This window comes from Podarcis gaigeae (genome assembly GCF_964106915.1).
Source record: "Podarcis gaigeae genome assembly, chromosome: 9".
NCBI classification, from domain to species: Eukaryota; Metazoa; Chordata; class Lepidosauria; order Squamata; family Lacertidae; genus Podarcis; species Podarcis gaigeae.
In genome coordinates this window covers 75,534,973-75,823,330 of record NC_139685.1, presented here as the reverse complement: position 1 = coordinate 75,823,330, position 288,358 = coordinate 75,534,973, and the positions used below count along the sequence as shown (strand labels likewise).

Here is a 288,358-nt window from a genome sequence, read left to right as displayed (position 1 = left end):
GAGAACAACAACTACCAGACTTTTAGAAGACATCTGAAGGCAGCCCTGATCAGGGAAGCTTTAAATGTTTGATGCATTACTGTATTTTAGTGTTTTGTTGGAAGCCACCCAGAGTGGCTGGGGAAGCCCAGCCAAATGAGCGGGGTATAAATAATAAATTGTTCTTGTTCTTGTGTCACTTCTTACTTGCCTTTTCCCTAAACTAAAAATTCCCAAACACTGCATCCCACATCAGCAGGGAAGCCTTCACTAGTAACCTCCTTATCCCTGCATTGCAGGGGGTTGGACTAGATGACCGGGGGGTGTCGAACTCTACAATTCTACGATTCTATACCAACGGAGAAAGGGAGCTGATGAGAGGCAGGAGACGAAGCAGGCAAGAGTTGCTCTCCAAAGTGGATGAATTTATGGACCCCTTAATCCTAGCGTTGTTCAATTCTACCTGGAGACAAAAAAAGGGGGGAGGGGAAGATGAGGATCTGATGGTGTCATTTTACAAAGCGATCTCTCAGCGAGCAGATAGCAGATTCCTTGTTCTACAGTGGGGACTATTAATCCCCCATAAATGAACCCTGGAAGGCATGTTTTCAGTACTTCAGATTCAAAAATGGTGGGGTTTAGGAGCAACAGGGTTTATCTCGGCTCGACCAACCTGCCGAGGAAATCCTAAAGAATTGTGAAGACAAGGTGGGGGGAGAACCCATTTGAGTTAATAGCATTAAAGTAACTTCCTTCAGCAAGAGTGTGCTAAGAACTGATAGCAGATTACATCCCGAGAAGAAGGATTTTGTGGAACATTTCGATAACACCGGGCAAAGGCGTTCAGCTGCAGAAGCACATTTCGCGACACTGAGTTGGCAAAATTAAGTTTTGGCAGCTCATCCTCCCGGGTGCCAGGGAAGAACCATTTCTCTCCCAATAATACCTGAGAATGTACAAAACGCTTAATGTATTATATCTCAGTGATCCTTGCAGCACCATGTAAGGTAGGTCAGAATTAAATGCCTCATATTCAGATGGATGGGTGAATCCAGAGTCTTGCTTAAAGCTGTTTAGACAATGCAAAATCCCAGATTAAACTCAGGGTTACAAGTAAAATCTGGGTGCGAGGCTGCTCTGCCACCCAGCTTGTCGGACTAAGTCCGCGGGTCCCTGCGGAGGAAAATGAGCTCAGCCGGAGACAGGAGCAAGCTGCAGAAGATCCAAGTTTATTGCGCAACAGGTTCAAGGCGAGATTGAACAGCGAGAAAGGGGTGACATGAACTTTTGAAACTTCCCTCCGTGTCCCAGAATACAGTGCAAAATACATCCCAGTTACATCATGAATACATTAAGAAGAGGTTGGGTTACACAGGATTAACATATGGAGGAGGGAGGGGGGAATATGCAGAGCTGGAGATATGCGCAGATAAGCACATCCTGAGTACCAGTGATGAGAAGACAATGGTCCATGTACTGGCATTGCCCGGAGGAAAGGCTTGGCAGAGTGATTTGACAGGATTAGGGTCTTGACACCTTGCTTGAGGGATTATGGAGGACAGGGGAGGTGTCATGGAGTCCTAGAGAAATTGAGCAAATTGGCACGTTGATTTTCTATGAATTTTATAGATTTTAGTCCCTTTTGACATTGACAATTGGAAATAAATGGATATATTGTAGCGAAGAAGAAGGTGAAGAGGACATGCCCCCCCTTCCGTATCACAAGTAATCCCACCCAAAGCAGAACATACGGGATTCTTTTGAGGCAGAACAGCTTTCCCAATCTAAAGTGTCTGGAGTTGTTTCCACTGGATTTTTTCCTGGTGCCCATTTGCCTTACTGCGGAAAGACCATCGTGCAGCCTTCCCAGTTCAATCCCTGATGTTTTCAGGTATAATAGTAATAATTTATTATTTGTACCCCGCCCATCTGTCTGAGTTTCCCCAGCCACTCTGAGCAGCTCCCAATTGAGTGTTAAAAACAATACAGCATTAAATATTAAAAACTTCCCTGTACAGGGCTGCCTTCAGATGTCTTTTAAAGATAAGATAGCTGTTTATTTCCTTCACATCTGAAGGGAGGGCATTACACAGGGCGGGCACCACTACCGAGAAGGCCCTCTGCCTGGTTCCCTGTAACCTCACTTCTTGCAGGGAGAATCGCCCTCGGAGCTGGACCTCAGTGTCTGGGCTGAATGATGGGGGTGGAGACGCTCCTTCAGGTCTACTGGACATTCGGCCGTTGAGGGCTTTAAAGGTCAACACCAACACTTTGAATTGTGCTCGGAAACATACTGGAAGCCAATGCAGATCTCTCAGGACCGGTGTTATATGGTCTTGGCAGCCACTTCCAGTCAGCAGTCTAGCTGCCACATTCTGGATTAGTTGTAGTTTCTGGGTCACCTTCAAAGGTAGCCCCACGTAGAGTGCATTGCCGTAGTCAAAGCGAGAGATAACCAGAGCATGCACCGCTCTGGCCAGACAGTCTGCGGACAGGTGGGGTCTCATCCTGCACCTCCATGGACATGACTCCCAGGCTGCACACCTGGTCCTTCATGGGCACAGTTACCCCATTCAGGACCAGGGAGTCCCCCACACCCACCCACCTCCTGTTCCCCCAAAACAGTACTTCTGTCTTGTCAGGATTCAACCTCAGTCTGTTAGCCACCATCCATCCTCCAACTGCCTCCAGGCACTCACACAGGACTTTCACCGCCTTCACTGGTTCTGATTTAAAGGAGAGGTAGAGCTGGGTGTCATCTGCATACTGATGAAAACCCAGCCCAACCCCCCTGATGATCTCTCCCAGCAGCTGCATGTAGATGTTGAAAAGCATGGGGGAGAGGACAGAACCCTGAGGCACCCCACAAGTGAGAGCCCAGGGGTCTGAACACTCATCCCCCAACACCACTTTCTGGACACAGCCCAGGAGAAAGGAGTGGAACCACTGTATAACAGTGCCCCCAGCTCCCAGCCCCTCTAGATGGTCCAGAAGTAGAACTGGGAATGTCCCTGGTCTAAAACCCTGGTGAGCCTCTGCCAGTCAGTGTAGACAATATTGAGGCTGACCATTGCTCCCAAACCCTTCACAAATGCATACTCCATATGCAGCAACACTGCATCATGGACTTTGTAGTTCTGCCGCCATTGCACTCATTGTTACCGGAAACCTCGCGGTCAGAATGTGGCTGTTTTGTATTTGTAAGACCTGCTCGTCGCATATTTTGTAGCTATAGACAACACAATCCATGATGTACTGCAACTGTGAAGAAGGCGGGCAGACCCAAACTTTTACAGAGCGTGTTTAATGATGAACACTGGGAACATAGTGGAATCACAAATGGGACGTACTGGCAGGGGCTGATGGAAGTTTTAGTCCAAAATGCATGGAGGGCACCAGGTTGGGGGAGATTGTGCTGGAGCCTAATGCTAGGACACCACAAAGATCTGAATTTTATGATATTATCTATAGAAGATGCCAAAAGGTTACAAGCGATGCATCTGAAATATATATCTACGGAGAGAGAAAGAGGGAGATGCATGCAGGGAGGCCAAGAGAGAGTGATGGTGTCTGAGCAAAAATGCACACACCCATGTTGTTCTGCGGTTTTGATTTCTGAAGGACCCGAGGCTTAGAGAAAATACATTTTGTCCCTATACGCCCGAGAATGATAATAATGAAAAAAAGAGAGGCACAATTTATGTAGCGTCTCAAAGGCAGAGTATTTATTTCAAGATGGCATTGTACGCGACCACCCAGAGAAGCGATACTTTCTGTCAATCTGAGAAGATAACGGATGATCATAGTTTTCAAATACATAAGTGGCTGTTAGAAAGATGACAGATCAATTCTTCTCCATGGCTGCCGAGGGCTGGAGAGGGTGGGTAGTGTGGGGAGCTGAATTGTTTCTGTGCCAGCGGCAGGCTTTGGGAAGAATTATTTGGAGAAAACTTCCCAAAAGGAAAGATCTACTGGGCAGAGAAAGAGATTTATAAAGGAGGGAACTTGCCTTTTCATTTCTAGAGGCAGTATAATAGGACCAAGGTAGCATAGCATCTAGTCGGTTGGATCCTAGCGGTGCCAGCTGGCATTGCCACTGAGTGCCCCTACCAGCCAATGTTGTATTATGTCTTCCTCTGCTGTGTCATGCAGGTGTTTTCATACCCTCCAAGTGTCCCAATTTTCCAGGGACAGTTCCGGAATTACAGAAGCCCAATAGAGTCCTATTTCTACTGAAAAATAAAATCTGTCCTTACCCCTGCGAGTTGACTATTTGCAGCCTTCAGAACCCCGCATCTTCGCCCCTCATCCAAACAGGGAGGGTAGCCGCCTATTCAATGGGTACCATGATAAGTTTCTATGGAGCTTGTTATGTACTGAGTTGAATAGGATGCAGAATGCAGCAGTCTGATTGGTCCTAGAACAATAGGATTCAGAATGTAGCAGTCTGATTGGTCCACAGGAGCCACCCAATCCAGCTCCAGGTGGAAGTGAATCCGCAGCCTGATTGGCCTACAGGTGAATCCCGGAATTAGCCAATCACGTGGGGCCCATTGTGTAAATAATGTATATAAGGCAGACATTCTGGGGGAACTTCCATTCCTCCTTACCACTATGAGCTGAATAAAGAGCATGAAATCCACTCTTGACTCCGAGTATATTTCAGAGCTGCAACGTGAAAACTGCCAGTCCTATGAAGCAGGGTTCCCCAACCCGGTGCTCTACAGATGTTGTGGAACTGCTGCTCCCGCCAGCTGCAGCCAGCACAGCCATATGCAATGCTGGGGCTGATGGAGGATGTTGTTCCAAACATTTTTTTAAAAAAAGAACTTTGCTTCAGGGTGAGAACAGAAATCACAAGGCGGTGGCACAAATTAAGTTCTTAACCCGAGGTACCACTGTACAAGGAAGGTTCTGATCGATGCAGTGAAAAGTGTTTGAGTAAAGTCGCACCGTGGGGAGGTGAGGAGGCGTAAGGCCAAAGGATGAAACAGCCAAGAAAGTGTATACTTCTCCTATGCAAAGCGTGTCATAATGGAAAGCTCTTGCAGACTCGTTGTTGTCTGTCCTGCAATGCACTGCTGAATAAACTCCAACCGATGGGGAATTAGGTGTGAGCCGCCCTGCTTCAGCTCTCAAGGGGAATTTCTCCCACTCTGCCCATCACTGAAGGCTCTAAGCTGCCAGCTGGATCCTGTATTCCCTCCGTCTGTCAATTCTTGTCCTGGAGCAGCTTAAAAGCCAAGACAGCTTTTGTTCTTTGGGGGAAAAGACATATGAGGGGAACATAATTATCTGACAATGCGCGATCGCAGTTCAAAATGTACGTCAGCAGCAGCAGGGTGTGAAATGGGAATGACAGGCAGTGTGTGGTGTCTGCGTGGTGGCCTGCACTACGCAACTCCCTTGCTTTTTTCAACTTGGGGGGAGGCATAGCTGAGCCCCCTGCATGGACAGTGAATTACCTGGGATGGGTATCACAATTTCAGGCCTGAGTTGGGTCTGTTTAGCCTAGAGCAGGGGTAGGTAACCTAAGGCCCGGGGGCCGGATCTGGCCCCATCGCCTTCCCAATCCGGCCCACAGACAGTCCGGGAATCAGCGTGTTTTTACATGAGTCAAATTTGTGCTTTTATTTAAAATGCATCTCTGGGTTATTTGTGGGGTCTGTCTGGTGTTTTTACATGAGTTGAATGTGTGCTTTTATTGGAAATTCATCTCTGAGTTATTTGTGGGTGTGGCGATCACACAGGGTCCCCGGATGTTTCACCGTCTATTGATCCCTGTGCCACCATTTTATTTCTCACTGCCACCACCCAGGCCCTACCTGGGACAATACTGAGTCCAGTCAGGGTTAAATTTGAATATAAACTTCTGTTTATTTATTGCAGTTTAACAAGCGTGTGGTTTCATAAACGGTATCGGTCAATTACATTCATGGGGTGCCTATCCAGACTTATAACTTCCGCTACCTGCTCTCACTCACTAAACCACCTCTCAGATATTTACTTGTCTTCCTAGCCCCTAACTGTTCCTGACTCAGCTTATTTCGCTACACTAACTCCACCTACCCCCAGACTCTATCCCAATTCACTCCCACTCCAACCAGCCACCCAACGAACTCCTTCCCTTCGCCCCTCCTGGAGCTGGTTTTATAGTCCCTCTGACTCCACCCCCTGGGTTCTGATTGGGTAACCTTTTTAACTATTTCACCTCCAGCACTCTCATATGTTAACGTCACAGTGGGGCATAGGAATTTGTTCATATATTTTTTTCCAAAATATAGTCCGGCCCCCCACATGGTCTGAGGGACGGTGGACCAGCCCACAGCTGAAAAAGTTTGCTGACCCCTGGGCCTAGAGAAAGGAAGAATGAGAGGAGATATGACACCCATCTCACATGGAAGATGGAGCAAGCTTGTTTTCTCCAGAACAAATGGATGCAAATAAAAAAACAAAACAGGAAATTTTTTAAACAGAGGTTGGATGGCGACCTGTCAGGAATTCTTTAGCTGAGAGTCCTACACCGCATGGGGTTGGACTAGAGAACCTTTGGGTGCCCCTTCCAACTGTTCAATTCTATGATTCTGTGTCTAAACTGGGGAAGTTAGAGCCAGGGTTGGGAAAACCTATTTATTTCCATTACTCTCGGTTTCTCCTTTTTCCACTCTTAGTTTTGGTCCCCCACAACTCCACATCACTTTGTGACTTTGTTTTGTTTTCCAAAAGTCCTCATGGAAATGGCATTTTAGATTGTGAGCCTTTCTTAAACTTAGAATTGAGCTTTGTACACCCCTCCGAGAGCCTTTTTTGACGAAAGGCTGTAAACAAACGAATAAGTGATATGTGATAACACACAGTTTGAAATATGGTTCTCTTTAGGATTTATCACCTCCCTGAATTTTGCGATACGGTTTTTGGCTTGGAAATGTACCATGCATAGAAAAGTGCAAGTTTTCTAATAAAATACGTTTTAGAATGTGTACACTGAGATAAAATAGGCATTAAAATGCACACTTTATTATTTAAATACAATGTTTGTACAGTTTAAAAAAAATAAATCCACAGATGAATGCAGAATTGGGGAAGGAGCAGAGTGATTACTGCCAGTTTTTTTTTACTTTTGGTTTCATTTTATTTTGCATTTTTGCCTGTGGCAGAGATTAAGGCAGTTTCGGTTCTGCAGGAGATCACAACGTGGTACTGTTGTTGTTGTTGTTTAGTCGTTTAGTCGTGTCCGACTCTTCATGACCCCATAGATCAGAGAACGCCAGGCACCTCTGTCCTCCACTGCCTCCCGCAGTTTGGTCAAACTCATGCTGGTAACCTCGAAAACACTATCCAACCATCTCGTCCTCTGCCGTCCCCTTCTCCTTGTGCCCTCCATCTTTCCCAACATCAGGGTCTTCTCCAGGGAGTCTTCTCTTCTCATGAGGTGGCCAAAGTACTGGAGCCTCAGCTTCACAATCTGTCCTTCCAGTGAGCACTCAGGGTTGATTTCCTTCAGTATGGAGAGGTTTGATCTTCTTGCAGTCCATGGGACTCTCAAGAATCTCCTCCAGCACCATAATTCAAAAGCATCAATTCTTCGGCGATCAGCCTTCTTTATGGTCCAGCTCTCACTTCCATACATCACTACTGGGAAAACCATAGCTTTAACTATACGAACCTTTGTTGGCAAGGTGATGTCTCTACTTCTCAAGATGCTGTCTAGGCCTGTCATTGCCCTTCTCCCAAGAAGCAGGCGTCTTTTAATTTCATGGCTGCTGTCACCATCTGCAGTGATCATTGAGCCCAAGAAAGTAAAATCTCTCACTACCTCCATTTCTTCCCCTTCTATTTGCCAGGAGGTGATGGGACCAGTGGCCATGATCTTCGTTTTTTTGATGTTGAGCTTCAGACCATATTTTGCGCTCTCCTCTTTCACCCTCATTAAAAGGTTCTTTAATTCCTCCTCACTTTCTGCCATCAAGGTTGTGTCATCTGCATATCTGAGGTTGTTGATATTTCTTCCGGCAATCTTAATTCCGACTAGGGATTCATCCAGCCCAGCCTTTCGCATGATGAATTCTGCATATAAGTTAAATAAGCAGGGAGACAAAATACAGCCTTGTCGTACTCCTTTCCCAATTTTGAACCAATCAGTTGTTCCATATCCAGTTCTAACTGTAGCTTCTTGTCCCACATAGAGATTTCTCAGGAGACAGATGAGGTGATCTGGCACTCCCATTTCTTTAAGAACTTGCCATAGTTTGCCGTGGTCGACACAGTCAAAGGCTTTTGCATAGTCAATGAAGCAGAAGTAGATGTCTTTCTGGAACTCTCTAGCTTTCTCCATAATCCAGCGCATGTTTGCAATTTGGTCTCTGGTTCCTCTGCCTCTTCTAAATCCAGCTTGCACTTCTGGGAGTTCTCGGTCCACATACTGCTTGAGCCTTCCTTGTAGAATTTTAAGCATAACCTTGCTAGCGTGTGAAATGAGTGCAATTGTGCGGTAGTTGGAGCATTCTTTGGCACTGCCCTTCTTTGGGATTGGGATGTAGACTGATCTTCTCCAATCTTCTGGCCACTGCTGAGTTTTCCAAACTTGCTGGCATATTGAGTGTAGCACCTTAACAGCATCATCTTTTAAAATTTTAAATAGTTCAGCTGGAATACCATCACTTCCACTGGCCTTGTTATTTGCAGTGCTTTCTAAGGCCCATTTGACTTCACTTTCCAGGATGTCTGGCTCAAGGTCAGCAACCACACTACCTGGGGTATACGAGACATCCATTTCTTTCTGGTATAATTCCTCTGTGTATTCTTGCCACCTCTTCTTGATGTCTTCTGCTTCTGTTAGGTCCTTTCCACTTTTGTCCTTTATTATGGAAATCTTTGTATGAAATGTTCCTTTCATATCTCCAATTTTCTTGAACAGATCTCTGGTTCTTCCCATTCTATTGCTTTCCTCTATTTCTTTGCATTGCTCGTTTAAGAAGGTCTTCTTGTCTCTCCTTGCTATTCTTTGGAAATCTGCATTCAATTTCCTGTATCTTTCACCATCTCCCTCGCATTTGCTTGCCTTCTCTCCCCCGCTATTTGTAAGGCCTCATTGGACAGCCACTTTGCTTTCTTGCATTTCCTTTTCATTGGGATGGTTTTCGTTGCTGCCTCCTGTATAATGTTACAAGCCTCCATCCATAGTTCTTCAGGCACTCTGTCCACCAAATCTAAATCCTTAAACCTGTTCCTCACTTCCACTGTGTATTCATAAGGGATTTGACTTAGATTGTATCTTACCGGCCCAGTGGTTTTTCCTACTTTTTTCAGTTTAAGCTTGAATTTTGCTATAAGAAGCTGATGATCTGAGCCACAGTCAGCTCCAGGTCTTGTTTTTGCTGACTGTATAGAGCTTCTCCATCTTTGGCTGCAGAGAATATAATCAATCTGATTTCGATGCTGCCCATCTGGTGATGTCCATGTGTAGAGTCGTGTCTTGTGTTGTTGGAAAAGCGTGTTTGTGATAACCAGCTTGTTCTCTTGACAGAACTCTATTAGCCTTTGCCCTGCTTCGTTTTGATCTCCAAGGCCAAACTTGCCAGTTGTTCCTTTTATCTCTTGACTCCCTACTTTAGCATTCCAATCCCCTATAATGAGAAGAACATCCTTCTTTGGTGTCACTTCTATAAGGTCTTGTAAGTCTTCATAGAATTGGTCAATTTCAGTTTCTTCAGCACAAGTAGTTGGTGCATAAACTTGGATTACTGTGATGTTAAAAGGTCTGCCTTGGATTCGTATCGAGATCATTCTATCATTTTTGAGATTGCATCCCAGTACAGCTTTCGCCACTCTTTTGTTGACTATGAGGGCCACTCCATTTCTTTTACGGGTTTCTTGCCCACAGTAGTAGATATGATGGTCATCCGAACTCAATTCACCCATTCCCGTCCATTTTAGTTCACTGATGCCCAGGATGTCAATATTTATTCTTGCCATCTCATTTTTGACCACCTCCAACTTACCCAGGTTCACGGTTCTTACATTCCAGGTTCCTATGCAATATTTTTCTTTACAGCATTGGACTTTCCTTTCGCTTCCAGGCATATCCGCAACTGAGCGTCCTTTCGGCTTTGGCCCAGCCGCTTCATCAGCTCTGGATCTACTTGTACTTGCCCTCCGCTCTTCCCCAGTAGCATGTTCAACGCCTTCCGACCTGAGGGGCTCATCTTCCAGCGTCATATCTTTTATATGCCTGTTGTCTTTGTCCATGGAGTTTTCTTGGCAGGGATACTGGAGTGGCTTGCCGGTTCCTCCTCCAGGTGGATCACGTTTGGTCAAAACTCTCCACTATGACCTGTCCATCTTGGGTGGCCCTGCACGGCATAGCTCATAGCTTCTCTGAGTTATTCAAGCCCCTTCGCCATGGCAAGGCAGTGATCCATGAAGGGGAACGTGGTACTAGAGATTCCTTAACTGTTATTTTTTATTAAAGTTGAAAGCCACTGATTTAAGTCAAAGCTTGGACTACTGCAACGCACTCTACGTGGGGCTACCTTTGAAGGTGACCCGGAAACTACAACTAATTCAGAATGTGGCAGCTAGACTGGTGACTTGGAGCGGCTGCCAAGACCATATAACACCAGTCCTGAAATATCTTAATTGGCTCCCAGTACGTTTCGGAGCACAATTAAAGTGTTGGGCCTTCTGGCGGTTCCCTCACTGTGAGAAGCCAGGTTGCAGGGCACCAGGCAGAGGGCCTTCTTGGTAGTGGTGCCTGCCCTGTGGAACGCCCTCCCAGCAGATGTCAAGGCAATAAACAACTATTTTACTTTTAAAAGACAACTGAAGATGGCCCTATTTAGGGAAGTTTTTAATATCTGATGCTGTATGGTTTTTAATATTCGGTTGGAAGCTGCCCAGAGTAGCTGGGGAAACCCAGCCAGATGGGCGGGGTATAAATAATAAATTGTTGTTGTTGTTGTTGTTACATCTGTCATGGATACTTTAGCTGATATTCCTGCATTGCAGGGGGTTGGACTAAATGACATAGGGGGTTCCTGCCAACTGTGATTCTATGAATCTATGAACCCTGGTCTCTCCCAAGTCCTAGTCCGATGCTCTAACCACTACACCACACTGGCTCTCAGTTTTCAAGGCAGTTTCCTATGCTCAGCCTAACTGGTTCAAGCTACAGGATCCAAACCTGGCTACCATCCACGGATATCGTCTCATGTTGCCGCGTTCTCCTTAGCAGCAGTTGGGGGGCAATGGCAGAGTGGCTGTGTCTGCTCTCCCATCTCTTTGCCAAACAACAGAGCCTCCAAGTCCATTCAAACACAGGGAGGGAGAGCAGCGCTGCAACAATGCCAAAATGGTTGTTGCTAATTTTAATCCCTCCCTGTCGAGGAGAGCTTCCCATCCACACTGAAGCAGCTAATCACCTTCCTTTGTCGCGGAAACAAAAATACGCACAGACTTCATGTCATCGCTCAACTCTGGCACCGGAGGAAAATGCAGCCATTAATTACAGCCGCTGTTGTTACAAGGGGAAAATTACTGTAATTTAGGCCGAGGTGAGATGCATCTCTTTGTTTAAGACAAACAGAGGAAAGCTCCCCATCCCAGCACGGCTGGGGAAGTAGGGGGAACAGCCGCCGAATCCTAAATTGATGCCAGTGACTCACTGAGGAGAAGACTCTCTGTGCCATTCTTCATGTTCAGAACCAGTTTATTGAATGCTGGGGACAGACAGCTGATGGACCTCACCATCACATGCTTGAACTGTGGAAGAACAATAGAATCTTAGAATCATAGTGCTGGAAGGGACCCAACGATCATCTAGTCCAACCCCCTGCAATGCAGGAATCTCAGCTAAAGCATCCATGACAGATGGCCATCCCACCTCTGCTTAAAAACCTTCAAGGAAGGAGAGTCCACAACCTCCTGCACTGTCAAACAGCAGAAAGTTTTTCCTGGTGTTTAATCGGAACTAAATGGGCCTTCTCTGCAGTGGCCCCCCGTCTGTGGAATGCTCTTCCCAGGGAAGTTCGCCTGGCACCTTAATTACACACCTTTAGGCACCAGGCAAAAGCATCCCTTTATAACCAGGCCTGTGGTTGACCTGATTGACATCCTAGACCCTTTTAAAATGTGGCTCTTTTCCTGGGGGAAGGTGTTGGGTTGTTGTTTTTATTCTGATTATATATGTTGTGATCTTTTCTGTGAACCGCCCTGAGACCTCCGGGTATAGGACAGTATATAAACCTAATAATAATAATAATAATAATAATAATAATAATAATAATAATAAATAAAAAAACGTCACTTGAAGCCATTGGTTTATTCCTAGCCTTTGGAGCAGGGGGAAACAAACTTGTTCCCTCTCCCTTGAGATATTTGAATATGGCTCTCATATCTCCTCTCAGTGTCCTCTTTTCCAGGCTAAACATACCCAACTCCCTCAACCCTTCCTCATTAAGCTTAGCTTCCAGACCCTTGATCTGTAGAGTTGGAAGAGACCCCAAGGATCATCCAGTCCAAACCCCTGCAATGCAGGAATCTCGCTCAAGCATCCATGACAGATGACCATCCAACCTCTGCTCAAAAAAAACCTCCAAGAAGGAGAGTCCACCAGCTTCCGAGGGAGTGCGTTCCACTGTTGAACAGTTCTTACCGTCAGAAAGTTATTCCTGATGTTTAGCTGGAATCTCCTTTCCTGTAACTTGAATTGGTCCAGATCTGATCTTCCAGAGCAGGAGAAAATAAGCTTGCTCCATCTTCCATGCAACAGCTCTTGATATATTTAAGATGGCTCTCATATCTCCTCTCAAGTCTCCTCTTTTCCGAGCTAAACATACCCAGCTCCTTCGACCGTTCCTCATAAGGCCTGGTTTCCAGAACCTTGATCATCTTGGTCTCCCTCCTCTGCACACCTTCCAGCTTGTCAACATCCTTCCTAAATTGTTGTGCCCAGAATGGACACAGTATTCCAGGTGTGGTCTGACCAAGGCAGAATAGAGTGGTACCATGACTTCCCCATTATCATCTTTCCCCTTCAGTGACAGATATACCCATGTGCTCTTCAGACAAGGTCAAAGTCTTGGCCTGGGTGCAAGGTCAAAATTCCTGCCGTCGCCACAGTTACAAACATGTGCCACTTCCATGGGTCACCTTCCCCACCAAACAGAAGGCTAATCACTTCTCATGTTCTGCTATAAGAGTTAACTATAAATATGCAAATGGTAGCTAGAATAAAAAGCTCATTAAGCATTAGGCATTCACCATGGAAATTAAGCGTCGTTAGATATATAAAAGGCTTTCCTGATACTTCTTCTCCAGGAAAATCTCCTTCTGCCTCCAGGAACATATTGGCTCTTATTTACTTGTTTATTTATCCAGCCTCCCCAAAATAAAGTGTTTACTTGAGTCTGTGAGTGCAACAGATAACCTCCCTTCCTGGGTTCATCCTATAGAAGAGAAGACTGGGATATGACACGATAGTAAAGGTAAAGGGACCTCTGACCATTAGGTCCAGTCGTGACCGACTCTGGGGTTGCGGCGCTCATCTCGCTTTATTGGCCGAGGGAGCCGGCGTACAGCTTCCGGGTCATGTGGCCAGCATGACTAAGCCGCTTCTGGCGAACCAGAGCAGCACACAGAAACGCCGTTTACCTTCCCGCCATAGCAGTACCTATTTATCTACTTGCACTTTGACATGCTTTCGAACTGCTAGGTTGGCAGGAGCAGGGACCGAGCAACGGGAGCTCACCCCGTCGCGGGGATTCGAGCTGATGACCTTCTGATTGGCAAGTCCTAGGCTCTGTGGTTTAACCCACAGTGCCGCATCCAGCCTCCCCAAAATAAAGTGTTTACTTGAGTCTGTGAGTGGAACAGATAACCTTCACTCCTGGGTTCATCCTATAGAAGAGAAGACTGGGAGCTGACACGATAGCCGCCGCCAAATATCTCAAAGACTGGCCCTTGGGAAATGGATCAAGTTTGTTTTCTGTGGCTCCAGAGGTTGGAAACCAAACCAGTGGATTCAAATGGAGATTCCAGCTAAACATGAAGAAGAACTTTTTGAAAGAACTGTTTGAAAGTGGAACAGACTTGGAAAGTCATGGGCTCTCCTTCATCGGAGGTTTTTGAGCAGAAGTTGGGTGGCCATCTGCCAGGGGTCCTCTAGCTGGGATTCCCTCATTGCAGAGGCTTGGACTAGATGACCCTTGATGTCCCTTCTAGCTCTACAATCCTATAAGACAGAGATAGATAAAGTACGACAATAGAACCCAGTGAAATTGATCTGAGCCTTGAAAAGTGTACAGGTGTTGGGAGTTGCTGCGTCGTCAAACTTCAAAGGATAAACTTGGACAACAGCCTGGATTGGAAGATTGGAATGGAGTCAGGAAAAGCTGAGCTGGAAAATAGACAGTTGAAAAAATATATATTTACAAATAAAGCTGTATTCGATGGATGAAAGGATATATGATTTTTGACATGACTGAGAATCACATAGCCAGGGACGGAGAACTTTAAAGTGTTAAGATCAGAAGGCAGAAAATATGAAAACAACGAGAAGAGGCAGGAACAAAGATTTGGAGATATGCTTCAGAGGTCCAGACTATGGGGAGCCCGAAAAAATTAATAATTACAATTTGGTCGTTTTTTTATTTTAGTTTATTATTTTCAATTGGATTATGATTCGGATATGTTGATTGGCTGTTTTTATTGGAAAATCAATAAAAATGATTTAAAAAGAAAGAAAGAAAAGTGTATAGGTGTGAAAGAGGAAGCAGTATGAAGGCTTGGAGGGTACAATTGCACTAAAGGCTATCCATCGGCACTCTGTTGGTGACCCTTGCTATAAAATGTTACAGCAGTTGCACCCCACAAGTTTTTCCTGCATGCTCTTGAGGACTAGTGACTTACCTTTATAATACCATTTAAATCAGAGAGCCCTAATGCAGAGAGCTGGGTCCCAGTAGCATCTGTTGCTGACAAAATCCTCTTTCTGTATCACACAACCAACATGTTTCCAAACAGTGCTAATCTCCCAAAGGGTAGCATAAAGGATTTCCCATGAAGACATCAGCATTAGCTGGCAGGATGCTTCTAGAGTTGGCAAAAGTGTTTATCTCTTGCCATTTCTCACCTTCTAATGAGTTGTCTTGCATTGGGGGCTAAATTTCACAACCGCTTGCCTGATTCCCATTGATTGCCCGCTGGACCAGCGGCGAATTTCTCCCCCAGGACGCGGCGTTTCAATGCGGTCACTCTGCGATTGCAAAGCTTCTGGCTGAATAAGATCTCCTAAATAGTTGCTGTCTCCTCAGGTGACTCCAACATTTATCGTTTCTCATCTCGTCCTCGATGCCTAATCTTTAACGCTGCCAAACACTAAGTAGAACAGAAAATAGAGTGGTGTGTGTGTGTGTGTGTGTTTTGGGGGGGGAGACGGGGACGAATCCCATACCTAAAGAAAGTACACACATTTATGTTTTCAGCAGCTATGCCATGAAAACTGATGAACTATGGAACCCAGAATCATACTGAGTTTTATATCTTTTTTATCCTAAAATTAAGATGATGATGATGATGATGATGATGATGATGATGATGATAAACACTGCTCCCCACCCAACACACAGAGAACCCCTAACTCAAAAAGAAATTAAAATGACTCACCTAAATTTGTGACTGTTGAGAAAGAGCAACCTCACATTAACTGCATTTTTTTAAATGAAAATGATTAAGCGGGAAAATCAAGCTGAACCTTGAAAGGCAATTCAAGCTATTCCCCCCCCCCCAATAAGTCAAGTGAATACCCTCTCCATTTATTGTCTGATACTAAAATTAAGACCACCCAGCCACGTGTCAAAGGTGAAGGAAGTCTCGGTGCTCGACTAAATTCCCAACCCTTATTGCACCTTGGTGGAAAATAACGGCAACGTGCTTGCATCAGTAGAGACAACTGAGCAAAATTGTGGAAGAATGAAATGAGCTAGTGGTAATTGGATCACTTTTATTCTCTTATTCTAACCATTTTCAGAGGTTTGCAATAGGGCAACCATGGGGGACCCTCAAAATTTTGAGGTAGGGCTGGGAATGTTCCCCCATCTGAAGCCTTGGAAAGCTGCTAGCCATCAATACAGCTGGAATGGTGCTAGATGGATCAATGGTATTGTTGTTGTCTAGTCGTGTCCGACTCTTCATGACCCCCTGGACCAGAGCACTCCAGGCCTTCCTGTCTTCCACTGCCTCCCGCAGTTTGGTCAAACTCATGCTGGTAGCTTCAAGAACACTGTCCATCCATCTCGTCCTCTGTCATCCCCTTCTCCTTGTGCCCTCCATCTTTCCCAACATCAGGGTCTTTTCCAGGGAGTCTTCTCTTCTCATGACGTGGCTAAAGTATTGGAGTCTCAGCTTCAGGATCTGTCCTTCGAGTGAGCACTCAGGGCTGATTTTCTTCAGAATGGAGAGGTTTGATCTTCTTGCAGTCCATGGGACTCTCAAGAGTCTCCTCCAGCACCAGAATTCAAAAGCATCAATTCTTCGGCGATCAGCCTTCTTTACGGTCCAGCTCTCACTTCCATACATCACTACTGGGAAAACCAGAGCTTTAACTATATGGACCTTTGTTGGCACAGGGCAGTTTCCAATGTTTCGACTGAACAAAAACCTCGGAGGAATAATAATAATAATAATTTTATTATTTATACCCCACCCATCTGGCTGGGTTTCAACCTGGCAGGACCGGGTGCGGAATATTACTCCATTAAAGTTTTCTAGTATTTAAATGGTATCCACATTGTGAGGGGGGGTTTAAAACCCCGTACAAAGTCCCCCCCCAACACCACCAGCCCATGTCACGCTTGGTGAATGTTCAACACCCTCCAACGGCACTTCATCAAGGGAGTTCACCGAGAGTTCACGGTGGGTTTAGCGCGTCGAGGGTTAACGGCAATATCCACATATTGAGGATTGCTAAATAATGAACTTTCTCCGCCGATAAATTTGGGCCTGACCTATAAGAAATCTTTTAACACGCTTCAGAAGAAAAAGAAAGATGGCCTGTTTGGTTTTCAAAATCGGTTTTCATCTCATTGAGTGCGACCATTTACACATTTGCATTCCCTTCACTAAATTGGGCTCTGCCTATAGCCATCTTATTGTCGCACAGTTTGATATTATGCAAGCAGTTTGCTGAACTGCTTCTTATTCTTGTGGCTCCCCGAACCCTTAAGTCAAAGGTGGGGAACTTCCATCCTTCCGGGGCGTAGGAAGGGTGTCACCTGAGGGGGTGACAGAATGGCACACCGCAGGGGTGGCACTTACCGCGGCGCCTGGCCTGCTGCGCGCTCGAGCCACGTATCTCTCCTGGGAGTGACACGGTGGCTCGGGGCCCCACGTTGCCCAAAAATGCAGCGTGAGACTTGCGTCTGCAAGGCAGACTCCATGGGCAGCTCACAGCACACACCCCCTGGGCGGATTGCTGTGGCGCTCCCGTGCACGGATTAACCTGCCCCCACTGCTCTGGGTGCCCCTTGCTTGCTTCCTTCGTTCTCCATGGCTCTCCTCCCCCTTGTTTATTTCCCACAACAACCCTGTGAGGTAGGTTAGGTTGAGCATATGCTGGGCCCAGGGGTAAAGCATGCAACGCGGTCCAGGACCGGACCAGAATCCAGAGGTTCTGCTAGGAGTCAGACTGACGGGGCCAAGGCAGGACACGAGGCAGGAAACCAGGCAAGGACAAGTACAGGATCTCAGGCAGGATCAGGCATGCAGCAACGTTGCTCCTGCAACCTGGGGCAGGGTCCAACAGCCTTTTATCTCTGTCGGGGTAACGGCCGGTCCTTATCCCCTGGCAACTCACCACCTTGTTTCACCCGGAGGCGAGCACTCCTCCTGCGAGTACTCAGGTCTCTCCTTCTCTCAGACCTGAGTCTCTGCAGCTTGGGAGATGTCGGTGGGTTACTAGACCCAGAGGCCGCCTCAGCCTCCCCTGACCCAACCGGTAGTGGAGCAGCTGTAAGTGATGGCCCAGCTGGAGGCAACAAGGTCATCCTTGCATCTGGAGCCAGGGCAGGCTCAGGCCACTGACTCGGCCCAGCTGGTGCTTGTTGCAGGGGAACCTGTGCAGACCGGGACTCTTCAGGATCAGGCCCCAGACTTGGTTCAGATGATGCCTGAGGCAAAGGATCTGGTGCGGACTGAGACTCCTCCGGTTCCAAGTCCGAGCCCCAGTCCCAGGCCATCACAGAGTGACAGTCACTGGTCCTATGTCACCCAGTGGGGATTTGAACCCTTGTCTCCTAGGTCCTAGTCCAATGCTGAAGCCATTACACCACATAGGCTCCTAGGCCCTTCTCTTGGCTCTGCCATGCTCACAGGGACACAGGGACACAACCAAGGTTGTGGCTGTTTCCAGACTCTGGAACTCTCAATCTGGAGAAGCTAGGCTGACTCCATCCTTGTAGTTCTTCTACTGGCAGGTGGAGAGCTTCTTGTTCCAACAGGATTTTGGGAACTGACTGTTTTTAATGGAAAGGCTGGTGCACTGCTGTTCTTATTGTCATAGAATCATAGAACTGTAGGGACCCTGAGGGTCATCTAGTCCAACCCCCTGCAATGCAGGAATCTCAAGTACGGCATCCATGACAGATGGCCATACAACCTCTGCTTAAAAACCTGTGAGGAAGGAGAGGCCACCACCTTCCATCGCACGGTCGAATAGCCCTTACAGTCAGAAATTTCTTCCTGGTGTTGAGTCGGAATCTCCTTTCCTGTAACTTGAAGCCACAAGTTCGAGTCCTACCCTCCGGAGCAGGAGGAAACAAGCTTGCTCCATCTTCCATGTGACACCCCTTGAGATATTTGAAGGTGTCTCTCATGTCTCCTCTTTTCCTAGCTAAACATATACCCATGGATGCTTTAGTTGAGATTCCTGCATTGCAGGGGGTTGGACTAGATGTCCACTGGGGGTTCCCCTTCCAACTGGACATTTCCATCATTCTGTGCTTCTTTGATCTCCCCAAGTGAGAGGTAAGGAGAAGGCATCTTTATTGCCGCAGGTGAGGGACAGAGAGGAAATGGGTGTCTCTTGGGGTTTCTGTTTTCTGCTGCTGTTGGGCTGTTTTTCGTTCAGCAGACCTATATTTGTGTACATAATTATCAGTTAGTTATTTGTTAGTTCAATGCTGGAGCATTTTACTGAAGTGACAATTGAGCAGATGGAGTGTAAAGAGATTTTTGAGTGATTACGTATGCGTTTGAATTAGTTTTATGCGGCATGAATGCTTAGTTTTCTGCATTTTCTTTTGAATATGTAGGTGAATGAATTTGGGGGGCATTTCCCCCTAATATAATATCTATGCTGCAGAAGATAAGGCTTCACTAATACAGTTCTGGGCATTGAGATATAGATAGATAGTAGCTAATCAGATAGAGATGATAGATACATAGATAGATGATAGATTAGATAGATAGATAGATAGATGATAGATAGATATAGATAGATAGAGATAGATAGATAGATAGATAGATAGATAGATAGATGATAGATAGATAGATAGATAGATAGATAGATAGATAGATAGATGATAGATAGATAGATAGATAGATAGATATCATCTATCTATCATCGATCTATCTATCTATCATCTATCATCTATCTATCTATCTATCTATCTATCTATATCTATCTATCATCTGATAGATAGATAGAGATAGATAGATAGATGATAGGTAGATATAGACATAGATAGATAGATGATAGATAGATAGATAGATAGATAGATAGATAGATAGATAGAGATAGATAGATAGATAGATAGATAGATAGATAGATGATAGATGATAGATGATAGATGATAGATAGATAGATGATAGATAGATGATAGATAGATAGATAGATAGATATAGATATAGATATAGATAGATGATAGATAGATTAGATAGATAGATAGATAGATGATAGATGATAGATAGATAGATGATAGATAGATAGATAGATAGATAGATAGATAGATAGATAGATGATATAAGTAGAAAGTAACACTCAACATTCAAGACGTAACACAGACCTCGCAAGACTCACTGTCTAACTAATGAGCTGACATGCCTTAATCACTGATATAGACGACCGTGGGTTGTTGCCATAGCAACTGACTTGGCTGACCTTGCACCTGATGCCTTATCTCATACATGGGGCGATTTGTGCCTATGAAAGAAATTGACTCCTTCCTCCATGTCCAGTTCCTCCAACATGCTCTTGTGTTCAAATCCTGCCCGTGGCCTTCCCCTAGTGGACACTTGGTCAGCCCCTAGGAGAACAGGATGCTGGGCCAGATCCAGTAAGCTCCTCTTGTGTTTTTAGGACAATGCTCTAAAATGTTCCCATTTATGAGCTGCTATCTGTGCCCAGGATATTAAAAGCAAAAATGCCGCGGCTTCAGACTCTGTCGTTAATAAGCACCTGGTGCTTATTAAAATGCTATAATGCCCCGGCATTTATAGCAGAGGATGCTTGCGGCGCTGTTTCCAACCTTGCCCACGAGCTCCTTGGTAGATTTCGGGAGGAGGAGGTGAGGGCCCCGGCCTTGTCTCGATTAAAGAGGCACCTCGTTGAGATCGTCAACTTTGTGATTGGCACCCCGCCACCTCCCTAAAGCGTGGCAGGAGGGCCACTCTCCATTTTTATTGCCTGTATAATTCCCTCCTGGGTTTCCTTTCTTTGGCGGTGCGCTGCTGAATGAAACATCTTCAGAAGAACCGCCAACTTCAAGGCTTCTCGGAGCCGGAAGGGAAGTTTTAAATTAAGTCTCAGGCTAGAATTAAAGAGAAAAGAAAATAATTCAGAAGCAATCAATGTGCCGCATCATGAAATGTGGAGCTAGCTATTATTATACTTGAAGCCTTTGGAGCATCAGATTTTTAATTTTACAAGGTACCTCTGAGATTATAAAGCTTGACCTCTTGTCCGGCTCTTGCCAATTATATTTCCTCTGGTTGTTGCTATATCAAGCCTCTGAAATTGCACACTTGGCCAAAGCACGGGTTCCTGGAGAATCTACAGGCTCTGCAGAAGAATGGCAGAGGAAAAGGGAACATTTTGGCAAGTTGTGGCTCTGGTTATTACAGGGGCACAGAGGAATGCCTACACAGATAGGCAGCGGCTCTCCAAGGTTTTTGATGAGGGTCTCTCTACCTGAAAATGCTGGGAATTCAACCTGGAGCCTTCTTCATTCAAAGCAGCTACTCTATCCCCTCAGCCATGGCCCCCTTCCCGCTGGAAGTGCAGAGTACTCCTCAGAGAAGAGACAGGGGAGAAATTTGTTTCGTTGGCATTTTAGTGTGAACCTAATTTACACATGTGGGACGCAGGTGGCGCTGTGGGTTAAACCACAGAGCCTAGGTGGTTCGAATCCCACGACGGGGTGAGCTCCCGTTGCTCGGTCCGTCCCTGCTCCTGCCAGCCTAGCAGTTCGAAAGCACATCAAAGTGCAAGTAGATAAATAGGTACCACTCCAGCGGGAAGGTAAACGACATTTCCGTGCGCTGCTTTGGTTCATCAGAAGCGGCTTAGTCATGCTGGCCACATGCCCGGAAGATGTACGCCGGCTCCCTCGGCCAGTAAAGCGAGATGAGTGCTGCAACCCCAGTCGGTCACGACTGGACCTAATGGTCAGGGGACCCTTTACCTTTAATTTGCACATCCTGAACCAGTAGGCACACCAAAATCCAGCTGTCCTTTGAAATTCACGGTGGTGCAACCTTCAACCAAAACAAGCCTGCAATAATACATTATGATCATCATATATTACTTATACTCTGCCCATCTGGCCGGGCCTCCCCAGCCACTCTGGGTAGCTTCCAACAGAATATTAGAAAACACATTACAACATCAAACATTAAAAGCTTCCCTGAAGAGGGCTGCCTTCAGCTGTCTTCTAAAATTCAGATAGTTGTTTATTTCTTTGACAACTGATGAGAGGGCGTTCCACAGGGCAGGCGCCACTACTGAAAAGGCCCTATGCCTGGTTCCCTGTAACCTCACTTCTCGCAATGAGGGAACCGCCAGAAGGCCCTTGGAGCTGGACATCAGCGTCCAGGCAGAATGATGGGGGTGGAGACGCTCCTTCAGGTATACTGTGCCAAGGTTTTAAAGGTCAGCACCAACACTTTGAAATGTACTGTGGGTTTCCTAAAAAAGCTCAACAATATTGGAGTTTTTACTACTTCTGATTCTTTTCAATTGTGTGTGGGACTCTTCTTTATTTACGTATACTTATTAAATAACAACTGCAGATGCATAAATTGGGAAGCGGGTGGTGCTGTGGTCTAAACCACTGAGCCTAGGAATTGCCGATCGGAAGGTCGGTGGTTCGAATCCTCACGACAGGGTGAACTCCCGTTGCTCGGCCCCTGCTCCTGCCAACCTAGCAGTTTGAAAGCACGTCAAAGTGCAAGTAGATAAATAGGTACCACTCTGCCAGGTAGGTAAATGACATTTCCATGCACTACTCTGGTTCGCGAGAAGCAGCTTAGTCATGCTGGCCACATGACCCGGAAGCTGTCTGCGGACAAACGCCAGCTCCCTCAGCCAGTAAAGCGAGATGAGCGCCGCAACCCCAGAGTCGACCGCAACTGGACTCAACAGTCAGGGGTCCCCTTTACCTTTTACAGATGCATACAACCATATATGAAAAAACAAAAAAATACAGCTATTGTTTATAATAAAGCAAAAAGATTATTATGATAAACATTGTCGTGGAATTTATCATTCCAGAAATAAAGACCGTTGTTCTAAAAATCTATTTGTTTCTTTGTTGCTTGCTTCTCTACATCCATTTAGTCATGCTTAGGGCATCGAAGGTTTTTCCAAACCATCCTGAGATTTAAAGGGCCACCCTTTGTTTTCAGGCTTTCTCAGTCCATATTTTTCTGCAGCAAAAAGTAAATGTGGTGTTAATTCCAGGCCCTCTTCAGATCCACTTTTTAAAATAGCGCAGAATGCTAGACTCTTATGCAATGACATTAGGTCTGAACCACACTGTGAGTTCAGCGGACCAGTGGCATTTGGATTTGAGTAGCCACAGACTGGGGTCTTCAAATCACTGTTCCCCTCCCTCCCTTTCTTATGCATTGAAAGTTTTGTTCCTGTCACAACTAGGTCAGCCAGAGTTCGGTTACAAACTACAAATATTGGAAGGGCAGCAAAAAATAGACTGAAGTCAAAGAGCAGAAAGAATGCTAGCACAGAAACCACCCGCCTCTCTTTGCTATTTGGGGAAAAACTCCCAAAGTTACAAAAGGTGACAAGGGCAGGTTAGGGCTAACCCATCCGATATTGATCTCCTTTCCTTTGCAACAGACCTGGTGGAAAAGAAGCAGTTAAAAGCATTTGGTTCAAAAGAGGAAGGAGCAAAGCTAGGCTGGTGATTCTCTCTTTCTCTCTGGGGGCCTTGAGATTCAGATATCAAAAACTGAGGCTGAGACCTGCTAGCACATCCCGACTGATTTCTTTCTAGGAGGCAATATATTATTATCATTGTTGTCATCATCATCATCAGTGGTTTTTTTTTTTTTTTTTTTGGAAAAAGGTACCCCCAGGCACATCATCATCATTATTATTATTATTATTATTATTATTATTATTATTATTATTCTGCCCTTCCTCAAAAGATCTCAGGGTGATTCACAAGATAATATATGCCTGTGAATGCCAGCTGCTGTGCATCACCTCCATGATCCAGCATAGACAATGATCAAGGATGATGGGATCTAGAGTCCTGCAACACATCTGGAAAGCCACCAGGAAGCTGTTTTATGCTGAACTCAGTCCATGTAGCTCAGCAATGTTGACACTGATGGTTTCAAGGGAGAGCCATATCTGCAGATGCCTTTGGTTATTGAACCTGGACATTCGCAGGGAACCCAAAATGCTTGTTTACAAAGATATTGTACTATGGAACCACAAATTCGCAATCTTGGAAGGGCAGTGGCTGAGGGAGTAAGGACGTGGAAATGAGTCTCTTGAAAAGAGTGGATCCAGCCACAGGCAAAATGGAGGCTGTAAGGGGAGAGACCTGTGCTCCAAGGTCTGTTTGGAACCTCGAAGATGCTTCTTTCTAAGAAGATGCTGAGCCCATGCATGGGTGAGCATATGTTTTACCAAAATCTTTGGATGTATCTGTGATGTTTTTGTTCTGTTATGAAGAAAGTTCTACAAGTAAATGATATGATAGCCATCTTCCAATATCTCCAGGGCTGTCACATGGAGGAGGTAACGTGCTTGTTTTCTCCTGCTCTGGAGGGTAGGACTCGAACCCATGGCTTCATGTTACAAGGAGAGAGATTCCGACTCGACATCAGGAAGAACTTTCTGATAGTAAGAGCTGTTTGGCAGTACAGCAGACTCCCTCTGGAGGTGGTGGACTCTCCTTCCTTGGAGGTTTTTAAGCAGAGGTTGGATGGCCATTTGTCAGGGAGGCTTTAGCTGAGATTCCTGCATTGCAGTGGGTTGGACTAGATGACCCTTGGATCCCTTCCAGCTCTAAGATTCTTTGGTTCTAAAGCTTTGAATAAAATTGAATGGATCTGGGCAATTTTTCATTCCACAATGAGTCAGTTTTTATTCATCCAGTTGCTTCAAGCTGCACAATGTTAATATCTGCAACAAGTCTGAAAGCATCATATGAGACCCAAAGCAGTATAACAATCCCAACACAGATCTTGCTGTAAGCACGGGACTCCCACCATTTACTTGTTAGGAGCTCACTGGAAGAGGATTCTGGACAGATCATAAATGGTCATGGGAACATATATGCTCCACTAATTTTGTTCTTTTCAGATCTCACTCTACAAATAAACCTGTTAAAGAATAGCAAAGGTATTTTTTTTTCATTGCCTGTCTGAACCCAAAAGCTTTGGCCAAATGTTTTGCTGCAACCTAGATAAAAGCAGGGCTTGGGAGAGACCAGGGTTCGAATCTTTCCTTGACCATGAAGCTCTCATTGGAAGGCAATCCCTGACTCTCAGGGTTGTTGTGGGGATTAAAAGAGGAAGGGGAAAACCACACACATGTCACTTCGAGCTCCTTGGAGGCAAAAGTTGGAAGAGAAAGGCAATCAATTAATTAACTGAAACATCTGGAAAAATGTTCCATTACAGATGCAGACTGGGGGAAAAAAGACAACAGAGCTGGTGTCTGTGTATTATTTAACAGGAGAGAATTCCCTTCCTGCTTTCTGTAATGGTTCTTTAGAATTCCAGCTGCAGCAGTAATGCATAAACGATTCCTAAAGTATAAAATTATACTATATATAAAATTACTATGTCCAAGGAAGAGAGAATGTATTTTACGAAAACAAATTTGTCGAAAGGCACAGGCTTTTTATTTCCTTCTGGAATGAGGCATTTGATTATTATATGAGACCATAATCACTGTCTAAAGATGTAGGATCATATTCATTGTTTTTCTTTAGTTCAGATAGTTATGTTTTGATTTTGCTTTCTGTGTTTTTAAAAAAAATTACAGGAGGTGACCATTTTGCACAAGGCTTCCATTCCTGGAACCCTCAAGTTGTTGTTGTTTAGTCGTTTAGTCACGTCCGACTCTTTGTGACCCCATGGACCAGAGCACACCAGGCACTCCTGTCTTCCACTGCCTCCCGCAGTTTGGTCAAATTCATGCTGGTTGCTTCGAGAACACTGTCCAACCATCTCGTCCTCTGTCATCTCCTTCTCCTTGTGCCCTCCATCTTTCCCAACATCAGGGTCTTTTCCAGGGAGTCTTTTCTTCTCATGAGGTGGCCAAAGTCTTGGAGCCTCAGCTTCAGGATCTGTCCTTCTATTGAGCACTCAGGGCTGATTTCCTTCAGAATGGAGAGGTTTGATCTTCTTGCAGTCCATGGGACTCTCAAGAGTCTCCTCCAGCACCAGAATTCAAAAGCATCCATTCTTCGGCGATCAGCCTTCTTTATGGTCCAGCTCTCACTTCCATACATCACTACTGGGAAAATCATAGCTTTAACTATACGGACCTTTGTTGGCAAGGTGGAGGCAAGGAACCCTCATAAGCCCACCTTAAGCGTACATATGCACACATAAGCCCATCCTGCCCCCATTGCACTCCCAGTTCCTCCTCCGTTCTGCCCTATTCTAGGTCCAAAAGCAGCCATGCATCGCCAGTCGTGCGTCAATTGGATGTTACCTATGCAATCATGGCAGCAGGAATACTTGTGGCGAGAAACCGGAAAAGTGAAACCACACCAACGATAACAGAATGGCAGGCACTTATGATAGAATACTTCCAACTAGCAAAACTGACGGGTAAAGTCAGGGGAGCTTTAAATGAGGAAACATATGGAGAATGGAAAATATTTAAGGAATATATAAGATTATATTGTACAAATGATACCATCTTAGCAGAACTTGAATGATACTTGTGAACAAAAATGAATGAAGCGAATACCTTAGTGGAATATATGAAAAAGGATATAACGCAAAGCTGTGCGACAAAACCATGATAATAGAAATAGTATAATGAGAACAATTTCAAGTTTTAATCAGATATTTTTCTTTGATGAACATGATTTTGTATAATTTTTTCGGGGGGTTTTCTTTTTTCTTTTTCCTTCGTCTTTTCTTTCTTTTCTTTTTCGTCTTTTTAACTTTTTTCTTACTCTTACGTCGTGATGTTTTTTCTTCTGTATTGAATTTTTCTATACTTATCTTTGTTGTAAATGATCATTTATGTCTGTATTTTAAACCAATAAAGATTTACCGGGGGGAAACAAAAAAAGGATGTGTACAAAATTGCCACTGCCCGTAATAAGAACACTAGCAAAAATAACGAGAGGGTTAACAACGGCTCCTACCCACAATGGTAGGGTCGCCATATTTCAGAAAGTGAAAATCAGGACACGCCAAAAGTTTAGGAAAACCTGAAAGTTGTTGAGCCAAAGAACTTGTCTAAGATCCAGGAGAAAGTGCTACCTCTCAGAAATCCTCCGCACCCCACCCACCCCCAGACATCAATTCTGCCTTTGAAATCCCAGTAATATCTGGGAATATCCAGACGTCTGCCAGCCCTTTGTTGTTGTTTAGTCGTTTAGTCGTGTCCACCTCTTCGTGACCCCCTGGACCAGATCACGCCAGGCACTCCTGTCTTCCACTGCCTCCCGCAGTTTGGTCAAACTCATGCTGGTAGCTTCGAGAACACTGTCCCACCACCTCGTCCTCTGTCGTCTCCTTCTCCTTGTGCCCTCCATCTTTCCCAACATCAGGGTCTTTTCCAGGGAGTCTTCTCTTCTCATGAGGTGGCCAAAATATTGGAGTCTCAGCTTCACGATCTGTCCTTCCAGTGAGCACTCAGGGCTGATTTCCTTCAGAATGGAGAGGTTTGATCTTCTTGCAGTCCATGGGACTCTCCAGAGTCACAATAGCTATGTTCTGCCTCCTTGGTTGGGAACAGCAGTGCTTCTGTACACCAGTAACTGGAAAGCTCAAATCCTGCTTGCTGGTTTCCAGCAGACATCTTGATGGCCACTGTGAGGTCAACAAGACGCTGGACTAGATGAGTCGGTGTTGTGACCCAGTGGGTTCTTCATGTTCTTTTTTTTAAAAAAAAATTATTAAGAATTTCAACATAGCAAATTATTGAAACGTATCATCTTCATTTCCCCCCATTTTTCCCTCCCCCCTCCCCAAGAAAAACCCTCCCTCCCTCCCTCCCTCCCCCCGAACTTCCTTCAGCTCCTCTCTCTGATTTTTCAACACCTGTTATTCTCTGCATATTGTAGAATTGTAAAGATCCTTAAACTATCTCTCTATTATGTTGTTGTTGTTGTTGCTTTGTCGTGTCCGACTCTTAGTGACCCCATGGACCAGAGCACGCCAGGCACTTCTGTCTTCTACTGCCTCCCTCAGTTTGGTCAGACTCATGCTGGTAGCTTCGCGAACACTATCCAACCATCTCGTCCTCTGTCGTCCCCTTCTCCTTGTGCCTATTATGTTAATAATCAATAAATTTGTGTATGGTTATTCAAAACCTGCCAAGGAGTCCAATTCATTTTGGGGTTTTTAAAAGTAATTTGTAAAAAGTTCCCGTTCTTCTTTAAAGTCACAGTTGTCCTTATCTCACTATGTGTCAATTTTGCCTGTTCTGCATAGTCCATCAATTTTCCTTGCCACTGTTCTTTTGTCGGGGTTTCCTCATTCTTCCATCCTTGTGCTATTAAGACTCTGGCCACCGTTGCCACATACATAAATAAATTATTTATTTTCCTTGGCAGGTCTTTTCCTACAATCCCTAACAATAATGCTTCTGGGGTTTTTTACAAATGTTAATTTAAACATTTTCTTCAACTCATTACATATCATTTCCCAATTTTTTTTGATTACTCTACATTCCTACCACATATGGTTAAAAAGTTCCTTCTTTTTCTTTGCATTTCCAACACGCATTTGACCCAGTTTTATACATTCTTGCCGTCTGTACTGGTGTTATATACCATCTGTACATCATTTTCATATAATTTTCTTTCAAAAGAGAGCAATCTGTAAATTTTAAATTTCCACAGTTTTCCCCAATCTTCAAATTGTATGTTATGACCATAGCTGTCAACCTTCCCCTTTTTTGTGGGAAATTCCCTTATTCCAGTGCCATTTTCCGCTGCTTCCCACTGGAATTGTTAGATCCCGGATTGTTAGATATCCCGTAGACTGTCCCCGGGACAGGTGAGGCTGCTGATCCCTTATTTTCAAATCAATCAAAGTTGACAGCTATGGTTATGACCTATATCTTGTGCCCATTTGATCGTGACCGATTTCACCTCCTCATCTTTCATTTCCCATTGTAGCAAAATACTGTATGCAGCCTTCAACAACTTCACTTTCCCTTCTATAACTTCCTTTTGAAATCTAGGCTCTTCCTATGTTCTTATGTGTGGTCCATATGGTAGAAGCAGAAGTGTCTACATAAAAACACACAGCCAGAGAGACAGAGCCTGTAAAGGTTGCATATTTAGATCCAGCTCTCCACAGAAGACCTGTTCCCAACATTTGTCTAACACCCAATTGGTTTACCAGTGGAGAAAACCAATTGTGCATCTCACCTCTCGCTCGGAGACCTAAATCTCTTTATAATTAATACACAAACTCTCGGCACAATAATTATCTCATTAAGTTTTCATGATGCCGAGAATGTTCTCGGGCCAATTTAAATGCCTCGCCTGTGCAAAAACAGAGTCTTTAAAAACACAGATTTATGTGGAAATCAATACTAAACGCAGGCTGCAGTTGTTATAGGATGCTGGGGAATTGGGGGGTGGAAGGAATGCCCTCTGTGATTTCAACCCTCCCCAAAGTACAGCCCCCAAAAAGAGGATGAATTACTGAGCATGAGGGTATAATTGCTTTGCTGGTTTGGGAATGGATTATCGCAGATGGGCGGTGCATGAGGTGAAACGGTTTCTGCCAAAAATAGAAAGGGAAAAAAGCACAACAACCCCAACCATCCCAGAATAGTATGTCTGATTGCATTGTAATGGTGCCTTCAGGGGCGAGATTAGACTTAAGTATCACTTTGAAGATTCGCAGTGTTGTTTTAAGACCTACTTGTCTCCAGGAGGTTTTGCTAGTGATTTCCAAGTTGTTGCACAGACATCACTCAAAACTTGTCTTGTTTATTTACATATGCAATATAAGGAAGCATTATCAGACTAGTGGTTCAGACTTGTCCATTGAGATATTTGGTGCATCACTGAAGATCTTCTTCTTCTTCTTCTTCTTCTTCTTCTTCTTCTTCTTCTTCTTCTTCTTCTTCTTCCTGACCCCCTCCTAGATATTGTTGAACTACAAATCCCATCATCCCTTCTGACCCAAAGGCCATGGTGGCTGGGTAGGGAAGGATCTGTACCATAGCTGTCAACTTTTCCTTTTTCTTGTGAGGAATCCTATTCAGAATAAGGGAATTTCCCTTGAAAAAAGGGAAACGTTGACAGCTATGATCTGTACCCAGAACATTAATGCATGAATGCTAGAAAGGGAACTCTATGATGTCATATCCTCTAAATTTTCTGGGATTTCTGGGAATGGAGTTGAGAGATGACCTAACCTGGGGAGAAAACAGTAAAGACCTGCTGAAGAGAGCACAGCAGAGGTTATATTTTCTGAGAATCCTCCAGAAAAATAATCTCTCAAAGGACCTGTTGATGGCATTTTAGCATTGTACTGTGGAGAATGTATTAGCTTATGGTCTGTGTGTGTGGTTTGGGAGCTGCACATTCAGGGGAAAAACCATGCTGTCCAGGGTTGTAAAGACTGCAGAGAGAATAACTGGGTGCACTCTTCCCACCTTGGATCAAATAAAACCAACAACTGGGAAACACTGGCCTGCGAGTGCTCCAGTTGGAGAACAGCCTTTATTAAAGGTGTCATGGGCTTTGAAAACACTCGAACTCAGGACGCAAGGGAGAAACGTGCTACGAGGAAGACACACTTGGCAAACCTTCACCATGATCAACTTCCGCCTGGAAACCAATGTCCCCACTGTGGAAGGACGTGTGGATTCCAGAATTGGCCTCCACAGTCACTTACGGACTCTCTGTTAAAACTGTTTATGGAAGACAATCTTACTTGCCTACGAGTGATTGCCAAAGAAAAATACTTTTAAGGCACCCCATGCTCCCAACTGGAGGAAAGCCAAAACAGAAACGGAACAATTGAATAAGCCCATAAATATTTGGCTTTTAAAAATAAGCCACTAATGCTGCAGTCCTGCGCACACTTGCCTGGGAATAAGTCTTGCTGAACTCAAAAGGGCTTACCTCTAAGTAGGTAATTTCATTTATTTGATTCATTAAAGGGTTTTTTAACTGTCCGTCTTCACTTAGGTCTCAGAGTGATGGTGAAGGAAAGACCCAAAATGGTTCTACAAGGATTCTTTAGTTGCGATCCTTGCATTACAGAACATTGGACTGGATCACCCTTGGGATCTCTTCCAGCTCTACAAATCTAACCATAAAATACAAATGTATATTTAGAGTAGCAAATGTCTGCTCACTGTAAAGGTCCTTAAGAGTAACAGTCAGGGGCATCTTACCCATAGAGGCACGGGGCGCAGGGCGCCGGGGCGCCAAGTTCTGGAGGGCGCATGGAAGAGGTGGAGGCTGGATGTGGCACTTCCTGGCATCAGCTCACCGTCCTGCCTGCCTCCGCCATGCTGCGCCGAAACAGCGCCATGCCTGTAGCCTCCACCTGCCGTGGCCACCATGGCACGAAGCAGCCAGCTGAGCTGGGAGCCACCGCATCGAGCCTCCGCCTTTTCCCCACCGGAGGAGCCACCCTCCAGCTGCTGCCTGCCTCCTCCAGCTCCGCCAACAGAGCCATCCTCCCTAAAAAAAACTCTGGGAAATGGGGGGTCGCGCCGGAGAGAGCTTTGCACCACAGCACCGGAAATGGTTAATAGTAATAGAAGAAGAAGAAGAAGAATTTGGATTTGATATCCCGCCTTTCACTCCCCTTCAGGAGTCTCAAAGCGGCTAACATTCTCCTTTCCCTTCCTCCCCCACAACAAACACTCTGTGAGGTGAGTGGGGCTGAGAGACTTCAGAGAAGTGTGACTGGCCCAAGGTCACCCAGCAGCTGCATGTGGAGGAGCGGAGACTTGAACCCGGTTCCCCAGATTACGAGACTACCGCTCTTAACCACTACACCACACTGGCTCTCATAGTGATGAACTGACTGGTTTCTGCTTGAAAACCAAAACTGGGAAATATCCCACACAGCTCTAATAAATTGAACTAATAATAGCATTCAATACTTGCCCATGTGGTTTTCAGTTACATTCGCAAATGGGTTTGTGTGTGGCGGGGTGAAGCATATGTCATTCCTCCGCCTGCAATCTGAGAAGCCATGTGTGACTCTGAGCCATCAGCCACCAGGCAGGGAGGATGAATCCCCTTCTTTCCCTGTTTCCTCCTGCCTCAAAAACGATGGATCTCAACTGCCGCTTAAACCTGGCAGAGGAGAGCAGCAGGGGGAATCAGTGGTGGTGGCAATGACTGAAGGCAGATAGAAAGAAACAGGTCGTGCATACAGGTATCGAGGGGCGTTGGGTGGCTGAGTGACTGTCATGTACTGGTTGGACACAGAGGAATGGTGAGAGGAACCAGCTGGGAAACCCTGAGGGAAGACAGCTCAGAGCCCGGGGATTGGTGGTGGGATGACAATGAGTGGTCAGAGGGAGAGTACTAAACCCTGTTTACCTTTCCACCGGAGTGGTACCTATTTATCTACTTGCACTTTGACGTGCTTTTGAACTGCTAGGTTGGCAGGAGCAGGGACCGAGCAACAGGAGTTCACCCTGCAGTGGGGATTCGAACTGCCGATTTTCTGATCAGCAAGTCCTAGGCTCTGTAGTTTAACCCACAGCGCCACCCGCATCCCTTTTAAGATAAGATAGATAAGTTAAAACTTTATTCGCATTAGCCAGTGGCCATAGCAACAGTAAAACATTACAGTATACACAGAAAAGGAAGTTTGATATAAGAGCACAATTTAAAGTCCTGAATCAGCCGTCAGTTAGTGGCCCTTATTCTGATTGCCCCTGCTATGAACCTAGCCACCTTTGCTGTTATCTGCTCATTTTGATCTGATAGAAGAAAGGACATTGTGGCAGTGGTTGAGCGCCCTGGGATGGTGAGTACGAGTGGGGTGATAATCTCATTCCTCAGGTCTTTGTAGAGAGTACAAGACATTAGGACATGTGTCGCTGTTTTGGTGCTACCATCTCCACAGGGACAAAGACGTTTCTCGGGCGAGATCTTTTGGAAATGACCCTCAAGTACTGCAGATGGCAAAACATCCAGTCTTGCAAGTGTAAAAGCACATCTGTATTTTGGGATAATAAGTTTGTGCAGATATGGGACCAGAGAATCAAAATGGAGAGGTGGAAAATGAACATACCAAGGGCAGAATTTCCTTATAGTGGCCAGGTTGTTCTGATGCTCAGTATCTTTTCGACGTTGACCAATTAGACTGTTTGCTTTAGTAGGGCCCATAGTGAGTAGGTGTTGTGGGGACAGGCCACAAGAGTGAAGTTTTTGATAGACGGTTTTAAGCCAGGCACTTTTATGGGAGTCTTGAAGTACTAGGGATAGTAAACCGGCAGGGTTTGAGTTTAGGCGGAGCCAGAAGTTAAGAGTTCTTTGCCAAGTCCGTACTTCTACTGAAGGAAGACCTGCCTCCAGTCTCAATGATGTGTTTGGGGTGCATGGAGGTTAAATCTGCCTTAGAAACTTTGATTGAACAGCTTCCAAAGTGGTAAGGTGGTTACCAGTCCAAATCTGAGCCCCGTATAGTAGCTGTGCTGGGGGTTTAGCTTGGAAGACTTCTAGGGCTGATGGTATATGTTTGCCACCCTCTGTATGGAAAAAGAGAGTCAAAGTCTTGGCACTTTGGGATGCTTTTTCTTTTGCACATTTTTGGTGTGCTCCCCACGACCCTCTGGACTGGAAGATAAGGTCCAAATATTTGAAAGCTTTGACCTGTTTGATTGGCTGATTGTCCATACGCCAACTGTGGGGCCTATATTTTCTTGAGAAAACCATAACTTTGGTTTTCTGATAGTTTACGACCAGGTGTTCTCTCAGAATCAGAAGCTGAAGCAGGAAAGGTGAGGGAGGCCAAGAGGCAGGGGTGAGGCAGGCTGGTGAAGAAGCCAGGTGGTTGTCCCCTCCTGCTGTGACATGCTCCCTTCTGCTCTTGTCTCCCAGAACCAGGAGAGGCATGAAGCGAGAGGAGCAAAGATAGACATGCAGGCGTTGTCTCCAATTGCTTGGGAAGGACCCAGGAGTGGGTGAGGCTTAGGCTGCTGTGGGGAGGCGGTGTGATGGCCTAGGAATCGAATTCAGAGGCTGAACCTGAGGAATCCCAGCCTGCATAGGAGTCCCTGCCTCCAGGACCAGCTGAGCCGGAGCTGGGGCTTGAACCTGAAGGGCCCTCACCTGTGCCGGATCCTCAGGAGCAGACACCAGCTGAATCTGCTCTGGCTCCGGAGGTGATTGAGGACCCATTGCCTGCAGGTGCTCCACTCTCAGCCCCGTCAGGGGAAGGTGAGGTTGCCTCTGGGTCCAGTAACTAAGTTCTCACAGGAGGAGTGCTCGCCTCCAGGCCAGGAGAGGCGAGTCACCTGTGGACCGGGACTGCCCTATGCTTCGGGGCAGATAAAAGCCAGCCAGCCCAGTCCCAGGTTGCGGGAGCAACATTGTTGGTAACCTGTTCCTGCCGGCACCCTGTCCTGCTCTCCTGCCAGAGTTCCTGACCACACCTGACTCCTTGTCTTGGACCCAGCTTCAGCCTTGACAGACAGCCTCCATACCAAACCCTTGACCTCGGACTGGACTTGGACCATGCCGCACGGTAACCCCCCTGGGACCAGCACAGGCAGGGACTTTCAGTTCCTGCAACTAAAGGTAAAGGTAAAGGACCCTTGGACGGTTAAGTCCAGTCGAAGGTGACTATGGATTTGCAGCGCTCATCTCGCTTTCAGGCCAAGGGAGCCAGTGTTTGTCCACAGACAGCCTTCCGGGTCATGTGGCCAGCAGGACTTAACTGCTTCTGGGGCAACGGGACACCGTGACGGAAGCCAGAGCGCACGGAAACGCCGTTTACCTTCCCACCAGAGCGGTACCTATTTATCTACTTGCACTGGTGTGCTTTCGAACTGCTCGGTTGGCAGGAGCTGGGACAGAGCAATGGGAGCTCACCCCGTCGCGGGGATTTGAACCGCCAACCTTCTGATCAGCAAGCCCAAGAGGCTCAGTGGTTTAGACCACAGCGCCACCCGCGTCCCTAGTTCCCGCAACTGCCTCATAGGGGAAAGCGCTACCAGGATGAGTTTCTGTACCCATTAGGCCTGGCACTCCTGAGTCTTGGGATACTGCCAGGGAGACGGAGCCATCAGGCAGGCCTCCACATCATCTCCGGACGATCTCCCGGTCTCCCGTTGCAACAGTATCAGTCAATTAGTGACATGAGCCTCAGAGACATTCCATGACTCGTGCACACCCTTTCTGCCGAGTTTCCACAACGGAAGATTCAGACAGGAGGGCATATTTACAGCTTTATTCAACGTAGAACAGAACAAAGGAAAAACATGACTGCTTGCTTCCGTGTCCAGGAAAACAGCCGGAACAAAAGCTATATACAAAACGGAAGTTCCCAGTGAGCAGGAAATAAACAGGCATGTGACACACAACAATCATGCCTGACCATTTAAGGTAGAACGGAACTATATCCTAACACTGAACAGACCCTGTTTCTTCTAATAAAGAGTTAACTCCACTTACTCTGTGTGATTTATTGCTGCCTCGCTCCCTCTTCTGGCAGTGCAAGGGAGTGTGGAACCCAGGACCAGAGGGCCAACACTCCCTAGGCCACACACTCTGCTCGGTGACCTCCTTGCTTGCTTTCGCCTACTTGGAATGTGACCTTGAACTGCGATAACGGCTTCTCCCTGTAACCTATGTTGCTATCCGTGTTATTAAAAGAAGAATGTGTTCATCCCTTTTTCTTCATAGCAGTGGAGCAAGTTCAATAAGCCTGCTCTTCTGGGAAAGTCCCAGGAGCAGTGGCGTAGCGTGGGGGGGTGCAGGGGGGGCCGGCCGCACCGGGCGCAACATCTGGGGGTTAGGGTTAGGGGGTGCAAATCCACGGGTTAGGGGGCGCAAATCCATGGGTTAGGGGGCACAAATTACTTGCCTTGCCCCGGGTGCTGACAACCCACGCTACGCCACTGCCCAGGAGTCATCCTGGAGGAGGAGGCAGAGGGGGCTCTCCACAGGAGCTCAGAAGAAGCGTGGATGTTTGTCTTAAGCCTGTTTTCAAGACTTACAGATTTATCCCCCACCAGATATTGCTGCGGGATGCAGCAGAGAATTCCTGCAAGGAACTGTGAGCTTTATCCTGATCAGAGCATGTCCTTGGACGCTTTGAAATCTCTTGAACTGTTAGATCTTCAAATTATTATTTTCTTCTTTTGTCCAGCGCAGGCCCTGGGCTGCTGAAGATGCTGTGCAGCCCTGCTTGATGTATATTCAGTGAGCCATATATCTATAGCTTAGTGTGCAAATTATTTGTTGCTTATGTTTTCTTCACTGGGTGGGCTACTGTAGCCAAGGGATGGGAGGTCCTCAGTCCAGATCAGACGGGACCTGCCTACAACTGGTGAATAGCGGCTATACCTGCATATTCTGTGTCTCGCATTTCTTCTCTTTGCAGTCGTTTGTTTTCCCTGCCTCCTAAACTGGATGTGTTTGCAATCAGGCCATAGTAGCTGCACCAGCATGTCAAAAGGAATGATGAAAAGACGGGGCCACCTGAAATTGATGGACTATGCAGAATTAGATAAACTAACGGGAAGGATTCGAAACCTGCGGGACCAGAGATTCTCAGAAGACCGGAGTAAATTTGCAGACTATTTGAAAAGTAATTGTGATGGACAGATTACGCTAGTAGGTTTGCAAGAAGTTTTGTAAGGTGAATTATTTGAAATATTGCCCCCCAAAAAAGATGAGGAGAATTAATAGTTAAAGATAACTAAAGGTAATATGAAAATGAAAGAAATGCATAATGAGTGATAAGAACAGAAATTCATCAGAGGCGTTGACGGAAGTCAAAAAAATATTGTATAAGATGTGAAGTTCTGTTGTATGAATGTTAATTAATATGTTAAAAACTAATAAAAATGTATTTTTTTAAAAAAAGAAAAGATAGGGCCACCCTCCAAGAAGAAGAAGAAGAAGAAGAAGAGGAGGAGTTTGGATTTGATACCCCGCCTTTCACTCCCTTTAAGAAGTCTCAAAGCGGCTAACATTCTCCTTTCCCTTCCTCCCCCACAACAAACACTCTGTGAGGTGAGTGGGGCTGAGAGACTTCAGAGAAATGTGACTGGCCCAAGGTCACCCAGCAGCTGCATGTGGAGGAGCGGAGACGCGAACCCGGTTCCCCAGATTACGAGTCCACCGCTCTTAACCACTACACCACACTGGCTCATCCAAGCAGATGAAAAGCACCTTCTTGTAATGGGACAGTGAATTGTGGGGCAAATGTTGACTCGGCTCTAACTTGAGCCAGAGAAGCCGGATTCTACAACCTGCAAATGTACAGTCAAGCAGTGACGGAGCTTCATGCACCCAGGGCACCCAGCACGGGCGGGGGGGGGGGGGGCAGCCGCAATGGCACCCTGCCAGAATCACGCTGCCGGCAGCAGTACGCTCCCCCTGCACTCCTTCTCCTCCACCAGTGCAGTCAAGAAACAGTGTTGGAATCTCATGCCCTCCAACCCCCCGCTGATCAAAATTGGGAGGCTCGGTTTTGGATCCCGAACTCTTGCAGGGGTCACCTGACTCACACAAGATGGAAAAACGAGCGTCTTTTGGTCTGGTGCCCTGGCATGAGCTAAATGAATTATGTGAGAGCACTGGACCAAAAAAATGGTACATTCTGGGTGGCAATCAGAAGTTGGGGTGGCTTCTGTAATTCTGGGGTGTCTCACTCAAATCAGGACTGTTGGGGGGTATGGGATCTGCCTTAGGGCTGAAGGCAGCCCTGTTCAGGGACGTTTTTGATGACTGATGTTTTAATATATTTTTAATATTTTGTTGGAAGCCACCCAGAGTTTTTGTTGTTGGAAACCCAGCCAGATGCACGGGGTATAAATAATAAATTATTATTATTATTATTATTATTATTATTATTATTATTATTATTATTATTATTATTTTACTTAGAAACTGAGTCTCTCCAGGTTTTCAGGCAGGGGGTCTCTCCAAGCCCTACCTGGAGGTGCCAGAGGTTGGAACTGAGAACTTCTGCATGAAAAGCAAATGCTCTACCACTGAACTATGGCCCTTCTCTAAGCAGGCCTGATCTTACGAGGGGCGGTGGGGGGACTCCAATGACTCCTGCATTTGAGCAAGCATGGGGAGGGCTGCTGTTGGGTGGGTCTGTGCCAGAAGTGGCATCCAGGTCCCCTCAGGGTTTCTTGAGAGTAAGCTGGCCACTCCCATTGGACCCAAGACTAGGGCTGATGGCAGGGAAGTGTGGCATCGCTGCAATCCAGAGGCTAAGCAGGGAAGCATTTGGAGAGGCTCCAAAAGGCACAGGCAGCACTCTGTTGTTGTTGTTGTTGTTTAGTCATTTAGTCGTGTCCAACTCTTCGTGACCCCCTGGACCAGAGCACACCAGGCCCTCCTGTCTTCCACCGCCTCCTGCAGTTTGCTCAAACTCATGCTGGTAGCTTCAAGAACACTGTCCATCCATCTCGTCCTCTGTCATCCCCTTCTCCTTGTGCCCTCCATCTTTCCCAACATCAGGGTCTTTTCCAGGGAGTCTTCTCTTCTCATGAGGTGGCCAAAGTCTTGGAACCTCAGCTTCAGGATCTGTCCTTCCAGTGAGCACTCAGGACTGATTTCCTTCAGAATGGAGAGGTTGGATCTTCTTGCAGTCCACGGGACTCTCAAGAGTCTCCTCCAGCACCAGAATTCAAAAGCTTCAATTCTTCAACGATCGGCCTTCTTTATGGTCCAGCTCTCACTTCCATACATCACTACTGGGAAAACCATGGCTTTAACTAAATGGACCTTTGTTGGCAAGGTGATGTCTCTGCTTTTTAAGATGCTGTTTAGGTTTGTCATTGCTTTTCTCCCAAGAAACAGAAGTCTTTTAATTTTGTGACTGCTGTCACCATCTGCAGCACTATATATATATATATAGTTTATATATAGTATATATAGTTTATATATAGTATATATATATAAACTGTAGAACTGTAGAGGTGGAAGGGACCCCAAATGTCATCTAGTCCAATCCCCTGCAATGCAGGAATGGTGTTTGCAATGCTTCCCCCCCCCCTTGTGTGGCTTTTTCTTCTCTTTTTGATTGCCTTTGTTTTGAACGGCATGTTTTATTATTATGTATTTTTGCAAAAGGGTGTTCTGCATAGATGGAGGGCCAGCTTTAATACAGTTAACCCACTCTGCTTTCTTGAACTGGAACTCTGCATATTGCAAATGGATTGTAATAATTGTATCCCCCGATACATTGCTTGATACTCACAATCGTGTGTGTGTGTGTGTGTGTGTTTGTGTGTTGCAGTGCAGACCTTTGAACCCTTGCGGCAAAATTCGTAGATCTGGGACTGTCCCTTAGGAATGCTTGTCAGCCACAGCCTGGAGCAAATGACAGAAGAGGCCAGCTGGGAGGGCGAAAGTTGAAGAGTTGTATAAGCTCACAAAATGGATCCTGGCCCCTCTTAGCCTAAGACTAAGTGAGAAAAGCCCTGGAGAAACTAACTGCCCTGCCTGGGTTTTGTGTTACAAACCTGCCCCCGCTTCTCATGACATTTTGACATCTGTGGTTGAATCACCCAACGTGCAGTCTAAAAGAATTACCCAGGGAAAGCCCCAGATTAATTTTTCTGTCAGGAAAAGTGATAGCCAAGGAGTTTTTTCCAAAGTTGCATTCTGGATTTTCCCTTGCAACTGATTAAAGTGGTACCTTTGGAGGCGAACAGGATCCGTTCCGCATTTTGAGCGTCTGCACATGCGTAAGCGGTGAAACCCGGAAGTAACGCGTTTCGTTACGTCCGGGTCGTCGCGGAGCATAACCTGAACACGTTCAACCTGAAGCATATTTAACCCGAGGTGTGACTGTAGCAATATCAGTATACACACATAATACTTGCAGAAATCCTTCCATTGCCAGGAAATCCCCTAGATCACGAATGTCCAACAGGTTGATCATGATTGACTGGACGATCATGGGGTTGTCTTAGTGATCAGCTTTGTGTTCCAACTTTGCTCAACTCCCACCCGAGATCACAGCCGATCTTTTTATACTGTGAGTAGATGGCAGTCTCTTGGGAGTTGGACATGCCTGCCTTAGATCATTTCTTCCTTCTCCTCGTTCTCTCTCTCTCTCTCTCTCTCTCTCTCTCATACGCCCACCTACAGCAGCTTCTGACATTTCTTAACATAGCTGTGCAAAACCCACAGTGGGTTGGGCTGACACCTTGAGTTTTCTTGATGTAGGCTTTGTTGTTGTTTAGTTGTTTAGTCGTGTCTGACTCTTCGTGACCCCCTGGACCAGAGCACACCAGGCACTCCTGTCTTCCACTGCCTCCCGCAGTTTGGTCAAACTCATGCTGGTAACCTCGAGAACACTATCCAACCATCTCGTCCTCTGTCATCCCCTTCTCCTTGTGCCCTCCATCTTTCCCAACATCAGGGTCTTTTCCAGGGAGTCTTCTCTTCTCATGAGGTGGCCAAAGTCTTGGAGCCTCAGCTTCAGGATCTGTCCTTCCAGTGAGCACTCAGGGCTGATTTCCTTCAGAATGGAGAGGTTTGATCTTCTTGCAGTCCATGGGACTCTCAAGAGTCTCCTCCAGCACCATAATTCAAAAGCATCCATTCTTTGGCGATCAGCCTTCTTGATGGTCCAGCTCTCACTTCCATACATTACTACTGGGAAAACCAGAGCTTTAACAATACGGACCTTTGTTAGCAAGGTGATGTCTCTGCTTTTTAAGATGCTGTCTAGGTTTGTCATTGGTTTTCTCCCAAGAAGCAGGCTTTGTACCTTTCACATATTCCCCGATGTAGGTGAGGCATATGGAAAAATGGGTGTGCCATTCTAGGAAAGCTGCCCCTCTTGAATTTCTACCTGTCATGCGTGAATGTGTGAATGAGTTCCACCAAAGGACGTGATGTTGGAGGCGAATAAAGATCCTTCTGTTTGTGGTCTTTGCAAAGGCCCTTCTGCCCCTGCAGGGAATCTGCAGCTGTTGTAGAAATCACGCCGGAAATCATAGCACATGAGAACCAACCACCAGAGCGTCTTAAGAAGAGCATAAGAACAGCTCCCTGGATCAGGCCAACATCCCATCTAGTCCAGCATCTTCTTATCACAATGGCCAACCACAATGGCCTGTGGGGAAACCCGCAAGCGGGATTCGAACACAGGAGTAACCGCCCCCTTCTGTGGTTTCCAGTCACTGGTACTCAAAACATCACTGCCTCAAACTCTGCTGGCAGAGCATAACTATCAGTGGCTGGTAGCCATTGCTAATCCTCTCCTCCATGAATTTATCTAACAAAGCCACTCAGGTTGGTGGCCTCCTGTGGCACCCAGGCCCAGACAGAGGGGGGGGGCATATGGGCCATTTGGCCCAGGCATCCGATTCCAAAGGGGGCCTCGGTCAGCATATTCACAATCACAGGGGATGCACTGGGGTGAACACAGAGGCAAAAAAGCAGTGGTAGTGAAGGGCGGATTCCCTGGGGCCATGACTGGCCGTGCGAAAGGAAATTTTCCCTGGGCGTCCAGGGCGGAGGCCTGCGATTGGCTCTGCAGAGGCGCGCGGAACGGGCGCCGGGTTGGTGGAGGCAACCAAGACTCCAGCAGCCAGCGCACCGCGAACGTGATGGTGGACCATGCTTTCCATGCTGTTAAAAGTTGTTGAGTTTTTGTTTGAAATCTTGTTTGCCAAATGACATAAACCACAATAAGGCAAAGTTGCTTGATTTTTCCTGCGTAATTCAAGAATTCGCAGAAAAGAAAGCTAGGAAAGCATTTTTAAATGTAAATACTTAAAATAATCCTTTTCCCTGTGTATTTTTAAAAAGCACTATTGTATATTTATATTTTCCATTTTTTCTTTATATGCAGATACGGTTCAAGCCTTGAAATAAAATTATTTGTCAGCATAACTTTTGTGAAAATTATTTATATACTTACTTATTTATAAGACTTCAGTTATCCCCAGGGTAAGTTATCCCCAGGGCCCGGGCCTCTGCCAGGCTCTGCAAGGTTCTGGTGGCAGGGAGTTCCACAGTTTGTGCTGCATGGAGAAGTCCTTTGTTTTATCTGTCCTGGACCTTCCAGCATTCTCCTTCCTCAGATGTCCGCGATTCCTAGTGTTATGAAAAAGGGAGAAAAGCTTCCCTCTTTCTGCTTTCTCTATGCCATGCTTAGTTTTTATAAAATGGTCCACCGTCTTCTTGCCACCCATTTGACCCAGGCCCTTTGGAAACCGCTTTGCAAAACAGGTCATGGATTATTTTGATTTACGTTGACCTATTCTCCCTCCCCTCCAACGCATTTGGCAGCTAAGACCTGGTTCCAGGTTTATGTTGGGCAAAGCGTACCAGTAGAGCTGCCCTATAATTTCTGCTAATCAAGGCAACATTCCTATTAGAAAAATCATTATTCTTTTGCTTAAGCTCTGCAATTTTCTTCTCTGTGTGTGTTTGTTAATCAATTTTGCAAGCCGCTGCCTGGAGAGGACGGACGGGAAGAGTCCTCAGCGGCTAATGTGGAACTTTCTCTCGCAACAAGACTTATCTGAAGGGGGTTTGGATTGCCTGCGCTCTCTAAATAGCATGATCTTAATCTCATCCTCGGATCCCACCCTTTATCCCCTCCCCTTGAATTATAGATGTAGCAGAGCTGATCTAATAAGACTTTGGGCAGCTTTGCAAAACTCGGGAGTCCCGGTGAAAATCTGGCATGTGCTTAATTAATAATAATAATAATAATAATAATAAATTTTTATTTATACCCCGCCCTTCCCGGTTCAGAAAACCGGGCTCGGGGCAGCTAACAACAAATTTAAAACACTAATTGATGCTACAAAAAACAGCATAAAATACAGTATAAAACGTGAATAACAATAAATTCAGAATTCAAAAAACAATTTGGGGGGGGAATTAAAAAAACAATTTAGGGGGGGAAATCCAACAAACATTAGATGATCACCAGGGCTAACTGGCTAAATTGGTCCTATTTGGGTCAGCGAGGAGGCCAGAGGAGAATTAGCTGTGGGATCCCAGAGCGGGTAATCTTCATAAAAAGGGGAAGGGAGGGAAGGAAGGGGAATAAAAGATCAGGCTAAGTTCAAATTGAAAGCCAGGCGGAATAGCTCTTGTCTTACAGGCCCTGCAGAAGGAGGTTAAATCCTGCAGGGCCCAGGTCTCCTGGGACAGAGCACTCCACCAGGCCGGAGCCATCACTGAGAAGGCCCTGGCCTTCGTGGAGGATAGTCTGACTTCCTTAGGGCCCGGGACCTCTAAACTGTAATTCACGATATTATTTTTTAAATCCAGCCTTACAAATAACTCACCTGGACGATTCAACACACAAAAACATACCAGCTCACCCTAACCACAGATGGAATTTTTTACGAATCTCAAACTGCTTTTTAGATGGCCACTTTGAACTGCTTTTTGGAAGCTTGCTTTAAACTGCACTTTAGAAACTTGCGCTAAACTGTTTGTTCGAAGTTTTAATTGCTTTAGTAATATGTTTCCTGCCTTTGTTCCTCTGGAGGAAAGGGCAAGGTACAGTGGTACCTTGGTTCTCAAACTTAAACTGTTCCGGAAGTCTGTTCCAAAACCAAAGCGTTCCGAAACCAAAGCACGCTTTCCCATAGAAAGTAATGCAAAATGGATTAATCCGTTCCAGAGTTTTAAAAACAACCCCTAAAACAGCAATTTAACATGGATTTTGCTATCTAACAAGACCACTGATCCATAAAATGAAAGCAATAAACAATGTACTGCAGTCACACAATCAATCAATCAATAGCTTAACTGGGTTCCACATAGGCACAAGAACAACAACAAAAAAGAGCTGCAAAGACAAAAATGCAAAATAAATAGCAAAAACAAGAAGACCTCAGCATAACACTCAAAATGGAAGTGTGGCACTCAAATCGGAAGCGTAACACACAAAACGGAGCACATTTGGCTTCGGAAAAAGTTTGCAAACCAGAACACTTACTTCTGGATTTGCTGGGTTTGGGTTCCAAGTTGTTTGAGTACCAAGGCATTTGAGAACCAAGGTACCACTGAATAAATTTATTAAGAAGCAAGCAAACTAACATAACCCCACCCCAAGTTCTGAGCAACTCTATGCTGAGATGAAAAGAAAGTTGCACCCAAATCAGCTGTCTGTCTCAGTCCATTTGCTTGCTATAGATTTGTCCACCTGTTGAGATATCATCATCAAGCTCACCACACGTTTTCCTGAGGTGGGGATGGCAGTCGTTGTCATTGTTGGGATGCTGGGCACCATTTTGAATCAAGATGGCAGACGGAAACATGACTTTGGCATGACTTCACCCATTTTGAAGCATAGGTTCAGCCACCTCTCAGGATACCGCCACCCAAATTCGGCTCAAGAGTTTCTGAGGCGGCAGTGGAAGTTTGGGCTCCTGGCGCCATTTTGAATCAAGATGGGAGACCAAAACACAACCTTGGTGTGACTTCGCCTGCATTTTGACGTAGGTTTAGCTGGCTCTTGAGGGTTTCCAAGATGGAGGGTGGAGGTCTTTGTTGACGTCTGGATTCTCGGTCCCATTTTGGTTCAATGTGGCATTTTGGTTCATACTTTGGCATGACTTCATTGTGATTGGTCCAAGCTCACAAATTTCGCTATCCATATAAAAACACAGAATATTTTGGGGTTTCTACAAATTCCCAGGTAGTGCCAGGCACTTACCTGCTAATAATAAATCAAAGAATTAAAAATCCTTTACCTAAGAGCCACAGTGAGTGTATTGGCCACCATTTTCTCTCCCTGTTTTGGCCACGCCTTGGGTCCCAGAGTGAGTGCAGAATAGTTCCCAGTGTTGCTTCCTCTCTTGCCTTTCTCTTAGCATTTATTTATTTTCTCTCTTTACCTTCCATGAGCAGCCGATCCATCAGTCCGAGCCGAGCAGATAGAAGGAAGAATTGTGATTGCCGGAGGAATATCACGGCAATTAGGGGAGGCCATAAAGAGTTCCTTACATATGAAACTACTCAGTGGAAGTGATAAATGGCTTGTTCTCTCGACTCTCACAGCCCCCCCGCCCCCTCCCCCCTCCCCAAACAATGGTGTCTCTTTGGCTCCAATGAAACACCAGCCCTTTCCCTTCCCTCCCCCCAAACACATGCGCCGCACATTCGCTCCCGCTGAAAAGATCAGGCGTGCGGATCAATGGCCTTGCAGGCTGAATGATTCCTTTCTCCTTCCCACGTCGAGCTCGAGCGCCGATTGAACGTGTCACAGTCAAACGGTCATTTGGAAAGACACGGCGAGACCACAACCGAGCTGGCCTCCGGCCAACTGTCAGCGGCAACTACAGGAGTCTCACAGCTTCATAACTGACGCCACGGACCCTGCTGGTGCATGGCAAAGCAGGGAAAGCTTTTGCAACCTGTCAGCCACATAAGATTGATGAAGTTCGGGCAATTTTGCATCACACATAAATGGGACTTTGCCCACAGTTTGGCATAGCTGCCTCTCGAGATGTGGTTTCTAAACTCAGCATGAGGCTTCCCGATGGGTCTTTAGTCTTTGTTGGTGTTTGGACTCCAGGCACCATTCCGATTCAAGATGGCAGGCCCAAATTAGACTCTGGCTTAATTGTGTCCAATTTTAGGTGGGTTTCGATTTCTGGGAATGGAGTTGAGAGATGACCTAACCTGGGAAGAAAACAACAAAGACCTGATGAAGAGAGCACAGCAGAGGTTATATTTTCTGAGAATCCTCCAGAAGAATAATCTCTCAAAGGACCTGCTGATGGCATTTTACCATTGCACTGTGGAGAGTGTATTAACTTATGGTCTGTGTGTGTGGTTTGGGAGCTGCACGGCCAGGGAAAAAACAATGCTGTCCAGGGTTGTAAAGACTGTGAAGAGAAAAATTGGGTGGACTCTTCCCACCTTGGATCAAATCTATGCTTCCCAGTGCCATAAGAAAGCTGCAGAGATAGCGCAGGATAGTGCGCACCCCAGAAATGATCTCTTTCAGCTTCTGCCTTCTGGAAGAAGGTACAGGGTTATAAAGACTAGGACTAGCCGCCTGAGAAACAGTTTCTATCCAAATGCAATTTTGGTTTTAAATACAGTGTAAGGTAATCTCTATGTGAGTACGTATATTATATTCAGTTATAGGGTATCAGAGTTTTTAGGGGCTAACCAGGCTGGGATAGCTGGGATAGCAGGCTTGTTGGTTTTTGAATGTCTGATGTAAATTTTTTTTCAATTTCGTTGTTCTGTATGAGACAATGACAATAAAGATTGTCGTATCGTATCATTGGGTCCAAACTCACAAATCACAGCATCCGTTTGAAAAAAGTAAACATTTTAATTATTATTACTCCAAATCTCAGCTAGCTCCATCCTGTCAAACTCAGACAATTTGGCATCGCGCACACACATATATTATACATGCTTGCACACCCTAGCTTGCGCATTGACAGGCACATGGGCATGGGTGATCATTTGATGCAGGAGGAAACGAAAAGGTCAGCCTGAAACAACACAGTGGGACCAGTTAGGAAACATTTTATGGGGAAATATGGACTAGTCATCCACAAAATCTGTGGGCGCAGTGGGGAAAGAAGTATGCTGTGGGGTGGGACTCAGGGGAGTAGAGCTCCCATGCTTTTGTTGAAAGGCAGCATCATTTTCTGGAGCACCAGGGGAATTAGCAGGTCCTTTTTGCAATGGCAAGTGAATGTGGTGATAACAAGGCTTTCAAGTTTTCCTATTTGTGTGTGTGTGTGTGTGTGTGTGTGTGTGTGAGAGAGAGAGAGAGAGAGAGAGAGAGAGAGAGAGAGAGAGAGAGATAGCATGGAAGTCTCAGACCAAGCGAGGATGGATACTTTTTTCCTTTTTCTTTCATAGAGTTCCTGTTCCATGCCAGCATTTGAAAGAGCAAGGTTTCCATGCAAAATAGCAAGGATCCACACAAGTGAGGGAAATAGCATTGTGCTACACAGTCTCCATACAATGCCTCTCTGATTTTGTTATTCCTGGGTTGGATTCAGGGTAGCCCTAAGGTGAACGTTCCATCAACGCAATTGAATTTCCATTGTACAAAGGAACGTTATCCTTCCTTCCACCCAGTGCTCCCCCTAAAACTCTTCCAGGGATTCCCCCAGGCCTCCAGAGCAGATGGCATGGGGCAGGTGGGAGCAGGAAGGAGAGAAATCCCCTTGCACGAGTGCTAATCCTGACGCTCAGGCAAAAGGTTAGTTGAATACTGCCACCATCTCATGATCACCCTGGGCTTTTTGGCTGTGGCGTCAATAACATGACCCCAGCACTAACTACAACTAATCCAGAATGCTGCAGCTAGATTGGTGACTGGGAGCGGCCGCCGAGACCACATAACACTGGTCTTGAAAGATCTACATTGGCTCCCAGTGCGTTTCCACGCACAATTCAAAGTGTTGGTGCTGACCTTTAAAGCCCTAAACGGCCTCAGTCCAGTATACCCGAAGGAGCATCTCCACCCCCATCATTCTGCCCGGACACTGAGGTCCAGCTCCAAGGGCCTTCTGGCGGTTCCCTCGCTACGAGAAGCCAAGTTACAGGGAACAAGGCAGAGGGCCTTCTCAGTGGTGGCACCTGCCCTGTGGAACGCCCTCCCAGCAGATGTCAAAGAGAACAACTACTACCAGACTTTTAGAAGACATCTGAAGGCAACCTTGTTTAGGGAAGCTTTTAATGTTAAACAGACCACTGTATTTTAATACTTTGTTGGAAGCCACCCAGAGTGGCTAGGGAGACCCAGCCAGATGGGTGGGGAATAAATAATTATTTATTTATTTATTTATTTATTTATTTATTTATTTATTTATTATTATTACTTTTGCAGGCCTGAAATTTCCATACCTGTCAATTCTGGGAAGGAGCTCTGCCCCTATTGAGATTTCTGTCTTATTTGACTCTCTGTCCTCTTTGACGTACAAAATGATATACCTTTCCCTGTCCTTAAAAGAAGAAGAACAGAAGAAGAGCCTGTTGGATCAGGCCAGTCGCCCAGCATCCTGTTCTCACAGCGGCCAAAGGGAAACAAGCGAGCAGGATTTGAATGCAAGAGGAATGCTCTCCTCTCCTACGGTTTCCTGCAATTGACATTCAGAAGCATCCAGCTGTGGAGGCAGAGTGGAGCCATCATGGCTAATAGCCATTGATAGCCCTTCTTATAGCATTTGTCTCCAGAGATCATCCTGTCCCGCTGGTTCTCTCCATTCCACAAGTTTCCATTCTGCTGCGGTGTCTGCGCAGTGCACAGCGCATGGAAGGATCCTTAAGATGTGAGCTGCTATTGCCGCCCCAGAACCTCTCCCAACCCTTTTCAGCCCATGGACACATTTGCAAATGGTCGTTGGCATCACAGCCACATCTGCAATGCGCTCTACGTGGGGCTACCTTTGAAGGTGACCCGGAAACTACAATTAATCCAGAATGCGGCAGCTAGACTGGTGACTGGGAGCGGCTGCCAAGGCCACATAACACTGGTCCTGAAAGACCTACACTGGCTCCCAGTACATTTCTGAGCACAATTCAAAGTGTTAGTGCTGACCTTTAAAGCCCTAAACGGCTGAAGGTCCTGTATATCTAAAGGAGCATCTCCACCCCCATCGTTCAGCCCGGAAACTGAGGTCCAGCTCCGAGGGCCTTCTGACAGTTCCCTCCCTGTGAGAAGTAAGGTTACAGGGAACCAGGCAGAGAGTCTTCTCGGTAGTGGTGCCCGCCCTGTGGAACGCCCTCCCATCAGATGTCAAGGAAATAAGCAGCTATCCTATTTTTAAAAGACATCTGAAGGCAGCCCTGTTTAGGAAATTTTTTAATATTTAATGCTGTATTGTTTTTAACACTCAATTGGGAGCCACCCAGAGTGGCTGGGGAAACTCAGCCAGATGGGCGGGGTACAAATAATAAATAATAAATTATTATTAATAATTATTATTATCTGCACTGCAACAATGCATGGACCGCAAACCACAGGCACCAGGTTCCAGCCAACTTGGGGGAGGGGGGCGATGTGTGATGTCATGTGGCAGGAGGAAGCCCAACAGCGCCTGCTACAGCCACAGGGAGGCCCGGCAGGGCCCGTCGTGGCTGCAAGAAAGTCCACTGGGCTGCAGAATATTAAGGGTGCCCAACTCCCTCCTTGAAAAATTTGGAGGCCCTCAGCCCTCCAAGATGGCACTGCTGCCAAAAATAGACATGCATACTTGCTCCCACCCTCCAGCAACTAGGCTTGAAAAGAGGGGGTTCATGTTGAGATGCATCTGGGGAGCCGGGGGAAATTGGCAGGCCCCCAGCTGGCTCCAGCCACTGGCCAGCAGCATCAATCAGAGACATACAGTGGTGCCTCGCAAGACGAAAAGAATCCGTTCCGCGATTCTCTTCGTCTAGAGGTTTCTTCGTCTAGAGCCCATTGACAGCTTAGCGGATTAGCGCTATTAATAATAATAATAATAATAATAATAATAATAATAATAATAATAAATTTTATTTATATCCCGCCCTCCCCAGCCGAAGCCGGGCTCAGGGCGGCTAACAACAATAAAATAATCAAAAAGTCAAATAATCACACATTCTAAAAATATTTCATTATAAAAATTAATTAAAATCAAATTGATGGCAACCGATTAAGCAAAATTCTGTGCAGGTTGCCAGAGGAGGGAGTCAGGCTGCGCCCTGGCCAAAGGCCTGGTGGAACAACTCTGTCTTGCAGGCCCTGCGGAAAGATGTCTCCCTAGTCTCTTGTGACAGAGCGTTCCACCAGATTGGAGCCGCAGCCGAGAAGGCCCTGGCTCTAGTTGAGGCCAGCCTAACCTCTCTGAGGCCTGGGACCTTGAGGATGTTATTATTTGCAGACCGTAGGTTTCTCTGTGGGCATACCAGGAGAGGCGGTTTAGCGGCTTTTAGCGATCAGCTGATAAGCGGCTTAGGAAAAGGGGGGGAAAGGGGGGGAAAACCGCAGGGACTCACAAGATTTTTTTGTCTTGCGAAGCAACCCCATAGGGAAATTCGTTTTGCGAAGCGCCTCCAAAACGGAAAACCCTTTCGTCTAGCGGGTTTTCCATCTTGCGAGGCGTTCATCTTGCGGGGCACCACTGTAAGCCCCAGAGATGTTTAGAAGCTTAGCACACTCTAATCTGCAGAGTGAATAACTTCTCACAACGGAAGTGGCGGACAGAGACATGTGTAAGCGTTTATTCAGCATAGTCCAGGAACAAAGGAAAAAACATGTCTGTTTCCCTTCGTTTCCAGCAAACAGCAGCATAGCAAAAGCAATATACAAATGGAAGTTCCCAGCAGACTTGTGCTGGAAGTAAACAGGCATGTGACACACAACAGTCATGGCGCTTGGGGGGGAATTGTCATCGCGCCACTCCTTGGTGTGTGGAGTGCCTCAGGGTGCGATTCTCTCCCCGATGCTTTTCAACATCTTTATGCGCCCCCTCGCCCAGCTTGTCCGGAGTTTTGGGCTGGGTTGCCATCAGTATGCCGATGACACCCAACTCTATCTGTTGATGGATGGCCATCCTGACTCGGCCCCAGACACACTGACCAGATGTTTGGAAGCTGTGGCTGGATGGTTACGTGGGAGCCGGTTGAAGCTAAATCCTTCAAAGACAGAGGTCCTGTGGCTGGGACAGGACGATATAGGATTGGGGGGGCAACTCCCATCTCTTGCGGGGGCGCAATTAATGCCATCACCGTCCGTTAAGAGTTTGGGTGTAATCTTCGACACCTCCCTTTCCATGGAGGCGCAGATTGCAGCTATAACAAAGGCGGCATTTTTCCATCTCCGCCAAGCTAAGCAGTTGGCTCCCTACCTCTCTCGCCCTGACCTAGCCACTGTGATCCACACAACGGTCACCTCCAGACTGAATTATTGTAACTCGCTCTACGTGGGGCTGCCCTTGAGACTGACCCAGAAACTCCAGCGGGTGCAGAATGCTGCAGCAAGACTCCTTACGGGTCTTCGCTCCGAGATCACATTTACCCAGTGCTATACCAGCTGCACTGGCTCCCGGTGGAGTACAGGATCAGGTTTAAGGTGCTGGTTTTAACCTTTAAAGCCCTATACGGCCTAAGACCCTCGTACCTACGGGACCGCCTCTCCTGGTATGCCCCACAGAGAAACTTATGGTCCTCAAATAAAAACATCTTGAAGGTCCCAGGCCACAGAGAAGTTAGGCTGGCTTCAACTAGAGCCAGGGCTTTTTCGGCTGTGGCTCCGATCTGGTGGAACACTCTGTCACAAGAGACTAGGGCCCTGCGGGACTTGACATCTTTCCGCAGGGCCTGCAAGACAGAGCTGTTCCACCAGGTCTTTGGCCAGGGCACCGCCTGACTCCCTCCCTCGGCAATCTTTGCGGAGCTCTGGCCCAATGGTCGCCAGTGGCTTGATTTGAATTAATTTTATAACGAATGATTTTAGAGTGTTGTTTGTGCTGTACTTTTGTACTGTTTTATTGTTGTTAGCCGCCCTGAGCCCGGCTTCGGCTGGGGAGGGCGGGATATAAATAAAAATTATTATTATTATTATTATTATTATTATTATGCCTGTTCCCCCAAGTCGTATACAGTCATACCTTTTCGAACAGCTTAGTTCTCGAACATTTTGGTTTCCAAATGCTGCAAACCCGGAAGTGATTGTTCCAGTTTGCGAATGCTCTTCTGGAACCCGGATGTCCGACGGGGCTTCCGGTTGGTTGCAGGACAATCAGAAGCCACGCTTTGGCTTCTGAATGTTTTGGAAGTTGAACGGGCTTCCGGAGCAGATTCTGTTTGACTTCCAAGGTATGAGTGTATAAGGGGTGGGAGATTTTTCTAGACAGCTCCAGGAATATCTCACTTGACTCGTGAACGTTTGATTAGGCATGGGAATCTTCTGCTGGAGCTTTTTCTTTGAAGCCTGATGGGGCACAGGGCTGTTTCAGTGCGGATGTGGGTTTCACCTATGTTCCTTCTCCACAGTTGGAGGCAGCAATGCTTCTGAAGACCAGATGCTGGAAACCACAGGAGGGGAGAGCCGCACTTGTGTTCGAGTCCTGCTTGCAGGCATTTTGCAACCACAGTGAGAAAACGATGTTGGACTCGATGGTCCCTTGGCCTGGTCCAACAAGGCTCCTCTTGTGTTCTTGCAAGCTACAGCCCAGCAACTTCTGCCAGTTTGTGAGAAGAGGCAAGGTTCAAAGCCAAGGCTTCCTGCCTCATAGCTTCCCTTCTTAGCCCCCTACGGCCGTGACTCAAGGCCCATTTCACTGGAGAGGAATGCCTGAATCAGGCCAGAAGGCTCTGTGACCTTCAAGAAACCATGGAGATGGCCGCCTAACCTTTGACAGAGAGCGGTCTTCTCTGGCCTTTTGAATCCCGGGCAACAGTTGTCTCCACCTCACTCAATCCATTTGCAGGCGGACAATCGGGCTTTTGTCTTGGGGAAATGACAAATAGGATTTGTCAGGGTGCCTTGACCTAGCTATTGTGAAGACCCAGCAAGACGTTAAATAAATCCCCCTGATTCATCCAGAGGCTTGCTTTCTCTTCACTACATTCTTTCATTTGCTATTTGCCTGACATGTGTTTGTGTGTGTGTATCTGTGTCCAACTCAGAGTAGGCTTCCTTTGGGGCCCATAAACACCACGAAATGGGGAGGGGGTTATTGGAGGGTATGGAGTAGGACGCCCCCAGAGCTTTTTTTTCAGTCAAAACTCACTGGAGCTCAGTTCTGGCACCTCTCAGGTGGGCAACATTGCCATTCTATTTTCATCAGAGAAATGATAGAGGACACAGAATAGGATGTCCCTATTTTCATTGGAAGAAAGATGAAGGGTATGAAACTTGATAAATAAAATAAAAGAATGTATAACTTGCTGTTAAAATGGAATACACAAGATGAAACGGTCAAATCGGCTATGATAAAATGGGCACAGGACATTGGGTACAATATCATGTTTGCTGACTGGGAAAGGTTATGGACCACCGGTCTGAAATTCACGGCATGTAATGCCTTGAAAGAAAATATTATGAAAATGATATATAGGTGGTACATGACTCCAGTCAAGCTCGCAAAAATATACCATTTGTCTGACAATAAATGTTGGAAATGTAAAGAAGCTGAAGGAACGTTCTTTCACCTCTGGTGGACCTGCCCTAGAGTGAAGGCTTTCTGGGAAATGATATATAAGTTGAAAAAGGTATTTAAGTATACCTTCCCTAAGAAACCAGAGGCCTTTCTTTTAGGCATCGTTGGCCAGCGGATGTTAAAGAAGGACCGAACATTTTTTATGTATGCAACAACAGCAGCAAGGATACTTGTCGCCAAGCACTGGAAAACCCAAGATTTGCCCACACTGGAAGAATGGCAGATGCAACTGATAGACTATATGGAACTAGCAGAAATGACCGGCAGAATCCGAGACCTGGGAGAAGAGGCAGTGGAGGAGGACTGGAAGAAATTCAAGGACTATTTACAAAAATATTGTAAAATGTATGAGTGTTAAGAAAGATGTAAGATTATAAATAATATGGCACCATTAAGTTAGTTGAAAGGAATATGAAGATAAGTGGAAATCTAAGAAAAGATAAATTTTGGATAAATATTATGTTAAAATTAAGCTTTTAAGGTTTGGGTAAAAATATCTAAAATTAGGGACACAATATTGGAAAATTATAAAATACGAATTGAAACAAGGTGATAAATTGCTGGGTAAAGTTTGATAAACTTGGAACGCAGGAACGAGAGATGCGAGGAAGTCCAAAGAAGCGAAGAAAATATGGTTATTATAATGTTATATGTTACTTTGTGGTTTTTTTTAATTGTATTAAGAAAATCTTTAATAAATATCTTATATATAAAAAAAAGATAAATAAAATAAATGTAGCCACCACAGAACCATGGAAAAACCGACATTGGCTCCCAATACGTTTCCCAGCTTCTAATTTGATCCTGGAATGCTTCGCTTTTCCTTAGGACGTCTCAATTTTCATCGGGGAAATGTTGAAGGGTGTGCGTTTGCTAATTGTGGCTTTTTACCCTGTGTTTTTAGCTGTTCCTGTCTTAGCTGTAAACCACCCTGAGTCCGCATCAGGAAAAAAGCTGAGATATAAATAAATACGATGATATTATTAGTATTAATAGGAGGCCTCTATTCCCCTCACAGAACTACAGTTCTCAGAGCTGTGAAGAGGGATTAGCTGTTAAGCCCCTCTGAGAATTTCAGCTCTGTGAGGGAAATAAAGAGCCCTCCTAACAACTCTTAGCGCCTTCATCTGACAGAATATCACATAGAATCAGAGGTGGAAGGTACCCTGAGGGTCATCTAGTCCAACCCCCTGCAAGGCAAACACCACGGCTGAAGAATCCCTAACAGATGCCCCCCCAACTTCTGTTGAAAAAGCTCCAGAGGACCAAGATGGCTGCCGAGTGCTTGAAGCAGGGTTTTGAGCTCTAAGGCCAACTGTAAGGCTTCCAGGTTCTGGGGCATAACATTGATTTTGAGAGGTGGGAGATAATGTGGAATAAAACAATCAAATTCACGGCGTACGTGGCACTTAAAGAAAATCAATGAAGATGATGTATCGTTGGTACATCACATCATGTAAACTTTCCAAAATGTATAAAGGTCAGGATAAATCATGTTGGGAATGTAGGGAGAAGGAAGGAAACTTCCTACATATGTGGCGGACTTGCACTAAAGTTAAAACCTTCTGGGAGAATATCTATAATGAATTAAAAAAGGTACTGAAAAATGATTTCAGTAAAAAACCAGAAATATTTTTATTAGGGTTAATTGATGAGGAAATCCACAAAAAAGATGTAAACCTATTCATGTACTCCACAACAGCAGCAAGAATTCTCCTGGCCCAGAGATGGAAACAGCAAGAACTCCCCACCCTAGATGACTGGCAGATAAAGATGGTAGAATTTGTGGAGTTGGCGAAGTTGACGGGGAAAATTAGGAATCGACCCGATGAGAGATTTCAAAAGGATTGGAGCAAATTTATATATTATTTAAAAGAAAACTGTAAACACCTGAAGATGTTTGTAGCTTTAACATGAAACATTTGGTAATGAGGAAAGAAAGAGCTAATTTAGAAACGAGAGTGTGATTTTTAAACGATTATATAAAGTAAAGAAGAGATTATGGAAATGTGATAAATATGTTAAAGGTATAGGAAAGTCAAACCTATCTGTTCTGAAGGAAATCAGCCCTGAATGCTCACTGGAAGGACAGATCCTGAAGCTGAGGCTCCAATACTTTGGCCACCTCATGAGAAGAGAAGACTCCCTGGAAAAGACCCTGATGTTGGGAAAGATGGCGGGCACAAGGAGAAGGGGACGACAGAGGACGAGATGGTGGGACAGTGTTCTCGAAGGTACCAGCATGAGTTTGACCAAACTGCGGGAGGCAGTGGAAGACAGGAGTGCCTGGCGTGCTCTGGTCCAGGGCGTCACGAAGAGTCGGAACATGACTAAACAACTGAACAACAACAACAACAGCAACAAAGGGGTTCATCCAAAAAGAGAAAACCTTCAGCGAAGGAGAGTCCACCACTTTGTGAAGGAGTTCATTCTACAGGCTGGCAATCGTCGCCGAGACACAACGGTCTTAAAGAGATGCCCATCTGCTCTCTTTCAAAACGGCTGTGCAGACATTCCCGCAGAGATGCTGCTTGCTTGATGGAGCTGAGGGCAGCAAGAGTAGCTCTTGGTTTCTGTGTGTGTGTGTGTGTACACCATTTCTGTTATGCACAAGCCAATAAGGTAATAGGGGTGGATGAGGGGAGAGAAGGAGAGAGCCGCCCGGCCTGTCTTGCCTGTGCGTATCGCGTGACCCAGCATTGTAAATTGTCCATAGATCAAAGATACTGCCTACATCCAGCATTTAATGCTATCGGTAAAAATATAAGAGGAGGCAAAGAGGTAATAGCTCACGGAGAAGAATGAATAATCTGTGTGAAATATTGAGCTTGTAAAAGCAGCATTTCTCCTCCTGACTGGAGTGCTGGTATTTCTTGCTGTTTAATTTACATAAATCAATTTTTTTCTCTCTCTTTTTTTGGTTTTGGTTTTTCAAAAGAAGTCATAATAACAAGAGCTGCCTCGGCAGGGCTGCTCCCAGGTGGTAGAACAAAGTTCCCCTATTTGCAAAGCAGAGGTTGTTTTCTAGGCTGGAGGAATGCTATAAACATGACCTCAGAATCACTACGAAGGGAAACCAAAGGCTAATAATAATAATAATAAATTAATTATACCCCGCCCATCTGGCTGGGTTTCCCCAGCCACTCTGGGTGGCTTCCAACAGAACACTAAAATACAATAATCTATTAAATATTAAAAGCTTCCCTAAACAGGGCTGCCTTCAGATATCTTCTAAAAGTTTGGTAGTTATTTTTCTCTTTGACATCTGGTGGGAGGGCATTCCACAGGGCGGGTGCCACTACCGAGAAGGCCCTCTGCCTGGTTCCCTGTAACTTGGCTTCTCGCAGCGAGGGAACTGCCAGAAGGCTCTCGGAGCTGGACCTCAATGTCCGGGCTGGACGATGGGGGTGGAGAGGTTCCTTCAGATACACAGGACCGAGGCCGTTTAGGGCTTTAAAGGTCAACACCAACACTTTGAATTGTGCTCAGAAACATACTGGGAGCCAGTGTAGGTCTTTCAAGACTGATGTTATATGGTCCTGGTAGCCGCTCCGAGTCACCAGTCTAGCTGCCGCAGTCTGGATTAATTGCAGTTTCTGGGTCACCTTCAAAGGTAGCCCCACATAGAGTGCATTGCAGTAGTCCAAGCGGGAGATAACCAGAGCATGCACCACTGGCAAGACAGTCTGTGGGCAGGGAGGGTCTCAGCCTGCGTACCAGATGGAGCTGGTAAACAGCCGCCCTGGACAGAATTGACGTGCGCCACCATGGACAGCTGTGAGTCCAGAATGACTCCCAGGCTGCTCACCTGGTCCTTCAGGGGCACAGTGACCCCATTCAGGACCAGGGAGTCCTCCACACCTGCCTGCCCCCTGTCCCCCCAAAACAGTACTTCTGTCTTGTCAGGATTCAACCTCAATCTGTTAGCTGCCATCCATCCTCCAACCAGTTGAAGGCATTGCGTTAGCAGAGGAACCCTCCTTGTAGGATGAGTCAAGGATGTGTATCCAGGGGTACCCAATGTAGTTTTTAAAAGGAGGACCCAAACGTTGTTGAGCTTTTTTGTACAAAAACGCCCCCAAGCCCTTGATCTTTCAATTGACTTGCCTAAGAAAAAAGTGCCACCTTTCGGAAACTCCCCCAGACGTCAATTCCACCTTTGAAATCCTGGTAATATCCGGGAAAATCCAGACATATTCTGAAACATTCTATGATTCTCTGTGTTGTTGTTGATTAGTCGTTTAGTCGTGTCCAGCTCTTTGTGACCCCATGGACCAGAGTACGCCAGGCACTTCTGTCTTCCACTGCCTCCCGCAGTTTGGTCAAACTCATGCTGGTAGCTTCAAGAACACTGCCCAACCATCTCGTCCTCTGTCGTCCCCTTCTCCTTGTGCCCTCCATCTTTCCCAACATCAGGGTCTTTTCCAGGGAGTCTTCTCTTCTCATGAGGTGGCCAAAGTCTTGGAGCCTCAGCTTCAGGATCTGTCCTTCCAGTGAGCACTCAGGGCTGATTTCCTTCAGAATGGAGAGATTTGATCTTCTTGCAGTCCATGGGACTCTCAAGAGTCTCCTCCAACACCACAATTCAAAAGCATCAATTCTTCGGCGATCAGCCTTCTTTATGGTCCAGCTCTCACTTCCATACTTCACTACTGGGAAAACCAGAGCTTTAACTATACGAACCTTTGTTGGCAAGGTGATGTCTCTGCTTTTTAAGATGCTGTTTATGTTTGCCATTGCTTTCCTCCCAAGAAGCAGGCGTCTTTTAATTTTGTGACTGCTGTCACCATCTGCAGCGATCATGGAGCCCAAGAAAGTAAAGTTTTTGTGATTCTGTGTGGAGGCCACCAAGTCTGGCCCCAGATCTAGCCTTGCCTTGTATTTCCTGCAGCAGTCTTCTTCAACCTTTGGTCTCCAATGCTGGACTACCAATCCCATCATACCTGTGTTGACATTTCCATTTCACCTTAAGGAACAGGCATGAGATTGTTGGATGTCACAGGTCTGTTTACATTCCAGCACAGCTTGCTGGGAACTTCTGTTTGTGTATAGCTTTTGCTTTTGCTGTGCTCTCCGAGACGACATGTTCTGATTTATAAATCTGTAGCTGTAGCATGACTTCACACGTCTCACGCCTACTTCTGTGTGTGCAGTACACTCTGCTAATTGCGTGCCCAGGCTTTTGAAGTTTGGGTCACTGATTTACGTCGGAGCATGGGCCGATGGAAGGAGACGTCTGAGCTAGGGTAGCCAGCTGGCCTCCAGGCCCTTCTGCATGTCAACAACCTGACCACAGTAAAAGGTGACTTTGCATGATGGGAGTTGGAGTCCGACAACATCTGAGGCCCCAAGTTGATGGACCCTGTCTCACAGCATGGTCAGAAGTCCCTGGGTAGTTCCAAGCAGGGCATGAGAGTGATAGTGCCTCCCTTCTCTGTAACTAGAATCTGCTTCTCATAAGTATCCTTTGCATGTGGAAGGCCAGTTTAGCTGACATGCCCAATAGCCATCAACTTATATATATGTTATTTTCTTTACTGCCATCCAAAAAGCAAACTATGCAAAGTTTGAACATCAACTAGACTGAAACAAACTTGCAAAAATGCTTACAGTGTTTTATAATGGACTCTCCTTCATTGGAAAAATGTTAAACTGAGGTTGGGTGACTATCTGTCAGTGATTCATAAGCTGCCAGAGATTCACAAACTGGACTAGATGTTCCACCTATATTCAGCAAATGGTCTCCACCATATTAAATAATTTCTTTTTGCTATTTGTTGTCCCTCTTTTCTAACTAGGGAAGGATGAGTTTGTCAATTTCGGTTTCTCTCCATTTCTCATTTTTCCATTCTTAACTTCAGTTCTCTACATCAACACATATCTTTGTTATTTTGTTTGTGTGTTTTTAAAAGCCAACATGAAGAGTCATCAGCATTCTAGTATGAATTTGTCCTAATATGTTTGGAAGCGGTTTTTTCCACACACACACACACACACACACACACAAAGCTGTTTTGCCTGGTATAACACACTGCATGTTATGCCCTCAAATGTGTGTATTTTAACGTGTACTTCACCCTAGTTTATGCATTCCTGTACGTATTATTTAGATGTGGAACTGCGTTGCAAAATTCAGGGCAGTGCAAATTTCAAAGAACGGCTGTGCAGTCATTCGTAAATCGTCTTCATAATGTGTGAATTTGGTAGGTGAATCTATAAATGCGAATGAAACAGGATTCCTCTCCCTCTGGAACACAATTCAGACATAAATTCAAAGCCATATACTTTGTCCACCCAGTTCTCTGCCATAGTAGGAATTGGGCATAATAAATATTATCCACCCCAAACATCTGTCATGCATGGATTTCACACCCATATAAGCTTGCAGCCATCACCTGCAGTCAGCTATCAGATGACTGATTGATCTGACATTAAGTCAGCAATGGGGAACCTTTTTTACAGCCTGAGGGCCAAATTCCATTCTGGGCAACCTTCCAGGGACCACATACCAGTAGTGGGTGGGGCCAAATGAAAAAAATGGGTGGAGCAATGCATGTAAATTTTCACCTTTGCACAGTAAGCTATTTTTTATATGCACTCGCAAATCACTCTCCATCCTGGCAAGTAAGAGGAATCATCTGAGTTCAAAGACATATCCCAACAAAAATACTAAAGGGAGATGTGACTGGGGAAGGGATGTGGCCAGGGAAGAGTTCTGAGGGCCAGATAGAGAGGCTTAGGGCCACATTATGTAGGAATGGATTTAGACACTAGGAGAGGATGTATTGTCTAGCCATTATCACATGAGTGAGACCAGCAGATTACAATCCTTTGCAGCTTAAATTTGGAAGCTTTAATATGGACGGTTTAACCTTCTAGAAACAATAATCCAGGATGCTTTAAGGCAGACTGATTTCTTCCTGGTACTACCCATTTTCTTCCCCTTCAAAACAAGAATCACACACACACATTGCTTTGTGAAGAAATAAAAGTAGCATTTACTTACATAATCTAAGTCTTGAAGCAGCAGTTACAGTTGCCAAATTGAGCAGGTTTATAGCTACCTATCTAAGTTGCAAAAGTAAAAAACGTTAGTTCAAAAATGCTGTCTGAGCTGCAGAGCTCAGACCTGCACATCTGTCCAGATTTGAAGCTTGATGGAGAAAGTGGAGGCACACGCCAGGGAAGGACGTGTGCAGTGTTACAGCTTCCTGCCAAGGCAGACAAAGCAAGGGATCTCACAGAGTCCCTGCTAGCAAATTTTGCAGGAAAGCTCTGTGAGCCTCTGCCCTTTCATGTGCCCATCTGGCAAAGCATGAATTATTGGTTTGACTGCAATAACGCCCCACACATTTAACCCCTGAGCCAGAGTTTTCAAACTCCTGCATTAAGTATTTAACTGCTTCTGTATACAGAGGCTCTGTTATAATAGCTTTGGAATGAATTGTCTGCACGAACTCTCTCCTCCCTTCGCCAACCTTGGTATCACTGTTAGTTTGCATTGATTTTATCATTTTGACAAAAGTATATATATATATATATATGCAGGTTTTGGTGTCCTCGGGTGTCTTCCCGTGTAAAAGTTGGGGTGTCTAGGCGACGTTTCGACGAGGTCTCACTCGTCATCTTCAGGCTGGTGCTTTCGGCTTCTTGTTACTGGAACAGAGCTCTGTTCCAGAGCTCTGTTCCAGTAACAAGAAGCCGAAAGCACCAGCCTGAAGATGACGAGTGAGACCTCGTCGAAACGTCGCCTAGACACCCCAACTTTTACACGGGAAGACACCCGAGGACACCAAAACCTGCATTCCTGTACCCGTGAAAATCTACGAAAGCAAATATATATATATATATATATATGAGAAAGTCAGCCCAAACCGCAATAACAACCACCACAAAAGCTAGATCAATTTTTATACAGAAAGAAAAATGAATCCTGTGCTTTAATTCTGCCTTCCTGCGCTATCAATCGATTTGACAGCGTCTGGTGCTTTTGTATTACCAACTGCAGGAGTCCCAGTTAAAGGTTGCAGTTTAATTGTGCCGGGCTCTTAATTTAGACGGGGTTTGGAAAGCATGAACAACAAGTGCAATCTCTGTCTAAAAATAGGACTGGCGTTTTTGTGTTTTGCTAAGCACCTTTTATGATGCAGTTGATTTTAATTGACTTCCCATTTCCAGTTTTTAATTCCCCCCCCCTCCACCGCCCGTCTGGTTATTTAAAGCCAGATGCTGAAAAAGGACAGGAATTTGGTTCTGGAAATGAATTGCTGAGAATCTGTACACTGGTTTGCAATCAGCCAAAAGCAGAGGATTGAATTTACCATTTTTAGTTTAAAGAAAAGGTGAGCAAAAGTCCACATGAGAAAGTTTGCAAAAATTATGCATGTTTTTCTCCATCTCTTGTGGACATCCAAAGTAGCTGAATTTTGGGAGGTCCAATGCAGATAAAAGAAAGTTCTTCATGCAACCTCAAGGACCATCTCTTTCCATATGAACCTACCCAGACTCACCTTCTGAGGCCCTTCTTCATGTGCCTCCTCCTTGAAAGGTCTGGAGGGTAGCAACGCAAGAACAGGGCCTTTTCTGCAGTAGCTTCCCATCTGTGGGATGCTCTCTCCTGAGACACTCACCTGGCTCCTTCATTATACACCTTTAGGCACCAGTCAAAAACATTCTTTTTTAATGTTTTTGATCTGATTGACATCTTAAAGGTAAAAAGGGCAGAGGACCCCTGGACGGTTAAGTCCAGTCAAAAGAGACTATGGGGTTGCGGCGCTTATCTCGCTTTCAGGCCGAGGGATCTGGCTTTTGTCCACAGACAGCTTTACGCATCATGTGTCGGCAGGACTAAACCGCTTCTGGCACAACGGAACATCGTGACAGAAACCAGAGCGCGCGGAAGCACCGTTTATTTTCCTGCCACACGGGTACCTATTTATCTACTTGCACTGGTGTGCTTTCGAACTGCTAGGTTGGCAGGAGCTGGGACAGAGCAGGTTGGCTGCCTTCTCCCTCAACTGAACTCTGGCTGGAAGCGCAGGGCTACAACAGCCGTCTACCTCTGACCCCTGCCCGTCTACGTGAGTCAAGGGGAAGAGAAGGGTCAGGGTAGTGAGGGACACCAGAGGCCAAATGTGGGGAACTCAACTCTACAAAAGGTGGGGGGAAGATTTTGCGTCATGAGAGTATTTGTGTCCACCATCTCCCCAACCTGTCCTTTATTTTGCCTGACCTGTCTTGTATTTTCCCCCGGCCAAAGGTGGCAACGGTAGTGGACCGGTGCCCGACGCTTTCTAACATGCCAGTTTGGGTCCTGCTTGCAAGCTTTCCATTGGAATTGCCTCTCCCCCAGACGCCCGATTTCAAAGCAGAACAACAACAACAGAAAAGGCATCCTTTGTCCTCTAACTCAGCTTCTGAGCACTGTAAACACGGCTGCATTCAAATCGGCAAGTATTCTGTGCATTATTAACCGGGAAGACGAAATAATAATTTGTGTCATTTTATATGACAAAGCACAAACATTGAAAGCTCTGCTCCATCGCACCTCCATTTCAACATGCTCTGTAATTATAGGCAGTGTCTTCTTCAGGAAAGAGAAAACAAGGGATATTAAGGAGGGGGTGAGGTGTGGGAGGCAGGAGACGGCGAGAGAGAGATGGAGATGGAGTTTTCTTTGAACAGATGAAAGACGTGAGTCCACTCTCATGCTAGCCCTGGAAGCAAGGGGGAAACTGTAATGTGCGCTGTCTGCAACGGGCATTTTAGAAATCTGCCACTATTTCAAAATGCGAAACCTGGATTTGGATGTCAGCCACGATTCTGTAAAACAGGGATAGAAAACATCAAGCCTAAATGCTTTATTGGGACTTCCAAATCTCTGTTTGGCCCACAGTGCTATTTTGGCTGAACCATGTTGTTGTTGTTTAGTTGTTTAGTCATTTAGTCGTGTCCGATTCTTCTTGACCCCCTGGACCAGAGCACGCCAGGCACTCCTGTCTTCCACTGCCTCCCGCAGTTTGGTCAAACTCATGCTGGTAGCTTTGAGAACCCTGTCCAACCATCTCGTCCTCTGTTGTCCCCTTCTCCTTGTGCCCTCCATCTTTCCCAACATCAGGGTCTTTTTCCAGGGCGCTATCTTAGTCTACCACAAGCTTCACATGGGCAAATGGTGTGATGTAGCAGCAAAAGAAGTTAATGCTATTCTAGGCTACATCAACAGAAATATAGTAGTTCCACTCTATTCTGCCTTGGTCAGAGTCCACCTGGAGTTCTGGGCACCACAATTCAAGAAAGATGTTGACAACTTGGAAGGTGCGTAGAGGATGGCGAACAAGATGATCAAGGGTCTGGGAACCAAAGCTTATGCAGAACGGTTGAGAGAGTTGGGTGCGTTTAGCCTAGGGAAGAGAAGACTGAGAGGAGATACGACAGTCAACTTCAAATACCTGAAAAGCTGCCATATGGAGGGTGGATCAAGCTTGCTTTCTGCCGCTCCAAACCCATGAATTCAAATCAGGGCCAGATTTAGGTTTGATGAGGCCCTAAGCTCCTGAAGGTAATGGGGCCCTTTATATGCCCAGCTGTCCTTTGTGAACAAGTAATTGTCGCTGTTTTTGGTGTTGAATATTTAAGGGAGCAGGTGAGCAGGCGGGGCCCATGACTTACATCATAGGAGCCTACACAACACAAAACATTGTTGCTGTATGTAGGTTTTTGTTTTTTTTTAATCTTATATTCTGGAAATGTACACCCAGGGTCTCTGGCAGAGACACATGCCCACCTGGCATGTTCTCCCCCTCTTGGTCGATCATTCAGGAGCTTCAAAAGCTTTCTTCAGCCCGAACATTACAGCAACCAATGCCAACAGGCACCGGCACACTTAGGGATCCGCAGAGTTTGCGCAGTTGCGTAACAGACCTCAGCAACCCAGCATTTTGGCTAATCTACTTTATTTACATATAAACACACATGGAGCACTGCAACATGGCTCCCTCTCTCTCTAGCATCAGACAGCAAAGAGAAAAAGAACAAAGGACAATAGTCCCACTTCACGGAACCCAGTAACACAAACATCCTCTCTCTGTCACTTCCCACTCTGTGGAGTCAAAACATATACCGTCATGTGGTAGACAACAATCCCATCACTGCAACCACGGAGCAGGAATTCTAACATACCCCAGGGTCCCTTCCAGCTCACCTGTTCTATGATTCTGTGAAATGTGGGGAACTGAATTTAAGATTGGAAAAACAAACTGCAAGAAACCGAAACTGATAGATTCACCCACCCTATACGGAACAAACCAACCAATGCCTCAATGTTTTAGGGTAATTTTTGTAAGCTAATTGTTTACCATTTGCACATTTTTTTTGTGCACGCTGTTTTGCTTGGCGGTCTGCATTGCAAAAGTGAGAGGAATGTGAATTTTGAAAGATTGCTGTGTTTCAGTTTCCATGTTGCATTAAAAGTATAATTTTTTTGCCTATAAATGAGAGGTGAATTGGATTTATTCTCGCTCTCTACTCTCAACCTATGGCAGGCCCTATGCCTTTTAATGAGGACACCTCTGTCATCCCAGAAATATGCATGCATGCACACATCTTGTCAGATTTATTGCTGAAACAGACCAGAGCAGCCCTCTGGGGTTCTCCTTTTCCATGCACAAACTCGCTTTCCTTTTTGAGTTTCCAAAAAGTTGCCAGGCGCCCAATGCAAACTTTGGCTGAGGTCCTGCCAACCTGCAGATGAGCCTTGCATGTTTACCCATCGCGGTTTTGTCATCCGTGGGGAATTGTGACATTTGCAGGGCTGTCTATGCCTCCACGTTTCATGGTGATCAGATGAGGCTGCCAAGCCGCTCTTGAAAAAATGCCCCAGGGAAGAATGGACTCAGATCACCCAGGTTTTTCCCCAGGAATTTAAACCTGATTTCTTCATAGCAAGCACTCCTGGCATTGGCTTATCTTGGTCTTTCCATACGCTTTAACCCTCTCAAAACCTTCAAGAATACGAGGGTGAATTCTTTGTTCATCAGCAAAGAGGTGCCCCTGCTAACAAGCACTCAAATTAGAGAATTGCAAATCAGTCAGTTTCCATTTTTGTCATTTCCCCAGTCTTAAAGCTCAGTTCTCCACATTCACACACCAGTTTGCAAATTCTTGGGGGGGGGGGCATACTGAAGATTTATCAACGTTTTTGTGTGCATTTCTTCTATTAGACACATTTTTGTAAAGATTTTTGTCTAATATACTTCTTTTTTACAAAACGATTTCACCAAATATGGAGCAAGCTTATTTTCTCTTGCTCTGGTAGGTAGGACTCGAACTCATGGCTTCAAGTTACAAGAAGGGAGATTCTGACTCAGCATCTGGAAGAACTTTCTGACAGTAAGAGCTGTTTGACTGTGGAACGCTCTCCCTCCGGAGGTTGCGGACTCTCCTTCTTTGGAGGTTTTTAAGCAGAGTTTGGATGGCCACCTGTCTCGGGTGCTTTAGCTGAGATTCCTGAATTGCATGAGGTTGGACTAGAGGACCCTTGGGGTTCCCTTCCAATTCTACAACTGATTTTTATGATTCTGTATGCATCTTTCTTTTATATGCCTGTTGTCTTTGTCCATGGAGTTTTCTTGGCAGGGATACCGGAGTGGCTTGCCGGTTCCTGCTAGGCAGCATCTTAAAAAGCAGAGACATCACCTTGCTGACAAAGGTCCGTATAGTTAAAGCTCTGGTTTTCCCAGTAGTGATGTATGGAAGTGAGAGCAGGACCATCAAGAAGGCTGATCACTGAAGAATTGATGCTTTTGAATTATGGTGCTGGAGGAGACTCTTGAGAGTCCCATGGACTGCAAGAAGAACAAACCTATCCATTCTGAAGGAAATCAGCCCTGAGTGCTCACTGGAAGGACAGATCCTGAAGCTGAGGCTCCAAGACTTTGGCCACCTCATGAGAAGAGAAGACTCCCTGGAAAAGACCCTGATGTTGGGAAAGATGGAGGGCACAAGGAGAAAGGGATGACAGAGGACGAGATGGTGGAACAGTGTTCTCGAAGCTACGAACATGAGTTTGACCAAACTGCGGGAGGCCGTAGAAGACAGAAGTGCCTGGCGTGCTCTGGTCCAGGGGGTCATGAAGAGACAGGACACGACTAAACAACTAAACAACAACAACATGCATCTTTCTTAGTTATTTTCACCCATAATTATTTTCACTAATATTTTCCAACAACTGGTTTTCAGAGGCTCAACAGTGGAAAAAGGATTGATCTTAGCTCTGCCTTTCTGCATGTATTCTTTTTTTTTAAAGAATATCTATTAAGATTTTACAAAGACATAAATATAAAAATCCGTAAAAAAGAAAAAAGAAAAAGAAAAAGACAAAAGACAAAGAAATAAGAAAAAAATTAAAAACAAATCCATTTTTGTAACTTTAAACTCATTAGCTTGTTTCCTTGACCTCCTCACACCTCCCCTTTTTGTATTCCCATTTACGTAATCAAGTCAGCCAATCCTTACCCTCTTTCATTTATCTTAACTCTTTATCTTAACATATTATAACTCTATATTTTCATCCATTATCAATTCATTTTTGCATATTCTTATTAACTTTGTTGCTAATGCCACTTATTTTCAATCCAACATCATTTTAACATTCATTAATTTTACAGTGTTTCTGCAGATAGACTTTAAATTTCTTCCAATCTTCTTCCACCAACTCTTCTCCCAGGTCTCGGATTCTGCCAGTCATTTCCGCCAATTCCATATAGTCCATCACCTTTCTGCATGTATTCAAAGCCCAAGTCTGAACATCGTTCCCAAACTTTGTGATCATGACAACATCTGAACTTGGCTGCTTATACAGAATATTGCTTGCTGAACTTGTTGCATCTGTAGGCTCCATTTAGCAATCTTAAGCTATGAGCATAGATCTGACTTGCCCTGAGACAGGCCCACCTGCTGAGATTATCTGTCAATTCTTGTTCAGGACTGGTCTACCTGCTGGAAAAAGCCAAGCCTGGAGGGGAATGACTCAATCAGAGACACACCAGGCAACCTCCTTTGACACAGGACATTTCTGCTGCATCTCCATGTTGGCCTGTGGGCTCCAATGATATCCAGTGCAGAGAGGGGCTGGCATTTATGGTAGCTCCCCAGGTGAAGACCGACCAGGAGGAAGTGAGGCCAGAACAATGGATGATGCAGAGATATAGTGGGCACCCTCCTCAGTCCCTGGGTACCTTGGTGTCTGGGAGGGATTCGATTACTTGTTAGGGGGTTGTGGCAGGCCTGTCATGGCACACAGAATTGGGAGCCTTAACTTAGCCAGATACCCACAAATCATTTATGGAGGAATAAGATGCTTCCATGGTTGCAACAAGTTGGTTTTAGTAATGTGTTTCATCTGCTCTCGTTTTATATTATTGTGCTGAGTTCTCATACCTCACCCTGGGAATGTTTGTGATGAAAAAAATATATAGTTTCAATCAATCAATAAAAAGAGAGCAGTCAATAGTGGGGAGTAGGTGTGTCTCTGGAGACCCTGAGCTGAAATTCGCAAGCTGTGGATTCTAAATCCTGCAAGAATTTGCTGCTTCCTGGCTTATCCCAACCTGAAAAGGCTTTTTTGTTTTGTTTTTAAAAGGAAAGGCACAGAAACTCCCACCAGCATTTTTGGCTCCTGCAGAGGTCCAGCGGTGGCAGAAGCCGATCCTATTTTCTGCTTCACTGAGATGTTTTTTCTCTCCCCTGGCCATGGCGCACTCATGATCCCAGCTGGCACGGCAGATACCCACTGCCTTTGCATTAAGCCTCCTTGGCTTCCCGAGGAAAGGGAGGACTTGCTGGTCCTTTTTATTCCGGGAGATAAAGCCTTTGGGAATGCCTCCGGATCCAGATGTACACTGTCTGAGACAAAGATGGGCCGGCGGCAAGGCGAGCAAGGGGCACTTTCTGTTTTCCATGCATGGCACGATTCTCCGCAGGAAAGCCAGAGATGTCCAGCAACCTGGCTGTACTGCCAGCTGCATGCAATTATAGCTATTCAAGGATATCTTCACAGCACCACTCCCAGGCAGGCATCACCCCCTATCTCCCTCCCTTCCCTCTCCTTCCGTCTGCTAGAAACATTGCAGCAGCCTCAGTTTTTCGACCGTCCCCAAAGCGAGCCGGGAAGATAGGCTGGTTAATCGAGTCCTGTTGTTTGCATTATGCAGAGGTAGGGAGTCTTTGCAGCGGGGGGGCCACAGTTCATCATAGTCAGCCTCCTGAGGGCCACATAGCAGTGGTGGGAGGGGTCAAAAGTGGGCAGGGTAATGCCTGTGTCTGCAGTAGGCTACATTCCAGGCATGCAAAAGTCATGGGGTTCTGCCAAGACACACAAACTGTTAGAATTCCTGCTCTGCGATTGCAGTCATGGGATTGTTGTCTTTCACATGATGTGATATGTTTTGACTCCACAGAGCGGGAAGTGATGGAGACAGGGTGTTTGTGTTACTGTGTTCCATGAAGTGGGAATATTGTTGTGCTGGTCCGGGGGGGGGGGAGGTTACCGTGGGGCGAGGTCCAGGACCTGAGTTGAGGGTCGGCAGACAGTCCTCCTCAGGCGAAGCAGGGTCCACAGCGGGAAGCCGGGCAAGGAAAGGAACTCTGGGGGAACAGGACTGGATGCTGGACGAAACAGCTCATCAACGACTGGGAGAAACCAGTTCCCTTCGCCTCTCTGCCCTGAGCCTCTGCAGTTCAGGAGAGGCTGAAGGGTTACTGGGCCCAGGGGGAGACTCACCTGTAGGCACTGAGTCCTCAACCACCTCTGGGGCCAGAGTGGATTCACCTGGTGCCTGCTCCTGAGGATCCGGCACAGGTGCAGGTGCTTCAGAATCAAGGCCCTGCCCAGTTCAGCCGGTCCTGTGCAGGCTGGGATTCCTCCGGTTCAGCCTCTGAATCGGATTCCCAGGCCATCACAATTGTCCTTTGTTCTTTCTCTCTTTGCTGTCTGATGAGAAAGAGGAAGGAACTAAGTCAGAATGCTCCGAGTGTAATATATGTAAATAAAAGTAGATTAGCCAAAATGCTGAGTTGCTGAGTTCTGTCACGCAAGCTGCGAAGACTGTGTGGATCCCTAAGTGTGCCGGTGTCTGTTGGCATCGGTCGCTATGATGTTCGGGCTGAAGAAAGCTTATGAAGCTCCTAAGCGATTGACCAGGAGGGAGAGAACATGCCAGTCGGGCATGTGTCTCTGCCAGAGTCCTACTCGAGTGTAGGCTGAACTCCTGACACAAATGCCACAGATCTCTCCCTCCTCCTTCCAGGAAAGTGTGAGGCGTTAAGAGCATAAGAGCGTTGCTGGATCAGACCTGTGGTCCATTCAGCCTAGCATCCTGTTCTCACCGTGGCCAACCAGATGTCTGTGGGAAATCCGCAAGCAGGATTTGAACACAGGAGCAGCACTCTCTCCTCCTGTGGTTTTCAGTAATAGGAATTCAGTAGCATTGCTGCCTCTAGCCGAGCAGAGCCATCATGGCTTGTGGGCGTCAATAGTTCTCTCCTCCATGAATTGTCTAATCCTCTTTAAAGTCATCTAGCTTGGTGGCCACCAGCACTGCTCCTGTGGCAGGGAGTTCCGTAGTTTATGCATTGTGTAAAGAAGCATTTTCTCTCTTTAAAAAATAATAATAATAATTTTTATTTGATTTTACAAATATATATTTATAATACAACTATACACATCCACATTTAAAGATTCCTCCGAATCTCTGGACTTGACACCTTCCCCTCCCTGGGTCCTATTATTAACCTTTTTTACTGCAAGTTTTTTGATAGTCCATGTTTTATATAACTCCATTACCTCCATAGTACTTGCTACTTTACAAGTGTTATTGCAGTCCTGCTAATGTTTTCATCTGCTTACAGTGGTCTCCAAGATAAATTGTAAACTTTCCCTTTTCCCATTCTTTGTTAAGGTTTGGTCTTAGTTCCTGAGCTTTCTGGTCAGTTTCGTCATTTTGGCATAGTCCAACAGTTTAATTTGCCATTCTCCCAGCTGTCTCCCAGCTCCATCTGGTACGCAGGCTGAGACCCTTCCTGCCCGCAGACTGTCTTGCCAGAGTGGTGCATGCTCTAGTTATCTCCTGCTTGGACTACTGCAATGTGCTCTATGTGGGGCTACCTTTGAAGTTGACTCAGAAACTGCAACTAATCCAGAATGCAGCAGCTAGACTAGTGACTGGGAGTGGCAGCCAAGACCATATAACACCGGTCCTGAAAGATCTCCATTGGCTCCCAGTACGTTTCCGAGCACAATTGAAAGTGTTGGTGCTGACCTTGAAAGCCCTAAACAGCCTTGGTCCTGTATACCTGAAGGAGCGTCTCCACCGCCATTGTTCAGCCCGGACACTGAGGTCCAGCGCCAAGGGCCTTCTGGCAGTTCCCTTGCTGTGAGAAGTGAGGTTACAGGGAACCAGGCAGAGGGTCTTCTTGGTAGTGGCACCCACCCTGTGGAACACCCTCCCAGCAGATGTCAAGGCAATAAACAACTATTTTACTTTTAAAAGACAACTGAAGGCAGCCCTGTTTAGGGAAGTTTTTAATGTCTGATGCCGTATTGTTTTTAATATTTGGTGGAAGCTGCCCAGAGTGGCTGGGGAAACCCAGCCAGATGGACGGAGTATAAATAATAAATTATTATTATTATTATTAACCTTGTACAAACACAAGTGTATAGAGAGATCCACTTGCACTTGACCATGCCAGCTCCATGCTATTCTGAACCATACAGCATGTAACCTCCAGCTTCTCCACTGATAGCTTGCGCTGAGCAAAACACTTGTTCCAAGGATGCTGAATACAGCTTTGGTATAATACCTCTGTGCATGCACACATGCCTTAAAGAAAGGGAAGGGAGTGAGTCCTGTTCCAGGCATTTAGCCTTGGACTGTGCAGCTGGTGTGCTAACTCAAAACAGAATCCAGATGTTGGGGCGAGCTGCTTAGTGTAATTTCACCCATTTTCCCAAATTGCACCAACAGCCAATACTCCTAGCACATCTTAACGTGTGGTTCTCAGGTCAGGAAATGCAAATTCTTCCCTCCACCCATCCACATCAAGAAATTTGGTTGTTGCTTATTAAAACCTCTGGGGTACCCCTCAAAACACCTTGACTGCTCTACCCAGGCAGGATCCTTCAAATTTACCAGGACATTTTACTTTAAGCAAAACCCAAGGTGTGGAAGAATTGCTGGCATCCGTTCAAGCAGCCAATCTCATGTCCCCATTTCACGGGCTTTCAAACTGGGGGGCAAGGAACCCTCCCATCATGGCTTTGCTTGGGATTTTAATATTGGTGCCTCTCTAATCCCTCTCAGTTCAGTGAGTTTCTGAATTTGAATTTGAGATCAGAAACAGGTAAGTAATTAGCTATTCATGAGAGAAGTCTTTTCTTTTCTTTCTAAGAAGTAACGAACATGTGAGCTTGCGGGTACCTCCTAGCCAAGCGGAATGGAAATGCGGCCTATTCTTAGCTACAGAAAGAGCAAAGGTGGTTGCAGAGAAAAAAGAGTTCCAGCTACTTTCACAGAGTCACAAAACATTTAGCATATTTGGCAACAAGCGCTGATTAGCATGAAGCAACACACCGGGATACCTAACCGCTAACATGCAAGGTGGCCAACAATCCATCTGTTGTTGGTGAACAGCTCCTGCACTATTCTGATGTGATGGAATGTTCATAAACATTCATAAAAGGGTTTTGTGTTTTTTCAAGGGCAAGGTGTGTGTCAACAATGTGATTTACAGTGGTCCCTCGGTTTAAGAACAGTCCTGCTTCAGAACGATTCGGTTTACAAACTCCGCAAAACCGGAAGTAGTGTCCCGGTTTGAGAACTTTACCTCGGTCTAAGAACGGAATCTGAACAGTGGAAGGGCACCGGCAGTGGGAGGCCTCATTAGGGACAGTGCGCCTCGGTTTAAGAATGGTTTTGGTTTAAGAATGGACTTCCTGAACGGATTAAATTCATAAACCGAGGTACCACTGTATTTAATTACTTGTTGACTTTCTACACACCCTCCATTCAAGGCTCAGAGGGTGTTTTACAGTATGTTGTTTAGTTGTTTAGTCGTGTCCGCCTCTTCGTGACCCCCTGGACCAGAACATGCCAGGCACTCCTGTCTTCCACTGCCTCCCGCCGTTTGGTCAAACTCATGCTGGTACCTTCAAGAACACTGTCCAACCATCTCGTCCTCTGTCATCCCCTTCTCCTTGTGCCCTCCATCTTTCCCAACATCAGGGTCTTTTCCAGGGAGTCTTCTCTTTTACAGTATACAAACGCGAAAACACACAATGTAACAACAAATGAAACAACGGCCCCCAATTACATACACAGCTTAAAAGGCCAAAGACTGTTCAATGAGGCCTAGGAGAAGATGAACACTGTCACCAGTGCCTATTGTTATGTAATGAAGGCACCAAGCGAGCCTCTCTGGGGAGATCACCCAAACAAATGGGGAGCTACTGCAGAAAAAGGCCATTATTGTATTGCTGCTCTCTGGGTCTCATGGAGGAGACACATGAAGAAGGGCCTTAGAAGTTAACCTTCAGGGTCTGTCTAGGATGGTTCACATGGGGAGAGGCAGACCTTGAGATATTGTGATAGAATGTTGACATTGCAGGTTCCATCAGTGAAGTGAAAGTCCACAACATCTTATTCACAACATCTTAGAGAGCCAGTGTGGTGTAGTGGTTAAGAGCGGTAGACTCGTAATCTGGTGAACTGGGTTCGCATCTCCGCTCCTCCACATGCAGCTTCTGGGTGACCTTGGGCTAGTCACACTTCTCTGAAGTCTCTCAGCCTCACCCACCTCACAGAGTGTTTGTTGTGGGGGAGGAAGGGAAAGGAGAATGTTAGCCGATTTGAGACTCCTTCTGGTAGTGATAAAGCGGGATATCAAATCCAAACTCCTCCTCCTCCTCCTCCTCCTCCTCCTCCTCCTCCTCCTCCTCACTGGGGCAACCTGCATGCTATGGGAGAAGTTGGAGGCCACCAGAGTGCAAAGGTGGTTATAGATGTACATGGTTCTCCCTCTCCTCGTTTCATCCCCACAACAACTCTGAAAGGCAGGTTAGGCTGAGACGTAGCAACTGGTCCACGGTCACCCATGGCCGAGTGGGGATCTGAACCCTGGTCTCTCCCAGGTCCCAGTCGGACACTGTCACCACGACACCACCCTGCCTCCATCACCCTGGCTTCTAGATGAAATGGATGTCGCCTAGGAAGTGCCAACCTTGTGAAGAATATTCAGCATGCCGGCAATATCTGGAGGAGGATTAGACATTGACATTTGTAGAGGAGGGTTTTGGGTAGCCGTTCCTTTTGGCTCTCGGCGTACATCCGCAGGGAGGCCAGGCTACAAGTCAGTCAAGGAGAAGAAGGTAAGATGGGGAGGGAGAGAGGTGGAAGAGGGTGTGAATCAAAATAGTGGGGAAGACACTCCACAAAGAGAGAGAGAGAGAGAATTAAACGAAATTTCTCACCACTCAGAATATATTATCCCTGCAGCACATCCTTGAAATTGCGCGATGAATTGCCCGGGTAATTTGCTCTCCACCTACAATGCCTTCCTTTCCCCCTCAGCCCATCCTATTCTCAACAGCGATCATTTGGGAGTGCGTTTCCTGCGCATTTCAATCCCGAAAGAAATATTTGGCAGAGCGGGACAAAAGGCAGGCCTCCGCCATGCCATCACGGGTCACCCGCTCGATGCGGCTAATGTTCCCACGTCTCAATTGCCTGCTCCACTTCTGCGCCCACCTCCCTTCTCAGCAGCACTAAGCGGCTGTCAACAAGGGGAGGGGGGAGAGAGATGGAGGTCTCTTCTTTATCTCCCATTTAACCCTTGCTTGGAGTGTGGTTGATGTGACCAGCTTCAAATACAGCGCCACTCTCCCTCGAGAGATGCAGCTGGGCTTGGGGACAGCTGTGTTGGGTTCTAGACCAGGGAACCCGCCTGAAGTGTGAAGGCTCAGCAATGCTAGTCCACTTCGGAACAATAAATGTCCTGTTGTAGTACAAATAAGAAGAGTCTTGCTGGATCAGGCCACAATATGATTCTAGACTGCATCAACAGAAGCATCAATGGAAGTCATAGTATCACTCTATTCTGCCTTGGTCAGATCCTGGAATCCTGTGTCCAGTTCTGGACACCACAGTTTAAGGAGGATATTGATAAGCTGGCAGGTGTGCAGAGGAGGGCAACCAAGATGATCAAGGGTCTAGAAGCCAAGCCTTATGAGGAACGGTTGAAGGAGCTGGGTATGTTTAGCCGGGAAAAGAGGAGACTTAAATATCTGAAGGGCTGTCACATGGGGAAATGGAGCAACCTTATTTTCTTCTGCTCCAGCAGGGAAGACCTGAAGCAATGGATTCAAAATATTAAAAAGGAGATTCCGACTTAGGAAGAACTTTCTGATGGTAAGAGCTGTTTGATGGTGCAAGGGACTCTCGATGGTGTAAGATTGTGGTCTCTCCTTCGTTTGAGGCTTTTATGAAGAGTTTGGATGGCCATCTATCTGTTGGGATGCATCCAGGGAGATGGGGGCAATTAGCAGGCCCCCAGATGGCTCCAGCCCACTGGCCAGCGGCCAGGCAAACTCGGAACAGCATCAAAACTGCAACTCAATCCTCAGAGACCTTTAGAGACTGAGCACGCAAGCCAGCAGAGATAAGAACTCTTTGCAACAGAGGTAGCGGACAGAAGCATATGTAAGCATATTTACAAGCGTTTAGTCAGCATTAGAACAAAGGAAAAACATGTCTGCTTCCCTTCGTGTCCAAGCAAAAAGCATAGGCAAAAGCTATATACAACGGAAGTTCCCAGCAGACTGTGCTGGAAGTAAACAGACATGTGACATAGAACAACTCCACATGCCTGTTCTAAAGGTGGAACGGAACTATATCCTAACATCGTCATGGATTCTTTAGTTGAGATTCCTGCATTGCAGAACCTTGGCCTAAGATGACTTTTGGGACACCTTCCAAAGCTGCAGTTCTATGATTCTATCTAGCACCCTGTCCTCATCGTGGCCAAGTGGATGCCCACAGGAAACCTACAAGCTGAACCTGGGTGCAATAATGCTCCTCTCCAACTGTGATTCCCAGAAACAGCTACTCAGAGGCTGATTATTCCATCAGACTTCCTTCCCCCTCAACTGTCACCAGCAGGCAGCCATTCCAACAGACTTCATCAGTGGGAGAGAGATGAGAAGCAAAAGGATTGATTTCATAAGTTTTGCTGGGGGTTCAGCAACACCAGGCAACTCCTAGTCAATCTAGCAACAACGGTCAGTAGAGCATGAGACTTTGAATTTCAGAGCCATGGGTTCAAGCCCCATGTTGGGCAAAATATTCCTGCAGTACAAATGGTTGGACTAGATGACTCTCGGGTCCCTTCCAATTCTACGGTTCTGTGATTCTCTAAGTGCTCAGAAATTGTCCAGTATGCGGGACCATCTCTCCTGGTCCGCCCCGCAGAGGACCTTAAGGTCCATGAATAACCATAGTTTAGAGGTCCTGGGCCCTAAGGAAGTCAGACTATCCTCCACCAGGGCCAGGGCCTTTTCGGTGATGGCTCCGACCTGGTGGAATGCTCTGTCCCAGGAGACCAGGGCCCTGCAGGATTTAACCTCCTTCCGCAGGGCCTGCAAGACAGAGCTATTCGGCCTGGCTTTCAGTTTGAACTTAGCCTGATCTTTTATTCCCCTTCCTCCCCCCTCCCCTTTTTATGAAGATTACCTGCTCTGGGATCCCACAGCTAATTCTCCCCTGGTCTCCTCACTGGCCCAAGTAGGACTCATTTAGCCAGCTAGCCCTGGGGATCATCTAATGTTTATTGGATCGATTTTCCCCCTAAATTGATTTTTGATTTTATTGTTATTCATGTTTTATACCGTATTTTATGCTTTTTTTTGTAGCATCAATTAAGTGTTTTAAATTTGTTGCTAGCCGCCCTGAGCCTGGTTTTCTGAACTGGGAAAGGCAGGGTAAAAATTAATAATAATAATAATAATAATAATAATAATAATAATAATAATAATAATAATTCTAGCAACAGCAAACCACAACTGTCACCCCAAATCTTATGTAGAAGCTCTATTTTTTTAATATACCCAAAAGGCAATAAGGGGCTACCCCATAAGGACCAGTGGCTTGGATATTGTGATAATTTTGGAGGCGCTGAGTTAATTGATCTGTCCCCCATCCCACTCGTTCACTGGTGGATTCTGTCCTTGTTGTTCCTTCTCAATGACATCCCCGCCTGCCCCCTCCTATTCCTTTCAATTTGCCAATCGCATGAAAAAATTACAGGGTGTTCACTAAAAATAAAAGTGCCATCCAAAAATTGATGGAGTACAAGTTATTAAGATGTATGTGTCTGTAAATGGGGAAGAAGGGGATGGAGGAGTGTCAGAGAATAAAGTAGACAGGTAATTCGGAAACTCTGGTTTACACTATGACATAAATTGTAAGACCCAAATTATCTTTTCTCGTTGATACCAGCCGTGCCTTGGTGAAGCCCAGAGTTCCTTTATTTCCACAACGGTAGTGCTGCATCTGTGTCTTAGAGATGTTGTCAAGCTTTTGTTGAGAAACAGAAGCTCCCTTAGATATATGGGGCTACTATACAGGGCTCAGATTTGGACTGGTAACCACCTTAGCACTTTGGATGCTGTTCAATCAAAGTTTCTAAGGCAGATTTTTTCTGTACCACCATACATCCCAAACCCATCACTGAGACTGGACGCAGGTCTCCCTTCAGTAGAAGTATGGACTTGGCAAATAACTTTTTAACTTCTGGATTCACCAAACTCAAACCCTGCCGGTTTACTATCCCTAGTACCCATAAAAGTGCCTGGCTTAAAACTGTCTATCAAAAACTTCACTCTAGTGGCCTATCCCCACAACACCTACTCACTATGGGCCCTACTAAAGCAAACAGTCTAAATGGTCAACGTCTAAAAGATATCGAACATCAGAACAACCTGGCCACTATAAGGAAATTCTGCCCTTGGTATGTTCATTTTCCACCTCTCCATTTTGATTCTCTGGCCACATATCTGCACAAACTTATTATCCCAAAATACAGATGTGCTTTTACACTTGCAAGACTGGATGTTTTGCCATCTGCAGTACTTGAGGGTCGTTTCCAAAAGATCCTGCTTGAGAAACGTATTTGCTCCTGTGGAGATGGTAGCAATGAAACAGCGGCACACGTCCTGTCTTGTACTCTCTACAAAGACCTGAGGAACGAGATCTTCACCACACTAGTACTAACCATCCCAGGGCGCTCAACCACTGCCACAATGTCCTTTCTTCTATCAGATCAAAATGAGCAGAGAACAGCAAAGGTTGTTATCTTCATAGCAGGGGCAGTCAGAATAAGGTCCACTAACTGACGGATGATTCAGGACTTTAAATTGTGCTCTTATATCAAATTTCATTTTCTGCGTATATTGTAATGTTTTACTGTTGCTATGGCCATTGGCTAATGCGAATAAAGTTCTATCTATCTATCTATATCTATCTATCTATCTATCTATCTATCTATCTATCTATCTATCATCTATCTATCTAATCTATCATCTATCTATCTATCTATCTATCTATCTATCTATCTATCATCTATCTATCTATCATCTATCTATCTATCATCTATCATCTATCTATCTATCTATCTATCTATCTATCTATCTATCTATCTATCATCTATCTATCTATCTATCATCTATCTATCATCTATCTATCATCTTTCTATCTATCATCTATCTCTATCATCTATATATCTATCCCTTAGATATTCATTGAAACCCTGTCTTCACAAAATGCTGCTGTTGTTTTTTCCAAAAATCAACGTCCATTTTTTTTAAAAAAAAAAGTATTTACATGCTCAATCTCTGAATGGCAAGAGACTTCAGGGATTCTGGGCTTTTACTGAGGGTCCAGTTTCCTTGCAATGACAGTCAGTGGAAACTGTGATTTATGGATTTATTGGGACACCCACTGTACGATTGCCTCTTACGCACATTTAATTTGTTTGATTTCAGCTTTGCATGGCTGAAGGCGGGCTGGTTGGAATTGCGCAAATTAAATGCACACACGTTTTCCCCCAAGGCAAAAAGAGCTTTTGAGCTCTCTGCCCTGATTACCAGGCAAAACCAGCCATCCCAGCTGTGGAAGCAACTGGGGACAGCTCTGCAGGATCGCACAAGAATTCAGACAGCCCCGCGAGATCTTGTGAGAGCGTCCCAGAGCCAGCACACTGAACGAGCCGTCCCCAGTGAGCAAGGCAGAGAGCTTAAAAGCACGGCAGCTGCAAAGGAGTGTTGCAAGTATAGGTGTTTTTGTGGATATGTGCCCCTGGAACCGAACCCCTGCAATCGTACTGCAGATCGTATGGTTGATGCAAACTGAGCACAGGTTGAAAGGGCTGCGGATACAAACTGAGCACAGAATGAAAGGACTCACAGCATGAACAATCCATCTGGCTTCCCCATCAGGCTTGCAGGGAATACCTCAAATCAAAGCTTGAGAGCAGTACATGTGAAAAGGATCTAGGAGTCTGGGTTGACCACAAACTTGACATGAGCCAACAGTGTGACGCGGCAGCTAAAAAAGTCAATGCAATTCTGGGCTGCATCAATAGGAGTATAGCATCTAGATCAAGGGAAGTAATAGTGCCACTGTATTCTGCTCTGGTCAGACCTCACCTGGAGTACTGTGTCCAGTTCTGGGCACCACAGTTCAAGAAGGACACTGACAAACTGGAACATGTCCAGAGGAGGGCAACCAAAATGGTCAAAGGCCTGGAAACGATGCCTTATGAGGAACGGCTAAGGGAGCTGGGCATGTTTAGCCTGGAGAAGAGGAGGTTAAGGGGTGATATGATAGCCATGTTCAAATATATAAAAGGATGTCACATAGAGGAGGGAGAAAGGTTGTTTTCTGCTGCTCCAGAGAAACAGACACGGAGCAATGGATCCAAACTACAAGAAAGAAGATTCCACCTAAACATTAGGAAGAACTTCCTGACAGTAAGAGCTGTTCGACAGTGGAATTTGCTGTCAAGGAGTGTGGTGGAGTCTCCTTCTTTGGAGGTCTTTAAGCAGAGGCTTGACAACCATATGTCAGGAGTGCTCTGATGGTGTTTCCTGCTTGGCAGGGGGTTGGACTCGATGGCCCTTGTGGTCTCTTACAACTCTATGATTCTATGATTCTATGAAAGCTTCAGACACAACCAAGAGCATTAACCAGCTTCCAGAGTCAGCTGACTCTGCTCTCTCCCTACCAGCCAGGTGAGGATGGGTGGGGAAAGGCCCATCCACTGGTTTCTTTTTTTTTTCAAAATGATTTTTATTTAGTTTTCCATCCATAACAAAAGAGACAAGACAATAAAGAAAACATACAACACGTATAATTTCAGGCTCTTAATTTCATGGTCCTTACTCTCCCGACTTCCTCATACCTCCCCTTTCTGCATTCTCATGTCGAAATAGTTAATTAGCAAATCCCTCCCTTTTTTTCAAATTGATTATACAAATTGTTCAGATTCTTCCACTTAACCATTATCGCTGTTAACCCCTATTTTTCTCATTCAACATCAATCTAGCATTCACTGATTTTAGAATATTTCTTTAAATAGTCTTTAAATTTTTTCCAATCTTCTTCCGCCGTTGCTCTTCCCTGGTCTCGAATTCTGCTCGTCATCTCTGCCAAGCCCATGTAGTCCATCACTTTCATCTGCCACTCTTCCACGGTGGGTAAATCTTGTATCTTCCAATACTTTGCTATAAGAATTCTTGCTGCAGTTGTAGCATACATAAAAAAGGTTCTATCCTTCTTTACAACCAATTGGCCAACTATGCCCAGGAGAAAGGCCTCTGGTTTCTCCATCCACTGGTTTCTATGGCAAAAGAGCTCACTTTTGTTGGTTTGTTTTTGGTTTTTTGTTTGTTTTTTTAAATAACTTTTTTTATTCAAAATTAAAACAAAACATATCATCCAGAAACATATCATCCTTATCCCCCCCATTTTTCCTCCCTCCCCCTCCCTCCCCCCACAGTACCCACCCTCCCCCACCCCCAGCTTCCCTCAGTTCCAGTCTTTGATTTCTCTAAAAATTCTGTTTTCTGTATGTTACACAGTTGTATAGATCCTCAAACTATTTAGCTGATTATTATCAATAAAAAGTTTGTGAATGTTTATTCAAAGCCAGCCAAGGAGTCCAGTTTGCTTTGTTGCATCTTCAAATACTTTGTAAAGGGGTTCCCATTCATCTTTAAAAGTTGCAGGTGTTGGTAGTTAGCTGAGCGGCTATGGGACTAACCTGAGCTGTTCACCAGGTTCCAGCTCATACATTTCAGCCTCACAGGACCCACATCCCAGCTTTGCAAGGGGCCCAGGGTTTCGTACACAGTGCCGTTACAGACTCCGCTAACCCAGAAATAGTACCTTGGGTTAAGAACTTTGCTTCAGGATGAGAATAGAAATCGTGCTCCGTCGGCGCGGCGGCAGTGGGAGGCCCCATTAGCTAAAGTGGTGCTTCAGGTTAAGAACAGTTTCAGGTTAAGAACAGACCTATAGAACAAATTAAGTACTTAACCCGAGGTTCCACTGTATGCATATTTGGGGGGGGGTTGGGGGGGAGATGGTTGTGTTTACTAATTTGCAGCTCCACGTGGCTGCCTTGAAGACCAGGAAAGTGGTGGTGGGTGTTTAAATCTCTCTTTTAGCGTCATTTCCTGGATTCCCACACCTCGTTTCCCCAAAGCTGCTATTAGCTCTGCAGGGGGAAACACGTCTCTACCCAAAAAAGCAGTTTGGCCTTTAGAGATGTTGCAGAGATGCCGCAGTCGGGGTGAGTTGTAGCAAAAAAAGATCAAAGAGTTTTGTGACACCTTAAAAGATTAATGCAGTGGTCCCCAAAATTTCCAGGCCACTTGATTCCATAAACTCATCCCCAGCACACACACAGACACACACACACCCTACGATAAAGAAAGCATTGTTCAGAAGATTGGTTTGCCTGACCCACTAAGGAAGACAATCACACAATGAAATTCAATTAATTGTACCAATTAATTGCAAATTTATTCAAAATCCAGTTACAGCACCAATTAATTGCAACTTTATTCAAAATCCAGTTAAAGCACCAATTAATTGCAAATCCAGTTAAAGCAGTTTAGTTAATTCAACAAAACTGATGAACTTGTTACAGTGATACCAGCTTTTCAAAGATGGTAATTTACACTTCTGGCACACACAGCCCCCTAAATAATCCCCTCTGCCAATGGCATTACCACCCAGTTTGGGAACCACTGACAAAGTATCCAAGAAAATCTAACCCAGCAAGAGAGACTTCTCAATTCCACCATGCATGTATAAAAAGGTTTACTCACACATCATTCAGTTCACAGTTGGATCCCAGAAGGCAGACTTAGCTTAGAAAAGTAACATATACCTAGAAACTATCTCATAAGAAGACAGTCCCTTTGCCCTCTCTTGGCTAGAAGCCAAGAGAGCATCTTTGGCTAAGCAGATGTTGCTTCTTCGATGCATGTAGTCACAGAGAGAGAGAGATGGCTGCCCTGCCCTGTGCTTTTGTCATTACCTGCACAGGTGAGGCCACACCCACCTCTAGTCATATGCAGAGGAAGTCTGCCCCAGCCCAGAAGGAAACAGGAAGTTGACCTGCTGGCTGGACAAACATTCCTCCCCATGTGTAAACATGTTCACTCTAGGAAGGTTGTACTTGACTGCTCTTGTGTTTCACATCCCACATTTCCCAAAGGCCAGCACAAACACACACTCAGCCGCCCCCTGCCCTGAGTCTGCCTTCAGCCACCTATTAGACATTCTCCAGCTGCCAAGATGATCTTGCATTACAGACCAATTGAATTTGCTCTCAATTCCTCAGCTGTCAAGAGTGCAGCTTCCTCTGCCCCCCCCCCCAATTTACCAGTCTACAGAAACTGAGGCGGGCATCTCATGTGATGTCAGAGAAAGGCATGTCCCAGATATATTGACTCCACATAAATTGTGAATCACCTTGCTGACAAAGGTCCGTATAGTTAAAGCTATGGTTTTCCCAGTAGTGATGTATGGATGTGAGAGCTGGACCATAAAGAAGGCTGATCGCCGAAGAATTGATGCTTATGAATTATGGTGCTGGAGGAGACTCTTGAGAGTCCCATGGACTGCAAGAAGATAAAACCTCTCCATTCTGAAGGAAATCAGCCCTGAGTGCTCACTGGAAGGACAGATCCTGAAGCTGAGGCTCCAAGACTTTGGCCACCTCATGAGAAGAGAAGACTCCCTGGAAAAGACCCTGATGTTGGGAAAGATGGAGGGCACAAGGAGAAGGGGACGACAGAGGATGAGATGGTTGGATAGTGTTCTCGAAGCTACCAGCATGAGTTTGACCAAACTGCGGGAGGCAGTGGAAGACAGGAGTGCCTGGCGTGCTCTGGTCCATGGGGTCACGAAGAGTCGGAACATGACTAAACAACTAAACAAACAAACAAAAACAAACAAAATTGTGAATGGAAAATGTATCTAAAAGTTTCTGAGTTATCTCTGCCTCTTTATAATAAATGGGAGTAATTTCTGGGAAAGGACCACAGCCCTATATTTTTGCATCCTAAAGGGATAAGCAGGGAATAATAGTCAGTCAGCCAGCTTTTTGAACCAGGGCCAGAGGCACTTAGGAAAGTGGAGATTCAAATGCTCTCGAGTACTGGGGGCTTCTCCAGACAGGTAGTTTCTTTTGCAGGTGTTCTCAGAATGATGCTGCTTGAGTGACAGACGATATCACTGCATAACAGCCTAGCGTGGTTAGCTATAAATAGCTTGCAGTCCATTTGGAAGTACTGCATGTGTGTGTTTAATTATACCCATGGGCCTGTTACAGAAATATACAAAGAATCACATAACCCTGACTCCAGTCTGCTTATATTGTTGTCATTAGCAGCACTAGTATTAGTATTTGGGAAATTAATATACGCCTACTGTTTTAGCAAATCTCTAAGCAGTTTAAGGATCCTAAATATAAGATGTATGCTAAATAAAAAATAAAAATTCCACATTTTGTGAAAATGCAAATAGCAATTCAACAGATCATCCTCTTTAGCATCAAAATAAACGCTGCATGCAAAAATCGGCTGCAGAAATACAAAGGGAATCCCACGATGTAAAACACAGGGAGCAGCTAAGCAAAATATCCTCTTAACCTCAGTAGATCAAATATGACAGGTTGAAGGCAACTAAAAAGGAGACGTGTAGAAATGAGATGATTGACAACTGTCTGTAGCCTGTCTGCTTCGACTTCTGTGCCTCTGAGGCTCCTGTCCATCCTCGCTCTGAGCCCATGACAAATGATGGGATGGAGAGGCTCTGCAAAATCAGAACCTCCCTTGTCTCCCTGTCTTGGCCACATAATGCTGGATCTTTTAAATGATGTGGCAGTGCCACGGGGTGAAGCCACGGTCAAACAGCTCCCACGCCGCTTCCCATAATGTATGAAAGTAAACAAAGATCTGTGGGACAAGTCCTTCAAAGCAGCTTCTCCAGACCCCCCCTCCCCCCACACACACACCAGTAAAATTTAGGGAAGGAATAATAGCAATAGGTCATTATGACATTTTAGTGTGTGTTTTATAGGGCATCGTGAGTCACTGATTCAGGAAAGAGCTTTCAGCTCCAGCTGAAATTGCCTCTTTTGATCAAGCAAACCAGGTGGACTCTACAGAGGAATTTTATGTCCTGTAACAGATAGGGGGACCCTCGTTACCTATGCCGTCTAGCAATGGAAAAGGGCATTAGTCAAAGGAAATGTTCCCAAATGAAAATATGGAAGGTTCACTTTCCTCAGTCGTCCTCTGCAGCCATTTTAAGTTTCTAGCCCTCAGCATTGTCTCTTTGACTATGTTCTCCACCTCCCTTTCCCTGATAATGGGCAGGGGCGAGAGCTGAAGCAAATTTGCTCCCAAGATCACTTTTTGATTTCCATATTAGATGAATGGCATTCTGTGGAATTTAGACAATAGTGGTATCTCTGCCTGGCCAGACAATCATGATATTTCAGCATGGTTAAAGCACTTGAAGTTTAACTTTGGAGCTGATAATGTTAGGTCCATTATCAGTGAGGCCAGCCTCACGTTTGCAAGAATACATCCACAAAGGTAGTAGGAACCAGTTAAGGAGGAGCCTCACAGCTGGATGTTAAAGTGAAAATCAACTCCAGGAGGGCTCTGCACACACAGATAGAAAATTAGGTTGAGTGTTTCCAAGGACTTTGGTTGAATGAGAGATGGTGGGGCGGTAGGATGAGAGAAGATGGTTGAGAGGATGGATCAGCCAAGGTGGCATGTGTATATTCTATATAGTGTATGTCCTAATGCAAAGCTTTTGCAGACTCTCTAGACTCTGTCCTGTAATGCATTACTGAATAAAGTCTGACTATTTGAGAAACACATGATAATTCATGGACCTCCAATGAAGCTAAATGTTGGAAGATTCAGGACAGATAAAAGAAGGAACTTCTTAACACAGCACATAAACTATGGAACTCCCTCCCACGGTGGGCAGTGATACCCAACAACCTAGATGGGTTTAGAAGAGGAGCAGCCAAATTCATGGAGTGACCTGAAGGAGCGTCTCCACGCCCATCGTTCAGCCACTGAGCTCCAGCGCCGAGGGCCTTCTGGCGGCTCTCTCACTGTGACAAGCGAGATTGCAGGGAACCAGGCAGAGGGCCTTCTCGGTGGTGGCTCCTGCCCATCAGATGTCAAGGAAATAAACACCTATCTGACTTTTAAGGTAAAGGGGTAAAGGGGACCCCTGACCATTAGGTCCAGTTGTGGCCGACTCTGGGGTTGTGGCGCTCATCTCGCTTTATTGGCCGAGGGAGCCGGCGTACAGCTTCCGGGTCATGTGGCCAGCATGACTAAGCCACTTCTGGAGAACCAGAGCAGCGCACAGAAACGCCGTTTACCTTCCCGCTGGAGAATTCGAACCGCCGACCTACTAATCGGCAAGTCCTAGGCTCTGTGGTTTAACCCACAGCGCCACCCGCATCCTGCAGGGTGTCTTTTAGAAGACACCTAAAGGCAGCCCTGTTTAGGAAGGTTTTTAATGTTTGATGTGCTATCATGTTTTTAATTCTGTTGGGAGCCACTCAGAGTGGCTGGGGAAACCCAGCCAGATGGACAGGGTATAAATGAGTTGCTGTTGTTTATGGAGGCTATCAATGACTACTAGTCTTGATGGCTATAAAGAAGGCTGATCGCCAAATAATTGATGCTTTTGAATTATGGTGCTGGAGGAGACTCTCGAGAGTCCCATGGACTGCAAGAAGATAAAACCTCTCCATTCTGAAGGAAATCAGCCCTGAGTGCTCACTGGAAGGAGAGATCGTGAAGCTGAGGCTCCAATACTTTGGCCACCTCATGAGAAGAGAAGGCTCCCTGGAAAAGACCCTGATGTTGGGAAAGATGGAGGGCACAAGGAGAAGGGAACGACAGAGGATGAGATGGTTGGACAGTGTTCTTGAAGCTACCAGCATGAGTCTGACCAAACTGCGGGAGGCAGTGGAAGACAGGAGTGCCTGGCGTGTTCTGGTCCAGGGGGTCACGAAGAGTCAGACATGACTAAACAACAATATCTGCAGAGGCTGCTAGGAGGCCACTTGTCAAGGCTGCTGTAGTGGAAAGATTTCTGCACTTAGTGGGGAGGGGTGTCAAGCTAGGTGGCCTGGAAGATCCCCTCCAACTCTAAAACAACTAGTTTATTTTTTGAGATTTATAGGGGGGTGCAGTGGTATAGCATAGGTTGCCAGTGCCCGGGGCCACACAGATTGGGGATGGAAGGGAAACGGACAGAGTACGCATGCACATTCAACTGCCTATCAGGATACGTGTCACCTAGAAGATTGCAGCCACAGAGATAAGCAAAGAAGAGTCATTCCATTGTCTGGAGAGGTCACTTCCTGGTTCGCATGGAGAAGACCTTTTCAACGGACCACAGCAACGGAAGTGCACAGCTGTATTGAGGCAGCACCGAGCGTTGAAATTTTGCACCCCTAACAATTTTGAACCTGGAACAACTCCTCCATGATACGCTACTTGGGGCTAGCAGTCTGTAAGTGGTTTAATTAAATGCACTGAGTCTATAATCAAATGAGGGTGAGGCACACCCTTGCACTCTGCTGCCCAGGTGGACAAAACCAGACCCTCAGGGGGCCTTATCTGTTTGCAGAATAATGCTTGGCTCATGCAGCAACAGGAGAGGGAGGTGGGGTGGGGGAATGAATCTCCATTACCCTTCCGCGGAAAGCATTTAACAAAACAAAATGAGAATAACAGAAACCAGCTTAGCAAGGCACCCTGTTCTGGAGAGAACGCCTTTGGTATGCTGCCTTTTGACATTTAAATGTTAATTCATAGCAATTTTGCTTGTGATTAGACTGCACTGTACGTTTAGGGAAACGAGATGATCTGCCAAATATTTGCCTGAAATGCACCTCACGTGGAGATCTCCTTCTCTCTCTCTGTGTCTCAATTTAACTCTCACACACCAAAGGCCCAGGTATCCCTGCAAATGTACCTGGGCTGAATACTTTCAGGATAAAATTGTAGCTCCAGGCTCTTAAAGAGACAAGCACTGGGCAATTCTGCCTTCTCACAGAAAGGGCTGAACTCACCAAGGGGGGAGGGAGACATCCCAGGTTAAGCTCCACAAAGGAATATAGAAAGATGCCTTCTACTGAGTCAAAGCCTTAGTCCATCTAACTCAGGTGTGTTTTTTTTTAGCATGTTTATTATTTTATATTGATTTACATTCAGATCATATAACATACAAGTTACATCAAAATCTATTTATCTTGGCGACTCCTCGTCCTTACATCAATAATAATAATAATAATAATAATAATTTATACCCCGCCCATCTGGCTGAGTTTCCCCAGCCACTCTGGGCAGCTTCCAACAAATTATTTTAAAATACAATAAAACAGACATTAAAAACTTCCCTAAACAGGGCTGCCTTCAGATGTCTTCTAAAAGTTAGATATTTATTGCCTTGACATCTGATGGGAGGGTGTTCCACAGGGTGGGTACCACCACTGAGAAGGCCCTCTGCCTGGTTCCCTGTAACCTCACTTCTCGCAAGGAGGGAACTGCCAGAAGGACCTTGGCGCTGGACCTCAGTGTCCAGGCTGAACGATGGGGGTGGAGATGCTCTTTCAGGTATACTGGGCTGAGGTCACTTAGGGCTTTGAAGGTCAGCACCAACACTTTGAATTGTGCTTGGAAACATACTGGGAGTCAATGTAGATCTTTCAGAACTGGTGTTATATGGTCTCGGCGGCCACTCCCAGTCACCAGTCTAGCTGCTACATTCTGGATTAGTTGTAGTTTCCGGGTCACCTTCAAAGGTAGCCCCACATAGAGCGCATTGCAGTAGTCCAAGAGGAAGATAACCAGAGCATGCGCCACTCTGGCTAGACGGTCTGCGGGCAGGGAGGGTCTCAGCCTGTGTACCAGATGGAGCTGGTAGACAGCTGCCCATGATGGTCTCATTCTCTTCCCTGTTACCCATCCAATATTTTAACCTTATCTATTTTCCTAAATCCTATATTACAATCTTTCCTATTTCCTTTCCATTGCTCATAAGTCAAAACCTGTTGGAAATTTTATTTGACTGTGTTGTGTTATTATATAGACTGAAAAGGGTCTCCATTCTGCCACATATATTTCAGCTTTCTGGTTCCTTATTTTAGGACAAAAATGAAAAACACCAGAAATCCCAATAAAGGTGGAACAGGTACTCAAGCTACTGGAGCACTCAGAAATGGCAGAACTCACAGCTCAGTATTGTCTACACCAGTGTTTCCCAACCTTGTGCCTCCAGCTGTTTTTGAACTACAACTCCCATCATCCCTGACTAGCAAGACCAGTGACAAGGGATGATGGGAATTGTAGTCCACAAACAGCTGGAGGCACAAGGTTGGGAAACACTGGTCTACACACTGTCAGCAGCTTTTAAATGGCTTAGTCCCCAAATGTCTGGGAGACCAAAAGTCTCCTGCTTCCCCCTTGCCCTCAGAAATTCAGAGTGGTGGCAACCAGGGAGAGGGCATGAAATATACTTGGAGTTGAGTGTGAATTTCATACTCTTTATTCAGCTTATAGTAGCAATGAATGAAACTTTCCCCAAAACATCTAGCCATATATACATTATTTACACAATGGGCCCTGCGTGATTGGCTAATTTCGGGCTGCTCCTGTAGGCCAATCAGGTTTCTGATTCACTTCATCCAGGAGCCTGACTGGCTGCTCCTGCAGGCCAATCAGGTCACTGATTCACTTCCACCTGGAGCTGGATTGGGTGGCTCCTGCGGACCAATCAGACTGCTGCATTCTGGATCCTATTATTCTAGGATTCCGCTCAGTACATAACAGGGCATTTGCTGTGGCAGCTGATCGGTTTTGGAATTCCCTCCAGAGGTGCTTCTGGAACCCTGCCTGGGAGCAGAATTTCAATTTTTGTTTCGGCACAGAGTGTGTAGCGCTGCTTACACTGACCTGCACATGTGTAGCATAACTGCCTGGGAAAATATGAAACCGTTTTCCTGCCCTGCCTTGCCAGAGGTAAATATCTGGGCTCTTGGGGCGAGTGGATGAGAGCAGGTGAAGGACAAGGTGGCAGCTTTTACTTCCCAAGCACCATCAAGCTCCCCCACCGTGGCACCAATATATATATATATATTCACAGTGAATGTAAAACAAAACAAATCAATTTGTGCTTTTTGCAAGGCGTCTATCTGACCCTTTGCAGAAGCTCAGCCTTTTGTTGAGTGAGTAGCAAGGTGCGTGTGGACAGCTAGGCTTTACAGGAGCAAACACTGAAAGAAGAAGCACAAATATATATTTTTAATGTTGGGTGTGAGAACCGCCAATAATCATTGCTGAAGCCCTAAGAACTGCAAACAAATCTGCGAATGAATCACCATCTTTCAGCATGTGTGTGATTGCACTCACGCAGGGAACTGTTCCTGGAAGCAATGCAGTTTTAAGCATCACAGCTCCTCCGTGTTCACAGAGGAGTAGCCAGAGACCCAGAAATGCTTTCTCCATCTTCGTAGGTTTCCCAGACTATCTGGCATTGTGCATTCATCTCCTTGAACCATGCTGGTGCAGCCTGCAACATCTCCTTGCTGCGTTCCCTGAGAGCTCTTTCCCTGCCTTTCCAATTGAGGAAAACGTGTCCAAAGTGCTGTATCGCTGCTCCTCCTCCTCCTCCTCCATCCCCATTTCTAGCCAGACGGAAACCTCCTACCAGCCTTCTGTCAAAGAGCTGCTGCAGCATGTTGATGGGCTGAAAGGGGTCCGGCCGCATGGCAACCTTGGCTGTGACATTTTGCAAACAAAGACGATTGCGAGAGCCCCAAGGTAGACTTTGTTTGTGCTGCGATCCTGCTCTGAGTCACTCAAGGCTTCCTTCAGCTGCCTTGGCAGACAGCACAAGACTCGCCAGGGATTTTGCCCGCTCACTTGCTGGCATATCTCTGCTCGTCGAGCAAATCTCTGCTCCGGGAAGATATTTACCAGCTCTCGTCTGCTGCCGATGTTACATCTGCTCGCGCGGTCCCAGTTCTTCGATCAGTTTCTCGCATCAGTGTTCTGGAACATGGATACAACTACCTGAGGGCAAAATGGAACATTTGCCAGATCACTTGTAAAATGTGCATGCCTGGATTAAGGGCACATCCACAGCATTATTATTATTATTATTATTATTATTATTATTATTATTATTTACTAAATTTGTCTATCGCCCTTCATCCACGAATCTGTTCGCCACACAAAACTACAATATAAAAACCACAAGATTCATAGTTAATATAAAAGGAGTAGCAAACCAATAACCCCCCTCCCTTAACAACAACAACAACAATTTATGATTTATACCCCACCCATCTGGCTGGGTTTCCCCAGCCACTCTGGGCGGCTCCCAACAGAATATTAAAAACACGAGAAAACATCAAAAATTAAAAGCTTCCCTAAACAGGGCTGCCTTCAGATGTCATCTAGAAGTCAGATAGTTGTTTATTTCTTTGACATCTGATTGGAGGGTGTTCCACAGGGCGGGCGCCACCACCGAGAAGGCCCTCTGCCTGGTTCCCTGTACTTTGGCTTCTTGCAGTGAGGGAACCGCCAGAAGGCCCTCGGAGCTGGACCTCAGTGTCCAGGCTGAACGATGTACAGGCATCAGATGTCAATCAGCCAATGTCATCACTTCACTCAAAGAATCCTTGGAACTATGGTTTACCCCTCACAGAGCTACAATTCCCAGTGCCCTTAACAAACTACAGTTCCCAGGATTCTTCTTTTGTGGGGGGAGCTATGTGCTTTAAATGCATTGTTACATGCCACTCCTATCTTTTAACAGTGACAGACTTCCCCGGGGTTCAGTTTCCTTGGGAAGAAGGTCAGCAGAGACTGTGGTGTCTTTAGACTATCTGGTTTTACCTACAGATATATACAGCCTGAGCATAGGTTGGAGGGGCTCACAGAATTAACACCCTGACAGATCTTGCTTCTCTATCAGTCACAGCTTTGGATACAGCACAGAGCAAGCAGGTCTCTGTGTCTCCATTCCCCAGCCAGTTTCCAACTCTCAACTACCTCTCTGACCATTGTTCTCTTACCTAACAGGTAGGGAGCGAAGGAAAGGCCCACCCTGGAGGGCACCATCACTTAGAAAGCCAGTGTGGTGTAGTGGTTAAGAGCAGTGGACTCGTAATCTGGTGAAGCGGGTTCGATTCCCCGCTCCTCTACATGCAGCTGCTGGGTGACCTTGGGCTAGTCACACTTCTTTGAAGTCTCTCAGCCCCACTCACCTCACAGAGTGTTTGTTGTGGGGGAGGAAGGGAAAGGAGATTGTTAGCCGCTTTGAGACTTCTTAGGGTAGTGATTAATAATAATAATAATAATAATAATAATAATAATAATAATAATAATAATTTTTTATTTATTTATACCCCGCCCTTCCTGGTTCAGAAAACTGGGCTCAGGGTGGCTAACAACAAATTTAAAACACTTAATTGATGCAACAACAACAACAAAAAGGCATAAAAAACAGTATAAAACATGAATAACAATAAATTCAGAATTCAAAAATCAATTTAGGGGGGAAATCCATCCAATAAACATTAGATGATCACCAGGGCTAGCTGCCTAAATTAGTCCTATTTGCGCCAGCAAGGAGACCAGGGGAGAATTAGCTGTGGGATCTCAGAGCAGGTAATCTTCATAAAAAGAGGAGAGGGAGGGAAGGAAGGAAGGAAGGGGAATAAAAGATCAGGCTAACTCCATATTGAAAGCCAGGTGGAGTAGCTCTTGTCTTACAGGCCCTGCGGAGTGAGGTTAAATCCTGCAGGGCCCAGGTCTCCTGGGACAGAGCATTCCACCAGGTCGGAGCCATCACTGAGAAGGTCCTGGCCCTGGTGGAGGATAGTCTGACTTCCTTAGGGCCCGGGACCTCTAAACCATGATTATTCATGGACCTTAAGGTCCTCTGCAGGGCAGACCAGGAGAGGCGGTCCGTAAATACGAGGTCCCTAAGTCACAAAGCAGGATATCAAATCCAAACTCTTCTTCTTTGTAGCTGCTGCAGCCTAGCTGATTCTTTTGGGGTGCTAATGAGGACACAAGTGGCCAGCTTAGGTCTTACAAAGGAACTTCTCTCAAAGGTTGGACTTTTGTGATAAGGAAAGTTGAGGGAAAGTTCGGGTTGGGGGATGGTGATCCTCTTAGTAGGAAGAGGTGGGGAAATTGTTGCATTTTGATTTTAAAGGCAAAACTACCTCATTTGAACCTTCTGAAACAATACATTAACTGAAACACAGACATCCTTTGAAATCTGCACATCTCTGAATTTCACAGTGTGGTTCTCCAGCCAAATAATGTGTACAAAAATGGATATACAGTTCTCGAATGCCTTGTGATTCAAATGTTTTGGCTCCCGAGCGCCACAAACCCAGAAGTGAGTGTTCTGGTTTGTGAATGCTTTTTGGAAGCCGAATGTCCAACTTGGCTTCCGTGGCTTCTGATTGGGTGCAGGAAGCTCCTGCAGCCAATCGGAAGCCGTGCCTTGGTTTCAGAAGTCGAATAGACTTCTGTGGCGGATTCTGTTTGAGAACCAAGGCACGACTATACTGGGGTAAAGTGTGCATATATTCATAAAAATGACATATAAAAACGCATGGTAATTGAAGGGATTTGCTTTTCAAAAAGGGGCATTGTACGTTACACAAAATTGCATGCAAAATTTTGTATATTGGGAAAAATGTGCACTAAAATGCCGATGAATTTTCATGAGGACTTTCTTTTTAAAAAAAGAAATGGAAATTGATGTGGAAATGTGTGGACCTGAACTTAAGACCGGAATAATGAGAAAAGGAGAGAAACCAAAAGGGACCGATTCACCCACCCCTTCCTCTTTTTTCCACCAGCCAACCCTGTTTAGTTTGGGGTTAAAATGCGAGGAATGCTCAGCCTGGAGGAGAGAGCTATATGCCCTCTCTGCTTCCTGGTGTCCACATGACAGGCTTAAATGGATGACAGCAGTGGATGGGACCCGCTCTGCACAGGCCGCTTGGACCTTTTGCCGGAGCAAAGCGTCAGCCGGCGCGAGGCCTTGGCACCCGCGTTGGTGATAAGGGGAGAAACGGCATACCTGATAAGAGGCCGAAGGGATCGTCAGCAGGTGTCAGAACAGATGGTGGAATCATAACATTTCGAAGAAGGTGCTGATATGAAATGTGTCAAAGTAACGGTGTGTGGAGGGTGACGGCAGATAGCGTGGGTGTCAGTCGCACTTTCCCCTGGAAAGATTCTCTGCACGTAGGAAAGCTGGAATTGTCCTCAATGGCCATCTTGATGCAAAGGAGGCAAAGATCTGGTCCTAGGACTGAGCAATTGGGAAGGAGATGTCCAGATGTTCGAAGTCCCTTCCTCTGACACTTTCACTTTTCTCTGCTCTCCTTCCTTTTTTGATTTTCCTTTCTCCCCTTCCACCTTCCACCTCCCTTTCTGTTCTAAAGACGAAAGGATCTTTCACTCAGATGCAACTGGCTGGCTAGCTACGCTCTTTATTTCAGAATGCTAGACTATTTTACAAGGATTTTAGGATGCTATGTGATGCTTTAAAGGAGAGGGGTTTTTTTTTTCTTTCCCAGGGAGATGAAGGCTTAGGATTCATATTCAAATTGCTTGTCATAATTGCTCCGTCAATGCCGTTATTATAGCATTCTTTAGCTATTATTTCCTCATCTCTCTACTATTCCCTCCTGGGCTGTTTGAGTGGATGTTTTTACTGTCCCTGTATTGTAGACCAACAATATTAATCCTCGTCTGTTCTTGAGTTGAACATGGTGTGTCAATAAACTGTTTCATTCATTCCTGAGTCTGTGGTCCTTGGTTCAGTTTTACTTACTTATCAGGGCACATTCAAGCCCAGATCTGCAGAAGATGCTGGTGCCTGTCCCTTGCTCTAACAGCCTCCAGAACGCCTCCTCTACTGCTAAGCACTTGGCCCTCTGGTTTTCTGCTAACATTGCTGAAAGTGCTGGACAGCTCCCCTGTGTGTCAGGACTTAACCTGTCTGGGCTTTACCTGACATCTCTCTTTTTTTAAAAAAAAAAATATATTTATTAAGAATTTAAGAATTACAAAAAAAGAAAAGAAAATTAAACATAACAAAACAATACAATACAATACAGACACAAAAACACTTCATATACATAACAAAACAAGACAAAAACAATTAAAAACACATCCAATACTTTCAATATTATTATCTTTCATTTACTTGTTTCAGCGACCTCCTCACCCCTCCCTTTTTTGTATTCCACTTCAATTGATTGTTTCAGCAAATCCTTTCCATCTTCCTCACTTTTCTGTCCTATAATTTATCTTAACACATTCTAACCTTATTTTTCCCTTTAATCCATTTACAATCTATTGTACTTAATTCTTTATAGCATTCTGCTAAAGCCATGTAACTTCATTCCAACATCTTTCTAACATTCATTAATTTTACAATATTTCTGTAGATAATCTTTAAATTTCTTCCAATCTTCTTCCACCAACTCTTCTCCCTGGTCTCGGATTCTGCCAGTCATTCCCGCCAATTCCATATAGTCCATCAACTTCATCTGCCATTCTTCCCGGGTGGCTAAATCTTGTGTCTTCCAATACTTTACCTGACATCTCCAGGTAGAGAAGGAAAAGACTCCTGCCTGAAACCTTGGAGAGCTACTGCCGGTCAGTGTAGAGTGCAATTAATCCAGAATGTGGCAGCTAGACTGGTGACTGGGGGCGGCCGCCGGGACCACATAACACTGGACCTGAGAGATCTGCATTGGCTCCCAGTACGTTTCTGAGCACAATTCAAAGTGTTGGTGCTGACCTTTAATGCCCTAAACGGTCTCGGTCCTGTATACCTGAAGGAGCGTCTCCATCCCCATTGTTCAGCCCGGACACTGAGGTCCAGCTCCAAGGGCCTTCTGACGGTTCCCTCACTGTGAGAAGCAAAGCCACAGGGAACCAGACAGAGGGCCTTCTCGGTAGTGGTGCCCGCCCTGTAGCGCCCTACAGATGTGAAGGAAATAAGCAGCTATCTTATCTTGAAAAGACATCTGAAGGCAGCCCTGTTTAGGGAAGTTTTTAATATTTAATGCTGTATTGTTTTTTAACACTCGATTGGAAGCCGCCCAGAGTGGCTGGTGAAACTCAGCCAGATGGGCGGGGTATAAATAATATATTATTGTTATTGTTGCTGTTGTTGTTGTTGTTACTCAGCTACAAGTGATGACCAAAAAAGAAGAAGACCATCAGTAAGTTATACCTAATGTTTAGTCGGAATCTCCTTTCTTGCAACTTGAAGCTATTGGTTCGGAGCTTCACCACTGGAACTAAACATGCCCAGCTCTCTTAACTAATCCTCATAACGCTCGGTCCTTTTGGTCACCATCCTCTGCACACCTTCCAGCTTGTCACCATCCTTCTTAAACTATGGTACCCAAAATTGGACTCGGGGTAGGGTGCTCCCAAGACAGAATCACTTACCACTATTCCTTTCCTTGATCTGGACACTCTACTCCTGTTTTTGAAGCCTAGAATTGCAATAGTATTTTTTTGCTTAGCTCTTTATACTGAATAAGCTTGGAGTTGAAGATGCTGATTTGCTTAACCTTTTATCATTATCAGGAGATGTCTCATAACCCCAAGAAAGTAGAAGGTCTTGCAATCACACACACACACACACACACACACACACACACATATGCAAAGAAAGAAAAAACGGAGTCAAGTAAAAAAAAAGAAAAAAGGATGCCAAAAAAATATCCATTTCATTTTATAACCTCTCCTAGTCTGGTAGATTGCCCCAGTGTGGCTATAAGTTACTGGTGCCTGAGGAAAGCTACATGACACGCCATCTAACAAATTAAATGTTTCCATGCAATTAAAATGAAGCATTCAGGCTTGGCGTAATAAACTTTAGGCGATTAGTATTCCCGGCACTGCTGCCTTCATTGTGCTTTACAGTGCCATAAATATGGTCTCTCAGCGTGATGGCTCAGCAGGCAACGGGCATGAGGAAAGATATCTTGTAATATTTGTTATTAAAACATTAAAAAGTCCTTTACATCAGCACACATGCACTCAAGCTATAGACTCAGTCTCCACCATCCCAATGGCATAGGTGACGGTGACAGTGAGGTGATTGGGACGGGCCAAAGTTTGCCCGATGGCTTTCCTAAGCCATTATATGATTATTTTCAGTAAATAAACAAAGGCTTATTACGCACTTGTTGCAAGGGATTCAGACAGATTCTCTCTCAAGGCAGATTTTCCGTAGCAGGAGCACCATGCTCTGTTACTAGGAATGGGGGAGCAATTCAATACAGTTCATATTTAAATTCAAGCTCATTTGTGCCTTCCAAACGATACACAGACCAAAATCCTTTACGAATGTGCGCTACCCTGAATTTTGCAGTGCCAGGCGAGGAGCGAGTACTTAAATGCATGGGCTGAAGTGTCCATAAAAATGCATGTATTAGTGACTGTAATGTACAATAACGTATTTCATTGCTGGAAATTGCTTGGCAAAAGTCTGTATGTTGGTGGAAACAGCATGCAAACACGAGTTCGTTTGAGAAGCTCACATTAAAACACTGGTGAATTTTCATTTTTGAAAAAATCACAAACTGACATGAAAACGTTGCAAACTGGATTTAAGACCGGATGAATCGAGTCATAAACTGAGAGCCAGTGTGGTGTGGCGATTAGAGTGGCAGAAAGGGCCTAGGAGACCAGGGTTCAAATCCTTGCTGAGTCACTTGGGCCATTCATTCACTCTCAGCCTAACCTACCTCAAAGGGTTGTTATGGGGATTAAATGAGGAAGGGTCAAACCATGGATGACCCTTTGAGCTTCTTGGAGGAATTTTGCATGCACACACCCAGCTTCTTTTTGCCCTATAGAGAGGGGGAATTATTGTTGTTGGTGGCGGCGCTGTGGGTTAAACCACAGAGCCTAGGACTTGCCAATCAGAAGGTCGGTGGTTCGAATCCCCACGACGGGGTGAGCTCCCGTTCCTCGGTCCCTGCTCCTGCCAACCTAGCAGTTCGAAAGCACATCAAAGTGCAAGTAGATAAATAGGTACCACTCCGGCGGGAAGGTAAACAGCGTTTCCGTGCGCTGCTCTGGTTCTCCAGAAGCAGCTTAGTCATGCTGGCCACATGACCCGGAAGCTGTACGCCAGCTCCCTTGGCCTGTAAAGTGAGATGAGCGCCGCAACCCCAGAATCGGTCGTGACTGGACCTAATGGTCAGGGGCCCTTTACCTTTACCTTTATTGTTATTAACTTATTTATTTATACCCCACCTTTTTCCCTGGTGGAAAAGCAGCTTACAGATAAAAATAAGAACCGCTAAAACCATAGAAAAAACAATCATTTAAAAACAATTAAACATTGGTGGGATCAAAACTATATACATATATAAAATGCAATCTAAAATGATGGTAACAGTCTATTTTCTCCTGGGTGATGTGGGCAGTGGGAGTGGAGAGATTTTGAGTGGGGAAATGGCCAGGGATAAAAGGGTTAAGAGATCCTTCCTTCCAATGCAAGTGGTCCCAGCTGACTATTGAAGATCACAGCCTCTACTGCTGGCTTTTTAATTGTAATATTAGAAGCTAAGATCGCCTCAGCAATGGCAAATGGGAAGTCATTTAATTAAAATTGTATTGCAGTCATACCTCGGGTTACAGATTTTGGGTTGCGGAATGCCCAAACCCGGAAGTACCAGAACGGGTTACTTCTGGGTTTTGGCAGTTGTGCATGCGCAGAAGCGCTAAATTGCACTTTGCGCATGTGCAGAAGTGCCGAATTGCAACCTGTGCATGCACAGACGCGCCACTGTAGATTGCGGACGCTGCGGGTTGCGAATGTGCATCTCACATGGATCACGTTCACAACCCGAGCGTCCACTGTATTTTTTTTAATAATATTTATTAAAAGTTTTTTTTTTTTAGTTACAATATAAATAAGCAAACAAAAGTGTTACATGTCATAACATCTTTTCTTATCTCCTTTGGACTTCCTCACATCTCCCGCTCCTGCGTTCCAAATTATAAAAATTAAACCAGCAATTTATCACCTTGTCTCCATCCTGACTGTCTAGTTTTCCAATGTTATATCTCAAATTTTAGATACATTTATTTCCCTCTTTAGCAAATTAAACTTAGCCTAATAATTATCTTAAAAAAAATTGGTTTTTCTTAAATTTAACTTATCTTCATAATTCACTTCATCTGTTTTAATGGTGCCAAATTGTTTATAATCAAGCATCCTTCTTAACATTCATACAATTTACAATATTTTTGCAGGTAGATCTTGAATTTTTTCCAATCTTCTTCTACCGTCTCCTCTCCCAGATCTCGGATTCTGCCAGTCATCTCGGCCAGTTCCATATAGTCTATCAGTTGCATCTGCCATTCTTCCAGTGTGGGTAAATCTTGGGTTTTCCAATGCTTGGCTAGAAGTATCCTTGCTGCTGTTGTTGCATACATAAAAAATGTTCGATCCTTCTTTAGCACCCCTTGGCCGACAATACCCAAAAGGAAGGCCTCTGGTTTCTTAGGAAAGGTATACTTAAATACCTTTTTCAGCTCATTATATATCATTTCCCAGAAAGCCTTCACTCTAGGACAAGTCCACCAAAGGTGAAAGAATGTTCCTTCATTTCCCTTACATTTCCAACATTTGTTATCAGACAAGTGGTATATTTTTGCAAGTTTGACTGGGGTCATGTACCATCTATATATCATTTTCATTACATTTTCTTTCAAAGCATTACATGCAGTAAAATTCAGCCCAGTAGTCCACAACCTTTCCCAGTCCTCAAACATAATATTGTACCCAATATCCTGTGCCCACTTTATCATAGCCGATTTAACCGTTTCATCTTGTGTGTTCCATTTTAACAGCAAGTTATACATTCTTGAAAGTACCTTGGTCTTAGGCTCTAACAATTCCGTTTCTAACTTCGATTTTTCCACCTGGAATCCTAACTTTTTATCAAGTTTGAAAACTTCTTTAATTTGAGCGTAGTGTAACCAATCTCGGACTTTGTCTTTCATTTTCTCCTGACTCTGCAATTTCCAATTGTCACCCGAGCGTCCACTGTAATTTGGTACTTATTTGTAATAATTTGTGGAGAATTGCATTGTAATTTGGAAAATCAATGAAAATAATTGGTAAAATCTACTGCTGCCTTTTATAAACAATAAGTAATAATAATAATAATAATAATAATAATAATAATAATAATAATAATAATAAATTTTATTTATATCCCGCCCTCCCCAGCCGAAGCCGGGCTCAGGGAGGCTAACAATAATCAAATAATCAAACAATCAAATAATCACACATTCAAAATATTCATTATAAAAATTAATTAAAATCAAATTAATGGCAACCAATTAAGCAATATTCTATGCAGGTTGCCAGAGGAGGGAGTCAGGCTGCGCCCTGACCAAAGGCCTGGTGGAACAACTCTGTCTTGCAGGCCCTGCGGAAAAATGTCAGGTCCCGCAGGGCCCTAGTCTCTTGTGACAGAGCGTTCCACCAGATTGGAGCCGCAGCCGAGAAGGCCCTGGCTCTAGTTGAGGCCAGCCTAACCTCTCTGAGGCCTGGGACCTTGAGGATGTTATTATTTGCAGACCGTAGGTTTCTCTGTGGGGCATACCAGGAGAGGCGGTCCCGTAGGTACGAGGGTCCTAGGCCGTATACGGCTTTGAAGGTTAAAACAGCACCTTAAACCTGATCCTGTACTCCACCGGGAGCCAGTGCAGCTGGTATAGTACTGGGTGAATGTGATCTCACAGTGAAGACCCTATAAGGAGTTTCGCCGCGGCATTCTGCACCCGCTGGAGTTTCTGGGTCAGTCTCAAGGGCAGCCCCACGTAGAGCGAGTTACAATAATCCAGTCTGGAGGTGACCGTCGCATGGATCACAGTGGCTAGGTCAGGGCGAGAGAGATAAGGGGCCAACTGCTTAGCTTGGCGGAGATGAAAAAATGCCGCCTTTGTTATAGCTGTAAGTAAGTAAGTAAATTAAAGTGTGTTGGGGGGGAATGCATAAGGCTGAGCATGGTGTGTTGGTTTGGGCTTATTCTCAGCATTCGAATAGACCAGAGCTGGCAAACTTTGGAAATTTTGTGTGGTGTAAACACAGGAAGATACAACCATATGATTCAGCGACACACACAGACATGGACTCACAACCTAATGAACAAAGCACTTTCCCTTAACACGGCACATAAATCTAAAGAGGACCTTTTCTTTCTTTCTTTTTTTCGTGCTGGCTGCCATAAAACAAAGAAGTAATAGAGGTCACAGCGCTTCTGTGGAAGTCGTAAAACATAACAACAGTTTGCCTCACAAATCCTCTCACTGCCTGGACTAATGTCCTCCATCATTAACAAATAAAAGGGATGATACACCGTACCCAGATGGGCAGAAGAGGAAAAGCAAACAGCCGCTCGCATTAGGCGGCGACGGCAGCCATTAAATGGAGGGAACGTCCGGAGGAGGGGCTGGCCGACTGGCTGGCTGGCTTCGTCCTGGACCTGACAAGCGATGTCACTCATCAGGGGGTGCTTGTATAACTGCCCCACCACCAAGGCTAGCCTTAGAAAACAGGGACGTCCTAAGGAAAAGCAGAATTAGAAACCGGGCCGGCTTCTGTAAATCTGGGGCTGTCCCTGGAAAATAGGGAGACTTGGAGGGTCTGCTCAGCTCTTGCTTGTGGGCTTCCCATTGGCATACAGAACAGGATCCTGGACTAGGTGGGCTTTGGGCCTGATCCTGCTTCAGGGCTCTGCATGTGTTTTTACGTTATGTTGTCAGGCTTCAGGGAATCCGATCCCCCTCCCTCACAGCTGGCAGCCGGAAATGGAAAAACAAGAAGTTCTTACCAAGGTAGTTTATTCAATATTCACAGAGAGTGATGGACGATGCTGATTGCGTGACGAGTCCCCCCCCCCCCCGGAAATAATGACACATGACACAATTATTAAGGTTAATGGGCTAAATAAGGCCACAACTTTATTGGTTACAGGTGATGAGCGGTATTGGCTTGGGCATTGGTCCTAACCGACTATATCTGACTTCAGCCCGTCCACTTGAAGACCGGAAAGGGTTAACCACCAGTAGGGGGAGTCCTGCTGATGCACATCGACTAGGAACTCCCCCAGGGTAACCGCTCGGGGGCGTGCCTTAGGCCCTCACCTCCCCAGGCTTCAGACAGGGCCATGCTCCCCAGAATCCTTTACCAGACTACCCTTCAATATGCGGGGCAGGTGATGGCGTAACCTCCCCTCTTCCATCTACAGAAGTATACCAATGCCTAACCGCCAATACCCAGAAAGTTGTGACGATTTGCTACCAGGTAGGTGAAAACCAAGTGGCTGGTGCCAATTTGCCAAGTGGAAAAATTCCTCCCAGGCCCCTCAGCGGCGACCAACCAAGGTCCATAGCAAGGTCAAGGAACGAAAACCTTAAAGGGCTGGAGGGTGGGAAAAGCAGGAACTGGCGGGCAGCAAAGAGGGAGATCCCCAGCTGTGCCTGCCTTAAATAGGGCAGACCACACCCCCTGAGCCAGCCGATTGGCTGGCCAGGGGGTGACGCGGCCGGGAATTCACCCAATCGGGCAGGGGCTGGGCTCCAGCCGCCGCACGCGTGGTGGGGGCGTGAAGCCCGCAACCCCACCTCCTCTGTAGGGCGGAAGTGGCTCTCTCAGATAATGGTGTTGCTCTGAGTAATGTCCCACTCCCTCTGTCTCTTCTATTGTATGTCATCCCTGCGTCACCGGCTGGTCTGGGCTTTCTGCCTCTGAGCTTTCTGTTCTACTACCCTCAGTGCACGCCTGATCCTGGGAGAGGGGGGGTAGTCAGCAGTGGCAGAGCAAGCCGATTGGGCACCTGGGACAGCGCGCATGCCCTGCGCCCAGGGGCAGGGCCAGCCGCCTGTGGGGCAGAACGAGGCAGGACAGGACGCTCCGTGGGACCTCCGAGGAGTCTGCCTGCCTCCTCCCACTCAGCCACCCTACAGCTGAGGGCGAGGCGGCGGGAGGACCGTTTGGGGCAGCGCGGAGCATGTGGGTGCCCAAGCCACCACGTCACTCCTGGGAGAGACACGTGGCTCTGGCACGCTGCAGGCCCCACAGTGAGTGCCACCCAGCATTTTGTCACACACCCACTCAGTGGTGACACAGGGGGCAGACCACACCCCCTTCCTCCGCCCCGGCGGTCACTAAGTCTGTCAGCTGTCTTTCCCCTGGTGCGTCTTCCTGCTGCTCCACTCCCAATATTTCCCAACTTCTCCCTTCTGCAGCCTCTGAACTATAATGATAATAAGAAGAATTTATTGTTTATACCCCGCCCATCTGGCTGAGTTTCCCCAGCCACTCTGAGCAGCTCCCAATCGAGTGTTAAAAACAATACAGCATTAAATATTAAAAACTTCCCTAAACAGGGCAGCCTTCAGATGTCTTGTAAAGATAAGATAGCTGCTTATTTCCTTCACATCTGGCGGGTGGGTGTTACACAGGGCGGGCGCCACCACCGAGAAGGCCCTCTTCCTGGTTCCCTGTAACTTGGCTTCTCGCAGTGAGGGAACTGCCAGAAGGCCCTCGGCGCTGGACCTCAGTGTCCGGGCAGAACGATGGGGGTGGAGACGCTCCTTCAGGTATACAGGACTGAGGCCGTTTAGGGCTTTCAAGGTCAGCACCAACACTTTGAATTGTGCTCAGAAAATGCACTGGGAGCCAATTCAGATCTCTCAGGACCAGTGTTACCTGGTCTTGGCGGCCACTCCCAGTCACCAGTCTGGCTGCTGCATTCTGGATTAATTGCAGTTTCCGGGTCACCTTCAAAGGTAGCCCCACATAGAGCGCATTGCAGTAGTCCAAGCGGGAGATAACCAGAGCATGCACCACTCTGGCGAGACAGTCTGCGGGCAGGGAGGGTCTCATCCTGCGTACCAGGTGGAGCTGGGAGATGGCTGCCCTGGACACGGAATGGACCTGCGCCTCCATGGACAGCTGTGAGTCCAAAATGACTCCCAGGCTGCACACCTGGTCCTTCAGGGGCACAGTTACCCCATTTAGGACCAGGGAGTCCTCCTGACCTGCCCTATGACCTTCTGCAAACCATTGTTCTAAATCTATACTGTCCTCCTCTTCTTGGGAGGTTGAGAAAGACTCCTCAGTCCAGTCCCTGACATACCTTGAGCTTGTCTGATGTGGCGCAAGAGAGGTTCTCGTGTTCCTCACTGGAGATTATCCTGGGCCCTTCTGCATGCCAAGCATGCGCTTTGCCCCTAAGCTGCCATACCTCCCTAAAGGCAGGGCAATAAGCAGACAGCTCTGGCTTCAAGCAATCTCCCTTCGACTTTCTAAAGCATCAGTCCACCAAGTATCCAGCCCAATGCTGTCTGCTCTTGATTAACAGCTATTCATTCTCCAGCCCTGGGACTCAAGGTCCTTTCACTGGCTTCTGCAATCCGAGCACATGCTCTGCTGCTGTGCTGTGGTCCCCTCTGTGGGTACGGGAGCTGCCGAACCGACTACAATGCTGGAATCTATTCAGCACTTAATTATTGTTAATTAAGAGTTATTCTTTCCTCATCTCTCAGTGCTTGTAGATAGCTATCACAAGAGTTGAGACGGAGGCTGTCACTCATTGGGAGAGATACATCAGGGGTAGAAGACCTCTTGCAGCTTGAGGGCCAGTTTGCCATTTAGGCAACCTTCCAGGGGCCACATTCCAGGGGTTGGTGGAGCCAAAGGCCAAAAAGGATGGAGCAACTAATAAGAATTTTCTCCTTGTACAATAGGCTGGTTTCTACATACTCTCATGCATCCTTCTCTATCTTCAACGCAGGCAAGCAAGGACATGTTCCAGATAGATGAAAACTCAGAATCAGCAAGGGAAGGGGTGTCTGGGGAGAGTCCGAGGGGCCAGACTGAAAGGTGTCGAGGGCCAGAGGTTCTCCATCCCCCAAGCTAGTTCTTCAGCTGACTGCCAGGTAGGGTAGTTTTCTGATTGATTTTTAAAAAATAATTTTTATTAGTTTTTATTAAATATTACAAGAAAAGGAAAAAAGAAATAGAAACATAAATCAATACATAGCACTGTAAACACATTTGTCTACCTATTTTCCAACATGCAGACTAGAAAAGAAAAGAGACGAAAGATAAAAGAAAGGGAAAAAGGGGGGATACTTTTCATAATCAATAATACCAAATCTATACTTCAAACATTACAATATATAAATCCTAGTTAAAATATTCTAAAAGGCTTCCACCGCATTCACCACACGTCTTTTGGTTTCTGGTTCACCTTTACATCTGTTCTTCAGTCACTTCTTTCCTTGAGTTCTTTCATAGTCCATCAAATCTTTGTGTTCTCTGTACTCTTCACAAGGTTAGTCTAAGCGCAACCAAACTTTCGTATTTGAGCCCTGCTTGTGTAAATATTCATTTAAGCATTCCCATTGTTTCTGTTCCGTAGTTTTGGATTTGTGTCTCATTAAATCCGCTAATTTTGCTAACGCCAGATACTCGCATAATTTACTTAACCCTTCCCTTTTTGTTGGGATATTATTTCCTTTCCAGTAACTGGCTACCAATGTTGTTCCGTATAGAAATATGTTAATTTTGTCTTTGGAGATATCCTTACTCAAAATTCCTAATAAATATGCTTCTGCCCTTTTGTTATATCAAACCTTTATCAATTTTTTAATCTCTTCATGAATCATTTCCAAATTTTTTTGATCTCTGAACATGTCCAGCACATGATTGATTGATTGATTGATTGATTGATTGATTGCATTTACATCTGGCCTTTTTCTCCTAGGACATGATGTACATGACTCTCCCCCTCCTCATTCCATCCCTGCTACAACCCTGTGAGGTAGACCAGGTTGAGAGGCAATGACTAGCCCCAAATCACCCAGTGAGCTTCATGGCTGAATAGGGATTCGAAACCTGAGCTGGATCTACACTGACCTGTTTAACATTATATCCCCCTGTACAAATGATATGTTGCTTGAAAATGTCACGGGGCACGCTTGTTTATTAAAATGCTTTTTTGTTGTTGTTGTTGTTTAGTCATTTAGTCGTGTCCAACTCTTTGTGACCCCCTGGACCAGAGCAGCCAGGCACTCCTGTCTTCCACTGCCTCCTGCAGTTTGGTCAAACTCATGTTGGTAGCTTCAAGAATGCTGTCCCACCATCTCGTCCTCTGTCGTCCCCTTCTCCTTGTGCCCTCCATCTTTCCCAACATCAAGGTCTTTTCTAGGGAGTCTTCTCTTCTCATGAGGTGGCCAAGGTATTGGAGCCTCAGCTTCAGGATCTGTCCTTCCAGTGAGCACTCAGGGCTGATTTCCTTCAGAATGGAGAGGTTGGATCTTCTTGCAGTCCATGGGACTCTCAAGAGTCTCCTCCAGCACCATAATTCAAAAGCATCCATTCTTCGGCGATCAGCCTTCTTTATGGTCCAGCTCTCACTTCCATACATCACTACTGGGAAAACCATAGCTTTAACTATACGGAGCTTTGTCGGCAAGGTGATGTCTCTGCTTTTTAAGATGCTGTCTAGGGTTGTCATTGCTAAAATTATTATTTTATTATTATTATAGGTGAGCTCTTGCCTCAAATTGGCGCAATCTTGCCAGAAATCGGCACCTACGGTGACGGTGTTTCTCTGCCGCTGGTGGGCACACCATCTAGTGGGGTCTTCTTCCACCTGAGGCAGTGTTCCAAGCCTGCCTAATGCCTGGACTGGCTCTGCTTCTGAATACCAGTTTTTGGGAACTGCAGGAGGAGAGATTTGCTCTTGTGTTTGCCGGTTTCCCACAGGCAACTGTTCAGTCACTGTGAGAACAGGATGCTGGACTAGATAGGCCCCTGGCCTGATCCTGCAGGCTCTGCTTATGTTCTTAAAGGCAGGCACAGCCCTGGCTCTCTCACCCATTCCCCATTCCCCAGAGGGATCTCAGGATCCCGGAAAAACTCGTGCCTGAAAAGGCACCAGAAGAGCTGGCCCAGACTGCTTCCTTTTTCTGCAGCCCCAACATGCTACTTTTGCATTTCCAAGATATCAATATCAAAGGCAACACTTTCCCCTTGAAGGCTGGCGATAAGAGAGTTTCCGTCCTACCTTGCCAGCCCCTTTAAGAGGCAAGGCTTGAAGTTGTTACTGTAAGGCAAAAGAAAAGGAGAGGGGAAAGCACAAGGCTTTGATACCGTCTCAACTTTATTCTTTCTAGAACTTCGCTAAGGAAACGCAGGGCGGAACAAAAGAAAGCACTTCTGCGCACATCGGCTGGTGGATTTAAAAAGGGAGAAAGGAAGTCCTTTGCAGAGGGATATGTCTAGCATTGGATGCTAGGCGTGGCAGGTGAGTAGAGCCCCCAGGGTCTGAAGAAGTCTACCTAAGAAAACAGTGGTGCCCCGCAAGACGAATGCCTCGCAAGATGGAAAACCCGTTAGATGAAAGGGTTTTCCATTTTGGAGGTGCTTCGCAAAACGAATTCCCTATGGGCTTGCTTCGCAAGACGAAAATGTCTTGCGAGTTCCTGCGGGGTTTTTTCCCTTTCTCCCCCCTTTCTCTAAGCCGCTAAGCCGCTTATCAGCTGATCCGCTAAGCCGCTAAGCCACTAATAGCGCTAATCCGCCATGCCGCTAATGGGCTTGCTTCGCAAGATGAAAAAACCTCAAGACGAAGAGACTCGTGGAACGGATTCTTTTCGTCTTGCAAGGTACCACTGTACCTACCAGCTTCTAGCAGCAGTTTGGTGTTACTGTATTTTTCACTCCATAGGGCACACCGGACCATAGGGTGCACCTAGTTTTTAGAGGGGGAAATCAAGAAAAAAAATCTTATTCCCCCCCCCCCCAGCCCCAAAGAGCAGTGTACAGGCTGTGCGCAACCTCTCCCTGCTGGAGGGGTTGTGCGCGGCTATGGCACAAGCCAAGACAGCGAGCGGGATCCACCCCGCTTGCTATTTTGACTTCCTCTTTAGCCCCGCACAACCTCTCCCTGCAGTGGGAACTTAGGCGGCTATCCCTGAAGCCTGGAGAGCGAGGGCGGTCGGTGTGCACCAATGCCTCTCGCTCTCCAGGCTTCAGCGAAAGCAATGCGAAGCCTCTGGAGCACGGTAGGAGCGCTCTCTCTGCGCTTCGGAGGCTTTGCGTTTCTATCGCTGAAGCCAAGGAGCCTGCATTCGCTCCATAGGACGGACACATATTTCCCCTTAATTTTTGGAGGGGAAAAAGTGTGTCCTATAGAGCGAGAAATATGGTAGTTTCATGCGCCAGGCACTCCAGAATACAGATAATACTTAATGCTGTATTGTTTTTAACACTCAATTGGGAGCCACCCAGAGTGGCTGGGGAAATTCTGCCAGATTGGCGGGGTATAAATAATAAATTAGTATTATTATTATAAATGGGCTAGGTTAATGGGAGCACAGACAGCAACCTACAAGTTTTTTATCCTGCCCCCTCAAACAAGTCACACACCTCATATCTCAGCTGAGAGAGAGGCAGTGTGGTGTAGTGGTTAGAGTGTTGGACTAGGACTTGGGAGCAGCGGTGAAGCAAGATGATTGGGCGCCTGGGGTGGTGCCGTGCATGCCATGCACCCAGGGTCGGGGCCAGCCACCTGTGGGGGCAGGGTGAGCTGGGGCAGGACTCTCCGTGGGGCCACCCTACAGCTGAGGGGGAGGCGGTGGGCAGACCGTTTGGGGCAGCGCAGAGCTGCAGGCACCCAAGACACCGCGTCACTCCCAGGAGAGACGTGTGGCTCTGGCGCACTGCAGGCCCTGCAATGAGTGCCGCCTTGCATTTTGTCACCCCCGTCAGTGGGGACACCCGGGGGGTGACCCAACCCCACCAACCCCCTTCCTTCATCCCTGCTTGGGAGTCAGTGGGGCCGATCTACACTCACAGTTTATAACGTTAAGGAAGGGTTTTGAAAGCACATGACGTCCTACTTTTTAAGTTCATAATGTGTTATTACCTTGTCTTTCTATCACTTAATTTTAAATCGTTTTATGCTGCTGTATTGATGAAACACTGCTCATATGTCCCTATGTACTTTTACTGCATTCAAACTCTGAACCCCCCCCCCATAGTATTCGAGGGGCAGATCACAAAGGACACAGAGGGAGGGAGAATTAAAATGTGACAGGAGTTGAGGGTGGGGCAGAGCGACCAGCAACCAGGGAAAGAAACAGCATTTTGGAAACTGGTGGGGCAGGGGATTACTTACATTTGACGGGGGGGGCACCAAGGTAAAAAGCAGGGACATCACCTTACCGACAAAGGTCTGTATAGTGAATGTGGAGGCTGAGAGAACCATACACATCGTCTTGAGTTGCTTGGAGGCAAAGGTGGAATATAAATTCAATAAATAAATAAGACTCCTGCATTGCAAGGGTTGGACTGCGCAATAGACCTGGAAGGAACCCAATTATTATTGAAGATTTATTAAATTTGTATACCAGCCATTATCCGTAGATCCTGGGGCTGATTCTGCGATTCGGGACAGACAAATGGACGTGCTTTGTCACATAGCAGCAAAGAGTGAAAACGGTGGGGTTCGCAACCACAATGTGTCATGACCAACTTGGGTGGCTTTCAGAGAGGATTAGACAAATTCATGGGGGACCAGGCCACTAGCCACGACTGAATGTGCAAATTTGGTAAGCTTCATATGCGCACTGAATCAAATCTCTCCTCCATCCCAAGTTGCGCCTGCGATCGAAGCAGCATGCAGTTCCCAGGGCCATGCAGGGCAGTTCATGCGCACAGCAACATCCGCGGGCAACATGATGAGACAGAAGCTTTGCAGAAAACTTGCCAAGACAGCCAGTGCTGAATCAAACTCAGGAGAGCTCTGCCCATCACTAGCAGAAACCAACATTTCCCACTGAAATTCTTACATGCATCTATTGATCTCAAAACATCGATGCCTTCTTGTCTAAAATAAGCAAGGTGGTTTGCAGCAGTTAAAGCTCAGGCTTGAAGCAGAGTGACTGTAAAGAGCAGCCCCATGGGTCAATAAGAAGACCATTTTTACAACTGAAAGGGTTTAGCTGAATCTGAAAAGATGATTGCCCTGAACAAGAAGCCCATAGAATCAGAGAACTGTATGGTTGGGACCCAAGGGTCAACTAGTCCAACCCCCTGCAATGCAGGAATCTGAACTAGATCATACATCACAGATGGCCATCCAGCCCTTGCTTTTAAAAACCTCCATGAAATGAGAGTCCTGCACCTTCTGAGGGAGTCTGTTCCATTGCCAAAGAGCTCTTCCCATCAGAAAGTTCTTCCTGATGTTTAGTCAGAATCTCCTTTCTTGTAACTCGAAGCCATGGGTTCGAGTCCTACCCTCCAGAGCAGCCGAAAACAAGCTTGCTCCCTCTCCCATGTGACAGCCTTTGAGACATTTGAAGAGGGCTCTCATATCTCCTCTCAGTCTCCTCTTTTCCAGGCTAAACTTACCCAGCTCCTTCAACCGTTCCTCACAAGGCTTGGTTTCCACACCCTTGATCATCTCAATCACCCTTCTCTGCACACATTCCAGATTGTCAATATCCTTCTTAAATTGTGGCGCCCAGAACTGGACACAGTACTCCAGGTGTGCTCTGACAAAAGCAGAATAGAGACGGGCTATTTCTTCCCTTGACCTGGACACTAGACTTCTGTTGATGGAGCCTAGAATAGCATTAGCCTTTTTGGCTGCTGCAAACGTACCCCTTGACTACAGTTGCAAGCATACAGGCAGCACTGATCTCACCCCAGCATCAGTTTAAGTCTTCAAAATCCACCTAGCCGTTTCCACCCAGTAAGATGCAGTGGTTAGAGTGCTGGACTAGGGCCTGGGAGACCAGGGTTCAAATCATCACTTGGTCATGAAGTTCACTGGGTGACTTTGGGCAAGTCTCTTCCCATCAGTGTGGGAATGTTCAGGGAGGCAGGAGAGGATATATTGTTTAATTATATCCTTCCCAATTTGTGTTAACAAGTTCTATTATTTAGCAGAGTAACTTTTAAACTTGTACAGCGGATAGAGTTTTGCAGGCTTGTATAAGCCTCTAAAATAAGTTACCTGGTAATTCCCCTTTTATTCCCTCATGAAAAGAATAGACACGACACAGTCTTGTATAAAAGTATATAAAAGAGTTTACTCACATTCTGTTCACAAATGGATCCCAGAAGGCAGACTTAAGTTACAAAATATATACACCTGGAATCTATCCCATAAAGAGATAGTCCCTTTGTCCTCTCTTGGCTGGAAGCTGGGCATCTCAGAATAAGCAGATGTTGCTTCTTTGAGGAATGGAGTCAACCTGCACAGGTGAGGCCACAACCACCTCTGGTCACTTGCAGAGAAGAAGAAGAAGAGCTTGGATTTGATATCCCGCCTTTCACTCCCTTTAGGTAGTCTCAAAGCGGCTAACATTCTCCTTTCCCTTCCTCCCCCACAACAAACACTCTGTGAGGTGAGTGGGGCTGAGAGACTTCAGAGAAGTGTGACTGGCCCAAGGTCACCCAGCAGCTGCATGTGGAGGAGTGGAGACTCGAACCCGGTTCTCCAGATTACGAGACTACCGCTCTTAACCACTACACCACACTACACCACAGAGGAAGTCTGTCCCAGCCCAGGAGGAAACAGGAAGTTCCGACTGGCTGGTCCAGACATCCCCATTTTATGTCCACTCTAGGGATGTTGTCATTGACTGCTCTGTTTCACATCCCACAATCAGCCTAACCCACCTCACATGGTTGTTGTGGGGATTAAACAAGGAGCGAGAGAACCATGTATTCCATGGTGGAAAAGGTGGCATATAACAAAAATGTAAGGAAAATTGTAAGATGGCATGAAAGGTTGTGGCTCAATGGTTGAACCTGGTGTCTCTAGGGTAGGGCTAGGAATCTCTGATGGCCTGGGACTTGGGCTCAGAGTCAGAGCCAGAGGAGTCTCAGTCCGCACCGGATCCTTTGCCTCAGGCATCATCTGAACCACGTCTGGGGCATGATCCTGAAGAATCCCAGTCTGCACAGGTTCTCCTGCAACAAACACCAGCTGGGCCGAGTCAGGGGCCTGAACCTGCCCTGGCTCCAGATGTGGAGATGACCTCGTTGCCTCCAGCTGGGCCATCACTTGCAGCTGCTCCACTACCAGTTGGGTCAGGGGAGGCTGAGGTGGCCCCTGGGTCTAGTAACCCACCAACATCTCCCAAGCTGCAGAGACTCAGGTCTGAGAGAAGGAGAGACCTGAGTAGTCGCAGGAGGAGTGCTCGCCTTCGGGCAAGACAGGGAGGTGAGTTGCCAGGGGATCAGGACCGGCTGTTACCCCGACATTGATAAAAGTCTGCTGGACCCTGTGGCGTAGCTTGAGTTGTCAGCACCCGGGGCAAGGCAAGTAATTTGAGCCCCCTAACCCGTGGATTTTAGCACTCGAGTGCGAGCGCCCCCCCGATGTTGCGCCCGGTGCGGCCGGCCCCCCCTGCACCCCCACGCTACGCCACTGGCTGGACCCCGCCCCAGGTTGCGGGAGCAATGTTGCTGTTTGCCAGAACCTGCCTGTGATCCTGTGCCTGACCTAGCCTGGTTTCCTGCCTTGGCCCTGTCAGACTGACTCCTCGCAGAATCCTTGGATTCGGGACCGGATCTGGACAGCGTTACTTGGGTTACCCCCGGGCCCAGCACAGAATCAAAACCTGGAGTACTCCTGCCAGCCAGAGTGGACAAGACTGAATTCCGAAGCTGAATGCTGGAAGATTCAGGACAGATAGAAAGTATTTTTTTCTCACAGCACAGTTAGACTGTGGAACTCTCTCCCACAGCAGGCAATGATAGCCACCAGTCTGGATGGCTTTAAAAAAGGGATTAGGCAAATTCAGGGAGGGGGAGAAGATTATAAAATGGCTAGATGTGCCATTTGGGGAACTAATATCACAACTGGAGAGAGACCTGTTGGAATATAAAATGTAAAAGTGCTGTCTAAAATATCTAAAATATTATTGGAATGGGAGACAAAGAATGAACAAGTAAAATAATCAACTATAAACTGGGCAATAGATATCGGTCATAATATAGATATGGAAGCATGGGAACAATTTTTAAGGATATTAAATTTACAGCATGTTATGGTCTAAGAGAAAATTATATGAAATTTATTGGTGGCATCTAACACCGAGTAAACTGGCAAAAAAATGTATAAATCTAAATCAAATTAGTGTTGGAAATGTAAAGAGAAAGAAGGTTCTTTTTATCATATGTGATGGTCTTGGAGTAAGGTTAAGGCTTACTGGGAAATGATACATAATGAGATGAAAAGTATGTTTAAAATAACATTCGTAAAAAAAACCCCAGAAATTATAGGGATATAACTGCCTAAAATGTTTAGAAACGTATTCATGTATGCTACTACAGCAGCCAGAATGTTACTTGACCCAAAATGGAAAGAAGCAGAATTCCCAGCAAAGGAAGAATGGATACAAAAACTTACGGAATATGTAGAAATGGAGAAACTTACTGGAAGAATGAGAAATCAAGATAACAAAGTTTTTTTATAAAAGAATGGAAATGGTTTATTTATTATTTACAGATAAATTGCATAACAGGTAAAAACACTGGCAGGATTATTGTAATAACCTTCAGCCTCAGAAGAGTATATATCTAAAGAAGATGAATAAATGAACAAATTAAGTTAATTTTGGATATGCAGAAGATGTTAAAAATAAATTTAAGGAACTGCAGAAAGAGGGGAAAGGAAGCCAAGTTTTGAAATGTCAAAATGATTGTAAAATCAGTGAAATGTATAAATCTGAAAAGTAGAAATACTTTTTTCTTTTTTAATGGCTAGCAGTGAGGATGCCTCTGCTCTGCCTTCGTAACTGGACTTTGCATCAATGCTTCTGAACACCATTTGCTGGAAGCTACAGGAGAGAAGAGGGATCTTGTGTTCGAATCCTGCTTGCAGGTTTCCCACATGCATCTGGTTGGCTCCCGAATCTCCCTGTCTCCCCATTCCTCCTTTCCCCCCTCTTCATCTAATTCCCTATTTATTAATCATTTTCTATTGTTTCCCTCGAGGACCAGGCTCAGGATGGAAAGCGACAACAAAAACAGAGGGAGATCAGAGCCGGAGCTGGCAGGAAACGCGCCAGGATTTTGCAGCCGTCCTTTCGCTCCCTGCGCAAACCACTTTGCCTCTGCCCCAAATGCGATGTGATTTCTCTCTGCTTAACCTCCTGCCCTTTCCTATAATGATTTCCCCCAGCACTCGGGGACTAGCGGGGTGGAGGGAGGCCCGGGGAAGGACAGAAAAGCCAGCGCAATTAGCCGACAGCCAAGCAAAAGAACAGCATGTTTCCTGGGCTTATTTTGCCAATCTTTTCTGTGGCGTATCTTAGCGGGCATCTGTAGGGGACGGAGAGACTTGAGGCAGGACATTACGCTCCGGTTCGGGGCTTCTTTTGTTTGGACCGATAAAGGTTTTAATTGGAGTGTTTAGGCCTCCATTCTCCTAAAGAGGCAGATTTGCTCTGATAAAAGTGAAATAAAAAAAACTAAAGCCTTTCTTGGGCTGAGAGGAAATATTCAAGGAGATAGATCTGGCCTGTCAGCAGCCCTCTGGGATCGATGGACACAGCAGACTGCTAATGCGGGGCAGATTTCCATAGTAAATGTGCCAGGACCCGTATTTTCACATGATGGTAGAACAACAGAGATGGGGGGGACCCAAGGGTCATCTAGACCAACCCTCTGCAATGCAGGAATCTCAACTACAGTATCAATGACAGGTGACCATCCAAAGACAGGAGTGCCTGGCGTACTCTGGTCCAGGGGGTCACGAAGAGTCAGACACGACTAAACGACTAAACAACAACAACAACAATATATTATTTAAACCCCGCCCATCTGGCTGGGCTTCCCCAGCCACTCTGGGCAGCTTCCAACAAAATGTTGTTGTTGTTTAATCATTTAGTCGTGTCCGACTATTTGTGACCCCATAGACCAGAGCATGCCAGACACTCCTGTCTTCCACTGCCTCCCACTGTTTGGTCAAACTCATGCTGGTACCTTTGAGAACACTGTGCCACCATCTCATCCTCTGTCATCCCCTTCTCGTTGCGCCCTCCATCTTTCCCAACATCAGGGTCTTTTCCAAGGAGTCTTTTCTTCTCATGAGGTGGCCAAAGTCTTGGAGCCTCAAATTCAGGATCTGTCCTTCCAGTGAGCACTCAGGGCTGATTTCCTTCAGAATGGATTGGTTTGATCTTCTTGCAGTCCATGGGACTCTCAAGAGTCTCCTCCAGCACCATAATTCAAAAGCATCGATTCTTCGGCAATCAGCCTTCTTTATGGTCCAGCTCTCACTTCCATATATCACTACTTTGAAAACCATGGCTTTAACTATACGGATCTTTGTCGGCAAGGTGATATCTCTGCTTTTTAAGATGCTGTCTTAACTTTAAGATGCTGTCATAACAAAATATTAAAATACAGTAATCCATCAAACATTAAAAGCTTCCCTAAACAGGGCTGCCTTCAGATGTCTTTTAAAAGTCTGGTAGTTGTTCTTCTCTTTGACATCTGCTGGGAGGGCGTTCCACAGGGCAGGCGCCACCACTGAGAAGACCCTCTGGCTGGTTCCCTGTAACTTGGCTTCTCACAGTGAGAGAACCACCAGAAGGCCCTCGGCGCTGGACCTCAGTGTCCGGGGCAGAACGATGGGGGTGGAGACGCTCCTTCAGAAAGGAAGGAAGGAAAGTCCACCACGTGTCATGGGAGACGGTTCCACTGTCAAATGGCACTTCCTGTCAGGAAGTTCTTCCTGATGTTCAGTCGGAATCTCCTTCCTTGTAATCTGAAGTCGTGGGTTTGAGTCCTACTCTCCAGAGCAGGAGAAAGCAAGCATGTTATCTCCTCCATGTGACAGCCCTTAAGATATTGGAAGATGGTTCTCCTACCTCCTCTCAGTCTCCTCTTTTCCAGGCTAAACATACCCAGCTCCTTCAACCGTTCCTCATACGACTTGGTTTCCAGACCCTCGGTCATCTTGGTCGCCCTCCTCTGCACATCTTCCAGCTTGTCAACATCCTTCTTCAATTGTGGCACCCAGAACTGGACACAATATTTCAGGTGTGGCCTGACCAAGGCAGAAGAGAGCAAGATTATGGTTTCCTATTACTTCTGTTGATGCAACCTAGAACAGCATTAGCCTTTTTAGCTGCTGCATCACACCGTTGACGTTCCCACAACACAACCTCAGAACATGGAGCAATCTTTGCTAATCATGGAATTGGCATATTTCATTTCTTTTGCATTCAAAACACTGGGAGGAAAACTGTTTTTGAACAACAACAACCAAGCCAAGCTGATAACCTGAATTAGGTAATTTAAAATAAATAAATAAATAAATAAATAAATAAATGTGTGTGTGTGTGCGCACACACACACACACCCCTCTTCTGGTCTCTCAGCAGAAGCATGCTAAGCTCCTTCATCTTGCCTTCCTTTCTCCCTCCCGTCACCTTAAATGTTTGCAATATATTTCCTCGCAAAATATGCATGCCTAACAGAGCAATTGAAAAATTGCTCCGTTCAGCATGCATATTTTGTGAGAAAATACATTCCCCAAAATATGTACTCAAGTGCTTAGTTAAATATGAATTGTTTTATGTGCAGACCTTTTTTATATTAAAAAAAAACCCACAATAATAATTGCAGATTAATGCAGAAATGAGACAGACTTGTGTATGGATGCATGCAAAGCTGAAACAGCCTAGGCATAGACTGATCTGTGCATCCCGAGTTCCGAGCAACATCCTGTGTCGGTGAGTCCCGCAGGTGAAATGCAGAGCCATCTCTTTTTGCCAGCCTAAACCCTCTCATCTCCCCCTTAGATCGGGGAAGCTCTTTTCAAATATATTGTTTTTCTCAAAATGCTCTCTGCTGAACACTCAAGCTTCTTAAAAAAAAAAAATTCAAATAAACTACTACAGCTGCCTTCTATTTCCCCCCTTCATTAAAGTGTCCCATCTGGCTTTTAAGCCTTCATAGGAGAAGATCTCCCTCCACCATCCTGATCAATTTAGCCGCACATTTCGGTACCTCTTCCAACTCCCGACTGTAATCTTTAGTTAATTTAAAATAAAGCATCCAGATAGAAGTTAATAACACATGTAAAACATATTTAGAAGGCAGGGCAAGGGAAGCCACAACAGGAAAGTATATCCTGTCTGAACACAGAGCTTAAACAGATTGGAAGGGGAGAGATGAGATACACCAGGCTGTTTCTCATATATGGGCGTATTATCAGATACGATACTTCAACTGGATTTGACCCCTCGGCACATGCTGATTTTAATTTCCTTTTTTTATATATAATGATATTTTATTAGAGTTTTCAGAATAAGACAATAACTGGAAAAAACACAGGAAAAAAATACCAAAACACAAAAATACAAAAAATACAAAAATACAAACAACTAACATAATAGAAAGAAAAAAAGAAGAAAAAGAAAAAAGAATAACAAAAAAAAATCCCTCTCTTTTTTTTAATCTCTCTTCTTTGGTTAACTTATTTTCCTGACTTCCTCACGCCTCCCTTTTTTGTATTCCACTTAGAGACTTGGTTCAGCAAATTCATCCTATTGGTCTATCCTTAATTATTTTTTCTCACATATTTAACTTTAAACTTTCATCTAATATCAATCCACTCTTGCATAATCTTTTACCTTATTACTAGAACCCCTTCATTTCATTCCAATGTCATCAACATTCAAAAATTTTACAATGTTTCTGTAAATAGATTTTAAATTTCCTCCAATCTTCTTCCACCGACTCTTCTCCCTGGTCTCGAATTCTGCCAGTCATTTCCGCCATTTCCATGTAATCCATTACTTGCATCTGCCATTCTTCCAGGGTGGGTAGATCTTGTGTCTTCCAATGCCTGATTTTAATTTCCTTATCGTGTATATGCATTGTCTTAATCTACTTTTTGCTAGAGGTCTCCAAAGGAGCAGCCATGTTTGAGAGTCAGCATAGACTTCTTTTTTGGCAATCACTCGTAGCCAAGTAAGATTGTCATAACAGTGAGTCCATAAGTGACTGTGGAGGCCAATTCTGGAGCCACACGTCCTTCCACAGTGGGGACATAGGTTTCCAGGTGGGAGTTGTTCATGGTGAGAGTTTGCCAAGCATGCCTTCCTCTTAGCACGTTTCTCCCTTGCGTCCTGAGTTCGAGTGTCTTCAAAGCCCATGAAACCTTTGGTAAAGGCTGTTCTCCAATTGGAGTACTCTCAGGCCAGTGTTTCCCAGCTATCAGTGCTTATACTACATTTTTTTAGATTTGCCTCGAGACAGTCTTTAAACCTATTTTGTTGTCAATTAAAGTTGGGTGTAGAGTAGTTGCTTTGGAAGACGATAATCAGGCATCTGCACAACATGACCCGTCCAACGAAGTTGATGTTGAAGAATCATTGCTTTGACATGGGTGATCTTTGCTTCTTCCAGTACAGGCATTAGTGCACCTATCTTCCCAAGCGATGTGTAAATTTTTTCGGAAACTCCGTTGATGGAATCTTTTGTGGAGTTGGAGATGGCGTTTGTAAGTGGTCCATATTTCACTAGTGTTCACAAGTTGGTAGTACAGTAGCTTTGTAAACAAGCATTTTGGTTTCCCTGCAAATGTTCGGGTCCTCAAACACTCTGTACTTCATTCGGGAGAAAGCTACACTCACAGAGCTCAGGAGATGCTGAATTTCAGCATCAATGTTGGCCCTTGTGGAAAGATAACTGCCCAGGTTGGAGAAGTGACCGATATTTTCCAATGTTACACCATTAAGTTGGATTTGTGGCTCTGCAAAGAGGTTGTTTTGTGCTTGTTAGTGCAGCACTTTGGTTTTTTTTTTTGGATACTGAGCGATAAGCCAAGCTTTCTGTAAGCCTCTGCAAAGATATTTAGGATAGTTTGGAGGTCATCTTCTGAGTGTGCACACACTATGTTATCATCAGCATACTGAAGCTCTTTGACAAAAGTTATGGGAACCTTACTCTTTGCTTTCAGCCTACCCAAGTTAAAGAGCTTTCCATCTGTTCAATATATGATTTCTACCACAGTGGGGAGTTTCCCTTCCACCAAGTGTAGGATCATGGCAATGAAAATAATAAATAGAGTTGGGGCAATAACACAGCCCTGTTTAACGCCTGATCCTTCTGTGAATGGTTCACTTTGAAAGCCATTGTTTTCTGTGATTGTTGTCATCATATTATCGTGGAGGAGCCAAAGGATGTTCAAAAATTTATCTGGGGAGACGATTTTCAGAAGGACAGCCCACAGGGCATTACGATTTACAGTGTCGAAGGCCTTAGTCAAGTGAATAAATGCCATATACATTTTTCTTGAAGCTTTAGAGAGGTATTGTAATGGTTATAGGGGTTGCTCGTGCATAAGTTGCCGCCACTCCTGGCTAGGTTGCCTGGTTAAACCTTTTCTGTCTGGACAGCCCTTCACTTCGTGGCTGTTTCAGTCGCTAGCAGAATCCGTCAGTGGGCGTTTCTTGAACCTCTTCCAGCAAAGAAGTTCTTTGACGCCAAGTCTCCGCCTACTCTCCCTGCGCAGAAGTCTTCTGCGCAGGGTGGGTGTGGGCAGCGGAGCACCTGTGCTCTCTCCGCTGGTCTCCAGTGAGGAGTCCTGGAGCCCCCTCGCCGATTCCCCCATCTGCCCCCCTTTATCCCTGGTGTTACGCTGATAACCTTCCCCAGCCGACGAGCTGCCTCTCTCCCTGCTGGGCCCTTCTCCAGCATCGCTTGGGAGCCTTGCCTCCACCTCTAGCTCCGATGGCAGTTCCCTGACAGGTATATTGAGGGGCAGTGTGGGGTAGTGGCTGGAGCACTCCACTTTAGACTGGGGAGCCTGGGGCTCAGAGATGAATCTGGGGTGGGGAGTTGTAGCTCCTCTTAAGTTCTTATGTTCTGCATGCAGAGCTGATTCTCTACCACGGGAATCACAGGACTCAGAGCGGCTCCCACAAATCAAAATAATGCAGATAAAATACAAAATACTCCAATTCTATTAGAGTTTAATTCCTTATTAATGATTATCTTTGATATGTTTTTAAACTTTAATAGAATTAAAATATAAAAAACCCATTAACATACAGATAATAAAAACTGCGCAGCACTGTTAAAGCCCTTTCATTAAAGAAAATGAAAATGGGAGGGGGCAGGGACAACAATAACAAGTTTCCAAAGTCCTGTTGGAATAAAACTGTCTTCATCTGCCAGTGGAAGGACAGCAGTCTATTATGGCGTTATTAATGGTATAATAATAATCCTCCACATCTGTCCCGATACAATGTACAAAATATAATTTTGAAAAAGCTAACAGTTACAAAACAGCACAACAAATAATAATAACAGAAGACAAGTTTTTAAAGCATAAAAAATGGACACCTACTGCAAAGACCTTTTCATCCAGCTGGCAAAGTTGGACAGAACAAAAAAATGTCCCCTATTGTATCTCGACAGGAAAGCTGTTCCACAGAACAGGAGCAGACACCGTTAAAAGCCCTGCCCTAAATAATTGTGGGGGGTAGACTCCCACTGTCTTGGGCAAGGGTCAGCAACCTAAGGCCCATGGGCCAGAAGCGGCCCACGGAGGCCGTTTAACCGGCCCAGGAGCCACCACCGAACCAAGCTGCCTGCTCGGCGAGTCCCTGCACGCTGCACTAAACTGGCGCAAAGACTCTCTTCTGTGGTTCTGGAAATCGTTTCTGCGCATGCCCAGACACCGAAAATCGTGGGATTGATCCAGCCCATGCCCGGTCCGCCTTGCCAACCCCTGTACAGTCATACCTCAGGTTGAAGTAGCTTCAAGTTAAGTATTTTAGGGTTGCGCTCCGCGGCAACCCGGAAGTAATGGAGCACGGTATTTCCGGGTTTCGCCACTCGCGCATGCGCATGTGCTCAAAATGACGAAACGCGACTCGTGCACATGCAGAAGCGCAGTCATGTGTTGTGTTTACTTCAGGATGCAAACAGGGCTCCGGAACGGATCCCGTTTGTATCCAGAGGTACCACTGGATTTGTGACCATTATGCTCATTTGCCTTCAGTAGCAATACAGCTCTGCTGGATAAAATACAATCGCCTCTGGCCTATTTTTGGGAATCATAGAATCATAGAGTTGGAAGAGACCACAAGGGCCATCGAGTCCAACCCCCTGCCAAGCAGGAAACACCATCAGAGCACTCCTGACATATGGTTGTCAAGCCTCTGCTTCAAGACCTCCAAAGAAGGAGACTCCACCACACTCCTTGGCAGCAAATTCCACTGTTGAACAGCTCTTACTGTCAGGAAGTTCTTCCTAATGTTTAGGTGGAATCTTCTTTCTTGTAGTTTGGATCCATTGCTCCGTGTCCGCTTCTCTGGAGCAGCAGAAAACAACCTTTCTCCCTCCTCTATGTGACATCCTTTTGTATATTTGAACATGGCTATCATATCACCCCTTAACCTCCTCTTCTCCAGGCTAAACATGCCCAGCTCCCTTAGCCGTTCCTCATAAGGCATCGTTTCCAGGCCTTTGACCATTTTGGTTGCCCTCCTCTGGACATGTTCCAGTTTGTCAGTGTCCTTCTTGAACTGTGGTGCCCAGAACTGGACACAGTACTCCAGGTGAGGTCTGACCAGAGCAGAATACAGTGGCACTATAATCTGCAACGTGTTTAAGTTTTTACTCTGCTACCTATACATTGGAATCTGCTCTGGATCAATACTGAGTAGAATTGCAGGACAGGCACTCCTATCCATCTAGGAAACCTGGACCTGCGGTGATCAAGGTGTAAGAAGCCTCAAGCCTGTGGACCAAATGTGTCCTGCGCAGCCTTTCTCTCTGATCATTGGGCCTCTTCCCCTGAAGCACGTGCAGAGCACCCAAGCCAGAATTGTGTGAATCAGAAGTATCCCTTTGTATCCTGCAATCTCCAGTGCTTTTCTTTATGGGTACAGCTGAGTAATGTACCATCTCCTCCTTACACACACAAACACACACCTCCTCCTCGTCCCTCCCTTCTCCTCGTCCCTCCTCTAGAATTACAGCAGCACTTATGGGGAGAAAGTACAGAAACCTTAAAGAATAATGGCTAGTTTGCAACGGTGGGATTTATTTGAGTCCAGATGGTTATCCTGTATAAAATACAGCATCTGCTCGCAATTGCTTAAGAGAGATTTAAAGCTGTGGAGTCTTGCAGACAGGGCCCTAGAACTGGAGAATCTGTAATGCTTTCTTGGCCGAGGTCCCAGGCAGCGCATAAGAACATGGGAAGGGAGGCTGCAGGATCCAGCCAGTAGCCCATCGAGTCCAGCAGCCTGTTCTCGCATTGGTGCTCCAGGCAACTTTTGCAAGGGCACCTAATGGCAGAGATGGGCTCATAGAATTATGGAGAGCTGGAAGGGACCCCGGGGTCATCTAGTCCAACCCCCTGCAATGCAGGAATCTCTTGACCAAAAATGGGGCTCAAACCTGCAACCCTGTGAAGGGCACCAACTAAAATAAAATATGGGGCCCAGGTAAGCCCACATGATCGATCACATGACACAGTGCACACACACCATTTGAATAGGAAAGCCCATCAACTTTGTGGGGACTCGGTCCCTTTAAATATTTTATTGTGGGGACTGAAGCCCCCACAGCCTCCAGGACAGCAGTTCTCAACCTGTGGGTCCCCAGATGTTGCTGGACAACAACTCCCAACATCCCTGAGCTCTGGCCTTGCTAGCTAGGGGTGATGGGAGTTATAGTTCAACCACATCTGAGGACCCACAGGTTGAAAAAGGCTGCTCTAGGAGTTGGTTTACATGACCCTGAGATTAAGAGTCTCATGCTCGAGATGGGAAGAAGACAAAGTCCCTACCGGAGAAGAATGGAAAATCAAACTGTTAGACTATGCCAGTGTGGTGTAGTGGTTAAGAGCGGTAGTCTCGTAATCTGGTGAACTGGGTTCGCAACTCCACTCCTCCCCATGCAGCTGCTGGGTGACCTTGGGCTAGTCCACTTCTCTGAAGTCTCTCAGCCCCACCCACCTCACAGAGTGTTTGTTGTGGGGGAGGAAGGGAAAGGAGAATGTTAGCCGCTTTGAGACTCCTTAGGGTAGTGATAGGGACGCAGGTGGCGCTGTGGGTTAAAGCCTCAGCGCCTAGGGCTTGCCGATCGAAAGGTCGGCGGTTCGAATCCCTGCGGCGGGGTGCGCTCCCGCTGCTCGGTCCCAGCGCCTGCCAACCTAGCAGTTCGAAAGCACCTCCGGGAGCAAGTAGATAAATAGGGACCGCTTACCAGCGGGAAGGTAAACGGCGTTTCCGTGTGCGGCTCTGGCTCGCCAGAGCAGCGATGTCACGCTGGCCACGTGACCCGGAAGTGTCTCCGGACAGCGCTGGCCCCTGGCCTCTTAAGTGAGATGGGCGCACAACCCCAGAGTCTGTCAAGACTGGCCCGTACGGGCAGGGGTACCTTTACCTTTACCTAGGGTAGTGATAAAGCGGGATATCAAATCCAAACTCTTCTTCTTCTTCTATGCCGAAATGGCAAAACTGACCGGAAAAGCTCATGAAACAAGAAGACCAAAATTTCAACAAAGAATGGGGAAAATTTATAACTTATCTTAATGGAGCAAGTAAGATAAAGGTAAAGGGACCCCTGACCATTAGGTCCAGACGTGGCCGACTCTGGGGTTGCAGCGCTCATCTTGCTTTATTGCCCAAGGGAGCCAGCGTACAGCTTCCGGGTCATGTGGCCAGCATGACTAAGCCGCTTCTGGCAAACCAGAGCAGCGCACAGAAACGCCGTTTACCTTCCCACCAGAGTGGTACCTATTTATCTACTTGCACTGGCGTGCTTTTGAACTGCTAGGTTGGCAGGAGCAGGGACTGAGCAACGGGAGCTCACCCTGTTGTGAGGATTCGAACCGCCACCCTTCTGATTGGCAAGTCCTAGGCTCTGTGGTTTAACCCGCAGCCCCACCTGTGTCCCATAATGTAGCAAGTACTATGGAGTTAATGGAGTTATATAAAACATGGACTATTGAAAACGATGCAGTAGAAAAAGTGTAATAACAAGGACCCGCGGAAGGGAAGGTGGGAAGTCAAGAGATTGGGAAGAATTTTAAACTGTTGGTGTGTATGGTTGTATTGTTATGATCTTAAATTTGTAAAATAAAATTTAAATAAATAAAAAGAGAGAGATTCTCATGCTCTACTGACTGAGCTACCCCAGAAATCAGGGACAGAGAACTGCATCTGACCAGTGGCGTAGCGTGGGGGGTGCAGGGGGGGCTGGCCGCACCGGGCGCAACATCTGGGGGGGCGCTCGCTGCCTCCGGAGTCGCCGAAGAGCCTCGGGCGCAGGCTGTAGCAGAGCCCCAGGTCTCACGGAATGTGATGGCCTGGGATTCCGATTCAGAGGATGAACCAGAGGAATCCCAGCCTGCACAGGAGTCCCTGCCTCCAGGGCCGGCTGAACTGGGGCAAGGCCTAGATGCTGAAGAGCCTGCACCTGTGGCAGAGCACCAGGAGCTGGCCCCAGGTGAAACCCTTCTGGCCCCAGAGGTGCTTGAGGACTCAGTGGCTACAGGTGAGCCTCCTCCAGGGCCCAGTAACCCTTCGGCCTCTCCTGATCTGCAGAGGCTTAGGGCAGAGAGGCGAAGGGAACTGGTTGCTCCCAGGAGGAGTGCTCGCCTTAAGGCCAGAGGAGGCGGGGCTCCTGGGGGCCGAGACCGCCCCTGGCCTTAGAAGAGGATAAAAGCCCAGTCAGCCCGGTCCCAGGTTGCGGGAGCAACGTCGTTGTTGGCTTCGGACCTTCCTGTGTTCCTGATCCCTGCTCGGCCTCCTGTTCCTGACCATCCGGTGCTCCTGTTCCCTGCTCGGCCTCCTGTTCCTGACCATCCGGTGCTCCTGTTCCCTGCTCGGCCTCCTGTTCCTGACCATCCAGTGTTCCTGTTCCCTGCTCGGCCTCCTGTTCCAGCGTTCCTGTTCCCCGCCCGGCTCTCCGCCTCGGACCTCGCCCCTCTTCGTGTGGACTCTGCTTACGCCCACGGTACTTTACCCCCGGGACCAGCACACGGAACCAACGAGCTGTGCGCGCGTCCGGGCTGAAGGCATCCGGCAGGCAGCGGCTCTCAGCACTCGCCGTGGTCCCCGCATGTCAGGGCCACGGAGAGCGCACCAGGCAGCCCCTCCTCACAGCCCCGCCGCTGCTGCAGCTGCTGGGCCATGTTGCATTTTCCTCGCCTCTCTGCCCTCCTCCTTCGGGCAAGCGGCGTCATTTGGGCGCCAGCGCCAGTCGCAACTCGCCTCAGATCACCTGACATGGACCCGCCGCCGTGGCTACCTTACCGTAAATACCCCAGCCCAGCCAGCAGCAAGAAGAAGCTGGCAGCGGCGGCAGGTTAGGGGCGCAAATTACTTGCCTTGCCCCGGGTTAGTGGGTGCAAATTATTTGCCTTGCCCTGGGTGCTGACAACCCACGCTACGCCGCTGCCTCTGACTGGAGGGCCGTACCCACTGATGTCCAATCCTGTGGGCAAGAAAAATCTACAGGGAGAAAGCAACCCACAGAACTGGCGAAGGGTATTTTTCGCCTTTGGAGGGGGTGGGGGATATATTCCCATCTCTGGCAGGTATTGGAGTGTGCATTACACAGCCTGAGAACCAGCAGATGCCGGGTCCCAATTTCAAATGTCGCCTCGCATCCCATTTCCTGCTCCTGATGTATGAATAATGGAGTGTGCGGAGCTCTGGAGGTGAGGGAGCCTCCTTCCCTCACGAACTTTCTCGACAGACGCAGTCTTTGCTAATTGCGATGCTGAGCCCGGCCAATTCTGTGGAGCAGGATGCTGCTGCCAAGCAAGCTTGAGCCATCTGTGCGTCCTCAGCCATCGCGGGGCAGGTGGACGTGTCTTTGGGGGCGTGGGGAAGGTCCCTGGCTTGGCGGCAGAACATCTGCTCTGCACGCCGAAGGTCGCCGGTTCAATCCCTGAGACCTCCCGTTAAAACCAGGGCCACGGCCAATTTTTGCGAGGCTCTCTTTTTTCACAGCAGAAAGTGCTGATTTGGGTACCGTTTTCTCTCAAAGAGCAGCGCTTCCTTAGGAAAAGCCACCTTCCCCTGCAAGATCACCCCATTCTCTCTCTTGGCAGGCGCTTTGTCAAGAGAGTGAGAAGGTCTGGTGTGTGGAACAGCTCCTTTGCGTGGCAGGGGTGGGAAAGAAACTGGGTTCCGTTTGCAATTTAGGGTTATGTATGCTTTCTGAAGCAATATGCCAACCTGAAACAAAGGCATTGCTTCCAACTCTGGCATTTCTCTGGATTTTTCGATGGAGTTTCCCAACACAGAAATGTATATTTTGGGCAGAGCCATAGCTACGGGGGCAGGAGGCTATTCAGGTGTTTTGCCCCAGGAGAGGGGCACCGTTGAATCTCCCATTCTGTGTGTGTATATGCAAGTGGGGGGGGGACCACACCACACCGAGTCTTGTCTTTGACCCAGGTGAAATAAAGCTTGTTTTCACTCCTGTATTGGGCAAAAATGTGCACAAGAATATTTTTAAGTGAGAGGGTGTTCAAAAATTCATTATATCTGGGGGGAAATTTCTTGCCCTGAATGCATAAATGCATATGGTAGACAAAATTATGTAGAAGAATGTGTCTGTTCGGAGAAACATGCCCAAAATGCCTATTATTTATTTATTTATTTATACATACATACATACATACATACATACATACCCTGCCCATCTGCCTGGGTTTCCCCAGCCACTCTGGGCGGTTCCCAACCAAATATTGTTGAAAACACAATACAGCATCAAACATTAAAAGCTTCCCTAAACAGGGCTGCCTTCAGATGTCTTCTAAAAGTCAGATAGTTGTTTATTTCCTTGACATCTGATGGAAGGGCGTTCCGCAGGGCAGGCACCACCACCGAGAAGGCCCTCTGCCTGGTTCAAGTATACTTCAGGTATACTGGGCCAAGGCTGTTTTGGCGACAACTTACCTCAGTTCTCATACATTCCCCTGACAGATGACCAAAGCCCCACTTTTTGCAGGAGGCAAGAGATTTTGCAAAAGGGGAATCCTCCAAACTAGTCTTCCACCTGGAACCTTAGAGAACGGCTGTCCACCAGAGCAGACCAATCATATCCGGGTACCCAGTCTGGTTAGACTCCATTTCCCATCACCATCTCGGCTCATTGGTCATGCTGGCTGAGGCTGATGAGAGTTCGGAATCCAGCAACGCCTTGAGAGCTCCGCTTTGGCTACCCCCGGAGCAGATGGGCCATCAATCTGAGCTGGTATAAAGCCTGATATGGTCACGTGTGCAAGAGAGGCGAAAAGGAACTTTCCTGTGTTTCTGGAGCAGAGACATCATTAGCCCAGAAGTTCCAGGCAGTGAAATTAGCACATTTCAGAAGCTCCGCATGCATCATTGAGAGAGAAACAGATTGAACTCCTTAGGGTTTGCAGTTAAACTTTGCCAGGGTTTCTGCTGCCGTTAAAGGAGTCAGGTGTGTGATTCTAGCCTTCTTGCTTTAAAAATAAAATAAAATAAGAAGCTGAACTAGGCAAGATAACTTGAACCAGAAAGAGAAGGCCTGAGATGTGTGATCTAAGTTCAATCATTCACCTTAGAGCCATGAGATTCCACACCAAAGCACCTCTACACCATCAGCAGAATAAAACCTTCATGCAGGGAATCCAGAGGTTGAGAGCATCTTCAGCAAGCGCAGAAGCTGCGCTCAAAGACGTTCAGCAAGGGAGAACTAGAGATGGAGGAGACATCCCAGAACAATTTGCCAATTGAGGCACAACCTTATCGTTCGATACTTGGACTTCTCCAAATTTTGCAATGCCGTTCTCCAGCCATGTGAAATGTGCAGAAAAATGCACTTAGCAGGGGAGGATGTGCATGGAATACATGTGTTCTTGACAATGGCATACAAAATGCATTGTATTTGGGGAATCGCTTTGCAAAAATGTGTACATTAAGCAAATTTGTCTGCAAAAATGTGTATATAGGAAAAATTCTGATGAATTCTCACAAGGGCTGTTTTTCTAATAAAAATATTCAGAGACGGAAGTGAAAATATGGAGAATTGACATGGGGGGGGGCAAGAAGGAACTGAGAGAAACTGAAATTGATGCAGCAACATAAAAGAAGAATCTCTAATGCTATTCTAGGCTGCATCAACAGAATTCTAGTGTCCAGATCAAGGGAAGTAATAGTACCACTCTATTCTGCCTTGGTCAGGCCACACCTGGAATACTGTGTCTAATTCTGGGTACCACAATTGAAGAAGGATGTTGACAAGCTGGAAAATGTGCAGAGGAGGGTGACCAAGATGATCAAGGGTCTGGAAACCAAGCCTGATGAGGAACAGTTGCAGGATCTGGGTAGCCAGGAAAAGAGGAGACTGAGAGGAGATATGATAGCTATCTTCAAATATCTCAAGGGCTGTCATATGGAAGATGAAGCAAGATCGATTTCTTCTGCTCCAGAGGGTTGGACTCAAACCAATGGCTTCAAGTTAGAAGAAAGGAGATTCCTACTAAACATCAGGAAGAACTTTCTGACAGTGAGAGCCATTTGACAGTGGAACTGTCTCCCATGAAACGTGGTGGACTTTCCTTCCTTGGAGGTTTTTTAACAGAGGTTGGGTGGCCATCTGTCATGGATGCTTGAGCTGAGATTCCTGCATTGCAGGGGGTTGGACTAGATGTGTATTTGTGTATTTCTTGATCTCCTTGACATCTGATGGGAGGGTGTTCCACAGGAAGCGTGGAAGGCTACCGAGAAGGCCCTCTACCTGGTAGTAGTAGTAATTATTATTATTATTATTATTATTATTATTATTATTATTATTAATACCCCACCCATCTGGCTGGGTTTCCTCAGCCACTCTGGGTGGCTTACAAATGAATATTAAAAACAATACAGCATCAGACATTAAAAACTTTCATAAACAGGGCCGCCTTCAGTTGTCTTTTAAAAGTAAAATAGTTGTTTATTGCCTTGACATCTGGTGGGAGGGCGTTCCACAGGGCGGGCGCCACCACCGAGAAGGCCCTCTGCCTAGTTCCCTGTAACCTCACTTCTCGCAGCGAGGGAACTGCCAGAAGGCCCTCAGCGCTGTACCTCAGTGTCTGGGCTGAATGATGGGGGTGGAGAGGCTCCTTCAGGTATACAGGACCGAGGCCGTTTAGGGCTTTAAAGGTCAGCACCAACATTTTGAATTGTGCTCAGAAACATACTGGGAGCCAATGAAAATCTTTCAGGACCAGTGTTATATGGTCTCGGCAGCCGCCCCCAGTCACCAGTCTAGCTGCCGCATTCTGGATTAGTTGTAGTTTCCAGGGTACTTTCAAAGGTAGCCCCACATAGAGCTCATTGCAGTAGTCCAAGCAAGAGATAACTAGAGCATGCACCACTCTGGCAAGACAGTCTGCAGGCAGGGAGGATCTCATCCTGCATACCAGATGGAGCTGGTAAATAGCCGCCTTGGATGCAGAATTAACCTGCGCCTCCATGGTTCTCATGAATGTGTCCAATTCTCTCTTAAAGCCATCTAGTTTGCTGGCCATCACTGCCTCTTCTCACACCCTGACTTGTGTTTCTACAAGCAAGCGGTGAGGGCAGAGATGGACTTTGTTCTTTCAAATTTCAGCAGCAAGCTGCACAAGGTGAAAATTTGGTGTCCCTCTGCCTCCCACCCTCTGTTCCACTGAATTCACCACATCAGAGTTGTGAGGTCCTGCTGCACCTTCCAAGCTCGGCACCCAGCGTGGTGGAATTGGACGTGCTGCCCTAAATCTGCCTCTTTGAAGGGCAAGGCGGTTGTTTCCCCCAGGCAGCGCTGCACAATTGAGGCAGAGGGTTCTGCACATTCCGTAAAACCGTATTGTGGGGCCATTTGCCCCTTTCGTTCCCCGTGTCTGCTCAGGGAACTGTTAAAGACAGCTGCCAGCCGCAGAGAGAGAAGCCAGATGTGGTAAGAACGACAATGGCAGCACTTGCAATAAATCTCCACAGTGCTAATGAAAGCAAACGTAAAAGAAACTGGCAGTGCAAAGCCCCCTCTGGAAGCTGCCAGCAGGGCTGGCATCATAAGAACATAAGAAGACCCCGCTCTTCATCAGGCCAGTTGCCCATCTAGTTCAGCGATGGTTAGCTCTAGGAAACCAGCAAGCAGGATTCGACCACAAAAGCCCTTCTGCCCTCCCACGGCTTTTCTTAGATTCACAGAATCAAATAATCATGAAGGGTGGAAGATTCAGGACAGATTAAAGGAAATAGTTCTTCACACAGTGCAGAGTGAACCTGTGGAACTCCCTCCCACTGGAGGAAGTGATGGCCTAGACAATTTTTAAAAAAGGATTGCACAAGTTCATGGAGGAGAGGGTCATTGATGTCTACCAGCTATGAAGGCTGTAGGCTCTGCCTTCACAGCTAGAGGAATGAAAGCTTCTGAACAGAAGTTGCTGGAAACCACAGAAGGGGAGATGGAGCCAGTGGGATGTGGTGGTTAAGAGCAGTGGACTGGTAATCTGGTATACGGGGTTCGATTCCCCTCTCCTCCACATGCAGCTGCTGGGTGACCTTGGGCAAGTCACACTTCTCTGAAGTCTCTCAGCCCCACTCACCTCACAGAGTGTTTGTTGTGGGGGAGGAAGGGAAAGGAGATGGTTAGCCACTTTGAGACTCCTTAAGGAGAGTGATAAAGTGGGATATTAAATCCATACTCCTCCTCCTCCTCCTCCTCTTCTTCTTCTGCGCAGATTCTGCTTGCTGGTTTCCCACAGGGAACTATTTGGCCACTGTGAGGATGACGGACTAGATGGGACACTGGTCTGATCCTGCAAGCTCTTCTGATGCCCATATGTTAGAATTGTAGAGTTGAAAGGGACTCTGAGGGTCATCCAGACCAACCCCCTGCAACACAGGAATCACAGCTAAAGTATCCCTGGAAGATGGCCATCCAACCTCTGCTTGAAAACCTCCAAGGAAGGAGAGTCCACCACAATCTGAGGTAGTCCATTCTCAAGTGGTAGAGTTCAAGCATTGCATGTGAAAGGGCTCTACGTTCAGTCCTCCACAGGGCTGAGAATTTCTGTCTCAGAAATTAATCAGGGTCTGCCATGTGGCAATGGACAGAACCATTAATTAATTCATTACTTGCCAGTGCAAGTCTTATTCCTGGAATGAAAGGAGGAGGAGGAGGAGGAGGAGGAGGAGGAGAAGGAGAAGAAGAAGAAGAAGAAGAAGGTGCCACCAAGCATGTGCAGAGTGTATTTCCACCAGGGGTTGCACACATTTCCTGAGATGCAATAACATGGCAAAGTTTCACCTTGAAGGCACAAGATGCCATCTCTGGGGGGGGGAGTTGGGCTCCCTATTCACCCCTGAGTAACGTCCCACCTGAAGGGACGCGGGTGGCGCTGTGGATAAAAGCCTCAGCACCTAGGGCTTGCCGATCGAAAGGTCGGCAGTTCGAATCCCCGCGGTAGGGTGCGCTCCCGCTGCTCGGTCCCAGCGCCTGCCAACCTAGCAGTTCGAAAGCACCCTCGGGTGCAAGTAGATAAATAGGTACCGCTTACCAGCGGGAAGGTAAACGGCGTTTCCGTGTGCTGCGCTGGCTCGCCAGATGCAGCTTTGTCACGCTGGCCACGTGACCCGGAAGTGTCTCCGGACAGCGCTGGCCCCCGGCCTCTTGAGTGAGATGGGCGCACCAACCCCAGAGTCTGTCAAGACTGGCCCGTACGGGCAGGGGTACCTTTACCTTTAATGTCCCACCTGCAAAGGGATTTTTGGGGGAGAGGACCTCCAGATGCAAGGAGATTCTTCAAAGCAGTTCTGTCACCTTTCTCCTTCAGAAATTAAGTGTGGCTCTTTTAAAAGTCTGTAAAGGAAAAAAGAAAAAGAAAAGAAACTTCCAATTCGCAGGGTGCCATAAGTCTGCCCAGAAGGGGAAGAAAAATCCGTTCTGTCAGAACTTCATTTCTATTCCATCTCTCTCGGTGTTATCATCTGCATCTTTGCTGACTTTAGCTGGAATTCTGCCTTCCTCTCAGCCTAAATCAAATTTCCTCCTTCAGCAGAAGAAATGGTTGGGTGGCTCAAGGTTGTGCCTTAAAGATTATCCACAACAAATTGGATCCTGCTTAACCAACTTGTGGCCGCAAGTGAAGCAGGGAGGTAGGTGGGGGGGTACATCAAGGGCATGGGTGCAAAGGATCCCTCTCTGGGGTACAGAGATGTTTGAAATTGCACCTCCCTCTGCCCACCTCCGGGCGAGGAATTTCACAAGATTTGCTGAAAACAGTTCTCTGCCAAATTCGTCTGGTGCGTCTCCCTAGCAGGTCCCTCTGAGTAGACCTCACCTTTTTCTCTTACGTAGATACACAAGAAGAAAGGGAGCAGCCTTATCTCCAGAAAGGGCTGGGACTATCCCCAGTCCGAAATCCTACATAGCTACTGTCATTTGGGGCCGGCCCACACATGAGGCAAGGTGAGGCAGTGGCCTCAGGCAGGAGATCCAGCCTCCGAGGAGTATGGGGGGGAGAGAGCTGCAATGTAGGAAGGAGGCTGGGGCTGCAAAAGAGGAGGAGGTTGTGGTGAACAGGGAGCATATTCTGCTTAGCCTGAAGCAGTGGCATAGCATGGATTGCCAGTGCCCCGGGCCACGTGGAGAGTGGGATGGAGGGAAACGGATGTAGTACGCATGCATATTCAACTGCCTAAAGGTGTCCATGTCACCCAGGAGATAAGAAAAGCCACAGAGATAAGAAGAATCATTCTGTTGTCTGGAGAGGTCACTTCCTGGTTCGCACAGAGCAGCCTTTTCCAATGGTGTCCAGTGATGGAAGAGCATAGCTACATTGAGGCAGCACCAGGTGTTGAAATTTCATGCCCCTAACAATTTTGCCCCCGGAGCAACCTCCCCTTTGTCCCCCACACCATGCTATGCCACTGGCCTAAAATGGCAAAACATCCTGCTGCCAGTCAGTGTAGACCATGCTAGGCTAGATGGAACGATGATCTGACTCAATATAAGGCAGCTTCCTGGATCCTTCCATAGCTCAGTGGGAGAGTATCTGCTCTGCATGCAGGAGGCCCCAGATTCAATCTCTGAACCTCCAGTTTCAGGACTCCTGCCTCCAATCCTGTAGAGCAGCTGCTATTTGGTGTGGATGATACTGCGCTAGATGAATCAATGGTCCAACTCAGGATGAGGCAACTCCCTATGACAGAGCTCTATTCAATGACTGCCAACTGGCCATAGGGGGAGACACTATCCTTGAAGGGCAGTTATCAGCCAGCCTAAATAGTAGGGCTTGCCCTCCTTGGATGGACAAATAGTGCAGTCTGCTCTTTTCACACAATCACCGAGGGCTTTGCAAATTGTGTCTGGGTACCTGTTCTTCTTTCTTTGGCAATCACTCGTAGCTGAGTAAGATTGTCTTCCATGAATATGGTCTTAACAGTGAGTCTGTAAGTGACTGTGAAGGCCAATTCTGGATATGCATGTCCTTCTACAGTGTGGACATAGGTTTCTGGGCAGGAGTTGATCATGGTGAGGATTTGCCAAACATGCCTTCCTATTAGCTCATTTCTCCCTTTTGTCCTGAGTTGTTTCCTCCTCCTCCTCCTCCTCCTCCTCCTCCTCCTCCTCCTCCTCCTCCTCCTCTTCTTCTTCTTCTTCTTCTTCTTCTTCTTCTTCTTCTTCTTCTTCTTCTATCTACCTATCTATCCATCTGTCTGTAGAGTTGGAAGGGACTCTGAGGGTCATCTAGTCCAACCCCCAGCAACTCAGGGATCTCAACTAAATCATACATGACAGGTGACCATCCCACCTCTGCTTAAAAACCCCAAGGAAGGTGAGTCCACCACCTCCTGGGAAAGTCTGTTCCACTGCTGAGCAGCTCTTACCATCAGGAAGTTCTCCCTGATGTTTAGTCAGCATCCTCCATGCTCCACTCCACCCCAGTGCACAAACACGTGTTCTGGGCACCGACAATCCATGCTATGCCACTGCCTCTTAATCCTGGCAGATTAAACCCAGGACCTTATTCATGCAACACATGTGCTCTGCCACTGAGCTAATTCCCAAAAACCAACGTTTGGGTGCACGTTTACCACAGCTTGGTAACAAGCGGTGGATGCATTCTCCATTTTGTCAAGCCAATGTTCCCTTCAGTAATTTCCCCCGTTTGGATATTCCGCCACGCCCAAAGTGATATACGCGCCCGGGGGGGGGGGGGGAGAGAGGCCTAGATTGCAAGGCTGGCTAAGACTGTTCTCTAATTGCTGTAATCTCTTGCCCATTAAATCTGATCGCTCTCTTATCAGCGTTAACAACTGATAATTAGGGAGGCAGTAATAGGGGTGTGTTTGCTTCAAAAGCCAGCACTTAATTCCATTTTTTTAAAAAGGCGAAGGAAAGAAGAAGCCAAGAGACCCAAATCTCCCCAGAAGTAAAACCTGGCTGTGATTAGTCAAGATCCCATGGAATGGAGCCTCCAGGTTCAAGAAGTGTGTATCTGAGCTGCTGCACATTTTCTGCTTGTCTCATGCTGGTTCCCTGCAACCTCACTTCTCAGAGAGAGGGAGCTGCCAGAAAGGCATTGGAGCTGGACCTCAGGGCTGAACGATGGGGATGGAGACGCTTACTGGGCCAAGGCGATTTAGCTGTGATTCCTGCATTGTCGAGGCTTGGTCCCTTCCAACTCTATGATTCTACATTATTATTATTATTATTATTATTATTATTATTATTATTATTTATAACCCACCCTCCCCAGCCAAGGCCAGGCTCAGAGCGGCTTACAAGCAATAATAAAAACAAGTTGAATGATTACAACTTAAAAACAAAATTAAAATACAACATTAAAATATTGAAACATTAAAATATTAAAATGTAGCCTCATCGCAGGAGGAGAAGGAAAAGAAAAAAGAAAGAGAGGGAGGGAATCAAACTGGCTCCAAGCCAAAGGCCAGGCGGAACAACTCTGTCTTAAAGGCCCTGCTTAAAGAAATCAGATCCTGCAGGGCCCTGGTCTCATGAGGCAGAGCGTTCCACCAGACCGGAGCCAGAGTTGAAAAGGCCCTGGCTCTGGTTGAGGCTAATCTAACTTCCTTAGGGCCCTGGACCTCTAGGGTGTTGCTATTTATGGACCTTAAGGTCCTCCATGGGGCATACCGGGAGAGGCAGTCCTGTAGGTACGAGGGTCCTAGGCCGTATAGGGCTTTAAATGTCAAAAGCAGCACCTTAAATGTGACCCTGTACTCTACATACACAACCCAGCTTCAATCTCCAGCATCTCCAGACAGAATAAAGACCCCAAAACATGGAGAAAGCCTAGAAAACACTAAGCGTCTGACTCAAGTACAAGGCAGCTTTCTCTGTCCCTGTCCCTCGTGAGTTTCCCAGCAGGGTCTGTCTGGCTGAAGTCAGGGAAGGAAGGCTAGACAGCAGCGAGGAAAGGGGCCTTTTGTCTGATCCTTTTGTCTGATCCGGCAAAGGCAGCTCCTGTGATTGACAGATCTCTCCAAGTCTTGCCTACAGGGCTACAGTGAGAGAGAAGGAACCTGGAGGCATCTCTGCCCTTTCTGCAAAGCATCTCAGGGCCCACCTGCCGTCTTCCAAATTCCTCCTCCCTGCTTTTGCCCAAAGGGAGACAGCACTTCTGAAAGTGACATTATCCAGTTGTTTCCCCCGCTGGTTTTCAAGAGTTTTCCGCGCAAAGGAGGAGACCCCCCTCCCACCATGTGGCAGATGCGTGTTGGGAGATGTTCGTTTGATCTTCTGCAGTCGATCCTTAATTAAGCCGTCCCATAAGGAGCCGAATCAGAGAAGCTGCATCAGCAGGACATCTCTTCACTTCCCTCTCCCCTGCTATGGTCCTCTTTTCAGCACCTCTTCTCAAGGAATCTGCCAGAGGCTCCCTGCCTAAACCCCTTCAGTGTGGACTTCTGGGTCACAATCACACTGCTTTCCCCTTTCCAGGACAAACCCAGGTTCCGGGGAATTCGAAGGCTGTTCTTTGGCTGTGTCAACCCAAACGGGTCTGGATGGGACAAGCAGTTGGCTGCGGGGCAGAGTCACAGAATTGCAGAGTTAGAAGAGACCCCAAGGGTCATAAAGGTAAAGGTAAAGGTACCCCTGCCCGTACGGGCCAGTCTTGCCAGACTCTGGGGTTGTGCGCCCATCTCACTCAAGAGGCCAGGGGCCAGCGCTGTCTGGAGACACTTCCAGGTCACGTGGCCAGCGTGACATCGCTGCTCTGGCGAGCCAGAGCCGCACACGGAAACGCCGTTTACCTTCCCGCTGGTAAGCGGTCCCTATTTATCTACTTGCACCCGGAGGTGCTTTCGAACTGCTAGGTTGGCAGGCGCTGGGACCGAGCAGCGGGAGCGCACCCTGCCACAGGGATTCAAACCGCCGACCTTTCGATCGGCAAGCCCTAGGCGCTGAGGCTTTAACCCACAGCGCCACCTGCGTCCCTGCGTCCCAAGGGTCATAGAAACATAAAATTGTAGAGCTGGAAGGGACCCCTAGTTCTCTCCCGCATGGACTACTGCAATGCGCTCTACGTGGGGCTACCTTTGAAGGTGACCCGGAAACTGCAACTAATCCAGAATGCGGCAGCCAGACTGGTGACTGGGGGCAGCCGCCGAGACCGTACAACACCGGTATTGAAAGACCTACATTGGCTCCCAGTACGTTTCTAAGCACAATTCAAAGTGTTGGTGTTGACCTTTAAAGCCCTAAACGCTAAAGCTTTTGCAGATGACCTAGTTTTGACACTGCAGGAGCCGGAATCTAGTACGAAAAGAGTTTTACAATTGATTGACAATTTTGGTCGGGTGGCGGGATTTAAGTTAAACAAACAGAAAACTAAGGTGTTGGGGGGAAATTTGACAGATATTGAATCAGAACAGTTTCAGAGAGAAACAGAATTATCATTGGTGAAAAAGGTAAAGTACCTAGGGGTGAACATAACAGCAAAAAATCTGAGTCTATTTAAGGAAAATTATGAAAAATGCTGGTCTGAAATTAAGAGAGACTTGGACAGTTGGACAAAATTGAAGCTTTCTTTGTTAGGCCGAATTGCTGCTATTAAGATGAATGTATTGCCAAAAATGTTGTTTTTGTTTCAAACACTACAGATTATAGACAAGACGGAATGCTTCCGGAAATGGCAGAGAGATATTTCTAAATTTGTCTGGCAGGGCAAAAAGCCCAGAATTAAGTTTAAGATACTGACTGACGCAAAGGAAAGAGGGGGCTTTGCCCTGCCAGACTTAAGGTTGTATTATGAAGCCGCAGCTTTCTGCTGGCTAAAAGACTGGCTACTTCTCGAAGACACTGATGTGTTGGATCTGGAAGGGTTTAATAATAATTTTGGTTGGCATGCATACTTATGGTATGACAAAGTTAAGATCAATAAGGCCTTTAAGAACCATATTGTCAGAAAAGCAGTGTTTAATGTCTGGACAAAATATAAAGACTTATTGGAAAATAAAACCCCAAGGTGGCTTTCACCTCTGGAAGCTAAGGCCCGAAAAAGACCCAATATGGAAGCCAATTGGCCAAAATATTGGGAAATATTAGAAAAAGATGGAAATAACTGGAAATTGCAGAGTATGGAAAAAATGAAGGATAAAGTGCGAGACTGGTTACATTACGCTCAGATTAAAGAAGTTTTTAAAAATGACAAAAAGCTAGGGTTCCAGGTGGAGAAATCGAAGTTGGAAACTGAACTGTTAGAAGCTAAGACTAAGGTACTTTCAAGAATGTATAACTTGCTGTTGAAATGGAACACACAAGACGAAATGGTTAAATCGGCTATGATAAAGTGGGCACAGGACATTGGGCATAACATTATGTTTGAGGAATGGGAAAGGTTGTGGACCACTGGGCTAAACTTTACTGCATGTAATGCTTTGAAAGAAAATATAATGAAAATGATATACAGATGGTACATGACCCCAGTTAAGCTTGCCAAAATATACCACTCGTCTGACAATAAATGTTGGAAATGTAAAGAAAATGAAGGAACATTCTTTCACCTCTGGTGGACTTGCCCTAAAGTGAAGGCCTTCTGGGAAATGATATATAATGAACTGAAAAAGGTATTTAAGTATACTTTCACTAAGAAACCAGAGGCCTTCCTTCTGGGTATTGTCGGCCAGAAGGTGTCAAAGAAGGACAGAACTTTCTTTATGTATGCAACAACGGCAGCAAGGATACTCATCGCAAAGAACTGGAAAACTCAAGATCTACCCACGCTGGAAGAATGGCAGATGCAGCTGATGGACTATATGCAGCTGGCGGAAATGACTGGCAGAATTCGAGACCTGGGAGAAGAAAGGATTGAAGAAGACTGGAAGAAATTTAAGATTTATTTACAAAATTATTGTAATTTGATGGAATGCTAAGAAGGATGCTTGATTATAAACAATTGGCCATCACTAAATTAGATGAGTATTACTAGACTATATTGTAATGATTGGTTATAAGATTACAAATAAGATGGTAATTTGCTTGAAAAATTTTATGAACAATGTAAGTGCGAGCGGATGACGCGAGGAAGTCCAAAGATGTTATGAAATTTTGTAAAGACACAAACAATGCTGTTTTTCATTTTTGTATCTCTTTTATTAAAAAAACCTAATAAAAATTTTGAAGAAAAAAAAAATAAAGCCCTAAACGGCCTCGGTCCAGTATACCTGAAGGAGCGTCTCCACCCCCATTGTTCTGCCCGGACACTGAGGTCCAACGCCAAGGGCCTTCTGGTGGTTCCCTCCCTGCAAGAAGCAAAGCTACAGGGGACCAGGCAGAGGGCCTTCTCAGTGGTAGCACCCACCCTGTGGCATGCCCTCCCATCAGATGTCAAAGAGATAAAGAACTACCTGACATTCAGAAGACATCTGAAGGCAGTTCAGAGAGGTTTTCAATGTGTGACATTTTAGTGTATTTTTGGTCTTTGTTGGAAGCCGCCCAGAGTGGCTGGGGAAACCCAGCCAGATGGGCGGGATACAAATAATAAGTTGTTGTTGTTGTTGTTGTTGTTGTTGTTGTTGTTGTTGTTGTTGTTATCTAGTCTAACCACCTACAATTCAGGAATCTCTGCTAAAGGGTCCATGAGAATTGTGACTACTATCATAATAGCTATCGTTTTGAATACCAGTTTCTGGAAACCACAGGAAGGAAGCGGGCTCCTGAAGTTGGGTCCCTGTCAGGCTTCAAGAAATCAGCTTCCTCCACCCCCACCCTTGGCAGTAGATAAGCAGAACAAAGTGAATGGAGTCCTCTTACCAGTTAGAATTCTTTAATGATCACAGCGAGGGATAACGAACATCTCCCTCTAAGAATGGCAATGCTTCCATTTAAGGCTACACACACACAGACCGTCCCCCTTCAGTCCATGTCACCCCTACATCTGGTAACCTTAGCTTGTAGTCATTGTGCTTTCTGTTCAGCAACTTTTTCAGCTCTCCTAGAATGGGGGGGGGAGGGGGATGCTACCCAACGACTGTGAATCTGTTAACCCTCTCTCTTCCAGTGTTTCTCCTCTTAGCTGCTCTTCATCCAGTATTTCCCAGCTTTTCCCTTCTGAACTATGCCCCTCAGCAAACCATTGTTCTAAATCAATACTGTCCTCCTGCTCCTGGGGAGATTCAGGGTCAGGGGGAGGAGGCGATTCCCACCACACCTCCTTTGTAGCCCAGTCCCTGACAGTCCTGTTTGCGGGTTGATTTCCCTGGAGCATGAAGAGAAGGTGATGAGAAGAGTGGCTCAACCATGGACCCCTAAGTTATCTACAGCAATGCACACATTTGACTGGACTTAACTGGACTTAACCGGGGGTCCTTTACCTTTTACCTATCAGTGAGGGAGAAGTTGATCCTGTCTTATTCCCATTCAGTGGCACCCCAAGTGCAGCAGGGAGCATGTCAATTGTCGGATCAAAATCTTAGCTTGTACCCTACTGATTTGAGAATTGAAGATCTGGGGAGAAACAGTACAGGAGTACCTTGGGTTAGGAACTTAGTTCGTTCTGGAGGTCCGTTCTTAACCTGAAGCACCATTTTAGGTAATGGGGCCTCCCACTGCTGCTGCGCGATTTCTGTTCTCATCCCGAAGCAAAGTTCTTAACCCGAGTCTGGGGAAGGGCCTACCCATTGGCTGGAGTGCCACAACGGGCTCTTCGTTTGCAGACGACTCTCCACCCCAATCCCCTGCCCCCCTGCCCAGTGTCTGACGGCGGAGTCGTCATCAAAGTCTTAAGGTGCTGTGGGACCAAAGCGAGTGGGCGCTCCGAGTCAAGCTGCCCGTGGAAGAAGGCTTGCCACTTGGGTGCCTGGCGGCCGCCAGCCTTAACTTGCCTCTCTGCCTTTCTTTGCTCTCAAATTTTAGACACCTTGCTGAATACAGAGGACAACACGTGAGCAAGGAGGGCAATACAGGTGACAAGGAAATCTGCTTGGCAGAGTCCCTGGCCATTTTATTTGATTTGTAACCCCCTCCTGTCGCCAACACCCAGCATCCAACTGAGTTCCGGATGCAGCAGTTCCGTCCGAAAGGCAGGGGGCACTGGGCAGATTTTTGCACCCCGGCACTGCATCTTCTTCTTCTTTGGTGATCACTCATAGCCGAGTAAGATTGTCTTCCATAAACACAGTTTTAACAATGAGTCCATAAGTGACTGTGGAGGCCAATTCTGGACCCACACGTCCTTCCACAGTGGGGACATTGGTTGATGGGCGGAAGTTGATAACGGTGTGGATTTGCCAAGTGTGCCTTCCTCTTAGGACATTTCTTCCTTGCGTCCTGAGTTCGAGTGTCTTCAAAGCCCATGACACCTTTGGTAAAGGCTGTTCTCCAACTGGAGTGCTCGCAGCCCAGTGTTTCCCAGTTGTCGGTGTTTATACTACATTTTTTAAGATTTGTCTTGAGACAGTCTTTAAACCTTTTTTGTTGACCACCAGCATTACGCTTTCCATTCTTAAGTTCGGAATGGAGTATTTGCTTTGGAAGACGATAATCAAGCATCTGCACAACATGATCAGTCCAACGAAGTTGATGTTGAAGAATCATTGCTTCGACACTGGTGATCTTTGCTTCTTCCAGTATACTGATATGAGTTCGCCTGTCTTCCCAAGTGATGTGAAAGATTTTTCAGAGACACCGTTGATGGAATCTTTCAAGGAGTTGGAGATGGCGTTTGTAAGTGGTCCATGTTTCACAAGCATACAGTAAGGTTGGTAGTACAATAGCTTTGTAAACAAGCATTTTGGTTTCCCTGGCTGGAGGGGAGAGTTGCTCTTGTGCTCAACTAGCAGGTTTCCCATAGGTCAGCCACTGTGAGAACAGTATATTAGCCTAGTAGCAGAGTCACTGGCCAGATTCAACAGGCTCATATTCTGATAAAATTTCAGCCAAAAGAATTTTGAGTGGCTCACTGTTAGCACTGCAATCCATTTAGCTTTAGTTGCTTGTTATGCAAATACAATGCTGAGGGCTTTTGTCCCCACCCCCACCCCCCAAAAAAGCATCAGTCTTAATTCTTCTTGCTAAGCATTTAAAAGCTGTCACAATTTAGGTATTAATCTTGCTAAATTCCACGTCTTACCTCTTGCTTTTTAACTGAAATCCAATAACACTCCTAATTTGGATCTTTTCTTCAAAAAAAAATAATCTAATTATTTAAGTTGTTTTCTTTCCCTCTCCTACATCATTTCGTTTTGGAGAGATGATTGATTCTCACAATGCACACCATCTTCTTCTGTTTGGGATACATTTATCCCTGAGAAGTGTGTTTTTTTTTTAAAAAAAAGTTTTTTTTGCTGCCACACTGTAAAAAAAAAAAACCCAACAACACACAGGTGCACAGACACGGGAATTGTAGTTGTGTTGCTGACTAGGACTTTCCATTCATGGCTATTAGATCCATTCTATCCGCATGTTTAAAAGAAGAACCAGGTTCGTAGATGAAAAAACCGGCATCTGCAAATGTATTGTTGCATGTCTTTATGAGATGTGGTTTATCTGCAAATATATACAACCTGAGCCTGCAGTGGAGGGGTTCACAGCAAGAGCATGAGAAGGGAACAGTCTCCCTCTGGAGTTTGTGGACTCTCCTTCCTTAGAAGTTTCTAAGCAGAGGTTGGATGGTCCTCTGTCATGGATGCTTGAGCTGAGATTCCTGCATCACAGGGGGTTGGGCTAGATGCCTCTGGGGGTCCCTTCCAACTCTATGATTCTAAGGCAGTGTGTGGCCCATGGGTTCCGTGTAAAAGTACATTTGTGTACTTGGTATGGAAAGTTGGACCAATCAAAAATTCTACACAGAATGGGAATGCATAGGGGACTACATGAAGAAATATGGTGTTAAAGCAGAACTCTTAATAGGCAATTGTTAAGCAAGTAAGGACAAAAGAAGTAATTATAATTTAACAGTTTTCAAGCTACTCTATTTTAGCAAAGCAACTAGAAAATATATATATATTATGATGGGAAGATCTCACACAGGTGAAGGGAAGCAGTGGGGAGGAGGGGAGGGTTAGGTTGAATTTGGGAAATGAAATAATATATGGGACAGCAAAGGATATAATAGATTCTTATAGAATAGTAATATATCATAACCAGAATAGAAGTTTAAAAGGGGAAGTAAATGTACTTTTAGTATTTTCATTATTGTAATAGTTATTATTTCTTATCGATAGAAGGCAATGTTAATTTAGACTTCTTTGTTTTGCTGGAGAGGCGCTGTGCAGCTTTCCCTCTCTGCGCAGCACCCCTTCAGCCAAGCGGGAGGAGAATTGGAAGGGGCTCCGTTTCTCCTGCCGCTTCGCTGAAGGGGCGTTGCTCAGAGAGGGAGAGAATTTTTTTTCTTGTTCTCCCCCTCTAAAACTAGGTGCGTCCTATGGTCGGGTGCGTCCCCTAGAGTGAAAAATACGGTAAGCCAAAAAAAAAACCCCGTAAAAAGAAAGAAAGAAAGAAAGAAAGAAAGAAAGAAAGAAAGAAAGAAAGAAAGAAAGAAAGGAAGGAAGGAAGGAAGGAAGGAAGGAAGGAAGGAAGGAAGGAAGGAAAGCAAGCTGGACCACCCTGGAGAGCCAGTGTGGTGTAGTGGTTAAGAGCGGTAGTCACATAATCTGGGGAACCGGGTTCACGTCTCCGCTCCTCCACATGCAGCTGCTGGGTGACCTTGGGCCAGTCACACTTCTCTGAAGTCTCTCAGCCCCACTCACCTCACATAGTGTTTGTTGTGGGGGAGGAAGGGAAAGGAGAATGTTAGCCGCTTTGAGACTCCCTAGGGTAGTGATATAGCAGGATATCAAATCCAAACTCTTCTTCTTCTGGTTTACTATGTTTACATCCCACCCCTCCTCTGGGGAACTCAAGGTGGCAGGCACAGTTCTCCCCTTCCCCATTTTATCCTTACAACAATCCTGCGAGGCAAGTTTGGCTGAGTGGCAGTAACTGACCCTAGATCAGCCAATGAGCTTCATGGCTGATGGAAGACTTGAGCCCTAGTCTAACGCTCTAACCACTACACCGCGCTGTCTCTCGTGGGGCTCTGCTTTGCCGCTCCCAGAGACCTGCTGCTATAGCTGGAGACAAGATCGAGCTGCTGTTACCTTTTAAAAACAAAGCAAAAAGCAAAACAAGGCAAGAATAGAATAGAATTCCTGCTCTTTCCTTCCAATAACCTGAAACAAGTGTTACCAACAGTGATTCCTATCGAAATCAATATCTGCTAAAACAATCTGTGGAGCAGCGACGGTGAAAATGCCACCCACGTGCAGGCCCTCACACCTAATTTAGTTTACAACTACAATTGTGGCCCAGAGGCCAGGGCAAAGAGCAAATATCTACAATTGGTTGGCTCTTTTTTAAAAAAGAAAAAAGAAAGAACTCTTTTGAGTTTAACCTGCAAGAGTCACAGAGCAAAAGGAAGCAGCAATCAAAGCAAAGCCATTAATGTGACCTGAGTAGACTAGGAAAGCGTTTTGCAGCAGCTTCTGCCAAAAAGCAACAGAGTGCAATTATCCTGAGTGAGGACCTCTGAAATTTGCAGTGTGGTCCAGTGTGCAGAGCAGCTTTTGCCAACCCGGTGCCCCCAGATGTTTTGGACTACGACTCCTGGTGGTAGCTGTGGCTTATGAGAGCTGTTGTCCAAAACTCAAGAGGCTGCACCAGGTTGGCAAAAGGGTTATTTGCAAAGCGACCTTAACTAGAGAAGGCTGGCATGTTAACACCAGTGTGAGATGCTGGCAGGGACTGGCAGGATGAAGAAGAGTAGTGGGCGGCACAAATCAGGGAACGCCCTGTTAGGATATAGTTCCGTCCCACCTTAAAAGGGTACAGGCATGACTGTTGTGTGTCACATTCCTGTTTACTTCCAGCGCTTGCTGGGAACTTCCGTTTGTATATTGCTTTTGTATTGCTGCTGTTTTGCTGGACTCGAAGGGAAGCAGACATGTTTTTTCCTTTGTTCCTGCTGCTGAATAAAATGCTGTAATATACTGCTTACACATGGCTCTGTCCGCCTCTTCTGCTGTGAGAAGATTTACAAACTCTGCTAATAGAGAGTGCATGGGTCTCTAAACGTATCTGAGGCTCATGTTGCTGATTGATGCTGTTCCAAGGGAGATCGGTGATTGTCCGGCTGCCGGCCAGTGGCTCCCCGTCTCCCCGGCAGTATCCCAACACCCCCAAGGAACCCCCAGAGGGGGAAAGGTCAGAGCCAGGGAGTTGGTGGTGGGATACTGAGGAAAGGTCAGAGGGAGATGATGGTAGGGAGAGGTGTCAGAAGTTGAAGGGGTGACAGGGTTTAGTGAGCAGGATGAGCTGGTGGCAGAGAGCAGTTCAGACTCTGAGGCTGAAGCGGAAGAGGGAGTTTAATGGCGTTGGACTTTCAGAGGAAGAGAGGAGAACTAGCCCCGCTGTACATCGGGGAGGGCTGTGTGGAGAGACTCTCTTCCTTTAAATTCCTTGGAGTTTATCTCAGTGAAGACCTTACTTGGAAAATCAATACAACCCAGGTGGTTAAGAAAGCCCAACAGAGACTCCATCTCCTCAGAGTATTGTGGAAGAACGATGTCAGTCAAGATTTGATTATCTCCTTCTACCGGTCCACAATAGAAAGTGTCCTTTCACACTGCATCACGGTGTGGTACGCTGGTTTGACATCAACAGATAGGAAGTGCCTACAGAGGGTGGTGAATACAGCACAAGATATTATGGGCTGTCCCCTGCATCCTCTGGGTGAAATAGTGGAAGAACGTCGCCTCAGAAGAGTGAGGAAAATTCTCAGGGATGATTCACATCCTGGCCGGCACTTTCTTGATCTCCTGCCCTTGGGCAGAAGATATAGAAGCAGGATTAGTCGCACCAACAGGGTAAAGAACAGCTTCTATCTGTGGACTGTTAGGCTGCTGAATGAAAAGATAACAACAGGGCAACTGACTTTCAGGTTTGGTGGGTGTGCATCAGTAAACGAGGGGAATTAAGACTAAGAGAGCTGAGTGGGGGGTGCTCATGTAATCTCACTGTATACAAGTTGTACAAGTGACAATAAAGTATTTCATTTTAATTTCAACTCAATTAAGAGGCTGCTAAAGAATCTATGGAGCCTCCCTCTCCAGCTGTGACAGGCTCTCCTTCTCCCTGGCTTTCAAGAAAGCGTAGAATAATGAGGAGGGCAGAACAGAGCCAGAGGTGCACAGAAACATTTTGAAACTGCTTGGGGCACATCTGGGGCAGAAGGGGTGGAAGGCAGGGACTTTTAGTCCTGAAAACTGTTCCACTGGGGCAAGAGCTGCTGGGAAGTGTTGCTGAGTTGTACGCCTTTTCCTCGAATAAAGAGTTAACTTCACTGACATCGGAGCGCTGCATCTTTTATGTCAGCCTGCATCTGACTCCAATCCTCCACCCCTGTTCCAAACTTTCTTCAGGGAGGATATTTCTTGAGGTTTCTTGGGTATGTTTAACCTGGAGAAGACTGGGATGCAATTAATAGATTATAGTTATAGGTTGTCATGTTGTAAGCTGCCTTGATATACTTTGTGAAAGTGATAGATATTTAAATAGATGTAATGAAACAAAACAGTCTCCCGGCTGCTGATGTCACAATGACCTGAAGCTGGATGTTGAGAGAACCCTTTCCCTTGCTGCTGCTGCTCCTAGGAATAATAAACTCAGAGTTGGAATGGGTCCATTTGGGGTATAGGGAGTTTTCTCTCGAAGGTAAAAGCTCTAGTGGTTCCTTTCACCTCTATCAGCTTACCAGAAATATCTCTCCTGCCCACAGCTCTCCTGGAACAGTTAGGAGGCGTAGGCTGACAGTGGTAACAAACAAAGCAACCGCACATTTCCTAAATATTAAAAAGCATTTGTGTTTATTTACTTATAAAAATCCTAGCCTGCTCTTTCTACTATTTGGCACTAATGGCTCACAAGTGCTAGAGTAGAAAATAATAACATGTCTTATAATAAGATATTCCATTACGGTGAACATAATGTAAAAAAGGGAAAAATCCCATAATAAGAAGACAGGGTGCCCTCCAAATCAAACTCAACACACACACACACACACACACACACCATGTAATAAGCATTGAAAATGTTTGTGTTAACAAAACATCCAATTTGCCAGCAATGTCTCAAAAAATGACAACGGTGGTGAAAGCACATCTATCAATCAAGTTTCTCATATGCCCACAAAAAGAAATTTATCCATAGGGAGCTCTAGGAAGATAAGAATCTACCTTATACCAAGCCCCATCTACTGCAGTACTGTCTACTCTGACTGGCAGCAGTCGGGGATTCAGGCAGGTGACATTCACACCCATGTCTGAGGATGCTGTCAGGGATTGAACCTGGGACCCTCTGCAGATCAGAGGCCTGATATCCTCCTATCCAGATCCACACACACACCTGAATTAGGTGTGTTATGTACTGAGTTGAATAGAATTCAGAATGCAGCAGTCTGATTGGTATTAGAACAATAGGATCCAAAATGCAGCAGTCTGATTGTCCCATGATTGTATATCTCTGTCCCATGAGAAGAAGTTGCCCATTCACTTTTACCAGTCCTGAATTTCTCAACATTTGATATTATATTTGGATGCCCATGAGTTCTAGACTCACGGGAGTGTAAGAAAAACTTCTCTCTGTTTGCTTCCTCCATCATCATTTCAGCGCCGGGCTTTTAAAGTTTTGTATCTTTGCCTCTTTTAATTCCTGCTTTATTGCTGGCTTTATGGCGATCAGTTTGCCTTGCTGCATTGTATTGATTTTGCTGCATTGATTTTATTGGCGTTTGTATTTTATTCTGAACTGGGAATCCGATAGCAAAGGGCACTGTGCAAGCGCGCAATCGATCAAGCTGCAAATTCTTTTTCTGGACATCCTTGCGCAGAATGCTGCCCAGAACGGATACTCAGCAGGATTGAGAAAGAACACTATTAATTTGTGCATGGCATGGAATTATGGAGTTGGAAGGGATCCCAAGGATCATCTAGTCCAACCCCCGGAAATGCAGGAATACAAAGCCGTCCCATACAGGGATAGAACCTGCAACCTTGGTGTCATCAGTTTTGTTCTGTTTTTTTGAAGTTTATTCGAGTTTGGGATTTTTACATACATTATATTATCTGCTTTGAATTTTAACTTTCCTGTACAATTTTTTCCTTTCCCTCCCTTCCTACCCCCCCCCCATCCATTGGAAGGGTTCAAGATATTATCCTCAGCCATGGGCATAGTGTCTTTAGTTTCCACCAAATGCCTTTTGTTCCAGTAGTTTTTGTCCATTGAAGATAGGGGTTCCATCTATTCCTTATGGTGGAGGACTTGTCCTTCCACATTGTTTCCTGTGCCATGACTGCGACAATGTCCGTCTGAATAAGGTAAAGCTAAAGGGACCCCTGACCATTAGGTCCAGTCGTGGCCGACTCTGGGGTTGCGGCGCTCATCTCGCTTTATTGGCCGAGGGAGCCGGCATACAGCTTCCGGGTCATGTGGCCAGCATCACTAAGCCGCTTCTGGCAAACCAGAGCAGCGCACGGAAACGTTGTTTACCTTCCCACCAGAGCAGTACCTATTTATCTACTTGCACTTTGATGTGTTTTTGAACTGCTAGGTTGGCAGGAGCAGGGACCGAGCAATGGGAGCTCACCCCATCGTGGGGATTCAAACCTCTGACCTTTTGATTGGCAAGTCCTAGGCTCTGTGGTTTAACCCACAGCGCCACCCACATCCCAGGTCCGTCTGAATAAGTTCAAACAAATAACTATTCCATGTCTCTACTGTCCATTTTTCTCTGCCTTTCCAACCTAAAGCTAGAGTTGCCTTTCCCGCTAATATCATAGCTTTGAAGGTAAACTGGTCACCTTTCTCTATAGCCGTGGTGTCATCAGTACCACCCTCTAACCAACTGAGCTATCCAGGAAGCATGGAGAAAGTGACAGAGGAAAGTTCTTCTCCCTCTTTCATAACACCAGAATTTGTGGACATCCAGTGAAACTGACAGTTGGTACATTCAGGACAGTTTAAAGATTCTCATGGTTAACCTTTGGAACTCCCTGCCACAGGAAGCAGCGATGGCCACCAACTTGAATGGATTTAAAAGAGGTTTCGACAAATTCATGGAGGAGGAGAGGGCTATCGATGGCTCCCAGCCGTGATGGCTAAGCTCTGCCTTCACAGTTGAAGGCAGCACGGCTTCTGAATACTTCCTCTGTCCAGCATCTCCTCATCACCCTTGTAGAGTTTCTTTCACTCCCAGGCTCCACTGCCTTCTTTCTTCACGCACAGACCAATCACACAGGCTCAAACTAATGGCTTTAAATGACAAGAAAGGAGATCCCAACTAAACATTGGGGGAGGGAGGAACTTTCTGATAGTAAGAGTTGTTTGACAGTGGAACGGAATGTGGCAGCTAGACTGGTGACTGGGAGCGGCTGCCGAGACCACATAACACCGGTCTTGAAAGACCTACATTGGTTCCCAGTACATTTCTGAGCACAATTCAAAGTGACCTTTAAAGCCCTAAACAGCCTCGGTCCAGTACACCTGAAGGAGCGTCACCACACTCATCGTTCTACCCAAACACTGAGGTGCAGCGCTAAGGGCCTTCTGGCAGTTCCCCCGCTGCGAGAAGCCAAGTTACAGGGAACCGGGCAGAGGGCCTTCTCGGTAGTAGCACCCGCCCTGTGGAACACCCTCCCACCAGATGTCAAAGAAAACAAAAACTACCAGACTTTTAGAAGACATCTGAAGGCAGCCCTGTTTAGAATCATAGAGCTGGAAGAGACCACAAGGGCCATCGAGTCCAACCCCCTGCCAAGCAGGAAACACCATCAGAGCACTCCTTAGGGGAAATGTTTGATGCATTACTGTATTTTAATATTGTGCTGGAAGCCGTCCAGTGTGGCTGGGGAAGATGGGTGGGGTATAAATAAATTGTTGCTGTTGTTGTTGTTGTTGTTGTTGTTGTCACCCTCGGGAGGTTTTCGACTCTCTCTGTCCTCGAGGCTTTAGCTGAGATTCCTGCATTGCAGGGGGTTGAACTAGATGACCCTTATCTTCCAAGTCTACAATTCTACGATTCGAATTACTGGGCCTTTTGAAGCACCTGCAAGCCACCCCCTTGAGATAACTAAGGCTACACTATGCTGGTCCAAAAACAATCACAGCTGGCAAATCAGCTTAAACTGGGCAGAATCGCTCCTAGCCATAGAAACCACTTAAGACTCGAAGTGGCAGGCTGGAACCCATCCCAAAACAGGCCGTTCACCCAATTCCTGGGCACAGGAACATAAGAAGATTCTGCTGGGTCAGGCCAAGGTCCCATCTAGTCCACCATCTTCTTTTCACAGGGACCAAGCTGATGCCCATTATGGGAAACCTTCAACCAGGACCTGAATACAACAGCCCTCTCCCCTCCTGTGGTTTCCAGCCACTGGTTTTCAGAAGCATTGCTCTCTCCAGCTGTGACAGCAGAGCCTAGAGCCGTCATGACTAATAACCAATAAATTCCTCTTTTAAAACCACCTGAGAACCAGAGTCAGGGGACTCCAATTGAGTAAGCCAGTCTTCAAATGACAAGAGATGGGGGCATAGAGCTTCACCCCCTCATCTTTCGGGAACAGACCCCTAGGCCAACCACAGAGCCTAGGGCTTGCTGATCAGAAGGTCGGTGGTTCAAATCCCCATGACGGGGTCAGCTCCCGTTGCTCGGTCCCTGCTCCTGCCAACCTAGCAGTTCGAAAGCACGTCAAAGTGCAAGTAGATAAATAGATACCACTCTGGCAGGAAGGTTAACAGCGTTTCTATGTGCTGCTCTGGTTTGCCAGATGACCACATGATGGCTACATGAGCTTGCAGACAAATGCAAGCTCCCTCAGCCTATAGAGCGAGATGAGCGCCACAACCCCAGAGTCATCTGCGACTGAACCTAATGGTCAGGGGTACCTTTACCTTTAGGTAAAGGTAAAGATAAAGGACCCATGGAGGGTTAAGTCCAGTCAAAGGCAACTATGGCGTTGTGGCGCTCATCTCGCTTTCAGGCCAAGGGAGCTGGAGTTTGCCCACAGACAGTTTTCCAGGTCATGTGGCCAGCAGGACTAAACCACTTCTTGCGCAATGGGACACCATGACGGAAGCCAGAGCACATGTAAACGCCGTTTACCTTCCCGCCGCAGCTGTACCTATTTATCTACTTGTGCTGGTGTGGTTTCAAACTGCTAGGTTGGCAGGAGCTGGGACAGAGCAATGGGAGCTCACTCCGTCGTGGGGATTTGAACCGCCAACCTTCTGATTGGCAAGCCCCAAAGGTTCAGTGTTTTAGAATGAGCATGGCTTAGTTAAAACTGAGGAGTTTCAGAAGTGAGCTTGTGGATTTTATTTAGAATGCCCTAACTCCTCTCTCCACCCCCTCTGCAAAGGAAGCATGGTCATTAGTTGAACATAGATTTGTGTGCCTCAGTCATGGTCAATGAAATGGGGCACCACAAATCCACAGAGAGCAAACAAGCTCTCCTTTCTCTACTACTGAGCTGGGCATGGAGGGTTTCATGTAGGAATCTGGAGTGCAGAATTATGCATCCATTCTGGCTGTGCAGGATGCCACCCTCAGGGGAAGACCCTCCCAAAGGAACTGAACCCAAATATCCCTATGCATTGAAAATGCGGAGATATTTCAGAACAACTTTTTCCTCCTATTGAACCTCTTCGGTTTTCGTTTTTGAAATGCAGATTTGAGGCATCCACGCAGAAAGCATAAGCCATGAGTCTTCTGGGCTCCTTTTTCAGGTATCAATGTATGAGCATCGAGTAGCCAGAGCGAATCCTGCTCATATATGCCCTTATTTCAAAACCCAACAATGGCCATTCCCTGAGAATTGGTTTTTTGAAATAAATAAAAAAAATCAAATTAGCATAATGTAAATGCAAATCGGGGGAAAATTTGCATGCAATTATTTTGCTCGGTAGTGTTCCTCAGGCCTCCTCCCGCCGCCGCCGCCCCTCCCCGCCCCGGTTCATTTCAGCTTCCCTTTCTAAGGCTGATCCAAAGCTGAACTGACTGGTGACAGGTAGGAAGAAAATGAGGGAAGGCAATAATGATGTTCGCATCCGCTGCACCATTATAAAAGGGCACCCGTTGCCCTCCTGAACCTCTCTCTACAAAGAAAAGCGGGGGGGGGGACCCTACCCTCTTATGTTATTCTTTACAAGCAGCAACTGTACATAACCGATTAAAATTCCGCTCTGGCAAACCCAGCGTCGTCGTCGTCCCCCCCCCCCCTCCAGCTCCCCTCCTTCTCGTCCTCCAGCAGCAACGCTCTTGAACTTTATACAGCCTCGATTTCCCTGCTCCTGCTTATCCTGCCTCCCATTGTTCTGGAACAAACCCTGGCCCGTCCCTATCAAATGACTCGGGAGCAAATCGCGGCAGGAAGGTCCGAGGAGTGGCGGGGGCGCGGGAGGTGATGGAGGGTGGTCGGCGAGCGGCGCTCCTCGTCCCTTTGGAAAGCTCTGTCTGCTCCTGCCCCTTTAAGGCTGCTCCAGCTGCTGCCTGACCAGGCAGAGAGAAAGCAGCGTTTCGGAGCAGAGGCAGGCGCAGAGCTGAGAAAAGCTGCGAGGAGGAAGAAGCCGGTGCACCCAGCTCCCGAAATTAGGCTGGCCTCTTGGCTTCCCACCCGCAACTCCCTGCTTTTGCGCACCGAACCGAAGACGGACTGCAGGAGCTATGGATGTCCTGTCTGCTTGACCTGATAGGGTACCTGATCTCCGCCTTGAATTCCAAACTGGGTGGCGAGTGTAGAGCATTCCTTCCCCTTTCTTCCTTTCTCCTCTCTGCGAGAAGTTTGCAAAGGAGACGGGAGGGGGGAGCCCGCTCGCTTGACTCGATCTCGAAGTTAGAGAGGGATATGCGAAGCAGGAGAAGCCCATCCGCTCCTTCCTGAGCCACCTTGGCAGGAACTGAAGGGCTAAACCGTCCAGCAGAGATGCTCTCTCATCAGGACCAAGGCTGGGTCCCCCAAAGCGCTTGGGGATTCTTATGCGTTTGGGATTGAAGGGGTCAAGAACTGTCCTCTTTTGATTCCCCCCTCCTCCTCCTCCTGAGCTTTTGCCACACGGGAAGAAGGGCCCGGGATCTAACCCAGGATGAAGGGGATCTTGTACATTTTCACGCTGATCCTGACAGGTGAGTGGAGAAGAAGCCCGGCTTCCCTCGGAGTGGCTTTTCAGCGCCAGATTTGTGGGTCGTCGGCTGCGGGCTGCGCGGTTCGTCTCCATGCATGCGCGGCTGTGCGCCGGGTTCAAAGATTTGCCAGGAAGCGTTTCCTGCTCCCGGAGGTGTCTGTCTCCCCACCGGCCAGGGTTGACCCCAGCGGGGAAGCCTATAAGTTGAGAGGCGGTGGGTGAGTGACCAGGTGTGAGGTCTGGAAAGATGAATTCGCAAAAGCCGACTTTGCGAGGTCGCGTTGTTCCGTCGCGAATGGCTGGATCAATCATGACTCTCTCCCCAACCCACACTGCCTATGGACATACGGAATGTCAGCTTCCTGAAAAGCATGCTTTTCCTGGAAAAGGTCACCCTAAATCCACCCTTTTGCCCCTCGCCAGCTCCCCTGGCTGTGTGGGCAAAAAACGTGGAGAGTGTGAGCGGGTTGAGAGGCAGCTAATCGGTGTCAAGTGGTCTGGGGGATGCGCCCCCAAATTCAGCCAAACCATTTCACGTTGGGGGGAAAGAGAGAGGTCATGTTTGGCGTTGGGGGGTGTCTTTTGCTAAGCCTACGATCCACATTAAAGGAGAGAGAGAGAGAGAGAGAGAGAGAGAGAGAGAGAGATGAATCTAGCTTAGCATGTTTCTTAGTGGCAGTTAATTGCCATTTCAAAGCAAATGGTCTTTTCTTTTTTTGAGGGGTGGGTGATGTCATTAGACAGGATCTGAACATCCTCGGATGCTAAAAGCACATTGGGTTGGTAAGTTCCATCGCAATCAAGCTGGGCTTGCATATGGTTGTTACTTGGAAGCGAATCCCACTGGCTCCTACTGAGCTTCCCTCGGAGTTGGCATGCTTCGGATCGCAGCCTTTAGTCTGTTGGTACATGTCTGGCTTACCCTTAACTGTTCTCCAGCTGGTGCAACCAAGAAAAAGGGTCCCTCCTCTCTTAGCATAACGATTTTCTCCCTTGCTCGGGGATCCAGGAAGAGGAAAGTGATCTAGTTACAGAATCACTTAACAGTATTGACCAAAGTAATGGGTCAAGTTAATCTGATCAGACATTCTCTTGACTCAATTAAAACTGCCTGCACTGAACTCTCTAGACTGGCCTCACTTTTTCATGGCTACTCAGAAGGACTTCGCATGTTCCAAAGTGAACAGGCTGAAAGAAACACACAATACCTTCTCCCCGGGGGACTGCGTTGCAAAACTGAGCCAACTCCAGTCCATGCTACCAGGCTCTCCCATGTCACCCTTTTGTGAGCAAACATGGGTGTGGGGCCTCACACAGCTATGGGTTGCCACTGTATTTATGTGGGAGCACCTGATTTTGTAGTGGGGTGAAGCTTTCGGAGTTGTGGAGCTCAGAGTCTTCCTTCCCCACTCTGTGCCAAAAGATATAAGCTTAAGCCACTGTTGTACAAATCTGATGGATTCTGGAAGACGTGCAGCTGCCCCTGCAAATGTACCCTTTCACACAGACCTCTGGGGTTGCTTGTGTGCATGGGAAGCTGACCTGCATGAAATGGGTCAGGACAGGTAACAAGGCCATCTTCTCTGGAGCACAATGAGGTGGCAATGTGCTGCGTGCCAGAAGAAGACCTTGGAACTGGTGTCCACAAGAAAGGAAGAGGGTGACTTTTCTCCTTCTGGGGCACCACAGAAGCTCCTGCACACGCTCCCCTGTCAAATAGCGGTAGGAGAGGAATTGCACTGAGGTCACATTTCGAAGTGAACCTACCTAAGTGCACTTTCTGAAACAGTAATACATGGACCACAGCACAGCCGTCCTTCAGAATGTACACTTCCCTGAATGTTGCAGTTCTCCAGCCAACGAATGTGTGCAAAAATGTATATAAAATGTACATAAAGATGCATATTAGACCAATGCTAAGGATGCATTGTATTTGGAGAAATTGTGCATTTATAGGGAAATGGCATGCAAACATGTGTCTATTAGGAGGAAATAGCACCCAAATGCTGGTGAGAATATATCTGATGAGGAAATCTGGAGAACTGAATTTAAGATTGAAAATATAGGAAACCAAGAGAAAGTGAAATAGACAGCTCCACCCACACACCCCTTACTGTGCTTTTTATTTACTGGATTTGTATTCTGCTTCTCTAGCCCCCAACCCCATGGAGCTCAGAAAGATATCTATGGGTTTCCCCGGCTTTTATCCTTGCAGCAAGGGATTATCCAGAAAGACAGAGAGGAGAGGGAAACAGGTCCAAGGTAACTCAGTGAGTTTTTGTAAGGAGATGTGGGAGAAATTTGTTTAGTTCACATTTTAGGGTGAACGCTCCAAATTCACACTTCCTGAATCACTACACACACAAAAAAGAAACTCTGGTCGCCTTTGAAATGTGCACTCTTCCGAATTTTGCAACGCAGTTTTGCAACCAGATGCGTGCAAAAATTGCATCTTAGTGAAAACAACATACAGAAATGCATTACAGTGGAATGGACTTGCCTCAGAAAGCGATGGACTCTCCTTCACTGGAGGTTTTTTAACAGAGGTTGGATGGTCCCACGATTGTGCAAGTTTAACCTTAAATCTGCAAAGTTTGTGGACTGGCATGATGAATTTGGCTTCTGGTCTTAAGAAGAGACACAGAAGGATCAAATGCCCTCCGAACCCTTCTTTCCTAATTGCAAGCTCTGATAAAGTCACCCTCCCAAACAAAGACACACACACACACCGTAGAAAGCTAGGACACTCCCTTGCCCTGAGTCAGACCATGGTCCATTTAGATCAATATTGTCTACTCTGACTGGCAACAGCTCTCCAGGGTTTGAGGAAGGAGACTATCTCAGCCCTGCCTGAAGACTGAACCTGGGACCTTCCCCCTAACAACCAGCACCTGACCTCTCCATCAGGCCACGCCGTCATATCCTCAAAGCTTCTCGTTGCAATCCTAAAGACCAAGGGATTTGTTGTGAAAGGAAAGGAAAGGAAGCGAAGGTCCTTGAGATGTTGAATTCTGGGGCTCAATCATTCCATGACCTCGTTGTACGGTTAAAGAACCTCAGATGACAGACACATAGCCTTAATCATCAGAGCTGACTCAAGGGTCGGGATGAAAGAAACTGGCCACTTCAGTTTGGCTTGTTTTCTTCTCTCGCTGAGCTGGGCAGCAAGTCCAGCTTTGGGAAAAAATTATGGAAGCCATTCATTTAGACCCCAGCCTGAGCCAGGTTCATTGCACAGAGACTCTGTTCAGGAAAGGGGTAAGCGAACCATCCCATTTCATTTTCTCCCCTCCTTTTTTTCAGTCTTACGCTCATTTTGCCACACTTCCACATAAGCGCTCTCTCTTTTTAAGTCCTGATCCAAATTGGCCAGGATTTCAGGATTTATTCTTCTCATCTTCATTTATTGCCTTTGTATCTGGCCTTCCCCACCCCCACCCCCGCCACCGCCAAGGAGCTCAAGGTGGATCACGTGGTTCCTAGGCTCTCCATTTAATCCCCACAACAGCCCTGTGAGGTAGATTAGGCTGAGAGTCAGTGACTGGCCCTCGGTCACCATCCAGGGAGCTTCATGGATAAGTGGGGATTCGAACTCTGGTCTCCCAGGTGATGCTACACCAGCCTGGCAAATGCACACGTTTGTGTGTGCGGTTTTACATCATATGCCCATTTTTGCAAGCTATTTTCCCGTCCCTAATGCATGGTTTGTGTTATTTCCGGCAATGCTTTCATCTAATTTATTTGCGTTTGGGGTTGGAGAACGGCAACACAAAATCTGGAGAAGTGCAATTTTAAAGCAATAGCCAGGGTTTGATTCATGCATCATTTTGGGGAAGTGGGAATGTTTATCTATATTATCTATTGCATTTCTATCCCGTCTTTTATCCAAGGAGCTCAAGGTTTCAAACCTAGATCTCCTCCTCCTCATTTTATCCTCACAACGACCCTGAGAAGCAGTAAGAGTGGCCCAAGGTTACCCAGTGAGCTTCATAGCTTAGTGAGGATTTGAGGCCAGGTCTCCCCAGTCCTAGTCCGACACTCTAACCACTACACCATACTGTCTCTCAGTGCAAAATGTTGCAGAAGGTTCTGAGGTGGGTTTATTCAGGAATAGCCCAGCGCTTCAAGTGATGTTGTCCTGGACAGCTGCCAGGTTTGTGACTGAGCCAGCCCAAATCTTCATGGTTTCAACCATTCCCTGCCCCCATTTATTGATCCCATCCACTTTCTGTCATTCTCCCTCTCTCTCTCTTCATCTCTGAAAATCTTGGTACTCAAGGCTATACAGTGAAATTGACTGGCCTAAGGTTGAGGAAACAAGAAGAGGGAGCTCTTTGCACAGTTCAGTGTGTGTGGAACTCCTTGCCACAAGATGGCATGCTGGCCAATGAAATGCCTTTTAAGAAGGACTTGACAAATTCACAGAGGAGAGGTATAATGGGGCTTAACTGGACAAGAGAGTAGGAGTCCTCTCTCGGCGTCTTTCCCCAACCCCAGGTTCTGATACCTGAGGGTATCCTGCAACTGAACATGCAGGCTCTATTTAGGTATCATAAATTGCCATTAGGAAAATATGCTTGAGGCACCACTACCCTTTAAAAAAAAAAGTACAGGATTGATTGATTGATTGATTGATTGATTGATTGATCAAAAAAGCTCATTTGATGAATCGCTGGGCATGATTCCATCAGAACTAAGCATTGTTAAAAGAAATATCATTGGTTTCAGTGGGAAAGAATAAAGCGCATGGCTTTATTCCATGCCTATGTCAATGCATCCTGGAACACAGTGCCGGTTCTACTGTTAGGCAGAGCAAGGGACTACCTCAGGCCACAGGTTCTGGGGAGTGGCAGTGAGGTGTTGTGTAGACAGAACAGCCTGGGATAGGCAGCCAATGCACATTGACTCCCAGTACATTTCCAAGCACAATTCAAAGTGTTGGTGTTGACCTTTAAAGCCCTAAATGGCCTCGGTCCAGTATACCTGAAGGAGCGTCTTCACCCCCTTCGTTCTGCCCGGACACTGAGGTCCACTGATGACCTTCTGTCAGTTCCCTCACTGCGAGAAGTGAGGTTACAGTGAACCAGGCAGAGGGCCTTCTTGGTAGTGATGCCCGCCCTGTTGAACACCCTCCCATCAGATGTCAAAGAGATAAACAACTACCTAACATTTAGAAGACATCTGAAGGCAGCCCTGTTCAGGGAAGTTTTTAATGTGTGACATTTTGATGTATTTTTAATCATCTTTGTTGGAAGCCGTCCAGAGCAGCTGAGGAAACCCAGCCTAATGGGCGGGGTACAAATAATAAATTATTATTATTATTATTATTATTATTATTATTATTATTATTATTAGCTGGTGCCCCCTAAGCTAGACTGCTGCCCTCAGGGGTGAAGAGCAGATTGACAGATCCGCCTGCCACTCCAGGCAGCTTCTACGCATGGAATCTGGAGGGCACCATCTTGTTTCTCGCCTTAGGCAACAAACTGCCTAGGGCTGGTCCTGCCCTGTATCCTGACGTCAGAAGTGGCTCACAGGATGGGGCGGAGCCAGTGTGCTAGCTTCCTGGCAGGTGCCATGCATCTGTCAATCTGCTTCTCCTGCCACTGTTACCATTTCCCCCACCTTCCCCTCCCTGCAGTGACCAATGAGGTTGTGTTGGGCAGGACTTAGGAAGCGGACATCCAAGGCCGGTTCAGCCATGAGACAAGGTGAAGCAGCTGCCTCAGGCAGCAGTCTCCACAGGGGCAGCAGTTCCTGTTGTCAATCTTCACTCACCCCTTCTTCCCTGACAGAGACAGGCACCATTTTGGGGTCCACCTCAGATGCCAAAATGTCTTGGGCTGCCACGGTGCAGCATCAAGAAGGCACAGCATGAGCTGAAATTTGGAGAGCGTGAAATTGGGGAGACCCACCTCAGGTCTCCAATTCTGTGTCCTTGGTAACGTGTCGTTCTGCCCTCAGGTCTCTCCAAGGCAGACAGATGCTCTGACATATATCACGGCCCGCCTCGTAGTAGTGGCAGCTGCCTTGTTTGCAAACCCTCCTCTCTTTATTTTCATTTCCTATTACATTTAATTTGTGCCCCTGACATCGCCGTGTCCAATTATAATACGCTTTTTAAAACAACAAACTGCTCTCCTTTCTCCCATAATAAAGACTTGTGTGCCACGAGAAGGGATTGAGAGATCAGCTCTTGTTTACTCTTTGCTTCTCAGGGTTGCGGTGGGGGAAAGCAGGGATGGATTTGCTGCGATGTGTTTTGTACCAGCTCAAATTAGCATCTATACAGGTAGCAGAGGCTGCTAATTTCCATGGCGAAAGACGCGCAGCGGCCAGCAGCGGCATTTTCCTCTGACAGCTGGCTTTCTCTGCTTCCTCCTCAGCTGTACCTGCTGGGCAATTCTTCTGAGGCTTTTATCATCTTCCTTTGCTTCCTCGCTGCTTCCACAAAATAGGGAAAAGCAAAAGGCCGATTCAGGCATCCTTATAGAATCAAAAAATTGGAGACGTGGAAGGGATCCTGAAAGATCAACTAGCGCAATCTCTTACAACGCAGGAAGCACACCCTGGCAGATGGCCATACAAACTTGGTTTAAAAACCTCCATTGAAGGAGAGTTCACCACCTTCTCAGGTAGTCTGTTCCACTGTTGAAAAGCTCTTACCATCAGAAAGGTCTCCCTACTGTTTCTTCAGAATCTCCTTTCTTGTTATTTGAATCCATTGGTTTGCATCCTACCTTCTAGAACAGCAGAAAACAAGCTTGCTCCATCTTCCATGTGACAACCCTTAAGATATTTGAAGGTAGCTATCCCATCACCTCCCAGTCTCCTCTTTTCCAAGCCAAACATACTCAACTCCCTCAACCGTTCCTCATAAGGCTTGGCTTCCAGACCTTTGATCATCTTGATCACCTACACATGTTCCAGCTGCAGACATTCCAGGTTCTCAAATTCTGGTTTCCAGACCCGGGGTCATCTTGGTTGCCCTCCTCTGCACACCTTCCAGCTTGTCAACATCCTTATTAAATTGTGGTGCACAGAATTGGACTCAGTATTCCAAGAGTGGCCTGACTAAGGCAGAATGTTGTTGTTGTTTAGTCATTTAGTCATGTCCGACTCTTCATGACCCCATGGACCAGAGCACACCAGGCACTCCTGTCTTCCACTGCCTCCCGTAGTTTGGTCAAACTCACGCTGGTAGCTTCGAGAACACTGTCCAGCCAAAGGCAGAATAGAGTGGTACTATTACTTCCCTTGATCATGTCACTAGACTTCTGCTGATGCAGCCTAGAATAGTGTTAGCTTTTTTATTGCTGCCGCATCACCTTGTTGACTCATGAACTTGCCCCCGCCTCTCAACTTTCATTCTACAACATAGTTGCGGCACCCCCTGTGGCACCCCAGAGGCACTGTGCCATGTGACCAAACCAGTCACCAACATCCGCCTCTATCATATCTCTTCTCAGTCTCCTCTTTTTCAGATTAAACATACCCAGCTCCTTCAACTGTTCCTCATAAGGATTGGTTTCCAGACCCTTGCTCATCTCAGTCGTTCTCCTCTGCTCACACTCCAGCTTGTCAACATCCTCCTTAAATTGTGGTGCCCAGAACTTAACACAGTATTCGGGGTGTGGCCTGACCAAGGCAGAATAGAGTGGTCCTATGACTTCCCTTGATCTGGACACTAGACATCTGTTGATGCAGCCTAGAATAGCATTAGGGGGTTTTTTGCTACCGCATCACCCTGTTGACTCATGTTCAGCTTCTGGCCTACAAAGACTCCTAGATTCTTTTCACATGTACTCATCTCGTTTTATTGGCTGAGGGAGCCGGTGTACAGCTTCTGGGTCATGTGGCTAGCATGACTAAGCTGCTTCTAGCAAACCAGAGCAGTGCACGGAAACGCCGTTTACCTTCCCACTGGAGTGGTACGTATTTATCTACTTGCACTTTGACATGCTTTCAGACTGCTAGGTTGGCAAGAGCTGGGACCGAGCAACAGGAGCTCACCCCGTTGCGGGGATTCGAACTGCCGACCTTCTGATTGGCAAGCCGTAGACTCTGTGGTTTAACCCACAGCGCCACCCATGTCCATAGTAAGCCAGGTATCCCCCATCTTATATCAGTGCAGCTGGTTCTTCATGCCTAAGTGCAGAACCTGACATTTGCCCTTCTTGAAATTCATTTTGTTAGTTTGGGCTCAGTTCTCCAATCTGTAAAAGCCATGTTGAATTCTGATTCCATCTTCTGTGTGGCATTAGCTATCCCTCTTAGTTTAGTGTCATCTGCAAATCGGATGAGCAGCCCCTCATCCTTTCCCCCCAAACAATTACCATCACGCAAGAGGGAGAGGGGTGGGTTCTGATCTAGCAGACTTGTCTTATGTTCTTATGTTAAATGCCCACCTGATAAGGCAACCAGGCTGGTGACTGCATAGAAATTGGCTTGTTGGCAGCCCCACACTCATGGAACTCAATTTCATGTGATGTTAGGTGAGTGCCATCCATTGGTACTTTCAAATGGGCCTTGAAGACCTATCTTCTTTTGTTAACTGTCAGTGGCTGATCTGATCTGTCTTACAAAAGTAGTGCTAAGTTTTTATTTTGGTATAGTTATGTTTATGCTGAGCTATTGCAATTTTTGTGTTGTTTTTAAGTTGCATTCTGGTGTGAAATGGTGCTTTTTAGCTGGTGTTAATCTGATTTTCCTCTTCTTCTTTTTTCAAAGTGTGTATTTCATCGGGAAGATTTATTTTTCTTGAAAAATGATCTCACAAGTTTGTCAAATAAATAAATGGTCTGCGTGATTTACATCCCGGGAAAATTTCTAGACCACATGGGGAACCTCTATCAGTAGGAAAGGCTTCCTGCTGGAGAATTTCAGCTCTTGGCAAGTCAAGGTCTGCAGGATCAGCCAGAGTTACACGGTGGAGGGATGAGTCCAGGGAACACGTTCCTGCTCTCTCCATTGAGGAAGGGCCATAGCTCAGTGAGAGAGCACCAACTTTGCATGCAAAATGTCCCTGGTTCAATACATAGCAGCATCTCATATGTAGACCTTAGCGCAGATATTAATATTTCACAGCATGAAGCAACTGGATGCACAAAAACTGACCCCTTTTGGAATAAAACTTTTTCCAGACCTGTAAGTATTATTCAGAACTTTACTTGCAGAACCTTCTTCAAAACAGGTACAAAACTATCAAAGACACGTCCAAATAATTCCGTAAGGCATATGCCTGTTCAAGGCATAGGTTCGTCTTCTTAAAAATAAAATAACTTATAATCAGAGCTGATAAACAGAGCTCTCTGTCTTCCACAGGTTCCATTAGCCTTCATTGCAGCCTCAAGCTGTTGAGCTCCTTGGGGTTAGTCATTTTCACAGCCTTCTCCAACAGAGCCTGGGAACAAAAGACCCAAAGACCAAGTCCCCAAGATGGCGATTTGCAGTTCAATAGCCTCCCATGTGATCTAAGGTTAAACACAACCCTGCTAAGCTATCAGAGAACAATAACAGTTAATTATCAACCTGCTTAGAGAGCTCTTCTTGCTCTTCTTTAGCTTCAAGGGGATTTTCTGGTTTAACCCTTTCAGCAATACACACAGGCAGTCTCCATTTCAGTGTGAATTAAACAATTATACTTAACAGACCTGTGAAGTATTCCAGATCAAACCGTTCTAGTCCTTATGACATAAGAAGAGCCTGCTGGATCAGGCCGGTGGCCTATTTATCTAGCATCCTGTTCCCAACGAGACGCCTTTGGGAAGCCCACAGGCAGAATTCAATCACAAGGACACTCTTCCTTCCTGGGGCTTCTAGCAGTGGGGATTCAGGAGTATTGCTGCCTCCAGATGTGAAGGCAGAGAAGGACCACCATAGCTAGTAGCCATCGATAGCCCTCTCCTCTGTGATTTTTTATAATCCATCTAAAGCAAGGGTAGGCAAACTAAGGACCGGGGGCCAGGTGCGGCCCAATTGCCTTCTCAATCTGGCCCGTGGACAGTCCAGGAATCAGCGTGTTTTTACATGAGTAGAATGTGTCCTTTTATTTAAAATGCATCTCTGGGTTATTGGTGGGGCCTGCCTGGTGTTTTTACATGAGTAGAATGTGTGCTTTTATTTAAAATGCATCTCTGGGTTTTTTGTGGGGCATAGGAATTCATTCATTTCCCCCCAAAAAAATATAATCCGGCCCCCCACAAGGTCTGAGGGACAGTGGACCGGCCCCCTGCTGAAAAAGTTTGCTGACCTCTGATCTAAAGCCATCTAGGTTCGGGGCCATCACCATGAGTTCCACCTCTTAGCTACTCCAGAACATTTTCTGTCATAGGTAGTGCTTTGAGGATTCAGAAGAAGCGCCGTTTAAAAATGGTGTTGTTGTTGTTGTTGACATTTCTTCTGTAGTGCTTTTCTCCTCTCCACAAATAATTCCTTTTCCTCGTGCCCCTCCTTGTTTTATGTGCCTTCCCAGACCCCTTTAGGAAAAAAAGAAAGGAAAGGAACTCTGTTCCTCTCCATCGCTCCTCTCTCTCCCTGGGCTGTCGTTTGTTACATACCATAACCCTGTAACTGTATAATTCATCTTTCTAAAAGCCTTCTGGGACGCAGGCTGTGTGAGCGATGCTGTAAAAACAGTTGTATTTTATCCTTGATTTATCGAGGCCCGCTGACAAAAACGTCTGGCTTAGCGGTACCTGTGCCATTTGGGCCGTTCCGACGGGACTCCGGCGGTATCCTTTTACACCCCGGCATGGATGCGTGCGTCAGAAGGAGGCCCACCGAACCGCCAGCCCACTTATTGATGTTGGGAAAGTGTTCCCAGTGTCTCGGTACTTCTCCTCAGGGTTTGGTTCCCGCTCATCTTTCACATCCCACAGCCCCCCGAGGAGCAGTCTTGGCAAGGCGAGGTTTTAAATGGCCCAGACCCACGGAATTGTCAAGATTTATGTCGTAAAGACCCCCGGTGGGTCTTCTCTGCTCAGCCCCGTCCTCCAAGCAAAGAGGAAAGCCAAGAGCCTCCTTCAATCTGAGATCCATCTTTCGCTGGAACATTTTCCCTGTGGTTGGTGGCGTGTGGTCAAGTTTCTCAGCACAATGTCAGAGCTTCTCGGGCTGCGAACTCAACCAGGCTGTTTGCATCGCCAAAAGGCATCTAGGATCTGATGTGCCGGTTAAACGACACACATTTAAACCCATTGGGGAATCTGGCTTGAGTGGGGACCTTGGCAGTGAATGGCGCTCCTCTTTGAACACCCTAAGTTCAGCAGAGAATGGGAGACCCCAGCTTTCAGTCGCATTGATGAGTGCAGTTTGTTTGATAGGGACTTGATGCAGGGTCTTCTCTGCAGTGGCACCGCAGTAATAAACCCCTATCCCCTTAGAGCAGGGATGGGGAAACTTGGGCAGCCCATTCCCTTCTGGGTTACCTCCTGAGGGCCATGTGAGGGGGCAGGGCAAGGGGCAAAAACAGGTGGAGCAAGAGAGGTACATCATCCTTTTCTACAGCTGGCTAGTTTGCCCATCCATTCCACATTCGGTCAAGCAAGAGGCAGTGTCGGGGTTCAAGGACGGATTCATTCCATACAGAAACACTTGGTGGTGAAGCAACGTCAGTGAGGGATGTGGCCTGGGAGTGGCCAATGAGATGCTCTTTATGGGAAGTCACAAGTATGACTTTTGCACAATAGCAGATTGTGATTCCCAGCAACTGGGGCCTTTTCACCTCCCTGACACCTCTGGTCAAAAGGATTTCTGGTGCTGCACCCGATGGGAAAGATCTCTGCCTGCCAGAGACCCTGGAGAGCTGCTGACAGTCAGAGTAGACATTATAGGGGTGGAAGAGTCTGGCCTGGTCCAAGGCTGCTTCCAACATCCTTACGACTGCAGAGGTAGGAGATAAAGGTGCAAAGACTAACTCATACTAAACTTCACATTCATTTATGAACATTTCAGCGCATCAGGGCTCGTTATACACCCAGGAATTACGGGGAGGCTTGATTTGTCGTCCTGACTGTCTAATTATTTACAAGGTTTGGCAGCTTCGTTACGAAAAGCGTCTTTAATCTGCCAGCTCAAACATCCATCAAGAGCCAAGTGGAAGACAGCAGAGTGAACTTGGGTTGGAGAGCCCAGCATATAGAGGTAGCATGCCTCTTTGGGCCAGCTAGCAAACCTCACAGGGTTGCTGAGAGGACCACATAGTAAAATCAGCATCTCTTCTGCCCAGAGGTTGTTGCTGGGGTCTTCAGGGAGTGGGGGGGCAGCAGTTTAGCCGGTAGAAAATATCATCTTTCCGACTGGCAGTGGGTGGCCTATCCTGTGCAGAGGGGTTCTCTGCTATGGGTGACGCAATGGAAGATTAGGGATGTGGGAAGAAATTCAGTCCGGTGAACCCACCTGCTTTTCACTTTCTCAAATGGCATGTGAGCCAAAATGTATCCTTCGTTCAAAATTCGCACCGCTCCAAATTTTGTGCTGCAGTTACCCAGCTGAGTAACGCCTAGAAAAAAAAATGCATGCACTGGGATAAAGTGGGCGTTTTAAAAAATGCATGTCTTAGGGAAATTAAAACATGCTGAATATTGGTGGGAATCACTTTTCACTTTTGTGCAAAGCTGCATGCCAGTGTATATATCGAAAGCCAGTTTGATGTGGTGGTTAGAGTGTCGGACAAGGACCTGGGAGACCAGGGTTCGAATCCCGGCTCGACCATGAAGCTCGCTGGGCAACCTTGGCCAGTCAGTGCCTCCCAGCCTAACCTCCCTCACAGGGTTGTTGTGAGGCTGAAACAAAGAGGGGGAGAACTGTGTGTTATTATATATATTATTTATACCTCTCCATTTTCCTTCATAGTGACTCAAGGCTGCATATAGGTAAAAATAAGAGCAGCTAAAAACATAGGGGGGTAATTAAAAAGCAATTAAGCATGCATCGAGTTAAAATTCTCTCCCTCCCTGTCAAAAACATACCGATAATTACAATGAAAACAGCCCAGGGCCAGCCCTTTCATTAAAAGCAGTCACCGCCTTAAGCTCGTTGTAGGAAAGATGGGATATAAATGTAGAGATAGAAATAGACGATAGAGAGAGAGAGCAGGAAAAATCCACACAAAAAATGTTGTTGGATCTTCATGAGCCTTTTTTTGAATAAAATCACAAACCGAACTGAATTTTAGACTTGAAAAATGAGAAAGAGATAGACCGAAATGGATGGATTCTCACTTCCCGAGGTTGAGACCCGGGACCCCTTAATACAGACCCCCTTCCCCGATCCTGCCCATTTCCTTGATGTCCATTTTGCGGGAAATCAGTAATGGCTCACCCTCAGTTGGAGCCTCCTCTGGCAGCAGCACTTACCACTCCTTGTGGAAGCTGCTGACAGAACAGCTGAGCTTTCTTTTGAGTGATTTGGTGGCCTGAGCTTGGCAGACGTCTTTGTTTTGTTTTCCTTCCCTCCATCTCCCCCTGCCTGCTTTGCTTTTCCATCTCCTCATTGACCCCCTGCATGAGGTATTCCAAACTTCGGTGGCGATGGAGGGGGCAGCTGGTCTCTCCTCCTGGGAGATGGAATAAATATCGCTGGCCTCTCTCTTGTCTGGGGGCCAGTGACCTCCCCTTCCCCTTTTTAATGACGTGCGAGAGGGCAAAACATTTTGCCTGCAAAGGAGAACCTCGCCGAAAACCAGGAAGAAAGAAAACAAGACAGAACTCTTCTTACTTTCCATGTGAGAACAGGGGGTATTTTTTCAGTGCCAGGTGAACAAGAGGCAACGACTTCAGGGATGCGGAGGTTCTCCTTCCCCCACCCATATATTTGCTTTCTGTGTCTACGGCCAGTGAATTCACTGCAGAATCTGGTCGTGGGCACCAAATTTCGATGCTTAGAAATCGCCACTTTTAGTTTCTTAAAAACAACAACACAGATCCATATTTTCTAGGAGAGTTAGCCAAATAAATAGATGGCTTCCATTTGATGACAATGGACCGGTGGGGATTTACATGCAATAGATGCAAATTTGGAAAGAATTGCTATAATTTAAATTTTTAAAAAATGCAGTTCAGGGAAGACACCAGGTGGACATCTGTGCTTGCTCTGACTTCTGATCAGGTGCCACTAACCATTCATGGGCAACCTCGAGGCCCCTCAAGCTCACAATTTTGATGGTTGATGTTTAAGGAGGTACTGATGGCCACCACACCATCTTAGTCGTCTTTGAAAGAGTGTTAGAGAAATGCATTGAGGAAAAGGTGGCCAATGGCTGTTAGCCACAATTGCCATGCTCTGCCACCACAGATATGATACGATACAATAATCTTTATTGTCATTGTCCCATATTGAACAACGAAATTGAAAATCTACATCAGACATTCAGAAACCAACAAGCCTGCTATCCCAGCTATCCCAGCCTGGTTAGCCCCCCCTAAAAACTCTGATACCCCATAATTAAATACAATATACTACCTTACACTGCGTTTAAAACCAAAATCGCATTTGGATAGAAACTGTTTCTCAAGCGGCTAGTCCTAGTCTTTATAACCCCGTACCTTCTTCCAGAAGGCAGAAGCTGAAAGAGATCATTTCTGGGGTGCGCACTATCCTGCGCTATCTCTGCAGCTTTCTTATGACACCTGGAAGCATAGATTTGATCCAAGGTGGGAAGAGTGCACCCAATTATTCTCTCCATGGTCTTTACAAAAGATGGAGGCAGCAATGCTTCTGAATACTGACTACTGGAAACCTCAGGATGGGAGAGGGCTTCGGTGCTTGGATCCTGCTAGTTGGCTTCCCCTTGGGGCAACTGGTCAGTCACTGTGAGAACAGGAGGCTGGAAAAGATGGGCCACCTTTGTCCTGACCCAGCAGGCTCTTCTTATGTTCTTCAGCCAGACCTGTCCTTCAGACCAGAGGAGACCTTTGAACAGAGGACTGTTCTCTGAAAGCCCTTCAGGTCAGAAGCTCTTCCAAATAGTCCCCAAACGCCTCTCCTCCCTCTTCTGCTGAGATCAGAGCTGTGTGGGCACCTGCTTCCTTCAGGTGCGCTGGATCCAGGGATAACCTGAGCAACGTGGTCCAGGTCCGGTCCTGAATCCAAGGGTTCTGTGAGAAGTCAGTCCAACAGGGCCAAAGCAGGACACGAGGCAGGAAACCAGGCAGGGACAGGTACAGAATCTCAGGCAGGTTCTAGCAAACAGCAACATTGCTCCCGCAACCTGGGGCAGGGTCCGACAGCCCACTCAAAGATCAGAGCAGGATGAATGCTCAATGAACAGATCTCCCAGAAGCCCCTGAAGTTTCATCTTCATGGTTTTAACTGCAACCTTTTCCCTTTCGTCTAATCCCTTTGCCTTTCCCAAAACTCTCACTTTTCTCTCTAGTTCCCCCCTTCCCATCCGAAAGCAATAGAACTAGATGTTTATTTTTCTGAGACTGAGTTTCCACGGGCATCTTTTAACGGAACAAACAGGAATCTGTCTCCGTAAAGTGAGATGTCCCCGTAATTCTTTTTGTGACTACTCAAGTCTTAAGAACGTGTCCCCTTATAGTGAAATAGAGACAATGCCATTGAGAAGGCCCAGTTTGCTTTAAAGTAGCAAAAGCTCTTGTCTCATCATGTGTCAATGGATTTGCAGGAACAGAGCATCCCATTAGGGCAGTGGAGGTTGCCCCATTAGGGCAGACATGACAAGGCTTTCATGTGCACTGAATAGACCAGTGATCCAGCTGCACTGGATCCCCGCCCATCCGACTGGACTTCCCCAGCCACTCTAGGCGGCTTCCAACAAAATATTAAAATACAGTAATGCATCAAACATTAAAAGCTTCCCTAAACAGGGCTGCCTTCAGATGTCTTCTAACAGTCAGGTAGTTGTTTATTTCCTTGACATCTGGTGGGAGGGCTTTCCACAGGGCAGGTGCCACTACCGAGAAGGCCCTCTGCCTGGTTCCCTGTAACTTGGCTTCTCCCAGTGAAGGAACCACCAGAAGGCCCTCAGAGCTGGACCTCAGTGTCCAGGTAGAACGATGGGGGTGGAGACGCTCCTTCAGATATACTGAACCGAGGCCACTTAGGGCTTTAAAGGTCAGCACCAACACTTTGAATTGTGCTTGGAAACATACTGGGAGCCAATGTAGGTCTTTCAAGATCGGTGTTATGTGGTCTCGGCGGCTGCTCCCAGTCACCAGTCTAGCTGCCGCATTCTAGATTAGTTGTAGTTTCCGGGTCACCTTCAAAGGTAGCCCCACGTAGAGTGCATTACAGTAGTCCAAGCGGGAGATAACCAGAACATGCACCACTCTGGCGAGACAGTCTTCAGGCAGGTAGGGTCTCAGCCTGTGTACCAGATGGAGCTGGTAGACAGCTGCTCTGGACACAGAATTGACCTGCACCTCCATGGACAGCTGCGAGTCCAAAATGACTCCCAGGCTGCGTACCTGGTCCTTCAGGGGCACAGTTACCACAATTAGGACCAGGGAGTCCTCCATACATGCCTGCAGACTGTACCCCAAATACAGTACTTCCATCTTCTCAGAATTCAACCTCAATCCGTTAGCTGCCATCCATCCTCCAACCGCCTCCAGACACTCCCACAGGACCTTCACCACCTTCACTGGTTCTGATTTGAGAGGTAGAGCTCAAGGAGAAGAGGAGACAAGGAAGCCCTGGAAAGAGATCTCCATTTCTCTCCTTCCTCACTGTGCTGAATGCCGCAGTGGCTGGTCCATGGGAGCAAATGGGGTCCTGCCTCACCAGCTACAGCAGACATCCTGAAACTCGGCCCTCCAGATGTTTTGGGACTACAATTCCCATCATCCCTGACCACTGGTCCTGTTAGCTAGGGATGACGGGAGTTGTAGTCCCAAAAATATCTGGAGGGCTGAGTTTCAGGATGCCTGAACTACAGTCTGTCCTCAGCCAGCTCCCACCTGCCTGCCCTCTTCCTTCCAAACCAATCCAGGAGGTCCGTGGCTGGCGCTACCATGAGGCAGAGTGAAGCAGCTGCCTCAGGCGGCCAATGCTGAAAGGCAGGTGGGTGGACAGGGCCGTTTGTGCCCCTTAGGCTAGGCTCCTGACCTCAGGGGCAACTTCCTCTTCTGCTCCATTACCAGTGGCAAAGTAAGTCATTCTGTAGGCTGGTTGCTTTTGTACATCAAATGGCAGGAGGTGCCAACTTGGCCTCGGGCTGCAAATTTCCTTGAGCTACAATTCCCAGAGTGACTTAGCAATCAATCCCTCTGCACAGGGAACTTTTGGGATTTTAGTTCTGTGAGGGGAATGGGGTCTCCTAACAACAGCATCCTCAACGAACCACACTTCCCAAGATTGTTTGGGGCACTTTCCAGTCGTATAATGGGAACAAAACTACAGTGAGTTGGATCTGCTTGGCATTGGGTTCACCCACTGTTGAGCATTTGCCCTTTCAATCCCAATGGGCACCAGCCACCATTTCCACCAGAAGAACTACAGAAATGGTCACCTTGTGGTGACTTCTCCTTGTAAACACGATTATGTCAATCAACGTCCCTTTACCTGTAGCTATCCAGCTGTTCTGAACTCCAGCTCCCATCAGCCCCAGCCAGTGTAGCCACAGGCCAGAGATGTGATAAGAGAGTTATCATCAAACCACATCTGGAGCATACCATGTCCTACTTAAGTGCAGGCATTTTGCAACTTTGATTTGATTTTTTTAAAAAGAAAAGATAAACGAGAAAGGATCTTGAGTCCATTTGTTAGCCACTTTCAAGGGGTTTTTTTAATTGTTTGACGCCACATAAGCTCCAACACAAAGAGATATATGTGTCTATATTTGCTCAGGCTCCCTATTTTAATCTATAATTTAATAACAAAAGGAGAGGATAGAGAAATATTTCCATTTATTAAATTCTTGGAATGTTGTCCGTACTACATTTTCTGCTTCTTTTGTAATTCTTTTATGCAGAGAAACAAGCAGCTTAAAATATGCACATAATCAATCTCGTCCCTTTTCTATTTCTCTGGCTGCCTTTAGTTCTTCTTTCCAAGATGTTTTTTTAATTTACATACTTAATGCAAAGACAGCTTACCTTTCTTTCAAAAGGGAGAGGGGGAAAAAAGGAGTCTATTGCTGGCACGTCGAGTGGCAAACACACGTGCAATTACTTCACCTGGGCTGCCTCCGTACCCCTGCTGCTTTAGTGTAGGATGGTTTAAGCAGGGACCACGCACGGATCCAGCATCCTAATTAGTGCCAATGGTGCTCCAGTGTGCAATTTTGCAGCAGGATTCACCTTGCAAACCAACACAACCACTTGACTTCAGAAGTGGCTCTACGTGACTGTCCTGGCTCCCACTCAGACCATGACGACCAAGGCTCTTACTCAAGAGTAAGAGAGTAATCTTTATTGAGGCAAGTAAAGAGTACAGGCTCGGCAACAGGGAGTGAGTCAGAGCTCAGACTCGGTGCAGTGTCCCATTGAAGGAATCCAAGATAGGACAAACAAGTCAATGGAGTTGTCCCAATGAGTTGACACACCAACCTGGAAAGCTTTTCAAGGTGTGCTGGGCCCGGGGGTAACCCGAGTAACGTGGTCCAGGTCCGGTCCTGAATCCAAGGGTTTCGCGAGGAGTCAGTCTGACAGGGCCAAGGCAAGAAACCAGGCAAGGTCAGGCACAGGATCACAGCCAGGTTCTAGCAAACAGCAACGTTGCTCCTGCAACCTGGGACAGGGTCCAGCAGCCTTTTATCTTTGTTGGGGTAATGGCCGGTCCTGACCCCCCGGTGACTCACCTCCCTGTTTCGCCCAGAGGTGAGCATCCTCCTGCAAGTACTCAGGTCTCTCCTTCTCTCAGACCTCAGTCTCTGCAGCTCAAGAGACGTCGGTGGGTTACTAGACCCAGAGGCCGCCTCAGCCTCCCCTTACCCAACCGGTAGTGGAGCAGCTGTAAGTGATGGCCCAGCCAAGGGCAACGAGGTCATCTCCGCATCTGGAGCCAGGGCAGGCTCAGGCCCCTGACTCGGCCCAGCTGGTCTTGTTGCAGGGGAACCTGTGCAGACTGGGGCTCTTCAGAATCAGGCCCCAGACTTGGTTCAGCTGCCACCTGAGGCAAAGGATCCGGTGCAGACTGAGACTCCTTTGGCTCCAAGTCTGATCCATCACACAAGGCAAGTCAAGGTGAGCTTACTCACAAGACTCCAGTGCCTTGCAAGAATGTCAAGTGTGCAGATCCACACTGCAACAGGGACGGTGGCTCTGTTCTGGGTTCTGGGTCACGAGGTTGTTCCCTCCCCTTCTGACTCTGGTTCCTCCACCACCAGTGGTTGGTTGTTGTCCTCGCAGATTCCACTGAAGTTCCTCTCTCCCCAGGAGGGGAGAGAGGACGGGGGAATCCTGCTTCTGCATCCAGAGCATACATATCCTGGGAGTGAAAAATGCCTATTTTCTCCACCCTCTTTTCCCCAGTCTCAGCCTGCCCTGCCCCCATTTCACTCTCCTCATCCATCTCCACCACTCAGTCCACACCTGGTACCCCGGGAATGTCTCAGGGCACATGATACTGGCCTTTCTTCCTTTGCCGTGCTAATCTCTGGCTTTTTGAAGGACATTCCATCTCTCTCTGTCTCAGTCTCTGACTCACCCTCTCCTGGGGATGTTAAGGAGGCAGCCATTTTTGTCCCATAATCACAATCAGTGTTCACCGCAACCAGCGCTGTTTCCATTCCACCACTGCCTGGCTTCCTGCATTGTTCACCTCGCCATTGACTATGGCTAAAATAATAATAATAATAATAATAATAATAATAATTATTATTATTATTATTATTATTTATTTATTTATTTATTTATACTCCGCCCTCCAGGGTATAATTATATCCCCGGGCTCAGGGTGACTAACACCAAATATAAAATACAGTTAAAAAACAACAACAATTGATTAAAATACAGCTTAGAATGCAGCCTTGTTTTACAGGCAGCCCATAAATCAAGACCATAAGGGGAGGAAACATCAAAAATTCACCAGAGCCAGCTATCCATGCTGGTCCTACATGGACCAGCAAAAGGGCCGAGGGAAAATTTATATGCAGAATCCCATATAAGGGGTCCCATCAAAAAGAAGAAAGGGGGGGGGGTCAGACTGAGTCCAGACCAAAGGCCAGGCGGAACAACTCTGTCTTGCAGGCCCTGCAGAAAGATGTCAATTCCTGCAGGGCCATGGTCTCCCGTGACAGAGCGTTCCACCAGGTCGGGGCCAGTGCTGAAAAGGCCGTGGCCCTGGTTGAGGCCAATCTAACCTTCTTGAAGCCCGGAACCTCCAAAGTGTTGTTATTTATGGACCATAAGGTCCTCTGCGGGGCATACCAGGAGAGGTGGTCCAGTAGGTATGAAGGTCCTAGGCCGCATAGGGCTTTAAAGGTCAAAATCAGCACCTTAAACCTGACCCTGTACTCCAACGGGAGCCAGTGCAGCTGGTAAAGCACTGGATGAATGTGATCCCACGGCGAAGACCCCGTACGGAGCCTGGCCGTGGCATTCTGCACTCGCTTGAGTTTCTGGGTCAGCTTCAAGGGCAGCCCCATATAGAGCGAGTTACAGTAATCAAGCCTAGAGATGACCGTCGCATGGATCACTGTGGCCAGATCAGGGCGAGAAAGGTAGGGGACCAACTGCTTAATACGGCGGAGATGGAAAAACGTCATCCATTATGTATCGCACGCCGTCTTCAATTTCAACAAAACAAATGCGGAAAATGTCGCAATTATAATGTTTGCAGACATTAGCAAAGACCGCCCGTATTCACTTGCGAGGTTTCCATTCCTGGCTTCTGTCAAGCCTGCAAATTGCGGCAATTTCTGCTCCCATTCCCACTTCTGATGGGCTTCTCCAACCCACCCACTCCCTCCACACACAGAGACACAAACGGCTTGTCACAATGATGGACATTTTACAAGTCGCAAATGACGAGAGTGCAGCACAATCAAAACACTCTCTGGCATCAGTTACTTGCTGCATATCTTGCCCAAATCCCCAGAGGTGACCTTTTCAGCATTGTTCTAATCTCCCCCAGCTGCCTCCCCATAGAGCGAGCCGCCCCCCCCCCCCCATTTCATTTTCTTTTAAGTAAATGCATGACCTCAACACAGGCCAAGTATCTGCGTTACTGAGACATCCAGTCTAAGGGGAGCAGGGCTAACAATCAGAAACAGTTTTCCTTTCTGCAGCTGCAGCTTCAGTCTCCAACCGCAGGGAACCAGATCCACACTTAATCTCAAACCGAGATCTCCCCTGAAACCTTAGCTGCCCCTCCAGCTGGGACAGATTGTCATGGGGTGCCCAAAACACACATTCCCAAGGTTCTGGTGGGATTCTGCTTCAGGAGAGAGGCAGGGCATTTTCCCACTTTTCCCACTGCCTAAGAGGAAAGTTGTAGCAGGGGAGGGTTTGACAGAGCAGTTAAAAAGCTTGGGGCCATTTTATGTAGAGAGGGTTTTCTCTGCGTCTTCATCAGGTTTGTGCTGGAGGTTTTTAAGCAGAGGTTGGATATAAAATAAGAATAAGAATAAGAATAAGAATAAGAATAAGAATAAGAATAAGAATAAGATTAAGATTAAGAATAAATTATTTATACCCTGCCCATCTGGCTGGGTTTCCCCAGCCATTCTTGGCGCCTTCCAACCGAATATTAAAAACAATACAGCATCAGACATTAAAAACTTCCCTAAACAGGGCTGCCGTCAGTTGTCTTTTAAAAGTAAAATACAGTGGTACCTCAGGTTACATATGCTTCAGGTTACAGACTCCGCTAACTCAGAAATAGTGCTTCAGGTTAAGAACGTTGATTCAGGATGAGAACAGAAATCGTGCTCCGGCGGCGCGGTGGCAGCAGGAGGCCCCATTAGCTAACATGGTGCTTCAGGTTAAGAACAGTTTCAGGTTAAGAACGGACCTCCAGAATGAATTAAGTACTTAACCCGAGGTACCACTGTAGTTGCTTATTGCCTTGACATCTGCTGGGAGCACGTTCAACAGGGAAGGCGCCACCACCGAGAAGGCCCTCAGCCTGGTTCCCTGTAACCTCACTTCTTGCAGCAAGGGAACCGCCAGAAGACCCTCGGAGCTGGACCTCAGTGTATACCTCCTTCAGGTATACAGGACCAAGGCCGTTTAGGGCTTTTAAAGGTCAGCACCAACACTTTGAATTGTGCTCGGAAACGTACTGGGAGCCAATGAAGATCTTTTGGGACTGGTGTTATGTGGTCCTGGCAGCCGCTCTCAGTCACCAGTCTAGCTGCCGCATTCTGGATTAATTGCAGTTTCCAGGTCACCTTCAAAGGTAGCCCCACGTAGAGCGCATTGCAGTAGTCCAAGCGGGAGATAACCAGAGCATGCACCACTCTGGCGAGACAGTCTGTGGGCAGGAAGGGAGCTGGTAGACAGCTGCCCTGGACACAGAATTAACCTGCGCCTCCATGAGTCCAAAATGACTCCCAGGCTGCACACCTGGTCCTTCAGGGACACAGTTGCCCCATTCAGGGTCAGAATGACTGCCTGTCAGGGGTTATTCGGTTTTGATTCCTGCATTGCAAGAGGTTGGACCAGATGATCCTTGACGGTCCCTTTCAACTCCAGTATTCTATGATTCTTTATTTTAAATCCTGGGAACTTTGTCCCTGTAGTAAGAACCGTTTGTAAAAAGAAAACCCGCCACAAACAGCGGGTTAAGGGGAATCATGTCTCTAGTCTTCCAGCTCATCGGTATCAGTCTGTTAGCCACCATTAGGGCGCATAAAACCTATTTTCATTGTCACTTTCCAGGCAATATGTATAGAGCTCAAAAGAATACTTTGCAACCCTCCCCCTTTGAAGGACCAGCAATGCTATCCGCAGGTGCATTTGGAGACGGAGATGGTTTAAAATCTCTGGGTTTCACCCGCCATGTCCAGCCAGCTGGCTCCGGTGTTAGGTTTGAGCTCAGCTCCTTCACCGAACTATCTGGGAAGCAAATGCAGCAATGGGTAGAATCAGCACGTTTGCCGAGAAAATTAGATTCACTTTTGATCCTGGCTACTTTCCAATCGCGGCAGCACTTGAAGGCACATCTCAATTAACTGAATCAGTTTTTATTTGAGACGGTTGCTAGCCAGGAATATCCTCGCAGTCTTCTCTCGCCTGTCCTCTCCTCTTCCTTTTGTCTTTGCTCCTCACTCACACAAATGCGGGAAATTTGTTAAACGGACGGCTTTATTCTGGCACTTGACACGGGTCTCACAATTCAATCCCAGAATCAAAGTAATGGCTTTGGAGAGCCAAGATGGAGGTACCACAGATCTTGAGCTGCCACCACACACACACACACACACACACACACACACACACACACCACACACACACACACACACACACACACACACACACACACGTCTGCCATGGAGCAGTTTCAAGAAGTGAAACCTTTCACTCCTGGTCACTTGAGAAGTGGAATGGCACAACCCACCTCCCTAGCTTGGCCCAAAATTCAGCAGAGGAGATTCTGACTAAGCATTCAGAAGAACCTTTCAGCTGGAAGAGCTGTTTGATAGTGAAATGGACTCCCCTGTAAGGGGGTGGACTCTCCTTCCTTGCAGGTTTTTAAGCAGAAGTTGGGTGGCTGTTTGCCATGGATGATTTAGCTGAGTGTTATGTACTGAGCGGAATCCTAGAACAATAGGATCCAGAATGCAGCAGTCTGATTGGTCCGCAGGAGCCACCCAATCCAGCTCCAGGTCGAAGTGAATAAGCAGCCTGATTGGCCTGCAGGAGCAGCCAATCCGGCTTCTGGAGGAGGTGAATCCGAAACCTGATTGGCCTACAGGAGCAGCCTGGAATTAGCCAATCACGCGGGGCACATTGTGTAAATAATGTATATATAGCTAGATGTTTTGGGGAAAGTTTCATTCCTTGCTACTATGAGCTGAATAAAGAGCATGAAATTCTCACACTTGACTCTGAGTGTATTTCCCTGAGATTCTTGCATTGCAGGGGTTGGACTAGATGGCCCCTGTGTTTTTGTCACACGTGTCTAGTTTGTAGGAAGCTTTTGCTGTTCCTTGAAGCAGCAGAGAAGCAACTCTCATACTCAGTCACCAAATCTGTGTCCTGGATCCCAGTGGAGGATGAAGAACTTGAATCTGGAGTACTGTTTCTCCCCAGATCTTCAATTTTCAAATCAGTGGGGTGCAGTGGAACCTTGGTTTTCAAACATCTCAGCTGCTGAACGTTTCAGAAGCCGAACGCTGAAAACCCAGAAGTGAATGCTTCCATTTTCGAACACGCCTCAGAAGTCGAACGGCTTCTGAGGCGCATTTTTCCATTTTCACCATTCACTTTGCCGACAGACCTTTGATCCTCAGTTTTCAAACGTTTTGGAAGTCTAATGGACTTCCGGAACAGATTATGTTCGAAAACCAAGGTTCCACTGTACAAAGGCAAAAGAGGTTCGCTTGCATGGCTAAGGAAGCTAGGACTTTGATCCAACAATTGACTCGCTCCCCCCTGTGCTTGGGGTCCCATTGCATGCCTCACTCTGCCCAATGCAAGGACCAGCTGTCCTTCTCCGTATATTCTGTGCTTCCATTAGGCTGTTAAGACTGTTGTCATTTCCCTGCGTTTTGACTTGTGATGCCCTGGTGGTTTGTACTGATAGTTCTTCCTCTCTGAGTGTGTGTGATGCTGTCACCGCTGTTCTCTTTTTTATCCTTGCATTTTAATTTTTTTTATTGCCAGACACCTTAGGGGCCTCCAAACAGAAAGGAGGCCTGTCAGTTTTTAAGCACATAATTAAATAAATAGCGGCGCAAAGAGCCTGTGTACTAGGCATGCATCCCAAAGGCACAAATCTTTTGCTTTTTCAAAAAGTATAACCATTAGGCCTTCTTAGTGCTACAGGGAGACCAATGGGGCCCAATCCCTTGACTGGTGAAGAATCGCTGCTGCAATTTCTCCCCTTTTCCCTCCTCATTCCATTTTCCTTTTGTGTCAGGCCAGTGATTTCCTGGGACTTCCTTATCTTTTAATATCTGCGCACTGCTTAGAAAACATTAAGCTCCTTACGTGTGGCGAATGTGATGATTGGGAAGATGGCCGCAATTGCATCATTCATATGATTTTTATTTATGTACTTGCGTGTTTATTTATTGCAATTCTTTCCTCTGAGGAACTCAAAGGGGGGGACGACATAATTGTCCTCGTCCCCATTTTATCCTTGCAAATACTCTGCAAGGCAGGTTAGGCTGAGAGCGAGTGACTTGTACCAGGTCACCCATTGAACTTCAAGGCTAAGTAGGTATTTGAATCTGGACGTGGGTGGTGCTGTGGGTTAAACCACAGAGCCTAGGACTTGCTAATCAGAAGGTCAGTGGTTTGAATCCCCTCGACGGGGCGAGTTCCCATTACTTGGTCCCTGCTCCTGCCAACCTAGCAGTTCAAAAGCACGTTAAAGTGTAAGTAGATAAATAGGTACCGCTCCGGTGGAAAGGTAAACGGCGCTCATTTCGCTTTATTGGCTGAGGGAGCTGGGATACATGTCATGTGGCGAGCATGACTAAACCGTTTCTGGAGAACCAGAGCAGCGCACGGAAATGCCGTTTACCTTCATGCCAGAGCAGTACCTATTTATCTACTTGCACTTTGACATGCTTTCGAACTGCTAGGTTGGCAGGAGCTGGGACAGAGCAACGGGAGCAGCAATGTAGGGCATTCCGGGATCAAATCAGAAACAGCTTCTGTAAATCCAGGGCTGTCCCTGGAAAATAGGGACACTTTACCCTGACATATGCATACTGTATTTGCACATGTGGCTTGACTGGAGCGCTGCACTGCAAAATTCAGAAAAAACACGAATTTCAAATCACGCCTGTTTTTCAGTCTGCAAATCATTTGGGAAACTGGGAACTAGGTTTGGTTCAGCTTTAAATGCAACCCGCATCGAACCTCCTAACGCCTCAGCTTTACTGGGAGACAACTTATCCCTCCTTGAGCTGTTTCAGTTTACCTCACCGTCAAGCAGCCTGTACTCCTCCATATTTTAAAGAAAGTTGTGCCTGTAAGAGTCTTGGCTATGGTTCTCTCTGAGTGTGGTTACCTAGCAACAGGAAAGGACTTTTATTCAGGATGACCAGACAGAAAGGAGCCCAAGTCTGGACTCCTGAGTCTTTGGCAGGTGTGCAGAAAAATGGTTTCAGCAGCTGCAGAATGTCCTGCAGGGTTTTAGGAGAAAAGATGCTTTGATCAAAACACTCTCTTCTGCATTATTATCATTTAAAACATAGGAACTCTTCTACGACTCTGTCCCTCTTATCTCAGGCCTGCGGTCAACTTGTCCCCACGATGCGTCAGCTCAGACTGAACTCACAAGCCACTGGCTGCTGCTACGGACAAAACGTTTCCCCGCCACATAGAAAACTAGCGCCTCAGGGGAGATGGCTCGACCTTGCCTTTGTCCTGACATGCTAGCTCACTAGGGGAAGGGAGCTGGTGACGAGAAACAAAGGCAGCTGATTTATGGCGGAGGTGATCAGTTTGTCTGTCTACCTCTACACTGGCTGCAGTTCTCTAGGGTTTCAAGGTTGCTTCTTGGAGATCTCCAAGAATTGGGACTTTTTGGCTGCCAAGCAGGGGCCCCCATCACTGAGCGAGAACTCTTGTTCCGTTTTGGTTTGCAGGGGAGCCAATCGGGTGCTTTTTATGGTGCTGCAACTCAGAGGTGGCCACTGTGGTGAGAACAAAGCCTCTGGCCAGATATAGCTTAAAATATAGCAAGGTCATTGAGGGTGGAGACGCTCCTTCAGATATACTGGAGTGAGGCCGTTTAGGGCTTTAAAGGTCAGCACCAACACTTTGAATTGTGCTCAAAAATGTGCTGGGAGCCAATGTAGGACCTACATGCCATATTGGCCTGAATATACGCCACACCCAAATATAAGCCGCACCTTTAAAATTGGGGGGGGGGTTAGAAAAAATACCCTTCCTCGCTGCTCCTGGCTGCAAAGTGGGCAGGGGGAGAGTTGCACTGCATTGCCAGCAGCCTTCTCCCTTCCTTTCTCTCTCACTTCCTGGCCTTGGGGGAGAGGCTGGGGGGCTACGCATGTGGTGGACACCACTTCGCCATGCTCCTGGCACTGTTTGCTTCACGCTCCTGGCTGCGTACCGTAAGGTTACAAATATAAGCCGCACTCTGACTTTTCACGGTTGGAATTGGGGGGTGCAGGAATGTGGCTTATATTCAGGTCAATGCGGTATAAGGAGCAAGGAAGTGAACGTCATCCTTCTTTGGAGTCCCCGCGGCAAGGATCACATGACCACCACATGTAGTGCACCTTGAGATAGGTGTTAATTCAAGAATAGAATAGAATAGAATAGAATAGAATAGAATAGAATAGAATAGAATAGAATAGAATAGAATGTTGTTGTTGTTTAGTCGTTTAGTCATGTCCGCCTCTTTGTGACCCCATGGACCAGAGCATGCCAGACACTCCTGTCTTCCACTGCCTCCCGCAGTTTGCTCAAACTCATGCTGGTACCTTCGAGAACACTGTCCAACCATCTCGTCCTCTGGTTCCCCTTCTCCTTGTGCCCTCCATCTTTCCCCACATCAGGGTCTTTTCCAGGGAGTCTTCTCTTCTCATGAGGTGGCCAAGGTATTGGAGCCTCAGCTTCAGGATCTGTCCTTCCAGTGAGCATTCAGGGCTGATTTCCTTCAGAATGGATCGGTTTGATCTCCTTGCAGTCCATGGGACTCTCAAGAGTCTCCTCCAGCACCATAATTCAAAAGCATCAATTATTTGGCGATCAGCCTTCTTTATGGTCCAGCTCTCACTTCCATACATAACTAGAATAGAAAAGAATTTATTATTTATACCCCGCCCATCTGGCTGGGTTTCCCCGGCCACTCTGGATGGCTTCCAACAGAGTATTAAAATACAGTGGTCTGTTAAACATTAAAAGCTTCCCTGAACAGGGCTGCCTTCAGATGTCTTCTAAAAGTCTGGTAGTTGTTCTTCTCTTTGACATCCGATGGGAGGGCATTCCACGGGGTGGGTGCCACTACCGAGAAGGCCCTCTGGCTGGTTCCCTGTAACTTGGCTTCTCGCAGCAAGGGAACCGCCAAATGGCCCTCGGAGCTGGACCTCAGTGTCTGGACAGAATGATGGGGGTGGAGACGCTCCTTCAGGTATACTGGACTGAAGCCGAGAAGAACATCAGCACCCAATAGCGGAATGCAATCTGCCCTTTTCACCTTCGGGTCACTAAGTCCCCCTCCAGACCTAAGCGAACCCAGATCATCTTTTCAAGCCATTGATGGTCAGCCGGCCAAAGGCTCTCACAGGGCAGCTGGACATTGGCTGAAGCCATGTTGCTCTCTGACCCCTTGCATCAAAGGTCGGGTTCTGCGACCTTGGGATAAATCCCAGCGGCAGCCCATTTGCATACTGGGCGGGGGGTGGCGGGGATAAACTCTATTGAAGCAGCTCAGCTTAAAATAATTACTTCGTCCTTCTCTCGGGGCTGCATTCATCTTGCAAAACGCTGGGGCCCCCCAAAGCTACACCACCTATTCAGTAGATTAAGAGAATTGCTCATTCTTCTGACTTATGAGCTTAGCACTTTTTGCCACCGTGAAATTAATTTAAGATGGGAATGGGGGGTGGGAGGGAGGGAGGGAGGAGAAAGCATGCATATATATATATATATATATATATATATATATATATATAGCCTTTTCATTAACTATACCGTTCATGCATATCATTCACGGGCCCCCACATTCCTTCTTTCTGAAGGAATGTTCCTCAAGAATCCGTGGAACATATTTTATTTTATTCTATTTTTTAGAAAGGTATTGTTGAGGAGAAAGAAAATGCCTCAGTAGAAGGGGAAATCATTCTAAGGCGACGGAAGACACTTTCAGAGTATTTGAGAGAGAATTGTGTCGTGGGAATTGCACATTGGTTAATTCTGAAATCAATGGAGCGGGGGGGGGGAGATAAGTTTTTAGTCTTCACTTACGCATTGCCGCCCCCAGACAATGATTTGCATGACATTTACATATGTGAATCTGTCCATTTTGGGTTCTCTCACTTTCTCATTTCCCCCAATCTTAAGTTCGGTTCCGCATCAGCGAATGCCCTCATGAAAATTCATTGGCGTTTTACTTGGTGTTTCCCCTAATATACACATTTTTGTACGTGATTTTCTCTAATATGCATATTCCGCAAGCACTTTCCCTAATGAAAAGGACGTGGGTGCGTTGTGTTTCACCAACAGTTGCGTTTTCAGGCTGGCTTTTGACTAGTAGGTGGATTTCGGTGCACATTTTCAGGTTTGCAAAAGTATTCCAAATGCATGTAAATGTCAAAGGTTGATCGGTTTCCATCCTGTCCTTTCAGCCCGAAGGAGACCAGTTCAGCTAACAACGAACTAGTAAAAGAAATGCAATTAAAATGAAATGAAAACATATCAAAACATGTAGTGTAATGAGTATTGAAGTAGGACCTGGGAGAGCCGAGTTCAAATCCCCACTCAGACACATAGCTCACTGGGTGACTTGGGCCAGTCACTGCCTCTTAGCATGACCTACCTCACAGGGTCGTTGAGAGGGTAAAATGAGGGGAGAACCATGTACATACATACATACATACATACATACATAGGTAACGGGACCCCTGACTCAGGGGTTGCGGCGCTCATCTCGCTTTATTGGCCGAGGGAGCCGGCGTACAGCTTCAGGGTCATGTGGTCAGCATGACTAAGCCACTTCTGGTGAACCAGACCAGCGCACAGAAACGCCGTTTACCTTCCCACTGGATTGATACCTATTTATCTACTTGCACTTTGATGTGTTTTCGAACTGCTAGGTTGGCAGGAGCAGGGACCGAGCAACAGGAGCTCACCCTGTCATGGGGATTCAAACCGCCAACCTTCTGATCAGCAAGTCCTAGGATCTGTGGTTTAACCCACAGCGCCACCCACATCCCTACATACTTACATACTTACATACATATTTTTATTTTTATGCTACCTTTCCACAGCTCAAACCATGCGCAACGTAGCTTACAACATGATAAAAACACATAACTGTAACATAGCAAAAAATTAAACCATTAATAAATGCACAACCAAACTGAACAATTTCCACAAGATCTAAAATACAAAATAAAGATACCCCCCCAAAAAAAAATCTCAACAGCAACAACAGCAAAAAAAGAACCCTCCACAATGAAACCCCGCAAAAATAGGGTTGCCATATTTGAAACAGTGAAAATCGGAATGAAAAGTTGTTGAGCTATTTTTATAGGAAATTGGCAAAAATGACACTTTTTAAGGTTGCCATTTTCCAGGACATTCTGGCCATTTCCGCCCGCTGCCGACCGCAGTATTCTGGATATGTCCGGGAAATTCCGGACGTATGGCAACCCTATGCGAAAACCTCAGCCGCTTGAACCCCTTAAAGGGGGCATATAAATGTAATAAATGAAGGATCTCAACATAATTAAGAACATTTAAAAAGAATTAAGAACATCTAAAAGCATTTAATAGCACAGCTGCATCCTCTGACAGCTAATCATTTCAATGTTGCTGCGAGCTGTACCTTTCCGCCACGAAAAGCCTGAGTAAACAGGGACGTGCAGGGCTTTTTCAATTATTCCTCCCGGATGTTAATAATGAGGGTGACAGATGCAGCTTCCACAAATCCGGAACTGCCACAGAGAAGGCCCCGTCACAGCTCACAGCCCAACAGGGGGAACCACCTGCCCAGCCATCGCAAACCCTCCAAGTGTCCCTATTTTCCAGGGACAGCCCCGGATTTACAGAAGCTGTTTCTGATTTGATCCCGGAATGCCCCACTTTTCCGTAAGGTAAAGGTAAAGGGACCCCTGACCATTAGGTCCAGTCGTGACCGACTCTGGAGCTGCAGCACTCATCTCGCTTTACTGGCCGAGGGAGCCAATGTACAGCTTCTGGGACATGTGGCCAGCATGACTAAGCCGCTCCTAGTGAACCAGAGCAGCGCACGGAAACGCTGTTTACCTTCCCGCCGGAGCAGCACCTACCGTATATTTCGCTCTATAAGATGCACTTTTCCCCTCCTAAAAAGTAAGGGGAAATGTGTGTGCCTCTTATGGAGCGAATGCAGGCTGCGCAGCTATCGCTGAAGCCAGGAGAGGGAGAGGGATCGGTGCACACCAATCCCTCTTGCTCTCCTGGCTTCAGGGATAGTTGCACAAAGCCTCTTCGGGGCAATGGGAGGAATGCTCCCCCTGCCCTGGCACTGCTATCCCAGAAGCCAGAGCAGCAAGAGGGATCGCTGCTTACGCCGCACAGCGATCCCTCTTGCTGTTCTGACTTCGCTTCGCTGAAGGGGCACTGCGCAGAGAGGGAGAGCTGCGCAGCACCCTTTCAGCGACGCGGGAGGAGAAACGGAGCCTCTTCCCTTTCTCCTCCCGCTTTGCTAGAGAGGTGCTGTGCAGAGAGGGAGAGGGGTTTTTTTTTTTCTTGTTCTCCTCCTCTAGAACTAGGTGCATCTTATGGTCAGGTGCGTCTTATAGAGCAAAAAATACGGTATTTATCTACTTGCACTTTGACGTGTTTTTGAACAGCTAGGTTGGTAGGAGCAGGGACTGAGCAATGGGAGCTCACCCTGTCACGAGGATTCGAACCGCCGACCTTCTGATCGGCAAGTCCTAGGCTCTGTGGTTTAACACACAGCGCCGCCCGCGTCCCAGTCAGTGCTTTTTTTTCTTTAAAAAAAATGTTTAGGGGCACTCTCATTTTCCTACTCATATTGAGGCCAAACTTAGATTCACAAAATGTTTAGGGGTATGCATACCCCTGCGTACCCCCATGAAACAAAAAGCACTGCTCCTAGTTAAATTGTCTTTAAATCCATACTTCTTCTCTCTCTCCGGCACCCTATAATCATGGTGTGGGTGGGTGGGTGAGAGAGAAGAACTACTGTTGAATATGGAGGTTCTATTCCTGGCTAGTGTGGCTCAGAAGGGAAGGTGACCCTCTGACTGTACAAGGTCCCCGACCCTTGATCTAAAGAAATTTTTTATTTATTTATTTATTTATTTATTTATTTATTTATTTATCTATCTATTTATACATACCCCGCCCATCTTGCTGGGTTATCCCAGCCACTCTGGGCGGCTTCCAACACAATATTAGAATACAATAATGCATTAAACATTAAAAGCTTCCCCAAGGAGGGCTGCCTTCGGATGTCTTCTAAAAGTCTGGTAGTTGTTCTTCTCTGACATCTGATGGGAGGGCTTTCCACAGAGCAGGTGCCACCACCGAGAAGGCCCTCTGCCTGGTTCCCTGCAACCTCACTTCTCGCAGGGAGGGAACCACCAGAAAGCCCTCTGCGCTGGACCTCAGTGTCTGGGTAGAACAGAACGATGGGCGTGGAGACGCTAATTCAGGTATACGGGACTGAGGCCACTTAGGGCTTTAAAGGTCAGCACCAACACTTTGAATTTTGCTCGGAAACGTACTGGGACCCAATGCAGGTCTTTCAAGACCGGAGTTATGTGGTCTCGGTGGCCGCTCCCAGTCACCAGTCTAGCTACCGCATTCTTGATTAGTTGTAGTTTCTGGGTCACCATCAAAGGTAGCCCCACGTAGAGCGCATTGCAGTAGTCCAAGCAGGAGATAACCAGAGCATGCACCACTCTGGCGAGACAGTCCGCAGGCAGATAGGGTCTCATCCTGCATACCAGATGGAGCTGGTAGACAGCTGCCCTGTACACAGAATTGACCTGTGCCTCCATGGACAGCTGTGAGTCCAAAATGACTCCCAGGCTGCGCACCTGGTCCTTCAGGGGCACAGTTGCCCCATTCAGGACCAGGGAGTGCAGGAGAGTCTAAAGTTACCTAACTGTACCATTGCCTCAAATATGGTATGGTTGTCCGTCTGTCCTTCCCCCATCTCACACACACACACGCTGGTGTTAGCAGCTAAATGTTGCTCCCATGGAATCCAGCAGACAGAGTGACCCCAGTTTTGCAGACATGCTATTGTGTCTATGAGATTTGAGGGGCTGCCGATTAGGGGAATCAGGCTTAAGAAAGGGCCTTTGTAGGCAGCGGGGTCAAAAGGCTTGCAGACACTTTGATCAAGAGTTTGGCTGAATTTCCCTCTCTGTCGCAAAAGGAAATATGCATAAATCAACTTGGCAAAGAAGCACATCCTGGCCCCGGGCCACACTGGAGAGATCCCTATGGAGACCCCCGAAAGCAGTTCTCAGGCTCCTTGAAATAATAGCTGTGGTTTGTTTATTTATTTATCACTCTAAAGAAATGGCAACAAATATTCCAAGTCGTCCAGGTCCCAGACTCCCTCCTGCCTGCTAAACCAGACCAGGAAATGGACGACAACAAGAGTCTAAGAAGAGATCTGCTGGATGAGGTCAATGGACAACCTAGTCCAGCCTCCTGCTCTCACAGTGGCCAACCAGATGCCTGTGGGATACCAGAAAGCAGGATTCGCACACAAGAGCCCTCTCCCCTCCTGTGGTACCAGCTGTGGAGGCAGAGCATAGCAACCATGGCTAGTAGCCATCGACACCCCTCTCCTCCTCCATAAATCAGCCCCACCCTCTTTTAAAGTCCTCCAGGGTGGTGGCCATTATTTCCTCATGTGACAGGGAGTTCCAGAGTTTAACTCTGCACCGTGTGAATAAGTGTCTTCTGCGGAGGCAGAGCAGAAAGCCTTTAAGGCTAGGAACCAGCCACAGCCCTCTCCTCTGCGGTGATGATAAAGAACAGCCAGTTGCAGAAGAGTTAGGGGTGAACCATTGGAGGGGAAAAACTGAATAATATTATAATTTTAGAATATCTAACTGTGAAGATACACAGAATGAAAGGGTTTAAGGTCAGTGAGAAAGTGGAGGATTGGTTTGAGAAGATATTGAATTATTTGGGTAGGTTTGAACAATTTGGGGCAATTAAAGTGTTAAAAGGTAAATAAACCTTGTGGATGGAGGAGTGTTAACGTATATAAAATTGTACATATGGTTGATTTGAATATGTTATTATTGATTATGTACACCCACCTGGGGGGGTTTCACTGTTTGCGTTTTGGTTGTTGGTAAAAAATAAAAACATTAAACATTAAAAAAACACACCAGCCAGTTGCACTAAGCAATCCCAAAAGTGATTAACCCTTCCAAAGAACACAACTTTTGAGTTGCACCCCTTAGGCATTCGCACACCTTTCTGTGCATCGTTTGGGAGGTGTAAATAGTGGTTACTTTTAAACACCTTTTTATTCAGGCTTTCCCCCGAATTATAAGCCTTTACTGCACCGTTCTGTTTGGTTTTCTTTTCGATATGCGTATTAAGTGCTTTACAGTTTGCTTTTCTAATACATCCACCTCAAACCTCTTAGGGATCGTGCATATTAAGTGGCAGAAAGAAATCTTAATAATAAATGACTTTAAAAGTAGTGACCAGAGGCGCCAGCTTCGGGGGATAACTGAAGGGGCCCAATGGAACTTCCTGAAGCCGCACGTGCGACGTCACAAGGAGCCAGGGAGCCAAGCCGAACACCCTCTGAACATTGAGAGTGTCCGGCCATCTCAAAAAAACAACAACATTGGGGAGTGGGGGTTCCAAAGTGTCTTGGCTCCCAGGAACTCCTATGGTCTTCTTCTTTGGTGATCCCATGTAGCCGAGTAAGATTGTCTTCCATGAACATGGTTTTAACAGTGAGTCTGTAAGTGACTGTGGAAGCCAATTCTGGATCCACACGTCCTTCCACAGCGGGGACTGGTTTCCAGGCAGGAGTTGATCATGGTGAGGGTTTGCCAATTGTGCCTTCCTCTTAGCATGTTTCTCCCTTGCGTCCTGAGTTCGAGCATCTTCAAAGCCCATGACACCAGTTGTCGGTGTTTATACTACATTTTTTTAGATTTGCCAAGAGACAGTCTTTAAACCTCTTTTGTTGACCAGCAGCATTATGCTTTCTGTTTTTAAGTTCGGAATAGAGTAGTTGCTTTGGAAGACGACCATCAGGCATCCCAACAACATGACCAGTCCAACGAAGTTGATGTTGAAGAATCATAGCTTCGATACCAGTGATCTTTGCTTCTTCTGGTACACTGGTGCCTATGGTAGTGACCGTATGGTAGCATTTGGGGGAGACAGAGGGAAACCACTGGTGTCCACAAACCTAGATGGCTTTAAAAGAAGATTGGACAAATTTATGGAGGAGAAGGCTATTGATGGGTACTAGCCAGGATGGCTGTGTTCTGCCTCCACATAATGCTTCTGAATGCCAGCTGCTGGAACCACAGAGGGGAGAGCTGCTCCTGTGTTCAAATCCTGATTGCTTTCAAGGGCTCTCTCTACCAAATGGCAGATATTTAACTCCGGCACTTGTAGTCATTTGTAGGGTTCCAAATACCCATATACACCAGACTCACATATTCCCAGGCCTGCACTCGATGGAGCAGTGCAGCAACAGGGGGCCACTCGCCCTTCCCAGTTTATGTACCGCCCCCTGATAGGCTGCATGAATGCAGCCGGAGACTACACCTGTGTTGAAGCTGGTTCTGCTCATCCCACTTCAGCCCCCTCATGGTTCTGGGAGTAAAGGTAAAGGGACCCCTGACCATTAGGTCCAGTCGTGACCGACTCTGGAGTTGCGGCACTCATCTCGCTTTATTGGCCGAGGGAGCCGGCATACAGCTTCCGGGTCATGTGGCCAGCATGACTAAGCTGCTTCTGGCGAACCAGAGCAGCACACAGAAACGCCGTTTACCTTCCCGCTGGAGCGGTACCTATTTATCTAATTGCACTTAGACGTGCTTTCGGACTGCTAGGTTGGCAGGAGCAGGGACCGAGCAAGGGGAGCTCACCCCGTCGGGGGAGACAGAGGTGCAATAGAGGGTGGGGAAGCATCCAGCCCTTCACTTGCTTGATCTGATTCTTCCTCCTCTTCTTCCTCATCTTCCTGTGCTCCACCCCGTAGGAAGGGGACGTCCCCCCCTTTCAGTATACAAGTGCCCATACACAAACAATTTTCTGTTTGAAGAGACTGCAGCCTCTCTTGAACAACAAACATTAGCACAACCCTCAGTTCCACTTTTTCTCAATATTTGTCATGTCAGGTTGACCAGACCCAACATGGCCTCTGTAAACAGAATTTTGAAGCAAGCTTGCTTTTAAAGCTCTTTGCGTGTAAGATAGCAGCCACGTTACAGTGGTATCTCTGGTTAAGAACTTAATTCATTCTGGAGGTCTGTTCTTAACCTGAAATTGTTCTTAACTTGAGGTACCGCTTTAGCTAATGGGGCCTCCCACTGCTGCAGCGCTGCCGCTGCACGATTTTTGTTCTCATCCTGAAGTAACCCGAGGTTACTACTTCCAGGTTAGCGGAGTCTGTAACCTGAAGTGTATGTAACCCGAAGCGTTTGTAACCTGAGGTACCACTGTACTTTTAAAGCCAGTTTAGAGTCAAGGTTAGGCAATTGTTTGGCGAGTTCTCCCCCCCCCCCCAGTGGAAATAATGACACATGACACGATTATTAAGGTTAATGGGCTAAATAAGGCCACAGCTTTATTGGTTACAGGTGATGAGCGGTATTGGCTTAGGCATTGGTCCTAACCGACTATATCCGACTTCAGCCTGTCCGCTTGAAGTCCGGGAAGGGTTAACCACCAGTAGGGGGAGTCCTGCTGATGCACATCAACTAGGAACTCCACCGGGGTCACCGATAGGGGGCGTGCCTTGGGCCCTCACCTCCATAGGCTTTGTACAGCGCCACGCCCCCCAGAATCTTTTACTGGACTACCCTTCAATATGCAGGGCAGGTGATGGCACTTCCTCCCCTCTTCCATCTACAGAACTATACCAATGCCTAACCGGCAATACCCAGAAAGTTGTGACGATTTGCTACCAGGTAAGCGAAAACCAAGTGGCTGGTGCCAATTTGCCAAGTGGAAAAATTCCTACCAGGCCCCTTGATGGCGACCAACCGAGGTCCATAGCAAGGTCAAGGAACAAAAACCTTATAGGGCGGGAGGGTGGGAAAAGCAGGAACAACTGGGAGGCGGCAAAGAGGGAGATCCCCAGCCGCGCCTGCCTTAAATAGGGCAGGCCACGCCCCCAGAGCCAGCCAACTGGCCAGCCAGGGAGTGGTGCAGCTGGGAATCCCCCCCCAATTGTGCGTGGTGGGGCCGTGAAGCCTGCAACTCCACCTCCTCCAAAGGGCGGAAGTGGCTTTGTGAGGCTCTCCAATAACTCCCTGTAATCCCCTGACTCTTGCCTCCTAACTGGTACGCTTCCCCGCAAATCACTGGCCCCCTCTCCCAAGTCAGACTCCAGCCCCCCAGTGCACATTTGCCAGTGTCCTGCCAGTCCCTGAAATCTGCTGGCATCCCACAGGCATCTGGTAGGCCACTGTGAGGACAGGATACTGGACTGGACAGGCCATTGGCCTGATCCAGCCCGCTCTCCTTAGGCTCTTTTGAAGGAAAACCTCAGTCGGAACCACTGCGAGATGGATGGAGGGCTAAAGAAATTAGAGAAATCAGCCAAAAGCCTCATTAAAAGATAGGCAGATCTATCAACGTCCTGCCAAAGCGATGCTCCATCCCACTTCAAATATGATCTCATCATGGATCACAAGTCTTCTGATATCCAAGCCATTCTTCTTTCTAGCTCTCCAAGCATTTCAAAGCGTCCTCTTTGAAAACATCTCCAGCTTGAGAGAAAGTTTCTCATGCACCCCCTTCTTCTTCTCACCTGACGCCTCCTTCTTCCACCCCCTCCTCCTTTTCCCACTGGGATAAAAGACTCTCCTACATAATAATTTACTGAAAATGGATTTTGTGCACATTTCTCCCTTAGGGTGTGCATGGATGAGCATCTGCAAGCTCAGCTGGTGACTTTGATTTTATTAGCCATTCAGTCTTGGCGCTCAATGGAAAATGCAGGAGGGACAAGAAATCCAAAGGCCCCGGGGCAGAGCGGTTTGTGTGGGGGAGCACAGAGAGAGAGAAAGGGAGAAAACCCAATATCTCTGCCAGCAAAAGATCGGCTTTAATCAGGGCTCCATCCACCTGCTTTGGGTAAGAAAGAGGACCCTTCTTATTAAGAGCAGAGGAGGGAGAGATGGAACAGAAGTGGAGGCTGCCTGGCAATGGTCTGCAGAGATAAGATTTAAGCACTCAGAACGGGGAGTTGGGGAGGGGAGAGGGGTGTCATTAGAATAAAGGAAGAAGTGGCAAAGAGAAGAGGAAATTAAACTTTCGCAGGGCACTGACAACAAGTGGAGGTGAGGAAAAGCAACTGGCAATCTGCTCCGGGGAAAGAAAGAGTGAGAGAGCGTTTGAATAGCAAAAGAGACCTAATTGGTTCTCTCAGGTCTTCCTTTCCTTGAAATTATCCTTTGCTATATGTTTACTTCTTTGGCACAGACCCAGATACTCCTGATCCCCCCATGTAAATGCTGTGAATTCCCAGGAGAGCACAGTAAAGCTACACAGCATTTATACAAAATGATGTATAGATGGCATTTGACGCCAGTAAAATTAGCTAAAATGTATAGGAAAAAAGAAAGAAAATGTTGGAAATGTAAAAAGGCAGATGGCGACTATTTCCAGTATACCTGAAGTCCAGTATACTTGAAGGAGCGTCTCCTCCCCCATCGTTCTGCCCGGACACTGAGGTCCAGCTCCGAGGGCCTTCTGGCAGTTCCCTCACTGCGAGAGGCCAAGTTACAGGGAACCAGGCAGAGGGCCTTCTCGGTAGTGGCGCCCGCCCTGTGGAACGCCCTCCCATCAGATGTCAAAGCGATAAACAACTACCTGACATTCAGAAGACATCTGAAGGCAGCCCTGTTCAGGGAAGTTTTTAATATGTGACATTTTAGTGTATTTTTCATCTCTGTTGGAAGCCGCCCAGAGTGGCTGGGGAAACCCAGCCAGATGGGCGGGGTACAAATAATAAATTATTATTATTATTATTATTATTCCATATGTGGTGGACCTGCGATAAGGGAAAAAAAAATTGGAATCAATTTATAATGAACTCAAAAAAATATTTAGATATACTTTCCCCAAAAGACCGGAAGCGTGTCTATTAGGCTTAATAGGAACAGAAATTAAAATAGAAGATCAAAATTTGTTCATGTATGTTACAGCTGCCGCGAGGACCCTTCTGGCCCAAAGATGGAAAGTACAAGATATACCAACTATTAAGGAGTGGCAGGCGAAGTTGACAGAATGTGCAGAACTTGCCAAACTGTCAGGGAGGATCCGGGACCAGGGAGATCAAAGATACCAAAATAACTGGAGTAAATTTATTGAATATTTGAAGAAGAATCGTAAAGAGGTGAAGACACTAGCAGGATTGACATAACACCTCCAATGTATAATAGTACTAATATGAGAATGATGTGCGTGATGGAAAGAGGATAAATATACCAGTTCTGGGGAGGGAAGGGGGTCGCGACTCGGCAGAGTCAAAGGGAATGTATGGTGCTATTACAATTTGTTGGGAAAGAATATGTAAGGAAAACAATAAAAATTCACTTGGGGAAAAAAAGCTACACAGAGCCGTGGAACTCAGTGTCCTAGAAATCAAAGCTTCCCTCTTTTTTTAAAAAAAACAACTTTCTAGACCTTATTGGGGCAGAGGTGAACTCAGGCAATGCCTAGTGCAGAGAAAGCATGCCTTGTTGTTGTTGTTGTTTGGTCACTTAGTCGTGTCTGACTCTTCGTGACCCCATGGACCAGAGCAAGCCAGGCACTCCTGTCTTCCACTGCCTCCCGCTTCGCCGTGCTCCTGGCACTGTTTGCTTCACGCTCCTGGCTGCGTACCGTAAGGTTACGAATATAAGCCGCACTTTGACTTTTCGCGGTCGGAATTCGGGCGGGGCAGGAATGTGGCTTATATTCAGGTCAATGCGGTATAAGGAGCAAGGAAGTGAACGTCATCGTTCTTTGGAGTCCCCGCGGCAAGGATCGCATGACCACCACATGTAGTGCACCTTGAGATAGGTGTTAATTCAAGAACAGAACAGAATAGAATAGAATAGAATAGAATAGAATAGAATAGAATAGAATAGAATAGAATAGAATAGAATAGAATGTTGTTGTTGTATAGTCGTTTAGTCGTGTCCGACTCTTCATGACCCCATGGACCAGAGCACGCCAGGCACTCCTGTCTTCCACTGCCTCCCACCATTTGGTCAAACTCATGTTGGTAGCTTTGAGAACACTGTCCAACCATCTCGTCCTCTGTTGTCCCCTTCTTTCCCAACATCAGGGTCTTTTCCAGGGCGTCTTCTCTTCTCATGAGGTGGCCAAAGTCTTGGAGCCTCAGCTTCACGAAAGCAAGCATGGTTCTCTCCAAATGCAGGCTTCCCATGGGCAATTAGTTGGCCATTGTGGGAACAGGATCCAACAACCAGTTCTCCTTATGTTCATGTGTTCTGGAACATCTTGGACTCCACCTCCCATCATCCCGAGCCAGCATGGCCAAGGATGATTGGAGTTGGAGTCAACGACATCTGTTTGTCCAAGCCTTCCTCAAGATGGTGTCATCCAGATGCTGTCAGACTACAACTCCCATCATGCATGGCAGTTGCCCATGCCGGTTGGGGTTGATGGAAGTTGGAGCCCAACAACGTCTTGGGGAAGAGCTGCTCTAAGTCATCTCTTTTGGTGGTACCATCTACAGGTGTCAATCAGCTAGAGATGTCAAGATCAGTCATCTTGGAAAGATAATCCCAGGAATCAATGCCCTATTTTGGTTACGACTTCTCTATTCTGTTTTGCAGCTCTTGCCTTAATTCCCATGGGTTTCAGGGGTGAACACACCTAACTTGACCTGTCTGTTTAAACAGGAGAATATAAAGTCCTCACCAGAGCTCTGGAAGTGTAATCAAAACTGATGCTTAGGAGAGTTTCATGTGGAAGTGAGCCTTTGAAAATAGGTGAAAATTGTTTTAATATAAGCAGCAATTAATACTGCTTCACCTGAAGCTCTGTATGCAGGCACTAATTAATTTCCCCGTAATTGTCTCTAATTGCTACTAGTTTGTGTAGCCTGCATCTAAGACCTGATTTGGGGTTGGCTGCCAAAAACTGGTCCCTCACAGAAAGGTTTTGACCTTATAAATCCCTCTGCTATTTTTTGTTTTTGAGATTCTGCTGTAACAAAGTCCAGATGTACTCCCAATGAAAATTCCCGTTCTAATCCAAAAATGAGGTCTGTCCCATTTAAGATGTGCATATATTTTTTTACAAATAATAATAATAATAATCACATATACTTAGTAGTTTTGATGGCAGTAATAGGAATAGCAGAGGATACTTCTTGTGACCACTCTCTACATCTGCAGTGGAGGTGACACTTGCAAGAGGGCTTCTGAGGGCCACCTTAGGGTCCAGGTAGGCCCACAATACTTCCATGAAGTATTGAGACCCAAGCCATGAAAGGCTTTATAGGTCAAAACCAGAATTTTCCCCAGGAGTGAAAGTTCTTTGCCCAGAAACCCCGCCTAGCTGCTGCCAGTCAAAATAGATGCCATTGGGCAAGATGGAGCAGTGGTCTGACTTGTTCTGTTCATGTGGCCCACTAAAATTCTGGATTGGTGGCATTGTGTGTATATAAATACATGCAGGTCGCAGGACTGGTCACATGTATTTTTTCATCGATTATTGAGCAGCAGTTGGCATAAATAATTGAAGGAGACACAGAAAGCGTAATACTTTTTAGTCTTTGCTATACACAGCACAGGGACGCAGGTGGCGCTGTGGGTTAAACCACAGAGCCTAGGACTTGCTGATCAGAACATCAGCGGTTCAAATCCCCGCGACGGGGTGAGCTCCTGTTGCTCGGTCCCTGCTCCTGCCAACCTAGCAGTTCGAAAGCACATTGAAGTGCAAGTAGATACCTTCTGGTGGGAAGGTAAACGGCGTTTCCGTGTGCTGCTCTGGTTTGCCAGAAGCGGCTTAGTCATGCTGGCCACATGACCCAGAAGCTGTACACTGGCTCCCCCGGCCAATAAAGCGAGATGAGCACCACAACCCCAGAGTCGGTCACGACTGGACCTAATGGTCAGGGGTCCCTTTACCTTTTTACAACTGGAAGAAGTACAACTGAGCCAGGATTGATGCAACATGATACAATCTTTGCTTGCTATATTGTACACAGCTTAGAGATTTTGGAGTGTTTTTTAGATACATATGCATGTTTTTTAGACAAATATGTCCAAACCATCAAAATTCTGGCTGTGCAACTCTGCATCAGCTGCAGTTTCTGGACCAACCTCAAAGGCAGCCCGACAGGCAATGCATTGCAGTAATCTAATCTTGAGCTTACTGGAGCACAGACAACTTAAGATAAACTCTATCTCTAATCAAGTGTAGCTGGAACACCAGTTAGAGCTGGTAGAAGCTACTCTGCTCCACAGATTCCACTTGTGCCTCCAACGATGGATATGGACCCAGAGGTACCCTCAAGGTCCGAACCTGCTCCTTCAGGAGGGCATAAGCATGTCCAGATCTGGCTGGACACGACCTCTCCAAAATGAATCATCACCCACCAACAGCATCTCCACCTTGCATCAGTCAATTTTCACTTTATTGGCCCTCATCCAGTCCATTAAGGTGCTCAGGCGCCAGCTAAATGCATCCACGACCATATCCACTCCCAATGAAAAGGAGAAACAGAGGCAACTGTCACCAGCATATTGGCAACAATGCGCCCCCAAAAAACCCTGGTTGACCCCATGCAGTGATTTCATGTAGATGTTAGATTTTAAAGTGTTGGCTTTGGCTAGATAGTAATATGAGGATTGGCTTGAGGCATTTTGCAGCCTGAGGAGAAGGACAGGAAAGGAAAGGATCTGTCCATTTTGCTTATGTCAGTTTCTCCTTTTTCCAAACTTCAATTCGGGTCTCTACGTTTCTGCAGCAATTTGCAGATTTATTTCAAAAAGTCCTCATGAAGATTCTTCAGCATTTTAGTGTGGATTTCACATAGTAAACACATTTTGTATGCAGTTTTGACTAATGTAACCAATTTCCAACGAAAATTATCCTCTCAGAATGCATTTTGCATCTCATTTTAACTAATGTATTGATTTCTATACATGTGTTCCCCTAATGTGTTCTTGTAAATGTCATTTGGTTGGAGAACCGCACTGCAAATTTGGGATCTGTTCAAATTTTGAAAGAGGGCTGTGTTTCAGTTCTTGCATTGCTTTGAAAATTGTGCATTTGATAAATTTGGTTTTAAATGTGGACATGAGTCAAATTTGTTCTCCATCCCTGACTTTAGATTGCATTTTTGTCTGGGTGCATTAGGTTGATGCATTTTTTGCAGTTAGTCATACTGCACGATAAGTCAAGTCTGTCTTTCTGCTGCTTTTGTGGTGCGGTCATTACATACCCTCCAAGTATCCCTATTTTCCAGGCACCATCCCGGAATTAGGCCTAGGACCCATGTATCTACAGGACCGCCTCTCCTGGTATGCCCCGCAGAGGACCTTAAGGTCCACAAATGACAACACTTTAGAAGTCCAGAGCCCCAAGGAGGTTAGATTGGCCTCAACTAGGGCCAGGGCCTTTACAGTACTGGCCCCGATGTGGTGGAATGCTCTGTCACAAGAGACTAGGGCCCTGTGGGACTTGACATTGTTCTGCAGGACCTTCAAGACAGAGCTGTCCCGCCTGGCCTTTGGTTTGAACTCAGTCTGACCCTTATGTTGCCCTCCCCTTATGGTTTTGATCTATGGGCTACTTTTAAAATGAGGCTGCATTTTAAATTAAATTTTAAAATGCGCCACCCATGTCCCACAAACTCACCTAAAAGCAGGTATTAAAGGAGCCAGGGTTCCCTCTCTCGAGTTATGGTATGGTGGTGATGTGGTCTAAACCACTGAGCCTCTTGTGCTTGCCGATCAGAAGGTCGGTGGTTCGAATGCCCGTAACGGGGTAAGCTCCTGTTGCTCTGTCCCAGCTCCTGCCAACCTAGCAGTTTGAAACCACACCAGTGCGAGTAGATAAATAGGAATCACTGTGGCAGGAAGGTAAATGGCATTTCCATGTGCTCTGGTTTCCATCACAGTATCCTATTGTGCCAGAAGTGGTTTAGTCATGCTGGCCACATGACCTGGAAAGCTGTCTATGGGCAAACGCCGGCTCCCTTGGCCTGAAAGCGAGATGAGTGCCGCGACACCATAATCACCTTTGACTGGACTTAACCGTCCAGGGGGCATTTACTTTTTTCACCTAATACAGTGGTACCTTGGGTTACAGACACTTCAGGTTACAGACGCTTCAGGTTACAGACTCCACTAACCCAGAAATATAACCTCGGGTTAAGAACTTTGCTTCAGTGATGAGAACAGAAATCGTGCTCCGGCGGCGCAGCAGCAGCAGCAGGAGGCCCCATTAGCTAAAGTGGTGCTTGAGGTTAAGAACAGTTTCAAGTGAAGAACGGACCTCCAGAACGAATTAGGTTCTTAACCCGAGGTACCACTGTACTTTTTTTAATAAATCTATGGCATGTCTGCATTTGGAATAACAATGGGTATCTCAGAGATGGAGCCAAAGACGGAGAGAGCAATCCAAAATATAAGAACCCCGTTTAATTTCCACTGGGGTAAATCATGTAAGTGTAACTTATCCTTATCTGTCCTATTCCAAACTCCATCCCAAAGCTGAGCCAGCCCAAGCCTAGCAGAGGGAAAGCAAGCCTTTAAAACAGTTTGCTTTATGCCACTGGGTTGCTATGTCATGTGACCTTGCCCTGACCCACCTTAGCCGCTCTCCCCAAATGCTGATACTCATTACATTAGATGACTTTAAAAATGAAGAAGACCATGAAGGGAGAGGTAAAGTCCACCCTGGGCTAAAATCCATGATAGCTAAACAAAATACAGTGGTACCTTAATTCGTTCTGGAGGTCCATTCTTAACCTGAAACTGTTCTTAACCTGAAGTACCACTTTAGCTAATGGGGCCTCCCACTGCTGCCGCCGTGCGATTTCTGTTCTCATCCTGAAGCAAAGTTCTTAACCCAAGGTACTATTTCTGGGTTAGCAGAGTCTGTAACCTGAAGCATCTGTTACCTGAAGCATCTGTAACCTGAGGTACCACTGTATACACATTCAGAAGCAGTCTATCTTGGAAAACTTGTTTTTGCAGAGGCAACAGCAGGGTGTGCCTCAAAAAGTATGTTTTAGAGTTGGAAAAGGTTCAAAAAAGGGCAACCAGGGGTTGAGGGACTACCCTCTGAGGAAAGGATGCAGTATTTGGGGACTTCTCAGTTTACAGAATAAGCAAATAATATTATTCATGGCCTGGAGAAAGTGGATAGAAAAAAGTTCTCACAACCCTAGAGCCTGTGGAAAGCTGAATGTTGGAAGGTTCAGGTCAGAGAAGAGAAAGTTTTTTGTGCAGTACATCGTTGAACTATGGAACTGCCTGCCACAGGAGGCAGCAGTGGCCAACCACTTGGATGGCTTTAAAAGAGGAGTGGACCAATTTATGAAAGGGTTAAACCACAGAGCCTAGGACTTGCCGATCAGAAGGTCGGAGGTTCGAATCCCCACGACGGGGTGAGCTCCCATTGCTCGGTCCCTGCACCTGCCAGCCTAGCAGTTTGAAAGCACGTCAAAGCGCAAGTAGATAAATAGGTACCGCTCCGGCGGGAAGGTAAACAGCGTTTCCGTGCGCTGCTCTGGTTCGCCAGAAGCAGCTTAGTCATGCTGGCCACATGACCCGGAAGCTGTACGCAGGCTCCCTCAGCCAATAAAGCAACCCCAGAGTCGGCCACGACTGGACCTAATGGTCAGGGATCCCTTTACCTTTTTACTAGTTTAATGCCTCAGAATACCAGTTCCAGTTCCTGGAAGTGGCAGGAGGGGAGAAGGACCTTGCGTTCTGCTTGTGGGTTTTCCCACTTGATTCTGGCTGGCCACTTTGAGAGCAGGATGCTGGAATAGATACTGCATTGGCCTGATCCAGCAGGCTCATCTTATGTTCTGAGGAATGCGGCTCTGTGTTGGGAAGCTTCTGGGAAGTACCGTATTTTTCCATGTACAAGTCAAACTCGAAAAATTAGAATATCATGGAAAAGTTCATTTATTTCAGTAATTCAACTTAAAAGGTAAAACTAATATATGAGATAGACTCATGACATGCAAAGCGAGATATGACAAGCCTTTATTTGTTATAATTGTGATGATCATGGCGTACAGCTGATGAAAACCCCAAATTAACAATCTCAGAAAATTAGAATATTAAATGAAATCAGCAAAACAAGGATTCCAAATAGAGCAATATTGGACCTCTGAGAAGCAGAAGCATGCATATGTACTCAATACTTGGTTTGGGCCCCTTTTGCATCAATTACTGCCTCAATGCGGCGTGGCATGGATGCTATCAGCCTGTGGCACCGCTGAGGTGTTATGGAAGACCAGGATGCTTCAATAGCAGCCTTCAGCTCTTCTGCATTGCTCGGTCTCATGTCTCTCATCTTTCTCTTGGCAATGCCACATAGATGGGGTTCAGGTCATGAGTCTATCTCATATATTAGTTTCACCTTTTAAGTTGAATTACTGAAATAAATGAACTTTTCCACGATATTCTAATTTTTCAAGTTTCACCTGTATAAGACGACTTTTTTTCTGAATTTTTTTGTGATAAATTGAGGGTCGTCTTATACACAGGTTAATACACTAAGCGAGGGCTGGTGCTGTGCCAGGAGCAGGGAAATGTTGGTGAGTAGGCTGCTTACCCGCTCTTCCCGGTTCAGGAACAGTATTTGGTGAGTGCCAGTATACGGTGTATTACGGCACCAGTTGCATCAGCCAGAATGGGGGATAGTCAAAAAGCTGCTCAACAGCTCAGCAAACTTACAAAAGAAGCTCAACAGCTGTTGAGGGCTCCCAAAAATAGGAGTCATCTTATACATGGGGTCGTGTTATACACGAAAAATGCGGTATCTGGACAGCCATCGTGGGAAACAGGATGGACCTACTACTGAACAGATGGACCTTTGGTCCGACCCAGTGGATCCCTCCTCCTGTTCTCTTGTTCTTCACCAAGGCTTGGGCACAACCGCCTTCATCTGTGCACAAGCCAAACCATCGTGAAGTCTTGGCGTTCTGATCGCTCCTTATTCCAAACAGCTGTTTCCTACAGACAAGCTGCAAAAAGCGATTGCGCTCCTTTGGGCACGCGGCACTGGAGGGGCGTGCGGTATTAATAGAAATCGATGGAATTAATGGGTTAATTCACTGCTAATAAAATGCTAAAGCATCGCAATAGAAGTTAGCCTAATGAAAACGTCTCTCTCCCATTTGCATCTGGTGATTCATCTACCGCTCCCCGCAAACAGACATTAATGAGATTGGAAGTGTAATTTTCGGTATTTACACGACGGAGGGGAGTGCAGTTGAATGGGGCCAGAATTAGCTCCTGATAATCTTCAGGTTGCCAATTTCTCATGCCACTTCATTGAACCCCTCTTTCCCCCACGTTCTTCCCATCCTGGTGGAATATCTCAATAAGTGAGGCGAGAGAGAGAGAGAGAGAGAGAGAGAGAGAGAGAGAGAGAGAGAGACTTGCTGTGTCTCTCGGCTGTGTGACCCTTTGGTTCAGGGTTATGTGAAGGGGGGGAAAGCAGCGTGTTTTCATCATTATTATTTATTCTCCCAGGGAGAAAGGGGTTTGTCCACCTAAGGATGAGGGCTGGGAATCCAGAATTCTAGGAGTAATTAGATGATGTCGGTTGGGGGAAGTTTTCAGAGGGTAGAATGTCACTCTCTTCTGGTAGGTCATAAAAAGCCTTTAGGGATTCAGTCAGTCACAAATTCTTCTTATCTGAAAAATGTTTTCTTCCTAGCATGAGGCCACATCAGCCCAACCGGGGAGCTCTGGCGCCTATTAGAATGGCATTCATTTTTTAAAGCATGCCAGGCACATCGCAGAACAAAAAACAGGGCAAGAGGGGGTGTTCGAACAAGACGGCATTGATCTCAAATGCTTGGCCTGGAATCGAGACTGCAGCCCGGATACTTAGGCAAGGTCATCCCACCCGAAATGCGGGACTTCGGGTGATGTAAGAGGGGGACATCCCAGTGATGATGTGAAAGCAGAGAGAGAGAGAGAGAGAGAGAGAGAGAGAGAGGGAGGGAGGGAGGGAGGAGATGTCATCATGCAACTGCACTAAATTAGGTTATGAGGAAGGAGGGTCACAGCGTCAAGTCTGTCCCTGACCCCACCCATTCATAGGAATTTCTGTGGCTGGGAATCGCAAGTGTGGACAGGGCTGTTGCACTGAGGTCATGCTCTGGGGATTCCCACAGGCATCTGGTTGACCACTGGAAGAACAAGATGGTAGGCCAGATGAACCATTGGTCTTGTGTTCTTCTCAACTAGGTAGCCACTGAGGCATTAGACACCAGAGGGCAAGCCTGGTCCTACAGAGATAGCTGCCTCGAGCAGCAGGTGTTGATGGATGTGAAGTACATGCCTAGTTACCGTATTTTTCACTCTATAAGACACACTTTTTCCCTCCTAAAAAGTAAGGGGAAATGTGTGTGCGTCTTATGGAGCGAATGCAGGCTTCATGCGGCTATCCCAGAAGACAGAACAGCGAGAGGGATCACTGCGCAGCAATCCCTCTTGCTGTTCTGGCTTCTGGGAGTCAGAATTTTTTTTTCTTGTTTTCCTCCTACACAAACTATGTGCATCTTATGGTCTGGTGCATCTTATGGAGCGAAAAATACGGTACATCCCATGTCAGGGACTGTGCTGAGGAGGGCTGCACTGAGGAACAATGGTGGGAGCTACCCCCTCCTCCTGATCCTGATTCTGAATCTTCCCAGGAGCAGGAGGACAGTATAGATTTGGAACAGTGGTTTGCAGAGGGGCACAGTTCGGAAGGCAGAAGCTGGGAAATACTGAATGGGGAACAGCTAGCAGAAGAAACACTAGAAGAGAGAGAGAGTTAACAGTTCCACAGTCTTTGGATAGTATCCACTCCCCTTCCCGAAAGTCTCAGAGAGCTCAGAAAGTGTCAGAACAGAAAGCACAGAGACTACAAACTCAGATTACAAGACGCAGGAGTGACGTGGCTTAATAGGGACGGAAGGGAAGGAGTGAGCCTAAATTGGGAGCACCGCCATTCTGGTTCGATGCTTTCTTTTGTCCTTCGCTGTTTTTATTAAAGAAACTAACTGGTAAGAATTCCCTTTCGTTTGATCTATTCATTTATGGCCACAGGGGAGGAAACTGATTCCCCGAGTCCTGACATCCTGTTTGGATTACTGCAAGATGCTGCCTTTGAAAGGTGCTCAGAAACCTCAACTGGCTCAGAGAGCTGCAGCCAGATGGCAGACTGGGGCTGGTTATAGGGAGCAGACATCCCCCTTGTTACAACAGGTTCACAGGCTAAAGCGGGGGACCCAAAGCAATGGATTCAAATTGAAACTAAATTCCGACTAAGCATTGGGAAGAACTTTCCGACGGCTGTCTGACAGTGAGACGGCCTCCCTTGCAAGGTAGTGGACTCTGTTTCGTTAGAGGTTTTTCAGCAGAGGCCAGGTGACTATTTGTCATGGATTCTTTAGCTGTGGTTCCTGCATTGCAGGGGGTTGGACTAGATGACCCTCGGGGTCCCTTCTACAATTCTATGATTCTGCCACTCCACTAAGCCCCACCGTACAGAAGCCAGAAGGTTCAGGTGGCTCCTTTTAGTCAGCTGGAAACAGCAATGACTTAATACAAGTAGCCCAATGTGTTTACCTTCACATCATCAAATATATTAAATACGCGTAATAAAATTATATTAAATTCTTGAACACGAGAGTAGATTTACTTCCTGCTAAGCAATTGGTTAGAAATAAAGCCTCCGCTACTTTTCCTCCACTATCATATTTTATTCCATTTATTACTCACATCTATACCCCACTTCCTGGACAAAATAAAAAAGGTCCCTGAAGAGGCGTATACTAAACTAGGATGAAAAACATACAAAATAATAAAACAGAGTAATAAAATAAGAACAAATAAAATGAAGAAAAAGAGGGGAGGGGAAGCAATAAGAAAAAAGCATTTCTGGTAAAACAAGGACATAAAAGCCTTTTTCTAAAAAAAATTGAAGGTGTTGGTCAGTCACCACAGAAGAGTTAGATCAGACTTCGCCAACCTCATGCCCTCCAGATGTTTTCGACTCCAAGTCCCATCAGTTCTGAGCATCTGGTGGGCACCAGGTTGGCAAAGGCTGAGTTCAACCATCTCCAGTTGTAATCTGAAGGCACGAAAGAAGTACTTTTGAAAATGTGTCCTGAATCTTCCAACCTTCAGCTTCTCTGGCTGTTTATGTGTTCAGTCCCCCCCCCCCCATTTTGCTAAAGCTACAGGGGTTTGTGTTCAAATGGGTGACCACCAGGGAACCACATTGACCACACCCTGAGCCCCACAATGGGGCAAAAGGGAGGATATAAATGAAAGAAGATACATGCAAATAAAGATATTGCTAAGAGCAAGTGCCACAGATGAGAAGGCCCTCAGACTGGTTGCTGCTAGTGTCGTCCCAAAAGTTTCCTCTCTCTTTTTCTAAATGAATTAATCAATAAGAATTGATAGGCATTCAAAAATTATCAAAGAGCTGAGAATTTTTTAATCAAATTCTTGGGGGTGGGATGCAGGAATTTCGCAGCACTTCCCTTTTTCTTGATCTGGGCTGTGTGTTTCACAACTATCATTTTTTTAATTCTTCAAGACGTGTTTCTGGTGTTCTGCATTCTGCAGCCTCCCCAGCTGGCCATAACTTCCAAAAAAAAGCCCATTATATCCTCAGCTGCAAGCTGGAGGTGATGCCTGAAACACTCCTGTTTTGTTTAATCGTTTAGCTGTGTCCGACTCTTCATGACCCCATGGGACCAGAGCACGCCAGGCACTCCTGTCTTCCACTGCCTCCTGCACTTTGGTCAAACTCATGCTGGTAGCTTCGAGAACACTGTCCCACCATCTCGTCCTCTGTCGTCCCTTTCTCCTTGTGCCCTCCATCTTTCCCAACATCAGGGTCTTTTCCAGGGAGTCTTCTCTTCTCATGAGGTGGCCAAAGTACTAGAGCCTCAGCTTCACGATCTGTCCTTCCCGTGAGCACTCAGGGCTGATTTCCTTCAGAATGGAGAGGTTTGATCTTCTTGCAGTCCATGGGACTCTCAAGAGTCTCCTCCAGCACCATAATTCAAAAGCATCAATTCTTTGGCAATCAGCCTTCTTTATGGTCGAGATCTCTTTTCCGTACATCACTACTGGGAAAACCATAGCTTCTCCTGTTAGCGCTTCCTAATCGTTATTTCTGAGCGTTATTTATTTGCTGTTAAGTAAATCAGCACGGAAAGGCATGTTTGAAATGTCAGAAGGGAGTTCTTACCTTAAGAACAAACTCAGCAAGTGTGCTGACCTTTGGGGATTGAGTCTCCCTGGTTCCTTGCCCTTCAAGTCCAGTGATGGCCACTAATTCGGATGGCTTTAAAAGAGGATTATAAGGGACGCGGGGGGCGCTGTGGGTTAAACCACAGAGCCTAGGACTTGCTGATCAGAAGGTCGCCAGTACTGTGTCCAGTTCTGGGCACCACAGTTCAAGGAGGACACTGACAAACTGGAACATGTCCAGAGGAGGGCAACCAAAATGGTCAAAGGCCTGGAAACGATGCCTTATGAGGAACGGCTAAGGGAGCTGGGCATGTTTAGCCTGGAGAAGAGGAGGTTAAGGGGTGATATGATAGGCATGTTCAAATATATAAAAGGATGTCACATAGAGGAGGGAGAAAGGTTGTTTTCTGCTGCTCCAGAGAAGCGGACACGGAGCAATGGATCCAAACTACAAGAAAGAAGATTCCACCTAAACATTAGGAAGAACTTCCTGACAGTAAGAGCTGTTCGACAGTGGAATTTGCTGCCAAGGAGTGTGGTGGAGTCTCCTTCTTTGGAGGTCTTTAAGCAGAGGCTTGACAACCAAATGTCAGGAGTGCTCTGATGGTGTTTCCTGCTTGGCAGGGGGTTGGACTCGATGGCCCTTGTGGTCTCTTCCAACTCTATGATTCTATGATTCTATGAACCCCCGTGATGGGGTAAGCGCCTGTTGCCCGGTCCCTGCTCCTGCCAACCTAGCAGTTTGAAAGCACATCAAAGTGCAAGTAGATAAATAGGTACCGCTCCGGCGGGAAGGTAAACGGCGTTTCCATGCGCTGCTCTGGTTCGCCAGAAGCAGCTTAGTCATACTGGCCACATGACCTGGAAGCTGTACGCTGGCTCCCTCAGCCAATAAAGCGAGATGAGCACCACAACCCCAGAGTCAGTCACGACTGGACTTAATGCTCAGGGGTCCCCTTTAACTTTAAAAGAGGATTAGACAATTTCATGGAGGACAACGCTATTAGACAACAAGGCTATGTTCTCCCTCAGCAGTGGGAAACCCAGACAGATGGGCGGGGTATAAATAATCAATTATTATTATAAGTTATTATTCTGCATATCAGTTGCTGGAATCACAGGTGTGCTGTTGCTCTCGCATCTTGCTCGCGCGTTCCCCACGGGCATCTGTTTGGCCCCTGGGTGGGCCATTGGCCTCGTCTTATTGTCTTATTATTCAAAGTAAGGCATTGGTAGGCAAAACCACCATTTTTTCGTTTTGCCTCTCTAGCTGTGGGCCTGTAATAGCACCTGAATGCTGACGGAGAAGGAAAAGAAAGGGTTTTTAGTTTACAGATTTTATGACTTAAAATATTTATAAGCCCCCTTTTAGGGAAACTACTTTCACAAGGCACACCGCACAGCAATAAAATGCAAACAAAGGAACAATTTAAGGGCAAGAGATATACCAGTCGCCCGGAGCAAACCCTGTTCAACATAATCACCCCTGCGATGTCTGCTCAATGGGACTCGCTTCTGTAGGATTCAGCAAATGGAGCAAAACACCTGGGGTGTGGGATATAATGTAGTGCTAAGGCAAAGTTACGTAGCAGTATACTTGTTGCAGTGGTGGCACGTTGCCATCCAGGGGTTGCCAAAGCAAGGATGTTACCAAAGATGGCTGTGTTACAGATTGCACAGGCAGAAAACATCAGCTGTTGACGAAATCCAATTTGTGATTTCGGCTGTGGCAAACTTATCTAGATTGATCCATCCTGGAGGTGGGAGCAGGGAAAGTTGGGATTTATTTATTTTTTGTATTCTCACCTCCCCTTATTTGTAATTCATGTATATTGGATATTAATAAAACTATATTAAAAAAGAAAAAAAGAAAAAAACAGCTGTTGCACAGCAAGACTCAGCTGTTTTGCAGCAAGCATAAAATGTTATGCAGCAAGCTTCTGCCCGCACAACTATGGCAATGGATTTCTCTGTGGCACAACCATTAAACTCTGTCACTGCTAGTGCAAGAGCTATTGCGTGTGCAAGGGTTCTTGCACCAACAGACAGAGAATGTTGCATGTGACGCTTTACCCTGAAGTAAGGATGAAGTCTCTTGTGTTCTGATGGGAAATGTGTGCATCATTTTTAGTTATTACTGTTTTCAATACGTATTTGTCAGGACTGCCGCTAGGTCCCAGCTCACAGAGGACCAACGCCCAGTGGATATTATATACAAAAGTCTTTATTGAAGTTTAGTTTCCATTTCCAAGCTCTGGGCGCGCAGGCCCACGTCTTAACGCTAGACCGGCTAAGTCCCCTCTGACTCACTGCTCCACCCACACCAGTTTAAGATTCTAGCCCGGCTCCACCTCTTGCGCTGCTCTTTCCTGCGTTGGGTCCTTCTGCCCTCTGGGGTTCCCTCCTTCCTGGACTCCTCTGACGCGGAGCCTCCTGAGTCTTGCCCCTCCCTCCGGCGGGCTTTAGGACCTGGCTCCCTTCCCGGGCTCCCCGCTGTGCCGCGCTCCTGTACATTTGAACTTGGCGCGCGCGCCCAGCCGGTGACTTTCCTTCTGACCGTTTCCCCGCTTCCTGATGTGGGTGTTGCCAAACCTGACTCCTCTCCTCCCTCTGGTGGTGAGGACACTGGTCCCGACTCCTGGGACTCCCCCTCCCCACTGCGCTCTGGTGGAGACGCTGGCCCTGATCTCCAGCTGCTGTTCAGGGACTCCCCGCTGGCCCCTCCCTCTTGAGGTTTCTCCCTTGGAATCTCCCTTGCTCTGGCCACCGGCGCTCCCTTCTGTGAGTCCTCCGATTCGCTAGAGAGGCTTGTGGAATAACTCTGGCCACTGTCACTGCCTGCGCCCCCCTCGTACTCCTCCTCCTCACTCTCCATTTGCTCCCCCTCCTGTGTCTCTCCTTCTGAACCCCTGACAGTATTTTACTAGGTAAGTCACCTTGTGATCTGCAGGCAGTGCTGGATTTACGTATAAGCTAAACAAGCCTTAGCTTAGGGCCCCACTCTCTTTGGGGCCCCCAAAAAATGTAAATAAAAAAGTACATTTCCAAAATATAAGATAAAAAACAAATAAAATAAAACCTACATACAGCAACAGTGTTTTGTGTTGTGTAGGCTCCTATTTGTTATGTGCAAATGGCTTTAGATACCTATTAGGTCCATAAATTACCATATAGCATATATTCAACACAGCAACCGTGTTTTGTGTTGTGTAGGCTCCTATAATGTAAGTAATGGGCCCCGCCTGCTAGCCTGCTCCCTAAAATATCACTGGTTTGCTCATTTCTATATATATATAGGGTGCCTACATTCTGCATATAGCATATATTCAACACAAAAAATAGTGACAATTTGTTGTTGACAAAGGACAGCTGGACATATAAAGGGCCTCATTACCTTCAGTAGCTTAGGGCCTCATCAAACCTAAATCCAGCCCTGACCACGGGTATGGAGACACCTAAATAAAGTAAGAACAGTTTTGCTAAGCTGATGGATGCTTTGCTATTGGGGGCAGGGAACTAGGTGTGAGTCTAAGGCAGGTAGAGGTGACTCAGGTAACGACACTTGCCTCCTCAATGGTCCCATTTTTGGACTTTCCACCCAAGAAGGGTCTTCTTATCCCTCTGCCAAATTCCTCCACACACATATTTTTCAGTTATTCTTCACCAATCAGTGGGAAAGAAAACTGAAAATTACCAAAGGGAACAGAAAACCATTGTGGAAATCCTCATGGGTGGGCTATGTGGTTGTTGTATTTTCAAGCTGAGAGGTTTGGGGGTGTCCTTTCTTTCATTCCACAGAACTTCTCTCCAATGATCTTCCTTCTGCAGCCTCCCCGGGTGTCCACGTTTCCTGAAAACTCTATGTTATCCTCCACTGGATTTTCCTGAGATTGTGGGGAAGCAGGAAGGCTGCAAACTGGACACCTAGTCATTGTTTTGGAAGGGTTAAGTGAAACCTTTTTCATTTTAAATATAAAACTATACAGCCAGCATGGTGTAGGGGTTAGAGTGTCATAGTATGACCTGAAAGACCAGGGTTCAAATCCCCACTTGAGCATGAAGCCTACTAGGTGGGACTTTGGGCCAGTCATTGCCTTTCCACCTAACTTACTTCACAAGGCTGTTATGGGGATAACATGAGGAGGGGGAAGAACCATGATATCACCTTGAGCTCCTGGGAGAAACAGGTGGGATATAAATGCGCCAAATAAATAATAAAAGGGAAGTCATCCCTTCAGAAGAAAACCAGTGAGCGTTCTAGTCTCAGCTGCTCAGTACCCAGCCTCTCCAGCTTCCCAGACTTCGATTAAAGCCCAGGGGTAGGTGTCTTAACTCCTCCCATGGGGCTTTATCTGATTATGAGGTGCTGGCACCTGGGGAGGCTGCAGAGAAATATTTAATGGAAAGAAAAGCACAGCCTCCTCAGCCATTTTGCAGCGATAAAAGGAGCTCAGCCCCACATCAATAAATATTTTAAAGAGCTCTAGCAAAACAGGCAGAAAAACTGAAGACCCTTTCACAGGACAAAAAAAAAGTCTCAGAAATTGGAGGAGATTTTAAACACAGCAGTTGTTTTTCTGACACTAAACTGGCTTTTTTTTCCTTTTTGTTTGCTGGGTTTTTGTGTGTGTGTGTGTTTTATTTGGTTTGAATTGGATTGTGTTTGTTTAATCACTGAATCTGCTCTGCCTTTAATTGTCTTATTGACTTGTTTATTGTTTGTATTGATTTTATGAATGCCTCCCTGAGATCCTTGTTGGCAGAAGCGTGAGGCAACGAGGTGTCATGGAGAAACAGGGTGTTTGAAAACACCAGTGGGAATACAATAAATATATATATATGGATGCGTCACCGGAGGGTCAGCATGCATTTCTGAGAGGGCAGCGGAAGCTTTGCTTCATCTATGAGATTTCTGAAAGAGAAATCTCTCCCTCTAATTGCAAACACAGGTGATAAGTGCCAAAAGGATTGCATGGATGAATCAGTCTCTTTCCAGCCCAGTGTGTTTATTCACAAGTCCATCCCATCCAATTAAAGCATTTTCAAGACAAAATAAACCCACCCAAAAATATATTATAGTGTATCTTTCCTCAAAAAATAAAATTTAAATATACAGTGGTACCTCAGGTTAAGTACTTAATTCGTTCCAGAGGTCTGTACTTAACCTGAAACTGTTCTTAACCTGAAGTACCACTTTAGCTAATGGGGCCTCCTGCTGCCACCGGAGCACAATTTCTGTTCTCATCCTGAAGCAAAGTTCTTAACCTGAAGCATTATTTCTGGGTTAGCGGAGTCTGTAACCTGAAGCATTTGTAACCTGAAGCATATGTAACCCGAGGTACCACTGTAAATTCATATCTCAAATGTACTCAGTATCCTCTTCCTCCCCAAATAATGCATTTTTTTAAAAAAGCAAAGACCTGTATTGCAAAAACTAGAAGTACAAAATCCCAGATCCTGTGAATCAGACCAGTTTAAAAGAGGCTTAGACAAATTCATGGCAGAAAGGGCTATTGATGGCTACTAGCCATAGTGGCTATGCTCTGCCTGCAAGTTTGTTTGCAAGCAATCCTTCTGAATACCAGCAGCTGAAAACCGCAGGAGGGGAGAGGGGTCTTGTGTTTGAATCCTGCTTGCAGTATGCTGAGCTGTATGGACCATTGGCTCTTTTTATGCTCTTACGCTCTTCGCTTGCTAGGATCCATCAGGACCAAAGGGCAATATAAAAATGTCCTACAGGCAACGACCATTTCACAAAAATGTCCTACAGGCAACGACCATTCACGCAATCACATGCATGCAAATCGCCATGACCCGGAAGTGGCTGGGAAAGTGGGGGAGGGGCATAACAAAGCATAACGGGGCACAGTGATGTGAGCTCTGCAGGGTTCAGGAGCATCGTCTCTGTGCAAAATGGCCGCCGCCTGTATTTAAGGTTGTTTCTTCCATCTTCAGCTGGAGTTCAAGACAGGGCAAACATTCCATGCCCTGAGGAAACTCAGGGTTTTGTAGCAATACACATCTATCTTTTTTTTCTTTTTTTTAATAAAAAAGGAGTTGTTGTATAACAGCTTACAATACAATAATGCTGAAATGCAAAATCCTGTCAAGTACAGGCACTTACCCGACACTGAAAGCATATGAAGTTTCATTGCAATTTTTTCTCTGGGAACATTCCTCATATTTGTGCTACACAGAGGGAGAGTATAAAGGCAGCAGTAAAATGGCAAATGTGCATCAATGGAATGAGGTATAAAGTGATGCACACCAGGGCAAAATAAATAAATAAATAAATAAATAAATAAAGCCTAATTTCAAATGATTTCTTCTTCTTCTTCTTCTTCTTCTTCTTCTTCTTCTTCTTCTTCTTCTTCTTCTTCTTCTTCTTCTCTGGCAGTCACTCGTAGCCAAGTAAGATTGTCTTCCATGAACACGGTTTTAGCAGTGAGTCTGTAAGTGACTGTGGAGGCCAATTCTGCATCCGCACGTCCTTCCACAGTGGGGACATAAGTTTCCGGTCAGGAGTTGATCACACTGTGGGTTTGCCAAACATGTCTTCTTCTTAGCGCATTTCTCCCTTTTGTCCTGAGTTTGAGCGTCTTCAAAGCCCATGACACCTGTTCTCCAACTGGAGTGCTCGCAGGCCCGTGTTTCCCAGTTTGTCAGTGTTTATACAACATTTTGTTAGATTTGCCTTGAGAGAGTCTTTAAACCTCTTTTGTTGACCACTAGCATTACACTTTCCATTTTTAAGTTCAGAATAGAGTAGTTGCTTTGGAAGACGATACTCAGGCATCTGCACAACATGACCAGTCCAACCAAGTTGATGTTGAAGAATCATTGCTTCAACACTGGCGATCTTTGCTTCTTCCAGTACACTGGCATTAGTTTGCCTGTCTTCCCAAGTAATTTGTAAAAAAATTCAGAAACACCGTTGATGGTATCTTTCAAGAAGTTGGAGATGGTGTTTATAAGTTGTTATGTGCTGAGTTGAATAGGATTCAGAATGCAGCAGTGTGATTGGTCCTAGAACAATAGGATTCAGGCTGCAGCAGTCTGATTGGTCCTAGAACAATAGGATCCAGAATGCAGCCGTCTGATTGGTCTGCAGGAGCCACCCAATCCAAATCCAGGTGGAAGTGAATCCACAACCTGATTGGCCTACAGGAGAATCCCGGAAGTAGCCAATCACGTGGGGCCCATTGTGTAAATAATGTATATAAAGCAGACGTTTCAGGGGAACTTGCATTCCTCACTACTATGAGCTGAATAAAGAGCATGAAATCCACACTCAACTCCAAGTATATTCCATAAGTGTACACTAATGGGGTCTGAACTGGAGGTGTCTGGCCACTGGGAGAACAGGATCCCTTATAGAGAGCCAGATCCTTGGCCCAATCTAGGTCAATACTGGCTGCACTGTCTGGCTGTGGCTCCACAGGATTTCAGGCAGGGTCCTCTCGTAGTTCTACCTGGAGTTGTCAGGGATTGAACCTGGGACCTTCCGCATGTGAAGGAGATGCTTTGCCGCTGTGCAAAGGCTCTTCCTTTAAAAGTCCATGCAACTCAGGACATGGCAAGGAATCACGACTCCCATAAACATGAGAAGAGGCCTGCAACTGGGTCAGACTGCAAGCCCCTCTGGTCCAGTATTCTGCTGTCACAATTGCCAGCCACATGCACCAATGGGTAACCACAAGCAGGTCAGGACATTCGCACAACCAGTTGGCTTTGTTGCAAACAAAACGTGTTGTCTGAACATCTCTCTGCAAAATCTCCATCTTGGACACCTGTGTCACGTCAGAGAACAAGTTATTTCCTTCCCTGCCCCCACCTAAAAGCCGGAAGAGTAGTGACAAATATTCCCATCTTAGGCCCAATAAGCTACTACTGAGGTCTACTGAGGCATCAAATTAAAACACATTATCTAAGACCCCCCTCATAAATCAGTCTGGTGGAGTTTTTAAATTAATGAGGTAATTTGCTTCCATGACTATTCTTTAAAGCAAAAAAAATATCAAAAAATCCCCAACAACTTCCAAATTCCCGTCGTCTGATGTTCAGGCAGCAGCATCTTCAGCCTCTGTTTCTCCATGGAGTCCATGGGGTGAGGAGAACCATCCCAGGCCACAGCAAAGAAGGATGAGCTCACAGTCTCCATTTCAAATTTCTTCTCAGCTAGAAAATCAGGAGACCACCATCTTTTAGTCCCTTTCTGCTCAGTCCCACCACCCATAATATATTTTTTTTTCCAATTTTGGGAACAGGCAGGTGTATCCTTCCCAGGACACTCCATTCCACTTCCCCCTCCCCTGAGTTTTCTGTTCTAACACCAACTGGCAATCATGATTTCATAGTCACTAGAAGTGATTTGCCAGGTGGGGCAGAGCCACTATGCAGATGTTCTTGCAGGTGGAGTCATTATGGGCTACCAGAAGAAGGAGAGGGCAGAGAGGGCAGGGCAGGTGACCACTAAGTATGTTCAGCTCTCATTGGGCAGGGTTTGCTGTGAAGGGAGGCTGAGCTGAGCTAGGAGTTAATATTTGGCGAGAAAGTGAAGGAGGCAGAGTTCAAGTTGAGTGTGAAAAGGCTGATCTCTAAGGAGCTGGGAAGAATGGATCTGCCCATTCCAGTTTTTTCTATTGCAAGTTCAGTTTTCTGCATCCCTGCAAAGTCTTTTAAAATCCTGTGAATATACATCAGCATTTTATAGCAAATTTCTCCCAATATGCACAATTTTATATGTTATTTTGCCTAATATCCACATTTTTGCAAGCGACCTTCCCTAACGTAATGCAAATTTGCACGTTAATTTCACTACTTTATATGCCTTCCCTCTGAAAGACACCTCTTTTTACACCTTTTAAAAAATCTGAGTACCGGATGACAAAATTCAGAATTTATCGAATTCCAAAGCATCGCTGTGCTTCAGTTTACATACTGTTTCAGAAAATGCAATCAGGTGGTTTCCCGTTAAAATGTCAACGGAATTGAATTTTCTCCCTTTTTCCTACTTAAAAGCGAGCTTCCGGTTCTGATGTCTTTCCATAATATACATCAACCTTGTCATTTTTGGTATATCTGGGATCCCTTTTGAATTCAATTTTTTAATTTAATATTGGACCGCTTTGATCCCCTGAGGGGGTCCCTGCTCAGGCGGTTCCCTGCCGACAAGCCAACTTTCAGTAGCAAAATGCAGAAAGAGCAAGCCGACCCAATTCCCACCACACCTGGGTTTCTGCGAGTCTGTTTGATTTACTCAGAATAATAATCACCGCCCGTCTCCTCAGAAGTTGTTGTTGTTGTTTAGTCACTTAGTCATGTCCGACTCTTCGTGACCCCATGGACCAGAGAACGCCAGGCACCTCTGTCCTCCACTGCCTCCCGCAGTTTGGTCAAACTCATGCTGGTAACCTCGAAAACACTATCCAACCATCTCGTCCTCTGTCGCCCCCTTCTCCTTGTGCCCTCCATCTTTCCCAACATCAGGGTCTTCTCCAGGGAGTCTTCTCTTCTCATGAGGTGGCCAAAGTACTGGAGCCTCAGCTTCACAATCTGTCCTTCCAGTGAGCACTCAGGGTTGATTTCCTTCAGTATGGAGAGGTTTGATCTTCTTGCAGTCCATGGGACTCTCAAGAGTCTCCTCCAGCACCATAATTCAAAAGCATCAATTCTTCGGCGATCAGCCTTCTTGATGGTCCAGCTCTCACTTCCATACATCACTACTGGGAAAACCATAGCTTTAACTATACAAACCTTTGTTGGCAAGGTGATGTCTCTACTTCTCAAGATGCTGTCTAGGTTTGTCATTGCCCTTCTCCCAAGACTCCTCAGAAGAGAAGTAGGCTAAAAGGAGAAGGAAATGAATGGTTTCTTGGGAGAAACTTGCCTGCGGCTGAACTTTAGAAGCCCTCATATCTCCACCCACCAGGGTCTCACCCAAGTCCTTGCAGCACTTAGCGTCTGATTAAATGCTAAACTTTCAGGGAAATGGCCAATTGGTGTAACATGAAAGTCAGACAAGAGCCCCCGAGAGGCTCCATTAACCCCAATTGATTATGTGATAGAAAATGTAATTTTCCTTTAAGGCTCAGTCGATCGAACGGGCCGAGAGAACACATCGATGTGCTATGGTGTGGGTAGTGTGGTTTTTTTGAATAGTACACATGTTCTCGGCAAAACTCCATAATCAATTTTCCTTCTCGTCTATTGTCTCTTACAAAACATGTATGCACCCACCGTCTTTTCATTTTTTGCAAATGTATTTCTTGTCCCCAATCGCCGCCACCTCCCCACGACCTTTTGAGATATTCACCCAGTGAATTATCATCCAGTGTGGTTTATTAATAACTGTGCATGTTCCCAATCAAAGCTGAGGACTGTAATTAAATATCAGGATTCTCAAGCGCCACTCAGTGATTTGTTTGCATAGTGAGCTGCCTGTGATTGAATGGCGGGTCTGTGAATGGATCAGATTAACCTACATTCTGTTTTTGTTTTACGAGGTTGTTCCCCGAGGGCGTAACTACATTGTGGGCTTAAAGTGGCTGAATAATCATTCCCTCTCTTCCACCCCCCCACCACCAGTGACCCTGGCAACTAGATGAGGATGGGTCTTGTAGTTTCTCAGCAAAGAATGCCCTGCAAACTACACTTCCCAAGATTCTCTGAGTCACAAAAGTATCACCCTTTTTCCCCAGTATAATTTTTCACAAATTTCTTCATACCAAATAATTACGTTGTGTCATAAATTGACTTCCCACTCCCAAACCTTTTCTACTGCATTAGATCTTTGTTGTTGTTGTTTAGTCATGTCTGACTCTTCGTGACCTCCTGGACCACAGCATGCCAGGCACTCCTGTCTTCCACTGCCTCCCACAGTTTGGTCAAACTTATGCTGGTAGCTTTGAGAACACTGTCCAACCATCTCGTCCTCTGTCGTCCCTTTCTCCTTGTGCCCTCCATCTTTCCCAACATCAAGGAGTCTTCTCTTCTCATGAGGTGGCTAAAGTCTTGGAGCCTCAGCTTCAGGATCTGTCCTTCCAGGGCTAATTTCCTTAAAAATGGAGAGATTTGATCTTCTTGCAGTCCATGGGACTCGCAAGAGTCTCCTCCAGCACCATAATTCAAAGGCATCAATTCTTTGGCAATCAGCCATCTTTATGGTCCAGCTATTTAGCTTAATATCTTTAGCTGTTACTAAAAGTCTCACTGTTACTATGGGGTTGCCATATTTTGAAGAGAACACATTTGCCGGTGACTGGGGCAGGAGGGAAGAGGTCTGTGAGGGGGGCATTTGCCAGAGTAACATCGGAGGGTGACGGGGAGGGACACAGCAAAATTTGTGCATGCAAAATGTGTGCGGGGGGAGAGGGAGAGACATACAGAAGGAAGGAAGGAAGGAAGGAAGGAAGGAAGGAAGGAAGGAAGGAAGGAAGGAAGGATAGGATAGGATAGGATAGAATTTATTATTTATACCCCGCCCATCTGGCCGGGTTTCCCCAGCCACTCTGGGCAGTTTCCAACAAAGAATTAAAATACAGTACAGTAGTCTGTTAAACATTAAAAGCTTCCCTAAACAGGGCTGCCTTTGGACGTCTTCTACAAATCTGGTAGTTGTTCTTCTCTTTGAAATCTGGTGGGAGGGCTTTCCACAGGGCGGGCACCACCACTGAGAAGCCCCTCTGTCTGGTTCCCTGTAACCTCACTTCTCGCAATGAGGGAACCGCCAGAAGGCCCACGGCACTGGACCTCAGTGTCCTGGCTGAATGATTGGGGTGGAGACGCTCCTTCAGGAAGGAAGGAAGGAAGGAAGGAAGGAAGGAAGGAAGGAAGGAAGGAAGGAAGCTGCTTCCCCTTCTTTAGGGAGGGTGCGAGATGATGGGGTGGGGGAAGGTATACAAAATAATTAATTAAAATCTTCAGGAAAAGCAATGAAGTTAGCTGAGCCTTCCTTTTCCCCCATTTGCTCTCCTCCAGTTTTCAGGGACTTGTTGTCCAAGAATTCTCAAAATTATAGACAGAAGCTCTGAGGTTGCATCCACAAGCTTTCTTAGTACCCTTGGACGCAGCTCATCAGGCCCTGGAGATCTGAATTAGTTTGAAGTAGCTAGTAACTTTGAAATAACTTTTCCCCTTCTGAAAGTTTGGGAACCAGTCACAGAAGTGGCTCAAGTGCCTCTACCACCCACCTCTCCCACCCACTTCCCAGTCCTGGAGGAGGAGGAGTTGGGGGCATCTGCTGGGATTTATGGGAGTTGGTTTACAGCGAGCAACACGCAAAACTCACAGGGAAAACAATTTGGTATGTTAATCACATCCTTTGCAATGCTTGATAGTGGAAAGAGGTCAAGACTGTCAAATCTGAGGAGATATATATATATATATATATATATATATATATATGTATGTATATATATATATATTCTAGATGGTGAGAACTGTTCCTCTGCTTTCTTCACAAGGAGCGGCTACTCAAGAGAACCAGCCTCCATCTCATCAAGTTGCACAAACTATAGGCAAAAGCTGCAGGGTACGTCACTATTGATTTAGCTCATGTATATTCCATTGGGAAGTACAGCATATAAGGGGGGGGGGGGGAGAAAGTGAAAGGGAGAGAGAGAGAACTTTTATAATGTGAGTCGCCTCAAGACTATTCTTAGTAGTAGGCATCAAGATAAGAGTTGATAGATAGATGATAGATAGATAGATGATAGATAGATAGATAGATGATAGATAGATAGATAGATAGATAGATAGATAGATAGATAGATAGATAGATAGATTAGATAGATAGATAGATAGATAGATAGATAGATAGATAGATAGATAGATAGATAGATAGATAGATATAGATGATAGATAGATGATAGATAGATAGATAGATAGATAGATAGATAGATAGATGATAGATAGATAGATAGATAGATAGATAGATAGATAGATAGATAGATATAGATGGTGATAGATTTGAAAGCATAAAAGAAAGTTTGTTCTGAATCCTGGTAGAATGCAGTTAATCACTAAAACCTGAAAAAGCAGCAGCATGGATAGAGAACATTGCATTAAACAGGACATCACCTGCAGCCCCTGCAATATAATTTGCATCATCAAATGCGAATAACCACAATGCCATATTGAGTATGTAGGTAAAAATGCAACTGACCAACACACACATTTTAGAAACCACAACTAGAATTTTGACACACACCCAAAAAAAGTGGGGCAGGCTGTTCCTAAACAGTTTGAGAAGCTCAGCCTGCTGGACTTATTAGCAATCACACTATCGGGAAGCCGGTTTCTACACCTGATTATCTTATTCTGTAGCACCCTGCTTGTGGTTAACGCTTAGCTGGAATGAAATATTCAACGCAGCAATAGAGAAATTAAAATAGTAATTTATTTCTCAGACAAATAAATGAGAGGCACAGTGGTATATGGTTACCAAGCTTTGGCCTGGCCTCCTGCCATTCTGGCCAGCACTTATATTTCCTTAATCCAGCCCCCTTGCTCCTCCTGTGGCTGCCTCTGTCCAATCAGCCTGGTTGAAATTCCTATTGGCTGTTTGCTAGAACCAATCACAAAGATACACCCATTTCCTTCTGTCCTTTTATGGAAAATAAAAGCTATATATTCTTCTATCTATAAATGACAAATAAGTAGTAATATATCTTACATGTGTCTCAACAAGGAATCTTAATTGCCAGCTCACCTCTTGCCCTCCTTGCCCTATTGCCTTCCAAAACAGATGGTTAATCTTAAATTTTTATCTTAAACTTTTGTCAAGGATCTTGAGTTCACATCAACATTGAAAGATCTCCTTCATTTGGAGGTTTCTAAACAAAAGGCCTGACAACCATATATCAGGAGTGCTCGATGGCGTCTCCTGTCTGGCAGGGGGGCTGGGCTGGTGGCTGACTTAATTTCAGGATAGTTACAACTCTTACAACTATATGAAATAAGAATCTAGCATAAGGATTTAACAGTTCTTAGTTTCTAAATCCTTTACATAATTACATTTAAGCCAATATATTTAATACATAAATAACCTTTTAAAAGGAAAAGAAATCTTCTCAAAGTAAAAAAGGAAGGAACAGTTTCCAGCCTCAAAATAAGATAGGAAGAAACCTATCTTCTCCAGCCAAGCCAGTTGCTTTCTTTTCCATTTGCTCTTGGCCTTTTTAACCTTAGGAAGAAGATATGGCTCATTTTACTATTTACCAACCCTTAATTTGTAGGGTCAGTGTAACCTTGGCTCTCAGCCTGTAATTCCCTTTTTACGACTTTGAGAATTGTTTTCTGCTATAAATCAGGGGGGCCCCTTGTCTAGGAGGAAAAACATCTTGCCAAGGTTTTTTTAGTCTTCTGCCTGGCATGAAACATTTGAAAATCTTTAAGCTCATTTTAAAATACAAGCCCTGATCAAACATATAAGTTTTGATAAAAAATGCAGGCTTATGATTAGATGCCTCAATTCTGCATTTATTCATTCCTGTCTTTTGTTTTATTTCATAAAATTTATACACCACTCGATTGTAAAAGCAAAAAACCCCAAAGCAGTTTACAAAAAAAAGATGCAACTATAAAATTATCAATAAGAAAAATCAACTTTCCAAAGGTTAAAACAACACAAGATTAAAAACAGATTAAAACTCGCAGCAACTTTCTAACTGTCTAACTGAGAATGCTTTTAGCTGGTGCCGACAAGAGTTCACTATATATCATGTGGCAGGCTGTTCCAAAGTGCAGGTCTATTGGATGGTTCTCCTTCAGAATGGCAACATATGGACTGCTCTATCTCCAATGGTATCTCCAACTGTCATGGCCGCTTCTTGCCACTCATGTGAGAAACTTCCACTCTGAGATTGATGGGTGAAGGAAGAGAGTTTCCCCCCAAAAAACTATCTCTGTACCCCTGGGTGAAAGTGGTAGAACATGGCAGAGGAGATAAAGATTTGTCTGTCTCCTGAGAGTTCCACAGTGTGGATGTTGCAGAGAATCATGTCATTAAAAACAAATAAATCTTTTAAAAAAAATAATTTTGTTTAACATAATTATTACAAAATATAAGCAAAATATTGCAAATGCATACATACATATATATTTCAGATAAGCACACACATATAAAAAAAGATCAGAAAAGGGGGGGGGAGAAAAAGGAAAAAATAAGGAGAAAAAGACAAGAAAAGTTGGAAGAATTTCTTCCAAATTTATTCTATTTAATATCTCAATATTAAAACTTCACTGACTGACTTCCATCGCTTACACTGCACTTCCTATATACATTTTAAGCAAGATTGTATCTGTTATTCCATATTTTTCCCATACGATCTCATACAAATATTCTAATCAATAAGTTTTCTAAATCTTTCATAAATCTATTCTAAACACAACCAATACCTTGCATTTAATCTTTATATACATAAATAATCATTTAAATCATTTAAACTATAAGAAAAAATCACTGCCACCTTTTCCACTGTCAAATAACAGAAGGTCACCCCTACAAAAAATAAAATTATCATGGGGTGAGCCATCTCTGACATAAGCCCATTAGCAGAACTGGGCGAACTGGGCCACTGGCCTGACTTAGCTGAAAGCCTCTCCTCCCTTGGTGACCTTCCTCTTCTTTCCGTGCTGATCGCAGACCAAAAACCGCCGGAGGGACGAGCCATGAACTCAGTGAGCAGGAGCTGAAATGTTTAGGACCCTGCTGGAACGAGTCCCTGGGGACTGGCTGCCGGGAGCTCTTAATGAGGGACTTTCACACTAGAGTGGGAACAAGGAGATAGCATTGATGCCAAAAGCAAATGTACTCAGCGTGTCATCGCCTTAATGTTCTTCTCAGCTCCCCTTTTGGAGAAACGCTCTCGCTGAGAGTCAGGGACACTGGCTGGCTTGCAAGTTTTAAAAACCAACCAAACTTCCACAGGCTCTGGAAGGAGCTGGCAATCGCAACCCTGTATGTTACAAAAGAGACAGCGCTCTGAAAAATAATAATTGCCCGGCACACACTTGGGGGAGAAAAGGTTTGGAGGCAGGTGGGCACAGAACTGTAGAGCTGGAAAGGACCCCAAGGGTCATCTAGTCCAACCCTCTGCAATGCAGGAATCTCAACTAAAGCATCCATGACAGATGGCCATCCAACCTTACTGTCAGAAAGTTCATCCCAATGTTTAGTCGGAATCTCCTTGCTTGCATCTCGAAGCCATTGGTTCAAGTCCTACCCTCCAAAGCCGGAGAAAAGAAGCTTGTTCCTTCTTCCATGTGACAGCCCTTGAGATACAGTGGCACCTCAGGGTACATATGCTTCGGGTTACAGACTCCGCTAACCCAGAAATAGTACCTCGGGTTAAGAACTTTGCTTCAGGATGAGAACAGAAATCGTGCTCCAGCGGCGCGGCGGCAACAGGAGGTCCCATTAGCTAAAGTGGTGCTTCAGGTTAAGAACAGTTTCAGGTTAAGAACGGACCTCCAGAATGAGTTAAGTACTTAACCCGAGGTACCACTGTATTTGAAGATGGCTCTCATTTCTCCTCTTTTCCATGCTAAACAGAGCCAACTCCCTCAACTGTTCCTCATAAGGCTTGGTTTCCCGACCCATGACCATCTCAGTCACCTTCCTCAGCACACGTTCCAGCTTGTCAACATCCTTCTTAAATTGTGGTGCCCAGAACTGGACACAGTATTCCTGGTCAGGTCTGACCAAGGCAGAATAGAGTGGTACTATTATTTCCCCTGATCTGGACACTGTGCTTCTAGTGTTCTTCTCATAGCATAATATACTCCTTTATGCTTCTCCTAGCATAAAGTTAGAAGTTCTTCCAAAGGCTGCTTTGTCAAATTTCTCCTCTGAACCTGGAGTTCTGAATTAACCTCTCACCTTTTTTTCTAAAGTGGATCTGAGATATCAGTGATTCTCCATTGGTCCATGTTCAGGGTTTTGTAAATCAATAAAAGGAGCTTGAGTCTGTTTTGTTTCACTTGTGCCTTTTCTCCCCATCTCCTTCCCCAGTGCACACAGGAACATGGATAAAACCTTGCGAAGTAGCAATCTTCTTCTCCTCACAAAAACCCTGTGAGGCAGGTTGTGCTGAGAGCGTGAGACCAGGCCGGGATCATTCACTGAGCTCGCCAGATGAGAGGGGAGCTGAACCCTGGCCTCCCCGGAGGACCTAGTCTAACACTCCAGTCACTGAATAAGACTGTCTCTCAGATTCTCCATACCGCTATTGCAATCCTCTAGTAACTGAGCTCATTAGAAAGTAGGCTGCTCATTTCTCCATCGCAGGAAGCTGGGAAACCATTATCAAAGGCAGGAGCTTTCTAATTAAAAACAGAAAGGGAAAATGACGAGTAAGTGCAAAGGACAAAATTCAAAGAAAGAAAGAAAGAAAGAAAGAAAGAAAGAAAGAAAGAAAGAAAGAAAGAAAGAAAGAAAGAGGAAGGAAGGAAGGAAGGAAGGAAGGAAGGAAGGAAGGAAGGAAGGAAGGAAGGAAGGAAGGAAAGCTGTTCTCCTCCACCATCCTAGTCCAGGGGTGCCAACTTGAATAAAATATGAGGGGTAGGTAACACTGATCTAGGTCTTTCGATGGAACCCCTTATATGGGATTTTGTATATAAATTTTCCCTTGGCTCTTTTTGCTGGCCCATGTAGGACCAGAATGGATAGTTGGCCCCGGTGAATATTTGATGTTTTCTCCCCTTATGACTTTGATCTATGGGCTACCAATAAAACGAGGCTGCATTTTAAGCTGCATTCTAACTTATATTTTAATCAACTGTTTGTTTGGTTTTGGTTGTTTTTTTCTTTTGTTTTTAATGTTTTTGAAAGTGGGATGAGTGCCGCAACCCCATAGTCGCCTTTGACTGGACTTAACTGTCTAGGGATCCTTTTCCTTTACCTTACCTATAGGCACAGTCCAAGTTTATTGTCAACAGCTCACAGGGTTCGTCAGAGAGGAGTCTTCCTTGGTCCTACCTAGAAGCTCCAGGAATTGAACCCAGGCAGCTGGACCATAAAGAAGGCTGATCGCCGAAGAATTGATGCTTTTGAATTATGGTGCTGGAGGAGACTCTTGAGAGTCCCTTGGACTGCAAGAAGATCAAACCTCTCCATTCTGAAGGAAATCAGCCCTGAGTGCTCACTGGAAGGACAGATCCTGAAGCTGAGGCTCCAAGACTTTGGCCACCTCATGAGAAGAAAAGACTCCTTGGAAAAGACCCTGATGTTGGGAAAGATGGAGGGCGCAAGGAGAAGGGGACGACAGAGGACGAGATGGTGGGACAGTGTTCTCGAAGGTACCAGCATGAGTTTGACCAAACTGTGGGAGGCAGTGGAAGACAGGAGTGCCTAGCCTGCTCTGGTCCAGGGGGTCACGAAGAGGCAGACATGACTAAATGACTAAAAAACATCTTTCAGTCCTTCCTTTAAAATAAAGGCTTCCCAACTCAGAGGCATCTTGATGGAGAAACTTCACCTGTTCTGTTTCTACCTGCCATCCCACTTTGATCTTCTAGGTGTGAACTTAGAGGCACAACCATACCAGGGATAGTTCCAACCAGTAAAAATCCTATCAATTGCTTTTATTTGAGGGGAGATATCCCCCCCCCAATACAAATAAAAGGAAGGGCATTTGGAACACTGCAGTTCATGTTGCCTGAAGGGTTTAATTCCAACATAAACACAAAGCATCAGCATGCAGGGTGGTAAATATCAGCCCTGCTGCTCTCCTTGCCGAAGCAAAGCTCTTGGCCAGAGGGCACCATCAGTGGGTTTCATTTGTCAATACATCTCCAACCTCAGACTCTCAGCCTTTCATGCTTTCTTTATATCTGCAGCCCGGTGCCTACAAACATAGCCACTGAGCTCCCTTTCCAAAGATCAGAGGCAGTGTCTTAGTTAACCCTGACCCCTGCCAGCCACAAGGGTGGTCTTTGAGCCTCAGCCCACCTGTGTGGCTGGAGGAGGGACCCCAGCATAAATCTGAGAGAGACTGCAGCAGTTTCCAAATGTTTTTCCTCTGGGCAACCCTTTCAGAGGTTGGATGCTCTGTCTGAGAAATGCTTCGGGATTGTGGAGGGTTCTCGAGCATGATCTGGGGTGCCTGGTTGGTTCACCTGGAGAACCTGGTTTGCAGGAACATAGGAATGTAATAAGAGCATGCTGGATCAAGCCAGTGGCCCATTGAGTCCAGCATACTGTTGTCACAGTGGCCTGTCATCTAGAATCATAGAGTTGCGAGGGACCCCCAAGGGCCATCTAGTCCAACCCCCTGCAATGCAGAAATCTCGGCTAAAGCATCCATGACAGATGGCCATCCAACCTCTGCTTGAAAACCACCAAGGAAGGAGAGTCCACCACCTTTCGTGGGAGTCCATTCCACTGGCAAACAGCTCTTATTGTCAGAAAGTTCTTCCTGATATTTAGTCAGAATCTCCTTTCTTGCAACTTGAAGCCATTGGCTTGAGTCCTACCCTCCAGAGTGTGCTGGGCCCGGGGGTAACCCATGAGACATGGTCCAGGTCCGGTACAGAATCCGAAGGTTCCGGTAGGAGTCAGTCTGACAGGGCCAAGGCAGGACACGAGGCAGGAAACCAGGCAAGGGCAGGTACAGGATCTCAGGCAGGTTCTAGCAAACAGCAACATTGCTCCCTTAACCTGGGATGGGGTCCAACAGCCTTTTATCTTTGTCAGGGTAGCGGCCAGTCCTGATCCCCCGGCGACTCACCTCCCTGTCTCGCCCAAAGGCGAGAACTCCTCCGGCGAGTACTCAGGTGTCTCCTTCTCTCAGACCTTCATCTCTGCAGCTCAGGAGACGTCGGGTTACTAGACCCAGAGGCCGCCTCAGCCTCCCCTGACCCAACCGGTAGTGGAGCAGCTGTGAGTGATGGCCCAGCTGAAGGCAATGAAGTCATCCCCGCATCTGGCGCCAGGGCAGGCTCAGGCCCCTGACTCGGCCCAGCTGGTGCTTATTGTAGGGGAACCTGTACAGACTGGGACTCTTCCGGATCAGGCCCCAGACTTGGTTCAGATGATGCCTGAGGCAAAGGATCTGGTGCGGACTGAGACTCCTCTGGTTCAGAGTCCGAGCCCGAGTCCCAGGCCATCACACAGAGCAGGAGAAAACAAGCTTGTTCCTTCTTCCTTGTGACAGCCCTTGAGATATTTGAAGGTGGCTCTCATATCTCCTCTCGGTCTCCTCTTTTCCAGGCTAAACATACCCAGCTCCTTCAACTGTTCCTCATAAGGCTTGGTTTCTAGACCCTTGATCATCTCAGTCACCCTCCACTGCACACCTTCCAGCTTGTCAGCATCCTTCATAAATTGTGGTGCCCAGAATTGGACACAGTATTCCAAGTGTGGTCTAACCAAGGCAGAACAGAGTGGAACGATGACTTCCCTTGATCTGGACACTAGACTTCTGTTGATGCAGAATAGAATGGCATTAGTTTTTTTGCTGCCACATCACCCTGTTGACTCATGTTGAGCTTGTGGTCCACTAAGACCCCTAGATCCTTTTCACACATGCTACTGGCAATGCAGGTGTATCCTATCTGATGTTTCTGCATCTGGTTTTTCCTGCCTAAGTTCAGAACCTGACATTTGTCCCTATTGCAATCCGTTTTGTTAGTTTGGGCCCAGTTCTCCAATACATCTTGAATCCCGATTCTGTCTTCTGCTGCACGCCTGTGAGAAACCCCCAAGCAAGGTCTGTGCACAAGACCCTCTCCCCTGCTGTGGTTTCCCAACTTCTGAGGGTCACATGCCAATGGTGGGTGGGGTCAGAGGCAAATGTGGGTGGAGCATGAAATGCAAATTGTAGTCCTACGCCCACTCATGCAACCCTCTCTGTCCTCCATCTGGAGAACCAAGAGCTGTTGTGTGAGTTCACCTCCACATTTCCAGCTGGGCAGAAACATTCAAGGAGGGTGTAAAGAAGGGTCTGTGGCCTGGGGAGAGTTTTGAGGGCCAACTAGAATGGTTTGGAGGGCCAAATTCAGTGGCTGAGCCTGGGATTCCTTACCCCTGAGGTATCTGAATGACTTTGACAATTGTACTCTTACATGTGTGTGTGTGTTGTAATATTTATGTGATTCTGCAGATCCTATAATTATCCTGCACTTTGGCTTTGTATCTCGATGTGAGCTGCTTTTGTGTTCCTTATTTATTTTACTTAGGAACACTGTTTAAAAATATTTATCGTTGCCTAATAATTACGTCGCTTAAAATGTGAAATTATGATCATTAGATGTTGCAATGTGCAATTTGTATTGTATTTCGTATACCTACCTAGAGAGCTATTATTATTTTTTTTGTTGGGATAGGTAAACTGCTTAGAGCAGGTGTGGGGAGCCGATGGCACCCCAGATGTTGCTAAACTACAACTCCCATCATTCCTGACTATTAGTCATGGTGGTTGGGGCTTGTAGGAGTTGGAGTGCAATTTCATCTGGAGGATCTAAGGCTCTCCTTCCTCTGGCTAAGAAGTTTCTGTTGAAATATGAAGCAGTATATAAATGACATTCATGGAAATCATAGGACTGTAGAGTTGGGAGGGACCCCGAGGGTCATCTAGTCCAACCCCCTGCAATGCAGGAATCTCAACAAAAACATGCATGACAGATGGCCATCCAGCCTCTTCTTAAAACCCTCCAAAGAAGGAGAGTCCACCAACTCTCGTGGGAGTTTGTTTTATTGTCAGACATCTCATACAGTCACAAAGTTTTTCCTGATGTTTAGAAGCATAGAATCATAGAATCATAGAGTTGGAAGAGACCACAAGGGCCATTGAGTCCAACCCCCTGCCAAGCAGGAAACACCATCAGAGCACTCCTGACATATGGTTGTCAAGCCTCTGCTTAAAGACCTCCAAAGAAGGAGACTCCACCACGCTCCTTGGCAGCAGTTTAATCTGCATCTCCTTCCTTGAAACTTGAAGCCATGGGTTCGAGTTCTACCCACCAGAGCAGGAGAAAACAAGCTTGCTCCATATTTGGTGAAATCATTTTTGAAAAAGAAGTTTGGGTCCTACCCTCTGGAACAGGAGAAACTTCATCTTCCACGTGACAGCCGTTAAGATATTTGAAGACAGCTACAGTAGCAGGCCTTGACGTTTCAAATTTCAGTTGAGGCCTATGTGATGCCCAAATTCAGTTTTTGCCCCTGCCTCTCACCTTCCATTCTACAACATAGTTGCAGCACCCTCTGTGGCACCCCAGAGGCACTGTGTTCTGCGACCCGCCCTGTGGAACGGCCTCCCACCAGATGTCAAAGAGAAAGACAACTACCAGACTTTTAGAAGACGTCTGAAGGCAGCCCTGTTCAGGGAAGCTTTTAATGTTTGACAGACTACTGTGGAACCTCAGGTTATAGACGCTTCAGGTTACGGACTCCGCTAACCCAGAAATAGTACCTGGGGTTACGAACTTTGCCCCAGGATGAGAACAGAAATTGCGTGGCAGCAGTGTGGAGGCAGTGGGAAGCCCCATTAGCTAAAGTGGTACTTCAGGTTAAGAACAGTTTCAGGTTAAGAACGGACCTCCGGGAAGAATTAAGTTCTTAACCTGAGGTACCGCTGTATTGTATTTTAATAGTTTGTTGGAAGCCGCCCAGAGTGGCTGGGGAAACCCAGCCAGATGGGTGGGGTATAAATAATAAATTATTATTATTATTATTATTGTTGTTGTTGTTGTTGTTGTTGTTGTTGTTGTTGTTATTATTGTTATTATTGTTATTATTGTTATTATTGTTATTATTACCAGTCACCAGCATCCGCCTCTAGAAGCTATCATATCTCTTCTCAGTCTCCTCTTTTTCAGATTAAACATACCCAGCTCCTTCAACTGTTCCTCATAAGGATTGGTTTCCAGACCCTTGCTCATCTCAGTCGTTCTCCTCTGCTCACGCTCCAGCTTGTCAACATCCTCCTTAAATTGTGGTGCCCAGAACTTAACACAGTATTCCAGATGTGCTCTGACCATGGCAGAATAGAGTGGTCCTATGACATCCCTTGATCTGGACACTAGACATCTGTTGATGCAGCCTAGGTTTTCCCAGTAGTGATGTATGGAAGTGAGAGCTGGACCATAAAGAAGGCTGGTCACCAAAGAATTGATGCTTTTGAACTATGGTGCTGGAGGAGACTCTTGAGAGTCCCATGGACTGCAAGAAGATCAAACCTCTCCGTTCTGAAGGAAATCAGCCCTGAGTGCTCACTGGAAGGACAGATCCTGAAGCTGAGGCTCCAATACTTTGGCCACCTCAGGAGAAGAGAAGACTCCCTGGGAAAGACCCTGATGTTGGGAAAGATGGAGGGCACAAGGAGAAGGGGATGACACAGGACGAGATGGTTGGACAGTGTTCTCGAAGCTACCAGCATGAGTCTGACCAAACTGCGGGAGGCAGTGGAAGACAGGAGTGCCTGGCGTGCTCTGGTCTGTGGGGTCACGAAGAGTCAGACACAACTAAACGACTAAACAACAACAGAATAGTATTGGGGGGGGGGTTGCTACTGCATAAACCTGTTGACTCATGTTCAGCTTGTGGCCTACAAAGACCCCTAGATCCTTTTTGCGTGTACTGCTAGTAAGCCATATTGGTGCAGCTGGTTCTTCCCGCCTAAGTGCAGAACCTGACATTTGCCCTTCTTGAAATTCATTTTGTTAGCTTGTGCCCAGCTCTCCAATCTGCTAAGGTCTTCTTGAATCCTGATTCTGTCTTCTGCGGCATTAGCTACCCCTCCCAGTTTGGTGTCAGCTGCAAATTAGATGAGCATCCCCTCAAATCCTTCATCCAAGTCATTAATAAAGATGTTGAACAACAACAGGCCAGGACAGAACCCTATGTCACTCCGCTTGTCACTCTTTTTTCCAGGATGACGATGAACCATTAATGGGTACTCTTTGAGCATCCCCTCAATTCCTCCAACCAAGTCATAAAGCCAATATATCAATGAATCAAATAAACAAATAGCGCTTCTGTATCAAGCTGATTGGCCCAGACCATCTGGTCCATATAGCCTATCAGGCTGGCTTTGGCTGGCAGCGGTTCTGCCAGGCGGTGACTGTGGTGAGTTTGTTTCCTGAGCTCTTAAATCCAAGATCAGGGAAAGAAAGCTCTCCCCATTTCAAGTCTCTTAGGTTTTCATTCGTCCAATCTTAAATTCAGTTCTTTACCTTTCTACAGCGACCTGCAAATTATTCAGCATTCAAGCACATATTTCTCCTAATGAACACATTTTTGCACGCAGCTTTTTGGCAACATACACATTTTTCCTGGCAACTTCTCCTAATACAATGCATTTCCGTGTGTCATTGTCACAAACATATATTCAGTTTTATGTGCACTTTGACCCAACGCATGCATTTTTGAAAACGTTGGTTGGCTGCAGAACTGCATTGCAAATATGAATTTCAAAGGAGGGCTGTGTTTCATTTCTGAAAGTGCAAATTTGATCTGTTTGAAGACTGGAAGCTGAAAGCAAGCCGTCTTGCAGTGTGGTTTGCTCACAACACCTGATCACAACAGACCCACCCTCGCAAGCTCCCCCAGGCCACAGTTTGAAAGCCACCGCTCTGCTACATTGCAAACAAATAAGACGCCACTCAGTTTAATTTAAAATCAGTTATTTATTAAACATGAAACAGAAATGTGCACTCCCAGGAGGATATATGTCAACTGAATGGTCACTTCTTTCCCTCTGAACACAGCTGGAAGAAGTGGAGTTGCTCAGAACAATATTTAGTGCATAAATAAACAGATTTTATTTTATCATTCATGCTGCTTCCCCATCACCGCACCTGCAAAGGGTGCTGTTTTTATTCCAGATTTTCAGGAAAATAATAATAATGCTTTGCATTTGTATGGTTTGGATGTATTGTTATTGTTAATGTAGATGGAGCTGTGGTCTAAACCACTGAGCCTCTTGGGCTTGCTGATCAGAAGGTCAGCGGTTCAAATCCCCACAACGGGGTGAGCTCCCGTTGCTCTGTCCCAGCTCCTGCCAACCTAGCAGTTTGAAAGCACACCAGTACAAGTAGATAAATAGATAACACTGTGGCAGGAAGGTAAATGGTGTTTCCGTGCGCTCTGGTTTCCGTCACAGTGTTCCGTTGTGCCAGAAGCAGTTAAGTCATGCTGGGTATATGGCCCGCAAAGCTGTCTGTGGACAAATGCCAGTTCCCTCGGCCTGAAAGCGAGAAGAGAGCTGGGACAGAGCAATGGGAGCTCACCCTGTCACAGGGATTCGAACTGCCAACTTTCTGATTGGTAAGCCCAAGAGGCTCAGTGGTTTAGACCACAGCACCACCCGCATCCCTAGGACCTCCATACACCCTGCCCAGACTTTCATCCCAGGGAGGACACTTTGATGCTGCTAAGGCAGTGGTTTGACTTCACCCCCAGAGGTGCATTCCATTGCGTCTTGAGACAGATGGATGCCCAGTTTCCAGCAGCTGTGGAGGAGCCAAGAAACCGCAGATTCCATAAACAAGCACACACAAACCCACACCAAAATTATGCTGCCATTTTTAGGAAACTAATCTGAGTCTAATCCCTGCAGCCCAAGGCAGGGAACCCAATACCGAAAACATGCAACACACACAATCCCACTTTGTAGTCTCCACTGATGAGGGTATCATTACTTCCTTGGGGCAATCTGGTTAAGGTTTAGCATCCAGCTGTCCCAATATTTAAGAGGATTTTTTTTCCTAATCTTTGTAATCGGCATGGGCTGGTGGTGGAGAGGAACAGTTGCTGTGAGCTGCCTTTCTGAAAGCCTTCAGAGATTTTGAAATCTCTGGTGGAGAAGGGTGCGACTGAGCAGTAGGACATCTTCTTTGCATGCAGAAGATCACAGGTTCATTCCCTGCACCCAGGACACCCTTGTTCTGCCTTCTTCTGGGTCCAAAAGAACCTGCACGTTGGCAGAGGCACAGCTAGCTGCTCTGGCACCTGGAGCGGCACACATTCTGTGCACCCAGGGGTGGGGTTAGCCACCCACAGGCTAGCTGCATTGCTTCGTTCATCTCACATCTCACAACGGACTCAACCATACCTGAAGGAGCGTCTCCACCTCCATTGTTCAGCCCGGACACTGAGGTCCAGCACCGAGGGCCTTCTGGTGGTTCCCTCACTGCGAGAAGCAAAGCTACAGGGAACCAGGCAGAGGGCCTTCTCGGTGGTGGCGCCCGCCCTGTGGAATGCCCTCACACCAGATGTCAAAGAGATAAACAACTATCTGACATTCAGAAGACATCTGAAGGCAGCCCTGTTCAGGGAAGTTTTTAATGTGTGACATTTTAGTGTATTTTTGGTCTTTGTTGGAAGCCGCCCAGAGTAGCTGTGGAAACCCAGCCAGATGGGTGGGGTACAAATGTGGTGTTTTCTGCTGCTCCAGAGAAGCGGACAAGGAGCAATGGATCCAAACTACAAGAAAGAAGATTCCACCTATACATTAGGAAGAACTTCCTGACAGTAAGAGCTGTTCGACAGTGGAATTTGCTGCCAAGGAGTGTGGTGGAGTCTCCTTCTTTGGAGGTCTTTAAGCAGAGGCTTGACAACCATATGTCAGGAGTGCTCTGATGGTGTTTCCTGCTTGGCAGGGGGTTGGACTCGATGGCCCTTGTGGTCTCTTCCAACTCTATGATTCTATGATTCTCTATGATTCTAAATAAATTATTATTATTATTATTATTATTATTATTATTATTATTATTAATATTTCATCTGAAAGGCCTAAGAAGGACACAAATGGGCTTCCGCTCCCAAGGAGGAATTCTACACAACCACACGCTGCTGCTTCTCTGCAAAGGTGGCAAACCCCAGCAAATGCACTGGGCAGTGTGAAGGTCATGGAATGTCTCAAGCAGACTGATCAGAGACATCCCTAAAGAGCAGGAAATAGAAGCAAGTGCAGCCCTGCACAGAATGAGTGCTTTTCATTGCCGCCCTCTGCGCTCCTCCAAGCTGCAGAACCATTTCCCCAGCTAGACTTTCTTTCCTTTCGGATCACACCCTCCCTCTCCCTGTGTGTGAAGCGCAAACTCATTAGAATCATAGAATCATAGAGTTGGAAGAGACCACAAGGGCCATCGAGTCCAACCCCCTGCCAAGCAGGAAACACCATCAGAGCACTCCTGACACATGGTTGTCAAGCCTCTGCTTAAAGACCTCCAAAGAAGGAGACTCCACCACACTCCTTGGCAGCAAATTCCACTGTCAAACAGCTCTTACTGTCAGGAAGTTCTTCCTAATGTTTAGGTGGAATCTTCTTTCTTCTAGTTTGGAACCATTGCTCCGTGTCCGCTTCTCTGGAGCAGCAGAAAACAACCTTTCTCCCTCCTCTATGTGACATCCTTTTATATATTGGAACATGGCTATCATATCACCCCTTAATTCTTCCCAGGTGTTCCTCCCCTCTTCCTGAGCTTGGAAATGGAGTTGTGGGGAGAGCGTCCCAAGGGGAGCACCGCCTACAGCAAGGGTCCCGGGGGGTGGGGAGGCGATGTCACCCCCCCCCAGGGATGACATCCGGGATGAGCCGCACCCACCGCACCCCCTTCCTCCGCCGGTGAATGTTGGCAATCGCACATCAGTTGGACGTGCCTAAAATGACACTTGCTTTTCGACCACGCTTCACTTTCCTTGAGAGCTGCATTGCAAAATTCAGCGGTGTGCAACTTTCAAAGGACAAGTGTCTCCCAATTTGCGTCTTGTTTCAGCAAGGGTGAGCTAAGCAGGCCAGCATGGAAATGTGAGCCGAATGGGTCTCTCTTAGTGGGCAGCCAGTAGGTTCTACATTGCAGAATGATAATTCGTATTCTGCTCGTACCTGCAGGACAGTTTGACAAGTGCACATTCTGCAAGGATTGCCTTCTTGGATCAGATCAAGGTCCATCTAGGTCAGCGTTCTGTATTCAGCTTTGAAATATTTCCTGAATACACTATCACTTATCCCCGGCTTCTAACTGCTTGTCAATCTCAGGAACATCTTTTACCATCTCTGTTAGTTTCACCTGTGTTGCTGTGCCAGGCATTTATCGGCTGGGTCCTGAGCAAACCCTGGAGCTTCTTCACGTCCAAACATCAACCATGCTCACAATTTTTAAATTAATTTGTGGGATTTACACATTAAGAATCCCCACTTGTTGTGGGAGGTTATTGGACAATTACCTTTTTAAAAAACACACATTTACTTGGTTTTTCAGATAAAAAGTTTACAGAGATATATCAAACATAAATCATAAAAACAAGATTCCAAGGAATCTCCTGGACTTCCATCCTCCCCTTTGTGGGTCCTATCATTTCCTCCTGCATCTTTTATGATGATCCAAATCTTTTACATCTCCACTGCGTCCAGAATTCACCCTTAAACTACAAGTGATGTTCCAATCCTACTAACGATTTCAACTGTTTACAATGGTTATAAATTTCCCCCATTCCTTATTAAAATTTTGGTCTTCCTGATTTCTGTTTCTTCTGGTCATTTTAACCATTTCAGCATAGTCCATCAACTTCATCTGCCATTCTTCTCTGGTAGGAACAATTACCTTAATATACCTGAAGGAGCATCTCCACCCCCAGTATTCAGCTCAGAGGGCCTTTTGGCAGTTCCCTCATTGCAAGAGATGAAGTTACAGAGAACCAGGCAGAGGGCCTTCTCAGCAGTCATGCCTGCCTTGTGGAACACCCTCCCAGCAGATGTCAAGCAGCTATGTGATGTTTAAAAGAAATCTGAAGTCATCCCTGTTCAGGGAAGTTCTTAGTGTTTGAGGTTATATTGTGTTTTTACTATTTTGTGTTGGGAGTCCCTCAGAGTGGCTTGGGCAACCCAGTCAGATGGGCAACATACAAATACCGTATTTTTCGCTCTATAACACGCACCCGACCATAACACGCACATAGTTTTTAGAGGAGGAAAACAAGAAAAAAATATTCTAAACGAAACAGTGTATGTATGATTTTTGTGGTTCATGCTGTGGCCACAGACATGTGATCTGATGGTGAGTTTGGGGTAGCCCAATGCAAAAATCCTGAGGATCCATGTGGATCCATGCTTTGTAACCACGTCTTTGCACCACTGCGGCCCCAGGCAACAGTGGGTGCGTGATTTTTTTGGTGCAAGCTGTAGCCATGGACATGCTATGTGATCTGATGGTGAATTTGGGGTGACCCAGTGCAAAAATCCTGAGGATCCATGTGGATCCGTGCTTTGTAACCAGGCTCTCTGTCCCTCTCTTCTCCCCACACAGTGGCTCTTCTCCCGCTTTGCTGTTTCAAAGCGAGCAAAGCGAGCCACGGAGGAGGGAAGGAAGGGGAACCATGGATCCTCTGCTCACGACTGCAGCAGATCCCCCTGCCATCCGTAGGCATTTGCTCCATAACATGCACAGACATTTCCCCTTACTTTCTAGGAGGAAAAAAGTGAGTGTTATGGAGCAAAAAATACGGTAAATTGTTGTTGTTGTTGAAAGTTCTTCACGAAACACATAAACTATGGAACTCCCTGCCACAGGAGGCAGTGATGGCCATGAAACTAGATGGCTCTAAAAGAGGATTAGACAAATTCATGGAGGAAAGAGTTATTGGTGACCACTAGCCCAGTTGACTACGTTCTACCTCCACAGCTGGAAGCAGCATGCTTCTGAATAGAATAGAATAGAATAGAATAGAATAGAATAGAATAGAATAGAATAGAATAGAATTATTATTTATACCCCGTCCCTCTGGCTGGGTTTCTCCAGCCACTCTGGGCAGCTTCCAACAGAGTATTAAAATACAGTGGTCAGTTGAACATTAAAAACTTCCCTAAAGAGGGCTGTCTTCAGATGTCTTCTAAAAGTCTGGTAGTTGTTCTTCTCTTTGACATCTGGTGGGAGGGCATTCCACAGGGCAGGATGCCACCACCAAGAAGGCCCTCTGTCTGGTTCCCTGTAACCTCACATCTCACAGGGAGGGAACCGCCAGAAGGCCCTTGGAGCTGGACCTCAGTGTTTGGGCTGAATGATGGGGGTGGAGACACTCCTTCAGGTATACTGGACCGAGGCCGTTTAGGGCTTTAAAGGTCAGCACCAACATTTTGAATTGTGTTTGGAAACGTACTGGGATAACACTTGTTGGAAACTGGGGGTGGTGGTGGTGTTAGAATTCCTGCTCTATGATTGCAGTCATGGGATTGTTGTCTATCACATGATGGTGTATGTTTTGACTCCACAGAGTGGGAACTGACGGAGACAGGATGTTTGTGTTACTGTGTTCCGTGAAGTGGGACTATTGTCCTTTGTTCTTTTTCACTTTGCTGTCTGATGCTAGAGAGAGAGGGAGACATGTTGCCGTGCTCCGTGTGTAAATAAAGTAGATTAGCCAAAATGCTGCATTGCTGAGGTCTGTTACGCAACTGCGCAAACTCTGCGGATCCCTAAGTGTGCCGGTGTCTGTTGGCATTGGTCACTGTGATGTTCGGGCAGAAGAAAGCTTTTGAAGCTCCCAAACGATCGACCAGGAGGGAGAGAACATGCCAGTTGGGCATGTGTCTCTACCAGGGTCCTACTCGAGTGTAGGATGAGCTCCTGACAGGCGGTTGCTCCTGGGGTCACATCCTGCTTGTGGGTTTCCCCACAGACATCTGGTTGGCCTCCGTGAGAACTGGATGCTGGGCTTAATGGGCCATTGCAGGCCTGACCCTGCAATCTATTCTAAGACAGGTCCAGTTTGGGAACCTTCTCATCCTGCTCTCTTGTTCTCCTCCAGAAGGGATGACCGATGTGACCAGCTCGGCCCGGGACTGCCTGCAGGCTGGAGAATCCTGCACCAATGACCCCAGCTGCAGCTCCAAATTCCGGACCCTCCGGCAATGCATCGCCGGCAACGGCGCCAACAAGCTGGGTCCAGACGCTAAGAGCCAGTGTCAGAACACGGTGACAGCCCTTCTGTCCAGCCAGCTCTACGGCTGCAAGTGCAAACGGGGCATGAAGAAGGAGAAGCACTGTCTCAGCGTCTACTGGAGCATCCACCATACCTTGATGGAAGGTGAGTCGGCGGGGCTCCACAAGGTAGCAGGGAGCTAGGGGAAGGAGCAGGCCGTTGGGGGGCAAAGGAGGGTGGGGAGGACTCCCATCTGGGGGGGGGAAACAGCAAAGACCTGATGACGAGAACACAGCAGAGGTTATCTTTTCTGAGAATCCTCTGGAAAAATAATCTCTCAAAGGACCTGTTGATGGCATTTTAGCATTGTACTATTGAGAGTGTATTAACTTATGGTCTGTGCGTGTGGTTTGGGAGCTGCACAGTCAAGGGAAAAACAATGCTGTCCAGGATTGTAAAGACTGCAGAGAGAATAATTGGGTGCACTCTTCCCACCTTGGACCAAATCTATGCTTCCAGGTGCCATAGGAAAGCTGCAGAGATACTGCAGGATAGTGCGCACCCCAGAAATGATCTCTTTCAGCTTCTGCCTTCTGGAAGAAGGTACAGGGTTATAAAGACTAGGACTAGCCACCTGAGAAACAGTTTCTATCCAAATGCGATTTTGGTTTTAAACGGTGTAAAATAGTCTCTAGGGATGCAGGTGGCGCTTTGGGTTAAACCACAGAGCCTCGAACTTGCTGATCAGAAGCTCGGTGGTTCGAATCCCCGCGACGGGGTGAGCTCTCATTGCTCGGTCCCTGCTCCTGCCAATCTAGCAGTTCAAAAGCACATTGAAGTGCAAGTAGATAAATAGGTACCGCTCCAGCAGGAAGATAAACGGTGTTTCCGTGCGCTGCTTTGGTTCGCCAGAAGTGGCTTAGTCCTGCTGGCCACATGACCCAGAAGCTGTACACCGGCTCCCTTGGCCAGTAAAGCGAGATGAGCGCCTCAACCCCAGAGTCGGCCACGACTGGACCTAATGGTCAGGGGTCCCTTTACCTTTAAGGTAGTCTCTATGGGAGTATATTGTATTTAATTATGGGGTATAAGAGTTTTTAGGGGGTCAACCAGGCTGGGATAGCTGGGATAGCAGGCTTGTTGGTTTCTGCCTGTCTGATGTAGATTTTTCAATTTCGTTGTTCTGTATGGGACAATGACAATAAAGATTATCGTATCATATTATAAGCGCTGGAGGGAAATGGCGGCCTTTCTTTCTGGCTTCCTCGGAGGAACAGACATCAGCAAGGAAACCTCACCCAGAATTAATGGGGCTGAGGCAACCAAAACACCTTCCAGGCCAATGGTTTTCAACCAGTGCTGGGGCACCCTATGGTGCCTTGAATGATGGTCAGTGGTGCCACGGGCAACATTGTCCTTTGTCCCTATTTCCTTCCCTCCCTTCCTCTGATGCCCTCTCACCTCTCTGCCTCCCAAATGCTTGCAGAGCTATTTATAATAATAATATGATAATAATAATTTATTATTTATACCCCGCCCATCTGGCTGGGTTTCCCCAGCCGCTCTGGGCGGCTTCCAACAGAATACAGTGGTGCCTCGCAAGACGAAATTAATTCGTTCCGCAAGTCTTTTCGTCTTGCGAGTTTTTCGTCTTGCGAAGCACGGTTTCCCATAGGAATGCATTGAAAATCAATCAATGCGTTCCTATGGAAACCGCCTTCAGACCAGGTTTGGGGACAGTCTGTCCCCCGACCTCTTCTGAAGGCCGACGTGGGGGGGCGAAAGTCTTTGCTCCCCCCCCTTCCCGGGACAGCGGAGACTTCTCCGCTGTCCGGGGCGATCTTAAAGTGCTGGCGGGTGGCAGCGCTGCCGCCCGCCAGCATTTTAAAATCCCCCGGGAAGGCAGGCAGGGGGAACAAAGACTTTTGCCCCCCACCCGCCTTCAGAAGAAGTCCAGAGGGCTCTCCAAGCTGCGGATAGCAGCCTGCTGCCCCGCGCGAGGGGCAGACATTCGCAGCTTGGGGAGCCCTGCAGGACTTCCCCGCAGGGCTCTCCAAGCTGCGGATAGCAGCCTGCTGCCCCGCGCGAGGGGCGCTCTTAAGAAGAGCGCCCCTCGCGCGGCGCAGACATTCGCAGCTTGGGGGACCCTGCAGGACTTCCCCGCAGGGCTCTCCAAGCTGCGGATAGCAGCCTGCTGCCCCGCGCGAGGGGCGCTCTTAAGAAGAGCGCCCCTCGCGCGGCGCAGACATTCGCAGCTTGGGGAACCCTGCAGGACTTCCCCGCAGGGCTCTCCAAGCTGTGGATAGCAGCCTGCTGCCCCGCGCGAGGGGCGCTCTTAAGAAGAGCGCCCCTCGCGCGGCGCAGACATTCGCCGCTTGGGGAAGCCTGCAGGACTTCCCCGCAGGGCTCTCCAAGCGGCGAATGTCGGCCCCGCGCGAGGGGCGCTCTGCTTAAGAGCGCCCCTCGCGCGGGGCAGCAGGCTGCGCACCTTCCCCTCTGTTCCCGGACCTGTCCTGAAGGCTTGCGGTGGGAGGAGGGCTTTCCACCCCACCGCCAACATTCAGAATGCTGTTCTGAATGTTGGCGGTGGGGAGGAAAAACCCTCCTCCCACCGCAAGCCCCGGGAACAGAGGAGAAGCCCTTCGCGCCTTCCCCTCTGTTCCCGGACCTGTCCTGAAGGCTTGCAGTGGGAGGAGGGCTTTCCTCCCCACCGCCAACATTCAGAATGCTGTTCTGAATGTTGGCGGTGGGGAGGAAAAACCCTCCTCCCACTGCAAGCCCCGGGAACAGAGGAGAAGCCCTTCGCGCCTTCCCCTCTGTTCCCGGACCTCCCACCGCAAGCCTTAGGACAGGTCCGGGAACAGAGGAGAAGGCGCGCTGCGCTTCCCCACTGTCCCCGGAGATTTCCCTATGGGCTTTCGTCTTGCGAAGCAAGCCCATAGGGAAATTCGTCTTGCGAAGCCGCTAAAAAATCGGAAAACCCTTTCGTCTTGCGGGTTTTTCGTTTAGCGAGGCATTCGTCTTGCGGGGCACCACTGTATTAAAATACAAAACCTATTAAACATTAAAAGCTTCCCTAAAGAGGGCTGCCTTCAGATGTCTTCTAAAAGTCTGGTAGTTGTTTTTCTCTTTGACATGTGGTGGGAGGACCTTCCACAAGGCGGGTGCCACCACTGAGAAAGCCCTCTGCTTGGTTCCCTGTAACTTGGCTTCTCGCAGCAAGTGAACCACCAGAAGGCCCTCAGTGTCCGGGCAGAACGATGGGGGTGGAGACGCTCCTTCAGGTATACAGGACCGAGGCCGTATAGGACTTTAAAGGTCAGCACCAACACTTTGAATTGTGCTCGGAAACGTACTGGGAGCCAATGTAGATCTTTCAAGACCAGTGTTATGTGGTCTCCACGGCTGCTCCCAGTCACCAATCTAGCTGCCACATTCTGGATTAGTTGTAGTTTCCGGGTCACCTTCAAAGGTAGCCCCATATAGAGCGCATTGCAGTAGTCCAAGCAAGAGATAACCAGAGCATGTTCCACTCTGGCGAGGCAGTAGCCCTGGCTACAAGCTCCACAGGTGAATGGTGCCTCTGGGAGGCACTTCTCCTTGGGGCAGGGGGGCAGCTCAGAGATCAGAGGCAGCAGCAGCAGCAGCTGCTGCCCAGAGGACTCCCAAGGAGAGGGGAGAGGGGAGGAGGCTGAGGCAACACTCCACAAGGGAGCATGTTTGAAAAAGCGTGCTGCCAGTTCCGCAGGCAAGGGGTGACATAACTGGGCTCCCGAGCCCCGCAGGAGTGCTGCCGAAAAAATGTAGTTGGTCAAGGGAGCAGTGGACTCAAAAACCTCTATCCTAGGCGCACAAGAAGGCATCAATTTCTGTACTGCCCTGTTTGCATGCAGCTGCGGTTCACCTTCTGCCAAAAATACATCATTCATATCACTGTCTGCCATGGCAACATTACATGACTAAGAATAGTTATACAGTGGTACCTCTGGTTGCGAACAGGATCCGTTCCGGAGCCCCGTTCGCAACATGAGCAGAACGCAACCCGCGTCTCCGCATGTGCGGGTCATGATTCACCGCTTCTGCACATGCGCATGACATCATTTTGAGCGTCTGCGCATGCGTGAGCGGCGAAACCCGGAAGTAACCCTTCCGGGTCGCCGGGGGACACAACCTGAAAAGATGTAACCTGAACCAAATGTAAAAAGAGGTATGACTGTACGCTTTAATTCTGCAAGTTTAATTGCTTTTCAATGACTGTTATATGTTTTCAGCTTTCTGTATTCTATCTGTGTTGCTTTAATTTATGTACACTACCTTGAGTCAGCCTGGTCTGGGGAAAAGGCAGGGTGTAAATAAATACAATAGCAATTGTCATAATGCATCCATCCCAAGGAGGACAAATGGCCCGTAGCTTAATTCTTTATTGAGAAAGCACAAACTTATGGTAATTCCTGAGGCCCAATAAACATGCTTCTGGTGGGCAAGCAGTTGGCTCCACGCTCTGGGTTTGCGCTCAGAGCTGGACTATTGTAGCAATGCACACTCCTGCATGGGAGCTGATTCTGTGATTGTCTTTTCAAATCCCTCCTGGTCCTGGGAGACATTTGGGGCGGGGGCGGAGGGGATGCTGCTACCCCCTTCCCTTCGGGCACTGCCCCTCCCTGCAGCTCCTGGTTCTCCCCACATTCTGCACCTCCTCCTCCACCCCCAACTGCTCATACCGCTCCCCATCTTCCAGCTCTGACACCGGCCTCGTGGGAGGTGCAAAACTCCATAAACTGTAAAAGCCCCCTTCCCCTGGATCACTCTCCAGCCCTGATAACTTCTCCAACCACTCGTCTGAGCCCTGACGGTCCCGGGCATTACATAATTTAAACACTGTTCATTGCGTACATGACATAATTTCGTCACCGTTTTCCTTATTCCGCCCCACTCACTTCAGCGCAAAGGAAACGCAGTGCAAATGGATTGGGGCAATTTGATCAATTGCACAATGTTTGCAGACTGAAAGCAACAGCCAGCGGAGAATACCGATTGTGTTCCCTGGATTGATTTCCGTTGTGGACATGGGACAAGTAAGCAAACATCGGCCTTTTCCACTCTCGTTTCCATACAAACACTCTGACATCCTTAACCCCTCCATTGGCCTGAAGCAGACCAAACACCATTTTTAAAATCTGTTTATTAACTAGATTCTTATCCTGCTTTTCAGGCAGTTAAGCATTTGTCAGAAAGAGGGAGAGGAAAGGGCTATAGCTCAGTTGTAGAGCACCCACATTGCATCTGCGGAGTTCAAAATTCAACCCACAGTGGCATTTCCAGCTAGGGTTCAAAGAGAACTCAGCAAGAAAGGGACCAAGAGTGATTGCAGGTTATACTCTGCTAAATGGGCCAAGCAACTAAAAAACAACAACCTATTTTAGAGAGGTAAGAACCTTCTGAGAGCCTTCTGGATCAAGCTGACAGTCCATCTAGCATAGCATCCTGTTCTCACAGTGGTCCACCAGATTCCAGCAGGAAACCCGCAAGCAGGATCCCAGCACAAGAGTCCAGTTGTGGTTTCCAGCAGCTGGTATTCAGAATCATCACTGCTTCCAAGCATCACACGTAGCCGTTGACGGCCCTCTCCTCCTCCATGAATTAGTCCCATCCTCTTTTTTATATATATATAAAATATTTATTGAGATTTTACAAAAAAACAAAAGTTTACAGAATGAAAGAAAAAAAGCATGTAAGAAAGAGAAAATAAGAAAAAAATACAAAATTTACAAAAATACATAAAAATGAAAAGAGAAAAAGAAAAAAGAAAAATTACAAGATAAAAAGAAAAATTAAAAACAAATCCATTTTTTAGTATCTTTAAACTCATTTGCTTGTTTCGTTGACCTCCTCACACCTCCCCTTTTTGTATTCGCATTTACATAATCAAATCAGCAAATCCTTACCCTCTTTCATTTATCTTAACTCTAAATCTTAACATATTATAACTATATATTTTCATATATTATCAATCCATTTTTGCATATTCTTGTTAACTTTCTTGCTAATGCCACTTATTTTCAATCCAACATCATTTTAACATTCATTAATTTTACAATATTTCTGCAAATAGTCTTTAAATTTCTTCCAATCTTCTTCCACCAGCTCTTCTCCCAGGTCTCGGATTCTCCCAGTCATTTCCGTAGTCCCATCCTCTTTTAAAGTCATCCAGGTTGGCGGCTGTTATGTATTCAGGGGTCTCTGTTTGCTTGAGCTTTAGTCTGGACTAAGGATTCTCAGCCCCTATGTCCCGATTTGATACATGATATCCAATCACAGAACATTTCAGGATTTGGGTCCCTGCCCCTGGCCCTTAAACCCTTGAGTTATGATTCGTAGCTTGGAAGTTTAGACAGCCAATCACGTTCGGAGTGGGAGTGGCCCAGGCCTTCAGAAATGTATATAAGCAGTTGCTTTGCCCTTGTTGTCTAGTTCTGTTAGTTCCATAAAGTTCTTGCTGTTATCGCTGTGTCTTGCCTCATAGGAACCCAACAGCACTTCAGTGGCCATCACTCCCTACTGTGGCAGGGAGTTCCACAGTTTAACTCTGTGCTGCGTGAAGAAGGACTTTCTTTTATCTGCCCTGAATCTTTGTTCCTTGGAGGTCAACAAGTTCTAGCGTTAAGAATTGTATTAATTTGTAGTAAGACAACATTGACCAATTCCACCCAAACCTGCACAATGCTTCACTGCTTCTGACTGTAGAGGCAGAGCAGAATCATCATGTCTAGGAGCCATCGATAGCTCTCTCCTCCTCTAGGAATTTGTCCAATCCTCTTTTAAAGCCATCCAAGTTGGTGACCATCGCAGCTCCCATTGGGAGGGAGTAAACTAGGGAATTATTATTATTATTATTATTATTATTATTATTATTATTATTCCATAGTTTGATGATGTGCTGCATGAACTTTCTTTTATCTGCCCTGAACCTTCCAATATTCAGTTTCATTATTTTTGCAAGATGCCTTCAGTCAGAGTCAGCTGATTTATTCATGCCACCGTTCCCACAGACATATTTGTGTTGGAACTGTCCGCAGAAACAAAGCAGTCTACACTCTATAGGGCATCATAATAATATATAGCAGGCGTTTTAATAGCCCTGCGACATAAGCAATCTAACAATTAACAACCCGTTCAAAATGCATCAAAAAGGAAGCATGAAGCAGGGATGGGGAAACTCAGGACCAGTGCTGGAATGCGGCCCTCCTGCCCTCTCTTTCTGGCCCTCTGGATTCTCCCCAGGTCACACCCCTCAAAGGTTTTGCCCCTCCTTGAGTGTTTTTGCCTGGCTGGAATTTGCCCTGGAACTCAGACAGAGCTTCTTGCCTGCCTGGGCATAGGACAGAGACGGGTGGGAGAGTGGTTGTTAGAAACAAGCCTATTGCATTACGTAAAATTAACATTTGTTGCCCCACCTACTTCTGCCTCTGGCCACGCCCACCACTGGCATGTGGCCCCTGGATAGTTGCCCAGCAGGGAATGTGGCCCTTGGCCATTACCAATTCTCCATCCTTGGCATAACAATTGCCAAATGGTTAGCTAACAATACAGTATTGGATCGACACCTTCACATGCCAAAAGTATTTAAATTTCTCTGCCTTTATTCTTATTTTATTTTATTTCCTAAGGGTTATATGCCACTAGATTGCAGAAAACAAACCTCAAAGCAGATTCCAAACAAAGAGAAAACAATAAAATTATCGCTAAAAACTTTACAACCATAATTTAAAACACAGGAAGTTGAAACCACAATAGAATAGCACGAAACAAATTAAAGCTCATGTAAACTTTCTAAAGGAGGGACGCGGGTGCCGTTGTGGGTTAAACCACAGAGCCTAGGGCTTGCCAATCAGAAGGTCAGCAGTTCGAATCCCCGCAATGGGGTGAGCTGCCATTGCTCAGTCCCTGCTCCTGCCAACCTAGCAGTTCAAATGCACGTCAAACTGCAAGTAGATAAATAGGTACCACTCCAGCAGGAAGGTAAACGGCGTTTCCGTGCGCTGCTCTGGTTCGCCAGAAGCGGCTTAGTCATGCTGGCCACATGACCCGGAAGCTGTACGCCGGCTCCCTCAGTCAATAAAGCGAGATGAGCGCCGCAACCCCAGAGTCGGCCACGACTGGACCTAATGGTCAGGGGTCCCATTACCTTTACTAAACTTTCTAAATATCTGGGTAGGCTTGGCTGTACGCTGTCAGGTTGCAGCCCCTGATGAAATCTACTTCCTCGTAGTTAGCTCCTCATTGCCTTGGCGACACAGGAAAGCACCAATTACATGCAGGGCCCAGATCATGTGGCCCGTAATGACATCAGCAGCCCCAGCGGAGGTGCTACTTTGGTGTGAGAAGTGGGCTGCACGATTGATGTTCCATCCATTACCAAGGCGCTTTGGATCCTGACCAAAGGGAGCCGTTTCCCCCTGATCTCACTTCCGTCCCGACTCTGCTGTCCTCAACAGAGAGTTTGTCACCATTGATCTCCTCTGCGTTTGAAGTGTCAAATAACAAATTAAACAAGCACACAGGCTAATTAAACGCATGCTATTAAACAAGAGGCTGCTCTTGGCATTTATTCAGACATTTATTCCCCTTCTGGCTCCCTCCCAGCTCTCCATGATATCTCCCTTCCGTGTCACTTTGCCACTGAGCAAAGAGGCCCTCACGGATGTCCTTCTCTACGAGTGGAGGGGTGGAAGGTCATGATCCTAGCAGCAGGGCCCTGTCACTTCCACACCTCCCAGAGTCCAGAGAAGGAGATCGGCCCAGTGTGTAAACTCTAGGGACAGACAGATCTGCTTCTTTCTGATCCTCGTTTTTCCAATTTTCAGTTCAGTTTGTAAATTCCTTTTCAAGCTCCCTGTGAAAATCCATCAGCAATTTTTAATGCTATTTTGCCTAGTGTGCATGGAGTCCTTTTTGCAGGTAGTTTCCCCCTATATAATAAGAACATAAGAAGAGTCTGTTGCATCAAGCCAGTGGCCCACTCAGGTGCCTGTAGGATACGCGCAAGCAGGATTCGAACACAAAATCGCTCTCCCCTCCTGTGGCTTCCAGCAACTGCTGTTCAGAAGCATTGTTGCCTTCAACTGTGGAGGCAGAGCATAGACATCAAGGCTAGTAGCCATCGATACCCCTCTCCCCCATGCATCTGTGTGTATTACTTTCACTAAAATATTTGTGTTTGTGCACACACACACCCCTAAGATATGCCTTTCTGCACATATTATGTGGCGGCCGAGAACTATATTGCAAAATTCAGAGAAGTGAGGATTTCAAAGAACAGGGCATTTTGGTTTTCCATATTGTTTTAGAAAGTACGGATCTGGTAGCTTCTCGTTACAATGCAAACAGAACCGAAATTCATAAAAGGGGAGGGGGAGGGAAGAGAAGGGAAATAAAAGATCAGGCTGAATTCAAATTAAAGGCCAGGCAGAATAGCTCTGCCTTACAGGTCCGACAGAAGGAGGTTAAATCCTGAAGGGCCCTAGTCTCCTGGGACAGAGCATTCCACCAGGTCGGAGCCATCACTGAAAAGGCCCTGGCCCTGGTGGAGGATAGTCTGGCTTCCTTAGTGCCCAGGACCTCTAAACTATGGTTATTCATGGACCTTAAGGTCCTCTGCGGGGCAGACCAGGAGAGGCGGTCCCGTAAATATAAGGGCGCTAAGCCACAAAGGGTACATTTAGAAGGTACATTGAGCAGAGGGTGGGATAGATGACTTCACAAGTCCCTTCCAGCTCCAAAATCCTATGATTCTATGGCTGTGTCCAGGCCTGGCTGGATGCAGAGGTGTGTTAGGAGGTAGCAGCTTAGGAACCCCATTTATTGCCTAAACTATACCTCAGGGCAAATTTGTATCTATGCATATAAATTAGCATATGCAGTCAACAGTACTGTCCCAGCCCTGCCTGAAGATGACAAGGATTGAAACTGGGAACATTTTCATGCAAGGCTCTATGGTCCTTCACAGTCTGGAGTTTTCCAGAAAGCCCTCCTCAAAACTGGGCTCCCATCTCCCCTGATAGAATTTCAGGGGAATTTCAAGTTGGACTCTTGAACTTTACAATTCTACGATTACAATGTCCTGGTTTTCGACGGAATGTCCGTGCACAATTTTGCAAAAGCGTGCAGATGCTCGTCTGTGCCAAGTATCCTTTCCCATCATGCAAAATACCATTTCCTTTTCCATTTTGCTGGACAAGAAGAGTCTATTGAAGCCCTCTGCTGTATGCCTAACCCTCCTGCCATCTTTGGTTTATTATGTACCTTGGTGAAGAAGGAAAAAAACATTAGCAGAGCCAAGGATTTTAAATAAATCAACACACTGGCTGTGCGGTGCTCGCTGTCATAGCTGTGACGGAGATGAAAGCCTGTGTGTTGAAATAATCAGTCTTTTATTCTCATAAAGACTTTCTCCCCCCGCAACTTTGGGGCAAATGGGAAACGTCAGCAGAGCACCCCACAAATATGCAGACAAATCAAAGGATTCCATAGAGGACGGTAGCCCCGTCATTCATTAATCTGACAGCCCCACTCAGACCACAGCAGAGTTTTTCTGTTGAAAGGGGAGGTGGCGGAAAAACCATTGTTGCGAGTCTCCAAACGGAACGCATCCCTCCTGGCTTTTCAGATGTTGTCTGATGTTGTTCTCAGTGACCTTCGCCGGTAGTTCTGGGCCACACATCTTGTGGTGGCTGGTTGGCATGACAACACTTCAAAGCCCTTTTCGAGCTCAGTGTGGGCCTTTCAAAACCGGAGGAGGAGGCAGGAAATGGGGAGGGCAAGAGGAGGAAGGAGGCGGATGGGAAGGTGAAACCTCCTACAGGTTCTGACTGGGCAGACCCGAGGGCACCGGCGGTGCTCAGGAGCTGTCAGATGAACGGCAGAGACTCAGAGTCCACCCACCTGCATTGGGGAACAGAGGAACTGTTCTCAAAGTGGCCGGCTGGATGCCTTTGGGGAAAGGATCCGAGCACAAGAGTCCTCTCTGCTCCTGTGGGTTCCAGCAGCTGAAACTGAAGAAGAAGAAGAAGAAGAAGAAGAAGAAGAAGAAGAAGAAGAAGAAGAAGAAGAGTTGTTTGGATTTGATATCCCACTTTATCACTACCCGAAGGAGTCTCAAAGCCGCTAACATTCTCCTTTCCCTTCCTCCCCCACAACAAACACTCTGTGAGGTGAGTGAGGCTGAGAGACTTCAGAGAAATGTGACTAGCCAAAGGTCACCCAGCAGCTGCACGTGGAGGAGCGGGGAAGCGAACCCGGTTCACCAGATTAGGAGTCCACCGCTCTTAACCACTACACCACACTGACATCGCTGCTTCTGACTGTGGAGGCAAAACAGAGCCATTGTGGCTAGTATAAGGTTACCAGATGTCCCCATTTCCTGGGGACAGTCCCCAGATGTACAAATCAGTCCCCATACAAAATCCTATCATTCCTACTGAAGTTGGAAAGTGTCCCCAGATTCATTGAAACAAATCTAGTAACTAGACTAGTGGCCATCAATAGCCCTCTCCTCCATGAGATGGGTTGACACACCATTTCCAGAGGTGACTGCATATCATTTTGTTTCTGTTCCCCTTCCTCTGCTTTATCTGATGGCCATGATTCCAGTTCACTTAGTGGATCTGGTGGACTTCCTTGGCAAATGATCAAGTCATCGAGATCTGATTGGAAGGACTTCTGCGTTCCTTTGGGATGTGTCTTAACTTTGGCTCATAGGTGAGCCCTTCTAATAGCTGGAAAGAGGGAGGAGAACTTCTCATCAGTAATAAAAATAAATTTTATTTATACCCCACCCTCCCCAGCCAAGACCGGGCTCAGGGCAGCTAACAATAGGTATAAAAACAATTGATTAAAATACAACTTAAAAACAAGATTAAAATACAACATTAAAATGCAGCCTCATTTCAGTAGGAACTCAAATCAAAAACATTTTGGGGATGAAAATGTCAAATCTTCACCAAGGCCAACTATCCAGACTGGTCCTACATGGTCCAGAAAAAAAGCCAGGGAAGTCCCCAAATAGGAGTTCCATCACAGAAGGAGAAAGGAGAGTATATACTTTCTCTATGCAAGAGGCATCAGTTTGTCAATATCTAGCATGCCCTCCCCCCAAAAAAAACCTGACATTACAGGCTGTTTGTGGGGGACACTAGTTTCTCAACAGGGGGTGTCCTACTAGGGACACAAGAACTGGTGAAGAAACTCCCCGGGGATTATGCAATGCTCAAGACCCCAGGATTGAGAATGCCACTGACCTGTATACCTAAAGTGAAACTTCACAGTGAATTTGGACATTCCTGGTCAACAGAAACACCCCAGGAACGTTGAGATGAGCAGACACAATGTCAACAGAACTAGCAAGGTTTCTCAGAGTGGGTCATACAACCCTGGGTTGTGGGGACACATAAATTCGCAATCTCCCATGGCCCTAGTTTGACTGGTGGGTGGGATCATCCATCTGTCAATCGCCTGACATGGTCAGGTGACCAGTTTGTGCCTGCACGGACTATCAGCTGATAGTTGGGGCTTGCAAAGCACCATGCATGGATCTCGGCAAGGCTTGGTTTTCTGACCAGGAATACGAGGGCATAGAATCAGAGCACCCAAATATTCTGTTTCTACCCACATATTCAGTTTCCTCGTCCATCTAGCAGGACTCGCAGAAGATTGACTCTACCTTCCCAATGTTATGATTTCCGCTCCTGATGTGACCAGCGAGGGCGCACCCATGTACAAAAATTGTTATAATGGGCTCTTAAGTGTGATAATTAGAGCATTACAGCCTTGGACTGTTTTTTATTCCTCCAAGCCACTAATTTTTGGCAAGTATTGAGTTTTTAAAGGGACCTCATAAAAGCGTTAACTCTGGGAGTCATAACTCTTGCCTTGTCAAGGCTCTGAGTGTTTTATGCTCCGTGGAAATTAAACCGGGAGTAAAACAAGGGCACCCAAGCGTAGGCTGGGAAATAGATGGATTAATAAAACACCACTGGGGGCTGGAAGAAAAGGTAGGGAGGCCGCGAAAGAAAAAAGTGGGGATGAATTACGATGTGAGGGAGGCGGAGAGAGAAAGAGAGGGAGAGGGAGAGAGAGAGAGAGGAAGATTGCTTAGGTGGTAGAAAGACCCGTCTTTGGCACCCAAACATCGCCCAACATGTGAAAAGAGTTGGATTGCCAGACTCTGAGCAGGTACTGCATCAAAAATGTGCTCTGTGGTGTGTTTCCCCCTCTAACTATTCTCCATCAATTAATGAGAAAAGAAATTGCGTTTGAAAATCAGCAAGAGAGAGAGAAAATGTTAGTGGGACTCTCATAGATGGAGGGCGGCAGGTTGTGTTGACATTGTTGCGCTTTTGTGGGGGCTGATGGGTTTTGTGGCTGCCCTTCTAGAAATCAGTTCCCTGGTGGACTGAATCCTGCAGCTGACTCAGGTGCCAGCAGTTTCTAAAAGCCCCATGATGTAAAAGGAAAAACTGCCCTAAAAAACAACATCAGTGAGCATGCCAGTCTCAGGTGCTTAGAGGTCAGCCTTCCCAACTTCTCTTGGTTCATAGAATCCTAGAATTGTGGCATTGGAAGGAATCCCAAGGTTCATCTAGTCCAATGAAGGAATCTGCAATGAAGGAATCTGCGCTGAAGAATCCCTGACAAATGGCCCTCCAACATCTGCTTAAAACCCTCCAACGAAGGAGAGTTCACCGTGTTTCAAGGGAGTCCGTTCCACTGTCGAACAGCCCTTACAGTCAGAAAGTTCATCCCGACGTTTAGTCGGAATCTGCTTCCTTGTCACTAGAATCCATTGCTTTGTGTCCTAAGCTATGGAGCAGGAGAAAACAAGCTTGCTTCATCTTCCATGTGAAAACCCTTCAGATATTTGAAGATGGCTATCACCTCTCTGTCTTCTCTTCTCCAGACTAAGCAGCCCCATTTCCCTCAACCGTTCCTCATAAGGCTTGGCTTCCAGACTCCCTCTTCTGCGCATGTTCCAACTTGTCAATATCATCCTTAAATCGTGGTGCCCATAACTGAACACAGGACTCCAGGTGGGGTCTGGCCAGGGCAGACTAGAGGGTACTATTCAGCAGTGGGGCAAGCCAATCGAACGGCTCCATGGGGCCTCCGAGGAGTCTGCCTGCCTCTTCCCACTCAGCTGCACTACAGCTGAGAGGGAGGTGGCAGGCGGACCATTTGGGGCAGTGCAGAACCTGTGGGCACCCAAGCCACCATGTCACTCCCAGGAGAGATGCGTGGCTCTGGCGCGCTGCAGGCCCCGCAGTGAGTGCCACCCAGCATTTTGTCACCCCCCCCAGTGGTGACACCGGGGGCAGACCGCCCCCACCGCACCCCACTTCCTCCGACCCGGGACTATTACTTACATACATGTTGTTGTTTAGTCGTGGCTGACGTGGCTGACTCTTCATGACCCCATGGACCAGAGCATGCCAGGCACTCCTGTCTTCCACTGCCTCCCACAGCTTGGTCAAACTGATGCTGGTAGCTTCAAGAACACTCATGCTAGTAGCATCTCGTCCTCTGTCGTCCCCTTCTCCTTGTGCCCTCCATCTTTCCCAACATCAGGGTCAGACCTCACCTGGAGTACTGTGTCCAGTTCTGGGCACCACAGTTCAAGAAGGACACTGACAAACTGGAACGTGTCCAGAGGAGGGCAACCAAAATGGTCAAAGGCCTGGAAACGATGCCTTATGAGGAACGGCTAGGGGAGCTGGGCATGTTTAGCCTGGAGAAGAGGAGGTTAAGAGGTGATATGATAGCCATGTTCCAATATATAAAAGGATGTCACATAGAGGAGGGAGAAAGGTTGTTTTCTGCTGCTCCAGAGAAGCGGACACGGAGCAATGGATCCAAACTACAAGAAAGAAGATTCCACCTAAACATTAGGAAGAACTTCCTGACAGTAAGAGCTGTTCGACAGTGGAATTTGCTGCCAAGGAGTGTGGTGGAGTCTCCTTCTTTGGAGGTCTTTAAGCAGCGGCTTGACAACCATATGTCAGGAGTGCTCTGATGGTGTTTCCTGCTTGGCAGGGGGTTGGACTCAATGGCCCTTGTGGTCTCTTCCAACTCTATGATTCTATGATTCTAGGGTCTTTTCCAGGGAGTCTTCTCTTCTCATGAGGTGGCCAAAGTATTGGAGCCTCAGCTTCAGGATCTGTCCTTCCAGTGAGCACTCAGGGCTGATTTCCTTCAGAATGGAGAGGTTTGATCTTCTTGCAGTCCATGGGACTCTCAAGAATCTCCTCCAGCACCAGAATTCAAAAATTATTTCCTTCATGGATCACTGCCTTGCCGTGGCGAAGGGGCTTGAATAACTCAGAGAAGCTATGAGCCATGCCGTGCAGGGCCACCCAAGATGGACAGGTCATAGTGGAGAGTTTTGACCAAACGTGATCCACCTGGAGCAGGAACCGGCAAGCCACTCCAGTATCCCTGCCAAGAAAACTCCATGGACAAAGACAAGAGGCATATTACTTCCATACATACACACACCAAACACACACACACACACAGCTGCCTGCATTTGGGGACTCTCCTTGGCTATTTGTTGACATCCGTCTGTCTCAAGAGACAATGGAGTGCAGCTCTGAGGGGTCAGTCAAACCGCTAGAGAATCACAGCACATGCTGTGGCTGCAGAAACCTTGCCTATGGGGGCTGTCATAATGAGTTAGGAATACATAGGAAGCAGCCTTATACAGTTAGACCAACAGTCCATCTTCTCTAGCATTGCCTACTCTGGCTGGCAGCAACTCTCCAAGGTTTCAGGCAAAGAGCTTTTCCCAGTTCTACCCGGAGGTCAGATGCAGGAGGTGATTTTGTGTACAGAGCGCTTGGCCAACCACAGAGCTCCTTGCCCCCATCGTGTTCGCTACAACGGCACCAACACGACCCCATCGCAACGCCTTGAAGCTTGAAAGGCAATCGGTGGACAGACCCACGGCAGGACGCTGCAGCCAATCTGGTCTCCCTGGACTGGGAAAACAGCAGTGCAGCACAGCAAACGTGATTCATGGTGGTCGAATGAAGCCGAGAGCAGTTCCGAGAGACTGATGCCAGATTCCTGCCCCCAGCGTGGACCCGCAACCTGATGGCAACAAAAAATAATATCCGCCAAGATGCCCTTTCTTCTGGCATCCTAGCGCATCCCCCTTTTGACTGCTTCTCTTATTAAAAACAATTCTGCAGCCGGCTCCGCTTTGGCCTCCTGCGATTTCTCCCAATCTTTCTCCGGCATGAGAACCAGGTCTCCAGGAGTTGTTTCTCTTAGAAATTGCCCTCCGCCTTGTCCCCCAAACGTAGGATTGATGGATGAGTATCAGAGGAAGGGAGCTGAGACAATGCCGGCTTGTTTGCAAAGCCTCGTCTTTCACAGGCGCGAACCCTCCAGAGGCCGTAAAGGCTTCCAAGAAGCCATTTATACAATCAATTATCAAAGCCCTTGTCCTGGGAATTTGTGGAGCGTATTATTTACTCAACGCCGAATAAAAGCAAAGATTGCATTTCGGGAACCTGCACATTTGCAAGCACCAGTGAAATTGTCTGAGGACAAAAAGTGGCCGTCGTCGTTACATAGGCAATTGTCCTCATCCAAGCAAGAGGATGCATATTGGGGGGGAAGGGTCTTCCCCTCTGGACTGAGGCTGTGAGCACCCTCCCACTCCTTCTGTATCCAGCATGATCCCAAAGCTCTTTTGGGAAGTGGTGGCTACACAACATTAGGCACAAGCCACATCCATCCTGCAGTTTCCTATGAAATGTTATGTTGCAGTGCTATTTCTCCTTGCTAAAAAAGGGTTGGTTTACATTTTTAAAACAACAAGCCCCTCAGGGTCTCCCCATGCCTGCTTTGCTCAAACGTCTGCTTTTGTTTAAAACTGCTGTTTTCCTCTAATTATGCCTCCATCCCTGTTGTTGTTGTTGTTGTTGTTGTTGTTGTTGTTGTTGTTACTATTAAGGGATCCCATACACCCTGAATCTCCCACACATAGCAAGAATCAGGCACTGGAAGCAGGGCTCAGATGAAAATCGCTGAAATGTCCGGAAAATCTGGGTGTAAGGCAACCCTTGTCAAAAGTCTATATTTTGGCAAATTCCCCCCCAAAAAATAGCTCAAAAACTGTGTGTGTGTGTGTGTGTGTGTGTGTGTGTGTGATTTTACAAACTTCCGTGTCCATATTTTCACGTTTTGAAATATGGCAACCCTATTACTATTACTATTTTAAATTTATTTATACCCCACCTTTTTCTCTGATGGAATTCAAGATGGCTTACAGATAAAAACAAGAATCACTAAAAACATAGACAAAACAGTAATTTAAAAAGTAATCATTGATCAAATGAAAACAGTGTGTGTGTGTGTGTGTGTGTGTGTGTGTGTGTGTGTGTGTGAATGCAAGTGATGCTGTGGTCTAAACCACAGAGCCTAGAGCTTGCCGATCAGAAGGTTGATGGTTCGAATCCCCGCGATGGGGTGAGCTCCCATTGCTCGGTCCCTGCTCCTGCCCACCTAGCAGTTCGAAAGCATGTCAAAGTGCAAGCAGATAAATAGGTACCACTCCAGCGGGAAGGTAAACAGTGTTTCCATGCGCTGCTCTGGTTTGCCAGAAGTGGCTTAGTCATGCTGGCCACATGACCTGGAAGCTGTCTGCGGACAAATGCCGGCTCCCTCGACCTATAAAGTGAGATGAGTGCCGCAACCCGAGTCGTCTATGACTGGACCTAACGGTCAGGAGTACCTTTACCTTTACTCTGTGTGTGTGTGTGTGTGTGTGTGTGCGCGCGCGTGCGTGCGTTTAAAACATACAAATAATTACCACCCCTTCCATTAATAGCAGTCAGTTCCCAGAAGCGTGCTGGAACAAGAAGGCCTTCAGCTGCTGGTGGAAGGGCAACAAGGAGGGAGCCAGTCTGGCTTCTCTAAGGAGGAAGAACCAAACTTGTCTGGGAGCCACCACCAAGAAGGTCCTCTCCTGATTCCCCACCGACCATGCCTGTGGGGTTGGTGGGACCAAAAGAAGATCTCAAAACCCAGGCAGGTTCATATGAGGGAATACAGCCTTTCAGATAGCCTGGGCCCTCACAAGCCAGAGGGACAGGGGGTCTTTGTTGAGGCTGCTCAACCTCCCCGCCTAACAGCTGGTGTGTGAGGTAGCTCAGCAGTCACTTCCCCGTGTATCAACTGGGCAGCCTCAACCAAGCCCCACTGCGCCTTCAGCTCATGAGGAGACCTTCCCCATACATCCTCTTGGGCTCTGGGGAGGGTCTCCTCATGAGTAACAAGGATTCTCCAGGGTGCTTCCCACTCCTGGGTTCCACTTCCAGGTTCCCAGAGCTGTGTGCATGTGCATTTGAACACAAGTGGGGAATTGCCAGTACTGTGCCCATTTGGTTTCTGTCTCCAGCCGCCCCTGGCACATGGTTGCCAGGGACTTTGTCCAGGAGCGAATGCATCATGCGGGCATAGGGAAAGCGTTTCCTATCCCTGTTTCGAACGGTGAACTGTCTGTGCGGATCTTGTTGCTAACAGCTGCAGATAAAGGTAAAAGGTAAAGGGACCCCTGACCATTAGGTCCAGTCGTGGCCGACTCTGGGGTTGCGGCGCTCATCTCGCTTTACTGGCCGAGGGAGCTGGCATACAGCCTCCAGGTCATGTGGCCAGCATGACTAAGCCACTTCTGGTGAACCAGAGCAGTGCACGGAAACGCCGTTTACCTTCCCGCCAGAGCGGTACCTATTTATCTACTTGCATTTTGATGTGCTTTCGAACTGCTAGGTTGGCAGGAGCAGGGACCGAGCAATGGGAGCTCACCCCGTCGTGGGGATTTGAACCGCTGACCTTCTGATCGGCAAGTCCTAGGCTCAGTGGTTTAACCCACAGTGCCACCTGCGTCCCTAACAGCTGCAGACAGACTTCACCAAAAGTCTGATGGCCACTTTTGGGAAGCCCACGAATCCAGAAGCCATTGCTGAATCTTACAGCAGATAATTCAATCAGAGAATTACGGGTGTAAAGAAAACACTATCTTTTGTCTGGCCCCAGCCTGCCGCCAATCATTTTCAGCGAGTGGCCCTCCCCCACGGCTAGCAACAGAGGTAAATAATTATAGGAGGACAAATGCATGCAAATCTGTGGGGATTTTTTGGTTCCCTCCCTGTAGAGTAGACCCCTCCTGGCTCTCAGGATCGCCGCGGCTTATGTAAACTGCCTCTGCAAACCATATAAATGTCGAAACGCACACACCAGGCTGTTTTGTTTTTTTATATATTAAAAACTTGCTGAAAAAACTATTTACCTCCATAACACCCTGTGAGATGAGTGGCTACACTGGCACATTTTACGGTCCTTGGAGTAGATGAAAGGGGGAGCGACTGATTGAATATAATTAGCTTGATGTCTTCTGCGGGGAGTTATCTGCCAGGCTTGTGTGTCATTATCTCTGAGCTCCACTACAAAGGGCAGCCCACAAGGAGAAGATGTTGTGGTGTGTGTGCGTGGATTGCAAAGGCGCAGAGGCGCAAATGGATGTGGGCACATCCATTGCCGTCCAATGAAGTAAACGGAAGGAGATGGAAGGGGGTGAGGTTGGGGTCGGGAGACTTTAAGGCTGCGAGTTGTGCGACCAGCCGAGCGAGCGAACCCGCAGCAAGGTCAGCAAAGCAGTGAAGGATAGATCCATACTAGACGTTGAAAGCACATTCGACGCACATTTAAAGCACTTGACTTACCCTTCCATCAATGAATCCCGGGAACTGTAGCTTCCCACCCCCTCACAGAGCTACAGTTCCCAGGATTCTTTTGGGGAAAGCACATGCATCACAAGGGGTTGATCTAGAGGGCCTTTGCAGGTCCCTTCCAAATCTACAGTTCTATGAAATGTGCGGTCATGCAGTGGCGTAGCGTGGGGGGTGCAGGGGGGGCCGGCCACACCGGGCGCAACATCTGGGGGTTAGGGTTAGGGGGCGCAAATCCACGGGTTAGGGGGTGCAAATTACTTGCCTTGCCCCGGGTGCTGACAACCCACGCTACGCCACTGCGGTCATGGACTGGTTGGAAGCAGAGGAATAGTGGGAGAAACCAGCTGGGGAACCACCAAGGGGAAAGGCTCAGAGCCAAGGATGGTGGTGGGACAATGATGAATGATCAGAGGGAGAAGACTGGGATGAGGAGGTGTCAGAAGCTGAAAGGGTCACAGGGCTTGGTGAGCTGGGAGAGTCTGTGGCAGAGAGCAGTGAAAATCAGAGGCAGAGGCTGAAGCAGGAGAGGAGAGAGGAAAGAGGCAGAGATGAGTCTGGCTGGTGCAGAGTCCCCCTCCTGGTGTGACAGGCTCCCCACACTGGTTTCCCAGAACCAGAAGAGGCATGAAAAGGGCAGAGGAGAGGTTGGTTGGCTGCAGGAAAGCACAGTCTCTGGTTGCTTGGGGGAAACCCTGGAGAGGAGCAAACTTAGATGGCTGTGAGGAGGCGGTGACTTTCCGTCTCAGCAACTGGTCCATAGGGCAAGACCTACTGGGGATTACCTGCTGTGCTCATTAGGCCTGACATTCAGCCAAGTCTGTGAAGACTGTCTTCTTGCTAATAAAGAGTTAACTCCAGCTCTGAACAGTGTGATTTACTACCGGCTCGCTTCTGACATGTGTGATGGATGTACTTTAAATATATGGTGCGGATCTGAGGGTAAAGGAAGGGAGCCATTTTCGGATCGGGAGCCACATTCCCTCCTGGGCAACCTTTTAGGGGCTGCATGCCCACAATGCACAGGGCCAGAGGTAAGAGTGGATTGCAGGTTACATTTCGTACCTTTGTACCGTAGGCTATGTTTGTCCAGAGGGTTCCATGTACCACCCTCTTCATCCAAGCAAGCTGAAACGGGGGGCAGGGGAGGCCAAGAGGCAGAGCTGAATCTGGCTGGTGAAGAGTCACAGGTGTCTCCCCCTCCTGCTGCAACAAGCTCCTCTCCCCACTGGTCTCCCAGGACCAGAAGAGGCATGAAAAGAGCAGAGGAGGCGCACACAGGCGCAGTCTCCGATTGCTTGGAAGAAGCAGGCTCAAGAACACGCAAAATCATTAGGTGAGGGTTTGGGGCAGGGCCAAAGAGGGGTGTGGCCTATGGAAGGGGTGTGGCTTCTGCAGGTATCCAAGGGCCAGTCAATGAGAGACCTGGGGGCCTACATTTGGTGTCTCGGACAGCGGTTCCCCACCCCTTGCACTACAATTGCCACCATCCCTGACCATTAGCTCTGCTGGCCTGGGGTTGATGAGTGCCAGAAGTCCCACAAGACCCAGTGAACCATATGCTCCCTGTCCCTGGACTACAAGAGGGACAGTGTTACCTAATGGTTAGAGTGCTGGACTAGGGGCTGGGAAACCAGGGTTCAAATCCCCACTCAGCCATGAAGATTGCTGGGCAGCCTTGGGCCAGTCACTCACTCTTAGCCCAACCTCCCTCTGGATAATAATAATAATAAATTTTATTTATATCCCGCCCTCCCCAGCCAACTCCGGGCTCAGGGCTGCTAACAACAATCAAATAATCAAACAGTCAAATAATCACACATTCTAAAAATATTTCATTATAAAAATTAATTAAAATCAAATTGATGGCAACCGATTAAGCAAAATTCTGTGCAGGTTGCCAGAGGAGGGAGTCAGGCTGCGCCCTGACCAAAGGCCTGGTGGAACAACTCTGTCTTGCAGGCCCTGCGGAAAGATGTCAGGTCCCGCAGGGCCCTAGTCTCTTGTGACAGAGCGTTCCACCAGATTGGAGCCACGGCTGAAAAAGCCCTGGCTCTAGTTGAGGCCAGCCTAACCTCTCTGAGGCCTGGGACCTTGAGGATGTTATTATTTGCAGACCGTAGGTTTCTCTGTGGGGCATACCAGGAGAGGCGGTCCCGTAGGTACGAGGGTCCTAGGCCGTATAGGGCTTTAAAGGTTAAAACCAGCACCTTAAACCTGATCCTGTACTCCACCGGGAGCCAGTGCAGCTGGTATAGTACCGGATGAATGTGATCTCGCAGCAAAGACCCCATAAGGAGTCTCGCTGCAGCATTCTGCACCCGCTGGAGTTTCTGGGTCAGTCTCAAGGGCAGCCCCACGTAGAGCGAGTTACAATAATCCAGTCTGGAGGTGACCGTCACATGGATCATAGTGGCTAGGTCAGGGCGAGAGAGATAAGGGGCCAACTGCTTAGCTTGGCGGAGATGAAAAAATGCCACCTTTGTTATAGCTGTAATCTGCGCCTCCATAGAGAGGGAGGTATCGAAGATAGAAAAGAGAGGGGACAGAACTGTCTGCACCATTTTGAGCTCCGTGGAGAAATTGTGGGAGGGAGCTGAGTTTCGGAGGAAACTGAGCAGTGCTGAGGCTGTCCCAGTGGCAAGAGGCGAATGGGAGTACCAAGGAAGTACATCAACGATCAGCTGCTGGGCAGGGAGAATTGATTGAAACCAACCCCAGCCGTCATTATTTAGATCACCAAGCAGAAAGCCTTCATTTGCAATCATTGATTTTAATCCGTTTTTCCCCATGGGTGCCTCAGTTTCCCAACCACCCGGCTCCCACCCCCAAGGAAATGTGCATAGTGATTTGTTGATATAACCATTAAAAGCATGTTGATTTACAACCATGCTGAGTTTCTCCCTGCTTTCCGCATATCTTTTCTCCTCGCTATGGCAGTAGCGTACTCCAGCAATATGCATTTATTTGAGCAATTATAGATTTCCCCCCCCCCTCCTCCTTTCCCCCAGTTTTTTTAATATATTTTTTAAGGAACTGCACAATTTTTACTGCTTCGGAAAACAGAGGATGGTAAATTGCTTATTGTTCAAAATAGCTCTGCCCCTGGTTTTGTGAGAGGGGAGAGATAAAATAGAAGGCTGAAGAAGCACTCTCATGGAAAATTATCAAAGAGAAAGCTGTGAAATCAATCCAACAATAAGGCTTTTTTAAAAAAAGAAGACACATGCAGATTCCCCACTGAGAAGCCTCTCAGTCCTCATTTCCCTGGCAAGCCTGGTGCGCAGGCTGTAACCCCTACTGGGTGGAGATAGCCTGGACCCATGTTCAGATGACCTTCAGGTTAGACTACTGCAATGTAGGTCACGTGGGGCTGCCTTTGAAGACTGTCCAGAAAGCTCCATTCGTCTAACATCAGTTGGGTGCCTTAAGGATCGCCTGGACGCTGGTGGTTGTTATGTATTCAGATGTCTCTGTTTGCCTGAGCTTTAGTCTGGACTAAGGATTCTCAGCCCCTATGTCCCGATTCGATACATGATATCCAATCACAGAACATTTCAGGATTTGGGTCTCTGCCATTGGCCCTTAAAGTCTTGAGTTATGATTCGCAGCTTGGAAGTTTAGACAGCCAATCGCGTTCGGAGTGGCCCAGGCCTTCAGAAATGTATATAAACCGTTGCTTTGCCCCTGTTGTCTAGTTCTGTTAATTCAATAAAGTTCTTGCTGTTATCGCTGTGTCTTGCCTTGTGGGAACCCAACAGCACTTCAGTGGCCATCACTGCCTACTGTGGCAGGGAGTTCCACAGTTTAATTCTGTGCTGCATGAAGAAGGACTTTCTTTTCCTTTTTTCCCAATTTTTATTTCAAAACCAAAAAAATAAAAAAATGCAAACATCAAATTCAAAACCCATATTCATTTTCTAACATAAGCCTATTACATAGATTACCTAAATTAAAATATATCTAATTGCTCTAGGCTTCCCTTTGCTATATGTAAATACAACACAATTAACAATATATATTATAAATGATATTATAGATTCCCATATACCCCCCACTCCCCTTCAGCCATGTGTGATCTCAATAATTTATTTCTTCCATCTTGTGTTGTTATAATTTAATAATTATGCAATCGATCCTATTATTATTTTCTTGCTTACCCCTGCACGTTTTACACATTCTCTATTAATATTTCAATTCTGGAACCATATTTTTTCATGTATTCCTTCACTCCATCCCACTCTGAAGGACTTTCGATTTATCTGCCCTGAATCTTCCAGGATTCAGGTTCATTGGAGGTCAACAAGTTCTAGCGTTAAGAGTTGTATTAATTTGTTAGTAAGACGACATTGATCAATTCTACCCAAACCTGCACATTGCTTCTATAAAGGAAAGTTCAGTGGAGAGACTGTCAAATAACTGAATAACTGAAGACATCGTCAAGGTTTCAACTTTCCATGATATAAGGAAGTATCGGGGTGGCTGCAGGTCTCACGTTAAAGTTGCCTCTAATTCGCCTTGATCTCTCCGTGGCTTTCAGTAATGTTGACCAGTTTCCTTCTGGGGCATCTCAGTGAAGATCACAGAATCTTAGAGTTGGAAGGGACCCAATGGCCATCTATTTTTTTTAAATGTTTATTAAATTTTTGTTTAACAATAAAGACACATAGTAACATAACATTTTCCAATATCCACATTTCATACACTTCCTTGGACTTCCTCACGCCTCTTGTTCCTGCTTTCTAAACTCATAAAAAATTTGCCAGCAAATTATTAACTTAATTTAGTATATATAATAAAATTTTCCACTATTAATATCTCAAGTTTTGAAATTTAACGACTCTCTTATTGGAACTCAATTATAAAATACTGTTTATCCAAAGTTTGTCTTTTCTTTCAATTACCTTCAAATTTGTATTCCTTATTACTAATTTGTTGGAGCCATGTTATTACAAATCTTACATCTTTCTTAGCATTCATACAATTTACAATGTTTTTGTAGATAATCCTTAAATTTCTTCCAGTCCTCCTCCACCAGTTCTTCTCCCAGGTCTCGGATTCTGCCAGTCATCTCAGCCAGTTCCATATAGTCCATCAGTTGCATCTGCCAATCTTCCAGTGTGGGCAAATCTTGAGTTTTCCAGCATTTCGCAATGAGTATCCTTGCTGCTGTTGTAGGGACCCAATGGTCATCTAGTCCAACCCCCTGCAATGCAGGAATCTCAGCTAAAGCGTCCATGGCTGATCCACCCTCTGCAAGGAAGGAGAACCCACCACCTCTTGTGAGAGTCTGTTCCACTGCTGAACAGCTCATAGTGTCAGAAAGTTTTTCCAGATATTTCGTCAGAATCTCCTTTCTTGAAGCTAATGGTTCGAGTTCTACCCTCCAGAGCAGTAGAGAACAAGCGTGCTCCCTCTTCCATGCGACAGCCTTTAAGATATGTCACATGGAAAGAGTGGGTTGGAGGCTCTCCACCTCGATGGTTCTACTTCCAGGTCCATTTCCAGAAAGGAGTCATGGGAGGCGGCTGTTCATCACCATGGGAGGTGTCCTGCAGTGTCCACAGGGTTCCACCTTGTCCCCAATGCCGTTTAGCATTTATGTGAAGCCTCTGAGATCTGCCATCAGATCTGGAGTGATGTGCCACCAATCTGCAGTTGACTCCCAACTCGGTCGCTCTGCTCCATCTGAATCAGGAGAGGCGGTTGAGTGCATGGAGGCTCTGATGATTTCAGTGTGCGCCAACGAACTAAGCCCTATTCCTCCAAAGGCAGAGGTGTTATGCATCCCAGGTTTTCACACCTGGGAGGTTGCATTCCCATGGAAGGAGCAGGGGATGCTGCTGGATTCAACACTGTCTCAGGGGGTTCAAGTGGCCTCCGTGATGAGGAGCTGCCTTTTTCTTTACTTTTTTAAAAATAATTTTAATTGAATGATTTTATGTTACAAAAAACAATACAACCATACTACTACTAAATACAATTAAGAAATAAAAATTACATACATCAATATTTAGTTTGTTATTTGTTATTTACCGTCTTATTTCCTCCCAAACGTTCCATACAAAAACACACATATGTGCAGACACCCACACACCCACACCCACACACAAAATGATAATAATGAAAGTAAATATTTTTCCCCTTTTATCTTCCAAAATCTTTTCTTCAACTTTGACTTCCTGTCAAGTCCCTTTGCATATATTTTATCTTACAATTGAATGTACACAAAACAATAAACCTTTCTAAATAAATTTTCCAATACATTCTGAAAACATAATAAATGCTTAATTGTTGTCCACCTCCTTTTAGTTCCTTTATCACTCGAATGCTAGCACAGAGTCAAAACTATTATTGTATTTTTGAACATATCTTCTATAACCATCCCATTTTTCCGCTGCCTTTTTCACCAGTTACGGCTCCTTTTGGACAGAGATGACTTGGGGGCTGTCCTTAAAGATGACTTCAACCGCTCCAAAATGCAGCAGCCAGATTGCTGGTTGGGGTTCTATAGACATCTCATACAACCTGCTTTAAAACAGCTGCACTGCTCATTTCCGGGTCCAATACCTCACAAAGCCCTAAACAACTCAGGACCCAAATATCTGAAAGATCACCTCCTTCCCATCAGACCACCTTGGGTGCTGAGATTGGCAGGGGCCCCTCCTCCCCCCTCAAAGGTTCAGGGTGGGACAGGGTCTTCCCCGTAGTGGCTCCTAAACTGTGAAACTCCCTCCTCACAGAGATGCATCTGGTGCCCTCACCATACAGCTTTTGGAGAAGGCCGAAGACATGCCTCTTTCTCCCCTGGCTTTTGACACTTGAGGTGTATATTTTCCAGACCCGCCTTGTTTTTGCGATTGTAAATTGTTCTGAGCTGTTTCTTTCTGTGGTGGTATTTTCCTCCTGAGACATTGATTTCTGTCTTCCTTAGGCATGAATGTCATGGAGAGTTCCCCTTACGAACCCTTTGTGAGGGGCTTTGACTACGTCCGATTGGCTTCCATCACTGCAGGTATGTCTTCGAAGGGATGTTCCCCTTGTCCCTAGCCCCAGGCAGTCACTTAGAAGAGGCAGGGAAATGGACTTCAGCTCCCCTGTGATCCCAGGAAGTCTCTCTCCAAGACTCCAAGCAAAGCCTTTTCACTTGCCTGAACTGTTTGATTTCATATCCTTCCTAACGTGCGCTGGCAAGTTCCTTTACTTAGCTGTTTCCCTTTTAAACGCACTGCAGATAGCTGGTTGCAGGCTCGTGTAAGCCTCTCACTATTATATACAATTCAGTACTGAATTGTATATTCCTGGTAAGTTCCCTTTTTTCCCTCTTAAAAGAAAAAAAAACTTGTGTAAAGTATATAAATATAAATATATGAACCCCGGTGTCCCAGGTCCTAGTCTGACTCTCTAACCATGACACCATAAAATTGGGATACTCAAGTTTGAATCTTGAGGGTGGTAAATGTAAAGGTACCCCTGACCATTAGGTCCAGTTGTGGACAACTCTGGGGTTGCAGCGCTCATCTCACTTTACTGGCCGAGGGAGCCGGCGTACAGCTTCCGGGTCATGTGGCCAGCATGACTAAGCCGCTTCTGGCAAACCAGATCAGCTCACGGAAACGCCGTTTACCTTTCCACCGGAGTGGTACCTATTTATCTACTTGCACTTTGATGTGCTTTTGAACTATTAGGTTGGCAGGAGCAGGGACCAAGCAACGGGAGCTCACCCCGTCGCAGGGATTTGAACCGCCAACGTTCTAATCTGCAAGCCCTAGGCTCTGTGGTTTAACCCACAGTGCTACCTGCGTCCCTTATAGGGTGGTATATCAATTTATTACAGGGACGCGGGTGGCGCTGTGGGTTAAACCACAGAGCCTAGGACTTGCCAAACAGAAGGTCGGCGGTTCGAATCCCCGTAACGGGGTGAGCTCCTGTTGCTCGGTCCCTGCTCCTGCCAACCTACCAGTTCGAAAGCACGTCAAAGTGCAAGTAGATAAATAGGTACCACTCCAGCAGGAAGGTAAACGGCGTTTCTGTGTGCTGCTCTGGTCTGCCAGAAGTGGCTTAGTCATGCTGGCCACATGACCCAGAAGCTGTACGCTGGCTCCCTCAGCCAATAAAGCGAGATGAGCGCTGCAACCCCAGAGTTGGTCACGACTGGACCTAATGGTCAGGGGTCCCTTTACCTTTACCTTATCAATTTATTATTATTATTATTATTATTATTATTATTATTATTATTATTATTAGTTAAGCCATAGAAGTATAGTATCATGGTGTTGAAAGGCTCATCCAGCCCACCCCAATGCAAGGATGGGCATTTCGGACTGGCGTATCTCTGCTCCGCAGGCTCCGAGAACGAGGTCACCCAGGTGAACCGCTGCTTGGATGCCGCCAAGGCCTGCAACGTGGACGAGGTTTGCCAGCGCCTTCGGACCGAGTACGTCTCCTCCTGCATCCGCCGCACGGCCCGGGCAGACACCTGCAACCGCTCCAAGTGCCACAAGGCCTTGCGGAAGTTCTTTGACCGCGTGCCCCCCGAGTACACACACGAGCTGCTCTTCTGCCCCTGCGACGACACGGCCTGCGCGGAGAGGCGCAGGCAGACCATCGTGCCCACATGCTCCTATGAGGCCAAGGAGAGACCCAACTGCTTGGCACCCCTTGACTCCTGCCGGGTGAACTACGTCTGCAGGTACGTTGCATTTCACGCCCCTTGCTACTGCAAAGTGGAACTCTGTTTCTGTGGTTCGTTTTGCATACTGTACACCCCTGCATATTTTACATGAGCTAAACCATTCAGTATTCCATTGTTACATCCATCAAATCTTATTCACACTGTTGAATTTATCTCAATGCTTCTGGCATTTTTGAATGAACACAATTTTCACTCATATATTCAGTAAACATTTTCCAGTCTTCTTTAAACATGCATTCTTCTCATTCTGTTATTCTATATGTTAAATGTGCAAGCTGCGCGTATTCCATCAGTTTAAGTTGCCATTCTTCTTTCTTGCTTGTTTTCCATTTTGGGGCTAACAAAACAGTAGCAGCATACAATAATAGTCGTTTTTGACGCCTGGGAATTTCCCTCTGAATTATCCCCAACAAACAGCGCTCTGGTTTTTTTGGAAAGATACTTTTAAACATTTTTTTCAATTCATTTTATATCATTTCCCAATATTCTTTTACCCTTTTGCACTTCCATCACATATGATAAAACGTACCCTCAACCTCTTCACATCTCCAGTAATTATCTGATTAGGACTTATACATTTGAGTAAGTCTACTTGGAGTTAAATACCATCTGTAAATCATTTTCAGGTGGTTTCATGGTATGCAAAATGAACCATGGAAAGAGAAGAGGGGAAGTCGTTGATTTAAGGTTGTTTAAATGAATATTTTGAAATGCAATTTAGAAAATTTAATAAATTTATATTTATATAGGAAAGTGGAACTCTGGAGCCTGAGGTTAAAAAAGAAAGCCCGTCTCTTTTCCCCTTATAGAGGTGATGGAAAAGAGGCCACAGCCTGGGATTTCTTTTTCATGCACCCAGCCCCTCGCTGCAGAGCAAGCGTCCAGTTTGATGTGCTTAAGAACCATGGTGGTGGCGATCAGGTCCAGCTCACTGTTAGTCCCAGGCATTAGCAGAGAAAGTAAAAAATAAAAATGTTCTTTTGTCCTTTGTTTAGCACAAAGACAGCGAGAGAAGCCTTTGATTGGGATGCCCTTGGTCCTGAGCAGGCTTGGGTTATCTGTACGTGGAAATAGACCAATGGGACCCCTTGTCTTTGCTGGAGCTGCAACGTGGTGTCAGAAAAGTACGACACCCTTGTGTTTGTGCGTGTGGAAACTCTGCTTGAGTTTGGGGCAAAAGCTGCACAGCATCCTTCTCCCTTGACATTGGTGCTTAGATAGATAGATGATAGATGATAGATAGATAGATGATAGATAGATGATAGATAGATAGATAGATAGATAGATAGATAGATAGATAGATGATAGATAGATAGATAGATAGATAGATAGATAGATAGATATAGATAGATAGATGATAGATGAGAGAGAGAGAGAGAGAGAGAGATGATGATAGATAGATAGATAGATAGATGATAGATAGATGATAGATAGATAGATAGATAGATAGATAGATAGATAGATAGATAGATGATTGATAGATAGATAGATAGATGATAGATGATAGATAGATAGATAGATAGATAGATAGATAGATAGATGATAGATATAGATAGATAGATAGATAGATAGATAGATATAGATAGATGATGATAGATGAGAGAGAGAGAGAGAGAGAGAGATGATGATAGATAGATAGATAGATGATAGATAGATGATAGATAGATAGATAGATAGATAGATAGATAGATAGATAGATGATTGATAGATAGATAGATGATAGATAGATAGATAGATAGATAGATAGATATAGATGATAGATAGATGATAGATGATAGATAGATAGATAGATAGATAGATAGATAGATGATAGATAGATAGATAGATAGATAGATGATAGATAGATAGATAGATAGATAGATAGATAGATAGATATAGATAGATGATGATAGATGATAGATAGATAGATAGATAGATAGATAGATAGATAGATGATAGATAGATTAGATAGATAGATAGATAGATAGATAGATAGATAGATAGATAGATAGATATAGATAGATATAGATAGATAGATAGATAGATAGATAGATAGATAGATAGATGATAGATTAGATAGATAGATAGATAGATAGATAGATAGATAGATGATAGATAGATAGATAGATAGATAGATAGATAGATAGATAGATATAGATAGATGATAGATAGATATAGATAGATGATAGATAGATAGATAGATAGATAGATAGATAGATAGATGATAGATCAGTTACCTTCTGAACACATGCATTAAAAATTGTGTCCATAGTGAAGAATGAAATCAGGAGCAGGAACCAGGATCTATCCGAGGTGACATGATTCTGAACGCCAGCAGCTGGGGATCACAAGTGGGGAATCATAGAACTGTTGGAAGGGATCTCAAGGATTGTCTCGTCCAACCCCCTGCAATGCAAGAATCTTATAGCCCTTGCTGAAAGGCATGGCAGTGAAAAACATCTGGAGGGCATCAGGCTGGGAAAGGCTGCCTTGTCGAGGGTCTGCTTTTGATATGAGCATGTCAGATTGCAAATAACTTCTCCCCTTTTGCCTCTCTCCCAGATCCCGTTACGCCGAGTTCCAGTTCAACTGCCAATCCTCTGCGCAGTCTGCGACGGGATGCCAGAGGGAAAATTACGCTGCCTGTCTGCTGGCCTATACTGGGATCATAGGTACATAGCGGGGGTTTGCTTAAATTTTGCTTGTTTTCAGCCGCCCAGAAAAATCGCTGCCATGTTAATTCAAACATTGCTCCATTGGCGATTCCTCCATGCTGAAGTTTACAGCCCTAACTGGCACAGAATGTGAACGGAAACCCAGGGTCCTTTGAAACATTGCAAAGCATCAGATCATGTGTAGCTTAATGCCAGTGTGGTGCAGTGGTTAAGAGCGGTGGACTCGTAATCTGGTGAAGCGGGTTCGCTTCCCCGCTCCTCCACATGCAGCTGCTGGGTGACCTTGGGCCAGTCACACTTCTCTGAAGTCTCTCAGCCCCACTCACCTCACATAGTGTTTGTTGTGGGGGAGGAAGGGAAAGGAGAATGTTAGCCGCTTTGAGACTCCTTAGGGTAGTGATATAGCAGGATATCAAATCCAAACTCTTCTTAATGCTTAAAATAAAAGACAGCAGCAGCAGCATTTTACTTAAAACCCACAGTTGTTGAAGAAGAAGAAGAGTTTGGATTTGATATCCCGCTTTATCACTATATGGAGGAGCGGGGAAGCGAACCCGGTTCACCAGATTACAAGTCCACTGCTCTTAACCACTACACCACACTGGCTCTTTTTATTCTATTGTTGACTGCAACAATATACCCATCTCAACCTTTCAAGGGGGTTCATCCACACTTTTGCTTGACCCATATTTTGATCGTATTATTTACCAAATAATTACCCCAAGTCCAAGAGATTCCTCTTTGTTCTGCGATTGTGCCTTGTGAAAATCCTGTCTTACCCACTGAACTGAACCTCATTTAAGCAAAAGCTCTTGGATTTTCCACGCATCTGGTGCTTCTAAGAAAATTGCCAAGTCCCTTTGGCCACATAGACACTGACAGCAGCATGATGGCGTTTTAAACATTCATGGTTTCCCTCAAAGAATTGTGGGAGCTGTAGTCTGTTGAGGGTGCTGAGGGTTGATAGGAGACCCCCCTGTTCCCTTCCCAGAACTACAATTCCCAGAGGTCCCTGGGAAGAGGGATGGATTATGAAACCACTCTGGAAATTGTAGCTCTGGAAGGAGAATGACAACTCTCAGTGCCTTTACTACAGCTCCCAGAATTCTTTGGACTGTTCCAAGTGGAATCCTGGTGCTTTCAATGCATGATATGAATATGGACGTTTTTATCTGGAGCAGCTATTCCTGACCTGTTGCCAGAGTTTGACATAGGATTGGGTTTTGTCCTCCACTCATCAACAAATATTCTCTCTCTCTCTCTCTCTCTCTCTCTCTCTCTCTCTCTCTCTCTCTCTCCCTATTTCCCACTCCCCATTCCACCTCTTGGCAGGTAGTCCCATCACCCCAAACTACATTGACAACTCGACGTCAAACATTGCACCCTGGTGTACGTGCAATGCTAGCGGGAACAGGCAGGAGGAATGCGAAAACTTCCTACACCTCTTCACAAAGAATCTCTGCCTCCGTAAGTATAGGCTTGCCATACAGCAGGAAAATTCCTGACATGTCTTGGTTTTTCAGGTGTAAAAATGGCATCAGGGCAGGGGGCATTTTGCCGAAGCGTCAAAATGTCAGGGGAAACCTGACATTTTGGGGAGTTCCCCCCCCAAAAAAAACCTGAGCAATTTTGTTTTTGGTTTTTTAAAATTGTTTCTATTTGATTTTTACAAATTCATTCACGCAGGTAATATTATAACAAATAATAAACATTGCACAAAATTATTCCAAAACTCCAGACTTCCCTCTTCCCCTCTGTGGGTTCTTTAAGTAGCTTTTTTAACTGCACATCTGTCTAATTCATGGGTAGGCAAACTAAGGCCTGGGGGCCGGATCCGGCCCATTCACCTTTTCAATCCAGCCCACGGACAGTCCAGGAATCAGCGTGTTTTTACATGAGTAGAATGTGTGCTTTTATTTAAAATGCATCTCTGGGTTATTTGTGGGGCATAGGAATTCACTCATACAGTATATATTTTTCAAAATATAGTCCAGCCCCCCACAAGGTCTGAGCGACAGTGAACCGGCCCCCTGCTGAAAAAGTTTGCTGACCCCTGGTCTAATTCACCACCCTGCATTGTATCCAAAATCTATGTATCATTGCAAGAGTAATTTGAACCATGCCCAAGAGCTCAAGTGTTTACAGTGGTCTTTTAAGTCCCATATATATTTGTCCCATTCTTTTATTTTTTTTATCCTCCTGATTTTTTACTTTCCCATTTAATTTTGCCATTTCTGCATAGTCCAATAATTTAATTTCTGCCAGTCTGCCCTGGTGGGTATCTTGTCGTCCTTTCAGCTCTGGGCAAGAAAAGCTAAACAATTTGGGTGGTTTCCTAAAATAAATAAATCACTTTTTGAAATATGGGAACCCGACGGTTCTCCCAAGCAGCAGAGTTGGGGGATGGGGTGCCCCCTTCCTTCTCTCTCAACCCCAAACCCAGGGTCACCTCTGAGTAAGGAGAATCCGTCTGCTCCAAAACGGATGTCTCGGTCCTTGAGAGTGACGCAAGAAGGAGGAAGAGGAGAAGCAGGCAGCCAGGCCTTTCAAATGTCAGAAGCAGGGAAGAAAAATCTCTGTCAGGTTGAGCACGTCAAGACTCATCAGCGTCCTGAGAAGGACGCGAGGCTGTCGAGACTCAAGGAGATCTGACAAGAGCGGACCTTGCAACAGATTGGATCTCGGCGGCTGCTAAGGACGGAGCGTCCCCTCTTTACGAGAACTCTCTGACAAGGGCAGCCTCGTGGCCTCGAGGGTGCTAACTTCGCCAGCACAGCAGCCAGACATTCAGTGCCTGGCTAAACTGAGCCTCTTTAGATGGTGGGAAGAGGGCAGCAATAGGTCGGGAAAATCCTTGCCTTCCTTTAACATCTCCTGCACACCTGAGTTCAACTACCGCATTGTTACAATGGGATTCCTTTCTGGCATATCTCAGCCACAGATGCTTACATTTGAACATTTCTTTCTTTTTAAAAAAAGATATTTATTGAAATTTCAAAGATTATACAAAAAAAAGTAATAAAAACAAAACACAAACACAAAAAATAACAAATATAAAAAACAAAATACAAAACTAAAAACTATTTAAAAACAAGTAAAGTTTCATTCCCTTATTTTCTTATAACTTACTTCCCCGACCTCCTCATACCTCCCCTTTTTGTATTCCAATTTCTAATTATTAATTCAGCAAATCCTCTCCCTTAATTTTCATTTAATTTTCAACCTTTCTTTTCTTTTTACTTAATCATTACAGCTGAAAAACCCCTTAATTTTCTAAACCAGCACATCATTCTAACATTCATTAATTTTGCAATATTTCCCAAGATAGTCCTTAAATTTCTTCCAATCTTCTTCTGCCGTCTCTCTTCCCTGGTCTCGGATTCTGCTAGTCATTTCTGCCAGTCCCATATAGTCTATCACCTTCATCTGCCATTCTTCCAAGGTGGGTAGATCTTGTGTCTTCCTATACTTTGCAATAAGTATTCTTGCTGCTGTTGTAGCATACATAAAGAATGTTCTATCCTTCTTTGGGACCAGTTGGCCAACCATGCCCAGGAGAAATGTAGAGGCCCATGAGAAAGGCCTCTACATTTGAACATTTCAATGGGATGGCATTATTGCATTTTTTCATTGCAGCTCTTAACTATGCATGGGTATATTTTACACATTCTTATTTGTTGTTGTTATTTATTAAAGTTGCATATCCAAATGCATGCCAATATATCTCAGGAGATGAAGCTGAGGACACATTAGAAGAAGGAATTGCCTTCAGGGGGCTGTCAGAGACCGTTCTGAGGAGGGCTGCACTGAGGAGAAATGGAGGGAGACACCCTTTACCCTGCTCCTGATCCAGACCCTAAAACTTCCCAGGAGCAGGAAGGCAGTATAATAATAATAATAATAATAATAATAATAATAATAATAATAATAATTTATTTATACCCCGCACGTCTGGCTGAGTTTCCCCAGCCACTCTGGGCGGCTCCCAATCGAGTGTTAGAAACAATACAGCATTAAATATTAAAAACTTCCCTAAACAGGGCTGCCTTCAGATGTCTTTTAAAGATAAGATAGCTGCTTATTTCCTTCACATCTGAAGGGAGGGCATTCCACAGGGCGGGCACCACTACCGAGAAGGCCCTCTGCCTGGTTCCCTGTAACCTCACTTCTCACAATGAGGGAACTGCCAGAAGGCCCTTGGAGCTGGATCTCAGTGTCCTGGCTGAACGATGGGGGTGGAGATGCTCCTTCAGGTCTACTGGGCTGAGGCCATTTAGGGCTTTAAAGGTCAGCACCAACACTTTGAATTGTGCTCGGAAACATACTGGGAGGCAATGTAGATCTTTCAGGACCGGTGTTATATGGTCTTGGCGGCCGCTCCCAGTCACCAGTCTAACTGCTGCATTCTAGATTAATTGCAGTTTCCGAGTCACCTTAAAGGTAGCCCCACGTAGAGCACATTGCAGTCGTCCAAGCGGGAGATAACCAGAGCATGCACCACTCTGGCAAGACAGTCTGCGGGCAGGTAGGGTCTCAGCCTGCGTACCAGATGGAGCTGGTAGACAGCTGCCCTGGACACAGATTTGACCTGTGCCTCCATGGACAGCTGTGAGTCCAAAATGACTCTCAGGCTGCGCACCTGGTCCTTCAGGGGCACAGTTACCCCATTCAGGACCAGGGAGTCCTCCACACCAGCCCACCCCCTGTCCCCCAAGAACAGTACTTCTGTCTTGTCAGGATTCAACCTCAATCTGTTAGCCACCATCCATCTTCCAACCGTCTCCAGACACTCACACAGAACCTTCGCCGCCTTCACTGGTTCTGATTTAAAAGAGAGGTAGAGCAGGGTGTCATCCATATATTGATGAACACCGAACCCAAACCCTCTGATGATCTCTCCCAGTGGCTGCATGTAAATGTTGAAAAGCATGAGGGAGAGGACGGAACCCTGAGGCACCCCACAAGTGAGGGCCCAGGGGTCTGAACACTCATCCCCCACCACCACTTTCTGGACAAACCATAGAGCAGGCATAGGCAAACTCGGCCCTCCAGATGTTTTGAGACTACAATTCCTATCATCCCTGACCACTGGTCCTGTTAGCTTGGGTATGATGGGAATTATAGTCTCCAAACATCTGGAGGGCCGAGTTTGCCTATGCCTGCCATAGAGGAAATACAGTCTGCCCTGCTCTGCCCGAGTCAATGACTGCTAAAGTAGGATGGGCCCCTTTAAATTGAGAGGCTGCTCCTGCTGAAGTTGGGGCTACCAGCCAATGTTGACCAGCAGCTCCTATTTAAGGCTCAGTCAGAGGCTGGCTGGTGCTGAAACAACATTTAAGTGCTGCTGTTGTGGAATCTATAGCCTGAGCTGCCCAGTGTCCTTGCCTTGCCTGCTGCGCAAAACTCTCCAAAGTCTCAACAAGTTAAACCCCCGACTAAGGAGCGGCTGCATCATGTCTCTGGTGCAAACGCATGCAAATTTATGTGCATGAACACTCAGGCACCATGCCGGGCACAGCCTGCCGTTTCACACTGCTGTGGTATATTTCAAAACATCGATAAGTGATCCTGGGACAATTAGGCTGTTTTCTAGCATACCTTTCACCAAAAGAACACAAACACCCTTTTTGGCTTTTTAATCACAGGAAGACAGGCTGTTGCAGAGTAAATTGCAGTGTGAAATCAGGTGAATATGGGGATGGGAGAATGCGTTTCTGGCCACGAGAAGTCCTGTCTTAGGAGCATATCCCACAACATCGCCTGTAAATGAAGAGAGGGTTTGCTGCAGAAGCATTTCTGAAACTGGAGCCTGGAAACCGCACATATCAGATTAATATCTCCGGCCCTCGACACGCAGCAAGGGGGCAGAGGGAGTGGAGATCTTTAAATGAAAAAGGGACCGGGATACATAAATCATCTCCCTCTGTCTCCACAAGGCAGTTAAATTATTCACATTACACAGGAGTGCGCTTGGAGAGTTTTAGGACTTTAGAGAAGAACGCATATTACAGGGAGACCACATCTAGTGGGTGAGGATACGAGAGAGAATCCCCATGTGTTCCCAGAGCCCAAACACAGAGTGGGCCTTGCTCAGCAAGCAAGGTGGCGACATTAAAAGGTCTTTACTTGTGGGGTTGCCCCAATCAGACCTGTTTCCAAAAGAGCTTTTAAGCTCTTCACTGTGCTTCATTGGTGGCCCACAGGTTGGAGTTTGGAGAGAGGGAAGAAAAACCTCGTTCTCTCTCCACTTACCCTGTGCCATGCATAATTTTATAAACTCCTATAATAATAATTTATTATTTATACCCCGCCCATCTGGCTGGGTTTCCCCAGCCACTCTGGGTGGCTCCCAACAGAATATTAAAAACACGAGAAAACATCAAAAATTAAAAACATCCCAAACAGGGCTGCCTTCAGATGTTTTCTAAAAGTCAGATAGTTGTTTATTTCCTTGACATATGATGGGAGGGCGTTCCACAGGGCGGGCGCCACCACCGAGAAGGCCCTCTGCCTGGTTCCCTGTAACCTCACTTCTCACAGTGAGGGAACCAGCAGAAGGCTCTCAGAGGAGGACCTCAGTGTCCGGGCTGAACAATGGGGGTGGAGATGCTCATTCAGCTCATCTTTAAAGGGCTTTTAAGGTCAGCACCAACACTTTGTATTGTGCTCGGAAACATACTGGGAGCCAATGAAGGTCTTTCAGGACCGCTGTTATATGGTCACGGTGGCTGCTTTCAGTCACCAGTCTAGCTGCCGCATTCTGGATTAGTTGTAGTTTCCAAGTCACCTTCAAATGTAGCCCAACGTAGAGCGCATGGCAGTACAGTGGTACCTCAGGTTAAGAACTTAATTCGTTCCAGAGGTCCGTTCTTAACCTGAAACTGTTATTAACCTGAAGCACCACTTTAGCTAATAGGGCCTCCCGCCTCTGCCACGCGATTTCTGTTCTCATCCTGAAGCAAAGTTCTTAACCCGAGGTACTATTTCTGGGTTAGCGGAGTCTGTAATCTGAAGCGTCTGTAACCTGAAGTGTCTGTAACCCGAGGTACCACTGTAGTCCAAGCAGGAGATAACCTGTCATTACATTCGAAGTATGAAGCAGCTTCCTGTGTAGAAATGAGGGAGACGATCCTGCTTTCCTCTTTCAGAGAATGCCATCCAGGCCTTTGGCAACGGGACGTACCTGAGCGCCGCCCTGGGATCCTCCACCCCTCCCACGACACAGATGCGCAAGCAGGAGAGGAACGCCAACAAGGCAGCAGCCACCCTCAGAGAGAACATCTTCGAACAGCTACAGCCCACCAAGGTAGGCAGAGGGTACAGCCCAGGGAACAAGCAGGATAGCCATGAAAGACGTTTTCAACACCATCCTATCTTACATAGAGAAAGTTTGAGCAGACACAGACCAAGGGACACCCTCCTTGGACCATCAACCAGCATCGCTCCCACCCACAGGCTGCTTGCAGCTTTTCCACTGCCTTTCCAGAAGTTCTTACAAGTCTCTGAAAGTCTTTGTAGACTATGCAAGTCTCTGAAAGAAGCATTAGGTCAGATTCTTGGCTGGTGAAAACAAGCCGTAATTCTTCTTCAGCACATGTTATGTAACTTTATGACCACTGCTCCATAGCAATTGTTGCTATACAATTCCATTCACCATATAGATGGGTTTATGAAGCATTTCTGTATCCTTCTGCTGGGCTGAAGAAGAATTCCACGAAACAGTGAGTATATCTGGAATCACTGTTCACTACGTCTGTTTGCGGACCACTTCAGCAGCTTTGGACGTCATATAACAAAGCTTTACGGCTTGTTTTCACCAGATAAGAATCTGACCTGAAAGAATTCTATGATTCTATGACCTATTGCTTCTTTCAGAGACTTGCATAGTCTACAAAGGCTCTTATAAGACTTATGTTTATTTGGTTCTATGTTTTCAAGAGAATCCATCAAGAGTGCACATTTTGTGACTTTCAGAGATTTATAAGATTTCTGCTTGTTTGTTTTTGGGGAGAGTGCATATTTCATATATTTCATATTGTCCAATGTTCTGTATGGATTATATAAAGAGTTTATGTTGATATTGCGTTGTAGTGCTTGGTCATCGTGTTGCCTTGGATATTACTGATAATTGGTTGCAACACAGGGGTTTAATTGGTTGGTTGCTTTCCAGAAGTTCTGACAACCAGTTGTTTCATTCAGAAAGAGACCTAGGTGGTATCTCATGCAGGAGAACCCCTAGCACAATGACTGCCAGCTCCTCAAAGGAACTTGCCCTCCCTCTCACCATGAACAGGCAAGGGCACTCCTCCAAATCTGTTCTGGAGATTCCCCCAATCTTCCAGAGCAGATTTGGAGAGGGCTCCCTGTTCTAGAAGCAAGCATGCAAACATTGCAATACGTATAGAATAATGGAATTGTGGAGTTGGAAGAGACCACGAGAGTCACCTAGCTCAACCCCCTGCAATGCAGGAATCTTTTGCTCAACGTGGGGCTTGAACCCCAAGATTAAGAGTCTCATGTTCTACCAACTGAGCTAATCCAGGACAAGCAAGGGGCATGAGGTTCCCTAACTTTCACCAGTGATTCTAGATTCAGGTAGGTCTCCGTGTTGGTCTGACGCAGTCAAAATAAATAAATAAAAATGAGAAAATTGTCCAGTAGCACCTTAGAGACCAAGTTTGTTCTGGGTATACGCTTTCGTGTGCATACACACTTCTTCAGATACATGGAAACAGAAGTCTCCAGACCCTAGTGGGAGGGTGGGGTTTTTCTCAGAAGGGTAGTAGGAGATGGTGATAGACTCAATGAGTATGGTAAACGACTGCAATTAGTCCTACAGGAAAAAGCAAGAGAAGTTGCTGAATTGCAACTTATTACTAGACAGCATCTTAAAAAGCAGAGAGATCACCTTTGCCGACAAAGGTCCATATGGTTAAAGCCATGGTTTTCCCAGTAATGATGTATGGAAGTGGGAGCTGGACCATAAAGAAGGCTGATCGCCAAAGAATTGATGCTTTTGAATTCTGGTGCTGGAGGAGACTCTTGAGAGTCCCATGGACTGCAAGAAGATCAAACCTCTCCATTCTGAAGGAAATCAGCCCTGAGTGCTCACTGGAAGGACAGATCCTGAAGCTGAGGCTCCAAGACTTTGGCCACCTCATGAGAAGAGAAGACTCCCCAGAAAAGACCCTGATGTTGGGAAAGATGGAGGGCGCAAGGAGAAGGGGATGGAGGACGAGATGGTTGGACAGTGTTCTCAAAGCTACCAGCATGAGTCTGACCAAACTGTGGGAGGCAGTGGAAGACAGGAGTGCCTGGTGTGCTCTGGTCCAGGGGGTCACGAAGAGTTGGATGTGACTAAATGACTAAACAAGAACAACACTAGACAGAAAATTATGGAGAGACCTGGTCTGAATAGAGATATTGGATTCTTGTCTCATTGCATATGCTCAAGCTATTTTTGGTCATCTGCATACTATCCCTTGCTTTTTCCCCTTGTTATTCTAAAGCAGCAATGCAGCAGCAAGCAAAGGCTCTAGCAGCTCAGTCAGCTGCTTGTGGCTGCAAAGCCAAACAGGAAGTATGGGACTGTTGCTATGGAAACAAAGGGGCAGTCCATTCTCCTTATTGAGCACAGGATGTGAGCTCAGTGTGTGTCATATGACCTGTACAGGATGTACATGGGTGGAGTTTGGCGTTTCTCTCTGTTTGTTGAAGAGAGCAGACATCTTTTACTGTATGACTGCTAAAGACAGGAATAAAAGCATGTAGTTACATTTCTGTCTGAGTCTGATTCCCCTCCCTGGGGATATGCAGGGAGCAGGGAGGAGGAGTTTTTCTCACAGCCTGGGAAAAATCGCTGGAACGGACCTCGTATGTTTTTCCTGCCGGGAGTCTCCGGAGGGAGGTCAAAGGAATTCAGCCGGTGCCTGGAGAGATAGGCACATACCTCTGACCGGGCCAGAATTCCAACAGTGGTAGCAGAGGATGGTTGCTGGTTTTCTTCGATCCATGGGAGTCTGCATCAAGGAGTGGCAGAGCTACTGTATTCATCGCTCCATGGAAGCCTGAGGTGAGAAAGCTGATTCTCTGCAGCCAGAAGCTGACAAGAGGAAGCTGAAAGCCAAGCTACGGAGCCCAGGTATGAGATTTTCGGGCTTAGAAGTGTGAATGCAGATGGATTCATTCTCTGCTTCAAGGGAGCAACGTTTGGGAAAAACAGCTCCGAGAGAGAAGAGCTCTGCATTCCAAACATTCCTGTGGTTTTTCCTGTCCAAGGAAAGGAATGCTGTTGCTTAGCAATGCAGGCCAGTTTCACGATAAGGGCTGTACAGTCAGGCTGTGCCTCAGAGAGGCAAAAACAAAGTTTTGTTTTGACTTAGGCCCTTAACGAACACTTGAAGGGGACTTTCCAAGTGGCCAGTGTTATAGCTGCCAGGTGCACAAGAGTGTAAACAAGCCAGCTATTGGATTTTAGAGGCTTGTGTTTGAGAGTCAATGCAAGGACTCAAAATGGATGCTAAGAAGGGGGAAGGCCTGCCTTCTCCACCCTTCCTGACCAGTGACAATTATGCATCTTGGTCTATTAAGATGAAGGCCTTGCTACAGAATCAGAGGCTGTTTGGGGTGATTGAGAACCCCATCCCTGCAGCACCAACGCGTGCTTGGGAGTCACAGGATGTGAAGGCCAGAACTGCTATAATTCTGTGCGTGTCAGACTCGCAGCTTATTCATATACAGCAATTAGAGCACGCGAAAGATGTTTGGGACACGCTGAGAAGGACACATCAGAGAGATGCAGGTTCTTCAGCGTTGCTGTATTTTGAGAAGCTGACCAACCTGAGGCTTGCGCCTGATGGAGATGTTCAAGCGCACCTGACGGAAATGAAATTTCTGCGTCAACAGATGGTGGAACGCAATTTCCGTCTGCAGGAGGAAGTGTTTTGCTTCATGGTGATCAACAGTCTGAATCGGACTTACAAAACGGTTGCCAGTCAGCTGGGGTCCCTCCCAGCGCAAGATTTAATGTCGGACAGGGTCTTTGCCGTCGTTCTGAACGAACAGGACAGACTTGCCGCCCTGGAAGTCAAGGATAGGGGGAGACGAGAATGGAGTTCTGACACCCCCACTGCTGTTGCTACTGGAGGAGACACTGTAGCTTTGAACGTTGTCCAATGCTACAATTGTGGACAGACTGGGCATCTTCAGCGGAGCTGCAAGAAGCCACGTCAGCACAGAGGAGCCAAGGCGAGCTCCACAAAGTCTGAGGCGTCAGACAAAGGTCATACCATCCCAAAGGCAAAGACTGCAAAGGCTTTGATGTCGCTAAAAGCCGCACCAGAAGCGGGGAATTTCTTTGTCATCGATACTGGAGCCACAGTTCACATGACAGGACACAGAGGACTATTTTCTACGTTTAAGAAGCAAAGCTTCGCTGTACAACAAGCCAACGGTCAAGAGCTGGAAGCCACCGGAATTGGGACTGTGTATCTTGAAAGTCTGAACTTGACTATAAACAATGTTTATTTGGTTCCAGAGTTGAAGTACAATCTGCTCAGCGTTTCGCAGATTGCCAAGAAGGGACTAAAACTGTCCTATGATGATCAACACTGCGAAATCTACAAAGATGGAGAGTTGTATCTTTCTGCCAAAGAGAAAGATGGACTGTATTTGTTGACTTTTGATCAAAGTGATTACATGAAATGTAATTCTAACATGATCTCTTTTGCAGGTGTAGCTGAGAAGAACGCCAAGCAGGTCACCTCGAGGGTCGACAAGGCATTTCAGCGGGTGTATGCTGATGTGATTGGTCCTTTAGCACCCTCTAGAGGCAATGCAAAGTATTACCTAATATGTGTTGATTCTTTCACAGGTTTTGTCTGGATTTATCTTTTGGAGAGACCGAAAGAAGCCTTAGAAAGGTTTAAAGAATTTTGTGACAAGGTTAAAAATATGCATGATGCTGACATAGATTGTCTTTGCACAGATGAGAAGCCAATTTTTCTTTTACAGGATTTCCAGAGGTTCCTGAAGAAGAAAGGGATAAGACACAAAATTGCAGCTTCTGAAGAAGCTTGGAAGAGATGTGTCTGTGTTAGGGTGAACAAAGAATTGCAAAAGGGAATGGAAGCGCAATTGCTTAGTTCACATCTGCCACATGAGTACTGGGCTGAGTCGCTAACGTCATTTTGTTATACGTGGTTGAGAAAGTTTTCAAAAGAGTTGGGATGTTCTCCTTTTGAGAAACTGTTCCACAGAAAACCTTCTGTTGCCCATTTCAAGGTTTTTGGGTCTCATGTGAGGACAGAAGCTCCAGGTGGAGTAAAGAATGCCAGAGGCATTTTTGTGGGTTATGAAAAGGGTCTCTACAGAGTAATTTTGTCTGAATCTGGTCAGGTGATTCTCACAAAATTTCTAGAGAGTGCTCCCGAACAGGAGAGAGTGATTGTTCACACATTTCCCACAGGTGATGATGATGATTCTGATGATGATGATGATGATGATGATTTTATTGAGTTCAGTAGTACTGATGATGACAGCGATAGCTCAGACAGCTCAGTTGTCACAGTCATTGAGAGGAAATCTCACACGATGACTAGACCCTCAGAAGAGGAGGGTGAACCACTGATTAAGCTTAGTACTGGTTCTCCAGAGAGTTCAGAGGCTGAACCAGAAAGCAAAGAAGAGCAGCACCTCTTACGTAGGTCTGAGAGAGCAACGAAGGGTGTACCACCCAAGAGGTATTCAAAGGAGTTTGCTAATTTAGCTGTTGCTGTTGTAAACGACCAAGGACAGATTGAAGCTGTGTCTGAGTCAGAGACAAAGGCACAACAGAGAGTTGCTAACCAAGGTAATGCAGATGCACTCATTCCTTGGAAGTCACACAACCAGAGAGGTACATTGGTGAAACCAATGGCGGGTAGTTCCAAGGGTGGAACTGAAACAACAGGGGAGTGTTATACATATAACAACTGTTTGTTTTCTTCTCTGGATGACGCTTTGCTCGCAGCACGCATTGATACTTTAGGGGGAGTATGTTATTCTAAAGCAGCAATGCAGCAGCAAGCAAAGGCTCTAGCAGCTCAGTCAGCTGCTTGTGGCTGGAAAGCCAAACAGGAAGTATGGGACTGTTGCCATGGAAACAAAGGGGCAGTCCATTCTCCTTATTGAGCACAGGATGTGAGCTCAGTGTGTGTCATATGACCTGTACAGGATGTACATGGGTGGAGTTTGGAGTTTCTCTCTGTTTGTTGAAGAGAGCAGACATCTTTCACTGTATGACTGCTAAAGACAGGAATAAAAGCATGTAGTTACATTTCTGTCTGAGTCTGATTCCCCTCCCTGGGGAGCAGGGAGGAGGAGAAGCAGTTGGTGTGTTTTTCTCACAGCCTGGGAAAAATCGCCGGAACGGACCTCGTATGTTTTTCCTGCCAGGAGTCGCCGGAGGGAGGTCAAAGGAATTCAGCCGGTGCCTGGAGAGATAGGCACATACCTCTGACCGGGCCAGAATTCCAACAGTCAACAGGTTTACCATACCCTGTTGGGGGAAAGTGCATTTAATGTATGCATTAGTGAAAATTGCTTGCATTGTAGTTGGGGGAAAGCCCTTTGCAAAATTGTGCGTCCAAGGAAAAAAAATGCATATAGAAATGAGAGTATTAGGAGAAATTTGCAATAAAATGCTGATCAGTTTTGACGAGGACCTTCTATTTTTTCTTAAACAATCACAAGCTGGTGTGGAAATGGGGAGAGCTGAACCTACGACTGGAAACGGGGAGGAACTGAAATTGATAGATCCACCTGCTTCTAAGAAGTTGTTTGTTTTCCCCCTTTGGTTTGAAAGTCATGCATGCACCAGCAACAGCAGCAGCACCAGATCCAATAAGATTGCCTTGCTGGGAATTCTTCCTTTGGCTTCTGCGGCTGTTTCTTCCATGCTCGGAGCTGAACTTCCTTTGCCATCTTTAACTCCTCCTGGCGCCCAGCAGCTGTGGGATAAGAGAAGAGCTAAGCCGATTAGACAGCAGGAGCAGGAGAATTCAAAGAAACGGCATCTAACATCCCGACTCCCAGCTTACCGAGAAGGGCTTGTGAAGCTGCAAGTCTGTCCGAGGAGCTGTCTCTCCTGAAAGCGGGGAGCGAGGGAGGGAGGGAGGGAGATTTTCCCCATTGAATCAAACTCATTTCTGTGTGCCTCCCCAAATTCGTGCCACAAAGCAGTAAAGTCAACAGATTTCCAGGAACAGGACTGTGTGTGTCCCACACGTCCAGTATTTGCCTCTACCAAATGTGGAAGGCAATGGTTTTGCACGCCACCCAGAGAGACAAAGTAATAATAATAATAATAATAATTAATAATAAGTTTTATTTATACCCTGCCCTCCCCAGCAAAGACCGGGCTCAGGGCGGCTAACACCAAATATAAAAACAAGATTGCTTAAAAAACAAAATTGAAATACAACATTAAAACATTAAAATGCAGCCTCATTTCAGCCTCAAAAACGTTTTTGGGGATAAAAACGTCAAGTCTTCACCAAGGCCAGCTATCCAGACTGGTCCTACATGGGCCAGAAAAAAGCCAGGGAAGTCCCCAAATAGGAGTTCCATCACAGAAGGAGAAAGGAAAAAGGAAAGCCGGGAAAGGGATCAAGTTGATTCCAAGCCAAAGGCCAGGCGGAACAACTCTGTCTTACAGGCCCTGCGGAAAGAAAACAGGGCCCCCACAGGGCCCTGGTCTCATGAGACAGAGTGTTCCACCAGGCCGGGGCCAGTGTTGAAAAGGCCCTGGCTCTGGTTGAGGCTAATCTGACTTCCTTAGGGCCCGAGACCTCTAGGGTGTTGCTATTTATGGACCTTAAGGTCCTCCGTGGGGCATATTGGGAGAGGCGGTCCCATAGGTACAAGGGTCCTAGGCCGTGAAGGACTTTAAAGGTCAAAACCAGCACCTTAAATCTGACCCTGTGCTCTACCGAGAGCCAGTGCAGCTGGAAAAGCACGGGGTGAATGTGCTCCTATGGCAGAGGGCTACCTTAACTGTGTCACTGTCTTGGGGGGTGAGAGGTGTCAGGTGATGGCTTCAAAAAGGCTGTCAGCACCAAACAGTGGATTGGCACAGACACTGAACCTCACATCATGTATTTGCAGGCACGGTTTAGATCAAAGCCACACCTGCAAATGGACTTTCATCGATAGGTGAAATATGTCTATTGATAGGTGTGGTTTGAATCCAAATGTCATGGACTGGTAGGATGCAGAAGAGTGGTGGGAGGCACAAGCTGGGGAACATCCAGGGGGAAGACAGCTCATAGCCCAGGGCTTGGTGATAAGATGACAATGAGTGGCCAGAAGGAGCAGACTGTTAGAATTCCTGCTCCGTGATTGCAGTCATGGGATTATTGTCTTTCACATGACGGTATATGTTTTGACTCCACAGAGTGGGAAGTGACAGAGACAGGATGTTTGTGTTACTGTTTTTCGTGAAGTGGGACTATTATCCTTTGTTTTCTTTCTCTTTGTTGTCTGATGCTAGAGAGAGAGGGAGCCATGTTGCAGTGTTTATATGTAAATAAAGTAGATTAGCCAAAATGCTGGGTTGCTGAGGTCTGTTATGAAAACTGCGAAGACTCTGTGGATCCCTAAGTGTGCCGGTGTCTGTTGGCCTCGGTCGCTGTGATGTTCGGGCTGAAGAAAGCTTGTGAAGCTCCCGAACGATCGACAAGGAGGGAGAGAACATGCCAGTCAGGCATGTGTCTCTGCCAGGGTCCTACTCGAGTGTAGGCTGAACTCCTGACACAGACTTGGGAGGAGGCAGCAGAAGAGGTAACGGTTTAGTGAGCAGGAAGAGGTTTGGCAGAGAGCAGTTCTGATTCCAGGAGACAGAGATGAGGCCGGCTGCTGAAGAGTTCAGGTAGTCTCCCCTTCCTGCTGCAACCAGAATCCCTTCTCGCTGGTCTCCCAGAACACACAGAAATGAAAAGAGTAGAGCTGAGATTGCTTGTGTGCAGATGTAGTCTCTGATTGCTTGGGGGGAAAACCTTGGAGAGGAGGGGATTTAGGCAGCTGTGGGAAGGCAAGGACACTGAGTCCTTGCACCTCCCTCACAAGGACAAGATTACTGGGAAGAGTTTCTGGGAGCACTAGACCTGCGCTGTTTTAGTTTCTTTAAACAAAGAACTACCTTCATGGACACTGTGGTTTTTAAATTGCTGACTCCAGCTCCTGACACCAAACCACACCTGCAAAAAGACCACCCCAAAGGAGCTCTGCTAGCCAAAGGACTATTTTAAACTCCTGGATGTTCCTTTGCAGTGACATATTCATGTGCCCATTGACCTGAGCTTGCAGATCAAATGTGGGGCAGCAGGGCCTGCTTGGGAGCAAATGGCCCCCTGGGCCAGATTCGAACCCCTGCCAGGTCTAAGTTGGCTGGAGACTCCCCCCATGCCTTGTCTACACTGACTGGCAGCAGCCATTTTGGAGGCGTGCCTCTCCCTGGCCTCCCTGAAGATGCTGTCAGGGCTGAACCTGAGACCTTCTGCATTCAGAGCAGATTTTCTACCCCTGACCTTTGACCTATACCCCTGATGTTCTACCCCTTTCCCTCCAGGAGAGAAGCGCAGGCGAGAGAGAAGAAATGCAGCTAAATCCTTAGCTGCTTCAGTTTCCCCTTGTTTCTGACAATTCTTTGGATAACCAGAACTAAGATGTAAGCCTGGTACCCACCGGCGTAAGGGTGTGTGTGTGTGTGTGTGTCATATGCTTAGCACAGAGTATTTGTGTACCTCAGATCTAAGACCTCGCTAGCTGCAAAGTGTTCAGATCTGAACCTGAGCTATTGAGAGTCGAGACTCACCTATTCATCATGGCCTTGGCTGCGAGCCGTGGGTTAATATAGCAAGCGGCTGTTTGATCACCTTGCCTCAGATGGATCCTGCTACCTATTTTAGGGCTCTGAGAGCAGCCGCAAAGTGGCTGCAGGTGAACCGTCAGAAAACATACTCACTGTGGCTTATCTCTGCCATCTCCAGGTAAAGGGGTCTTTTGGTTGCAGGGGTGCCAACTTGAATCAAATATCAGGGGGCCCAGGTAAGCCATGCCCCACATAATGGATCACAAGACGTGCCATGCACACACCATTTGAATGGCAGTGCCTATTAACTTGGGGGGGGTGTCCCCTTCAAGTATTTTCTTGGGGGGCTGAAGGAACCTTGACCCTGCGAGTTGGCTCCTATGTTTGGTTGTAAGATTGGGAGGAAGGAAATACCCATCTTTTGTGCTGCTCACGTTATTGCTTTGTTGTTCTTTAGAAATACTTCAGATGCTTTCTTTTTGTTGAAATATATATATATATATACATATATATATATAGTCCAGTAGCACCTTAAAGGTAGAGATAAAGGTACCCCTGAGGGATGCTGGTGGCACTGTGGGTTAAACCACAGAGCCTAGGGCTTGCCGATCAGAAGGTTGGTGGTACGAATCCCCTCAACGGGGTGAGCTCCCGTTGCTCGGTCCCTGCTCCTGCCAACCTAGCAGTTCGAAAGCACATCAGAGTGCAAGTAGATAAATAGGTACCGCTCCGGCAGGAAGGTAAACAGTGTTTCCGTTCACTGCTCTGGTTCACCAGAAGCAGCTTAGTCATGCTGACCACATGACCCGGAAGCTGTCTGCGGACAAACGCCGGCTTCCTCAGCCTATAGAGCGAGATGAGCGCGCAACCCCAGAGTCGTCTGCAACTGAACCTAATGGTCAGGGGTTCCTTTAAAGGTAAAGGGACCCCTGACCATTAGGTCCAGTCACGGAGAACTCTGAGATTGCGGTGCTCATCTCGCTTTATTGGCCGAGGGAGCCGGCGTACAGCTTCTGGGTCATGTGGCCAGCATGACCAAGCGGCTTCTGGCGAACCAGAGCAGTGCACGGAAACACCGTTTACCTTCCCACTGGAAGGTACCTATTTATCTACTTGCACTCTGATGTGCTTTTGAACTTCTAGGTTGGCAGGAGCAGGGACCGAGCAATGGGAGCTCACCCCGTCGAGGGGATTCGAACTGCCAACCTTCTGATCAGCAAGCCCTAGGCTCTGTGGTTTAGACCACACCTTAGAGACCAACTAAGTTTGTTCTTGGTATAAGCTTTCATGTGCATGCACACTTCTTCAACTATCTGGTATAAGAAGTATGCATGCACACAAAAACTTATACCAAGAACAAACTTAGTTGTTCTCTAAGGTGCTACTGGACAATTTTATTATTATTTTTTTATTTTGACTGCGTCAGACCAACACAGTTACCTGCCTGAATCTTTCTTTTGTTGTAACGGAGAGACACAAAACCTTTGCTAGACTTTGAGGGCCGCATTCCCTTCTTGTCAAGCTTCTAGGGGCCACATCCCAGAAGTGGGCAAGGACAGAGGAGGCTGGTTCATCTGGGCAAATGGGGCACCTTGTTTGCTTTCATCCGTCTCCCACCGGCCTGCCTGCTTTCTCACAGCTAGCCAGCAGGGGGTGCTGGCCACCAGCTTCCTCCCAAACACAACACAGAGGAGCAAAGGAATGAACTGCACACCATTGGCTCTGTCGCCACCTGCTGTTGCCTCCAGGAATTTCACACAACCAGTGGGTGCCATGCACTACTGGGCGGGGCCAGAGGCAAAAGTGGGTGGAGCCAGTGGATGTAAATGTCTCTACACACCTCTCTCATACATACAGACAAGCAAGAAGTCACCCTCCCAAAGGCCTGGTCAGAATCTTTCCCTGGGATAAAAGGCTAATAACAAGGTTGCCAGTTGTTACCCTCAGAGGGGAGGTCATTCCGGAGATGGGGCACCACCACAGAGAAGGCCTTTTCATGTGACCCCCATCCCTGAACTCTACCTGGCGCTAGAACCACAAACACGGATTCTCTCCCACTCCTGACCTAATCTAAATTCACCCACTTCAGATCCACACTATACAATGAATGTACTACACATTTATTCCTGCATTTCCAGGGGCTGGACTAGATGGGCTTTGGCGTCCCTTCCAGCTCTACAGTTCCATGATTCAGTATCAAACCATAGTCCCCTGTTCCCTTCACTTGGGTACAGTTCCTGGAGCGGTTTAGCAGTCAATCTCTCTTCCCAGGGAATTGTGGGAACTGTAGCTCTGTTATGGGGCTAAGGTAAAGGTAAAGGGACCCCTGACCATTAGGTCCAGTCGTGGCCGACTCTGGGGTTGCGGTGCTCATCTCGCTTTATTGGCCAAGGGAGCCGGCGTACAACTTCCGGGTCATGTGGCCAGCATGACTAAGCCGCTTCTGGCGAACCAAAGCAGCGCACGGAAACGCTGTTTACCTTCCCGCCGGAGAGGTACCTATTTATCTACTTGCACTTTGACGTGCTTTTGAACTGCTAGGTGGGCAGGAGCAGGGACCGAGCAACGGGAGCTCACCCTGTTGTGGGATTCAAACCATCAGCCTTCTGATCAGCAAGTCCTAGCTCTGTGGTTTAACCCACAGCGCCACCCGCGTCCCGTTATGAGGATAGAGGCCTCCTAACAAGCCCAGCGCCCTTAACAAACTACAGTTCCCATGATTCTTTGGGAGAGGCCTTGTTATAGCGCAGATGGACCCGCAGACTAACAACTCATCCAGGTGTTAACTCCCTGCCTTTCCTGTTTTTCTCTTTCCAGGTATCTGCAGAGGAGAAGCTTCTACAAGATGCTACCCACCTAGCTTCTGACGGCTCCAGCTCAGCGCTGTCACTGGCCATGAACGGCTGGTTGGTGATGTGGTGTTCCACTTCTACCAGTACTTTCCTCCTGGCGTCCATGTGAATTGGAGCGCGCCCACACTCAAGCGCCGTGACCAGACTGCTCTCCGTTTGTTTGTTTCGAATCGGGGAGCTGGGGCGAAAGGCCTCGCCAGTTCCTGGCTACCTCCCTCTTCAAGGTTATCGGGAGGAAAGGAAAGACACTCATCTCATCAGCTTGTTTGTCGACACCTTTCTGGTGAGCCACAATGTGTTCATCTGTAGAAGGACCCAGAAATCAGTCCCTGCAAGGAAGCGTGTGATCCATCATGGGTTACAGCAAGGAATAATTCACATTAGCTTCTTTTGGCCCCCATATTTAGCAGGTCAGTAAAAGTTGCCTGCTTTGGTAGGCTGAAACAGTCTTAGGAACGTCCCCAGCACACTAGGACTTTGCTACCATCTTGGAAAACCTTCCAAGAATGGGTTGAGGTACGCTATCACCCCAACTTCTCCACATGTTGAGTCAAAGAACTGGACTGCTTCATCATGCCAATACTCCCATCTTGCGGTAGTGACACCACCCAATCTCCATATTTTTTTTAAGAAGGGGAGGGGGAGGGAAGAACTGAGTGCTTTGTCCTTGAGACCTGGGTCTCCAGACTCAGAATGAGACAGACAAGTCTGGGTATCTTGACTCTCTCCTTGGCCACAATTTTTGGGTGGGAAATGGGGTCTATAATCTGTTGAGCAGAGGGCTTTGGTTTGAAAATCCATGCTTGATTGGAACTTCACGAGGAGAGTTTAGACAGGACCAGCAGGAATGAACTTCTGAACCACCCATTCTTACCAGCAAGGCATTGACTTGGTTCCAGCACAGCACCTCAAAGGATAAAACCACACCTCACCTGATACTCTACAAGGGAGCAATTGTAGATGGACCTGGAATCTTCTCATGCAACTGGTGTGTGTTTCTTCAGCCTGGATGGCCCTTCTAGAGACTTGTATTGAAGGCCGATTCATGCTGCTGATTCACTGAAATCCCCAGTGCAATCCACTGAGTTATATTTGACAGACTCTCCCTTACTTTCCTCGGTGATTTTCAAAGGACAGTTTGGTACTTACCGCAGAAAACCCATCCCTGTAATTTGGTCCAGGAAAGAGATTGCAGGACAGAAGTCTTAAAAATGTTAATATCAAACATTTCAACTGTCTGGCATTTTGAGATCCCCAAACAACACATCTTGCACATCCAAACATTTGCTGCCGGATAACAGAAACCACTGGGATTGGAGGCAGAATGTCACCTTCAGGACTGATGTCCAGATGCACAAATTGACCACTCAGCCAAACGTTTGAATTATATCTTCTCGGAGAAGGACTGTTTTGGGTTGTGAGTGGATGTAATGGATATTCCATCTGCGGTGGGTTCTGATCAGCAATGTCTGATCCACAGATTCAAGGGAACATTTATAGTAAGCGATGGTCCTGGGAGTGCCAACTGGGTCTATGGGGGTGGGAATTACGCCTTCCACCATCCCAACTTGCCTAGCAATGCGTTACATCTCCCATTCATGGTCACGGCTCATGTGGGTCAACCATAGTTAGATTCCGACACAATACTTTGACCCCAATTCAAGATGGAGGTCAGCCCCCATGGAGAGCATTCTGACCAAGGGACTTCAAGGCCCTGAACCTTGTATTGAAATGTGCCCTCCCTCTTCTTGTGCACAGGATTATTTTTTAAGAAAACACACAGAGAAATTGACCTACCTACATTCCAGAGCTCTCCAGGGCTCAACATGCAGGCGTTTGTTCTTACGGAAGGGATTGTTTTCCTCTTCAGGCGTGCATCAGAATTCTGGCATGTCCAGCAAACTTGTTGGGTGGTGCACATGAGCACACAAATTTGGCAAAGCGAGAAAAGGCAGGGATGATCAAGCTTGGGGGAAGTGACACCACCCAGTACATTACCGTCCCATCCACCTACAAAGCAACTTAGAGGTATATTCATCTATATTGGCCACTAGCTGGTACCTTGATTCCCAGCCCAGAGATGGGTTTAGGGGCAGCGGAACTGGTTATGCCACACTGGGCACCAAGCCTAGGGGCACCGCAGACTGGCACAACTATAATGTAGAGAATTGAGCAGGGCAAAAGGCAAAGAGGCAGGGGGCACCCAATTTTGGCCTCGCAAAGGGCACCACTGAAGTTTGAAATGCCAAAGTCGGCCCTGCCTGGTTCTCTGAACTAGAACTGCATTTCTATAGACTGGTTCTGCCCGAAGTATCGTTCTGCCCCTTGCAGTCTGAGACACGCATCCTAAAGATATTCTGCAGCTGAGATGAGGAACCCCAGGTCCAGAAGCCAGCCTATTGCACAAACAAAAAAATTGCAATTGTCACTCATTCTTGCCCCTCTGGTCCCACCTGTCACTGATATGTGGCCCTCCAGAATGCCATGTGGCCCTCTGTGGAAAGAAATCCCCCAGCCATGTTCTGCAGCATTGCAGGGCAGTGTTTGCAACCCCTCCTTTGTAACATCGGTAAGCGATTCTTTGATGCACTGGTGGCTTTTATCTCGTGTTTTTATCCCATGAACCACCCTGAGATCTTTTGACAAAGGGTCGTATATAAATCCGATAAATAAATATAATAAAGGTTGGCGTTTGCTCAGTTCACACACCCCAGAAACAGCCTAGATCAGGCATCCCCAACCTTCAGCCCTCCAGATGTTTTAGACTACAATTCCCATCATCCCTGACCATTGGTCCCATTAGCTAGGGATCATGGGAGTTGTAGGTCAAAACATCTGAAGGGCCGCAGGTTGGGGGTGCCTAGCCTAGATGTTTCAGGTGACCATTTGGTAACTTGGTTCAGCTTGCCTTTCTGAGGACACTACAAACATTTCAAGTCCTTTGCGGTGATGGATGCTTTTCACATTAAGGCAGAAGGTAATTGATGAAGCCCACTGACTCAGAGTTCAGACACATCTGACATGCTGCACATTTTCCTGGCTGCAAAACAGAGGTGGAGGGCTTGGCATTTTTTTAGCACTTGGTCGCCAAAATGGAGGAAAGAAAATCTGAGGAGGGCACTGAAATCCCAAAAGAGGAACTCAGACTTCTGATTCTGCTATCAAATTTTGGAAAATCACTAGAATTTAAGTATATTAGAAAGGGGGGGCAAGTATTACAAAAGAATCTGACAGTTATCTTCACAAGGATGAAGTAGTGTCTTCTGGCTGGAGAAATATGTGGAAAGGGGAGAAGGTTTAAAAAGCAGATGGCCACAACCGATATAAACTCATATTTCTGTTGGCATTCGTCGAGTTGATTTGCAGATTATTTTTCTGGAATGTGATGGGTGCCTAGCTGTTATTTATCCTAAGAGATAAAACTTAGTTGTGACCCTTCCAACTCTACAATGCTATGATTTTATTATTCTCCTCCCTGCCCTGCCCCCAGTTTTCATGATGGAAAACCCTACGGCAGAGACTGAGAAATCCCAGAATGAACCTAAAGAGGTTTGGCAGAGGAGAATTCAGGCATCTTTAAACTTTGCACATTCCCTTGCTACTTGAGGGTTTAGAACATCTTTGCCACCCTGTTTCGAAGTCTAGCTTTGCCCGCCAGGCGTAAACTGAGTTGAATCGCTACTCTCCAAGTTCAAACCAACGTAGCTCCATTGACTGGAACGGGAGAAAAGCGATCCATAATTCCACCCATCCTATTTGTCGTCTGGATGACACCTCATGAGAGCTAGAAACCTGCAA

At 46.5% G+C, this 288,358-nt stretch overlaps 1 protein-coding gene across 2 annotated transcripts; it reads left to right on the top strand.

The window, feature by feature from the left end:
- The first annotated feature begins 150,540 nt into the window (after positions 1-150,540).
- GFRA4 (GDNF family receptor alpha 4) lies at positions 150,541-287,562 on the top strand. 2 transcript variants are annotated; one of them, XM_083756708.1, is made up of 8 exons: positions 150,541-151,429; positions 233,613-233,888; positions 260,445-260,525; positions 261,857-262,202; positions 264,747-264,856; positions 266,192-266,326; positions 272,008-272,165; positions 284,526-287,562. In XM_083756708.1, exons 1-8 carry the CDS (start codon positions 151,390-151,392, stop codon positions 284,667-284,669), a joined length of 1,290 nt encoding a protein of 429 aa, XP_083612834.1. In that variant the 5' UTR covers positions 150,541-151,389; the 3' UTR covers positions 284,670-287,562. The 2 variants fall into 2 exon arrangements, with proteins under 2 accessions (XP_083612834.1, XP_083612833.1); XM_083756707.1 differs by having other exon boundaries at positions 150,543-151,429; positions 233,610-233,888.
- Positions 287,563-288,358: the final 796 nt, after the last annotated feature.

Excerpts from the sequence above, each read along its gene's own strand:
- GFRA4 (XM_083756707.1), top strand. The coding sequence starts at position 151,390 with ATGAAGGGGATCTTGTACATTTTCACGCTGATCCTGACAG. Across the intron at positions 151,430-233,609 it reads TTTCACGCTGATCCTGACAG|AAGGGATGACCGATGTGACC; the intron begins GTGAGTGGAGAA and ends GTTCTCCTCCAG. Across the intron at positions 272,166-284,525 it reads AACAGCTACAGCCCACCAAG|GTATCTGCAGAGGAGAAGCT; the intron begins GTAGGCAGAGGG and ends TTCTCTTTCCAG.